This window comes from Mus caroli, unplaced genomic scaffold (genome assembly GCF_978045245.1).
Source record: "Mus caroli unplaced genomic scaffold, Mus_caroli_1 scaffold_2, whole genome shotgun sequence".
Taxonomy (NCBI): Eukaryota; Metazoa; Chordata; class Mammalia; order Rodentia; family Muridae; genus Mus; species Mus caroli.
Genome location: NW_028227257.1, coordinates 151,394,483 through 151,681,317, shown reverse-complemented (window position 1 = coordinate 151,681,317; position 286,835 = coordinate 151,394,483). Strand labels below are relative to the sequence as shown.

Below are 286,835 nucleotides of genomic sequence, written 5' to 3'. Positions count from 1 at the left end.
TGCTGCCGCGACAATCACAGCACGGGGGGGGGGGAGATACCGGGCTTTCTTGGCTCCTCACCTAACTAGCCGTGTGCATTTGAGGAGAACTCTTCTTGCTCTTAGCCTCAGTTTCCCCGTCTGTGTGAAAAGGGGATTTATCTGGGAGTGCAGCCCCTGCTTTTCCATCCTGAACTGGCCGAATTCCACAGCAGCCTCCAGGAAAAGACATTCCTTTCAAAGAACAATAAAGTGCCCAGGAATGAATAGGATTCCAGCCATGTAGGGACCAGGTGGCCAGCCCCGTTCATTTCTAAACTGCATTAAGGTGCCTTCTGACAAATGACCTTTCACTGGCAGAGAAAGGCAGCTGAGCACCAGAGGCAGAAAAGTGTTAATGAACACCCCACCAGAATCACCGATGGCTCCCTCTCTAACATCTCTAACAGCCTAATCATCTTCATTGGTGGGACTCCAGCCCTCACTGTTCAGTTGTAATTCGAAGTGTGTGTATGTGTGTGTGTGTGTGAAAATCTGTTACTGAAAAGCATCCTTGAGAAATGCAGCAATGTGGTACAGGCCTTTATTTTTAAAAAGGGATGTGTGTCTGAGCATGTATGTGTGTGCATATGCTTGTGTCACATACATATAGAGAAAGACTATACAAAGGCTTTGGAGACATATATCAAGCCATAAGCAGGGGAGATGGGACAGGCTTTGTTGTAGATATCTTCCTAATGCCTTCCAAATCCTTTGCTATCAGGAAATAAACAACAGGATCAAGGAGTAACAGGAAATTATAAAGTCACATGCAAACGAAAATGAGCTCTGCAGTGAGAGGTGACAGATGAGGTCCAGCCCTCCAGGGATCCCAACACAGACAGACAGAAGGAGGGACAGATCAAGTGAACTCATACCACCAAAGGAAGTGAGCCTTGAGCTCAGAGCTGCCCACACATTCTGGCCACACCCACAGTAGCTGCACTCTCTGTGCCAGACCAAAATTCAGATTCTTAAGAAACCCTTGTCCCTTTGACCTTGACCAGTCGAGATATAGAAGAATTGGTGGCAGCTGCCTGGGACACATCTGGGACCATTTAGGGTTTTGGAGACATCCCAGGGTCTCCGATCTCTACAGCCTATGTTGATGCATGAGATGAAGAGCGGGACTCACTCCCAGGGCATTCCCTAAGGTGAAGACTCCAGGCAGCAGCAGCAACTGCAAGCTGCATTCAGCTCCTCCCTGCCCGTTCTCAGCTGTAATCTCTAGATCATACTCCCATTAATTATTATTACCGTATTAATCATACATGTGATTAATTCAGTAATGGTGATTCATAATTGATTGCATTTTATATGGCGCCTTTCATCCACACATCTCCCAAGATGTGCACAGCCTACAACAAGACTCACATAGAGCAGGACGTGTTCTTAGCTCGTCTGCATTTTGTTGAATAAACTTCTCTTCACAGAGGCAGGGGGCTAACAGTCTCTGGGCAGACTGGGCTTGCCAGCCCTAGCTCCTGGCCCATCTCTCTGAACAAAGGTGTTCTGCTTTACCTGATGTTGGCTGTGTTCTGGGAGTCCTGTAGACTCTAGTCCTTTGGCAGGCAAGTCCACATGAGACCCCAGATGCTGAGCCAGACCAGCTTTCCTCTGCAGAAAGCAACGCTACAAAGAGGCTCTGGGTCGGGGCTCTAGAGCTAGGGTCTCTGCTAATGAGCGGTGTAACCTTGAGCAAGCTGCTTTCTTCCTGCCTCAATTTGCCTAAATCGCAGTGGCATTAATAATAGCCTCTCTCTCTGGACAGCTCTACTGTGAAACAATATGGAACTAAACCAATTAAATACCTTGAGCCTACCGTGTAAGAACCTTAATCTGTGGCAGATCTGTAACTAGACTTTTCTTCCTTTTTCTGGGTCTCAATTTTCTCAGCATTAAAATGGGATGATGAAGCTCTTGACTCTAGCTGCATATGTATCAAAAGATGGCCTAAGTGGCCATCACTGGAGAGAGAGGCCCATTGGACATGCAAACTTTATATGCCCCAGTACAGGGGAACGCCAGGGCCAAAAAGTGAGAGTGGATGGTTAGGGGAGTTGGGGGGGTATGGGGGACTTTTGGGATAGCATTGGAAATGTAATTGAGGAAAATACCTAATAAAAATATTTTTTAAAAAAAGAAAAAAACCATGACTTTAATAAAAAAAAAATTGGGATGATGAGATGGGTCGGAGAGATGGTCCAGCAGCTATGAGAAGAGTACAACTCTTACAGAGGACCTGAGTTTGGTCCTGAGAGGCAGCTCACAATCACCTATAACTCCAGGTCCAGGGAAATGCAGTGCCCTAGTGCCCTTTTCTAGCCTCTGTAGGAACCTGCACCACACACACACACACACACACACGCACACCACACACACACACACACACACACACACACACACACACATACACACACACATACACACCACACACACACCACACACACACACACCACACACACACACACACGCACACGTACACGCACACGCATGCGCACGCACACGCATGCGCGCACGCACACGCACGCATGCACGCACACACACACACACGCACACCACGCACACACCACACACGCACACGCACACACACACCACGCACACACACACACACACGCACACCACGCACACACCACACACGCACACACATACACCACACACACACACACACACACACACACACGCACACGCACACGCGCGCACGCGCACGCGCACACGCACACGCACACACACACCACAGCACACACGCACACGGATGGTAGGTTGGCTTCAGAGATTTCTTAACAATGAGCAGCAACAACAGTGGCAGCCAGGATTTTGAGGACTCAGAATCAGGTATGCTGGGCTCTTGATCCTCTTTGCCATTTTCTGGTTCTGTGACCTTGAGCCAAGGACACATCTTGTCCAGTCTTAGGCATCCAAAGACTTAAGCTCGGTGTAAGGATTTAATGAGCAAATACTTGAAACCTCTGGCTTCTAGAAAGCGATTAGCAGCCGGCAGATGCGGGATACTTTACTGATGGTAGTCTCCCCCACCCCCATGATTTAGAGGAGAGCAGAGAGCTTAAAGACTCAATCTTGGGTTGTTCAGTCAGGGCAGGGTCTCATTGGAACCCTGGGTTCGCTGATATTTGGTCTTGGCTGAATGTTTATTATTCTAGTGCTCTCTTTCAGTAGCTTGTGAGGAAGCTCAAATGGCAGTCTCTAATTGCAAGCAAAGCATACAGAGGCCTGGCGAGGCATGGTGCCTCCCGTGGAGCTCATACCAAAGGAGCCCTTGGTCAGCTCAGAACAGGCTGTGAGTGGATTCGAACAGGCCCAGTTGCTTGCCTTTGGCACTGGGTCTCTTTCCCCGGAGTGTCTGGTCAGGATCCCTGTAATGGGGAGGGGGTCAGAATGTCACCTTCCCAAACTCCAGGCAGCATGACAGTGTGGTAGAGAGAAGAGACCAGTGAAGCCCAGACCAGGAGGAAGAGCCTAAGGCCCCTGTGGAGAAGTTGCCGGATTCCGTCCAGAATGATGAAGCCCAGACATTCCCTGTCCCCCTCCATCCCCACACCATCCCAGGGACGAGCAGAAAGCCAGGGTTCCTTGGCAGCAGCAAATCTTGCCTGTGAAGCCTCACTGGTGGGAACAGTGAGGCTCACTTTTGTGAGCCTGGAGTTGGGGATCCACTGGGGTCCTGGGACAGGATGCACAGAGCCCCTCAACCAGAGTGCAGGTGACTGTCTGACCTCTCCAGGTTGTACCTGAGAAGGCATCTCTGAAGGCAATGCTGGGATTCCAGCTGAGTCCTTACTATGTGCAACATCTCGCTGGGCCCCAGGGATAACAGAACCATAGGTGAGATTAATGAGACTATCCCTGTTACCACACATCACACAAAGGATGACTAAGCACCTACTATGTGCCAGACAAATGTCAAGCTAGTGAGGTTGTATGTCTGCACACATGCCCATTTGCTTGCAAGTGTGTGTCCTCAAGCACACACACACACACACACACACACTGGAGTTATAGCAAGCAATCTCAACCCATAATGCTCAGCCATCTCTCCTTCATTTGAGGACTGTTTCTGCTGACCATTAGCCTGGGGCGCAGAAGCTGGCCTAGCCTCCATCTCTGCCATCTTCCTGCCTCTTGGAAGGTGTGCAGGATTCCCCTGGGGCTGCCCAGTTGGTGGTTGTAAGGGCTGTTGGCAGATGACACATTGGGAGACATCACACAGCAAGGTGGGGAAGAGCCGGAGGGAAAGCACAGGAGGGAAACGCAATCTCACCGGGTTGTGCTGCTTCCCACCCACCCACCACCAGCTCCATACCTACATGAAAGTGGGTTTCCCTGCACGGAGCAGGTGATCTGGGGCGGGATGGCACAGCAGATGTGCCCTTCCTCTCAGACATGTGCTGATCACGAAATAATTGACCCAGTTATAGAAATACCAGCTCTGCACCTTGGCCCTCTCCTGCCTGCTCCACTGGCAAGAGCCCACAGCCCCACTGTCCCCAGTCACTGGCACTGTCGGGAGAGGCCCAAGCAGGCATGGAGCACAAAGCACCCGTGTAGTGTGCAGGCATGGGACGTCCTCCGCAGAGGAATTGCTTGAGCTGGGCAAGCTGAGCAACTGCTGGTCAAAGGAAGCGACAGTGGCTCACGGTGCACCCAGAAAGGCGTCCTCAGACAGCCTTCTCAGTCTCTCAGTCACTCACTCACTCTTGGTCCAAAGAAACAATTTCCTCATTAAATTGTCCACTATGACGCCACCCCTAGTGCCTGCCTCCTTTTGCCCTGGCCTATCTGTGGAAGAGGTTGAGATGGGACTACTCAAGGGTGGCAGGTACCATACCTCTGGAAGCTCTACTGATTCATATGGAATCTCTCACTTAATGATCCTTGGCTTAATGGATGGAGACATCCCCTGAAGCCAGTGGTCTCTCACTCTGCTGGCTTTGGTGGCCATTACTCGTGGTCTCTTGTTTGGTCCAGATTTAACTCACACTACCTCTGTCTCCATGGGTGGGGGAGGGTGTCCTCCCATCCTTGGAGTCCTTATTGCCTCTCCCTGTGGCTCAGACTCCTCACTGACCCTGTTTCCCTTTGGTTCCTACACACACCCTTGGGTCCCCTTCACTAAGGAAATCCAGGTGAAGCTGACAAAGAGCCAATTGCCACCTGACTAAGCACGTTGCTTTTGAAGTTGTCTGAAGGACACGGTTCCAGATATCTCCCTTCCCACCCCTATGGGAACTTCTGAAGTTTTGTTACTGCAGGAACAGGAAGCTCCACTTATACCACTTCACCCCATTCTTGTCCAATTGAGGTCATGAAGATCTATGACCACACTTATGGGAAGCCTGCCATTGATGGTGGGATCCTGGGGCCAGAACCTGGTTGGAATCCCTGCACTTACCCCTGGGTTTTCAGGATGCCTGCTGCTCCCCAGTTTCCTATGGCTGCTATGGGAACCACAACACCCCCCACTTGCTGGGAGGATCAAACCATGAGCTCACTGCTGTACTCTGAGGGTTCTCCTCCAGTGCAATCAGGCTGCATGCAGGCTGCAGGTTGACTCTTCTCTCTCAAGGGCAACCCCAGCCCATCCAGTTGACTCCGTGGGTTCTCTCTCACCACAGAGGGGGCAAAGACACTTCCTCTGGATTTGGAGCCTGACTATGCTTGCCTACCTACATGAACTCAGTGTCCTAAGCTAGCTTGAGTCACTGTGATGCCAGAAGCCACATTCTCCCTTTCCTTCTGTCCCCATTCCAAAGAACACACTGAGGACTAGACCCTGAAGCAGGTACTCATGGTTGCTTTCACTTTATAGATTGAGAAACTGAGGCAAACATGTGCCCCAAGTCCTATACTGAGATTTACCCTCAGGGCAGTGACCTCAGAGTTGTTGCCCCGATCCCCCCTCAGTTCCTACAAACACCACACAGGCTTCAGAGTTCCCTGCTCTGATCTACACCCTGGAGTTCTTAAGCCCCTGGCTGAGCCCCTGGCCTTGAATCTTTGTGGTCAAGGGAGAGGGTGGGGCAGGGAGGCCTGGGACCCTCTGGGTTTAATGTTTGTGGATGTTCTGACACTTCCTGGGGCTGACATGAGGAGATGTCCCCAAGGAGTGGAGAGATGGCATCTGGAGCAGATTGGTTAGAAGCCTGACATTAACGCACAAGCAGCTCAGCATAGGAGAGGCTGCGGTGGAGACGGAGGCCACCAGGGACACCGAGGCGCCAGGTAGGCAAGTCTGAAGGCCTGGTTGTGGCTTTGATTTCTTAGTTTTTAACTGTCAGAAAGGGCTCCAGAAATGTCTTTCAGGGCTCAATGGCCAAGCATACACCACGAGACCACTACATGCCTATGAGGGCTCAGGAACCCGAGGGCGAGACTAGAACTCCTCAGCCAGGTGCCACGGGACATTTTGCAGAAAGAATCCATTGTCACCAGCCGTCCACACACAAGGCTGCAGCTCCTTTGGCATCCTGTACCAATAAATAGATATACAGAGCAGTCTAACATTGCAGCACAGTGAGGACTGTATGCCAGGCTCTGTGTTAGGGCTTGAGAATCAAACCTATATCAGTTCAAAGAGCACAGAGCTTCAGAGGCACGCCCCTGAGTGGAGACACAGACAAGGTTAGTGCAGTGGGTGAAAAGGCTGCTGGGCAGCCACCAGGAGTCTGACGGAGCCCCACATCATAGCCCTGGCAGAGCCAGCCTCCCAGACCGGCCAGGGCTATTAATACCCTGCTGAATCAGGGGGCTCTTGAGTTGCAGCCTAAGATGCACAGAGAGCACAGTAGATATTCTTGACTCCTGACCTGCCCCGCCCCCTTTCTACCTGCCCTTTCCTGCCAGCATCTATGGAAAGTAGCAGGTGCTGATGCAAAGTGTGTGTGTGTGTGTGTGTGTGTGTGTGTGTGTGTGTGTGTCTTGAAAGACAGGAGGGATGGGGGAGGGTGAGAACTGAGAGATTACCAGTCCTGCACTGATTTACTAGGTGGCCTGAGTGAGGAAGTCATCGCTTTGAATTTCCTCATCCTAGGAAGGAGACAGAGCAATGTGAAACAGACCGTGACTGTCAAGGGCACTGCATTCGGTAGCCCCTGCTGGTGTGCAACAAATACCTGCTTGGACTGTGCCATGGGTCTTACCCTGGAGAGCGGCTACAAAGGACACTGGCCAAACCTGCCCTAGGACTGACTCTTGGATGGGTGGTGAGGCAGCAGCTAGTCAGATGTGACCTTTGCACAGCTTGGTTCTATGTGTCCCCATCCAGCACCCTGTCACACTGTGCTGTGGTGTTCTGGCTGCAGCTGCTCCTTCTCCATGTGTTGCTGGACAGCCAGCTTCCTATGGGAAGGCTCAGCCAGGCTAGCTGAGTGTAGACCTGGGCCCAACAACTATGCTGACAACTGGAATATATAAGATCAAATGTCCATCTAGGTCTCCCTATTGTCAGAAAACTCATTTCTCCTGGATAGTTGTCCAGACTATCAACTATCTTCAAGCAAACATGGCTCCCACAACCCCAGCTCTGAAATTTATACGCTGTTCTCCCAGGACAGGGAAAGGCCATGTGCATGCCACTTGCACTTGTACTCATGAGCAATGCCATACCCAGACCACTGACAACATGCCTGGCTTATGAAGTTCTGAGGATTAAACTTTGGGATTTGTGCTAGCTAGACAAGGGCTCTACAATCTAAACCACAGCCCCTGGCCCCAAGTCATCTCGTCAGTTAGAAATGGAGTCCAGCCTGTAGACTCAGAATCCTGCATATGTGGCCTGCCTCACAAGTGACTTCAGGGATGTTCACCATACCATATCCTCTGGGGCTTCAAATCCCACTTTTCTTCAAAATTTTCTAAGCCAAGCCTCCACAGGAACCCAGGAGAGAGCTTTGTGGACCCCTCCCTGTTGAGAACAAGGGTCTGGTGATACACTGGGCCCTTCCCATCTACTCTATACTGGGATGCTATTTTCACCCACAGTGGGAAGACCTCCATTTCCTTCCCTCCCTGCCCAGGAGGGGCAGTCTGCGCACACATGGAAGGGGAAAGGGAGACCGTGTGAGATTGCCTTGCCGCTCACTAATGAAGGCGTGCCAATTTTCCATGCAGACTGAAATGAAGCCGCTCCCAGAGGGAAACTGAATTCGGATAAAGGGAAAAGCATCATCGCAGTGGCTTCCCTTCCTGGTGATTCCTGCTCCCTGGACACCAGGCTGTGTCTCATGGCAACAGCATTCACACTTTGCTAAAATAAAAGCTCCCACCAGCTGGACCCCTCATTAAAGTGGAGCCCCAGGGTTAGTGTTTCCTCGGTGAGTGGCAGAAGGGTGCTGGCTGCCCTCCAAGAGGACCCCACCTCCTGGGCACAGGACCCCCCAGGTAGAGTGGCCAAGAGCCTATCTGGCCATCCCATCTGGCTTTCTCCACTCTGATGTGTCAGATGGTACCAGGGCTGTGAGAATCTTAGCCTGGAGAGTGAATTGGATCTTGTGGTTGATGACTGATAGTGGGACAGAGAGAGCTGAGTTCAAATCCTCAATGCTATTTAGTCGAGGTTCTTTCTGAGCTATGTCAGTTCTCCAGGACTCCCACGAAGGTATAGATGAAGGCTGTGGCTGGCATATTACCCCATGGCTTCTCCCAAATTATTTTCCTCCATTCTCCTCCTTCTCCTTTTTCTCTTTTGAGGCAGGTTCTCATGCATCCTAGGCTAGCATACAACTCATGATGTAGCCCAGGTTAGCCTTGAGCTCATGGTAATTCTCTTGCCTCAGACTCCCAAGTTCTGGGATTACAGGTCTATACACCATACTTGATTTATTAAACTATCCTTTTAAAAATTATATAATGTCTGCTAATAACTTCTTCTCCTCCTCCTCCTCCTCCTCCTCCTCTTCCTTCTTCTTCTTCTTCTTCTTCTTCTTCTTCTTCTTCTTCTTCTTCTTCTTCTTCTTCTTCTTCTTCTTCTTCTATCTTCATCTTTTTTCTTTTCTCTTTTTGGAGCCTTCAGAGTATTACTAGGTAGCTCAGGCTGGCTTTGAACTCACTGTATAGACCAGGCAGGCACCAAATCCACATCCTTTACTTCCTGAATGCTGGGATTAAAGGTGTGCATGGCCACACCTAGCTTTCTTTTCATCTTTTTATTTATTAATTCATCTTGGCTTCCCTTCTGTGACCTGCCCTCTACAACTTATAACATTGTATGATTCTTGTTATCTTAGAGAGTACTTCTTCTATTCATGAAATACAGTCACTACAAAACATCTTGAGGCTTACGCCAACAGCTTCAGGCCTAAGCATCAAGAGCCCACCTGGAGTCACGGAGTGGCAGCAGCCATCTGTGTGTGAGGATGCCCTTGGATGCTCCTACGAGATCCCCTCAGTACACATTTCCCGGGCCATGTCTCTCTGTGTGAAGAGCTAGTCTGCACCAAAGAGGCTTAAAGAGGCTCAACTGGACACAATGCAGGCCTTAGATTGGGTCCTCAGAGGTCAAGAGAAAAACAAAATTGTTGAAAAGATTAGTGTTGAGGAAGATGGTTCAGTGGACTAAGGCGCTTGCTCTTGAGCAGATGATGGAGTTTGATTTCCACCCAGATTCACATGAGGGGAGAACTAATTCCCACAAGTTGTCCTCTGACCCACCACACAAAACAAATAATGTAAATTGTTTTGGAAAAAAAAATCGATATTGAGAAAATTAGCCAATGTGAACATTCACCATAAATTTTCTGGATGTGACTATGGTGCTTTGAAATAGTGTTCCACCTGAGAAATGTCCCTCATAGGCGCGTGTATTGGACCCGTGGCTGATGGCTGTGTTGGGGAAGGTGTTTTGTCACTGTAGCAGACACACAACAGCACAGAGACCTGTAATGTAGCTACTGAAACATTCCCTTCTGGAGGGAGGACAGAAGCTTATAAGACCCCAGAACTAGAGGAAACTTAAAGGGCTCAGGAAATTCCTGAAAATTATAAGATTCACATGGACCACCCGCAGTCATAAAAGCAGTAACAACTGGTGGGAGAACTCCAAGCAGAACTTGGAGGGAGCACCAGGGATGTGGCTTTATGAGTCCTCTCGGGCTGTGGTGGGCTTTTTATGGATGCAGTTGTCTTTAACAGCTCCTGAAGGAAAACTCCATCAGCTCACTGGTTTGCTAATCTAGACTTGGGCTGAAACTTTGTTCTCTTCAGTGCTCTATCTGTGGTGAAGAGACGCTTGCTCACATCTGTCCAGGAAAATTCTCATAGCAACTCATTATCACTGTTCAAAGACAGCAGCCTGTTCTCAGGCAAGTAGTTCATGGTGAAGGCATGGAGAGGAAGGCAAGTGGCTTCCTCTCCAAGGTCAAGGCAAAACACAAGCCATGACAACAGAGAGCTTACCTGCAGAACATGAGCAATGGGCAAGTTGGTGGCAGTTGGTGAATCTAGGGGATGGGTACAGAGGAGTTAACTTTACTCTTCCCAAGTAGGTTTGAATATTTTTCAAATTAAGAAGTAAAAACAGTTAGATTTCATTTCCAAGAAATGGGCACTGGTACACAGAAACCCGTACAATAAGGAGTCATTACTGTGCACATGGAATGAGAATTTTATCTTAATAGCTATTTTTATTTTCACCCAGATGTTTCAATGCTGCTCTGCAAGGGGTCCAGAGCTCGGCCCTGTGTTGGGTAGGATAAAGACTGCCCCTGACCGGTTACCAGGGGACCTTGAGTACTCATCTTCTGAGTCCAGCTCCTGGCAGCATGCTGGCACACTGAGATACTTACTACAGGCCTGCAGGATGAACACGTGAAGCAGACAGACACAAAGTGCGGCCACGTTCTGTAGGGGCCACCTAGAGGTCCAGGCCCTGGCAGTGGGATGGGGATTCTGGGAGGGATGGAGTCCCCGCAACATAAACTTCTGAGCTCTAGGCTGTTCATTATTTAGGGATAGCAAGAGATCTGGCACAGGGCACTGGGTATGTGGGCTTGGGCAAGGAGCAGACACTGAGCCCCATTAACACCTGCTGGTCTGAGCCACCAAGACACCTGTGTTAAGAACAGTAATCAGGTTAGGAGGACAGGATTGGATAATTCAATTGCTACCCTTGGGGAATTGCTGTTTAATTAACGGGGACTGAAGGCAGAAGTAGATAGTGGAGGGAAGCAGGTCTGATCAGCTAGCAGCTAGCAGGACTGGGATACCCTTGCAAGGTAGGAGCCCTGAGCTCTTCCCTACTTCCACCTGAGGGGCAGGAGCGGGGCATGTGACACCAGCTGGACGAAACACCATATCTGAAGGAAACCCTGTTTGCTTGATCCTCTTGAACACACTTCTGACCTTCAAATCAAAAGGCTTCAAACAATGTGTGTCCCACAGTGAGCCTGTGACACCAGGAAGTTCCTTGGCTTGTCTCTGTTTCCTCTCCAAGATCACAGATGAGAGGCAAACTCATTCCATAGGGTGAGAGACTCATTCTAGGAGTGTGCTCTCGCACATGCTGCGGGTACACCTGAGCATGAGGGGTCGAGGAGAGCTGCCTTTTATTTGGCTCTAACCTGAATACTGTGTCCCAGAAAATGCCTGTTGAATTTAAAGTTTTATTTTTAAAAAGTGCCAATTCACATGTCTTGGACCCAACAAAAATTTTTTTTGGCAAATGCTAATGTCCATACATCTTTTTTTTTTTTCTTAATCTCTTTCTTTATTTTTTCTTTCTCTCTCTCTCCCTCTCTTTCTTTCTTTTTTCTTTCTTCCTTCCTCTCTCTCTCTCCCTCTCCCCCTCCCCCTCCCCCTCTCCCTCTCCCTCTCCCTCTTTCTCTCTCCCCCTCTCTTTCTTTTTTGGCTTTTCGAGACAGGGTTTCTCTGTGTAGCCCTGGCTGTCCTGGAACTCACTCTATAGACCAGGCTGGTCTCGAACTCAGAAATCTGCCTGCCTCTGCCTTCCAAGTGCTAGGATTAAAGGCATGCCTCACCACTGCCCGGCATATCCATATATCTTTTGTGAATATAAACTAAACAAACAACTCCCCCCACCCCCACCCCCACCCCCAAGCAAATGTAGCTGTCTTGGGCATTTGCAGAGATAGTTGGAGGGCCACTTATGTTTAGGGGCAACTATGCCAGTTAATCGTGAACCAGCCCTTATGGAGCATCTACTGTATGAGAGGACTCATGCTCAGCATCAGTGAGAAAGCTGGCTTCTGTCTCCATGGGTGTTTCAGGTGGGCCAGGATGGCCATTGTCCTTTCAAGGATCTGGGAGCAGTTGTCCCTTCCCAAACTTCAGATGTCACCAGGACAAGAAACAGGGAGTGTGCAAAGGGGGGTAATATCTGGTCCCCCAAACAGAGTAAAACTGGTCATTCTGGGGCCCACCCCTTCTCCCTGGAGGTGCTGGGGAAGGAACCTGAGGGTAAATGTCACAGCTCCAACCAGCCCCAGCTCAGACCTGGCAGTGTAATTGGCACTTTCCCAGATTTCAGCAGTGTTCTCAGCTGGTGCTGCCACCAGGCGCCTGGCCCTGCAGGCTCTGTGCTCTGCCTCCCCTCTGAATGGTGTCCTTTCAGCCCCCTCATGGAAGTAGCTCCTTTGTGGCATCTGTATTCTCTCTTAGCTGCCATCATACTAGGAAAGCTGAGCCCTCTCCCCCAGGGTTCCACATTGTCCTGATCTTCCCAGAAACTGCTGAGGTGCTGGGCTACAAAACAACCGGTCAAAATCTGCCTGTTTCATTCTGGGAGGGAATGATGCTTTCTGAGCTGCCTGACACTTGTGTGCCAGGAAACAATGAACAAGCTAACTGCAGGAACTGGTGCCTGCTGCCCCTGAAGGTACAGTTTTGGGGAGGAGCCAGGCTTTAGGAGAGAGTTTAAAAGAACAGGATGAAACTATGGTGTAGCAAAGTACAGAACTAAACAGCCAGTGTGTACGCACCGAGTGTTCTTAAGGGTCATTAACATTGATAGTGTGACTCTCGACTGGACGAAGGGTGACACTCTCATTCATCATTTTTAATGGCAGCTCTGGTTCCATTTCACATGGCATTTCGTATCAACAAGTCTCCCAGGGGTACTTTGCTTCTGGGAATAGTAAGTAGAGGTGGCTGTTCCCATCTGCCCGAGGAAGGCCACTCTGGCCTGCCACTGCTCCCAAGTCAGCAAACCCAAGACTGGCACTACGATCAGAAATGGCTGAGACTACATTCACACAGTCACTCAAGGAACATTTAAAAGTGCCTACTGTGGGCCAGGGAGATGGCTCAGTTGGTCATGTGCTTATCCTGTGAGTATGAGGACCCAAGTTTGATCCTCAGCATCCCCCAAACAAACAAACAAACAAACACAAATAACAACAACCATACCCAACCTCTGGGTTACTGGGCTGTAAAAGAGTCCTGGCTGATTTTCAGAGTCTAATCCCAGTCCCCATGCTGACAACCATCAGAGACTCTAGTTCCCTGAGGAATTCTGGACTTCATGTATATGGTGCACAGACGTACAAACAAACTACCCATACACATAAGCTAAATAAATCTTTTCCACACTTGTAATTATACTTGTAATCCCTGCATGGGGGCAGAGAGCAGGCAGAAGGAACCCTGGGGCTCACTGACCAGGGTGTGTAACTTAATCCACAAGCTCCAGGCTCTGTGAGCCTGTCTCAAAAAACAAGGTAAGATGTGCCTAAAGAAGATATCCAAAGTTGACATCTATCAGACTCCCTGTCTCCGTCTCCGTCTCCCTCTCCCTCTCCCCCTCCTCCCTCCCCCTCTTCCCTCCCCCTCCTCTCTCCCCCTCCCTCTCCCCTCCCCCTCCCCCTTCTCCCTCCCTCTCCTCCCTCCCCCTCTCTGACTACTATGCCATCAGTACTGAATCAGGCCTGGAGGCATAGATGTTCAGAGCAGCCCAGTCCATCTCATCAAGGACGACTGCTAACAGATCCTGCCATAGCCCCTTAGAGCAGCGAAATAGCCTAAGCAAGGTTTCCTGGAAGAGCAGGCATGGCACTGGACCCTGAGGTGTGAGTAAGTGTCCATTTAAGTTAATAAGGGAGATCAAATGAAGGATAGATTAGGATGTGCCCAGAGACATGAAGAGAGAAAGAGGGCAGCTTTGAGAGCTACGCACCTGGTTATAGTGCCCATCAAAGACAGTCATGGTGCACATGGATCCTACAGCAGTCCAAAATGTGAGACAATACCCAAGTGTCCACCAGCAAGACATGGATAAAGAAGGTGTGGGGTGGCCATACAATGGACTTCAGCTACAGAAAGGAATGGAGTCTGTGGTGACTGGACTTAATTGCCAACTTGACTGGATTTAGACTCTTCTAGCAGAGCGATGAGGCCCTCTCTGGGTGTGTCAGTGAGGGACCCCAGAGAGGGTAATCATCTGATAAGATTTATCGTGAATATGTGTGTGGCACCAGCTCATGGGTCATGCGTCTGGATGAAATAGGGAGAAAAGAGAATATCACCATTTTATTCTTCGTCTCACATGGGTCCAAGTAACTATGGCCCAGCCAGAAACCTTGAGCAAGGTCCTGAGGACCCAGCTATACCACTTCTGGGTGGGCATATACCCAGAAGACACTCTAACATATAACAAGGACACATGCTCAACTATGTTCATCACATCCATATTTATAATAGCCAGAATCTGGAAAGAACCCAGATGTCCTTCAACAGAGGAATGGATATAGAAAATGTGGTACATTTATACAATGGAGTACTACTGGCTATAAAAAACAAAGACTTCATGAAATTCACAGACAAATGGATGGAACTTGAAAATATCATCATGAGTAAGATAACCCAATCACAAAGGAACACACATGATATGCACTCACTGATAAGTGGATGTTAGCCCCAAAGCTCAGAATATCCAAGATACAATTCAGACCATATGAAGCTCAAGAAGAAGGAAGGCCAAAATGTAGATGCTTCAGTGCTTTTTAGAAGGGGGAAAATACTCACAGGAGGAAATATGGAGACAATGTATGGAGCAGAGACTGAAGGAAAGGCCATCCAGAGACTGCCCTACCTGGGGATCCATCCCATATACAGTCGTCAAATCCGAATGCTATTGAGGATGCCAGCAAGTGCTTGCTGACAGGAGCTGATATGTCTGCCTCCTGAGAGGCTCTGCCAGAGCCTGACAAATACAGAGGCGGATGCTCAAAGTCAGCCATTGGACTGAGCGCAGGGTCCCAGAAGGAGGAGTTGGAGAAAAGACTGAAGGAGCTGAGAGGGTTTGCAGCTCTGTGGGGGGAGCAACAGTGCCAACAGGCCAGACCCTCCAGAGCTCCCAAGGACTGGACAACCAACCAAAGAATACACATGGTCAGTGTCCTTTGGGGACCCATGGCACTGGCCACATATGTTACAGAGGATGGCCTTGTTGGACATCAGTGGGAGGAGCGGCCCTTGATCCTGTGGGGGTTCAATGCTCCAGTGTAGGGGAATGCCAGGGTGGGAAGGTAGGTACCTCTCATAGAGGCAGAGAGAGGGGAGATGGGATAGGGGGTTTCCAGAGGGGAGACCTGGAAAGAAGATAACATTTGAAATGTAAGTAAAGAAAATATCCAGTAAAAGAAAAAGAAAAAAGAACTCTTCCCTTTAAGGTGTTCTCAGGCATTTTGGCTACAGAGACATAAAAGCACCTCATGCAAGAACACTGATGTGGTAGCTACACAGAGGGACACGAGGTCTTGGTGCTATGTGTGAGAAGCCAGACCAAAGGACACTGACCAAAGGACACTGTGTTGTCCTCCTCATGTGCAATACCCAGGACAGGTAACTCTACAGACAGAGGTGAAAAGACAGCGAGTGAGCAAATGGGGAGGGGCTGAACACCAAGGGTCATGGGAGTCCTACCTTGGGCTGGTGATGAAGATTTGGAACTAAATTCCCAGTTGGTACATCAGGGATGTACCAATGCTGTGGCCGCTTTCCGATGGTTCGTTATATGTGAATTTCACCTAAAACCTGAAATGAGCAAAAGGGTGGGGAGAGAAAGAAAAAGAGGACAGGCAAGAATCCCCTGGTCACATGACCCGCAGGGCGTGTCCTTTGGGTGTCCCTTGCACATCCCCAGCTTTTGTCACCTGCCCTGGTCTTCCTGGTCATGACTTTGACACTGAAACCAGCCATGTTCTCAGATCTCCTTGGAGTCTGAGTGCTCTGCACAGTGGCTATGAGGCAAATTCTGTGGGATGGAGGCCCCGGCGGGTTTGTCCCTGTGCCCTCCCATTAACTTTATGGCCACCTCACACAGAAGGGGAACTTTGAAGTGTTAAGTCATCGTACGGTGCACAGACCCAGGGCCTGGAGTTCAGTCCCAATGCCACAGAGCCCTTACTTGCCACCTTGATGTTCTATGGTTCCATAAATTATAAAATAGGAAAAATGTTTTGTTTAAAAACAAAACAAAACAAAACAAATCTCTTTTTCCAGGCTGGTGATACAGCTTAGCGGGTGCCAAACTGGAGCAATGAACTCTCAGGTGCCTATACGGTGGAAGGACAGAACTGAGTCCTGGAAGTTATCCTCTGACCCCACATGTCCTGTGGCATGTGCATCATGTGCCCCTCCCCCAACATTAGAATGTAAAACCTAAATTAAAATTCCTTTCCCTCTTCTGGCTCTGCCCCATGAGCTGTGTCTCTATGACACTTCCCTTCTGCCTCTGAAGCCTGGACAGCTCCCCTCCGGGCCCATCACAAAATCATCCACAGCGAGCGAGCCAGGGAGCCAGGAGAAACTGGCCACGGGCAGCTGGGGGACTGAGGGGCTTGCATTGTTTATGGCCTGTCACCATGTCCTTCTTGTAGACGCTCAGTCCATCCCTTGGTTGGTCGTGTTCCTTTCTAGGCTGCCTTCCAAGGCAGTCCTGGGGCCAGTATGACATTGGAAGTGACTGCTTTGACTGCTTTATTGATGGCCTGAGGAGAGGGCTCTTAGAATGTGTGGACTTAGGCCAGCTGTCATCTAACTGGATGTGGCTCAGCCACCAAAGATGTCACACAACCCAGCACAAGCGTGTTCTCCTCCCAGCTTCCCCATGGGGCCTGTGAGTACCTCTTGAAGTCATCTTCTCTGGGAGAAGGGCCACAGAAAATGTCACATACCAGTTTACCATGGACTGTTTGTGAGAGTGAAGGCACCTGTCAGGACACAGGGTGTAGATATGCTGCACCCAACACCATGGAATGGCACTAAGGGACTCCAACCAAAGTAGACATCAGACCATGTAGGTTTTTGAAAAACATGGACTCATTTGCCAGCTCCCTCCTGGACCTATCTCAGACAAGACTGTTTAGTCCTGTGCCTGTATCACTCATTGGAGGATAATCGAAGGGCTTCAGGCCTCACACCGATCTGAAACATAGATACTAAAAACAGGAGGGTGAAGTGACATTTTTATTGACTTGATTGTAAAGGAAGCCAGAGGACCCAGGGCAGACAGCCAACCCTGTGCTACCACATTGACGCAGGCTAGAGTCCATAGCAACAGCAGATCAGAAAACTGCTACCCAGGGATGAGGAAACCCAGAAAGAAGGAGGGGGCTCAGCCCTGAGGGGAGGCTTTGTGGGGTTTCTTTGGTTAAAAAAGGAGGACGCCTCTGGGGCTACAGCAAGTCACCCACACAAGGACACAGGCAGGTCACCACACAAGGACACAGGCAGGTCACCCACACAAGGACACAGGCAGGTCACCCACACAAGGACACAGGCAGGTCACCCACACAAGGACACAGGCAGGTCAGAGGGGTGGTGGTCATGCTTTATAACAAGGCTGAGACTCAGCCAGACTAAACAGCTCACTGGGAGCCTCTCTGCAGCTTGCTCTCTGACACTTGCTGTGAGAGGCAGAGGCTCAGAGAGCCCCCCCCCCCCCACACACACACAAAGAGCAGTGGCTTTGTTTCCCAGTTCCCTCTCCCTCAGAGGAAAGTGGTGACTCTTGGCCTGCTCTGAGTTGAGAGGCACAGCCGAAGCAGAGATGGCCCAGAACAATGGAAGCTGGAGGAACCTAGGCTGACAATCTTAGAAGCAGCCCATTAAGGCCCCAAGATGATCAATACTCAGACGACTCGGGGAGGTTTAAAAGCCTCTGTATAAAGCCCGCTCCCATCAACAGGGCCAAGTGGCAGCAAGGCTGCTTGCTTGGACCCTGTTCTGAGAACCAGAGCCTCTTTGGCAGGGAAGGGAACAGTGATGGGTGGGGAAGCAGGGAGGGAAGATACCAGGCTACAGAGTTGGCTGAGGTGCCAGGTCAGACAACCTGGGGATCCAGGGACCCCCTGACAGGCCATGGGAGCCCATGTGACCATCTCAGTCCTGCAGTCTTCATCAGGATCCTGTTCTCCACTTCACAGATCCATTACTAAGGCTGGTGAGGGGAAAGGGTTTGTCTGAGGTCATGTGACTACAGGGCTCTGCTTCGGCCTCTGTTACGGACAGCTTTCTCTCTTGAGGCTTAGGGACATGATGCCGATCTCTTTTCTTTGTCATCTTGAAGATACCAGACAGCAAAACATCTATAATTAACTTGTTAAAACCTGATTCAGCCTGGCATGGTGAGACACACCTGGGATCCTAGCATTCAGGAAGCTGAGGCAGGAGGATGGCAGTTCCAGCCCAAGGAGCTGGAGATGTAGCCCAGTGGGTAGAGTGTGTGCTTAGGAGGCAGGAAGGCATGGTGGTGCACTCTTATAATCTTAGCACTTGGGAGATAGAGACAGGAGGATGAGGAGTTCAAGGTCAGTCTCAGCCATATGGAGTGGGTTTGAACCCAGCTCAGACTATAAGAGATCCCTGACTCAAAACAAACAAACCAACTCTGGTGAGCCTGAGCTGCATAGTGAAACAGATAGGCACAGGCTGCTAGCACAGGCTTACCCACATGCCTGTAGTCTGAAGGAATGTGATGAGCTGTAGTGAAGGCAATGAGATTGATCCCTCAAGACAGCACTGAGCTGCCACATCTGCCATTGGACAAGGAACTGAAGATTTAGGAATTCTGTGAGGTGCCTGAGTTCGTCCCATTTAAGGTTAAATCCCACCCCTCTGACTCTGAAACTCCAGAAGCCCCTAGATGCTGCCTGGAGGCCATTCTTGGAGCACAAGGATTAGGCATAGAGGAGGGCCAGGGAGAGACGCCACTTTCAGATTCCCCCTCAGGGACCCTGGGCTTGCCATGCCACTCTGTCATATCTCATCTCTCTCACTGTTCCGATGATGTGGGCACAGCTCAGCCTGGATAGGCTCCTGAGTTAGTAGAAGTGGGGAGGTGCCCCTCACAACACCACAGAGCTACATGCAGGAGCTCAGTCAGGGACAAGTCCTAGGGCCATAATGTGGATGGCCAAAAGTGTGGCTGGCTATCAAAGCCTCCAGTTCTTAGGATATATGAGCACAAAGATCAGTGGGACCAATGATGTCAACCTGGTTACATCACTGGCTTGACAAAATACTTTCCAAGAACAACTGGTGTTGTGTGTGTGTGTGGGGGGAGGGATGGGGCTTGTTCTGTCTCAGAGTTTCAAGTACAGACTACTATGATGGTGAAGTCCTAGAAGCACGCATGTCGACAACTAGTTACATTTTGCTACATTATGTTACACTGTGTCTGAACACTGTCAGGAAGCAGAGAGAAATGAATGCTTTGTGTGTTTGCAGCCTGGGCCTCCAGCCCATGGGATGAGGCCACTTGCCTTTACGTGGCTATATAGGAGCTCACTCGTAGACATGCGCAGATGTTTATCTTCTAGCTAATTGTAGGATCTGTCTAGCTGACCATCAAGACTAGCAGTGACAACATTTGACCTAAGGTGGAGATAGGGCATGTGGACAGAGGCCTCAACCTGCAGCCTATACACTGCTCATACATGTGTAGAGGAACAAGTTGTTCATCTGTGGACAAAATCAGAAGGGGTACATACATGGATGCCACAGGCTTGCTGAGAACAGGTGTCACAGCACAGGATACCAGGCTGCGCTGTGTGCTGTAGCTGCGATCAGCCAACAGCTGGCTGTGGAGGTGCATTCCCCGTAATCTTGCACTGGGTGGAACAATGAGGCAGGAGGATTACTACAAGTTAGAAACCAGTCTGGTTCTAACACACACACACACACACACACACACACACACACACACACACACACACTGAGAGCGAGCGAGAGAGAGAGAACGTTTTACAATTGCTCTCTGGGAAGATAAAACAAAACCAAGAAATCCCTGATTTGTACATTGGGCATTTCCTGGTGTAAATATCCCTGCCAAGGCTGACTCCACTTGCCAGCATGATGTCACAAGATGTGGGGCTGTCCTCATTCCTGTCATGCTGACTCCAGGGGTGCAAATATCCTCACGAGCTCAGGGAGAGCCAGAGTGCAGTAAAATAATTAGGGAGGCGTGTGTCTTGAGTAGTAATCACCTTTGATTTTAGTATAATTTGTTTAATTATAGGTTCACGTAGTTTAATTTTTAATAAGAGCTAATCTTTAATAGCTCTATTAAGGATCTCTGGAGAGACAGAAGTGCGTGCATATGTGTGTGTTCCTTTTCTTGTTGCTGTGATCAAACACCCAACAAAAAGCAACTTAAAAGAGGAAGGGTTTAGAGGGTATGGTCCACCATGGCCAGAAGGCATGGCAGCAGGAGCAGAATGCGGTTGGTCCCATTGCTTCAGACTCAGGTGTGGCTGCCTATCAAACTCAAGCCCTGCCCACTTACATGCCTCATCAGCTACCAGGGCATTCATCCAAACTCCAGTTAAGGGGTTATCTCAGATTAATCACCCAAATAATTGCCTCTCTACATATGGTTTTTCATTAGGATAGGGTCTCATGCAGCCTCGAACTCACTGTAGCCAAGGACGGTCCTGAGCTTCTAACCCTCCAGCCTCTGCCTCTGGAGTGCAGGGATGGCAGGGATGACAGGGATGTATCACTGTGCCAAGTTTATGCGATGCTGGCAATGGAACCCAGGGCTTCGTGTTTATTACTCTACCAACTGAGCTCCAGCTTCAGGTCACATCGGGATATTCTTTAATAAAAAAATAATATTTAATTCTCCAGCTTTACATCTGAGCAACACATTTCTTTTCAGAAGAGCTCAAGTTAAAGGCTCAGGTTTCTCTGGAGCAAACATGTTCAATGCACCAGTCCAAGACAAGAACAGACTGCTTTGGGAAAGCAGGCACTGCCATGCAGCAAGTAGATACCAGGCATTGGGGTGAGGATAGATAAGTCTCAGGGCAGAATCTTCCTATACTCCCATCTCCATTAGCAACTTGGAATGAAACATCTACCGACACAACTCCCTCACCACACCTCCACTCTAAACTACCCATGCCACCTTGGTTCACGGCATCTTCTGCTCCTTAGCCTATGTTTAAGTGGGTACCCCAAAGTGACTGTTCTCAGTAACTGTGTGGGGCTGGCAGGGCTCAGCTGGGTGGTTTTTAGTGTCTGGCCTAGACAATACCAAACACTGATGACAGAGCAGAGTCCTACCACTGCGGCAAGGCTTCCCAAGTTGCCTTGCAGGTGTGCTTTGTATGACATTTGACCACTGCTCATAAAAACCTACTTCTGGGATGCATGAGGGAGCACTTGTCTTTAACCCCAGAATTTGGGAGACAGAGGCAGGCAGATCTCTGTGAGTTCAAGGCCAACCTGTTCTACATAGTTCCAGGGCAGCAGGCTTCTTGAAAGTAAAAAAAGAAAAAAAGAAGAGAAGGAAAGAAACAAAGAAAGAAAGGAAAAGAAAAGACAAGAAGAGAAAGGAAAGGAAAGAAAGAAAAGATCAGATAAGACAAGAAAGGAAATGAAGGAATGGAAAAGAGAGAAACCTGTTTCTTTTGGCCTGTGACTGCAAGGCAGCCATGCTGTCATTCTTTTCGTGACACCTGGAGACCTTTCTCTAGTGTTTCCTAGCCATGATCCCTCTCCTCACTCAACCCCTGATTCTTTTCCTTTCCTCCTCTCCTCTTCATTTGCAACTTTCTTGGCCTGGATCCCAAACTGAGCTACATCCTTCCAGTCTATCTGAGCCTCCCCATCTGGCTCCAAACAGAGCCACAAGCCTTCTTTGTCCCACCTTTGCTCATGTTTGGAATCTCCAGGGTGCATCTCAGTGCAGGACATAGCATAGCTAATAGTTGTAGAGCTGTATTGAAAGGAGGAAGAAAGAGCTGTAGGAGGCAGCATCCACAGCCCTGGCTGGACACTGCCCTCCCTGGCTACTCATCTTCCAGGAGGAACAGACAGGAGACTGGAGAAAAGGCACTGCCAGCGCCGAGCCCTATACATACTTTATAACGCAGGATGCACACTAGTCAGCGGAATTCTGATCCAAAGGGGGAGTGGAATTCATTGTCAAAGGAAAGGATATCTGCTAAGTGCAGGACAGAAGATTCTAGAAGGGCCTAGGGAGTTCCAGACACATGAGCAAACAGAAAAAAAGGGAGAGTCAGCTGTTCAGCCATATGGCTTGGCTGCCTGCTTCCCTCCCCACCCCACTTTGCTTAGAAGTTCTGAAGGTGGGCTGGAGCCCTAACCAGGTGCTGTGGGTACGGCCTCTAGTGGGCCAGAACTCACACGTGACTGGACAGTCAGAGTGTCCGTCATTTCAGATCACCATGAGAATATCAAGAGGCTGAGAACCTCCAAAGAGAGATGCATAGTAACCCAGGTCACGTCTTGGCCAGACAGTGGTTAAAGGGAACTGGACTGGAAAAATTTCCCAAGCTAAAACCAGTTTCACAAGTCTGCCTTGATGGTTGGTTTTGGGGAGCACTCCTTGGGAAAAGAGGCCAGAAAACATTTGTGTTCTCTTCTGTAGCCAGGTCAAATCTCAGGCTGAGCATTTCCTGGGTCTGTTTTATGGATGTATATTTGGTCTGGGACCCTGGCAGGAGGCCCCTCTGTGTCACGACAGGACAGTCCAGCCCAGTTAGCTTCCAATCCCTAGACCTAGACCGTTACCACCTTTAAAGCCTTATACCTTAACCACCACTATAGGAGGTTTCAGGTAAAGACATGACTTCTGCTTTTCTGGGCCAGCTTGAGGACGAGCCAGGCTGAGAGTAGAGTTGGACCAGAGGTTGATTCTGGACAAACCCTGAAGTCTTGCATTTTGTAGCTAGAAGTAGGCTAGATAGTCTCCAGCCCACGACTGCAACCTCCATTGCTCTAGTCAGTCATTGTTACTATAACACTGTTATAGTAACTGTTATATCACTGTTGCTACAGGCATTAGTACAGTCACTGTTATTTCAGCCGCTCCTACCATAGCCACTGTTACTGTGCTGGCTTGCATTACAACCATCATTGCCCTAGCCACTAGATGAGTAGCATTGCTACGGTAACTGTTACTACAGCCACCGGTCGCTGTAATACAAGAGTCATTATCATTACCACAAGTGTTTTTGAGATAACTGCTCCTGTCACAGCCATCACTGCAACCACGTACTAAAGCCACTATGATCCCTGTTACTACAGTCATTATCTCTGGAGCTGCTAACACCTCCACAATTACTGAAAACACTCTGCTGCTATCTCTCACATCTGCTGTGACTGTAACTATTACTGCAATCACTGGACCTATCCCTATGGCTACTGTTACTATGAACAGTAGCAATAACAACAGCTTAGAAGGAAGGCTGGGATCTCCCATCACTGGTCTCAGCCTCCCATCTGTGGGAAGAAGGAAGAAAGGTCCCCATTCATCTCCATTGCTTCCTCGGTATCTTGGTGTGGCCAGTCAGGGCCTGGCCTGTGACAGTGACTTCCACACGGCTGTGTAGGTGGTGATTTTCCCACTCCCTCCACTCTCTGCTTTCTGCTCTTTCCCTCCCTTACACGCCTTCTGCCACACTTCATGTCTGACAGAACCTAGAGTCCATGGTGCTGGATATCTGTCTCATATGGCATTCTGGTGCCCAGACCTGTGTTTGGCACCTTGCAAGTTCAATACATGTCTGTGGGTACGTGGAAGCAGGAATGGCTGCTGACTGACACGCGTGCTGGCTTCCGTGCTGTCTAACCTCCACCATTTCCTTTGCTCCTCTCAAAGATCATCTGTATGTTCCCCCTTTCCAGCTAAGTCAGGGAGGCCCCAAAACTCATTCAAGGCCAGCTACAGCAATGGTAACAGAAGTGACCTATCCCATTTATAAGAACTTTCCCAGAATAAACGTCCCTAAATATCTCAGTGATTGACAGGCAATCAGACGCATTTGAGAGACAAACTAAGTGATCTCCAGCTCCCCTTCCTTGTCCCAGGCTGGAAGCCAGGCCTTCACTTACATTAACTATCTCACAAAGCTGCGGTTACCATGTACACTGGCGTATAGACAAACTGGCCAGACAAGAGGGGCCTGGGCGTAAAACAGAGATGTATGTGTTTGGTTGTGCACATCACACAAATGGCAGTCAATTTTTTATGTGCAGGGTCTCAAGTAGCCCAGGCTGGCTACAAACTCAGTACACAGTCAAGGATGACCTTGCACGCTTGATCTTCCTGCCTGGCTTTTTAGAGTGCTGGGATTACACATGTGCATCACCACACTTAGCTTTAAGGAGTACTGGAGATCGAACCCAGGGCTTCATGCATGCGAGGCAAGTTCTGGACCCAAGATGGATAATCGTTGAGGGTGGATTAAAACCAGCTTTCTCCCTCATATCACACAGAAGACAACACCAGAGCCACCATTCATTAGGATGCCCCAAGATGGTGCACACAAAGCACCTGGAGCCACGCCTGGCCCTGGCGCAGGGTGGCTGACATTGCTCCATCTTCCTTGTCATCTACCTATAGGAAATAACACCTACAATGTATATGTCCAATGTGTTGGTATGAATGTGACGTGTCCCACTCAGGCTCATGTGTTCACATACTTGGCTCCCAGCTTGGTGTGCCGTCTGGGGAGGTTGCAGAACCTCTGGACTGGGAGGCATCACTGGTGGGGGGTGGGTCACGGTGGGTAGACCATTTTCCCAGATCTGCTGAGATGTACCACACTTCAATGCAAGCTCCTGCCACCACTGCTGGAGCCCCAGCTACCGACCCTTCTAAGCTGCAACAGACAATTTCTCAAGCTCAGAGTTGGAAGAGACTTTTCCTCACCTCAAGTTGCTTCTGTCCAGTAATTTGCCATAGTGAGAAGAAAAGTAAAAATTTTAAACTCCTGTGACGTTTAGTTTTAATTGTCTGTTTGACACAACCTAGAATCATGTGGGAAGAGGGGCTTGAGGAAGGCCTGTCTAGATCAGGCCTTGTGCATTCCTGTGGGGAATTGTCTTTATTCCCTTGATTGTGTGGGATGACCCAGCCCACTGTGAGTGTTGTCATTCTCTGGGTTTGGGTCCTGAACTCCAGAAGGAGGGGAAAGCGAGCTGAGCACGTTGCATGCGTTCCTTCTTTGCTCTGCTCTGGACTTTGGAAGTGATGTTGTTAGCTGCTTCAAGATCCTGCTTTGACTGTCCCACAGTGATGGACAGTAACCGGGAATTATGGGATAAAAGAAACCTTTTTCCATGTCGCTTTTTTTTTTTTTTTTTTTTGCTAGAGTGCTTCATGGAATGGCAGAAGTGAGAGTAGAAGAGCCAACCACAAGGGACTTACTGGGAATCCATTCATGGCTGACTGGGCTCTTTAACCTCTGTGCCAATATTTCCTCATCTATAAAATGGGGACAATACTTACTTCGTCGGTAACTCTGAAGCTTTGTTGAAATTAGGCCTCTGTTGTCTGAGTCACAGAGGCTGGCCCACTGTAACGGGTCAGTAAGGAGCAGCTATTTATTATTTTGACTATGGGCACTAATGAGTCAGCCAGACGACTGCTTTGTTGATTTCCTCTTCTCTGTGAGAATACATCTGACAGAGGCAACTTAAGGGAGGGCTATTTTGCCTCATGATTTAATTTGCCTCAAGGTTTAATTTGCCTCGTGAGGGATACATTCCAGCTTGGCAGCAAGGCTGAGAGGCGGGAGCTCAAAGTCCCTCCCTGGTCGCATTGGATCCTCAGTCAGGAAGCAGAGGGAGAGATGGATGCTGAGGCTCTGTTTGTTTTCTCCTTTTCACTCAGCCCCAGCCAGACTCCAGCCCACTGACCAGAGCTACTCACATCCAGATTGGGCCTCCCCACTTCAATTAACCCAATCCAGGAAGCCCCCAGACATATACCCAGAGGTTTGCTTCTATGGCTATGCCAAATCTCATTAAGCTGACAATCAAGTCAGGTTTCACAGTAGTTTTCCCACAACCTCTGCCCTTTTCTCCTTCCAGATTGACTACACTGTATATATATGTACTATATGTACATATATATATGTATATGTACTATACTGCCCATGTATCAGAGTTGCATGACCTAGTCTGTGGGAAGATGGATAACTTCTGTGATGGTTAATATTGTCAACTTGATTGCCTAGAAGATCAACCTCCAGGCATGCCTGGGAGGGGCTGTCTAGATCAGGTAGCTGAGGTAGGAGCCCCACCTTATCTATGGGCAGCGCCATCCCGTGGACTAGGATAAACAGACAACAGTGAGCTGAGGACCAGCATCCATTATCCCTACTTCCCTGGCTGCAGATGCGACAGGACCAGCCACCTCACTCTCCTGCTGCCATACCTTTCTAGGAAGGGAGGAAGGACCCCTCAGGCTGTCACCCAAGTAACCCATTCCTTCCTCCTTTTAGTCCCTTTTGTTAGGTGCTTTGTCAGCGCAACAGGACACAAGAATAGTACAGATCCCATTTTTTTTAATGTGGACACAAAGATGTGATGTAACCCCCATTCTTGGAGACTTTAATTAGTTGTTTTTCAATTTTGTGTGTATTGCTGTTTTGCTTGCATGTATATCTGTGTGAGGATATCAGATCCCCTAGAACTAGACTCATAGACAGCTGTGAGCTGCTGTGTGGGTGTTGGGATTTGAACCTGGGTCCTCTGGTAGAGCAGCCGATGCTCTTAACCACTGAGACATCTCTCCTATGGGAGACTTTACATTTAGTGTCCTGGAATAATAACTAGCCAATGAGTTCCTCCTGGGAACTACTAGGAGGTGAGCCCCTAGTTCTTGGGCTCTCCTCCTTCCTCCATTGTCCACCATATCACCCCAGACTCAGGCCCTTGCTGTTCCTGGTCCATGAGCAGCCATACCTCAGCTCATTCCCCTGCAGCTCTGCCTACGTGTGCTGTTCCCTTCCACTCCTTTCTCCCTAACTGACATGCTTCTATTCTATTCCAAATAAAAGGCTCAGGCCCAAAGGGGCCACATGGTCATGGCTTTGGGGTCTGAGCCAAGAATCAACAGTTGGATAGAGCCCTGAGGCTGACCTGCACCCAGAACAGGGCCCAATCAGAAAATATCTTCCTCCAGATTTAATAAGCTCCAAAATGACAACATCTCCCAAACCTTTCTAAATCATACAAATAACCAGTAAATTAGTCAGAGCTCTCCCCGGTCTTATTGAGCCATAATTCACATGCTCTCCAATCTATCCACTTCAATCGTGCTATTCAATGGCTTTTAGCATATTCCCATGGTTGCTCAGCCATCAGCACAATCAATTTAGAACAATTTCATTATCCTAAAATGAAACCCCACTCCCCTCAGCTTGCCACCCTTCCCAATCACCCCCCAAGCGCCCCACCCCCTCATTGCCCTTGGCAGCCATCAATCTACTTTCTGCCTCTATGGCTTTGCTTGCTCTTCACTGTTCATGGAGTCAGAATCAGGCCCTTGGGGACTGGCTGGTTTCCTTTAGCACAGAGTTTCAAGTTTATCTGTGTGGTACCGTGGTTGGTGCCCTACTCCCCTTTCAATATCCACTCGTCCAGGTAGACACCGTGTTCTGTTTGTCCTCTCTGCTGTTGATGGACACTCGGGATGTGAACACACCTAGTGCAAGGTTTTCAAGCCTTCATTTCTCATGGGCGGGGAATTGCAGGCACAAATGATAACTGTGCTTTCTCTTTGTGGGGAACTGCTGGACTGTCTGGCAAAGCAGCCATGCCATTTTGTATCCTCACCAACAGAGCATGCAGGTACTTGTTTGTCCCAGTTGGCTTCCCATTGATTAATAACCACCATGACCAAAAACAAGCTGGTGGGGGGGGGCGATAAAGGACTTATTTCATCTTACAAGTTACAGCCTAGCTGTAAGATTTTTTTTTTTTAAAGGGAAATCAGAGCAGGAACTCAAGGCAGGAGCCGGAGGCAGAATCAGAGAGGAACACTGCTCCCTCCTGGCTTGCTCCAGGCTCACGCTCAGCTACCCCATCCTACCCAGACCTGGTCTGTCTGCCTAAACACGGTGTGTTCCTCAGCGGACTGGGCTCTCCTATATCAATTAACAATCAAGAAAATACCATTACTTACACACCCACAGGCTGATCTGACAGAGGCGATGCCTCAGCTGAGGAATTCCCTGATGAGACAAGTTGACAAAGATTCCATATTTCCCTGCCTCCTGGCCAGTGCTTGGTACGGTCGCCATTTTGGATTTCCACCCTCCTAGGGTGCTGTGGGTGTGAACTGGCATGTTAGCATTCTCCAGCACTGACAGAATGAATACATATGAGAAGGGGATTTACTAGGTTGGTTTACAGGCTATGGTCTAGGGAGCCCAGCAATAGCTGTCTCACATGGGGGAGGCTGGGGACCCAGAAGCCACTCAGTAAACAGAGCTGTAGGCCTCAGGATCCCAGATAGGTGAGGATTCCTAGAGAGCTGCTAGTGTTCAGTCACCATCGGAGGCCTGAAGCTGGGTCCTGTGTCAGGGACGGCATCAGGAGAGGCAGCAGTTTCAGGGTCGATGAGCAAGAAAAGTCAAGCAGACAAAGGCAATACCCCTTCTTCCGTCTCTCCTCTGTGCCGGCACCGGAAAGTGCCCTGCTCACTCAGGGTGAGTCTTCCTGCTTCACACAAGCTGATGAAGAAATAGGACTGCTCACAGCTAGGCTTTTAGTTGACTGTAGATCCAGTCAAGCTGACCACCAAGACTGACCATCACAATGGTACCTCAGAGGTTTCGCTTTGGATTGTTTGGTTTGGTTTTTTGTTCATTTACTTTGTTTTGTTTGTTTGTTTTTGTTTTTTTGTTTTTGTTTTTTGTTTTTTTGGGTGTCTTGTTTGTCTCATGTAGCCCAGGCTGACTGTCTGCTGTGTATCTGAGGATGACTTTTGAACTCTGACCCTCCTGTCTCTACCCCCAGGTACTGAATGGGGTTATGAGGTTATCTCAGGGGGTTCGATGTGCCTTTCTCTGATGACTAACAATGCCCAGCATCCCACTGGTCTTACTTATTTGGGTCTCTCTCTCTCTCCTTTTCTTTTCTTTTTTCTGTTTTTGTTTTGTTTTGTTTTTGTTTTTTGAGACAGGGTTTCTCTGTGTAGCCCTGGCTGTCCTGGAACTCACTCTGTAGACCAGGCTGGCCTTAAACTCAGAAATCCGTCTGCCTCTGCCTCTGCCTCTGCCTCCTAAATGCTGGGATTAAAGGCGTGCGCCATTACTGCCCGACTATTTGGGCCTTTCTTAAGTGAAACACACACAGCCCTCTCAGTCCAGTTACCCTAAGCTCCAAACAGTGACAGTTTTCAGGCTTCTCAGGCAGTGCAAGCACATGCAGAGTTCCTGAACTCCCGGCATTCCGTGTCCCCTCTGCATCTTGGACTGTATCTGTTTGTTCATCACAGCCTCAGACTTCTTTGATATTTTTAGTGTAAATCAAGAGGTGTTTAACTTGGATATCAGTTCTTTCAAAGGAGAGCATGTATCAACATGGTAAACTGAAGATCAGTACAATTGGTTACAAATATAAGGAGACTATAAAAGCAAACATAACAAAATCCCCCCAAATACTCAGTGCTCAGTTCTCACTGGCACCTGCAGGTGTGGGACTCCTCCTCAGGAAGATGAGCAGGTGTGAGGGAGGCAGCAAACTCCCAACACAGTTTTCCTTGGAAGGAGGGAGGAGCTGCTCTTGGCTTGTGGCTGAGTGTCATGAGTGTGGAGCTTCGTGGGGAGTTCACTTATACCTCAGAATAGCCCACATGTCGGCAGACAGACATGGAACCCATAGAGAGACTCACAGGGGGTTGAGTGACAGATTTAAAATCTAAACCACCTAGTTTTAGTGTGACCCCACCTTGTCCTCTGTCGCAGGAGGTGTTTCAAAGTCTGAGCCAAAGTCTTCCCTCAAGGGTCCAGGGCCAGCATCTAGGATTGGGTGACTGGCACACCTGGATTTCCTCATGCACAGATTCCGGTCAATCAACATTTTCCTCCTACGGTGGCTCTGTGTCTCTTGCAACTTCCAGAAACTTCTGACACTCCATCAGCAAGGACTGATAAATGGGTAGCATTAGTATTTCAATAACCTGAGGCCCCAAAGCCATTCGCCAGCATAGACAACCTCGATCTGGACTAAATTATTAATAAGCCAACAGTGTAATTGGAGAAATGGGGATCAGCTCTCGGGGGGCTTTGGCCAGAGGAGGAGCGGGGGTCGCTTTGGAGCTTCTCAGGGACAATGGATGGGTCACCATGGCTGCTCTTATTCATGGCAGAGACAAGTCTCTGGACTAGGAAGACAGCTTAATGAGTAAAATGCCTACCTAGGTTTGGGACCCCAGAACTCATGTAAAAAGTCAGGTGCAGAGGCTGGCACCTGTAACCCCAGCACCAGAGAGAGGGGTAGCCTGGAATTCACTGGTCAGCCAGATTAGCTAAAATGGTGAACTTAGGGTTCAGTGAGAGACCCTGTCTCATTAAATTAAATTTAAAATGAAGTGAATGGAGTAGTGAGCTGGCTCTCCTGGTAAGGAAAGGCCCTTGCCACTAAGCCCTAGGGTCTAGGTTCTGTCCCCAGGACACACCCTGTCGAGCAAAGTACCAACTCTCACAGGTTGCCAGCACACACGTAGAAAACCAGTAAATAAAATGTAATTAAACAAATACATATACACTCATGCACACACATATATACACACACAGGTACACACCTGCACACACACATACACATGCACACATATGCACAAACACATACAAATAACTGTACATATAATATATAAAAAGAGCCAGGCATGGTGGTGCACACCTTTAATCCCAGCACTTGGGAGGCAGAGGCAGGCGGATTTCTGAGTTCCAGCCTGGTCTACAAAGTGAGTTCCAGGACAGCCAGGGCTATACAGAGAAACCCTGTCTAGGGAAAAAAGATATATATATATATATATATATATATATAATATATAAATTATATATAATATATATTATATAAATATATTATATATTTATATATTATTATATATACTATATATAATATATTATATTATATATATTATATATAAATATATATTTATTTAAATAAATATATATATATAGGCTGAGTGCAGTGCACAACCCTTTAATTCCAGCACTCAAGAGGCAGAAGCAGGCAGATCTTTGTGAGTTCAAGGCCAGCCTGGTCATAGGAGTTCCAGGACAGCCAGAACTGCATAGTGAGACCCTGTCTCAAAACAAAACAAACAAACAAACAAACAAACAAAAACAAACAAACAGCTAAAAAAGAAGGCATGGCAACTACCTTTCAATACTAGGGGTCAGGAGCAGCAGCAGTAAGGGTGTTCCTAGTTGGAAACAGAGTCAAGCTGGCTTTGAGAAGACACAGCAGTAACGGGGGATGGGCTCGTACTGCTAGTAGGGTGTATTTCGGGGGCTCTTGGAAACACGGTGAAATATGAGGCTTGCTGATTGAAAAGAAGGTATCGATTGCTAGCGATCGATAGTGAAGAGCTCTGAGGGAGGCGCTGGCTCCCAAGGCTTCCCCCTCTCTTTCTCTCCTCCCTACCAGGATGGAGAGCTCTGTCCAAACAGGTGACTGGGAATGAAACAAGAAGCCCCCTTCTTGCATGGGCCTCAGCTGTGTGCTGTCACTTGATGGATGCAGGGGCTCTTCTCCCTCAGGAAACCTAACACTCAGCTTCCTGAAGGGAGATCTTCGTGGTGGGAGACAAGGGGACTGCCTGGGAGGAAGTAAGGGTGACCGCTCTAAATAATGGGTTTTTAATGGAGTTGGGGAAGTATCAGTGTTTCTCTGGAAACCACATGGCAGAGAACACTGAGGGGGTGGTGTTAGAGTGAGATATGGACAGAGTTGGGGGGGTGGACAGACAAGAGGACAGTAAACCCCTACTGGATGCAGATAGCTGTCTTGTGATCTTATTTCAATAGGAACTGGAAATGAATGGATGCCCAAGAGAGCTGTGAGGATAGAAAGCCTCAATAAAAACACAGAACTGAGGTCCAAGGATGTGGCTCAGCAGATGCTGATCTACCATGCATGAAGCCTTGGGTGGTATGCAAATTAGAGCATGCTATAGCAGTGCAGGCCCTAATCCCTGCACTTGGGAGATGGAGACAAAATGAGCATCCTTGGACCCATAACAAGTTCCAGACTAGCATAGACTACATGAGACCTCATCTTAAATCAAAACAGAGAGACACAGCTACACCTTCAGGGATCATGTGCCAGGTACGCAGAACATCACCTGTGCTATCCATGTACAGAAGTTGAGCAAAGAGACCCGCATGTAGATCCTGCAGCGACCCCACCCAAAGACTCAAAAGCTCAAGGGCTGGGACGCAGGTATAAACACATGCAGGCTTGAAGATGATGGCCAAATGCTTCTTCCTCCATAGCTGAAAAAAAAGTCCAAATGTTACTTCTGATGTGTGCCCACACTATTGTGCACAGCCCAACATTCATACACCAGAGATTGGATTTTAATGTGACTGTGTCCTCTCCATTTCCCATTAAGCTCACTGACCCTGACGTGATGCTGATAGCCCCTGGCATCCCTCCTGACCGTCCCTAGTGACTGGACCAATACTTTCTTTGACTGGCCACTTTCCCTTCCAGGAGCCTCAGGGAGGGCAGAGGGTCTGGGGTCCTCCTCTCTTGCCCTGCCTCTCTTTGTGTTTTGCAAGAGGAGCCCTGAGGCAAAGGTAGGTGAGGAGGGGTGGGGAGCTGCTCCCCTCACCTGGATCCCCGTAGGTAAACAAATGCACAGTCAGCATGGCAGGCCCTGTGATTCCAAGGGCCCTGGAGGGCTTACCTAACCTACTTGGTATTTTGGGAAAGTTATAAAGGCTAAAGCTGAGGCTGGAAATGCAAAATGATCAGAGTATGTCACACACATCTCAGGAAGGGAGCAAGAGCTGGTCTCAAATTCGCTCTGCCAAAGCTGGGAAGGCAGCAGCCAGGAAACCTCTGAGGAATCGGCCTGTTCCCTTTTTCTGCTTAGCTGAAGGTTTTGTTATTCCCCCAATCAACCTGTTACAAGACCCGATTGATTCCATAGATTTCTCCCCAATGCAAAGATCTGCTGTCAGAGAAGCAGGATAAACAGGCTGTCTGTGGTTTACAAATGGAGTTCAGCCTTGACCATCGGCAGACTCCACTCTGTGCCAGATCCCTGGTGGAAAACCTAAGTCACTGGGCTGCATGTGTGCACAGAGCCGTCCGCCCAGGGGCAGAGAACTCAGGGCAGAAAGCTAAAGCTCAGGCCTCCAGTGTGTCAGGGTCCTGCAGGACCCCACTCATTCAGACTCAGTCTAAGTCATCCTTTACTGGCCTTGCCTCCCTCTCTACTGTAGGGATCCAGTGAATTTAGATGCTAAAAAGTCATCCTCTGGGCAGGGAGAACACTGCTTCAGTCGGCACAATACTTACCTTTCAAGCCTTACCACCTGTGTACAAAAAGCATGGACTGTAGTGTGTTCTTGTGATCACACCACTGGGGCTGGGTCTGGGGCTGGGTCTGGGTCTGGGTCTGGGGCTGGGTCTGGGTCTGGGTCTGGGTCTGGGGCTGGGGCTGGGGCTGGGGCTGGGGCTGGGGAATGGATCTGTGCGGCTCACTAGCCAGTTAGTCTAGCCTAACTGGGTAAACTCACAGAGGCCACAGAGAGACCCTGTCCCAAATAGAGTGAACAGCATTCTCAGGAGGACACACACACACACACACACACACACACACACACACACACACACACTTCTCAGCTACTCAAGAGGCAGGAGAATAACTTTGGCCCAGAAATTCAAGGTTAGCCATGGCAACACAACGAAATTGTATCTCAAAAACAAACAAAGAGCTTAGGCAGGTTGCAGCTTCACAGACATAGACCACCTTTCCTGTAGCCTCTGATTCACCCCTCGGGGCCCTAACCACAGAGTGGGGCTCTCCTTGATACACCTATCCCCCTCTCTTTTTTCAGGTCCATCCTTGTCTATCCAGTTTATCTTACTTCTTCTCTCCTTGCTCTTCCCTGCCCTCCCTTCTCTTTCCAGCCTCCCCAGCGTAGCACACCACAGGCAACAGCTATTCTGCACCTGTGTGTGCGAGCGCGCATACTAAGCGCTTACTAAGCAGGGTGGTGCTGTGTATCTATGCAAGAACAACGTGTTATTTACAGGAATCTCAAAATGGGTTTCTCTGCAGGCGGAAGGGAAACACATCTGTCAAATATGTCAAGCTCTTCTTGATGAGGCCTCTGTGTTGGGGCGAGGATATGCCTGATACATGTTCCTCTCCAACCCCAAGGCTATACGCTTCAGGTGAGGGTATCTCTATATTCATATTTTATATGACAAAGATCTTCTGGAACAGTTTTCATTCATAATTCTACAGTCGAGGTGATTTAACAGCTCTCAACACCCAAATGACATTTACAAGGCTGTATTGCTGGTAGAGACTTCCGAGGCATGTTTACCAGATATAATGTCCCTAATTAGGACCTGATTCAGGTATGTCAACTGTAAAAAGACTTCTTTATATTTTGGCTGGGGGCTAGGGAGGGGCACAGTCTGGCAAAGTGTTAAACAAAGGCCAGAAGATACACATCATTGGGAAGGAGGGAAAGGGTGTGGAGTTGAGTGGATAGGAAGGGGGGAGTTGGGGGGTAGGGGGTTGGGGAGGGTAAGATATGAGAGGGGAAGGGGTTGAATATGGTTAAAACACATTGTATGAAGTTCTCAAAGAATTAATATAAACATTACTTTAAAAGATGAAAGACCTGAATTGGTCAGAGGTGCATTTTGAAGCAGGCAAGGTAACCCAGTGCTTTATAAAGGTGCCAAGCCTGGCACCCTGAGTTTGATTCCTGGGACCTACATGGTAGGAGGAGAGAACTGACTCCTGCAGGTTGTCCTCTGACCTCTATATGTGTGCTCACACATGCACATACAGACACTAAATAAGTAAAAAAAAAAAATGTAACAAAAAGTTTAAAAGAATGTTATCAAAAGGGAGGGAGGAAAGAAGGAAGTATTGGATAAGAGCAGCAAATGTTGCAAATGGGCCTGCTGAGTAAGCAGTGCCTGCAGACGCCATGACACAGAGCGAGTTTTAAAGCACGCTTATGGGAGCTGGAAAGACGGCTCATGGTCAGACCATGTGATACTATTTCAGAAGACCTGAGTTCAGTTCTCAGTATCTCAATATCTACCTGAGGAGGCTTACAACCTCCAGTAACTCCGACTTCAGGAGACCTGGTGCCCTCTGCTGGCCTCTGAGGGCATCTGCACACACACACACACACACACACACACACACACACACACACACACACCACAGCAGAGAGAGAGAGAGAGAGAGAGAGAGAGGGAGAGACCCATACATGCACGGATGTGTGCATGCTGCATACATAGTTCAAAGTAAAACAAAACAAAACCATGCTTGAATGTTTTAGTGTGGCCTGTCTCTGATTTTGTTCTGCTTTCCATAGAATCTGAGTTTTCTCCTGTTCTTTGAGCCTCCAATTCTGTGGGCAAGAACACCCCTTTGGCCAAGTGGGACTGTGGAGTTCTTGAGAACATGGGCCTTAGCTGTGCTTTGTTTGCAGTCTCTAAGAGTTTGTGTGGGGTAGGGCTGAGGTGGTGGGATCCCCAAGAAGAGGGGTGTAGTGGGAGGTCATTAAGTCACTGGGGACATTATTCTGCGAATGGGTGAAGGGAGGTCTTTGAGGACCCCAACTCACCACAGGAAGCTGCTCCGAAGGAGTGAGTCTGATTCTCTTTTTTTTTGTTGTTGTTTTTTTGGTTTTTCAAGACAGGGTTTCTCTGTGTAGCCCTGGCTGTCCTGGAACTCACTCTGTAGACCAGGCTGGCCTCGAACTCAGAAATCCGACTGCCTCTGCCTCCCAAGTGCTGGGATTAAAGGCGTGTGCCACCACGCCCGGTGAGTCTGACTCTTGATCTGCTTGTTCACTTGCCGACTTCCTGTCTCACTGAGTGATCTCCTTATACATATTGCCACCATGACATCTTTGCCATGGATTGTCCACCACAGGCCACACCAATGCAGCTGCCACCGGATGATCTTACAGTCCCCAAGGCTGCTGGCTAACTTTAACAACCCCCCTTCTCTTTCTTGCTCTCAGTTCCCAACCTTGAGCGTTTAGTTGCAACAGAAAATGAGCTAACACAACCGTGTTTTCCACTTTGACACGTCCTCCCAGAAAAAGAGGAAGACTGCATGCATAGATATTTAGCACATGCCCTTGACTGATCAACCGAGGAATACAGAGATATTCAAGGAAACTCAGCTGGTGTCCTGGAGACCATGAACTGCCCATTTCTACGGAAAGCAAATAAGTCACCTAAGCTTGTTCCCTCTTCTGCTGAGTCCACAGATACGGGAGGAAGGGTGGAGAGTGATAAGATTAGGTTTTATTAAAACATTAAAACAACTTTCCTTGCAAAATGAATTCACCCCAGGATGAAAAAGAATTTCCTTGGTAAATGGAGTAAACACAAATGTGTGAGCACATGTGCACGCATGCGCATGTACACACACACACACACACACACACACACACACACACACACGACAGGTGACAGAGCAAAGCCCCGCTGAAGTGGTGTGCAGCCAGTGTTTGCTCATCTCCCATTTAACATCTTTAATAATGATCAGTAAGATGGAGGCTACAGCACACTAATGACATTTGCATACGATTCTTAATTGGAAGGTGTTGCTGTCACCAAGAAGGCAGAAGAGCAAAGCAGACGCCTCAAAGGGGGCTAAAGACATTGATGGAAAAATAACAAAATAAGATTTGGCTCACAGGGAGAAAGACAAATTCAATTGGGAAGAAAGTCTAAAACAGGATATTCCCCAGAGAGAGAGAGAGAGTGAGCGAGCAATGCAGAAATAATGCTGTAAGCGGCTTGGGCACAGTGAGCTTAGCCAGAGGTTCCATGGAAAATGGCCAAGCTCCTGGAGAGGTAAGCATTCCCATGGTGGGAGCCCACCTCAACCTCTGCCATTCTAGGATACCTCAGAGACACCGTGCTGGGCAGCCTAGGTCTCTGGAGCCTTGGACTTCTTGCCTGGAAAAATGAGGAAAAATACCTGGGAATTCCTTTTCAAAGTCATCCTGACCTCTTGGAGGATGGATGCGTAGTTCCCAGAATCTTTATCCCCAGGGAGGGCAGCAGAGCCAGGACAGGATGGCCCTTGGCAAACTCTGGGATGCAGGCCAGTCAGTCTGACTGAAAGGCACTCTGTTTTCTGGATCCAGCAAAAGAAACAGCAGGTTTTGGAAATGGGCTCCAGAAAGCAGGAAAGCGGTGGGTCAGGCTGCACCCCACTGTGAAGGGGTGAGGGGTGCATTGCTTAGCCTTGTTTGGACATGCCAGTTATGTTTGCTCTGAAGAAAATCTAGAGCATATTTTTTTGAGACTCTTCTCTGTTGCAGGCATCTGACTGGACAGGTCCCTTGTCCCAGTATTTACACTCTTGAGGATAATTTGGTGGGTCTCCAGGGTGGCTACCTTCCTCCACAGGAATAGAGAAGATAGTGTCACAATTAGACACTCTACTTGGAAGATACTCCTTGGATGCATGTCTGTCCAAAAACATAGACATGGGTTAAAACAGCAACATCAGGGCTTGGATGTGGCTCAGGTGGCAGAGAACTTGCCTAGATATGTATGTGAAGCCTAGGCGTAGGCCCTGGCACCGCATCAACTGGGCACATGTCTATCATCCTGAGCACTCAACGGATGGAGACAAGCAATTCAAGGTCATTCTTGGCTGCATAGGGAGTTCAAGGCTAGCCTGGGCTACATGACACCCTATCTCAAAACAAACAACAAAAATCTCCCCAGCAACAACAACGAGAAGTCATCAGACAGGAGGCAGGCAGCCAAGATAATGGGACCAAGAACAATGATGACTGGAGCTGGGGCTGAAGGACCTGCTGGTCTGCCCTGCGACCTGAGCCCATCCCTGGGACCTGCATGAGGCTCCTGAAAGTTGTCCTCCAACCTCCATGTGTGCACCAATGCAAGTGCACACACACAATAAAGAAATAGAACTGTAATTTTTTTTTTTTTGATTTTTCGAGACAGGGTTTCTCTGTATAGCCCTGGCTGTCCTGGAACTCACTTTGTAGACCAGGCTGGCCTCGAACTCAGAAATCCGCCTACCTCTGCCTCCCGAGTGCTGGGATTAAAGGTGTGCACCACCACGCCTGGCTAGAACTGTAATTTTAAAAGAACAAGGAAGGAAGAATTTTGCCATGCACACTTGATGCCAGGATAGTGCTTCTTTTGTGGCAAGTCCCAGAGTGATGGCCATCTAGGGTCTCAAGTCTAATTCAGTGAGAAGTCTGGCCGGCTGCTCAGTAACTTTGGGTCAGATGGTTAACTCTGAACTAGCAAGACACTGACATGTGATATGCCAATCACTGGAGCTACCAGTTTTACAAGAGAACAGTGTGTGTTCATGGAATGGCTGTCCCTGAGAGGACAGGAAACTCAGGCCTCCCCTAACCTCCCCAAGGAAGGACCTGGGGACAGTCCTGGCTAAGGTGTAGGGAGGGGTGGCTGAAAACTAAATGCAGAGAAGGGGTTGTCCCCAGCATTTACTCTGCTTCCCGGTTACTCTGCCAGATGATCTTGGGCAGACTTCCGACCTATCTGGGGTGATGGCATTGATGTCTCCTCTCATTCCCCATTTGCTAGCAGAAGACATGCGAGAATATGAAGTCTTTTTGTTGTTGTTGTTGTTGTTGTTTTCTGACATGGTTTCTCTGTTTAGCCCTGGATTTCCTGGAACTCACTCTATAAACCAGATTGGACTTGAACTCACAGAGATCCTCCTGCCTCTGCCTCCCAAGTGCTGCCATTAAAGCCAAGTACCAGAACTGGCCAGCACACAGTTTTCCCTCTGAGGAAGTCATTTTTCAGTGTCTGTCATTCAAAACCATCTATTGTGTATCTTCTCCACTAGATGGGTGGGTACCAAGAGTCCCTGATATCTTTGTCCTGAGATGCTCAGGGACTGCTGTGCCCTTCATTCCTGGCATCAGGGCCCAGTGACTGCGATCCTAATGAGCACTTTACTTTGTTCTCAACTTAGGAATTTGATGTTTGGTGATTTGTTGTCACTTCTGGTCACAAATATCAAGACACAAGTGGTGGACTTTAAGTTTAGAAGGCACGGATTGGAAACCCAACTCTCCTGAGGACTGATGTGTACCTGTAGACTGATGTGTGCCTGTAGATTGGTGTGTATCTGTGGAGGAGGCTCTTAGTGCCTCTGAGCCTCAGTCAACTCAGTGACAGCACCCACCTCTGCACATTGTGTGTGTGTGTGTGTGTGTGTGTGTGTGCACATGTGTGCACATGTGGGTGGAGGTCAGAATAAATCTTTGGGCATTGTTCATCAGGAGCTGTCAGCCTGGCAGTTTGTTGTTGTTGAGACAGGGTCTCTCACTGGCCTGGAGCAGGCCTTATAGGTTAGGCTGGCTGGCTAATGAGCCCAATGGATCTTCATGTCTCTACCTCCCTGGCACTAGGATTACCAGTGTGCACCTTGTGCCTTGCTTTTTTTGTATTTATTCCTCATGTGTATTCTGGATATCAATCTTGTGCCTGCCAATATTTTACTGACTAAACTGGCTTCTCAGCCCGATAGGCATTATCTTACCATTAAAACCTGAAGACACATTACAGCTTGTTTAATTTTATATTCATTTCTAAAAGGCCAAACTCTTCTGAAACTTGGAAGAAATCATGCCCTCTCTAGGTGTCATCTTCTCCATTTGTTGAAGAAGAAAGAATTTCCCATGATCTCTAAGGCCTTGCTTCTCTTCAAAATCCCCCGTGTCTGTGGCTGAGGCGGGGCAGGGTGTGCTAATGTCTTCTGGTTGTCTTTGAGGTGTCAACACTGCATCCTGTGGAAAGGGTAGGGCAGCATTGGAAAGGGTAGAGCCTTGAGCAGAGGGAGGGATGACTTCGCAGGTCTGAAGAGCGATGATGGATGGAATTTAGGAATAGTGGATGTAGACTAAATACTGAGGAAAGCTGTCTGACAGTGAGAGATGGCCCTCTTATGAATTCTCAGCATCTACAACCCAGATGTCAGAAACCCAGATGTCGGAGCTGGGGCTCTGTCTTCAGCAGGAAGCCAAGAACTTTTGATGGCTTTTGTTGGGAGCAGAGCCCTTATGAGTCTTCTCTTCACCAGTAGATAGCTAGACTTGACTGGATGGAGAGCTGGAACCTTAAATTTGTATCAAAATTCACTTTAGCCACTTGGCAAGGAGCTGTGCTTCCAATGTGCACCCAGCTGGGCGAGCCTTGCAAAAAATTCTCTCCCCCTCTCTTTGTTTCTTTCTGTGACTCTCTGTCCCTGTCTGTCTGTCTAATGTGTCTGCCCTCCTCTCTGCGTGGGTGTGTGGGTGTGAATGTATGTGCATGTACTATGGCCCACATACAGAAGTCAAATAATAAAGTGTAGAGCAGATTCTGGCTCTCCACCTTCACACAGGCTCTGGCGATTGAACACAGTTCTCTAGACCTGTGCAGCTTCACCCACCAAGATGTCTTGCCAGGCCCCACCAACTGTCTTATTTTACCCAGGAGCTTAGGGTCTAGAGAGAACCCCTGCTAACAGGGAAACCCTTTTGTCTGGAATTGGCTTTGAAGGAAAGTGACCCAGGATAAGCTTGCCACTGAAAAGCAGATGATAGGACATGATTAGGCAGGAAGGGTGGGGTGGTCTGGGGGCAGGCCCTGGCCTTTCCTTTTCCGTTCAGTCTCATCTATGAAATGCAGAATAATGACTGCCATGCCCCACCCTGACTGCCTGCAGTCCCTTCTCTTCCTCTGTTTCCTCTTTCCCTTCCCAGTAGTTTTTTGCTTGCTTGTTTGTTTTTAAGATGTTTTGTTTGTTTGTTTGTTTGTTTGTTTGTTTTTAAGAAGAGGAAACTCAGAGAATGTCCGGAGCACAGCTGGCAGATATCCCTGTGATTATAAGCGAGAGCAGAGGGTGTGGTCCTCCAGTCAGCAGCCTTTTACCAAGGCCTAGGAGCTGCTGATCCACACACTTTTCCAAAAGAGAGGTGAACTTCAAAGAAGCCTGAAACTCCAGCTTGGCGGGTTTAATAAGCCCCAGGATGCAAGAACTCTGAGCCCTTTTTGGTCTCAGGCCTCAGGGGTTTTTCACCGTGACTAGACAACAGGTTATGCTATCAAATGGTGAGGTATTTAATGGGCAGCCATCTCTGACCCACCTGGTCCTGGTATCAGTTACCCAGACTCTCTGGTAGAGTAGCGATCTAGAGGGGGGTTCCCCCAACCCCATCGCATCCCTGCCTCTTTGATGCTCCGGGAAGAGGGAGCCAAGGATCTGGGATCAGCTGTGCATGCATGCCCACAATCAATATCACAAAGACAAATCTGCTGTGGTTGACTCCAGGCTCTTCTGTCACTAAGTGACGGTGAAAAATGACCAGCGCTAGAACACATTGCGTTTTCGTCTTTAAATCTTCCTACAGAAGTGGTGTCAATATCAGAGCACTAAATAATCTCTGGATAGCAGGAAGACAAGAGAACTTTCTTTCTTCCTAGAAGATGGATGTAGCTTTTTGGGAGGTCTTAAATACTGAAGCAAGGAATTAGCTCTCTAAATGCTCCACGATGACTGGCTGACTTGCTGGTCCTCTGAGGGCGATTTGAATATCTAACTCCTCTCTTCCATCAGTGTTCTTTAAATAACAGCCCTTGGCTCTGAGGACCAGAGGCCCCTTTCCAAGCCCTAATGAGTCTATCAATCAAAGCTTTCTGTATCTTCTTTCTATGGCCAAATTCTGTGAGTCAAAAGGGGTAAGTTGAGGCAGGGGGCATTTCAAATCTTATCTAGCCAATAATACAGGCTACTTTCATCTTTAACAAGGAGACCCAGCCAGTTTCACTTGGGCCCTTAAAGGAAAGTTACATAAGAAAGTTGCTTGTCATGGTCATCAGATGCTTTCTGGACCCCAAGAAGTTTGTGACACAGGTAGAAAATATCCCTGCAGAGAAATCAGCCTTACTCTTCCAAACCAGTTAATGATTGTCACTGCTACACACTGAGCAACAACAGTGCCAGAGTAGTGCACTAAGAGATTTGCATGCATACTCATGGGAGTCCCAGAAGCTGATCACATGACCAGCACGAAAACACATTGTGTTTTCGTCTTTAAATCTTCCTACAGAAGTGGTGTCAATATCAGAGAACTAAATAATCTCTGGATAGCAGGAAGACAAGAGACCTTATTTTACAAAGGAGGAGACATTGCCATGGACAGAGCCAGGCAAGGACAGCACATTAGGACTGGGCTCTACCCCAGGTCTTCATGGACTTGAGAAAGCCAAACTCACTTTACCACTTCTTCTTACCTAAGTTGATCAAGGAGACTAAGAGTTCATGATCTCTGAGGATGCCCAGCCTTTATAGTCAGCTTTTCTGTGTCTACTCAATTAGGTGTATAGACTATGTCCACCCCTGTAGCTTTCACTAGATATCTTCTGCAAGCAGGGCTCTGGGAAGGTATGGAGGGCAGGCATGGACAAACACACTTGCCACCTACCCTCAGCCCCCACCCCATGCACTCACTGACTTGCAGGATGGCCACTGAACATTGAGCATTATTTCCTATCTGAAGCCAAAATTGTCAAGTTCAAGATGTATCCAGACAATCTAGACATAAGAATATCAGGAAAAGTTATGTATTTGCAGACACTAAACAGTGTGTTGTGTTTCCTTTTTGCTTGATGAGTGGAGAGAGGGGTTATAAATTCCTGTCCTTTCCCATTGAATTATTAAAAAAATAATTAATCAGTACTAGTGTACATGGCACTGTGGGGGGTTGATATAAAACATGCAAAGAAGAGCAAAACAAAGCCTTTGCCTTGAAAGAGTTGGTAGTTATTCCAGAGAGAGGAGACTGCTGCCCAATGAAACCCCCTAGCCAAGCAAACCAGAAGGTGGCGGCTTGAAGGCTGCAGGGTAGGAGACACAGCAATGGCGATGGAGTTTAAAGCCCTCTGGTTTAAATCAACTGTTGAAGAGTATGGTAAATATCCAACTTTGGATTAGAGGCTCCCTTAAAATGCAGTTCTATCAAGAATTAGCATCTGGTCTAGGGGGACTTCTTAGTGCTTACAATGCTTGCATTGCAAGTGTAAGGACTGAAGTACAGATCTCAGCAATGATTTAAATGCAGAGGGATCCACAGAGCAAGCTGCATGGTAAGATTATATAGATCAATGAGCCCTAGGTTTGACTGAGAATCTCTGCCTCATTGAATATGGTGGAAGAGTGGTTGAGGATGATGTATTTTGTTTTTTTGTTTTTTGTTTTGGTCTTTCAAGACAGGGTTTCTCTGTGTAGCCCTGGCTGTCCTGGAACTCACTCTGTAGACCAGGCTAACCTCGAACTCAGAGATCCACCTGCCTCTGCCTCCCAAGTGCTGGGATTAAAGGCGTGCGCCACCACGCCTGGCCCTGAGGATGATTCCTATCATCAATCTTGAGCTTCCATATGCACACATGCACATGCACCCACTCCCCACATGTGTCTCCTCACATTCAAACATGTAAACCCATACATGTATATTATACACCCATGAAAATTAAAAATGAAAAAGTGAGTATAGGTTGCACAAATACAGACAATTGCTCACTCAGAGAAACAGCTTGTGCATGCCTGACTGACCTGGAGAGGACTCGGATCTAATCAAAGTGATCAGGACCAGGCCTCTGGACTGACAAGGAAGGTGGCCATCTAACAGGTTGTGCTCTAGCTTGTCTGAATAACTGTTAACAGAAAAATATTGGTCATCAGCAAGCACAGAGACAGTGTCGGAAAGTGGGAGCTGACCAGGGTTCCACACTAAGGAAAAAGGCTGGCCCAAGCAGCACCTGCCTCAGCAGCTCTTTTGTAGCAAATCACTTTCAAGAGCCTGGGGAAGGGTGTCTAAGAGCCAGCACAAGCAGAAAGAGCCCTGCTTACTCTACTGAGGAATGTGAGACTCCCAAGTCCATCAGGCCAAGGGAGGTCTACAGGAAGATGGCCACTGACCTTCACTTACCTGACACTTCTAAATTAACTGAGAATGAGATGTGTTAATTGCCAATGTGTCTGTTATCAATGGGCCTAAAAAACAGTGAAGGGCTAGTTTTGAGCATGGTTGTTAAGGCACCTCCACAACCTTGTCGTGTGCATTGCTAAGCTAAGTGGGAAATTCACTTCGCTGATGCTGGGTGTCAGCCAATGAGCTGGAGACTTCAGCAGGTCAAGAGGACTTTTTCTTCTCTCACCAGTAGCTGGGGTCCTTCATTTTTTTGTCATAAGAATCAGAACTCAAAGCTTTAAGTGTCAGATTTTCAGGTCATCAGCCTCAGATTACATATTATATACAGTCTTTCATTCTGGCCTTCCTTTTGACTGGCCATACTACTGGGGCTGAGAGCTAGGGGTCACCAGCTTGTAATGTGGATCTTCTCAGCCTTCATAATCATGCCTGCCAATTGCCACTGTCAATTCCTTCTCATCTCTCTATTGTCTATCTGTTGGCCTGTCTTCTATCCATCATTAATCCATCCATTTATCCATCCATTCATCCTTCCTTCCATCTTCTATCCAGCTATCTTACTGGTTCTATCTTTCTGGAGAATATTGATACATGCAAAGAAAGATCTGTGAACATCCTAGAGACTGAGACCCAAAGCAAGACCACAGCTTATAAGAAAAGATCATGAAACCCAAGGCAATGCTCAGTCAATAAAGTGCTTGCGGAGTTTGATTCTCAGAACCCACATTAAGTATAGATGCTGGAGTGTGGCTCAGCAGTTCAGAGTATTTACTGTTCTTGCAGAGGACTAGAGTGTGCTTCTCTGCAGTCATATCAAGTGCTTTACAGGCACCTGTAACTCCAGTTCCAAGGGAACCAATACCATCTCTGGACTCCACTGGCACCTGTACTCATGTTCACATACCCATACAAAGACACATACTAGTACATACAATTTAAAAAGAAATCTTCTTACAAAGCCAAGTGTGGCAGCATGAAATTGTAATCCTAGTGATAGATGGAGAAGCGTAGAAAAGGAATCCCCAGGAGTTCCTGGTCAGCAGCCTAGTCTACTTGGTGAGCCCCGGGCTCTAGTGAGAGACTTTCTCTTAAAGAAAAAGAGGTAGACCAATCCTGACACATGTCGTTGTCCTCTGGCTTCCACATACACATGCACACACAATGCAACTACATACTTATGACTCTCAGCACATACATGAACACACATACATATACATGGAAAAACATACAAAACAAAAGATCATAAAAATAATCATAGAGGAATTTTAATTCAGCAATGTGGCTGCTCTGATCATGCCCAAGATCTTCTAGGCCTGTGTGATCCTGCTGGAATGCAGACATGCAACACACCTTAGTCCTTCTGGCTGGAATACAGACATGCCCTTAGTATACACTTTTAATGCCAAACAGTGGCAACTAATTGAGGGACAGACAAAGTGATGAGTCAGAGAAAGATTTGAGAGAATGAATCAAAGATAGGATATACCCAACTCTCAGGAGAAAAGCTATTTAAGAGCAGTGCAGGAAGAGATGGTCTGTTCTGTCAGTGGGGAGTCAGTGCGGTCCAGGGCAGTGCAGTCCAGTGTAGTCCAGCACAGTGAAGCATTGTGGAGTCAGTTCATTTGTGAGTTCATGCAATTCAGTGCAGGTCAGCAGAGACAGTTGAAGCCAGAAAACACAGATTCAGAAGAGCTGGAGAGATGGCTCAGTGGTTAAAAGCACTGACTGCTCTTCTGGAGGTCCTGAGTTCAATTCCCAGAAACCACATGGAGGCTCGCAACCATCTGTAATGGAATCTGATGCCTTCTTCTGGTGAGTCTGAACACAGCTACAGTGTACTCACATACTTTAAATAAATATCTTTTTTTTAAAAGGAAAAAGAAGTAGGAGGAGGAGGAGGAGGATTCAGAAAATTAGAACAAATTGCCAGAATGAGGCCAAGCAGAGCAATTTGGTTAGAAGTCAAGAGAAGCCAGATTGAATCAGTTAGCTTAAAGAGGAGTTTGAGCCAGAACAGCTGAGTTGAACCATCCAGCTAGTGCTCAGAAAGAACTAGAAAGGGTGAGTATATTCAGTAATAAGCCTCTGAGATGACAATCACATCTGGAGAAAAAAGTTATTTTTACAAATAATAGCAGGGCCTGTTGGACAGCGTAAATTTCTCCACTGCTAATCCAAGCTGTATAACCATTACGGATGGTTGTGGATGCTGCTCAGTGGTAGACCATTTGCCTAGCATGCACAAGACAATGGGTCCTCAAGGCACACTCATTATGGAAGAACCTCCAGGTATATTGATATTAACAAAAAAACTAGGTGCTTGTTAGGGTTTCATTGCTGTGAAGGGACAACATAACCAAGGTAACTCTTATAAAATAAAACATTTAATTGGGGCTGGCTTGTAATTCCCATTATCATCATGGTGGGAAGCATGGCAGTATCTAGGCAGACATGGTGCTGAAAGAGCCAAGGGTTCTACATCTTGATCCAAAGGCAACCAGGACAAGACTGTCTTCTGCAGGCAGCCAGGAGGACGCTCTCTTCCTCCCTGGGCTTAACTTGAGCATAGGACTTCAAGGCCCACTCCCACAGTGATGCACTTCCCCCCAACAAGGTCACATATACTCTATAAAGGCCATGTGTCCTAACAGTGCTACTCCCCGTGCCAAGTGTATTCAAACCATCACAGTGCTGACACATGGGTGAAGCATGCATATATATGCATGTATTACTCTCTAGGCAGATTTAACCCTGTATATATGCATATGAAGCGAATAACACTGGTTGCTCACTTCAGGGAAAAATAGAGGGAAAAATCACCTTTTCGTTGATTACTTTCAATTTTGTATCATGTAAGATATTACCTGCTGGAAAGTAAAGGAAAAATATCCTGGAGGCTGGAGAGACGGCTCAACAGGTAAAGGTACTTGTTGCTTTTGTAGAGGAGTTGAGTTCAGCTCCTAGCACTCATACCAAGCAGTTCACAACCTTCTCTACCTCCAGCTCCAAAGGATCCAACATTCTCTTCTGCCTCACATGGGTCCCCAGCTCACATGCAAATACCCATTGACAGACATACACATTTAATTAAAATTAAAGTAAAATCCTGAGAGAAAAATATCCTATAGTACATCGGTATCAATGCAGGAGAAGACACTGAAGAAATTATTGCTAAGTCTCTGTTCATCGCATAACATCCTAGCGGCTTTTCATACCTCTTGAGATAAAGTCTAGACTTCTATGGGCTCTGTTCATCTGCATCCCTCTTCTCAAGCCACATCTTTCTTTTTATTTTATTATTATTAATGTGTGTAGGTGTGTGATGAGTGTGGGGCACACATGCCATGGTGCACAGGTGGAGGTCAGAGGTCAACTTTGTGGAGCTGATTCTCTCTGTCTATTTTCATGTGTACCTCAGAGATCAGGCTTAGGTGGTCAGGCTTGTACAGGCAGCAAGCACGTTTTATCCACGGAACCATCTTCCTGGCCCATACTTGATATTTCCACTGTAGTTACACAGTGGCTTTTAAAAGTTGCTAACTGCACTAACAGGCAAGAACACACACACACACACACACACACACGTGTCATGGCATAAGTGTGTAGATGAGGGGACAACTTGGGTGTTTGTCCTCACTTTGTTTTGAAGCAGTTTGCTTCTGTGCATCCCAGGCTAGCTGGTCCATGAGCCTTTGTGGATTTTCCTGTCTTTATCTCCTGTCTTCTCATGGGAGTACTGAGATGAGACATGCACACTACAGAATGTGGCTTTCACATGGATTCTGGGGATCCAGATTCAGACCTTCATGGGAAACCATCCTCCAAGCCTCCACAGTGGATTTTTCTTTTTTAGAGGTCTTTGAGTAAGCTACCATCTTGCCCTATTTTCAGTTTGTATTGGGGGTGTTCATGAGATTTTTTCAGAGAGCCGGAACTCTTTCTTCAGTCTGACCCACTCTGTTGGCTGCACCCCTTGTGCTCAGCACAGAACCGTTTTTTTTTTTTTTTGTGGCAAGTGCTTTGGTAGCTGTCCGTGGTGCTGAAGGCCTGTGGCAGCCTGGAGTTAGAGCTAAGGTAACACTAACGGCACTCACAGGAGGAACAAATACATGATGCTTATTGATACATACTTTCGTTCTTCCGGTACCATTTGTATTGTATGGTCATATTTACTTGATCACTGTAGTAAAAAACTAAGCACTTAAAAAATGCACGGTCCACTGTGTGGACTAGACACAAAACAGATACAAAAAAGTGTTGTTTAAAACAAGCTGACTTGGGCTGGGTGTGGTGGTGTAGCCTTTAATCCCTGTACTCAGAAGGCTGAGGCAGGTGGTGAGTTCTAGGACAGCCAGGGTTCTCTCTAGAGAAACCAAAGCAAAACAAAACAAAAAAACCTGTTGACTCCTCTGCCCTTGGGCATCTGCATTCATATGTGCATATCCCCTCACATGCACACAATTAAAGATGATAAAGCAATGATTCTTTCACTAAAGATCTCTGGGGCTTCTGTAAAAAGGATACACCAGAAATAAAAGCAGGAAGTAAGAAGGCAGAGGCGACAGAAGTGATGGTATCCTTCTAGACAGGGGCTCATGACACAGACCAAGGAGGTTTCTGAGCAGGCGGTGAGAGCTGATCAGATTAGAAATAGTTTGTTGTTAGAACACTCGGGACTTGTTGACTAGTCACATGGCACACCATGCGTGTTGAGGTTCCTCCAACACAGAAAGCAAATTCTACTCTGAGCCTTAAAGGTCAGGGGTGGTCTGGGGTGGGTGATGTTCAGAATGTGGAAGCTGCAATCAGGTTTCTTCTCTAGAGGTGGCTTTAGGGAGCTTACCCTGGGTGCAAAGTGCCAGGGATGTTCTCATGGCATCTGGGCCACTCGGGCCATGCTGGCAACCTCGTCCCTGAGTCTACATGAATGAGCTAGACACAAATAGCACATCCACACAAGAGTGGAAATGGGAACAATTTTCATTCTTTTCACATACTTCTGTGTTTTATTTTCTACTTTTAGTAGATAAATATAGTTCTTATAATCAAGGAAAAAAAATCCCTTTAAGACAAAAAAAGAAACCGAATGTGTGGTGGGTCATGGATTTGGGGAGATGCTGTGTTTACTGTTACTGCTATTTCTGTTAGCTTTCCAATTCCTAGTTCTTATTAAATGCAATTTCCACTTCACTCACTCACTCATTTATTTATTCATTCATTCAGGAGGCTGAGTGGGGTGGGTGTGTTTGTGCCAGAACACTCACACAAAGGTCAGAGGCCATCTGGTAGAAGTCATCTTCCACCATGTGGGCTTAGGTGATCAGATTGGGTAGCAAGTCACGTGTCTGGCTGTGGCTGCCCACCCTGTCCTTCCTCAAAAACTCCTTATGGATGTGGCTTCCCTCAATGCTGGGATGCATCTGACAGTCAACGCCTTTGTGGCCTCGGGCACAGAGCTGGGCACCTCAGGCTTAGGCACTCACTGGGCTTTCGTGGACATAGGAGTCATTAATCTGATGGTAGCACATTGCTGTGGTTCCAACCTTTCTCTATTTACCCCAAAGGTTTTGAAGTTTTTCTTCTGACAACTGCACTCATTGCAAGCCTGATAAAAAATCAACCAACACAGGGACAACCCACATAAATAGAGGAGGCAAAAGCCAAGGTCCAGGCAGCCCGGTTTGCCAGAGAGGGTGAGGTGGATGAGATACAAGTTTTGTGCTATGAATTTCATGCTGGGCAGGGGCATGGTGACCTGAGACAGGCAGCAAGTTGCAAGGTTGACACTGCCTAAATCCTGACCCAGGGTACATGAGTGCCAAGCCTGGGGAATCGGTTCAGGCAATGTGGGGCCTCCAAGGTAGGAGTCCCAGGAAGGTCCTGACCCAAGCTCCCTGGTTGTCCTTGTATCTCTTTACATATGTAAGGATCGATGTGAGATACAGAGAGCATCTTCGTCCTAGAGGAGAGGGAATGAAGTCTTTTGGAATTCCCTGTGGAAAATGGGTTTCTAAATGGGGAGAAGGGTTGCCTCCTTGGGGGAGCATCAGAGTCTCTGGGAGCTTTTCTTATCTCCTTTCTATCCCCACCTCCCACATATTCTAATTTTAATGCCTTAGGGAAAGTGGGGCCCACTGCCTGAGACAGCTACTATTATTGGTGTAAGAGATTAGTCATTCATTGAGCGGCTACTTACTGAGCTATAACCGTGTGTGGGGCACAGTCTCAGCCTCAGGTGCACTGAGACTAGACAATAACATCATGAGCTCCCATGGTTCAGATTGTGTGAAGGTAGACGAGGCACCCTTGCCACTATGTTTTTTTGACCACAGTACTGTGGTTTGACCAGGGCCCTTCCAATGCTCAGGTGTTGCCACTGTGGTGATATTAAGAGGTGGGCCCTTTAAGAGCTGATTGGGCCAGAAAGGCACCTCCTACATAGGTGTGAGCAAGGCCCTTGTGAAACAGGCTGCACTGCTCAGCCTTCTACCTTCCCGCTGTAAGGACTCATTTTTCTCCCTTCTAGAACATGGTGCCATCTTGGAAGGTACAAAGTTACCCTTCCTCTCAGACAATAAAAACTGCAGGCATCTCACTGAACTCCCCAGGCTCCAGGTTCCTGACAAAACCAAAACCAAAACTAAAGAACCAGTTTGTTTTGTTTATAAATGACTCATCTGGTATTTTGTTACATAGCGGGACAAGTGAACTGGGACACTTGGCCGATGGAGCAGTGGATAGGTCTCAGCTCCCATTCCCCCTGTTGGCCAGCAACCCTGATGCAGAGATTGCCCTGCAGGACCACACACAGTGGCCTGTCAGGAAAGTAGTCATTTAAGAAGTTGGATTGTTTGCCCCAGGAGGGCAGAGAGTCTGTCTTCATCACTACATCTGAGTATCTAGTCCAGTTCCTGACTCTGAGCCGCTGCTTAATTAAATCCATGCTGGACAGATGGATGAATCGAGGAAGGGAGATGGGTTACTGACTCACCTGGCTGGGGTTTGCAGAGCCAGAGGGATGCTCCTGAGATCACCTTCATCATCTGATGCCCCCGAAGCACATAGGCAGCACGAGAAGCTATCTCCTCCCCCTTCTCCAGCGGATCTGCTGAGATGACGTTTAGACTCAACAAGTGGATGGAGAACGAAGTTGGGGAACATTGTGGTTCTCAGGGTAGTGTGGCACAAAAACGTGCAAGGCTTTTTTTTTTTAAACTTAAAAAAAAAACAAGGAATCATAAAAGAACCAGAAAATTTGGGACACCTAAGCCCCATTTCCCAAGATTCTTCCTCATGTGAGAAAATCAGCTTTAAAAAAATAAAAAACAAAGATGTGGGGGCTGAGCCTAAGAGATGGCTCAGCAGCTAAGAGCATGTTTTGCTCTTGCAAAGACCAGAGTTAGGTTCCCAGCACCCACATCCAGCAGGTGCTCACCATTGCCTGTAACTCAAGCTCCTGGTGGTCCAATGCTCTTGGTCTCTGAAGGCAATGCACTAATGTCCACATACAACCCAGAGACATAAAATTAAAAATAAAGATACATGTTAAAAATCCAAAAACAGCCGGGCGGTGGTGGCGCACGCCTTTAATCCCAGCACTTGGGAGGCAGAGGCAGGCGGATTTCTGAGTTCGAGGCCAGCCTGGTCTACAAAGTGAGTTCCAGGACAGCCAGGACTATACAGAGAAACCCTGTCTCGAAAAACCAAAAAAAAAAAGAAAAAAAAAAAAGAAAAAAAATCCAAAAACATAAAGATGCTTTGAGTGAATACCAGAAATCACTGGTTGGTACAGGACCAAAGGACGAGTCCATCCTGCTGGCATCTTGGGTTGAAAACTGGGTGAGAGGCTGTGGGATGAAGAATAGCAAAGATTCAGGTTCTAAACTGGTTTTGTAGATGCACAAGCCCTCGGGAGCTCCTGATGCTTGGCTGGTATTCTCCAAAATGTATTCCGTGGAACCCAGCAACATGGAATCTTTCTAGAAAGCAGGTGCAGTTGTCAAAAGGTGTAACTTCTGGGGTGTTTACCATGAACAGTGATGTTTTTCATATACCTGCCCATTTTCTTTGTTTAATTAGCATTTTCCCATGAGTAGCCTTGGACACACACACACACACCTTCTGTCACACTACCAGCAGGACTGCTTAGGTTCATTCTGTGGAGAATGCAGGGAATAACCTGCTCTTTGCTGGGCTCGAGTCTGTCACTCAAAGGCCTTCCTTTAAGAAGTGGACTCCTGGGGCTGCCTCGGTGGCTCAGTGGGTAAGGAACTTACTACCAAGCTCTGATAACTTGAGTTCAGCCCCAGGAACCCAAGTAGTAGAGAGAACCAACTTTTGAGAGTTGTCCTCTGATTTCTACACATATGCTGTGGCACACATACGCACACATGCACACATGTGTGCATGCACACACAGAGACATAAAGATGAACATGCACACATAAATAAATGAAGGGAGGAAGATAGTGCACAAGAGATTACAGAGATCTCTTGCCACCCAGGTTCTAGTGTTTCAACAGCATCTCCAGTGAGCTCTTTGACTTGTCAGGACCCAACATGACTTGATAGTCAATACCCTTTGAAAGAGGGTATTGGGAACCATGGAAAGTCACCTACCTCATTGTTCCTAAGGGAACACACTCTCCGGTGCAGCCCGGACTGGTCTCTTACTTTCTGTGTAACTGAGGAGACCTTGCACTTCTGGTCTTTTTGCTTCTACCTCCTGAGTGCTGGGATTATAGACATGCACCACCACACCCAGTTTGTGCTGTGATGGAACCCAGGGCTTCTTACTTGCAAGGCAAGCAGTCCGTCTACTGAGTTAGATCTTAGGTCCAGTAAGTGACTGCTAATTTAACCCTTCACTTTTCTTTGTAAAAGAACCGAGCTCTGAGGTTATCTGGACCATGAACCCCAAGTTTCCTGGGGGCCTTACTCAACCCCTTCTTGGTTCTAGGGATCTTGAAGCCCCATGGGGTGAGATGACTCCACAAAGATGGAGTCACAGGAGGTAATGCCTGGACTCTGGAGTTTGTGCCTTGTTGATGATGTCCTCTGTGATCTCCAGGTCACCTCTCTAGGGACTGCACTCTACTCTTGAGATCTTTTCTGAGTCAGAGACTGAAGAGGTGAGCTGAAGTCCTTATAAGGCAGAGTCTCTGGCTAATGCAGCAAGCCAACCCGGATCCATATCTCTGGAGGGGGCATCACGAGGGTGGAGTACACTCAAGTCCACACGCAGAGCACTGTCCCCACTGCTTCCCCACTTAGGTCTTTGTTTCCTCTAATGACCCCTCCACCAAGGCCACCAGGCCTGCTGGGAGGACTCTGAGCAGTGACAGGTGCCTGCTGTTCTCCAGGCCCTGGCTGCCACCCTGCTCGCTCTTATGGTGGAAGCCACTGGGGCAGGTGGAGGGCTGCATGGCCTTAAAGGACCTCCCACAGGTTCCATGTCCTTCATAGAGATCATCGCCTTCTTGTGACTTAATGAGGCCGAAGTCAGAGAGGACCTGCAGAGGCCGGAGGGGGCATCTCACCCAGGCACCACCACAGCCTCCTTTCTCAGGAGAGCATTAACATCCTTCCCTTATTCTGCACTGGGAATTTTAAAGATTTCTAACAGAACTCAGACATTCACAGTCCTCAAAAGAGTAAGAGACCTAGAAAGTGCCTGTGCCACACACCCTGCTCATGGCGTCTACCCTTTTCTTCAGAGGCTGCCACATGCAACTCACAGAGTTTCTCTCCATTTGTCAGTTTTATACATCATCCAAATTCATGCCCTGCTGTAAGAGTGTGCTCTCTCTCTCTCTCTCTCTCTCTCTCTCTCTCTCTCTCTGTCTTTTTCTCAGAACATTAACTTGGCCCCTCCTTATCTTCCCAATATCATAGATTCTACCCGAATCACCAGCCAGTGTTTCCTGTCTTATCACTTATATGTTGTTAGTGCATGAGTTCATATGTATTTGTATGTGCACACACAGGCACACATGAGCATGAGTCATGTGGAGCTTAAAGGATAATCTTGAGTTTTGTCCCTCAGAAGCCATCCATTTTTAAAACAAGATTTTATTTATTTACTTATTTATTTACATATTTAATTATCTACTTGTGTGTGTGTGTGTGTGTATGCAGGCGCTTGTAGAGACCAAAAGATATCAGATGCCCCAGAGCTGGAGTTATGGGATGTTGTAAGCTGTCTGATGTAGGTGCTGAGAACTAGACTTGGGTCATACTCTTAACCACTGAGCCACCTCTCTAGCCCCTCCCTCTTGGCTCGCTGGCCAATAAGCTCTAGGAATCTGTGTCTCCATTTCCCCAGCTCTGGGATTCCAGGAGTGAGCTGTCATGCTTGACTTTTTATGTGGGTTCTGGGGGTTGAATGTGGGGCCTCGTGTAGCATTTTACCAACTGAGCTACACGTGACCGCCCTGCTCATGGAAGCTGGCAATTGCATTTTCTGGTAAAACTGTATTTGTGTGAGAGTTCTTTGGATTCTATGTGTTATGTCATAGCTTAGATTCCTACTGATATATAAAACACCCAGAAAACCTGCTGCTTCTGTTTGTTCTCTGTGTGCTCTGACCTTGGCCTGGTCAGGCCTGGCTGTCATGGCTTGTCTGATACACACCCTGCCGTGGGTCAGACAGTGTTCGCCTCTCTGATGGTACAGGAAATGCCCTGGATTTTCAGCCTCCCACTTCTTAGTTTCCTATCTCACTCTGATGTAGCACCTCCCCTTAGGGTGTTTTGTTTTGTTTTGTTTTGTTTTGTTTTGTTTTGTTTTGTTTTGTTTTGTTTTGTTTTGTTTTGTTTTGTTTGAGAAAGGATGCACGGTAGGCATGTTTGGTGAGGCAATATCAGCAGTGGTTGGAGATACTTTTCCTGGGAAACATGAAGATGCTCATCATGGTGACATGGTGATGACTTCTGGTGGTCAGTAATGGGGCTGGAAACTCCAGTCCTGATCCAGGATCATTTATGGGTGACATTCCTTTTTTTTTTTTTTGGAGTGTGTGTGTGTGTGTGTGTGTGTGTGTGTGCCTTCCAGAAGTCTCTGCCTGACTCTCCACTTTACTTTTGCTTATTTTGCTTTTGACATGGGGCCTCACAATGTTGCCTGGCTGACCTGGAACTCTCAGGGATCCACTTGCCTCTGCCTCTTGAGCACTGTGATTACAGATATGTGCCTTCATAAACTTCTGTCTCCTTTTTTGAAACAGCGTTTCTCCCTGACCCTGGAGTGTATCAATTCAATCTGGCAAGGTTGAAGTCCAGTGAAACCCAGGGGCCCTCTTTTCCCCACCTCCCCTATTCTGAGATTGCAGAGTTTTTTGTTTTTTGTTTTTAATGTTGGTATTGGGAATCAAACTGAGGCTCTTGTGGTTTTGTGGCATAGATGATCAACCTCTCTTTGGATGCCTTTGATGCACTTTTGCCCTGGGCACAGCAAAGGCTCTCTAAGTCCTGAGATATGTGCCTTTCAGCTGGGTGTCCACTGATGACTTCTTGAATCATTTTTTCACTCTTTTTGTCTAGCTTTGAATATTGAACTTCTGGGTTGTGTGGACAGAATAACAGCCTTCAGTACCTGTGCCCCAACCCCTGATGCCTGTTGGATGAGTTGCTTGTCTGGTTATGGCTTTGGTGGGGAGATCATGTAGAAGGATCTGAAGATGAGAAATTACCGGGGTTATTTCTTTTGGCCCAGGGGAATCATGAAGATCCTTATAAGCACAAGGCAGAGATGCTACAGTTAGGAAACCATGACAATAGCAGCAGGGGCTGAGAGATGTACCTTGGAGGAAGGGCCAAGAGCCAAGGAATGAAGGAGGCTTTTAGAAGCTGGAAAAGGAGGCTGGAGAGAGGGCTGAGTTGCTCAAGTGTGACGACCTGAGTTTGGATTGCCAGCACCTATATAGAAATCTAGGCATGGCAGTGCATACCTATAATTCTAGTGTGAAGGAGGTGGAGACAGGAAGATTCCCCAGACTTGGTGATCAGCCACTCTAGCCAAACGGGGCAAGATCCAAGTTCAGTGAGAAAATAAGGTGGAGAGCAGATATGAAGACACTTGATGTCCACCTCTAGCTTACACACATATGCATGCACACATGCACACACACCCCCAAAACACACACCCATACCCATATATACACCCACACCCACACCCACACATGCATACATACACACACAAAATAGAAACTGGAAGAGGCAGGGAAATAGATTCTCTCCTCAAGCCTCCAAAAAGAACACAGCCCTGCCAACATCTTGCTGAATTTCAGCCCAGTGAGACTCATTTCAGACTCAGGACTCCCAAAAGTTGAAGATAATAAATGTGTGTTATTTAAAGTTACTAAGTTTGCAGCCATTTGTGACAGCAGCCACTGAAAACACAGGCAGGAACCAACAAGCATCCACTAAGTGGCTGATGCTCCTAGTGTCTTGTGTCTTGGCTGAGGCTGTCCTGAGCCTTCATATGCTGGGGCTCTATTTTACAGACAGTCTCTCTGCATGCTCATTCTCACGTGTATCATTTCTTCATGTCCCCATTTCTGGCATTCCCCTAGGGTGGGTGTTACAGATAATCTGGGTCTATAGTCTTGGGTCTGTCCTGAAGGTATTAATAAGAGTATGCTGGGCAAATGACAAGATGAGTAGATGAGCTGTCTCAGACAGCCCTGGCAGCAGGAACAGTAGGTCACGGGAGTCATCAGCCATTTCCCAGAAGTGAGATGCAAGTGAGGCCCGGTCAGTTCCCGAGAATTCAGGGGCAAAGCCAAGATTTGAAGTCAGCACTGTCTGACTTGATGGCCTTAAAGCCTATGTGTTCAGCTCCTCCATGGCCAGAATATGTCCCTCAAAGTCTGTGTGCTGCAACCTCAATCCCCAGTACAACAGTGTGGGGAGGAAGAGACTGAGAAGAGGTGTGCTCCTGCTCCGGGGCTTGGCTCTTGTGAGGGGGTTAATGTCGTTACTGAAGGAGTGGGTTGTTACAAAAGTTTGGTCTGGGGAGATGGCTCAGTCAGGAAAGGCTTGCTGTACAAGCATAAAGAACTGAATTCAAATCCCAGCACTTACATAAAAAAACAGGTATGGCAGTAAACCCTTGTAATTCCAGCACTAGGAAGGCAGAGTGAGGGACAGGCTGGTCTCTGAGTTTGAGGCCAACTTTGTCTATATAGTGAGTTCCAGGATTGCCAGAGCTATACAGAGAGACTCGGGGGCAGAGAGAGAGAAAGAGAGAGAGAGAGAGAGAGGTGGAGGGTGACTGAAGAAGACACCTGATAATGACCTCTGGTCTCTCTACACAGTCATGAACATATGAACACTTTCATAAGCATGTGGGTGCATGTGCACATGTATACAAAGTGAGTTCAGCTCCATTCTGCCTGGCTGGGCTCTCTCTCTCTCTTTCTCTCTCTCTCTCTCTCAGATACACACATACACACACACATAGGTACACACATACACATTCATACACATACTCATACATCCGTACACACAAAGGAATAAATGTATTCACACATATATACACATACACACATGTACACACAAAGGAACAAACACACAGGTACACACATGCGCATTCATTCACGCACTCATGTGCCTATACACACAGAGGAACACAAATATACACACATGTACACACACAAACAGGTACACACAAAGGACACACACACAGGTGCAAAAATGCAGATTCACTCACACACTCATATGCCTGTATACACAAAGGAACACACACATACATGTACACACAAAGGAACACAGATGTACACACAAAAACATGTATACACAAAGGAACACACACAGGTGCACACATGCACATTCATTTGCACACTCGTATTCAGGAACACACATGTACACACACAGGTGCACACAGGTACATTCACTTACACACTCATACACACTCATACACACTCATACACACACACACACACACACACACACACACACTGGGCATACACACAGGCACTTTTGATTTCCACCATGGGGTTTCATAGGAAGAAGCCCTTCAGTAGATGCTGGACCTTTATCTTGGATTCCCCCATTCCAGAACTCTGACCAATGAATCTCCGTCCTTCATAAAGTCCTCATCCTTGGGTACAGAAGCATAAAACATTACGACAACCACTAAACCAAAATTGTCCCTCCAGACTGTCTTCCTCTGGCCTCTTCCCACCTGACTGTTCCCACCCTTTGCTGACTTCTGCCCAGAGACCTGCCACTCCGGAGGCAGGAGCATCTTAATTAGGCCACCCTGCAGCTGTTAAGGGAGCTGCCTAGTCCAGGGTGGAGGCGGAGGCTTCAGTGACGAAACCCCGCACTTAGCTATGCAGGGGGCTAGGAGCCATGGGAGCTGCCAAGTCACTCCGGGATTCTCAGGATTGGGCTGCGGTCCAGAACTGAGCGTCATCCTTATTATTGTTTTATCTAATCTGTTCTGAAGAACAACCATTTTGAAATTGGGCAAAAATACTGCCTAATATATTTAAACATATATATTTTTATTTTTGTATCATTTTAAAAATAAACCCATGGATGTACATTTTCCAAGCGCCTGCCTGCTGGATTCCTAATGTAATACAACATGACTCAGAGCTAAATTTAAAGAGAGAAGCACATATGTTTAACGCAGGCACCAACTTTCAATCTGGGGAGAACGGAGTCAAAGGGATTTTTTTTTAGCGTACGAGTGGACCCAGTGCAAAGTGAATTATCTCCAAGCCATCTGGGAAGTCTGGTGTTTTTCAATGCCTTCACGACTCTAATTTTAAGCCGTTATTTGGCCTTTAAATAACAATATCTTTTCTTTCCATTGGCTTTTGCACCAGATTCCGTATTTATTGCGATATTGACTCCAGAAAGAGACCTATCTTTGGGAGCAAAAAAGAGCAAAGTTATTGAACACATTACTCTGCAGATTGGCTCTGGAGTGGGGTGGGGAACAGCAGTCTGATATTTTGCAAATGAAGTTTGACATATTCTGGGATGGCATATTGCACTCACCAAAAACAAGCTGGTTGTGCCCAGAGGGGAAAGCTTAATTAAAACCCCTCAGCAGCTCGAGACTCGAGGAAAGACTCGGGTGTACTGTAAGTGACCTTCAGCATGCTCGTCAGAGTCTCATCAAAATGGTCTGATTCTGACCTAGAAGCAAGACAGCAGCCACACAACATGGAAATCGTAGCTCTGCCTAAGAGTGTCCTGGGATGTCAGCCAGAGAATCTCAGATAAATGTCCCTGTGCATCTTTCCTGAATAGTACCAGCCCTGGGGACACCACTACCTTACTGACTATAGAAAGTCCTTCATAATATCAGACTGGAGCCTTCCTCCCTAAAGCTTCTCTGTATATGGACTCTCGTTATTTCCCTAAATAATGCAGGTCACTTCTCTCTGAGCGACACGAATCAGTTCACCAGCCTGACCTTCTTCCCGCTCATCATCTCTCTCCCAATCTCTGTACACTCAGCTCCACCAAGGAAAGAATGGGGCACTTGGGCGGATGTTCCAGGAACAGTCGCATTGAAAACCCAACCATGGCAACAGGAAGCCTGCTTGAACCTCCATAAGCCAGACTCATCCAATAGTCTTTTGATTCTGCTTTATTCCCAACCCTTCCATTCTTTCCTCTCTGTGTCCTCTCAGAAGACATGGCCTGGCTGGAGCCCAGGTTCTAAGTAGTAGAGAGGTTCTCAGAGGGAATGACCTGGAGATCTTACACACTATCCCACCTGACAAGCCTCGGGCCCTCCACTTACACCAACCAGTTCCTCCTATTCAAGGAGAAAAACAAGCCCCAAACTAGCTTGCCCTGGGTCTGCTAGCTTGTTGTGGCTGTAGAGTCCCAAGGCGATTCCACTTCCTAGTAATGTTGATCTGTAGTGTCAGTGCAGTCTCGCCCTGAACTCTGACCTCAGCTCTCTTCTTCCTCTTGCCCTCCCTCCCTCCTGTGCTCCCAGCACCTATTTTCTGTGTTGTCCTTCAAGGCTTTTTTTCTTGCTATTCCTTCTCATTGGAATGCCCTTCCTTCCTATTGGTGGCCTCATAGCTTGACACCAGGGACACCCAAAAGATCTTATTGGAACAACTTATCAAAATAGCCACCAGGGATTATTTGATGGCTCGGAGGGCAAGCCTGTTGCTGTGCAAGCTTGGTGACCTGGGTTCAATCCCCAGAACCCATGGGAGGGTGGAAGGAGAGAACTGACTCCACAAAGCTGTCCTCTGACAGCCACATCGTATGCCCTGGCATATGTGTGTGCACACACGAGTAACAGTAGTGAATAAATGCATACTTAAATAGCCACCTCCTTGTCATTCTGTCCATAATTCTGTTTCATTCTCCCTTTAACCCACCTCACTACGTGGCACACCACCCATTCCTTCAGATGATCTGTTTTGCCTCAGTAAAGAGATGTCTTTATCAAATGATGTATCCTCCGATATCCTCTGAGCCCAGATCATTGAGTATCTGATTAATTTGTGCACGTTGCATGGATGTTCACGAGCCCATTTACAGAGCTAAAGAGCATGCCACAGACAGACCTGAGGGTGAGTGGACTCGTCCTATTGTGATCACTCTCACGAGCTGGTTCTGACCCGCTCTTGCCAGCTGACTGTCCTCTCCTGCCTGGTCCACTACACAGTATCCCAATGGCCTTGCCCCTATGGCAGCATCAGTATAAGTTGACACATAGTTCTCTCTCTCTTGTTAGTAACAGTTCCCAGAGAGCGATCACTCAACTAGATGCCAGTGGGCACTCAGGAAACACAAGATATGAAATGGAGTGATGTCCCCTCCTCTGTCTGCACCCGAAATGGAGAGGGTTGCAAAGGTGCAGCTTGAGGTATTTTATTTTATTTTATTGTATTGTATTGTATTTTATTTTTGACACATGGTTTCTCTGTGTAGTTTCCTGGCTATCCTGGAACTCATTCTGTAGACCATACTGGCCTCAAACTCATTGAGATCTGCTTGCCTCTGCTTATTATTATTTTTTTAAAGATGGAAACCTGTCTTTCCTAGTGTTATGTGGAGTGCTGGTTAGCACTTGGGTACAGTTTGGGATGATGAAGAGTGTGTGATGCTGTCCTCCACGATGCTAAAGATAGTCAGTGTCAAGTGCCACTCAGCACTCATGGAGGAGACGTCCAGGTGGGTGTGGTGGTGCTGACTGGTGCGTGCCTGAGTCTGCAATCCGGGCACTCAGGAGGCAGATGAGAGAGAATCTCATATCCAAGGCCAGCTTAAGTGAGACCTCGTTACAGAAAAAACACATCCATTTGGAACTTAATAAAAAGACAGACCGGGGCCAGGGATTCACCTGCCTTTGCACTGGAACTGCCAGCACTATTCCTATGGGTGTTTGTTTGTTTGTTTGTTTGTTGGTGGGGATGAAACTCAGGCCCTCAATCCCACAAGGTGAGCACTTTACTGGTGGAGCCACACACCCCAGACAGCCCTTTGTCTATTTATAAGATACTCTTCTATTTTTGTCTATTAGGTGTGTGTGCGCGCGCGCATGCACACACATATGAAGTCAGGTGTTCTTGGATCCCGTGAGCTGAAGTTATAAGCCATTGTGAGCCACCTGACATGGGTACTGGGAACTGAACTCTGGTCCTCTGCAAGAGCAGCAAGGCATTCTTAAAACTCTGAGCCATCTTCCTAGCCTTCACCTCCCATCTATTCTTTATGAGCTTACTGTGAAGTTGCTCTTGAATCAGCAGCTGTGGGTGCGTGTTAGTTACTTTGCTCTTGCTGTGGTGAAACACCATGACCAAGGCAACTTATCGTCTATGCGTTCCAAATTAATGTATTTTTTTCTTATAACAAGGTCTCACCCAAGCTGGCCTTGAACTTGATATCCTCTTGCATCTGCCTCCCAAGAACTCAGATTACAGACTCAAACATGCACCAGTTGATACCTTCACAGCTGCCTGGACATCTTCTCTATGCCTGCTGAATGACACCGGCTCCATTAGCACTGAAGATCATTGAATAACCTGAGTTCCTCATCTCCTCGAACCTTACTCGAGTGCTAGCCAGCACTCCACTACACTAGAAAGCACAGGTTCCCATCAAAAGGGCTTATTTGGGCACATGGTTCCAAAAATTTAGAGTCTGCGATGCAGAACGGAAGCCTCAGGCTGCAGGCACAGTGTCTGGACTAGAAGCTGAGGACACACACCTCACACTTCAAGCAGGAAGCAGAAGGGAAGCTCAAAGTGGCACAAGGGATTGAAACCCCAATCCCAGCCCCAGTGATATACTTCCTCCTGCAAGACCACACCTCCAGAGCCTCTTCAAACAGCACCATCAACTGGGGACCAAGTGTTCAAAAGCCAGATCCTGTGAGGAATATTCTCATTCTAACCACTACAGTCACTGTCTTATCACCTTGAGTTGGGGTAAGCCTGGGCCTCACCACCCTCTTTCCTCAACCTCAGAGTGCTGAAGTCACAGGCATGTGCCACCATGTCCAGCAACAGATGCTGAGAATCCCCTGTTTTTAGAGATGCAAACCAAAAACACACGGAGATTTCAGTTCTCGGTCCCTAGGATGGCTAGAATCAGTGACCATACAGTAAAGAGTGTTGGCAAGCAGGGAGAAGGCGTGCTTATCATTGCCGATGGGAGTGTCAGTCACTATGGAAACCAGTTTGGCAATTTCTCAACCATCTCAAGACTTACTATATGACTCAGCAATTCTACTTTTAAATAAATATCCAATAGAATGAAAAAGTCCACCCAAGCACTTGTACACAAACCATCATACCAATGTTATTTGTGATAGTTACTCCCAAGTTGGAAACAACCTAAATATCCCTTAATTGTCATACGTAACGATAAATACGGTATGCATTTACTTCTTTTAGATATAAGAAGTGGCAAAGTATGGATGCACATCACTCTGTCTGACACAGCAGAACGGTGTGCTGAGTAATGCTGTAAGAAAACGCTCTGAGCCGTCTCTCTCTCTCTCTCTCTCTCTCTCACACACACACACACACACACACACACACACACACACACACACACAGAGTGTACAGTGCTGTCCAGAAACACCCAGGGGGGCTCCTGCAAGTTTAATAGAGGGCATCCTATGGAAGCAAGACATGTATTAATAAGAAAATGTAATGCACAAGAAAGCAAATTTCTGCCCAGCTATGGGCAGGGAAAATGAACCCTTCTGCATGACAAATGAATTCCCCACATGTGTTGGATCACAGTGCTGGTTGGCAATCAATGGTTTAACTCTTCCACCCAATGAGCAGAAAGGAGCCATCTCTGTCTGGAGCTGTCAAAAGGCATCTCAATAGCCCTACAGCCCAGGGCCCTTTCTTTCTACTTAGAGACTTCTTGGTGGCATCAGTGGGCGGTCTTTAAAACTTCTATTAGCCGGGCGTGGTGGCGCACGCCTTTAATCCCAGCACTCGGGAGGCAGAGGCAGGCGGATTTCTGAGTTCGAGGCCAGCCTGGTCTACAAAGTGAGTTCCAGGACAGCCAGGGCTATACAGAGAAACCCTGTCTCGAAAAACAAAACAAAACAAAACAAAACAAAACAAAACAAAACAAAACAAAACAAAAAACACTTCTATTAGCTCAGGTTAGTGAAACCTTATACTTCTCTATTGCACTGATGTCCAAAGCAGCAGCAGGAGTGCATAGTCAGGCTGGAGAGATGGCTCAGAGGTTAAGAGCACCGACTGCTTTTCGGGAGGTCCTGAGTTCAATTCCCAGCAACCACATGGTGGCTCACAACCATCTGTAGTGGGATCCGATGCCCTCCTCTGGTGTGTTTGAAGACAGTGACAGTGTGCTCATATGAAATTAATAAATCTTAAAAAAAGAGTGCACAGTCAAAAACAACAACAAAAAAAAATTGCTTCCTAGATTTTGTGAGGAGAGGTAGTGTTAAGAATTACACCCAGAAGCCAGGCGTGGTGGCACATGCCTTTAATTCCACCACTCGGGAGGCAGAGGCAGGCGGATTTCTGAGTTCGAGGCCAGCCTGGTCTACAGAGTGAGTTCCAGGACAGCCAGAGCTACACAGAGAAACCCTGTCTCGTAAAAACAAAAAACAAAAAAACAAAACAAAACAAAAAAGAGAATTACACCAGAGCGTTGAGCATGCACTGTAAACCCTGTGTCAACTGAACATGCCCAGTCCTTAGCCACTTCAAGCCTGTGATTCAGAACAGACAGACATGCTATGGTATGTACCTATCACCACCGTCCACTTCCAGAGCCTTTGATGTTGCAGACCTGAAACTCTGCCTGCACACCACAGCCCCCCATTCCTCCCAGACCCCACCTTGTACTTCCTGTCACCAGGAGCTGACTTCTAGGTATCTTGAGAACTTCCAGGAAGCCAGAATTGACCGGTATTAGTTTTAAATGTTAAGCTTTCTCCTGTCCCATAGCCTGTGAGCTGTGTGTTCTCAGTGTGTTCTCAGTGGGGCCCTCAGCGGTGTGTCTCTATCGATAATGACCCTCATATGCACGAAGAGCTCGGCCTTGGGCCTTTGTGACTGTCTTATTCCTTGCTAACAGTGTCCTCGAGATCTCCGTTGTGTGCCTGCTCTAGGATGCCCTTCCTTCATTCAAACTGAGACCATATAATCCAGCTTCTCTTCACTCTGGATTTTCATGTACATGTGTATGTATGTGGATGTGTGGCTGCCATGGAATGTTTGGGATCAAAGAACACTTTAATAGCAGTCAATTTCTTCCTGTCACTAGGCTAGACAGCAAGTGCTTTTACCCAGTGAGCCATCTTGCCAGCCTGAATAGCATTTTTTTTTTTTTTTGAGGTAGGGGTTTCCTCTGTGTAGCCCTGGCTGTCCTAGAGCTCCATTCTAGAGACCAGGCTGGTCTCAAACTCAGAAATCTGCCTGCCCTCTGCTTCCCAAGTGCTGGGATTAAAGGCATGTGCTATCACTACCTGCCCTTTTGTGTGTGTGTGTGTGTGTGTGTGTGTGTGTGTGTGTGTGTGTGTGTGTGAGAGAGAGAGAGAGAGAGAGAGAGAGAGAGAGAGAAGGCCTCACAGTCAGGGCTCTTGGCTGGCCTGCAGCTTGTTATGTAGACATGCCTAGCTTTATTAAAAATCCTCCTGTCTCTGTCTCTTGAGTCCTAGGATCAAAGACACACACCATCGTGTCTAGCTCCAAATAGCTTTTTAAATCTATTTATTAAGTCTGCGTTTGGGACTCAATCCCAGGCCCTTGGTGCTTGCGTGGCCATTGCTTACCCAGCTGAGCCATCTTCCAGCCAGGTGACGATTATTTTTCTAGCGGCCACCCTAGTGGGTGTGAGGGGCAGCACCTGACGAACATGACAATTCAGACATGCCTGGGTTATATCTGCCGCCCAGGTTGTATTTATTGGTGGTACTTTTGGAAGCTGGAGAAGAGAGAGAGCTTTGTGGACAGAGGTGGCCATGGGACATTATTTTGGCTGATAAGACATGAGCAGAGGTTTGCTGCCTCTGCCTCTGCTCTATCTTCTTTCGTTCTATTGTGTACTCAGGCTCAGTCATCCTGTGACCACGGAAAAGTGACATGGAGATGAAGAATCAAAGAGGAAGCTCAGGGTGGGTAGCACAGTGTGATGAGGAAAGGGTGGGGTTCCCGGGGAGCCAGTGCATCAGTCACTCAAGAGGAAAGTACCCTGTGGTGCTTTGAATGAAAATGTGTCCCATGGGCTCTGGCATTTAAATACTTGGTCAGCCATTTTGGGAGGCTTGTGAGAAGTGTCCTCGCTATAGGAAATATGTTTCTGGGACGGGATTGAGGTTCAAATCCTCCAAACATTCTGAGTTCAACCTCTGCTTCCTGCCTGTAGTTTGAGATGTGAGCCCTCAGTCCCAAGTGCCTGCAGCCTGCTGCTTCCCTCTGCATCATGCTCTCAAGCCTTCTGGAGCCATAAGCCCAAATAGACTCTCTTCTATGAGTTGTGTTGGTTGTGGGGCTGCTTCACCCCAGCAATGGCAAAGCAACTGATACCCACCCTCAGCCATGTCTGAAGAGCAGCAAGCTTAGCTCCTTTTCACCCACCGGGAGCTTTTCTGTTGACTGCAGCCAAACACCTATGTGTTGGCAATCTCTGTGTAATTGACAAAGCCAGGGTCTGAGCAGGAAGTCTTCTCATGTGTTTTTACCCTCTCTCCCATGCACACACTACTTGCTGCTGCTGGAGGATGGTTGGGTGGAGTTGGGAGATGGTTTGGTTGGTAAAATGCATGTCCTGCAAGCGTGAATGCCTGAGTGTGAGCCCTCGAATCTGTGTGTCCCAGTTTGCTTTCTGTTGCTGTGATGAACATCATGACCAAAAGCCAGCCGGCAAAGAAGGGTTATTTCATCTTACAGCTCCTGGTCCAGCACCGAGGGATGTCCTAGTAGATGCTGAGCAGGAACTGGAGCAGAAGCCATGGAGGAACACTACCTACTGCCTTGTTCCCCTGGCTTATGCTCAGTTTACATTCAAATCAGAACCTTGCCCAGGGGTAGCACTGCCCACAGTGGGCTGGGCCCTCCCCCGGCAGCCATGAATCAGGACAGTACCCCACAGGTATAGCCACAGACCGATTTGATTTGGGTATTCCCTCAACTGAGACTCCCTCTTCTCAGGTGTCTCTTGGTTGGATAAAGTAAAAAAAATAAGAACTAATCAAGATACCATATAAAAAAATTCAGGCCTGATGGTACATCTGGGATGATCTCTGGGACTCGATACATAACCAATTTGTCCCAGTTGGTATGCTCCAGGCCAGTGAAAGACCCTGTCTCCCAAACTAAGGAGAGAACTGGCAAGATGGCTCAGCAGGTGAAGGTCTTTGCCAGCAAGCCTTCGTATCTGAGTTTGGTTCCTAGGAGTCACATGGTGAAAGGAGAGAAATGACTCCTGAGAATTGTCTCCTGGACTCCTGAAGCTGCCATGCATTTCCTCTCCCATTATAAATACATGTAATGACAACATTGAAATGAAAAGGAAGATGAACGGCTCCTGAGGAACAATATCTGAGGTTGTCCTCTGTACTCCATATATGTGAGTGAGACACAGACACACCCATGCACATGCACACAGGCAAACACATGCACACATATGTACATGCACACACATGCACGCACAGACACGCTTGCACATACATACAGGCAAAACTTGCACACACACTCACACACATGTCCAGACACACATGCATGCACACACACACAGTGGTGGCACCAGGCTCCTGTGGTCTGCCGCACCTGTTGTCCCTACTTAGGGCATTTGCTTGGTCAAATGGTGACATCCCAATTCTGTGGGACCTCTCTATGCAGCACACAAGCACCCTTGGTTCTATAGTTTAGGGGAAACCTTAGCTGCCAACAACAGGGATTCAAGCTATTTGGCAAAGCCATTCACTTGACTCTTTGGTGGTCATTAAAATGATGTCTTAGAAGAGTGTTTATGTCAGTTGAAGGTATTTAAGCTATATGATGGGAAAAATAGAAGTTTGAAAATACTGTGATTTCCATTATGTGAAAGACTGTGTATGTGTGAATTTCAAACATTGAGTGGTATGACTGTGTGTAACTTTATCTCCTTATGTAAGCATTTCCTAGAGTTTCCAGGATTCCGAGATAATGATTTATTTTCTAGTTAGAAGAAAACAAAGCAGGGCAGGTGGGGGAGGGGTGTCCTGGCTTCAGGGGGAGCAACCCTCTTCCTAGCTGGGATGCTCACCAGTCTCCTTCTGTTGCCTTACCAGGAGCCTGGTGGGAGTCAGGGATTCAACCTTCTGATATCCCAGGGCTGAGCCTAGAGAGATGGCCTAGAGGTTAGGAGAATTGGCTGCTCTTGCCAAGGACCTGGTTTCGTTTCCAGCACTCTCATGGCAGCTCACACCTGTCTGTAACTCCAGTTCCAAGGGATTTGATGCCCTTTTATGGCCTTCATGGGCACCATACACATGGATTGCACAGACATACGTGTAGGCCACACACTCATACACAGAAAATAAAAGTACATAAATCTTTACAAAGGAACGATGCCATGTCTGTCACCACTCCATGTACCATGGTCTCTCCTGGGAGCCTGAGACCCAGGGCATCTGCCCTCTGACCCCAGAGTCTGCTGAGGGCTCCAGGGTTAGAAGTATCTGCTGTGGGCAGCCCATGATTAAAACATATCACCACAGAACCTAGTAATAGAATTAGTGGGCAGTTCCACCCTCAAGTGGGCTGAACAAACTACTTGTATCTCATTCTGCTTTGACCTGACTTAATGTGTTGGTAAAAGGGTCTATTCCTGAGATGCATTGTGCTTAATTACAGAGGAGTATGGGAGAGGATGGAGGCCCCTCACAACATGCCCAGAGATTGAGTAAGTGAATGTCCAAATGGTTGATCAATAATTTACTATGATGTTTAAAACACCTCTTGGCTTTCTTTGATGGGTAGCACCCAGCTCACCCACGGTCTTCTGTAGGCCACTCTGCATTGTGAGTGTGGGCCTCTTAGATCTGCTGGTCTCTCTGCTTCTAAACTTGAGTCCCTTTGCTCAATTGCTCCATAGCAAGGAGACTTTCAGAAAGGCAAGTCTAAGCACAGGATGTCTCCACTTAAAACCATCTACTGAATTGCCCCACCCCCGTATGGTGCCGACCCCATATGCAGTTATTACCTGGATTTGTAAAGTTGTGCTTTAGTCTACATCGGGAAAGTCTCCATGTGGTAAGGGCTGGGTTCCCTGCCTATGGTGTTAGTGGGAGGTAGTGAACTCTTTAATAGGTGGGGCCTGGTGGGAGGAAGTTAGGTCACTGAAGATGTTCTCCTGAAGGAGGTAACAGGCCCAGACTCTCACTTTCTCTTTTTGCCTCCTTTGTTCTGCCATGGTCTCTCCCCTTATTGTGGTTTGAATGAGAATGGTCCCATAGGCTCATATATTTGAATGCTTGGTCTCCAGGGGCTGGAACTGTTTGGAAAGAATTAAGAGTGTGGCCTTATTGGAAGAGGTGTGTCACTGCAGGGTGTGTCACACCATTTCCAGTTAGCTCTGTTGCTCTTTGTCTCTTGCCTGTGGGCTATTGCTTTAGTATGATGCCTGCAGGTCTGCTGCCATGTCCCCTGCAATGGTGGTTCCTAAATTAAATGCTTCCTAAGTTGCCTTGGTCATAGTGTCTTAACAATTGAAAAGTAACTAAGACACTATACTACCTTAATGTGGCCTTGCCACATGTCCTAAAGCAACAGAGCCAGGTCAGCAAGGGTTGAAACTTCTAAGACTGTGAACCAAACAAACCAAATAAAAATTCTTCTATTTAAGTTGTTTTCCTCAGGTATTTTGTCATAGCCATAAAAATGGACTAACACAAACGCAGGCCAAGGTCTTTACAACATTTTGCTACAGGCTCTGCACACCATGCTGCTTCTCATGGCCCAGACCTGACTCTGGTCTGCAAGTCCTCCTTCCCATTACCTCACCTGGAAGTCCCTGTTCCTCTTATGGGATGGAGCTTGGCCTCCCCTGGCTGGGGTGTTCTGTCCATCCTCTATAACCACCCCAGAATTCCCTCTGCACATCTCTTACCTTGCACGTGCACCTTGTGATGGTTATTCTTGTTTGTCAACTTGACTACAGCTGGAATTAACAAAATTTCAACCCTGTGAGGGATTTTGTTTGTTTGTTTGGTTTTGCTTTGTTGTTTGAGGCAGGGTTTCTCTGTGTAGTCTTGGCTGCCCTGAAACTTGTTTTCTAGATTGATGCCTTAGGGTTTCGTGGCTGTAAATGGGCAACATGACCAAGGCAACTATTATAAAGGAAAATACTTCATTGGGGCTGGCTTACAGTTTCAGAGGTTCAGTCCATTATCATCATGGTAGGAAGCATGCCAGTGCTCAGGTAGACATGGTGCTGGAGGAGCTGAGAGTTCTACATCTTGATCTGCAGGCAGTAGATGGTGACTGAATCTCACACTGGGTGGAGCCTGAGCAAAAGAGACTTTGAATCCAGGCCACACAGTGATGCATTTCCTCCAACAAGGCCACACCTCCTGATAGTGCCACTTCCTATGGCTATGTATTGAGATACATTGAGTCCATGGGGGCCAAACCTGTTCAAACCCCAACAACCAGCCTGGCCTTGAACTCAGATCTGCCCACCTCTGCCTCCTGAGTGCTGGGATTAAAGATGTGCGCCAACCCTGCCCAGCAGGGAACTTTTTCCTTAATTGACCATTAATCTACTTCCAACCCAGATCTTTGAGGTAGGAAAATAGACCTTTAATCTGGGCCAAAGCTTCTGCTGACAGCCTGTATAAAGGACATGGAAGAAGGAGGCTTGTTCTCTTTGTCTGCTTCCCCTCACTCTCACTGGCAAGTCCGTTTCTTCACTAGCATACACTGTAGACCAACTTAGACATCCAGCCTCATAGATTGAACAACTACTGAATTCTTGGACCTTCTACTGGTAGGCAGCCATTGTTGGACTAGCTAGACAACAAACTGTAAGCCATTCTAATAAATTCCCATACATACACATATATATGTATATATGCATGTTTGTATGTATGTGTATATATATGTATGTATGTGTATATGTATATGTATGTGTATATATATGTATGCATGTGTATATGTATATGTATGTGTATATATATGTATACATGTGTATATGTATGTACATGTATGTATGTGTATGTGTATATATATGTATGTATATGTTGTGTGTGTCTTCTAAACCACAGGGAAACATGTTTTATTTGAACCCTCACTGAGCCTTTTTTCTTTCTTAAAAATTTTCTCTCATAAGTTACATTCCAGTCACAATTTTCCCTCCTTCTATTGTTCCCAGCTCCCCACCCCCATTCCTCTCTCCTTCAGAGATCTGCTCCTCTAAAAAAAAAAAAGAGCAGGTGTCCAAGGGATATCAGTGGAACACAGCACAACAAGTTACAATGAAACTAAGCACAAACTCTTTTTTTTTAATTAGGTATTTTCTTCATTTACATTTCCAATGGTATCCCAAAAGTCCCCCATACCTCCCCCCCCCCCCCCCCCCCGACTCCCCTACCCACCCACTCCTGTTGCATCCATCCCGACCAGCAGGAAAGACACAACACCACTTTGTCCTTCTTTAAGCAGGTTTATTCAGGAACACTTCGCATCACAATGCAGGAATGGGAATCCGCCAAACAACCCTACTGACTCCTCCCAATCACCCCAGTCACGTAGCGGCAGTCCATTGGTTCACAGCAAGTGACGACACCTCAGGTGAGCTGACGAGGCATGGCGTCTGCGCAGTGCCAGAGGCTGGGATGTGGCTAAGTCAGAGGTAATGAGGAATTCAGGTGTAGGTCATAAGACCTGGCAGCCATCCTGGGGTGGCGGCCGCACCCGCTCCTCACATCTCCCCCTTATTTATTATTTTGGCAGAGAGAATGCCTGTCTTAGGTTTCCCCCTGCGATAATGCTCCTTACCTGTCATCGGGAGGACAGACAGCAGTGGTCTGGTCCCTATCTTAGGTTGGTAACACCTCCAGGGAGTCTTACCCATCATTGATCACTTCTCTAGTATGCCAAGCCACACTTGAGAAGATTGTCCCAGCTCTAGGGCTGCAAAAGCCTGAATCAACAGTGCCTGCGCACGGGTATGCCCTTTTTGCATATGGAAAATGCACCACAGGGCCATTACTCCTGTGGCAACACAGATGATTGCCAGCCCTCCTATGCCAACCCATTCCTTGAGGTGCGATATTGCTGTGACGATGTGAACAATGGACTGTCAGAGATCCCTCAGCATACCATCAAGTTGATGTGACCAGTTCCCTGTGAGATCCACTCACATCAATACATCAACTTGTTCCTGCACTAGATCAACTCTCTGATTTAGCTACTCACTCCTGCACCCTGTCACCATCATCAGTATTCCCAGGAGAATCAGCATCACACCTCTGGTCATTCTTCAGCACTCAAGTCAGTCGTTCAGGTACCCACAACGGCTGGCGGCAGTCCTGGGGAAACACACAAACAGACCCTCTCGCCCACACCAACACTGGATCTGGCCCATGCCATTCAACACGTCCTTCCACATAACAGTTCCCTTCTGAGAGGCATCAGGATTACTGAATCTCTCTGCAGCAGTACAATCAAATTTATCTTTATTTTAAAAATTAAGAGTAAATAAGGCTATAGAAAGGTGTTCCCGGGAATTCGCCCCTAGGGCAACTCCCCCTTTTTGTTTTATTAAGCATTCTTTTAAGGTACGATGAGCACGTTCAATTATTCCCTGCCCCTGAGGGTTATAGGGAATACCATGTATAAGATGAACGCCCATCATCTTACAAAAGCTAACAAAAGTATTGGAAATATAAGCAGGACCATTATCATTTTTTAATTCTTTGGGTTGACCCCAAGCACCCCATGCTTCAAAGCAATGAGCTATGACATGACTTGCCTTTTCTCCAGTATGCAAAGAAGCAAAAATGACTCCAGAGGCAGTATCAATTGAAACATGAACAAACTGTAATTTTCCAAATTCGGCAAAATGAGTTACATCCATCTGCCAAACATGTAGGGGGAATAACCCTTGTGGGTTAACTCCAAAGGAGGGTTGAGGTAATAAAGGAGCGCAGGCCTGACAGGCCTTGACAATCTCCCTGGCCTCTGCTCGGGTGATCCCAAAGCGAGAGGCTAATGTTTTAGAATTTACATGAAATTTAGAATGAAAATCATGAGCAAGGTCGAGGGCAGGACATGCCAGAAATACAGCAGCTTGTGCTGCCTTATCCACTATCCTCAGCCAATGGACCTGGTAACCCAGTCTGAGCTTGGATATGCTGAACAAAGAAGGGGGGGATCTATGCAATAGCAAAATTTGTAATTTACTTAATAAATCCCCAATGCTGGACCTAAGATTCACCCTACCAACCACCTCCAAGATAACAAGAGCATTAACCACATATTGACTATCTGATTAAATTAAAGGCCCCTGAATGTTGTTCAAAAACCTTAATCACAATCTGTAATTCTATAACTTGCAGTGAGGCAGGGGGGGAATTGTAAAACTATAGGCGCAGAGCCTTGAACTAAATAGGCTCTGCATCCTGACTTTGATCCATCTGTAAAAATTAGAGGAGCCCCTTTCAATGGTACTCAAGAGGTAATCACAGGAAAAATTACAGGGTGAGCTTTGCACAAGTGTAAAATAGGATCTTTGGGAAAATGATTATCTATCTTGCCTAAAAATTTCATCTTAAAACTTCCCAGTCATCTACAGTGGCAGACAACACTTCAACTTGTCTACTATCATATGGTACAATAATTTCATCAGGAGGGGTGCCAAAATGCTGCACGCATTGCTGTAAACCCAGCAATGCCAATTGGGCAACCGAGGCAGGATAATAGGATAACACTTTGGCGGGGGAAATTTTAGGATGGATTCATAATAAAGTAGCCCCTTTCCAAAGGGCTCCAGTAGGTTGATTTTCTGATGGCAAAATACATAATGATATAGGAAGATCAACCTCTCTCCTCTTTAAAGCAGCAATTTGAATAGCCTTCTCTACTAACTTTAAGGCTTCCCTTCCTTCTTCTGTAAGATCTCTCTCTGAATGCAGGCTGTCGCTCCTGGCAAGATGTCATAAAGAGGTTGCAATTGCTTATTTGTTAGACCCAGATAAGGCCTAACCCATTGAATATCTCCTAGCATCTTTTGAAAATCATTTAAAGTCCTTAGATGATCAGTTCTAATTTGAATCTTCTGTGGAGTTATATATCTTTCTGTTATTTTGCTTCATAAATAATGGATGACCTTGCCCTTCTGCACCTTTTCAGGGGCTACTGTAAGCCTTCTCTTTTGTAGCTGTTGTATGGTCTTACTATATGCCAAATCCAGCATATCCTCCGTAGGTGCTGCCAGAAGGACATCATCCATATGATGATAACATTTTATTCTGGGGAATTCCTGTCTAACCTCATATAAGGCTATATCTACATATAGCTGACAGATAGTGGGACTATTGGCCATGCCCTGGGGCAAAAGAACCCACTCAAACCTCTTATCTGGTTCTTCATGATTTATAGAAGGCAAAGTAAATGCAAATCTTACTTCATCTTGTTCATGCAAGGGGATGGAAAAGAAGCAATCTTTATTATCTAAAACTATCACTGGCCATGCTTTTGGAAGCACCAATGGTAAGGGCAAACCTCTTTGAATAGGTCCCATAATGACCATTTGTTTATTAATCTCTCTAAGATCATGTAACAACCTCCATTTCCCTGATTTTTTCTTAATAACAAATATGGGGGTATTCCAAAGAGAAGTAGAGGGGCAAATATGGCCCATTTGTAACTGTTCTTGAACTAATTCTTTAGCAGCCTGTAATTTCTCTGAGGGCAAAGGCCACTGAGGAACCCATACTGGATCCTCAGTCTTCCAAGTAATGGGGATGGCCTCCTCAGTGGCCCCTAGGATAAACCCAGTCCAGCATGACCTTTCTTTGAACTCACAGGAATAGGGGATTTTCTGCCCTGCAATTGAGGCCCTAATCCTTTTCTAGGTTGATATCCATAATTCTGCATCTCAGCCCCGTACTTCTCCCTGTCCTTAATACAGTTACGTACTAACTTCCGTACCGGAAGCACCCCCTTGACGAGGACCCCTTGCTCCTCGGCAAACTTCAGATCCTTCCCTAATTTCTCCCAACTAGGCCCTGTAAGATGTGCTGACACAGGGAACCACAGAGCCACCTGATCAACGGCCTTTAGAAAGTTTTCTAACGTCTGCTTTTTCAGCCTGATTCCTTTTACTTTCAACAAATCCTTTAATGCCAGGCAAACGGACTGCCCTGATGTTGTGTTACCCATAACTGTTTTATCTTAATCGTCCCTAACCGGAAACCTTATTGTCTCTAACCGAGAACTTGAATCATCCCACTTACCTGGGAGCTTTCCAGCCGGCTACCCTGACCTCTTGAAGTTCAGGACCCACAGTGCTCTCTCGAAGCAGAAGTCTCCATAAGGGTTCCACCACTTGTTGCATCCACCCTGACCAGCAGGAAAGACGCAACACCACTTTGTCCTTCTTCAAGCAGGTTTATTCAGGAACACTTCGCGCACAATGCAGGAACAGGAATCCACTGAACAACCCCGGGGCGTGCCTTAAATACCCTACTGACTCCTCCCAATCACCCCAGTCACATAGCGGCAGTCCATTGGTTCACAGCAAGTGACGACACCTCAGGTGAGCTGACAAGGCATGGCGTCTGCGCAGTGCAGGAGGCTGGGATGTGGCTAAGTCAGAGGTAATGAGGAATTCAGGTGCAGGTCATAAGACCTGGCAGCAGTCCTGGGTGCCATTTTGAGGAGGTGGCAGCACCCGCTCCTCACACACTCCCACTTCTTGGCCCTGGCATTCCCCTGTACTGAGGCAGATAAAGTTTGCAAGACCAAGGGGCCTCTCTTCCCAATGATGGCCCACTAGGCCATCTTCTGCTACATATGCAGCTAGAGACACGAGCTCTGGGGGTACTGGTTAGTTCATATTGTTGTTCCACATATAGGGTTGCAAACCCCTTTAGCTCCTTGGGTACTTTCTCTAGCTCCTCCATTGAGGGCCCAGTGATCCATCCAATAGCTGACTGTGAGCATCCACTTCTGTGTTTGCCAGGCACCGGCATAGCCGCTCACAAGAGACAGCTATATCTGGGTCTGAAGGCAAAATCTTCCTAGTGTATGCAATGGTGTCAGCATTTGGAGGCTGATTATGGGATGGATCCCCGGGTATGGCAGTCTCTAGATGGTTCATCCTTTCGTTTCGACTCCAAACTTTGTCTCTGTAACTCCTTCCATGGGTGTTTTGTTCCCAATTCTAAGAAGGGGTAAAGTGTCCACACTTTGGTCTTCGTTCTTCTTGAGTTTCATGTGTTTTGCAAATTGTATCTTGTATCTTGGGTATTCTAAGTTTCTGGGCTAATATCCACTTATCAGTGAGTACATATCATGTGAGTTCTTTTGTGATTGGGTTACCTCACTCAGGATGATGCCCTCCAGGTCCATCCATTTGCCTAGGAATTTCATAAATTCATTCTTTTTAATAGCTGAGTAGTACTCCATTGTGTAAATGTACCACATTTTCTGTATCCATTCCTCTGTTGAGGGACATCTGGGTTCTTTCCAGCTTCTGGCTATTATAAATAAGGCTGCTATGAACATAGTGGAGCATGTGTCCTTCTTACCAGTTGGAACATCTTCTGGATATATGCCCAGGAAGCACAAACTCTTATATCAAGGCTAGGCAGGGCAGGAGGACAGTGGTCCCAAGTGTAAGCAAAAGAGTCAGACACCCCCCCATGCCCCCCACTGTTGGGAGTCACACAAGAACACCAAGCTACATAAGCATAACATATTCGGAGATGCAACAGGCTCTCTGATCATTAGTTCAGTCTCTGTGAGCCCCTGTGAGCCTTACTGTGGGCTGTATTCTCATGGTGTCCTTGATCCTCTGATTTGAGTCTCTTTCTTAGGTGGTTGTTACTGAACAAATTTGGCAGCAGAAGATCAGTGTTTATTTTTCCTCTTCTTAAAGATAAAAAGATGCATTTATTTATCTGAAACAAAGTCCCATTATGTAGCTCTAGCTGGCCTGGAACTCTATGTAGACCGGGCTGACCTTGCACTCACAGAAATCCACTTGCCTCTGCCTTCTGAGTGCTGCGGTTAAAGATGTGTGTGGCCATACCTGGCATTACAGAATTTTATTCTATTTTAAGTGTGTGTGTGTGCATTCAGGTGTCTAAGGGAGCCAGAAGAGGGCATTTGATCCCTAGAGCTAGAATCACAGATTCTTGTGAATTACAGATGTCGGTACTGGGAACCAAAATCATGTCACCTACAAAAGTAGTACACGCTTTTAACTACCAGGCTGCTTCCTCAGTCCCGCGTCTCCTTGAATTAATAGATCCTCCCTGTTACCAAACTTTATGCTGTGAGCTCTAGGAAGAATCCAACTTTTTAGTCTGTTTTTTGTGTGTGCATGTGTGTCTTGTGTCTCTCTGTATGTTCATAGATGAGTGAGAAGCCAGACATTGACACAGGGTGTCTTCTTTATTGTGCCCCATCTTAGATTTTGAGACATGGCATCTCACTGAACCTGGTGCTCACTGATCAATCAGCTGTGCTGCCTGGCCAGTGACCTCCAGGGGATCGATCTGTTTGTCACCTCCTGTATCAGTGCTAGGAGTCCCAGCTCAGGTACACCTGTACTTTACTGACTGAGCCATCCTCCTAGCCCCTACTCCTTGTCTTCTAGATGCAAGACCACGTGTTGTTGGCTGAAGAGAAGGCTCAGGGATTCAGATTGCCCATTGTTCTTCTGGAGGACCCAACTTTGGTTCCCAGCATCTCACAACCACTTCGATACTCCAGCTCCATGCGGATCTGACACCCTCATCTGACCTCCATCAGTACCCGTATACATGTGGCACACACCACACCAACACACATACACATGTATAAAAATAATAAAAACAATTTTTTTAATGAAAGAATGCAGGCTTGGAAGGGTTAGGGGCTCTGCCTAGGCTCATTTCCAGGGACCTCTCTGACTCTGGGGTCAGTTTGATCTCTGCTGTCACCATCCTGTGGTCTTCAGTATCATATTAGAGTCCTGGTGGGCAGAAAGCAAAAGAGCACAGGAGGAGCCTGTACCACCCTCATTTTAGATGGATAGTAATAGACCTGCTACTAAGCACTGTAAACATGATTGACATCTGAGACTTAGCCAGGTAAACATAAAGGAATATATAATCTACCTCACATATGTTCATGCTGTCTATTGGGCTATCCCAGACCATTGCCCCCCACATCCAGGCTGCTGCAAAGTGCTGACTACATTTTGTGTCCATATGTACTGAATGACTAACATGAATGTGGACTATGTCCTAGGACTATGTGCTGCCTCCGCTCAGTCCTCAGCCCCACCCCACTAAGTCTTAAGCATTGTATTTTATGATTACAGGTAGCTCAGTGTCATTGTGGTTGATCCAGGGAAGGTCTTTCCAGTGACATTCTGCCCAAAAGTACTGTGCATAGCTTTGCATCTAGGGTGTCCTTAATAATTATTAATTGATGAGGATGTCTTCATTGAATGCTTCAGCTGCTTGTTCTCAGAATACAATGGGAGTTACAAGCATATTTTAATTAAATACTGACAACCATAATTCTGATTGCCTGCTCTCATACTCCCGAGCTTGTAGCATCCAACAAATGGCTTGCTCATTTTGGAAGATGTTAGCAGTGGGGGGCTGCCTTTTACCCAAACAGAAGATCATAATAATTAAAATCTGATATTGTGCAAGATGAACTCTTTTAAAATAATTTATATCCCGCCAACACACACAGATGCGGGCATGTACACGCCAACATCCTTGAGAATTTACAACACCTCAGAGAACCCCTGTCCATTTCTTTCTGAAATGAAAAGTTTTCTGTTGACGTGATAAAAGACTCCTTACTAGGTTCAGGGGAAATGTGTATTTTCACTGATCAATTTCTCAGTTTCCCAGAAGAGGGGAGCCACGGAGAAATTCAGAAAACTAATGACTGCAGGAGCAAATTCTATTTGTACTTTATTGCTCCAATCAGGGTGAAAACTACCGAATCACAGAAGGAGACAAAGGAAGATGCTGGCGGAGTTGGGGGAGGGGAGGGGCTGAACAAGATGAAGAGATGACTGATACAGAGAGATAGAGTCATTTGGAATAAGGAGACAAAACGGCAGGCATACTACCCTGCATTGACTGATTGCTTCAGTGTACAGAGCCCAGCCTCTGTGTCCAAGGCGTTGGCGACACAGTGGGGATGCTGGAGAGCTTTAACTAGAGGTCCACGTTTAGGATTTCTGGGGACCATGAACCCCCACAGATGTCACAGAATCTCACATGGGTAGTCATGGATGAGAGCAGACAAATCCACTGCATCTTCCCTCCTAGGGACAAAGGACACACTTGGGGTTCCTTCTCCTCCTCTCCCCTTTACCTTCTCTTCCTGTTTTTGTTGTTTGTTTGTTTGTTTGTTTCAAAGCAGGGTCTCTCTAAGTAGTCCTGACTGTCCTGTAACTTGCTATGTAGACCAGGCTGGCCTCGAACTCACAGAGATCCACCTGTCTCTGCCTCGCTTCTCTTCTCATTTTGATCAGGGTCATTCTTGCCCTGGAACTTTGTATCCATCCCAGTCTTGACTTCACAACAGTTCATTTGCCAGTGCCTTCCATGTGTTAGGATTAGGGGTGAGAGCCACCGTGCCTAGCCACATCTTCTAACCCTCTAGGAACCACTAAAAAATAAGTACACAAAGCCAGAATTTAGGGTCTCCGGTCTTGCCAAGCCAAGCCAAGCCAAGCCAAGCCAAGCCAAGCCAAGCCAAGCCAAGCCAAGGGACCCAGATACTTTCTTTTCCTTTTCAGTTTTCCTTTTGTAAAATAGGAACAAACACCATAAAAACCCTATATGCCAAAGTTGACGAAAAGTCTAACCCAAATAGAGAACCCTGGGACACAGTTAATTGACAATGTCGTAGCAGCAGGACCACGTCATTAGAAATCTTGAGAACAAAGAACACCCACTGCTAAGCCTTGCATGGTTCTTTATCAAGAATCCCCCTGTGGTAAGTCACAGACACCTTCTCCTAATGGATATGTTTTTCAGTGTGTTTACTATATACCAAGTGTTATTTCAAAACTTCATTTTTGAGATGAGGTTCACATTCTAGTCCAGGCTGGCCTCAAAATTAAGGTGATCTTCTTGCCTCAGTTTCCAAGATCTAAAAAAATTTACCTGCCTATAGAGCCATTAAAGCTCAGGGTTGTTTTATGAAAATTAGTTTTAAGATAACAACCCAATTCCAGCACTTGGGGGGAAGAGGCAGGCAGAATTCTGTGAGTTCAATGCCAGCCAGGGTCATAGCGAGCTGAGTCTCAAATAGACAAAAACAAAAGCAATAAGTAAAAACTAATCAGTGGCGCACACCTTTAATCCCAGCACTCGGGAGGCAGAGGCAGGAGGATTTCTGAGTTCGAGGCCAGCCTGGTCTACAAAGTGAGTGCCAGGACAGCCAGGGCTACACAGAGAAACCCTGTCTCGAAAAACCAAAAAAAAAAAAAAAAAAAAAACCAAAAAAAAAAAATACCGAATCAGAGGTTAGGAAGGAGAACTAACTAAGGTAAAATCTACAGCCTGAGATTATTTTTTTTAATTATATGTATGTGACATATGCATGTGTGTAAACATACATGTGTTGGGTATTCATCTATGAATCTGTTGATCGGCTAGCAGCCAGCCGGTCTCAGTTATTCTCCTATCTCTAACCCCAGAGCCCTGGTGTTAGAGGCTTGTGTGTGTCCTTTTTTTCCTCTGGCACCGGGGATTTAAACTCAGGTTGGAATGGCTGCACAGACAGTACTCTTAGCCACTGAGCCATCTCTCCAGCGGATGTCCTTACAGCCCCCACTCCTGCCTTAAGCAAAGCTGTAATTAGCAGCACTGTGAAGGTGAGGTTGATGCCTAGAAATGAAAACTACAGTTGAAGCCTAAGTCAACGGAATGCTTTTCCTTCGCAGCACCATGAATGCGTTCAAGGAGCACTTGAATGTTGTCTCAGGCAAAACAACACTGGGAACCAGATTTTTGTGTAGAATTTATCTTTTAAAAAGTTAGCCTATTTTTATTTTATGTGTATAAGTGTTTTATGTGTACACATCACATGTGTGCCTGCTGCACATGGAGGATAGAAGAGGTCGTGGGAGCCTGTGAAATTGGAGTTACAGGTGGCTGTGAACAGTCACATGGGTTCTGGGAGCCAAACTTGGGTCCTCTGTAAGAGCAGCCAGTGCTCTTCACATTGCAGCTGTCTCTCCAGTCCCCAGAATCTACCCTTAAACTTTCAGAACCAATGGATTAAAGTTGAGATGCTACAGTCAGGCTGAGGAGAAGGTGGGAATTATTAAAGGAAGAGTTTGCTTATCTTCTGGACTGTGATTTTACTTTCCCTGCTCCTAAAATCATGAAGCCACCTAAAACAATGGGTAGTGACATCATTTCTAACTTACAATTGCATATATATATATATATATGTGTGTGTGTGTGTGTGTGTGTGTGTGTGTGTGTGTATGAATTGTCATGTGGCAGGACTGCTGCCCGACACCTTGGCACATTTGCTTGTCTTTCTCCCTCCAAATAAGCATACCCGTGGTATTTCCTTTCTCATATCGACATAGTGATGGTCTTTTTCACATAGTATAGATGTATTCCCCCCAAACAAGGGGATCTTCTTCTGTAATCACAGAATGATGAATAATGCCATGGAACTGTCATGGGCAAAATGCTCACAACTAATTAACAGACCTTTCTCAGACTTCCGCAGCTGTGACACTGTGTCAGTCAGACGAGCATAGGGACAGCATTGGGCTCTGTTGTCAGATCCTGAAAGCAATCCCTGGCCTGGAGCAGCTTCTCTGCCTTCATGAGCTCTTGTTAACACAATATTATTATTCTGTTCAAAACTCCAACAGGTCAGTTATTCTGTTGCATGCATTTCAGTTTGAGGTTAGTTTTCAGTTTAGGTTCTTATTAAATTCAAGGTTTGCATTCTTCGGAGGGGTGTGGGAGCAGGAACAGAACAGAAGTCTCCGTGTCTCCTTTCAGTACATAGTGTCTGGAAGAACACAGTGTTTTCTGTCCCCAGGAACACTGATCCTGACCCCTCAGGTAAGCTGCTGTCTGTAAAGTCTAGTCTATTTTCTCCCCATTTAAAAATATGTATTATTGGGGGCTGGAGAGATGGCTCAGCGGTTAAGCTCACTCTTCCAGAGGTCCTGAGTTCAATTCCCAAAGACCACATGGTGGCTCAGAACCATCTGTAATGGGACCTGACACCCTCTTCTGGTGTGTCTGAAGACAGCTACAGTGTACTAGTATACATTAAATAAAAATATCAATCAACCCATCAATCAATAAATCGTTTTAAATGCATCTGCATCATCATCATCATCACCACCACCACCACACTATTATTATTGCATGGTTTGGATGTTTGTGTTTATGTCAGAGGACAACTTGTGGAAATTGGTACTCCTATTCTACCATGTTTGGCTTGGAGACTGAATCCAGGCTGTCTTTACCTGCTAAGCAATCTTTTATATTACTAAGCTTTAAAAAAGATGTTCTGAGATTTTTTTTTTAAGTTTTAAATTTTTATTTAATTATTTAAAAAAATCTTTATGTGTGTGTGTGGGGGGGGGGGTTTTCTGCTTGCATCTTTGTGTATGCATCATGGTGTGTTGGATGCCCAAACAGATCAGACCTCCTGGAACTGGAGTTACAGATAACCGGTTATGAGCCACTGAGTGGGCTCCAGGAACCTAACTTAGGTCCTTTGCAAGAGTGACAAGTGCCCCTACCTGCTGAGCCAGCTTTCTAGCCTCTGGTTTGTTCCTTTGTGTCGTACACACCTGGTTCTGTGGCATTCTGTCTGTTACAGTGCTGTGTAACCATTCATTCACATTGCTCTGTAAGCGTCTCTGTCTGCCATCCACAGAGACTTTTCCAAGTCCACTTTCTTTAACGTTTCTGAGATGACAGGCCAAACTCTTCTTCCTTGAAGCTTCCCCAGAACTGATTCAGGTCCTGGGACTGGAGACTGAATCCAGAGCCTCACGTATATCAGACAAGCAGTCGACCACTGAGCTACACACCCTTAGGTACAGCTGGTTCTTTTTGTTGCTCCTAGAAATCCCAGAAGGGCTCATCTTCCTGACTGATATGATGACACAATGAAGGTTAGCATCATGAACTCCTTCTTGCTCCTCTATCTTCTCTGTTCCAAACTGTGTGTCCATAGTAGACATGGCTGAAAAATAAGTAAGATGCCTTAAACTGCAGCACCAGACTTGGGAAATATTTTGTTTACACCCCAAACTCTCTTCTTTCTATAGTGTCTATGCTAGAAGTCTTTTCTTTAGATGTGTGAACTTTACTGGAAACCAGCCCCTGGACACTACAATTTCACTCTCCATTCAATTTTGACTGCTTATAAAAACAGAATCTTAGGATATTTGTCTTTTTTTGTGTGACAATTTTGCTTCCTATAGTTTTTTTGTTCCAGTTTCATCTGTGAAATTGTCACTGGCAAATGTGTGCCGTCCCTCTTCATTTTATTTTTTTTGTACCGGTATTTTGCTTACAAGCATACTTGTACACCACGTGTGTGCTGTGATCTTGAAGGCCAGAGGAGGGCAAGAGATCTCTCTGGACTGCAATTACAGCTGATTGTGAGCTGCCATGTGGATGCTGGGAACCAAACCCACACCCTCTATAAGAGCTGCCAGTGCACTTAGTCGCTAAGCCTCTTCCCAGCCCCCAAACATGTCTTTTTTTCTTTTGGTATAGCACTCATGCTGTACCTATGCTGACTTTTAAGTCCTAGACTTCTGATTTACTCTCAAGTTCTGGGGTTACAGGTCTTTATCATCATGCCTAAACAATAAAATGATTCATGGATCTGCAGATGTTATTAGGGTGTTATCTGATTGGCATGTGTCAGAATTTCCTCTTTCTTAAACCTGGGAATCTGGAGGAGAAAAGACCAAATCCACTGTTGTCCAACTAAAGCAATCTATTTGGGGGTGAATCTAGAGTGGCCAGCCAGCTGACTCACCCCAAGTCAGGATTTGGGAGAGCAGCCCCTTGAGGTCCTTTTTATAGGAGAGTGAAGGTGCTCACACAGACGACTGTTATACACTGTTAGAAAGATGCAATGAAAGGGAGGAACAAGGGGAGGGATGCTCATCTCGTGAATGTGGTCACAAGTTTAGTGTAGAGGTTGAAAACATGTTTTGCAGCTTACCTAAAGAACAAGAACTTGGCAGGGCAGTGGTGGCGCATGCCTTTAATCCCAGCACTCGGGAGGTAGAGGCAGGTGGATTTCTGAGTTCGAGGCCAGCCTGGTCTACAGAGTGAGTTCCAGGGCAGTCAGGGCTACACAGAGAAACCCTGTCTCGAAAAACAAAACAAAAACAAACAAAACAAAAAGAACAAGAACTTATTCTTTTTTTTTTTTTCTTTTAAGATTTATTTTTATTTTATATATGTGAGTACACTGTAGATGACTTCAGATGCACCAGAAGAGGGCACCTGATCCCATTACAGATGGTTGTGAGCCACCATGTGATTGCTGGGAATTGAACTCAGGACCTATGGAAGAGCAGTCAGTGCTCTTAATCATTGAGCCATCTCTCTAGTCCCAGGAACTTATTCTTAATTACAAATAAAAACCCTAACTTGCAAGGACTTAACATGAGGCAAATAGAATTTATTCTTTAATTACAAACAGAAACTTTAGCCTGCACAGGACAGAGGAACTTATTCTTAACTGTCTTTTTTTTTTTTTTTTTTTTGAGACAGGGTTTCTCTTTATAGCTCTGGCTGTCCTGGAGCTCACTTTGTAGACCAGGCTGGCCTCGAACTCAGAAATCTGCCTGCCTCTGCCTCCTGAGTGCTGGGATTAAAGGCGTGCGCCACCATGTCCGGCAATAAATTGCTGTTTTTTTTTTTTTTTTTTTTTTTTTTTTTTTTCTAGACAGGGTTTCTCTGTGTAGCTCTGGCTGTCCTGGAACTCACTCTGTAGACCAGGCTGGCCTCAAATTCAGAAATCCACCTGCCTCTGCCTCCCGAGTGCTGGGATTAAAGGCGTGCGCCACCACACCCGGCTTATTCTTAACTGTCTTAACTGCAAACAGATCCCCTAAGCTGCAAGGTCTATTTTCCCTGTTCTGATCTCCCATTAACTTGAAAGGTATATTGTCCATTTTGATCTCACAGTATATATCAATTTGTATGATAACCACATTTTGCTTATTTGCTTATATGTTGGTAGATATCTGGCTCCTTTCACACTTGACTATAGTGAATGAGGTTGCTGTGGATATGGAAGTACAAACATCTCATTTAGACACTGCTTTCAGTTCTTTTGGACATATACCATTATTTCTATTATTATTAGTATTATTAATTTACTTTTTGGACACAGGTTTTAATGTAGCCCAAATGTTTTCTATTTCCTTTTAAGTTTCATAAAGCAAAACGCTTTGAGACTATATAGAATACCTTGCTGTTTCGAAAAAATCATCAATTGATTCATACCTTAATCAATTATTTAGGCTGCCAAGTGGCAGTTTTCTTGTATCACTCTGCCTTCATTTATGCGTTGGCATTTTACTACAGGTAAGAGAGTTCTTCCCCTTTATTTATGAATATGGACTCATTCATGTACTCTGGGGACATTTTATTGTTCTGAGAAATTCCTATGTGACTGTTCAAATTTTGGGGATACGCGGTGGGCTTCTGTATTTCTTTGTCATTCACTATTAAGCAAAAGGAGAGGACAAAATGACTTCCCTAGATGGAGATCACACCTTGGGGTCAACTCTCTCATTCAGTCAGACTGGCGCTTTTTTTCCAAGAAGTTCGGTAGAGTTTCCTGGATGGGAGCCACGTCGCAAACTACACATCCCAAAACCCTCCTAGGACAACGTCATCACGAAGCGCCGCGCGCCGCTCAGGCTGTGGACTCTGGAAAGCCGGCTGTGACGGCTGCAACATGGCGGACGTGCTGAGCGTTGGTGTGAACCTGGAGGCCTTTTCGCAGGCTATTAGTGCCATCCAGGCGCTACGCTCTAGCGTGAGTAGGGTCTTCGATTGCCTTAAGGATGGCATGCGCAACAAAGAGACGCTGGAGGGCCGCGAGAAGGCCTTCATCGCGAACTTCCAGGACAACTTGCATTCCGTCAACCGGGACCTCAAGTAGGTACTGGCTGAAGGGATCGGGGTTGAGGACCCTCCTGGCACCTGTCCCGCCCGGATCCCGCGCCAGTCTGCCCAGTCACGGGCCTCTCCCCTTTATCCGTAGTCCGCTGTCACTTTCGCTCATCTCAGGGTCCCTGTCAGCCTCTCAGGGACTCCTTGTCTCCCGTCCCGTTACCTAGTATTCATTCTGTTGGCCATTTCGTCCTGGCTGTCATCTGTGGTCCTCGATTCCCGCTGTAGTGGTCGTATTCTGATGAGGAAACCTCTTCTCAGGAGCTTTCACTTCGTCGATCTTACCAGACCTTTCCCTTGGGCTCCAACACATCGGGCCAGCCTCCCCATCAACACTGTCCCAGGCCCAATTACGTACCTCTCGATCCGATGAGCTCCAGTTCCCATCCTCAGAGCCTAGAATTCATCAGTTCCACCTCACCTCATTCTCAGACTACCTCCGTTACCTTTTGCCTCTTTCCATTTCCCCTCCGAAGCCACCTGCTCCTCACTGCCAGTCACCATCATTCCTTTTGTTTAGCCCTTTTCTCGGGAGATACAGTCTTACATCTATTAGGATGTTTAAGAGGAAGGATTTATTTAGGTTCAGTTTCAGAGGACTCAGTCCACTACAACGGGAAAGGAATGTTTGAGCAGGTTAACCCCTGATAATTGGGGATTACATATTTCCCTCACAAGACTCCTTTTACATCATTAGTGTATTAAGACTTTGCTGAGAGGACATTACTCAGATGCCATGCATAGAAGGCACTTTGGATTTTAGGACAGGGATTCTCAGGGTAACAGTCTTGGTTGTCCTGGAACTCAATTTGCAGACCAGGCTGGCCTCAAACTCAGAAATCTGCCTGCCTCTGCCTCCTGAGTGCTGGGATTAAAGGTGTGCGCAACCACACACAGCTTAGTAGACACTACTTCTTTGCCTGAATTTGTGTTTTCTTCCTGTCTTAGAAGTTAGAATGAAAGGACTTGAGGGCGCCCCCCGCCCCGTGTTCCACCACCCCCCCCCCCACAGGGTTTCTCTGTATAGCCCTGGCTGTCCTGGAACTCACTCTGTAGACCAGGCTGGCCTCGAACTCAGAAATCTGCCTGCCTCTGCCTCCGGAGTGCTGGGATTAAAGGCGTGCGCCACCACGCCTGGCTTGGACTTGAGCGTTTTACTTCTGCAATTGAGCATTTGGTGATCTGGTCAGGTTGGGTCTCCTCTCTTCCATCTCATGTTCCTCTATAGTGCCTGGTTCCAGCTCAGGGCCTTCCATGTGTCAGGCAGGCAACCCCCCAGGACTCCCTCCACCCCTCAACTAGTCAAGTAGGATGGAGGAGGAAGTAGTGAAGTGTTGTGTGCCTTTCCTCCCCCGTATTCCACTCCCTTAAACTACACACATACCTGTTCTGCCAGCTTGAGTATGGCATGCCCCCCACCCCACTCCATTGACTCCCCCGAGGGGGGCTTTTTTTTTCCCCCTAAGGCAGAGTTTCTTTTTAGATCAGGCTGACTGATCTCAAACTCACAGAGATCCCCCTGCCTCTACTTTCCAGGATTCTACTTTAATCCCTGCTGGTGGGATTAAAGAAGTGTGTCATCTCTGCCCTGCTTTCTAATGGGATGTCACAGCCCTTTGTCACTTTAGAAACTTTAGTAATGTTGATATTTCTTTGACTTATTAAATGTACAGTAGTGCCAAGAAGGTGGCTGAAAATTTGAGGTTGGATGCATCATGGGAGTGGTTCGCAGTGTCCTGCTGGCTGCTGGGAACTGGCTCCCCAGAATGCGTGATTTCACCGTTCGCCCACTTTCCCAAGCGTCTCCCTAGTTTTCTTGCTAGACTGAAGTGAGCTTGTTTGACACAGCCCCCTTGATGGTGTTTATTTTATCTCTTCTTTGTTTTGCTAAGCTTTGCCATCTGTGAAGCACTGTGCACAAATCTGAAATGTGAAATGATAAATAATCATGATTTATTCAGGTACTTGCTGCTTTGCCAAATGGAGTGATCTGCATGTGGGTCCGAACAAATCCTGAATGGGAGGCAGTGTTAGACTCTACTGCAAGGTCCTAAGCATCTTCTGCTGTGGATGAATCAGAGTTGTTACCTCCCAGTTTTTAGGGAACCTACAGCTTCCTTTGCAAAGGAACCTTGTGCCCTTAGGTTTGTTTTGCCTCTGGAATGGCATGAGAGGGCTAACCAGGGCTTCACAGAGAAACAAAATATAGCCGGCTCTTGCCATTCCTGAGGGAAAACAAATTTAAGGGCACAAAGAAGCTCTAAGGTTTTAAATGTTGGGATGTAACAACTCAGATTCACCCACAGCAGGAGATGTTCATTTTGTCTCACTGTGTAGCACTGGAACTCCCTATGTAGACCAGGCTGGCCTCAAATTCACATTGATACACTTGCCTCCTCAGTGCTGGGATTAAAGGTGTGGGCTACCATGACTGGTTTGGACAGGCATGTTTGAGATTAGAACTCCCCAGTTAGGCGTTCTCTTGTTTGTCCCTAGGTTTTTGTTTTGTTTTGTTCTGTTTTACCTTTGCAAAACTCTTCTTGAAAGATGTCCGAACCGGGCGTGGCGGTGCACGCCTTTAATCCCAGCACTCGGGAGGCAGAGGCAGGCGGATTTCTGAGTTTGAGGCCAGCCTGGTCTACAGAGTGAGTTCCAGGACAGCCAGGGCTACACAGAGAAACCCTGTCTCAAAAAACCAAAAAAAAAAAAAAAAGAAAGAAAGAAAGAAAGAAAGATAGATGTGTGATGGTCTTGTCTTGAGGGAGTGAAGTGGACTCGGGTTTATGTAGCTTCTCTCTTTACTTTCAGTGAACTGGAACGTTTGAGCAACCTGGTAGGCAAGCCGTCTGAGAACCACCCTCTTCATAACAGTGGGCTGCTAAGCCTGGATCCTGTGCAGGACAAAACCCCACTCTACAGCCAGCTTCTGCAAGCATACAAATGGTCCAACAAGGTAAGGGGCTGCTGCAGATGGAGCTGACTGAGCAAAACCCAGTGTTTCTCCCAGAACTGCGAAGAGCATGAGAGGAGGTTTTCTTTTGCATCTGAATGGGCCATAGAGTTGGAATTCTAGGCTTTCCTGTAAGTGATAGGGAATCCTAGATCATGTATACTTAGCCTGGAGATTGGGTAGTTCTATAAGAGCGGCTTATAGAACCCTGGATGGTGCATACAATGTGCTACAGTGTGCTGTGGTGTGTGCCGTTTCGCCTGAGGAAGGTGCAACTGTTCTAGCTTCTCTTGCTTAGCAGGAGGTCCTGACTCCTACAGTTTACAGACTGGCGATGGAAAGGCTTAGCTGCTCACAGTGTTTATGGTCTTGTGTTGTCCAGCTGGGAGAGTATCTGGAGAGTGCTATGGGTTAGATTGTGCTCCTCTTTCTCCTGACTCCATATGCTACAGAGTGTGGTTGTCTGGTGTTTGATTGTGTGGGCAGGTCCATGGCGTAGCCCTCAGGAAAGTTGGAAAAGGAGAACTGAGCAATAGTGTGAATCACAGGAACCACTGGGCTTACAAACCTGGAAGCAGTGTGTTTACCTGAGTCTTTGTCTGTCTGCTGTGTGTTGTGTGTTTTCCTGCTGACGGGAAGTGGCACGTTTTGGGAACAGGTTTAGAAGCCTTTCTCGGTAGCTGCTGAGACCTGCTCTTGTTTGTGAACTGCTATGCTCCCCCCATCCACCCTTCACCCTCTGCCCTGGTTCTTTCCCTCTCATCTGTCTTGGTGACAGATGAGCCTTGATAGATTTTATGGCATTTTTTTCTGTGAATTTCTGTAGTAGGCTTATTTTAGTATTCTTTGGTTTGAAGCGAGTTGGAGAGTCAGAAAGATGATTGTCCCTGGGGGACTAAAAGAACTTGGACTCTGAATATATTGATTTAACCTTTAAGTCTTTCCCCCCAAACTCTGTGGTGCCAAGTGTAGAAACCTGGAGTTCCCTGGAGTTGGAATTGGTCAATACAGTGCTTAGGGAGCTCCCTGGTTCGAAGCTGAGCTCATGTGCTCGCTGAGTCTGTCATTCAGGTGCTTCTCAGGGCTGGCTTGCTTTGGTTGCTCCGAGACTCTCTGGTGGGAGAAAGCATAGTTCGTCATCTGCAGGTTTGTGCATCCTTAGGCCTCTAGCACTCCCAGTGACTGTGTCAGGCTCTGTGTGATAGGTGTCCTTGGGGAGGGTTAATAGGATCCATGGGTGGAGTCTCAGCTTGGCTCACTGGAGTGATTCTCCTTGGTGTTGGAGACGGCCATTTTCCTAAAAGAAAAGTGTATTAGTCTGTTTCATTACTGTAATGAAAGACCTGAGTTAGACTCACTTTATAACGAAGAGTGGTTTAGTCAGGACTTGCTGTTGGGCAGGTGCCGCATGGACCTGACGCTGGTGAGGACTTTATGGAAGACAGTATCCGAGCAGTGGGTGAACGTGTGGGAGGTGCAGATTTCATTGTCAGACAGGGGTCAGAGAGGCTGGCGTCCACTTGTGAGCACATGTTCCAATTGACCTCAGGACATGTCTTATTAGGTTCTTCCTCTTAACAGATCATCACCATGTTGGGGACAAAGCTTGGAGGGAGCTGACAACCCCCACTTAAACATACCCAACCAGAGCAGAAGGCACCAGGCAGAAACAGTGGCAGGTGTCTGCTGCAGGTGCTGAGGCTGCAGCCCCAGCCTTCTAGGCTGCCCCGTGGAAGCTGGTTTTCCTGGGGGTGTGCCTGGGATCTGAGCGTGAGTGTGCCTGGTGAGTGGTGGAGCCTAGCTGGCCAGCAGATGCATGGCTGGACTCTGTTTTCATTTGACCCCCAGAAAAGCCTGTGTTTGGTTGAGGAGATCCTGTTGCTGTGTCACATGGGTAAGAAGCCTGAGTGGCAAGACGGAGACATAGTGACTGGCCTTACATTGGAGTGATGGCAGTTTATGCTTGAACAGAGCTGCTTTCATAATGTAAGGAAATTGGACTGTTTGCCTATGGAAACAGGAGTCCCTGGCTCTTGCTTTTGTCTCAAGGAGAGGAAGTGTATTAAGGAAAGTAAACCCGTGTGTGGACCTCTTGCCTCAGAGGTGCTACAGGTTAAAACAGTCATGGAAGCTTGTCATGGAAAAACTATATATCCATGTCTCCTGTAGCCAGTGGGGGGGGCTTTGGAGGATGCCCCTGACATGTGGTGATGTGCCATAGCATTCTCCCACTAGTCTCCTGGGTCATCAGAAGGAGAAGCAGCCTCATGGGTTAGAACCAAGCAATTGAAGTCCAGGAAACTGACCTCGTCGTAGCTCCTAGCTGGACTAAGGTTTGAGGTAGTTTTTGGTTTTGTTTTTTTCCCTGAAACTTGATGGCTCAGTTTTGCTTAAATTTTCAACTTTAGAAAAATATTTCTCCCCTTTGGCCACACCTTAGGAATTTTCTTTTCATTTTGTTCATACTTTCTTTTTTTAAGAAGCCATTCAGTCTGCATGCATCTCCATGGTTTATGAAAAGGTAGGGAAGACAAATACATGGTATGTGGGTCTTCAAACGTTTGTTCTTCTTTGGGTAGACATTACTAATCAACTGTTGCATTCTCCCCTGCTAAGGTTCTTTGTGGATTGGCTCTGAATTGTACAGATGGTCTATGTTTGGGCACCTACTGCTGGGCACTTCAGGGGAGGGCTGAGGGAGCCTTACCTCTGTAACAGGACTTGATGTCTAGTGTGGCTGTTACTTATTTCTTCTGCACCCCACTGAGGGAAAGACAAACTAGAAAGAGAAGAAGATAGCTAGCATGAGGGTGCCTTTTGTACATTTCTTCAATAAACCCAAGAAGTAGCCTTAAGGAAGAAGCCAGTGTTCTCATTTCCAGCTGTTGACATGCAAGAGGCCATGCATTAATTATGTGTTTTTCTTGCTTCTGTAAATGAAAAGAGATTTTAATTTCGAAAACAGTCCATTCATCATTTTATCCAAGGAATTTAAACAGTGTGAGCAGTAACGTGTGAAGGGAGTTGGGTATCTTGCCCATGTCAGCTTTCTGCACTGTTGCTGAGACTGGAAAGGACCCTGGAAAAGGCTTTGACACCACCCATTATGTGGGGACTCTATGTGCAGTTTGCTATAGAAAGGTCTTGTGCATCTTCAATGACTACTTATTTTCTTTGTGGGAGTTTTCTTAAATTTTGTAAAGTCAGTTGGAGTCTTAATTACATGGTAGTTGGCATAATTGTTAGAATAACACATTCAAAGATTAATGTAATGAAATGGTGTCAAATCGCTGTGGGCAGCACTTTGCCCATGCTGATTCGGGGAAAGAGCTGAGTGTTTTACTTGGACGCACCTATAGATAATTGTTCCGCAGACGGGTGACAAGCTCTCTTGATTTGGGCAGGAAATAATTGGCACCACCGCTGTCTCTGCTGTAAAGTAGTCAGAACAGCCTTATGTCACTTGATGTGCTTAGACGTGAGGGAGACCAAGCTTATCCTGAAGGTCACTTTCTGAGGAGTCCAACCTGTCACCAACCAGGCTTTGGATTTTAGACATTGATGCTATTCATTCTTGTGACAGAAGGCTGCTTTGTGTAAAGTCCTCCATGGTCCCAGTGGGGTTTGATCCCAGGAGCTCATGTGCTGAAGTTAGGAGCTCCGCAGATGCTGCAGTCCCTCATGTAAAACAATGCTGTATTTGCATATATCTAAATGTATTGCCTTCTCCTCTTTTTTCCTGTGCTTTTGTAGATGGGTTCTTGCTGTGCTGTCCAGGCATCCCTTAAGTGATCCTTCTCCCTCTGCCTCCTCAGAGGCTGGGATGTAAGCATATGCCACATGCCCACCTTCTCCCCGAGTGTCACATGATTGCTGGGTCATGTGATACTGGGCACACTGAGTTTGCTATGGGATGGCTGTTGCACGGTACTTTGCAGGAGATAATGACAGGGAAAGTCTGTAGACAGTCAGTCTAAGAGCAGTATTTTCTACTAGGAGTTAGTTGAATTGGCAGACTCACAGATAAGAACTAGGGGAGAGCTCACAGTATCTGTCTAGAAGAGCCAACCATGACTTTGCCTTTCCTTGGCGATACTGAGAGTAACAAAGATTGCAACTACTTGAGTTGGGAGAGGCTGACAGAGCAAGACACTGCTCCTCCCTCCTCCTCCTCCTCCTCCCTTTCCTACTTTTCTAACATCTTTACGTTTTTGTTTTTGTTTCTTGCTGTAATAGCCAAAAGTCCTTGAACTTGAAACCCTGACATCAAGGCAGCCTGCTGGGGCTCCACTACCCTGAGGTTGGACCTGTGCAGTCCTGGATGCTTGTTTTCCAGTCAGGCTACCTGGGTTCTGATCTAGTCCTCCACTCACCCAGTGCCTTGTCTAAGCTAAAAATGTCTTCCTGAGTGGGGGTGTCCTGACAGACAAGACACCCCCAAGAGGCAAGAACTAAGTTTCTGTCCTAGTGTCGGTGAGGTAGAGATAATGTCAGTAGAATGCCTTCCTTGGCTGTTGGTGCTGGGTGTAGCTTAGTAGTAGATCATCTGTTTTGGCATGTGAGGGGCCCTGGCTTTCATCTTCTGCTGGCAAAATAAAAATAAAAACTGTCCACAGCTAACTCACACATAGTAAGTGTTGAGTGAATGGTGGCGGTTGTGTTGAGCATATAGTAGTGTGCACATGTACGCGCATCTGTGGCGTGCAGCGGCACTACTGTGCGCTTACGTGTGTAAGCTCCAGGCTGTGAGCATCTTGGCTCGCGCCATATCCCATTCCCCGAGAGCGTGAGACTAACCTTCCTGTTTTTAGCTCCTTAGCAAAGTTGGACGTGTTTCAGAGATGACTAGGAGTTCTGAGTAATAAGTAGGGCTGGTGGTACCACATTCACAAACAGCTTTGAGGAGAGACACCCAGGGCGCTCTACCTCCCTGCCATTGCTTCCTCTCTGACAGACAGCAGGCCTCCCACCATTGACATCGGTATTGACTCTCAAGTTCCTTGAAGTATCTGAGCAAGGATAGCAACCCTTCCTTCACAAGAGTGCAGGTTAGTCTGCGGGTTAGTTCTTTCCTTGTAAGACCTGGGGTGTGGAGTGAGGGGTTGGGAGTTTGGCAAAGGGTTGGGAATTGTGAGGCATGCCTGCAGGGAGAGAGCCTCCTTAGAAGAAGCCACAGGGAGGAGGAGAAGGCTGCAGAGTTCAAGTATGCTGAGTGACTATAGAGGCTTCGTCTTGCCTGGAGATGCAGTAAGATGTCTGTCACAGGGTTTAGAATTGTGACTGCTCCCATGCTCCTCAGCTGCAGGAATGCTAAGGGTCCACCTGTTTGAACACAAAGGCTGATTTGGAAAGAAGATTTGGATTATGTCCATTTTGTCACTGTCATTTATGACCAGTTGAGTTGTGTGCCCTCCTAGGCAGCTAATAGTTCAGAGTTGTCACCAGGGTAAGACTAACTCATCTGTGGTGACTAGGTGGTGAGCTGTCTCATGGCTCTGATGGCCTTCCCTTGGCTGCCTGAAAGGTTGGGTGGGATGTGCTCTGAAGGTCTGCTCTGCCTGGGCTGGAGAGGCTCAGGGGCATCCATGAAAGCCATGGGTAGGGAGGAAAGGGCCCCTGAGGGCTGGAGAGGATCTCTCCTGTTCGTCACTTGTCCTGGAAGCTTCTGAAGCACTTGGAACTGAGTCCACGCTCCAAGTGTCTGACTGTGACAGCCCTTGAGGGCTCCTGGAAAGTGACCTCAGGAAGCTTCTGCAGTGGTGGCCCTTGCAGTGCGACTGTGTGAACGCTAATGAGTTGGGTGATTCCCCACACTGGCCCCAGGCCAGTCCAAGGTTATTGCTCTGATTAGCTGCAGTGTGAGAAAACAGTTACCTTATTGTTGTTGGAATCTTGTTTGTGACTCCCTGTGGTTTCTGTGACTCAGAGGGCTGGCCTACCGATGGGCAGCTGCAGCTTTGTAACAGGCCTGTGGCTTTCTTCCTTTTCTTCCTCCCCACCTCACAAGTTTGTTTTTTGCAGTGCTGGGGATGGAACCTGGGGCCTTAATGCATGCTGCTCCAGCAATCTGCCCTGCCCTGCACCCCCAGCTCTGCTAGCCTTTCCTGACGGGGCCTCTTCACTCCATCCTGTCCACCCTCGCTCAGGCTTCTGCTGCTTAGCTCAGTTTCTCACAGGATTCTCCTATCTAGTGAACTTGTATCTTCAAACTTCAAGGCATGTTATCTGCCATTCTCCTGCCACTGTGCAGTGATGCCAACCGCTGAGTTACCACTCAGAGCACTGTGGCCCCAGTGTGCATGGATCTCACTGTGTTATCCCACCTTAGCTTCTAGGAAGTGGTCCTGGCAGTCTTGTCTGCTGCTATTGCCATGATGGTGACTTGTGGTGTGTGGCACAGGGTGAGTCTGCTGCCATCCGTGGTCTCCAGGTGGGCACACACTGCTTCCCTAATGCCCTCCTTAGTCCTTCCTGTTTCTTCTCCCTCCTGCAGAATATAAAACAAAAGGTTTTATTATGGGAAATTTCAAGAGACATGGAAATAAAAATTACATAACTCTTGTCATAGCTTCAGTTGACAACTTGACCTACCTGGCAAGGAAAAGGGAACTTTAATTGAACATTGCCTCCATCAGATTGGTCTTAGGGCATGACTGTGGAACTTTTTTTTTTTTTTTTTTGGTATTAATAATTGATGTAGGAGTACACTGTGGGCAGTAGCATTCCTAGGTAGGTGGGCCTGGGCTGTATGCAAAAGGTAGTTGAAGCTGGACAATGATGGTGCACGCCTTTAATCCTAGTACTTGGGAGGCAGAGGCAGATGGATCTCTTAGTTTAAGGTCACCTTGGTCTACAAACCAGGTTCCAGAATAGTCCTGAATACATAGAGCAACCCTGCCTTTGCCGGCTGACTGTTAGAATTACTAACATGCACCCCCACACCCCAGCAGCACTGGAGTGTTTAAAGCAAGACCAGACACAGTGTCCCGTAGTGTGCACATTCTTCAATATCCAGCTCTGGTTTTGCCCTTGCCTGCCCCTCTTTGGCCAGTTTCATCTTCTAAAATGAATGCAGTCTCCCAAGGACCTTTGCACGTGCTCTTCTATCTCATGCCTCATTTCTTTCTATGGAAAAGTCTTAGTCACATAGGCTCCTCTTGCTGTTCCTTGTCTGAAAGCCTGCTGTGAATCCAGTAGGTGCCCCCTTTTGTCCACTGTTGCTTTTATCCCACTCTGTTGGCTTAACCACCTGTTTGACAAGACAAAGCCCAGGTCTGCTTTGGGCAGTTACTGAAGCCCTTAGGGCCTAGTGTGCTGGACTCTCAGTGGACTGATCTCCTAGAGCTGTTCTGATCTCTGTCTGTTTGCTGTGCAGATTTCCAGTGTCTCCACCCCAGGGCAGGGCTCAGTGACATTTCAAGTAGTTATTTCTATTGGCTCCCTCTCTATGTGCAGGAACCAAATTAAACTCAAGGAACCCCCCCCCCTTTAGATTGTATCTTCCCCTCACCTTGACCAGGAATGCAGATTTCCTGTGATCATTAGAGAAGAACTGTGGGACGAGGTGTGGCTGTGGGAGCAAGCACCTTCTACACCTCTTGCATGGCCAGCCACTGCTCTCGGAGCTCCTCCAGGCTTCTCCAGGCTCCTTGAGGCTGGGCTCAGGATTCTGCCAGATTGGGGAGGTGAAGCTGTTTTTGCCTCCTGATCTCTGTGCTGTCCTTTGGCTCTGGGTCTTGCACTTGACCTTTCTCCCAGTGTGGGCATTCCCTTGCTGCAGTTACTCATTTGTTTGGGAGGCATAGCTCACTGCAGTGCCCAGGGCTTGGGGAGGCTTGTTGCTGGGTTCAGTTCCTGCCATTGCTGGCCATCACTGGCCATTGCTGGACCGGGCTTCTTCTTGCTGACTTGACACTAAATAGAACTTGTTGATGACTAGCAGGGTTTGGCAAACTGGAAGCTGAAGCCATGACTGTGCTGAGCTGCCCACCAGCCCTCTGCCTGGGGTGCCTGTGGCTTCATGCATATACCCCTCCCTCCTGTCCTATAAAGATCAAGCAGGTATAGTCTCACATGTCATTGTCCTTTAGCCTTCATGTGGCTGCACTGATCACACTGTATCACGGGGTGTCCAGTTGTGACCCTTTCTCCAGGGTTGGATACCTAGCATCTGGTAGATACTTGGTGACTGAGCCTTACCCTGATATGTTTTCAAGAAAACTCAGGGCTATGCTTTTTCAGCTGAGCATGAGACCTCAAGGGCTCAGCTGTCAGGTATAATATCATACTCATCTTACAGGAAGTAACTTGCCTTGTGCTAACCCTCTTCGTGAGGCCAGCGAGGGAAGCTGCCCACTGTTCGGAAGAGCAGAGTTGCTCCTCACTGCTGAGGCCCTTTCCCCTTTAGGTAATGTGACAGCAGTGGTCCAGCTCAGGCCTGGGCGTGGTCGGGGATTGCCTTGACTGTCATGGACAGAACAGCCACAGGCCCCTCCTCACTAGAAAGGCAGCAGTTCTCTATTGCAGTGAGCTGCAGATACATTAAATTGAGGGTCTTAGCAAGTAACCAACCTTCATGCTGGGGATCTCATAAAGGAAGACAGGACTGCCCAGTGCTTCAGCTAACCTCCTGTCATGAAAGGGGGCACTGGTGAACGCTGTGCTAGAGAAGTGCCTGACCCTCCTGTCTTTCTTTGCACCAAGAATCAGAGCATCCTGAGTGGCTCTTTCCCCACGCAGGCCTACCTGAGGTTCTAGGTCAGAGAGTGGTACTGTGTTATTTCACTCAGGAGGCTCTGACAGTTGGCCATCTGACAGTGGTGGCCACCCCCAGCCACCATGAATGGTCTGGGCTCAGCTGTCTCCGTGCCTGTATACTGTTAGAATCTGCTGTGTTCTGAGTGTCTGGGTGAGAAAGTGGCTACACTTGTAAGTTGTTGAGTCATAATCATTTTCTAATGGAGGTCAGAGCGCTCTTTGTTAGGAAATACCCAACCTGCTCAGAGCAGATGAATTGATCCCCACTCTGTAGGCACCTGCTGTGTGGGCACCATGCTAGACATGGTGAGTGAAGGTGATAAATACCCTGTCTGGGGTGCAGCTCGCTAACCTAGCAAGAGTGCAGTGTCCCACTGCTGGGTCCCAACTTCTTCTCACACTTTTGTCTTTAGCCAGGAGCCAGTGCTGTGTACCCCTTCCCTGTATGGTTGCTCCACATCTGCAGGGGAAGCCTTCCAAAGCCCAGTGGAGCTGAGTTCTGCTACCCGAAGGAAGTGTCATACTTTTCTTGTACTTAGAGGTGGCACAACCAGACTAGTGTGGAGTTCTGGTTCCTTGTGAAGTTCATGAATGGGAGAGTTGCTCTTTGTAGTAGATCTGAGAAACTTCAGCTTATTTTCTCTCCCTCTCCCTCTCCCTCTCCCTCTCCCTCTCCCTCTCCCTCTCCCTCTCCCTCTCCCTCTCCCTCTCCCTCTCCCTCTCCCTCTCCCTCTCCCTCTCCCTCTCCCTCTCCCTCTCCCTCTCCCTCTCCCTCTCCCTCTCCCTCTCCCTCTCCCTCTCCCTCTGTCCCTCTCCCTCTCCCTCTGTCCCTCTCCCTGTCCCTCTCCCTCCCTCTCTCTCCTTGTTGAGCCAAGAGCGTTTGCCTCTTTACTTGCAGCTTTATAGCTTTTTTTTTTTTTGGATATCTGAATCAGCAGCATCTCTTGTGCTTTGCTCTCTTACTCAATGAGCACAGCAGTCACCCTAGGTAGGTAGCATAAACAGTGAGGACTATCCTCATAAACAGGCTATCCTCAGGAGAGTGGCCACAGTTCTGTATTAGTTATATTTATATTGCACCATGCACCATGACCTAGACAACTTATAAAAGAAAGCATTTAATGGGGCTTGTGACGGCAGAGAGTCAATTGTGACAGAGCAAAGGCATGGAAGCGGGGCCAGCTGCCTGCTTACATCTTGGTCCGTCCATAAGCAGGAAGCAGAGAGGACACAGCGGGAATGGTGGGAGTCTTCTGAAACCTCAGTGCCTGCACCCCTCCTCTAACAAGGCCACCCCTCCAATACTCCCCAAATAGCTCCACCAACGGGGGACCAGGTATTCAAACATAAGAGCTTATGGGGGCCATTCTCACTCACACCACCACCACCACCACAGTTTTACCGAGAATAGCATGTAATGTAAATCTTATGACTTATTTACTTCTAGAATTTTCTACTCAACATTTCCAGACTGCTGCTGATTGTGGATAACTGAGACTATGGAAAGCTGAGCTATAGTTATGGGGATGACTGTATTTTCATTTGAGTCTGTTTGGGTCTCCTTTAGATGCTGGGAGTCCTGAAGGGGAATCTTGCTCATGTGTCCACTAGCCTTTTGTCCCAGTTCAATCCTCTACCCGGGGTCTCCAGTTGCCCGACTGCCCATCTGCTTCTCCATCCAGCGATCCACCCAAGGGAGCTTTGTTGGCCTCACTAGTTGTGTAGTGTGTGTGTGTGTGCATGTGTTGTGTGTTGTTTGTGTTCTTGTATGTGTACATGTGTGCCCCTGTGTGGAGGCCAGAGGGTGTTGTTTCTCAGGCACTGCTCACTTTTTGAGCTTCTCCCACTGGCTGGCAAGTAAGCCCTAGGAATCTTCCCCAGCACTGGGATTACAGTTACCATTTCTGGCTTTTCAAATGTGAATTCTAGGCATGAAGCATAGGTTCTCATGCTTCTAAGCCAAGCACTTTACTGACTGAGGCATCTCCTTGGCCCTGCCTTCCCATTTAAAATTACATTTTATAATTCAGCCTGTTTCCTTGAATTGAATGTATCAATTCAAGCCACCATGTCATCCATAGCTTCTAGGATAAGCTGGACTCATCTGAGCATCCAGAGAAACTGGACTCTCAGACTCTCCAATGAACAGGAAGTAGTTGGGCCACCATTGAAGGATTTTGTGTGCAATTCTAGCTGTGAGCTCTCAGCTGCTGCTCCAGGTGCCTGCCACCATAACTTCATACCACCATTCTGGACCATAACCCTCTGGAAGCCCCAAAGAAACAGGAGTGTGCTTTCCTGTTTAAACCACTGGGATAGTTTCACTGTCTTCTTGCACAGAGTGAGTCTGAAGACACTTCTTTTCCAGGAGGGAATGCACCAAGCACAGGATAGGCACATTGTAGGCACTCAGTAGGTCTCCGTTTTCTTTCCCTCCCTTCCCTCAGTGTTCCCTCAATGACCCTCAGACTCGGGTGGGGCTGTCTTAGTTATTTTTCTTTTTTCGTTCTTTTTTTGGTTTTTCGAGACAGGGTTTCTCTGTGTAGCCCTGGCTGTCCTGGAACTCACTTTGTAGACCAGGCTGGCCTCGAACTCAGAAATCCTCCTGCCTCTGCCTCCCGAGTGCTGGGATTAAAGGCGTGCGCCACCACGCCCGGCCTTAGTTATTTTTCTATTGCTGTGATAAAATACCATGACCAAGACAATTTATAGAAGGAAGGGTTTATTTGGGGCTTCCAGAAGGTTATGGTCCAGGATGGTGGTATGAAGGCAGGCACCTGGAGCAGCAGCTGAGAGCTCACGCTAGAATTGCAGACAGGAAACAGAGAGGGCTAATTCAGAATGGCCTATGTTTTTTGAAACTCTAAAGCCTGCCCCTATGACATACTTCTAGCAAGACCACACCTCCTAATCTTCTAACAGCCTTCAGCTGGATACCAGGTATTAAATGCCTAAGGCTTATAGGTGACATCTCATTTAAACTACCACAGTGGGATAACAAAATTAAAAAAAATAGCAACCTAAAAAGCCAGCAGTGGGTGTGGCGGCCTCCACTCTCAACCCTTTGCTTTTAACAGAGCAGCTGTGTTGGTTCTGCGTGTGTGCACTCAGTCATTGGGACTGTGGTGTTTTCACAGACAGAGCAACCACAGTGTCCTGCTGGCAGCTCACAGGCATCCTTGGCCACAACAGTGTACTTGGGGACCTCTGCCCTTGAAGCTCGAATGTAGTCATTTCCTAGCAGATGTGTCTCTCTCCTGCGGATGGTGCCTTTCCTGTTGTGACCTCCCCCTAGGAGAGAAGCATCTTTGCCAGTTGCTTAACTATTGTAGGCATGGCATGTCTTGCTTTCCAGGAGCAGTGTCACAGCCTTGGGGGCCCCTGGGAAGCAGAAGCTCCTCTGCCCAATCTCCCCTTCACCTTGGTCCTAGGGGAACATTGACAGTGTCTGCAGTTTTCTGTGGCCTCAGTGTGCTTCTCAGAGAGCCTCAGAAGGCACAGGAAGTGTTTGCTGCCAGGAGCAAGGCACTACTGCTTGTTAGCAGTCTCTACCAGCCTCCCTGACTTTCCTGTCTACCCCACACTGCAGCAGAGTGGTCTTTCAGAACATAGGTTTGGTAATATAGCTCTGCTAAGATTGGCTAAGGACTTCTTGTGCACTGACAGTCCTTGGCTGTCTCAGCTGTTCTCCAGCTTGGCGCCTGGTCACCCTGTGGTACTCATAAGCACCCTGATGTCCCATGCTCTGCTTCAGTGGACTCCAATTCCTTTTCTTTCTTCTTTTTTTTTTTTTTTTTTTTTTTTTTGCTTGACTCATGAGTCAAGCAAAAAAAAAAAAAAAAGAGTTCCTCTCTTGTGTGTTTGTTTAGAATCATACACTGGGAAAATTCTGACCCCACAGGCTGGGGTGAGATGCCCCTCTGTGAGCTTTTGCTACCTGCTCTCCCCGTGATGATGTCGTTATGACCTGACTCAGTTGAGCTCTAGGTACTGGACCAGGACTGGGGACCGTGCCATCCTGTTTGACCTTGTATTTCTGGTGTCCAGCAAAGCTCATCAGAAGAAAACAAACCAACAAGGACAACTCCTACTGGGAAAGTGGCATTTCATATCCACAGTTTTGAGAGACAGAAACGGGGAACCGTGGTAGGTCCTCATTTGTTGGTGGGTTGGGGGTCTCTGACAGCTGTAGGAGATCTGTCTTTGGTTTATGCATTCCACTCACGGGAGGCTTGCTGAAGGATAATGCATATAAGGTTGTTGTTGTTTTTAAAACTACTTTGGGGATATAAACAGAAGGCAAATTGTCTTGATTATTTTAAGGTAGATAGGAAAAGGACAGGATAAGGGTAAAGTAGAAGTTAAAGAAATACCATGTCTTAGTTAGGGTTTCCATTGCTGTAAAGAGACACCATGACCAGGGTAACTCTTATAAAACAAAACAAAACAAAACAAAAACCATTTAACTGGGGTTGGCTTACAGTTGCAGAGGTTTAGTCCATTATTGTCATGGCAGGAAGCATGGCAGCATGCGGGCAGATATAGTGTTGGAGGAGCCAAGAGTTCTCCATCTTGATCTGAGGGCAGCCAGGAGGAGATTGGAATTCCACACTAGACAGAGCTTGAGCATAGGAGACCTCAAAGCCCACCCCCACAGTGACACACTTCCTCCAACACAGCTAAATCTACTCCAACAAGGTCACACCTCATAATAGTGCTACTCCCTATAGGCTAAGCATTCAAACTCATGAATCTACAGGGCCAAACCTATTCAAACCACCATACACCTCATGAGGATCCCTGAGGCTTGCTGGCCAGCCAGCCTGGTCTGCTCGATGAGTCCCAGGTTAGTGAGAGATCCCATCTTAAAAAAACAAGGTAAGTGCTACCTGAGGAGTGACATATGATATCTAAAGTTGTCTTTTGGCTTCCACAGGTATGTACACACACACACACTGTAACAAAACTTAACTTGCAAACTACTATCAACATACATGTAAAAAACTTACTCCCCAAACAAATCTATAGATGTAGACATGATCCCTGTTCCATCAGTGCACCCCTTCTGGATCTCACTGGGCTGCCTAAGACCCTGCTGTAGGCTCAGGGCAGGAGCAACAGAAGTGTACTGCAGTAAGATGACCTCGACTTATTGGCCCTGGCTTCCTCTCTCTGCTAGAGAAATCATTTCCAAAGTTGAGGCTCATCCTGTGTCTCTCAAGACTTCGCCCAGGCTGCTTTGCGCCCATCTTTTCTTTTTCTTTTAATTCCTCTTAATGCTATGGGAATGGTTTTCTGTCAGAAAGGGTTTGGTATTGTCATTTAGTCGATGAAGATGGCCAAAGTATCAACAGCTGTTAGGAGATGTGACATTTCAGGATAATTTTCTCTGGAAAAAGGAATATTTCAAAATGTTGAAGTTGGAATCTCGAGCAATACATGATTGGCAGAGTGCATGACACTAGGAAGCACTGTATGAAGGCTCTGCAGGAGCAGGAAGCATGTCCTGAAGGTTCCACAGAGGCATGGCCACTGCTTTGGGGATGGACCAGCACACCCAAGCAGTGTGCAGTGCCTTTCCCCTGAAAGTGCCACTCTCCTGGCTGCTATTGGAGAAAGAGCATCCTGAGCTGGATGTAGTGTTTGTCACAGGGTCATGCTCTACCGTCTGGCTTCATGGCAGAGACCAGATTCCTCCTCATACCATTCTTACACTAATCAAGTCATGTCAAAACAAAAACAAAAACAAGTAGAGGTCAATATTTTAACTGCTTTTGTTAATGATTTTCTACCTTGAAAACGGACTTCTTTTCTAGTTCCTCAGGTAGCCCAGCAAGGAGAGCAAGTTCAACACGTGACCCTGGCTAGGCTGTGTAGCTCTGACTCTCAGTTTCCACATCTTTAACTAGGGGCATCATGGTTCTTACTGTATCAGGGCTTGGTGATGATTCCAGGAGCTAACACTGGTAAAGAATGGGCATGTTAGCTCTTACCAGTGCAGTGATGAGATGTGTTCCTGAATGTCTGTGCTAAGAGTGTTGACCTGTGTTACCCACAGTAGGAGCAAGGAGGTAGGGTGTGGGAAATCAAGTGTCCCAGGAACACCGTACAATAGATAGGATGCCTGAGCTGTGTTGGCCAAGGTATATTAATGGCTGTTTTCTGGAGGATTTATTTCCATCCATCACATGCAAATGGCTGTGGGAGTGCAGGCTGTAATGGACCTTGTGTTTAAAGTTTCTATTGTCATGGCTTTGCAGAGCCCCGCCTAGGCCCGCCCCTCAGATTGCCTCTCAGGTTCCACAGGTATTGTGTCTCTTCCTCCCATTAGCTGTCAGCTCTGATTTGGTGACTGTGAGGCCTGGCCTCAGAGCAGTTGGCAGATAGGCCTTAGGAGATGCTAGGCACTGGAGTTTGCCAGCACAATTTGTACTTTGATTAATTTATTTAATCTAACTATCTTGTATCAACCTGCAAGGATAATTATGCACAAATTACTGTTTAAAGTGGAAGCTTGTCTCCCCTCCTGAGCCCCATGCTGGTCCATGGTTCTTCACCGAAGTCTTTTTGAGAGTGTTTCTTATTCTCTTGTCTTCCCCGAGATACCGGATGCTCCGAAGTGAATACTCTAGTCTGAGTTAAAAGCTTTTGAGAAAAGCAAAGCACTGCTTTGGATTCTGATCCCGTTTGTCTGTCTCTCGGGCAGAGAACTGGCTCTTTTATCTTTGCCTGTGAGTTCAATTCCATTTTCTCCCAGCTGTAAGGTTTTGTAGCTGGCTGCTGCTGCTTCAATCTTTGAGTCAAGTGGGATTTTCAGAATGGGACTAGAGCAGGTTCCTATGTTCTTTGCAAGCATGGGGAGGGGCTGCGAGTAGCATGTGGGAGCACCCTCAAAGTTGGTTCTGTTTTATTTACTGCGTTTGCTGATTATAAGGCATGCCGTTCTTTTTTTTGTTTTTTTTGTTTTTAGAGACAGGGTTTTTCTGTATAGACCTGCTGGCTGTCCTGGAACTCACTTTGTAGACCAGGCTGGCCTCGAACTCAGAAATCTGCCTGCCTCTGCCTCCCAAGTGCTGGGACTAAAGGCGTGCACCACCACCGCCCGGCCATGCCATTCTTTTTTGTGCTGCTGTGAAACCACCAGAGAAAGCAAGACACGGCCAGATAATTCTGAGACCACCCCTCCCGTCCATGGTGGGAGACATTCCCATGTCAGGTTTTAGGATAAGTGAATTATGACTTATTGATGATGGGGGTTGGCTATGCAATCTTAGCTTTTTTAGGCAGTTTTACTGAAGCTGTGAAGATGTAGGTATTTTTGCTGTTGTTCTTCATTGACCTTCAAGTGAACTCCCAGGTTATAGAAAAATGAGCAGTGAGCCTTGCTTTTGGAGGTAGGAAGAGGGAGACCAGTCCCTCAACCAGCACACACACACACACACACACACACACACTCACACACACACACACACACACACACACTCTGCTTGAGAAAATGGAAAAGATGTGCGGTGCCTGTAGCCATGTGTCATGTCTGACTTTGAAATGAACACATTCGGCATGTCTTCACTTGGCTTCATAGAAGGTTTTTCCTTATAACATTTCTGTACAAGACTTTAAATTCTTGATATTAAAAAAGATTCTTGGGACTCAGCAAACAAGAGCAATTGCTTGGATCCAGAAGACCCAAGTTAAGTTCCCAGCACTCATATCAAGAAACTCAACAGCCTCTAACTTCATCAGGAAAAGCTTATCATTGCAGCTAGTTTTTCCCCAGGGCAGTTCTCTTGAGCCCAGTCTCCACTGCTGTCCTCAAGGAGATGCTGACAAAAGGGAGGTGGTAACAATGTGAGTCTGAGGGAAGAAACTTGGGAAGTCTGTTGATTTGGGACCACCTGCTGGAAAAGCCCTGTTCCTGGCTCAATTTGCCGGTCACTTGCTGGTTTGGTTTCTAGGAAACGAAATCCAGCCTTCTCATTGGCTTACATTTATGCATGTCTAAGTAAGGCTGGAGGAGGACCCATTGAAGTTACTCCTGGTTATTTCAGGCAGGAAAAAGCTGGCTGCAGGTGTAAGAGACCACTGGATCGTCATACATACAGAGTGTGGGTGTGGTCTGTGCCAACTGTGGTTCCTCCTGGACCACAAGCACTTCCACACCTTTGAGTGTGGTAACTCCATGTGGAAGTAATTGATAATAGTAGGGCGAATTTCCCACTCTTGTGTTTGACCTTTGTTCCCTAGGGACTTATGAATCAACTCCTTTGAGCATGGCAGTCCCTGTTGGTTTGCCAGGTGAGGATGCAGAGGGTCAGGGAAGACAAAGACTAGAAGCCTAAAACCAGACAGTACCATGGTGGAGGCCTACCTCCTCTTCCCAGACCCGCACCAGCCCTCTAACCCTGTTTGACTTGGTTGGCTTTGGATTCCATTAGGCATGCAGTCTGAGGCTCACGTTTACCGATGGCTAGGTCTTTTAGTAAGGGTTACATTCACTGGGCATTTATGGAACTAGAGGGAAGGCCATGTAGGACTCCTAATGGCAACTCCAATGTGGGTCTTGGCTTCTGGGCCTCATGGCCCCCGTCCCTGTTTCATTGTGTCTCTGTTGGCTTTTCTGTTTGTAGTGGTGGAACAAGGTTTCCCTGTGCTTCTGAGGTCACACCTCTTCAGCTTAGTTGAGGAGAAAGAGAGAAACAGGGAGAGAGATTGAGATGGGCTACCATCTCCAGGTGGAGAGAGTCCAAGAAGACACAGTGAGAAGAAACACCTGAAGCCCTAATTGCTGGTAGTATTTGGGATCATGGCTGGGAGGTAGCCAGATTAGATATTGAGGTGCAGCTCGAACTAAATTGATTTCTCTGTGTGGTTATTGGGACTAAGAAAGGCAAAGATGTGCAGCCGCTGGGTTAGCTCCCTGTTTACGTTTATATTAAAATCATTCATTTTACAGTACTGTGGGCCCAGTGAAGGATCTTTTGATTCTAGTTTTAAAGAGAGGATTGGTGGTCATCTGACCCAGCACCCTCTTTTCTTGTTGGAACAGGAGATTGGCTGTAACATAATTATTAGCCAGGTGTCAACCTTTGTTTTAAAGCTCTAATCTTCCATTTTCCGGTTAGGACGGCACCAACTGGAGACTGTACAGATGCAGAAAGATTTATTATTGCATCTCGCCTACCTGCGCAGTGTTTGTTAGAGACGGAGTAAGGAGGTGTGAAAAACGCTGGCACTTGTTCTCCCTAATGAGGTTACCTTACAAAGGCGTGAGGTAAACAATATGCCCTGGTAACTGTGGGGGGAACGGGAAGAAATGCTGTCAGTTTTATCTGAGAGAACAGACTTGGAGCACAGCACAGACGTGATGAGCAAGCACATGGACGCAGGTGCCAGGTTTAGCCTCTGGTGTTGCTCTTCCCTTCCTGGATGTCCTGGTCCACTCGATTTCCTCTCTTTTTTGCTTCCTCATCTGAAAAATGGGGCTAACCACCTTACCGATTCATAGAATTGTTAGAGGGCACTTGGGACATAGTAAGGGCTCAGTAACCAGTTGCTGTTCTCAGCAACATCATTCAGTATGAGTGGTCTGTGCTGTGGTTTGACTAATAGGTTTTGCATTGTCTGCAGATCTAATGGCCTTGGCTGCTCTGTTGGCTCCAGCAACGGGTTGGTAGTGAGGCGTCTTCTCTGCGCTGATGTTAGTCCAAAGGGCGTTCCCTTTGTAATGCTCTGTCTTGGAAGCGGCTTATCTGTGCTTTAGTGAGTCTGAGGCATCTTAATAGCAGATTTCATTTGTGGTTGGCAGTATGAGTTGACCCACATCTAAATCCTTCTTGAGCTAATCGTCTCTGCTATCCTGTTTGATCTTGTAAATATTAATTTAGTCTGTTTGTACATGTGGTTTCCAATGGTCCCAAGGTTAATTACAGTATTTTGTTTATAAAGTGCTCACAGGAGGCTGGGCATATTGTGGAGGACTTAGGAAAACTATCGCCATTTAGGTCTATAGACTGGCAGTAGAACCTGATGAGCATCTACGTGAAAAGAATCCTTAGGTCTTGTAGCTTGGTGATGATTTCCGTTCCTGTCTTTTGTTTTAAGAAGTATGTAGGCGAGTCTGGGGAGATGGTGCAGTGGTTGCTTTGCAAACATGAGGATCTGAGTTCAGATCCTCTGCATCTATATAAAATGCTAGGTGCAGCAGCATGTGTTTATATCCCCAGCACCAGTAGGTGGAGACAGGAGGATCTCAGGGACTTGCTGGCCAACCAGCCTAGCTAGTGTGATGAGCTCTGGTCTGAGGGAACAATGCTGTTTAAAGAACAAAGTGGAAAAGTAATTGAGGAACATGGCAAGCATGGCCTGACATTTGTATACACACAGGAATCACACACACATGCATGCACACATCCCGATGTCGGCCTTTGACATCCACGTGCGTGCACGAGCACGCACGCGCGCGCGCACGCGCGCGCGCGCACACACACACACACACACACTCTCACACACACTATATAGGCATACCTGTTTTGTACCTCTTCCTATTCTATGGTAGAAATGTTCCTTAAGAATGCTTGGGGAGCCCTGACATGGTCATTTTGGACCATTGTGCCCAGAGCCACTTGCTGGACTCTGGGGAACCAGGTCTTGTCATAGCACTTCCAGGACACTGAGACGAATGCATGTTCAGGGTTGCTGGGCTGAAGGTCAAAGGAAGGGCATTGTAGACTCTTTATGGGGAAGATGCTGCTGTGTGCACCCAAAAGAAGACTAGGGAGGGAATGGCTTCCTGGTTTGTCTGTGTTTGAGGGGTAATGTGGAGGGTTAGGGGGAGAAGATGAGAGAATGTTCCTTTTTTTGCTGTATTTCCATATCTTTATTTCTCATTACTTGATATCTTTTTAAATTAGCTTTTTTAGTATATTTGCTTTAAAAATTAACTATTGCCATATATTAATTATATACACGAATGCATTTGCTAATAGGTTATATATGTATACGAAATTGAGAAGCAGTGTGCCTAGGCATCACCCAGGAGATGTCTGCTAGACCTTGCTACATCCCCAATATTTTGGCCAACTGTGTATTCAGCTAGTGAGAGTTGGCTGTTTTTCTTTGCAGAAGAGGTGATGAGGCAGAACAGTGAGGGGCTGGGAACACAGCCTTGGAGCTACAAGCCTGGTCTGTAGCTTGCTTCTGCTGCTTACTGTTTAGGTTTGTTCTTTAATGTCTCCATCCCTGTGTTTTCACGTGGAAAATGTAGTATCTTCTAGACTGTAATATAGGAAGAGCTGAGGGAGGGTTGATAAGGTAAGCCTTTATTAGATCTTCCTCCTTGCCTTTGGAGGTAAGCATTTCCTCCATGATGTTGTCTCTTCTGGAATACTACATTCAGCTCTGTGGAGCTTATCCTAAAGAAAGAGTATCTTTACGTCCAACTCCCTTCTTTGGTTCTCTTCATAGCCATACAGCTGACAGTTTACTGAGCACAGTAGCACAGCTCAGTAAAGTGCATGCTCAGGAAGAGTGGGGTGAACCCACCTGGAATATGGGGGGCAGCTGCTGTACCTGTACTTGCCTGTGGCTTCATTGTGGAGCCATTTCTCTGTGTGTGTGTGCGCGCACATGCATGCATAAGTCTTAACCTTTGAAATGTGACTTCTACAACTTACGCAGATTTATCCTGAGTCTGCACTTCAAAACATACATTTGAGTTCTGGGACTGTTGAGTTGGTGGTATGGGTGGGTAATTGCATTGCTACCAAGTAGTACAATTAATCCTTTAGACCAGGAGGCCTGGAGATGGACCCAGTTGGTAAAATGCTTGCTGCACAAGCATGAGGACCTTAGTTTAATCCCCAGCACTCACATACATAGTGAGGCGTGAAGTTGTGTGTTGGGGAGGCTGAGACAGGCAGATCCTTAGGAGTCACTGGGCTAACCTAGCCTTATCAGGAGCTGCAGTCAGTAAAAGACCCTGCCTACAAAAAAGGTAGGCTCTTGAGAAATGATACCCAAGGTTAGCCTCTGTCCTCTGTCTAAATGAACAGGAACATACACACACACACACACACACACACACACACACACAAACAGGAACAACACTGATTGTATTTTAGGTGAAGGCTCTATTCATAGATAAAACAGATGTTTGTAGATTTATAACAGATCCTTTATAAAAGAAACACAGTTACATGTGGGGTAGGGTCCTTTCAGCTGAGGCTGTCTCTCCTCGCTGCTTCCTTTTGTAAGGGAATTGTAAGCCACTTGTAAGGATACACTGCAGCCTGACTGTCTTCTTGTCCTGCTCCTTCATGTTTGTGCTGTGCAGAACAAGAAGGGCTGGGCCATGTCTTCCTGTCACCCTTTTTCTGGACCTCAGTTTGCTTTGTTTTACTGTTGCTTTCTGTGCAGTCAGGCTCTTGATGTAATTAATGAGAAAGGGATCTACTTTGGCACCTTGGCCTGCTCCTTTGGGATCCTTCTGGCCACAGAAGTCTGGCACTCCATGGAGTCATTTTCTAGAATGGGGAGAGTGCTCCTCTGTTGAAGGTCCGAGACACTCAGAGATTATCATCCAACATGGTGCCTCTTAGCCATGTGTATCCTGTGAGCCCTTGAACTGTGGCCATTGCTACTAAGGAGCTAAAATTTCAGTCTTACTTAAGTAGCTGTATGCAGGTTGTAGCCACCGAATTGAAGAGCATAGGTCTGGAGACTGGAAGGACTCCTGGGTCATGTAGACCAGTACCAACCTCCCTGTCCAGATAACTATACATATTTCTCCAGTCCCCTCTCCTGCCTCCAGTGCTGGGAATCAAACCCAGGTAAGTTCCCTTCAGTGAGGCCCAGCCTCCACAGCTTAGATGGGAGCGGAGGCTGACACAGGCCTTGGAAAGCTGTAATGATGAGATGCAAAAGAAAGGAGACCCCCAACTTAGGAGTCCTGGACTCTTTTTTCCCCCTAGCATGGTTTGATTCTAAAACAGCGTGTATGCTGGGCTCCTGAGTTAATCCTTGGAGAGATGCATTTGCCAGCCACCAGCGCCTTGCTCCTTTCTTTGCCAATAAAATCTTCGCAAGATGCAGATGAGTGGTAGATGTGTTATCAGGGATAACCTTGAATCTGATCTAATTTATTAGTAAATCATTGACAAGCTTGGGTTATCGGGAACATGTTACTTGTGAAGGGTCTCGTAATTGATTACAAAAGCCACCGTGCTTTGACATTTCTGCTGCAAAGATTGATGACAGCATCTGCAGCACCTGTTGTGTGTGCATGGGTGGGGGAGGGTGTGTGTGTGTTTTCATGGTGTGTGTTGAGTCTAGGGTTTCTTGGCTAAGTAATGACAGATGAAGTACAGCTTTAGGCCATTACCCAGGCACTGTACTCATCCTTTATGCCCAGGTACCAAGATGCTCAAAAGTTGGCATGGTAGGAATGAAAACCAATGGCTGGGTGTCCTGAAGCAGCCCTCAGCTGGGGAAGACAAAGGTGCCGAACCAATGTTAAGCAGTATGAGCGTTCCAAAGATATTAAGCCTATAGGCTGAGAGTAGAGACACTGGGTGGGACCCTTTAGATGGGGTTGGGGACAGACCTGGTGGGAAGCCAAGCTGTCTGGGAATAGCAAACATTAAGAAGTCTGGCTTCAGAGTCTTTTGAAGCCTTTTTAGTAGGCTCCTAGATGTTGGTGTCTTTCTATTAGAAAAGATGCCCTGCATATCCATTTTATAGCAGCTCCCACTGTCCATGTCCCTATCAATGTCATAGACCCTGACCCTGGACCCCACAGAGTGGCTTTGCTCATTGGACATTTTCAGCCAAAATCTGGTGGCTGGCTTTCTTCCTGCCTGAGTGTCGTCCTTCATTGATGATCCCACTGGTGGCTGCCCCTCTGAGTAGAGTGCTCTCACTGCCCCATCTGTCTGCCACCCCTCATTTCTGTCCAGGGACCACAGTTTATATTTAGCGAATGAATGTCCCACTTGCCTCTTAGATTAAAAAGCACTCTTTCCCTCACTCCCTTCCTGGTCCTTCCACCCTTGGAGGCTCTCTTCCTTTGCTTCTTGGAGACACTCTTAAGCCACCTATTTGTGACAGGAATCCATGTGTTTCGATCCAAGCACAGCGTGTTTGCATTACGTCCCCTCCGTGTTCTGGGACTGTTGAGTTGGTGGTATGGGTGGGGGAATTGCAGTGTGTGAAAAGTGCTCTCTTGATCCAGCAGCAGTTCTAAACATGGGTCTTGACCCCTTTCAGGGTTGAATACCTGATGTCCTGCATATCATATTTTTACATTATGATTCATAACTGCAGCAAAATTATATTCATGAAGTAGCAATGAGACAATTTTATGGTTGGGGTCACCACGACACAGGGAACTGTATTGAAAAGTTTCAGCATTAGAAAGGTTGAGAACCACTGGATTCTAGTGGCTTGGACTTAGGCTCAAGGACTGTAAAGTTTGCATTAAGAAACAATAATTTGGGGGCTGAGGAGATGGCTTAGCTGTTAAGTGCACTGGCTGCTCTTCTAGAGGACCCAGGTTCAACTCCCAGCACCTATATGGCAGCTCACAGCTGTCTGCAATTCCAGTTCCAGGGAATCTGACACCCTTACATATGCAGGCAAAACACCAATGCACATAAAATATAAATAAATTTTAAAAAGAAACAATAACTTTACTTTAGCATGTAGAAGTTCCCCCACCCTCGTTCTTTAGAAAAGAGTTCACTTTTGTTTCCTTTCAGTCTCCACCTCTCTTTGGCAGTATTTTCTTTCAGTCTTGTGGTTTTTCTGAAAACTGAATGGTCTTCAGGTGGAGCGAGGCACCAGAGTCATCTTATTAATTCCTGATGCAGCTCTGGAGGGGCTGTTTTGCTGCGGTTGTTTTCTCAGCCCTTTCTGATTGGAAGACCCTGCCCAGGCCCAGACATCCCTAGCCTCTTGATTGTACTGTCTTGCTGGGGCCCATCCAGGACTCTGTTACATGTTGGACCTACACCCACTACTTGTGCCAGAGACCCGTGGGATCAGGTGAGCCTTGGCTATGCTAGTCTTCCTCCTCCTTGCCTGCTGCCTCCCATCCCCCACTTTCTTCCATCCCAGGGCTTGAGGGTTCCCATGCGTTGTTGTTTTACAGTTGGCTCTACGTACAAGCACAGACGCACAGGATCTCATCTCGGAATGGCAAGACTTTGCCTTGATTTTCCCACAGTCTGCAGAGCCTGATTTAGGGCCGCACCAGGATTAAGTAGGATTACCAGCATCTTCCCTCTGTCTCTCTTGTGTATCTTGTATGAATGTGTCCTAATAACTATTGATATCAAGTTCATCCCTCAAGAAGCCGAGTCCGACCTTTAGTGTCCTGCTGAGGCTGCAGTTTGCTGATGTGTTTTTCTTGCAAGTAAAATCAATGCAGATAAATCTCAGTAACTTTTCCTACATGGTGAGGTGGTAGGGCCCTCTGTCTACACAGCTGCCATGGTGGGCTTTTTTGTCTATACAGCACACCTGCATCCCATGCAAGGCTGTTGGACCAGCATTGATTAGCTGATCCACTACTCTTAAAGGTCATGCTTAATCAGGCTGCAAGCATACTGGAGAAGATTCTAGAGTTCCTGGGTACTGCAGTTGACTTTGTGTAATTCTCTGCTGATATTTGCCTTTAACAGCAAGTACATCCCTAATTTACCAAGCAGGTAGGCCTGCACTTAAAGGGCAAAAAACCTGGCGTGCATTTTTATCCTGAAAATTAGTCACAGCCAGTCAGTCGGCTGTGGTTCAGGAGTGGTAGGGTTCACTTGTGGAAATCCCAATGTAAATGGGCTGATACCCCAGCAGGCTGTCAGAGCTCTGCTCTCCACCCGTGACTTGGATTTGGGAGGAAGTGGCCATGGAAATTGTAGAGTAAATGGGCTGACATCCCAACAGGCTGTCAAAGCCCTGCTCGCCACGCTTGTGACACAGATGCTGGAGGAAGGACAGACAGCGGCCACCGAGTGAGCCAGCTCCTCCAAACAGTTGATGAAGCAAGCTGACAGGGGCACGGGGCTCTGCTGCTAGCCCTTCATGTTAAGCGTGGTGCTGTAGAACAGATGGAGAGGAAGAGGCCTCCTTGACAGTTTGAGAGGGTGGGGACCTTTAAGTTAGGAGGAGTCAAAAGAACAGTTTAGTTATTAGCTGCATTCTGGGTGACAGCCTGACATTCCGTGACTGTCCACAGAGACCAGGCTGCGTGACAATGACACTATCGCAAATGTCTCCTATTAACTTCTCCCTAATTAGGAGGAATGGTTTGATTTGAATAGTTCTGAATAATTTCACAGTATTTATTGCCCATCAGCGGCGGGAATGCTTCTTTCTTGTCATGGTGGTTGACTGGAAGACCAGAAACAAGGGCTACCATGGTTCCTCCGTGAGACAAGCCCCTCGCCTCATACCCAAAAACCTTGCTTGTTCTTGAGGGGAAAAGTTGGACTGGAAAAATCTGTAATATTATTTAATATTCTGAGAGTGAATGTTGAGAATGTTTGTAAGATTTTAGAAAAAAAATTAACAACATTTTTTTGTATAGTGGGCAGAGTTTTCAAGGAGGTATGCACTCACTGTCCTATCTGGACAAATATAAGGAAGGAAAAGGTCAGCTCTGGTCTCGCCACTTAAATATGGGTCCTGTTGTCTGCTTTTCTACTGGCCCATTTCTAGGAAAATATATTTGTTCATTCTTTATCACCATGAAAGTGACCTTACCTCATTTTCTCCTGAACCTTAAGAATTTTGTATGATATGACAGTGTAACATGGCATTAGAAAATTAGACATTTAAAACAAAACAGCCTAATATTCCATTCAGGACATGTACCACGATTTACCATGTTATTTCCCTGTTGTTGGAAATTTCAGTGGCCACACTTACAAGATAGATGGGATCAGTGCCTTGTTGAGGACTAAGGACACAGCCCCAGAGTGATTACTGGTCAGAGTGTTGTCTCTCTCTTCCAGGACTTAAACAAGCTTTTTATAAGAGCCCAGATTGCTACCTAATTGCAAAGTTGTCAGCTGGATCAAGAGGGGTGAGTGAGTGTGTGTGTGTGTGTGTGTGTGTGTTTGCATATTGTGCTCAGGTCTTTAAACTTTTCAAGCATTCTGGCTGAGCCCAGGTGCTGACAGTCTGCTGTAGCCTACGCACCTCCCTCTGCTTGGTGCTCACGCTCATGTCCCCTGACCGTTGCTGCTGCTTTCTACACCTGGGTTCTGCCTCTTGCTGTCCCAGCACACACTGAAGTAGTCTGTTCCCCTCATTTGGTATGGGGTTACCGGCAAAGCCCAAAGGTGCTGAGATCTCGGAAGCAGGATACATCGGGAGACACATTCATTTTATCATCATAAATTTGAATTTTTAATCTTGATGCCGTTTAAAGATTGCTCTGGAATTTCAGGCCAGTCTGGTCTATATATAGCTAGTTCTAGGGCTAGTGAGGCTCTTTCTCAAAACCAACCAACCATCCAACAACCAAATAGGAGCTGGAGAGATGACTCAGAGGTTAAGAGTACCGGGTTCCATCCCCAGTGCCTGCATCAGGTGGCTCCCATCTGCTGTCTGTCACTCCAGCTCCAGGGATCCAGCACCTCCTAGCGTCCACACGTACAGAGCCCTGCATAGACACAGGATGAAGTAAAACAAAGAACAGCAAGAGCAGGATTCTGGGAAAGGAGTTTGGGGATGGGTGCTGCAGGTACGTGAGCATGGTGCTCAGTTGGAAAGGCATATGGGAAGGGGTTGTGTGGAAACTGGACTTCACCCCTTCAGTTTCCAAGGATCTGTGGGTAATATGGAAACTGTCAGAGGACTGTAGTGTTTGATATGACAGAGAGGCGATTGCTCAGGGCTGCACCTGTGCTCACCTTACCTCATCTCATCATCGCTGATACTAACACTACAGGACCACCGATCACAAGGAAGGCTTTGAGAAAATCCCATTTGAAAGGCAGATGATGGCTTTTCAGCCTATGTGCAGTTTTGTGAGTTTGGACTTGTGTAGATTTATTGGACTGAACACTACCTCCAGCATCCAGAACAGTTCTGTTGCAAAAAACCTTAACCATTCATTGTAATTCCCAAACATGTGGGGTGCCCCTCAGACTATGGTGTGCTGAGGGTGTCCTGTTGCTCCAGCTTCTCTCCATAAGCATGGCGCCTCGAGTTCCATCCAGGCTGCGGATGGAGCCTTTCTCTTTTTCATGGCACTGCACATTTTGACCTACACACATTGAGAGATGATTGCTCGTCTTTGTTAATTGGTGTTGTAGACATTTGTATGGATTCTGTGACTTTCCTTTCTGTGTCATAGCCAAGGAATCTCAGTACTCCTGGTTTACAGAGTTCTCCTCTCCTCTCTCTTCTAAAAACTTCATAGTACACATTTAACATTAGACTAATTTTGAGTTAAACTTCACTTGTGGCATGGGAGCACAGTGGTAAGACTGTCCAGCTGGCCTCTTCTCATTGATCTGCCAACTGTTGTCGGAGCGGCTGGGCAGGACTGTTCATGCATTTCCAGGCTCTCCAACTCAGTACATGCAGGGCTTTCATTGTCCTCATGTCTGCCTCAGCCTGATTATTGAAGCTTTGTGGAATGCCTAGAAATTGGTAAGTTAAGTTCCTTAACAGGTCTTTCTTTTCATAAAAATTGTTTTTAGCAATTCTGGGTCCTTCACATTTGATCTGTTCCATTCATTATTTCCCATACCCCTGCCCCTGAATTTCCATTATTCTGCTTCAGGGATTTCAGAGATGCAAGTGCTAGTCCTTGGGTGCTGTCACTGTGCAGAGGTTTCTGTGACTTCCCATCCTTGCTGTGGCTCTCTTACTTCTTTCCCGGGCTGGGAAGCTGACAACACAGTGAAAGGCCCAGAGAGCCCAAGGCAGAGCTTGAGGAGGGGCTGTTCCTCCACACACAGCTCCTGATTGGACAGGCAGTTTCCTGACTTTCAAACATAAGGCTCCTTGGTAAACTGCATGGGGCTTTCTTTGCTGCTACCAACGCTGTCGCTGCTCAGCTGCCATGGCTTAGGGGCTGAGACAAGAGAGTATAGAGAGAAAAGGCTCAAAAGGAGAGAGACAGACAGAGACAAACACACAAGTGTGTGATATCAGAAAAACAAATGTGGGCTCTTGCTGGACATGTGACCTCCTTTGATTTTTCTACTACATCATGGATACAGCCCACATGTATGCTGTACAGCTGATAGTCAATCCTGGATCACTGTCGTTTGTCTCCCTGCTGTTGATAGATGGGCTGCCTGCCTGGTGGATTTTGTGTTACAGATTTGATGCTGGGTGTCTCAAGCATATCTCTTGGTATACGTGGCATAAATATTTGTCATTGTTCTTTGAAAGCCTAGTATTAAGCTTTTGTTTCCTGTTAATCTTCCTCATTTGTTGACTTAGATTTTTTGGATTTTTTTTTTTTCACAAACATCCACAGGGTTTTAAGTTTTTATTGGTGGGGTTTATTGGTCCCTTCTTTGTTTTCTTTCTTTTAATCTTAGAAATAGATGGGAGACATTCACAGTTGCTTTCTTGCCACCTCCACTATGGTTTGACCTCATACTCTGAACTCTGAGATATAGAGAGGTATTTCAGGTGCACAGTAGCTTACAACTCTTATGGAGTTACAGGAATTTTAATTTTGTCGCTTAATGGCAGGCTTCTCATTGAATTAAACTGAGCTAACAGTGGGTATGGTGGTCGGGTTTCACAGAGAAACTTGCCAGCCATGAAGTTTGCTGGGGAGCATGCGCTGTTTTTGACTGCTGTAGCAGGATCACAGCTGCCCTGCAAGTTTGAGGACAGCAGGTACAGCTACTGTGCTTATGAGAAACAGAGTTAGCCATGGACCCAGACAGCCATGCACTGGGCAGGAGGGCTGGGCCACCCCAGCAGCACTCTCACCTTCTGTTCCTGTGGCCCCTCAGAGGCGCATGAGGCCAAGGATGCTATGAATGAAGCCCAATACAAAAGTGTAGGCTTACTTAAAATATTATAAGACGTGTGTGTGTGAGAGTGAGAGAGAGAGAGAGGGCGAGAGAGAGAGAGAGAGAGAGAGAGAGAGAGAGAGAGAGAGAGACTTAAAAAGAAAATTCAATTGTATGGTTCTTAGCAAAATCTTTGTAGATGACAGTGTTGTCCTGGTGTCAAAGATTGGGCCTTTGGGATCCACTGTGGGTGAGTTGCATTACACTCATGTTCTAAAGTGTTGTATGCCAGTGTGATCTTATTTATGGTGGGCACCCCCATTAATTCTCCCTTATTCCAGGTCTTTGTCTCTATCCTTGACTATCCCTCCCAGTGCTGTGTAGAGACCTCCTTGTCTATAAAGAACAGGTCCAATCCTCTTCAATTTTAAAGAACAACCTTGACCAAGGAGTCTAGCTGGGGTTCCAGATGGGAAGTCAGGATTTTCTGGATGGTCCAGGTCTGTGTGTGCTTGAACACTGAGTTCCTTAAAGTGTTTAATCCTTCCTAACCAGGGCCAACGATTTTACTGCAGCAGAGCCTGCAATACCTGCCCCACCAACAGGGGAATGAGAATGGAGGTGGCTCACCACACATGGGGAAGCCCAGAATCTATATTTAGGTGGGCCCTGCCTTCTTTGTTATAGTGAACACTTGTGTAATAACATGCACAAAGACACAAAGGAGTAAGTTCTCCTACAGCATAAAAATTGAGAAGTTGCACACTCCTTTAAGCCATTAGTGCAAGCAAGCCAGATAACCTCTGAAACCTGGACATATATATCTGGCCACCATTCCTGGAATTTACTTGCATAGGGAGAACTTCATAGGGGATACCTTAGTACCATTAAACAAGCACCTTTACCTTGGAGATCCCCCAGGGTGAGCTTAGGTTTTTACAGCTGTTAGGGTTGGAAGTGGAGCCGGTTGCTTGATTGGTTCCAATCCCAACATAATATGGGGGCTTGAGGTCCAGGCACAGCCCACAGTCCTGACCTCTGTTTGGATGAGAGTGGCTAAGGAAGTGATACACTTCAGCATCCCAGACTCTGAGGAGCTGGCTTCTGCTGCCTCCTGGACCTTTGTCTGAGGTTACCAAAGGAATTCCTTGGGAGATTGAAGTTTGCAGGTTTACCACCTTTGGGGGCTCACATTCTGGTGGATACCAAGATGGGTTTGTGTGGGCCAATGAGCTGGATGACTGTAGGTGCAAGTTTCTTTTGATTAGTGAATCGCTGCCTGGATCAGGACCATTTAGTTATAACCTGACTCCCCAGGTTCTGCTGGTTTAAAAATCAATACTGATTTTTTAAAAACAAGAACTTTGTATAGAGAGCTCTACTGTATGTGAGAAATATGAATCACAAAGTGACCACATCTGTTCTTCTCCCTGAGGAGGGTCTGCTCTGTCTCCCTGATTATTACTGCAATCTTTTCTGTGACTCACTCCAGGCACACCAACATATACAGTCTGAATTTTGAGTTTGTTATTTCTAGAAGGCAGATATCTGTATTCTTTTAAAATTTTATTTATATCTTGTTTATATATATGAGTATTTGGCCTGCATGCATATCTCTGTACCATATGCCTGCTGGTGCCCATGGAGGCCACAGGAGGGTCTCACATCCCCTGAAACTGGAGTTACAGAAGGGTGTGAGCTGCCACACAGGTGCTGGGAATTGAATCCAGAATCCCTGGAAGAGAAGCCCAGTGCTCTTAATTCCCAAACCATCTCTCCAGCCCCAGTATTCCTTCTGCTGAAGGCTAACTGAGGCACTTGTGTCTGGCAAGAAGGATAATTGCCACATTGGCACCCACATCTCAAGCACTTCCTCCTCCTGTGGGTGGTAGGCGTTTCCTGTGACCTCTAGTCCTAATTGAGACTGTGACCGTTCCCAAAGAAGAAGTCTACTTTGGAAGCATTACTTTCTCTGCTGAGGTTTCTTTTTGTCTTCCTGGCTTTCATCAGAAAGCTTACCTTGCCTCAAAGGGTAAAGTGGCTGGGGTCTATGACAGCCTGTGTCTGGGCCTCCCTGACTTAGAGTCATGGGCGCCTGACCAACAGGAGCAAAACACTCTCTTATAGTCAGCCCTGTGTGTTCCCATGAGTCATCTTGTCTCAGAAGATAGCTGGCCTCTCAGAAGTTCAAATGTTGTGGATTTTCTGCCACAAGTTTTGGAAAGTTTCACAACTCAGGTGAACATTGAGATACAGGTGGATTCTAAGTGGAGCTCAGTAAAGAAGGGCCCATTATAGTAGTACCTGGTGCCAGGGAGCCCACTCGGACCTAGGGTACCAGCCCAGAAATGCCAAGAGCTCAGCTTGGCATTTATTCCAGTGAAGACTCAATGTGGGAAGGTTGCAGCTGCTGAATTGTGAATTTTGGAGGGGCAGAGGCACTGGGGTCTTCAGCCCGGAGATCACTGGACTGTAGTGCTTGGTCATCTGGGTGTAGAGACACTGGGGTCTTCAGCCTGGAGACCACTGGACTATAGTGCTTGGCCATCTGGGTGTAGAGACACTGGGGTCTTTAGTCCTGGAGACCACTGGACTATAGTGCTTGGCCATCTGGGTGTAGAGACACTGGGGTCTTTAGTCCTGGAGACCACTGGACTATAGTGCTTGGTCATCTGGGTGTAGAGACACTGGGGTCTTCAGTCCTGGAGACCACTGGACTATAGTGCTTGGCCATCTGGGTGTAGAGACACTGGGGTCTTCAGTCCTGGAGACCACTGGACTATAGTGCTTGGCCATCTGGGTGTAGAGACACTGGGGTCTTTAGTCCTGGAGACCACTGGACTGTAGTGCTTGGCCATCTGGGTGTAGAGACACTGGGGTCTTCAGTCCTGGAGACCACTGGATTGTAGTGCTTGGTCATCTGGGTGTAGAGACACTGGGGTCTTCAGTCCTGGAGACCACTGGACTGTAGTGCTTGGCCATCTGGGTGTAGAGACACTGGGGTCTTTAGTCCTGGAGACCACTGGACTGTAGTGCTTGGTCATCTGGGTGTATCCTGGAGTCATATAGACCTTGTTTAATGCAACTTGGAGCAAGTGACTTTGCTCCTCTGAGCTCTGCTCTCCTTCCCATCATGCATTTCAAGAAGACAAAAAGACACTGTGAGCCGTTTTTCTAGAGTCTGGTGCATGATATGCATTAACTTAGCCATTGTCACCATCGCTGTCGTCCTCAGCCTCCTCACTTTGTAGAGAGAGAAACTGAGTCCCAGCTCCTGTGAGCATGTGTAGCACTCAGAGGCCAGGCTGGGACTGCTCCTTTCACCCCGCCACCTGCCCGTCTGCACTCAGCTCCAGATCACGTACTGTCACCTCCTCGGTTCTCTGCAGCGCCTGCAGAGCCTGACAACAGATGGTGCTGTTCTGAATTAAAACAATTTAACTCAAGATCCATCAACTGCCAACATCAAACACCCTTAAAAGAAGGAAAGAAACTCATTATCAAGAGTATTTAAGCAAAGTAGGTATTTAATCTATCTTAATCATTTGCATTCTCGAGGAGAAGAAAGTCAGTGGCAGCTGCCACCACAGGCCAGGCCTGACTGTGCCTGCTGTAATTGCCTCAGTCTGGCCGCATCACACCCGCATTTCCTTGTTTGCCACACAGTACTAATTTGGACTTGGGTCCTTAAAGAACAGTTTTTAAAGCTATGCTGAATATTTGAATATTTAAACATTTAGAAAGTACTCTGTTGCTTTCGTACCTTTGTAAAGCTTTGGTAGGGCGTGTGGACAGTGTGCGGGGTTGCTTGCAGTGCTGGGCAGAAAGGATGTATTAGGCCAAGTTTTGGTATTGCAGTGAAACACCTGAAGGTCTGCTACTTCTCAACAACGGCTGCTGAAAGGCACAGTGGCTCTGGGAAGGACCTTTCTTCCTCTTGGCTGCAGCACTTCCTGTGGAAGGCACCACAGTGGCAGGGGCATGTGTGGGTAAGAGAGGTCACATAGGCAGCTAGGCAGAGAGAGCAATCATGGTGTGACCAGGATTGTTTCTTTATTATAACCACCCTCTTGGAAGCCAGTTTTCTCCCATAAGCATCACAGCCAGTGCTTCCAGAGCCATCCCACTAGGCTCTGCCTCTTAATGATCTCCCCAGCCTCCAAAGTCACCACTCTAGAGACACGGCCACACCATAGCAGTAATCACTCAGGTCAGTCTACTCAAGTCCTGTCTCCTGACATGACCATCTCCTGTCATGCCTTCTTCTGCTGCCCCCATGTTCCTCTTGTAAGCAGCCTACCCTATGCTCTGAGGACCAAGAGGGCCAGGCCTTCTTTACCTTCCTTTGTTGCCTCTTTCAGTCTTGTGGTTGGGGATGTAGCTTACTCTTGGGGACCAGGCAATGGATGCTCCCCTTCCCTAACCTCAGCTTGACTGAAGCATTCATGGCCTAATATTAGCTACCAAAGGGGCCAGTAAAATATTTGTACTGTCTTTCCAGAAAAGTCTGCACATGGGTGGGAAGCAGGAGCCACACATGTAGGGTGTGCTGACAGAGGAAGCAGACTGCATGCAATACTCTGTAATACTTTGTCCTGTCAGTGTTTCTTATTGTATCTGTGATGCAGGTTCTAGACTGACAGGCTGAGAGGTCTGCTCCTCATGCAATGCAAACGTGCTCCCTGCGTATTTGTTCTCTGCCTCACACTTTTCCTGATGTATGCACCAAAGCCCTATTTGTGGAATTTTCTCCTGACATTTGTATGGGAAGGCAGTCCTCCAGAGCTCTCTTCCTGGGCAGGCCTGCCAGGACTCTGCTAGCTTCTTCTCTGGCCCACATCTTGGTCCAGGTGGTGTCCCAAGCAGCTGCTCAGAAGGAACCTGTCACAAGGTCTCCATCTAGTTTGGTTCTAATGGTTTTTCCATAAGGAAAGAAAACAAAGTTGCGGAGCTGGCATTTGCATTTCCATCTTTTAATAATTCATTTCCCCAGCACTGGGAAGAGACTGAGACTTACAGTCACTCGAGAGGCTAGGGTTTTGTCTGGTCTTTGCTCCCTGTGCTGGGGGGTGAGGGGGCACTAAGAAGTCCAGATGAGGCTTATTGCCCATCAGTCTATCTGACAACATTTTGAAAAGTAATGTATAAGTGTGTGATAGTGGTGTGGTAGTATCATAGCATACTGTTGTCATGTGAAGGCAACATTGTGTGTGTTCTCTATCAAAATGCCCTCTTTTATTGACAATTCTCATCCTCCCATGGTCTTATGAAACAAAACAAACAAGACATGGAGCATTGACATTGTAGAGCTATAGAAAAGCCACAGAGGTACTGTGCTACAAGGGAGGGTGCTGAATCATAGAGGTGAAAGGTCTGTTGTCTTTAGTGAAAGCCTAGAGAGGCAGGAACCTAGTCATGAGTGTCCTTTCCTAGGGCCAGCACTGTGTGACAAGGCTTATGCGCAGGGAGGGGTTGTTGAGCTGGGCACATCTGCCTTCTGCTCGTAGTCCATTTGTTGGGGGCATGTGTGTGCATTCTCTGTTCACACTCAACTTGAAGTGACTGACACTCCTTTCCTTACAGCACATATGGCTCCACAGATATCTTTGCCATCAATTAGTCCAGGTGATATAGTCAGGACCCACTCTGAGACCTCCCCAGACTTCCTTCCCTCTGTGTGGTAGGACAGTATGGACAAGGGGTAGAATGGTGTGGATATGGGGTAGGGTGGTTTGGACAAGGGGTAGAATGGTGTGGACACATGACTCCACAGCTGCAGCCAGTAGAGACAGTGCTGATACTTAGTCTGTTAGTTCCACATCCCCCGCTTAGAGGCAAGGAAATATAAAACATACAGCAGCTCCTAGTACAGCTCAGCTCAGCACCCTCCTGGCCACCCCAAGCTCCTGCCTTCCAACAAAGCCCCTCATAAGGGACTCACCTGGAAATGGCCAGCTGGAGGAGACTGAAGTTAGAACATTTCATGCCCTGACCTTACTCTGCTCTTTGGCACTGAGGCCTGGAAAGTTCTTTCCCACCTAGAGATGTACTCTACATTCTGATGGGAGTTATTTTGACAAATGGCATTCCTTGTAATTTAGAAGTCAAAATGCAGGCCAAGGGGCCCAACTAGGGCTATTTAATTGCATCCAAAGGCTCTACTAAACAGGTTGACCTCCGTGTCCTTGTCTTGGACCTGCCATGGACTTACTGTTGTCCCTTGCTGTATTTTGCTTGTTGGCCAGCAGGCAGAGTGTGTCCTTCAGCAGGGCCGACCCATTCCTGTCTCTATCCACCTCAGCTCTGCTGCAGCTCCTGTCTTGCTCTTGTGAAGCCCTCAGCGATCACCCCTGAACTCTGTGCTCTCTGCTCTGACATTCAGTCCCGTCTCCACTCCCTGGCCATCCTGGGCCTCTAAGCAGACTGTTCTTTCACGTTTTCAGATCTCTCTCCTTCATCTCAGCGAGCACCGAGCACCCACCATGTTTAGCATTGTGCCCTGCCTCCATCCCCTGTAGAAACCATAAACATGCCTTGTCTTCCTGTGTGACATTCTTTTCTCCCTGAGAACTGTAGCTTTGGGTATGTGCCTAGAGGTGTTCTTTTTCTTTTTGTTTTGCTGTGTTCTAAGTGTGTAGAGAAGTACCTGGCACATGTAGGGAGTGGCCCACTGATGTTTGTGGGATGGATGGATGGATGGATGAGGTATAGACTTGAAAAAGCCACTTTCTCTTTGGGTCTTTAAGATTTCTAAAGTAAAATATCAGCTTGTACTAGATGAAATGTCATCTCCTCCCAACTGTGACTTCTGTTGATTCTCTGCATCTCTGCATCTGATGCGTCACTCACCACCTTCCCCCACCCCAGGATGTGGGCTTCCTGGGGCAGGCAGGATCTAGCTGGTGTTGAGGAGGCAGGTGTCATGGAAGTGCTGTTTCTGGGAAGGGAACTTGAGCTGTGGCCACCCGAACTTGCATGGAAGACGCGCCCCACTTCCACCCCACAGCAGAAAACCCCACATGTTTTGCCCATTTCCATTTGGTGATGTTTCCTGGGGACTCTGCCATGCCGTTGTCATTTCCCTGTGCCAGCATGGCAGCTCCCTTCTCCTGGATGCCACTAAAGCCCAAGCCCATTGTTGCTGTGGGTTTGTTTGCATATTGCACAGCCATCTGCTCCTTTACCATCCAAGCTTTAGATTTTGAAATATGAATTGCCAGCCGCTCCAAGAATTTCAGTGGCTTTTTGTTTTGTATGCCAGTAGCTAGACTTTGAACCGTTAGAGCCACCATTGCAGAGCCGTTACTTCCTCTGAATTTGGGAGGCACTGTGTTCAGGAATTGGGACTGGGCAGACTAGTACCCAGGTGTCTTGAGATCTCATACTGCAGTTCCTTTCAGGCCTTCATCCAACAGGGCCTCCAGGTCAGAGCTGTTTGAGAAAGCTCCAGTGTGCACTAATCCCCCTGCTGTAAGTTCATAGATAAAGGTTCCACATATTTCAGTGTTTATTTGCTATGCAACTCCAGTCCCACCTGCTCCATGGTAGAGTAAATGTGTGCTGTATGCTTCATCCTGTAGCATCTCCTGCCACACCATCCCTGGCCAGGTGCTGCCCCTGCTCCCACCCTAGGCTCACTAGCTTACCCTTCCCTCTTCCTCTTTCCCTAGCACACAGCCATCATTCTGGCTCTCTTCACATGCCGCTCCCTCTGCCTGCCGTGAATTTATGGTGAGCACTTCCAGCACTGCGACTTTCCTCTGTTGCATCTCTCACAGAGACCATCATTTTTTGGATTTGGAGTGAGTGAGCTGTTTAGTAAGATGTAGCTCCATGAGGTTCACAGTGCCACCGAGCATTGAGCTCGTGGAAGCAGAGTGAGAGGTGGGTTTGCACAGGCAACTGTGTAAAGATGTTTGCACAGTGTGATGTCTGTCGTGCCCATGAGGAACTGGACAGGAAGAGTGCCTACCTAAGAGTGCCTAGGTGAAAAGTAGGGCTAACTTATTTCATGGCGCTCTGTCTTCAAAAGTCAGGCAGTGTTAGCAGAATACTGATTGCCAAGACACTTGACCAGCAGCTGCATACCATCCAAAAAATCTGTTTTTTGAGTGTATCCACACGCTCAGGGAGATTTGACGTTCCTATTTATTAAGTGTTAGCCAAAGAATGTTTTTGTTTTTCAGCTCTCTTTTCTGATATTTCCAAAATGTCTATTTTTCTACTTTAAACAATCTCCCACAGAAATTCAGTTCAGTCTTTTTCTTTTGAAGAATCTTCAGTTGTCACTCAGAGTGTCAGCTCAAGGAGGCTAGGCTGGGCATCTGGGATGGCGACAGGAATAGATCCTTTTTGGGGGGCCTACAGTAGAGCAGGCTTTGCTGCCAAGTTGCTGGTCAAGTGATAATAACTAAGCAGGCTGAGTCCCTATCACTGAGGCTTTGGCCTTGTCATTGCTCAGGAGACCGACCCAGAGTTTCTGCCGCTCCCCTGCTAAGTTGGGTTTCAGCTCTGAGCCTCAGAATTCTGGGATCTTTAGGTCATCTGCATGTGGCAGAGTGTTCCCCTAGTAAGGATCTGCCATCTTTACAGTTTTCTTAAACTTCTTATTTCAGATATGTTTCCATCTTCTAGAAATGTCCCCAGGAGTGCGTGCAGAGCTCTGTGGACTCCACCATGTCCCCACTCCTCCTGTTGCTTGGTGGTGCTGCTGTCTGAGTTAGGATTTCTGCTAAGAAATGGGATGGTCCATAACTGCTTTCTCTTTGCTGCTAGAGTACAACGTTGCTCTTATCGCTACCTACTGCTCCCAAGCATGCTGTCTGGAAAGGCCAGAATTTTCTTTCCTTCTGTCTCATTCTTGTTTGGGTTTTTCTTTCACTTTGCTATGCTGGTAATCAAATCCAGAGCCTTGGGCATGCAAGGCAAGTGAGCCAAGCCACACCCTCAGCTCAGCTGGTTCCTTTTCCAGCACTTGCTCAGGATCCGCTCTTGGGCCTACCATGATCAGTTCTCCACCGAGGGAGTTCAGGTCAGCTCCTACTTCTTGTGTTTGCATAACTGCTACACTGAAGGTACTGGTATGAAAGCCCAGACCCAGGCACATTCACAGGAAGGGTTTTGAGCCAAGGGCCACTGCATTTACTATCTGGTGGCCATTTCCCTCTGCCACAGAGGCTTGTCTGTGTTTACATCATGCTTTTCACAGTCTGCTTCCTTGGCTTTAGGTTATCTAATGGATGAGCATAAGCACACAAGATTGCTCTCCTGTGTACAACTAAGCGAGGGACCTGTGTGTAGTGGGAACTATGCAAGGGAGCGTTAGAAGGCAGAGCTCCATGCTTGGGATCCATTAGGCCTGTCCTTCCCTCCTCCCTCCTGCATGCAGGTTGGGATAATGAGTAGATGCTCCAGCAGGAGCTCACACTGGGGTTTTGGGAAGTTTGCCATTGAGGTACATTGCAGGTGTGATGGAATTTCTTGAGTCTCCTCCCCACCTCCCGCTCTGTCCTTGCTCCTCTGGTTTCCTCTGTGATACTTCTGTATCCTTCAACTTCGTGATCTCTGCCACCTCTGTAGGAACTCTTCCATATGGCAGTGGTTGCCTTGCTACCTCCCCCGCTGGTGTCCCTGCCATATTTTCTCTGTGAGCCTTGCTACCAGCTCCATGATTTCCTTACTGCTTTGTTCAGGAATGTGCTCACCATGCTGTGGGAACCTTGCTTGTCTTTGGAGCTTATTCTCAGCACTGACCCCAGAACAGGGCCAGATGTTAGGACGTTAGATGCCTAGTATGTGTTTACTAGTAATGTTCTAAGATTTATATATGAAGTTAAATATGTTCTGATTCATCACTGGGTGAGCAAAGAAAGGTCTGGTTGGCAGCAATACACATCTGTAATGAGATGCTTCAGTGGTTCTCAACCTTGCTAATGCTGGGACACTTTAATATAGTTCCTCATGTTGTGGTGATCCCAACCATAAAGTTATTTTGTTGCAATAATTTTGCTATTGTTATGAATTATAAAGTAAATATCTGATATGCAGGATATCTGATCTTCAACCCCCAAAGAGGTTGTGACCCACAGTTTGAGAACTGTTAGTTTAAGTGTTGTGAGCTTAGTATCACAACACTTAAACTAACTTTGGGCAAGTGACAGCTTCTTTCAGCCTCTTCTGCATGGGTGAAATGGGATTGTCAGGACACCTTCCCCTGGATTACATTGTGAAGGCATTATTAATGCTTGGTGTATCAGACACTTGAGTTCTCTTGTGGTTGTTACTGTTTCACAAAATGGGTAGACCAATAGTCTTTTGTTTTGTTGTTTTATTAGCATTTGTTAATTGTACAAAACAATGTGTTTAATTATGACACTCCATCCCTGTCTATAGTACACTTTGATCACCTTTAATTCCCTCTTACCATATTCTACTCCCCTCCCACTGCTCTCTTCCCTGCTTCCAAGCCCTCCTTCTACCCTCATGTATTATCTCTGCTATTTTCTTTTAATTATTGTTACATGTACACACACATATGGCTCTAGAAATACTCCCTGCTGGGTTCATTTGGTATTGATTATGTTTGATTTTTAGGGCTGACCACTTGAGATTAGAGGACATTTCTCTGGGGAAGACTGCTTTTCCTTCGCTCAGTCCGTTAATTGCCTGGAGCATTTCATGTAGGTCGGGCCTCATGGGACCTCACCTTTGTTCCATGTTCACTGGTGCTGTCACTGTGCAGGTCCCTGCTTAGGGAACTAGATTGTTAAGAGGTCATGGGTGAAGCTCTATGTTCTTTGCAGAAGATACAATCTTACAGCAGATGTCCTGGTCCTCTGGTTCTTAAAGTCTTTCTATATACTTTCTACAGTTTTTTCCTGAGCCTTAGGTATATGGGCTGTGCTGTAGATGTGTCAGCTAGAGCTGGGCACCCCATGGCCAAACTTCTTCGATGAATTGTTGGTGTAAGCAGGTAGAGTGCAGTTAGAAGAAATACTGAATTAGGAACGTGCCAGGAATAGGTTGTCCACCATGTTCCATAGTCTCACTAGTCACAGGTACGGCCGGGTTCACAGTAGCACTCATGAACTAGTCTGAAGTCCAGTTAGACAGCTGCTGGTTACGCCAAGGTGTCAGCTAAGTCAGCAGTCTTGATGCACCACTTCTGGTCACCTCTTCTGAGGTGAGGGTGGAGCTGTTGTGTGCATATGTACACTCACTCTAGGGACTGTAATCCACTGTGGATGAGCTGGGCCACTATCCCGGATTGTTTTAACAGTTGACATGTCAGCACAAGCAGGGCCTGTTTCTTACCTACGGCAGTCTCATGTGTTTGATGTTCAAACAGAGGCCTGTGTGTTACACCCTTTACCTTGAGTCTTCCTCTCATTAACCTGTGCCTGCCTGGCAGGAGGGAAGCGGTCACAGTGCATGGTCAGGGTCCTACTTAATCTGCCTTGTGCCATCAGGGGACTGCTTCTAAGTTTAGTACATGACATTGTTGGGGACACATGAGGCACAGTTAAGTGGCTTTATGTAATGTGTCTTAAAAACGCAAGCTGTCATTCTGAGATTCAGTTCCCCGTCAGATGCCTGTTTTGAGCTGGCTTTCTGTCCAGCAGCGAGGTGGGCCTTGTGACTTCTCTGCACACTTCTTTAGAGATCACTTTTCAAGTTGTCCTTTTTCCATGGGCAAGAACACTAGGGTGGCCTCAATGTCAAGGGCAAGGCTTGTGAAGAAAGTTCCTACAAGGTGAAGAGCAGTTTGTTTCTCTGCCATCACAGGTAACCTTGGTGACCTTAAATCCTTGTGTCTGATGTGCTTCGATGAATTTGCAGACTTGATGTGTCCACGAATATTTAAGCTCTTCTGAGTTTTCCCTTTGAATCTAATAAAGATAATCACTTGTTTTCTGCCTCAGACCTGTTTATATTTATGAGGACTAATGACACATTGTATCTGGAGAGAAAAAGAAAAAATTCCTCCTGTTTTTAAACTTGGGGTGGGCAGGGCAGTGAGCTACATCCTCTATTCCCACATATTTAATAAAGGTTGCCGTGGTACTCATGGTTTTGTGTCTATTCACGTGGGGCTGCATGCTGGCGCCGTGTGCTGCTTCTGAGATTGGCACTGTTATATTATTAATAGTACTGATCACACATGCCTTGCATTTAATATAGAACATAAGAGGCTCACCTACCATGAATGAAAACTCTCAAATTGAAAGTGTGGATGCCATAAAAATTTTAAAGGAGGAAATGTGCTGTGGTTTAACTTTTGGAATAAAAATAGTGAATTTTTAATCAGCAGGTGGGAATGTCCTTGGGTTCCTGAGTTAGGATGGTGGAGCAAGGAAAGAAAAGGTCTCTCTTCCTTTTCCCTGTGTGCTGAGTAGAGACAGGATTGCCCAGAACACCAGGAACCTAGGTTGTACTGACAAAAGTGGAAAACAGCCGCAAAACCGCTAGGGAAAGCAGCTGTCCCCTTGCCCAGTCTCCTGCCCCACTCCTGCCTCTGCCTATAAGAGCTTGGCACAGTTGGAGATTTGTATACACAAATGCATGCGTGGAAATACCGTGCTCTGATGACATTCCTCAGGGGGCGACCTTTGATGATGAATTTTCTTGCCCTTTTTAGGGGAGGAGAAGAGGAGGCGGGTGGTACTTCACAAGACTAAATTTACTCAACTTTTTTGGGTCTAAATTTCCTTAGGAAAAAAAAATGTCAAATGATTGTAGATCCCAAACTGTCTTTGTTGGCATTTGAATGGCTCTGTGAGTCCAGTGTGGGGAGCAAGTGAAAAGAAAAGCCACCTCTCCCCTCGCTGGTGTGGTATTGAAGCTGAAGCCCTGGACCACACAGTGTCTTGGGGACCTTCATGATTTATATATTGTATGTGATCTTTTCTTAAACATTGTTAACCTGTGCCCTTTACAGACAATGCCGGGTCAGAAAATGTCAGGGGAACTTCGGACTGCTTTCATAATTGTGTAAAGAAAATTGTTGTCTTCAGGATCCAGAGCCCATGGCAGGCATCCTTCGTAGATGGTGTGTTTGGGAGCCAAATAGCACTGTGTGCATGAAGCTGCCTTGGCTGGTGGGGAATGAAAAATGTTTGAGTGAGATTTTACTTGAGTGCCTCATGTAGTTTTGAGGAAGAACATACATACGTTGTTGTTCACTGGTGGGCTGTTGTTGGCGCCTACTTAATTTGTTGGGAAGGTGGATTCTTCAAGCAGGAGGTCTTCTGGGACTTACTCACAGGCAGACCCTTTATTTACAGCTGGGAAAGGACAGACAAGGGAGCAAGGCACTGCTCAGGAGGAGAGAGGACAGTAGAGACATGAAGGGGATGTGAGGCGGAAGAAAGCTGTCCTTCCAGAGGGCTGTGGTCCCACAACGTGGACGCTGGTGCTTGGATGGGGCCGTTGCTTCTTGGAACCATGCACTGCTCATGTAATGAAGGAAGGTCTGTAGTTGCTATCGTGCTTTGTCACAAGATGGCATGGGCATATTGAGGCACGAAAGCCTGTCTTGTATCCAAGTCAAAAGGAAGAAAGGCAGATCTTTGGCAGGGCACATGTGGCGTGACTCCTGACTACTGTGTTTTGAAACAACATTGGTTACTTTGGTTCAGCTCCTTCAGAATGAAGGAAAAGAAACTCACATGTGTGGGCTTGATCAGCAGCTTGCCAGATTTCACCTAAGTTGAGTGCTGAGGCCACATTCTTTCTTTCCAAACAGTTTGCTTTCTCAATAAACACCAAATACAAAACTATAAAAAGAAGTCCCCAAACCTTGACATTTTCCCTGGGCATACATAAGACACCTCACGTGTCTCCAGAACTTTCCCATCATCTTTCATCTTTATTTTTGACAAGGGGAGGGCCTCAGGCTAGTGGCACTGAGGGCTGTTTACATGCCCAGTGCCTTCAAGCACCCAGAAGCTCAATGCTGCACCCACCCCACCCACGTCTGATGGGGTGCCCAGCTCGCCCTCACACCAAGAAGGCTCTCAATGCCTCATTATCTCTACAACCTGAGTGAATTTGCAAATTAATTGATGTGTGGGAGGGAAGGCATCTGCTATTGTAAAATCCTTTAGTTGAGGCAGTAAAGCTTGAAATAAAATTAAGTGTTACTATAGTAAACTAATAGTCCCCAGGTGACGAGCTAGTTGTGTCGCATGGGGGACACACATGCGTGCTCACGACCTGTTTGTGCTCTGGGTCTCCTTCCCTTGCATCAGTTTTGTATTCATCAAAGGAACAATTGTGTACATAGTTTAAAGGAGACTGCAGACTTTTCACAGAAGCCAGGTCCCTTGCCTTGCTCTCCCCATGTCACTTTTCAGAGGCAACTCTGAGCTTTTCTGAAGCTCGTTGCTTTTGATTCTTGCCTGTGCTGTTCTGAGTAATTTGCCTAGGCCACCTCAGATGCTGTGTGGGCTCCATGGAGAAGAGTGGGGCTTGGCACCTGTACATCACATCCTCCCATACCTTGCTTGCCTCTGATGGACATCAGTTTACATGAGGGATGCAGTGACTACAGCATGCGCTGTGCTGCTGCTTTGTGAAGGTTGGAGGGGTGTTTCATCAGACTCCTCTTTTCCAGCAGTCCGTGAATCCCAAGAGTCTGGGTTAGCCTCTCCAGATTAGTGTCCGATGGGAGTAGGGATCTTGGGACTCTTGAGATTTAAGCAATCCACCGGCTTTATGCCTATACCCCCTGCCCTGGCCAGACACCTTCCTCATCTCAGTGTGTAGAATTCTGCGTACCATGCCACTTGCTGGCTTTTACCTCTTCCACCCTCCACCAGCTCTCCACAATGTGCAGAGTTTAGTGAGCTTCTCTCTGCCAAGTGTTGACCATGCACCCTGTCCCCTGGGCTGTCCCCTGGGCTGTCCCCTGAGGGCTCATGTGTTGAAGGCTTGGTCCCCAGTGCAGCCATGTATAGAGGTGCACTTTTAGGAAGCAAACAGGTCGTGAAGAGTTAGACCTCACTGACAGATTAATCTACTGATACATTTATGATTTGATGGGCTGTTGAAAGATGATAGAAACAGGATGTGGGACCCTGATGACAGGAGTGGGTGTTTGCTGGTATGCCCTTGGAGGCTTGTCTTGTCTCTGGCCCTTTCTACATCTCCTTTTTATTTTTTGAAAACTTCATACATGTACACAAAACATTGTGATGGTATTCACCCTGATTGTCCTCTCTTACACCCTCCAACTCCTGCTGACCCCTTTCTTCCCAGCCAGTTCCCTTCCTGTGTGTATGTGTGTGGGGGTGCATGTGTGCAGGTGGCCACAGCTGCTGTGTGGTCATGATTGCAGCAGTGACTGTGTTGTCTTTCTATCCCCTCTTCTGCAATGCTCCCAGGCCTCCAGAGGGAATGATGCAGACGTCCTGTTTAGGGCTGAGCACTCAACTGTCACCATCAGCACCCCGAGAGTTGTGGGTCTCTGCGGTAACCATCATCCACACTGCATCAGCCCTGTGATCAAGGCTGGAGCAGTGCTAGGCTCCGTGGAAACATAGGTATCAGAAAGCCTCGGATTCTTATAGCTCTTTGCTTCGTGGCTGCCTTGGCTGTCTCCTCTGCTGTTCGCTCCCACTTTTATGCCTTTGTGTGTTCACCTCAGACCATCAGCAATGGAGCCAGATAGTGATGGGCCATGAAACTTGATCCCAAATCCACCTTTATGTTGATTTCCTCCAGGGAATTTTGTTACTGTGACAGAAAGCTGAGGAACTCAGGTTCTGTGGTTTCCTTCTGAATGGACCCTTTGTGCTCATTCATCCCCACTGTTTCAGGGACCTGGGGAAAGAGTGCACTTGAACCTGTTTATCTGCCATGTTCAGCAGAGAGCCCTGGCTCCCATAATACCGTGTGTTGTGCACAGGCTTATCATCCTGACTTTGTGCTTTAAGGAACATGCTTAAAGGGGGAAACGATGGAGCTGGAGATGCAGAGGAGGGAGGCCTTCTCTTCTGCCTTTTCCCAGGAGCTAGTCTTATCTCACAACAGCCCGTCCTGCTGCCTGGGCTGCTGCGGCAGTTCAATCCTCTGGATTGTAGCAGTCGAGGACAGAGGCCCATGGTTGGTAATGGCAGCACAATAGAAGCTGACCTTGACAAAGAAAGTAGACTTTATTAATATTGGAGCCACTCTCCAGCGTGGGACTAGGGACTGTATGACTCTTACACCTGTGTGGTTGGGCCTGTTTCTCTCTGTAGTGTCCACCTGACACCGCCCCCTGCAAGTCACTTGTGCTGTTTCCAGTAAGAAGGAAGATAAATTTCTTTGCACACTTCTCCCTGGTTTTGGAAACCAGAACACAAACTGCCAATTTGATCTGTCACCTGCCTTTGGGAAATGATCTACTGTCTGTGTGGGATATGGCCACGACGGCCCACCCTTCTCTGCCCTTACCTCTCCCCACCTCAGTCAGCGCATGGGCCCTGACCTGTGAACCTTAAGACCCAGCTTGCACCTTGCTCCTGCTGTATCTCCACCCCTGTTGCAAGGGAATGTAAAATGCAGCTCACAGGCTATCTCAGACCTTATTAAAACATCATTTCCCCTGCCTTGGTCCCAGATTTCTGTGCTTAATCATAGAAAGGCTGCTTGCGCAAATACACATTATTCTTGTTGGAAAACTCTTGTCGGCTTGTCTATCTCCCCACCCCCTCTGCGTTTTGTAACCCTGCTTCACTGAGGCAAGACTTATTAAATATCATAATTTGCTCGTTGGAGAATTATTTGTAAACTTAATTAGCTCTGTCAGTGTTTGAGTTAATTTTCTCTCTGATTTTCAGCCTCCCAGGTCCTGGTTTTCTGGACTCTGTCCTGTGTCTGTTAAAGACTTTGTAAATAGTTTTGAAATGCCAGTTGGTGATATATAGGCCTCCTTAACATTTCTTTGATTTATGTGCAGTGCTGTGGAAAAAGGCAAAGAAAGCAAATTATATGGGGAAAAATGTTGCCAATCTTCACTTTTTTTTTTTTACCTTTAGTTTTAAAAAGTACACTTATCAATCATGTCTGATGGATTTTCTTTTTTATAAAGATTGAAATTTTAACTATTTGAAGACTCCTGCAATGCAGGTTGTTTTTGCTTAGTCACATGTAGCTGAACTCTGGATAGGGAGCCCGAATTCCCAAAGCTGTCTCCACTTGTCCCCAAAGGCATCATGGAAACAGCAGATGCTGACTGAAAGGCTGGATGGCTCTTCATGCTGGACGCATGTCACGTCTGTATCTGCACCCCAGGTTCTTGTGGTGAGTCAAGCACAGCTCAAGCGAACTCACTGAGATTTGTCCAAGAGGAACTCTGTGGCATAGGGAATTCTTATTTGCACTTATTCATTAGGATGTGTGCATGCATGCACACACCCTGGTACATGTGTGGAGGTTACAGGACAACTTATGGGAGTCAGCACTCTCCTTCCACCCAATGTGTAAGTTCCAAGGATCCCAGGCTAGTCATCAGCTTGGCATCAGGCACATTGACTGGCTGAGCCATCTCCCCCAGCCAGCCTGATGGCTTCCAGGGAGATATTGAACCAAACAGTGACTCCATACATATTTCCTAAGATTGTTCCATGATGGGTCTCGGGTTTTAGTGTGCCTGAGACCCATGTGCGTTCACTGGTATTGATGTAAATCCTTGAGCATCTCATAGAAATTATCAACCAGTAGATTTGAGGCAGGGTCTTATAATCTGCAAATGAGGTCAGTACCCTTTGGGTGGCCTGATGTCAATGAAGCAGGCTGGCAGGGGTACTATGTGTAGTACCCCTATGCCCACAGTGCGGCACAAGTTCACAGCTCCATATCCAAAGCTTGGGAGTCTGAATGGGTTTTGATTTAGAATGTTATGTTCTAGAAAGGTAGCATGTCAATATACCATATGTAACACTAATTTCTCCAGTGGGATCCAGGGTAATACCTGGTAATCAGACACTGTGCTGTGGAAATGTCTGCCTCTTCACAGTAAGTGAGATAAATTAAGATTCAAATAGATTCACAGCAGTTCATGGCAGGTTTTGCTGCCACACGAGTTCTGCGCCTACATTGATGAGAAAGCTTTTGACTTTGAGGACTTCCATGCATTTTCATATTTCAGGGAGGAATCCTGGCTCTGTGCTGGCAGCTTCTTGTCCCGTCCTCTGCTCTGGGTGTGAGACAGCAGAAGGCAGTGAGTGGGTGAAAGGTGTGTATACAGCTAGAACACTCCCTCAGCAGCAGCAGGGGCTTCTGGGAGTGCAAGTGCAAGTCCAATGCAGTTGGCTCCTCTAGAGCTGAAAAAGCATCCAGTGCGTTGGGACTCTCGGGCCAGCAGGGACAGTTTGCTAGGCCGGGGTAAGCCATAGTTCTAACTTCCAAGAGGCCTGCCTGCAGACGCCTCTCTGCTGCTTCCGTCATGATAAACCCATACTAACTGGGCATCCCAAGAGTGACTGCTCCTTGTAACTGAACTAACCAAGTAATGAGGCCATTAGAGCTGTCCCCCATCCTACATCCGCCCTTCTCCAGGACCTCGCTCACCCCCAGCATGGTGCTCAGCACAGCCTGAAGTTTACATCCTATCTCATCTGGCTTTTTCCCACTAGCAGAGCACTTGTGCACTCATTCCTTTATAAAATCCATAGCAAGGGCATTCTGAGTTCTCGATGGTAGAGTGTGTGTTCTAGAAGAGGTGCTTAGCAGGCTGGCCAGATTCCAGCCTCCCCATACCATTGCCTGAGCTTCGGTTCCTCCTCATCAGCTTAGAGTTAGTACCAGTGCCTACTTACACAGCCATCAACGCACACCACTTGAGTCCCCAGCACACAGTGAGCCCTTGCTCTTCTCCGGATATAAAATACCCCCAAAGGTTCATGTACTGGAGCTTGGTTGCCAGGCGACTGCATTAATCAGTAGATTAATTCTAGTGGTGGATTCATAGTATGACGGACGGCATTGCTGGGGGTGGGGGAAAGGAGAGGCAGTAGGTGTGGCCTAGTTAGAGGAGGTAGGTTATTGGGGACATCCCTGGGAAAGATGTTTCTTGTCCTCTACCTCTCTCATACTTTGCTGCCTTGAAGTAACAGGTCTCCTCCACATGCTCCTACTACCGCACATTCTGCCTCACTCAGGCCTACAGTGAGGAGCAGGCTCACTGGGGACCGAAGTTGGTCTTTCCTCCCTATACTTGCTTTTTCAGGATTCTTCTCAAGGTTGTGAAGTCTAACTAACAAACTTGTGTATCATTAATGTTAACATTTTTTTTTTTTTTTACCACAGGCTAGCCACTGTTCCTGACAAGGGAAGTCTCTGTTGCTCAGGGCTTGCACTAGATGAAAATCTTGACCTAAAAGCAGATACTACTTTTGGTTTCTAGTCACATGTAGCCCTGTGTTCTGCATCTGTCACAGCAGCACATTCTCAGCATATTGCTATTGAACATTCACATGGGCCCTGTGCAGAGCCCATGTGACATTGGTGGAATTTCACATGCTCTCATGCTGTAATGCACAGTGGTAATAGAATAGCGGTTTCTGGGAGGCATGGCGCGGTGTCTGGACTGGCTTGAGGAAACACATGCGAAAGGCAGCCTTTGTGTATCAAGGGTGAAAGGACAGTAGGCAGCCCAGCGGCCTGTTCTTCTCAGCCCTGGCCCAAGGATGGCTCCTTTCCACGCTGATTTCTTCCCCTGGGTGGGCACAGTTGGGTATAGTCATGCGCTCTCTCTCTCTCTCTTTCTCTCTCTAGTTTTTAAAGGTTTTTATTTTATTTTACATATGTGAATACACTTTCACAGTCCTCAGACACACCAGAAGAGGGCATCCGATCCCATTACCGATGGTTGTGAGCCACCATGTAGTTGCTGGGAATTGAACTCAGGACCTCTGGAAGAGCTGTCAGTGCTCCTAACCTCTGAGCCATCTCTCCAGTCCCCAGTCATGTTCTTGATCTTCCCTCATGGCTACCGTTCCCCTGCCCAGCTGCTGCTCCAGCGTGGTTTGGTTGCCTCCTGGTTTCCTCCCAGCAGATTGGATTGGATGCTTTGAATAGGCTCCACCACAGCTTCAGAGGAAGTGATCATTCTTCCAAGCTGCCCTTCTTGGGCTAGGGCTGTGGCCAAGTGTATTGTGTCTGCCTGGCATGCATCAAGTCTGTAGTGGGAGGGAGAGAAGAAGGAAGATACATGGGAGGGAGCAATAAGAGAATGGGAAGGGAGGGAGAAGGAGGAGAGAAGGCAGGTGGAAGAGGAAAGTGCATCAGACCTCTGGCCCAGCTTAGCTGTTCTGCTTTCTAGCCGTTTCTTCTTTTTAGCCTAGCTATACTTAGCTTTCTCAAGACCAGAAGTCATCCTTGTCTTCTAAGTCTTTTGTCCAAAGCAAGCTTTCCAGTCATCAGCTTGTCTGGGCGCCTTGTTGGTAGTGGCCATCAACCTCAGCCTGTCAGTAGCAACTGCAGATTACATATTTCAGTATATGCTTGCTGCCAGCCCCTGCTCAGCTCTCTCTCTCCACCACTCACCAACTCTGAGGACTCGAGGCCAGGCTTCTGCAGCGACAGAGTAGTGCTGAGAAGCAGCGCTACCCTAACAAGACGAGGCTTTGCGGGGTGGGGTGGACTGATGAACCCGCGCTCACAGGGCACAGGCTTCGAGGGCCTTTGGCCTGTACCTGGACAGATGACTACATACCCACACAGTCTCAGAATTAAAACTTTTCTCTGCCTGAATCATGCTGATTGGTCAATAGGCCATTCACTCTGATATGTTGCTTGTTTTGAATAAAAAACATCCCTACTGGGTGACTCTTTTTGCTTCCAAGGGTGAAAAAATAAATCACAGCCCTGTATTTGGGGTGGGGTGGGGAGAGTTGTGGCACCCAGGGCTGGGCCCCGAGTTAGTCCCTCGCACCACCAAACCAAACCAAAATTGAAACCCTTCAACAGTCCCACAAAACAAGTGAGTGGTCCTGTGGGAGGGCGGGGCTGTGGAAGGAGACTCTGGTCTTGCCTCACTGAGATCTTTTCGATCCTCTCTTGGTGGCTTAACACATCAAGGTTGAGCTAACAAACCAGGCATTTAGGTTGAGTGCAGATTAAAAGGAGCAGTCTCGACAGTCTATTAGAAGGCGCTGCATCCCAGCTGATGCTCCACTGCCTTCCATTTACTGTGCTCCAGGGCTTCTGAGGCCCCACAGAGTCATTCTTCTTGTTAGTGAGAGGTCTACTCGAGATGGGCCAGGAGGCGTCTCTGCCAGCCAGACTGCCTTCCTTTACTGTGTGAGGAGAATTCTAAGTTGGATTTCTTCTCAGTGCAGCTAGCAGCTGTTTCTTCCTCCTCCTTCTACTCTCCCAGTTTGTTATCCGGTGTGGGTAGGGGGACAGTACTTGATTTAAAGAAGTGTTCAGTTAGCTAGCAGGATGAGGCATTTCTGAGTATAGAGCCTTCTCCAAACCTTGGTCTCCAAAGCTTTGGTCTCTTCCTCTCTGCAGAGTGATAGGCTCTGTGCTTGAGGCTGAGAATGGCGCCCTCTGCAGACTTGGAGAACAGCTCATTCTCTACCTGTGTGCAGAGTGCCAGGCTCGACACTGTCCACATCACACCACTTCATCCTGAGGTGTCCTTCACCTTCTTTGTCTGTCACTGCCATTCTCCACAGAAATATGAAATAAGAACTTCCTCCCACCCCCATAGACATCCACCTTAGGGAGTGAGTCATTTGACATAAAGACAGCTTAGTCCCCCTGGATGAACGTTGTTCTTCACAGTGAGCTGATAAGATAAACACAGGCTCTGAAGAGAGGAGAAGCTCAGGACCCTTTGTGTGGAGCTAGCCATCTGACTGTAGGGCTCTGTCTCCTGCCATGAGGCCACACTGGCAGGCTCTGCCTTTGCTGTTCCATGACAGTGTGGAGGACAGCATCTGCTGCCTTGGACCACTGCCTCCTCTTGACCTCAGGCACCAGCCTCCTGACTCCTTTACCTTGAAGAGATGATGCAGCTCATCAAAGGATCAATAAAACCGTGCTTTCTAAATGTCTTCTCCTGTTTCCTGCTTTTAGGGGGTCTTGCAGGCCTCCAGACTAAGGGGCCATCAGTTCTCTTCTACTCCTGCCCTCTCTGCCTCTTCTGGGCTTTGCAAACCAGTGGTTATGCGACTCCCTGCGACTCCCTCCTTTTGCCATCGTTGTCCTCCGGCCCCCATATGCTGTGGTTGAATCTGGTGCATCATGCGTGGTAAGCACATGCTGTACCACTGAGCTGCACCCCGGCCCGTGTGTGTTTTCTCTCCACTGCCCTGCGCTCCTTCCCACATCTTCTTCCTCTGGTAAGCAAGCACTGGGAGAAGGCAGGTCAAGTCCTGGGCTGGCAGCCATTCGCCCCCAGCAGACTACTGGTCACTGGGGAAAGGGAAAGCAGGGGCTGTGTGTCATGGCATTGAGTTGGTGCTTACCTCAGAAGCAGGCAGGGCATGACCTGGAAGGCAGAGGAGTGGAATATTTCCTTGGTGAACTCTAAATGCAGCAGCAGTGGCAGCGGTGGTGTAGCACTCATTTTTCTCTCTGACGGAGCCATCCCTTCTCTGACTACCTTTAAAAGAAGAAATTTATAATGATTTAATCACATTCTTATTTTCATTAGATTGCTAATCTTTTAGAGATCCTGTCTCCTAGTTTACAGAACCTGTCACAGAGCCAGTGCTGAAGCTTTAGTTAGTGTCTGAAACTGGAGTTCCCGTTTTATTCATTTCTCTGTTGCATAGCCTCCTTTCTCTCTTCCCCACCCATGCCTCAGCCATGAATGTTATGAGGATAATAAAATTATCTGTCAGCTCGCATTGGGTACCTGTCAAGGCTAACCCAGGCCTGGGCTTCACAAGGATACTCCTGCCCCTCTACTGCTAGCTTTAACTGGAGACTTTGAGAGGAGTGAAACAGTTATATCACAAGTGGACTTAAATTCACAGGCATGGATTTTTGCAGTAGAAAGCCAGACTCAGATTGTATTTTCATAGAGGAATCTTTATTATTTTTTTATTTGCATGTGAGCATGCATAGTGACATTTTTGATAACTCTGGAATTTTGTTTCTTTTTAAACACAGAAATATAAGAATATGTATTTGCTTTAATTCCATGTATGGGGATATGGGGCTGCTTCGAACTGACCACAGCAGCTGACTGGTTTGCCTCATGCTCTAACAGAAGCATGGTTTTGCCAGCTTCAGATAGTGTCTGCAATTGTGTGACATTTGGAATTCTGGGAAGTTGTCGGAGGGCACTGAGAGGTCAGGTTGGGGGTTGTTGATCATTTAGGGAAGTTGGTTGCAGTTTGTTGATAGCAGTGTTCAAAGAAGAAACAAAAGGATAGAAATCAAATTCAGAGATTTTCCTAATTCCTCTTTTCCCCCATCCTTGTTCTTCTATCCAGTGTTAGGGGTGAAACTTGGGGGATAAAGGGTGGGAAAAGAAGAACCCATGGAGTAGCAGAGGGTGGCTATGCACACGTGTGTGTGTGTGTGTGTGTGTGTGCGCGCGCGCGCGCGCGTGGTACATGTGTGTAGAGCTCAGAGGACAGGGTGCAGGACTTCTCTCCTTTTACCACGTGGGTTTCATCAGTCTTGGTGGCAGGCAGCGTTACTTTCCAAACCATCTTGTCAGCCAGAGAAGTCTTTACAGTGAGTGAGTGGACGTTGTGCCTTCCTGGGTGCAGGAGTGTCAGGGTAAATAGCTAGTGTAAGCACAGCTGCTGCTGAAAGCCCAGGGGCTTCTGCCTCCAAGGGGATGATGGGCACGCAGGCCCACTATGCTGTTTGTACTTCATGGGTGCATCTTAAGTGGCGGTCGGTGTGTCATTGTAGTTGAGGCTGTGCTCATAGACCGTAGCACATGAGTGGCTTGGACAACAAATACTTCTTTTTTAATTTTTAATTTTTTATTTTTTTCGAGACAGGGATTCTCTGTGTAGCCCTGGCTGTCCTGGAACTCACTCAGAAATCCGCCTGCCTCTGCCTCCCAAGTGCTGGAATTAAAGGCGTGTGCCACCACTGCCCAGCATGACAATAAATGCTTCTTACAGCAAGGTTACAAAGTCCAAGATCAAGGTCCCTGCAGATTGGCTACCCAGTAAGGATGGTCTCCCATGTGTGGCACTGGCTACTCTCTTGATGTATTTTCATCCAAGCAATAGTTCCTTCACAGGGTGACCTCATCTACTGTCATTACTTCCGAGTACTAAAGTGGGGCCTTCGGTAGACTAGAGTGACAGAATCATCAGCCTATTAGCCATGCAGCTCTTTGTGACCCTTGTGTGGTACCTGGGTAAAAGCCTGGTGTGATACTCAGTGGCTCTTGTGAGACAGCAAAACATCTTGCCTTACCTCCCCTTGTCCATTTTTTACTTAGGGGTCTGCTTATCTTCCTTTTTGTGCCTGCCTGCCTTCCTTCTTTCCTTCTTTCCTCCTTCTCTCCCTCCCTCCCTCCTTCCCTCCCTCCCTCCCTTCCTTCCTTCCTTCCTTCCTTCCTCCCTCCCTCCCTCCCTTCCTTCCTTCCTTCCTCCCTTCCTTCCTTCCTTCCTTCCTTGGTGATATCCCCATGATGGCTCTACCTTCAGTTTTAGCTGTGTTAAGTATGTTTTGTTCCTGAGTGTTCAGCTACATGAGTGGTTTCTCCTCTTGCTGATTGGCATTTTGAAGTGTGATTGCATGCATACAGCTGTGGTGTAAACAGGAGCAGGTGGGGGAACGGCCTATTAATAAAGGCGTGAACTCGAGGAAGCACCAGTAGAGCAGGTCCATGCGTTAATATGTCGGAAAGAAACCCAAATGGCAGTTAGCACATCAACACAATGCCACAGTTGAGCAGGAAGCACAGCCCTGCTTCAGGGCTTGCTTTCAGAGTAATTGAAGGGCCAGAGTCCCAGCTGCCTGGTGGAGAACAAATAGGCAAGTAAATTGGAGGCCTCCTTCTTATGGTTTATTGATGCTGTTTTGACCAAGTAAAAAGATTATTTACCTATAAAGCTCAACTCAATGGTTTAAAAAAAAATAATGGGCTGTTTGAAAGGAGTTCTACGAGATAAAAGGGCGACCGATGCTAATGCCATCATCTGATATTTAGATTGAAACCCAAGCAGAACAATTAGATTTATGGTATTTTTCTGTAGTTGTTTTCCTTGGCGCAGACAGTGCCAGGCAGGCTTCCCCGCTCTCTTCCCAGAGCCGGGCTCAGAAGGAGCTGAGCTTCACAGTGAAGCTGTGCTGTCTCATTAGCAGGAAGCTAAGCTGCTGCAGTAATGAGGGCCAAAGGTCTGTGCAGCTCAAAGCTGTGATGAAGTATTCCTGGTTTTTAGTTCCAGTTGGAATTTAATGGTTTGGGGAAATAGGACTGTACGAAAATCTCAATTAGCTCTGTCCACCCATGTTGCAGTCTTGTGTCCCAGGTGTGCACGGTGGTAGTTGATTCAGGTGTGCAGTGGGTCTAGAGAATGTGCTTGGATTGCAGCTCTGGGTTTTGGTGTGTTCTCTGCTACCTTGGAGAGATCCATCTATCTACCTAACTATCTTCTGTCTGTCTGTCTGTCTATCTATTGATGCATCTTGGGGCTGGTGATCTACGAGGAAGCACAGCATGGACTCCTTTCCTTTATCATCAACAATCCCAATGTCCTCAGTAAAAACAGTATCAGTAACAAAGTCAGGCCATGCCAGGACATAGTTGTCTCACTAAGTGGCTCCTTTGCTTGTACTCCTACTGACAGATGACACCAGCAGCCCCTGTGTGTAGTGAGTGGTCCTGGACATTAGCACTATGGGGTAACCAATAGCATTCATGGTAGTCCCTGAGAGATGTTTCCTGAGTCCAAATCCCAGGATAACAGTTATGTGCCTGGAGTGGGGCTAGAATGACAGACAGAGGGGACTGTGGGGCTCCTTGCCCTTCTGTCTCTTCCTCTCATCCCTTAGGGACTCTTGGAAATGAGTTGGCCTCCCTGTTTAAGAATTGGGTGAATCCTTGAGGAGGACATAAAATCAAAGTTTGATTGATCTGGCTTTAAATTTTCAGATTTTTTTTGAATGTCATATTCTCTTAATGTGACTCCAGACAAGGTAGAAAATGTTGCATATGGAGAGATGCTGTGGCCTTGGACACCAGGGGCCCTGGCTTAATTAGTGCATTGAACTTGAGCAGGCCAAGGAATTTCCTTCTCATTCTTGATTCATTACAACACATTTTCCCTATTTTGGAGCAGGTAGAAGCCATCAGGACAGCAGGGAAGACATAAAGCAAGCTGAGAACTAACCCAATGGCTCATTGAGTTTTTTGAACACTCAAGTTTTGGCCAGGAACTTGGTATCGACTCCTGCCTCCTTCATTTTCTTTGATACAGTTTCCTTTCGATATGTGCTACTGTTCACATTGAGTATTCAGAGCATACTCAAGCCAACTGAACTTTGACCCTAGTGGTCTAGGTTCTTTGAAGCAAGTTCTGTGAGACCTGGACTACCTAGAGGAAGAGGCTTGGGTAAGCCTTGCAGAGTGCTATCCTCTTGAGTATAACAGCCTTTGATTTCACTAGAGCTGCTGTGCCTGTTGATACTGCTCATAGAGAGAGTGGGGAGAGTCACTGGACCCTCACCTGGGCTTCTGGCTGCTCCTTCTTGCACATCTCAGACCATTGTATAGAATGCTGCCCTAATTGCACGTGGCCCTGTGATCTAGGGAGCAGATACAACATGGACGGGTAATTGAAAGGGAGAGCCCATCTGTCATTATCCCTGCTAGGGTGAGAGTTTTCAAAGGTGCAGCAGCTTTGGGGTCACACACGCTCTTGAAAGTAACCCCTCACCTATGCTCTGTAAGCCCAATAAACTCATCGGCTCTCCAGGTTGGACTTTGGGGTAGGTGTGCTTATAACTCCTCATGGATCACCTGTTGTATGAGTGTTAAGGAAGGTGGTATTGCTTTACCACCTTGTGCTGGAGTCAAATACCCTCCAGCTCCTTTAGATAGCTTATGTGTTCTAGAGATGGGTGTGCAATGTGCAGCCACAGGCTCTCCTGGTAGCAAAGCCCAGGAGCAGTTTCTTGAGAGGATGCTTTTGCAGGCTTGGAGCATCTCTCATGGGCAGTGAGCATCAGCATTATTTACAATTAGTTGCTATCAAAGTTTTCCTAATTCTGATTGGTCTTTACTCAGGCAATGGTGAGTTGTGGAAGTTTTCCCAGGTCTAGAGGTGACTAGCAGATAGCATTGACTAGACAGGGCTTTAGGTTGAAAGCTAATAGAACAGTCCTGGGAGAAGGGAGAAGGCTGAAGTTAACACACAGTGGAGTCCTAACTGGAGCACCCTCAACTGCAGAGAACAGAGTGAGCTGCTGGGTATGGGGCTGGCAGCTCCATGGTAAATGAAGACCCACGTGTAGCATAAGCTCTCACATCCACAGTTGTAGGATGTGAAAGGTACCAGGCCAGGGTGTTTCATTTCTTGCTTCTCTCATGTTCCTTCTTGTTAGTGGAGAAATGATCTTGCATGGAAACATCACATTAGAACTTTTATAAGTGGCTTTTCTGAGATGAAGCTGTTTCTGTGCCACAGACATTTGGAAGAGAGTATGTTTATTGAAATATATTTTTATAGAAAACATTCCAGAACCTATAACTGAAAATTTATGGCAGAGTTTTATGGCATAATATGTTCTTAGTGTTGTGTGTGGATTTGCCCTGAACCCCCTTCTGCTTCAGAACCATTGACTAGGTGGACATTTTCCAAGAATCTTTTTTGATCTAAACAGTGTTCTATGGAATGAAGTGTTTGGTGCTTAAATAATGTATAAATCCAGTTGGACAGGAGCTGCCTGTCAGTTTTATTAACTTTGACCTTTCCGCCCATTATAAAGGTGATTCACTTAATATTTAATGGTTCCTTATAGATCTTGACAGTTGGAGCCATGTTCCTGGAAACCAGGATCTTATATATGATTAACAAATGTCACTTAATCATTATGAGTCAGCTTGCAAGGACAGGTTCTGTTGTTGAAGAAGGAAAGTGTTCCACCTACATGTGCTTGTGGAGCTGCACTGCATGCTGAGATCCTCCAAGATGGGGAGGCTTCGCAGGGCCCTGCAAAGACAGACAGCAGTCAGCATGCAGCGATGCTGTTTTGCTTTTTGTTTGTTGGAGCAAATGATCCAAATGATGCCAGGTGGACAGAATCTCCTTGTCACTCTGCATAGTTAGCAGGACTCTGCCTTGAAAAGAGTCAGCAGGGCTGGGATCGGCTGAGCTTGCATGGACAAAGAAGATGGAGAGCCAAAGGCAGAGAGGGTTCCTTGGGCCAGGATGGACCCTGCCAAGCTGTCTCTCCCTTCATTCCAGAAAGGCCCTTGCTTATTGCTCTCACTGCAGATTCTGGTGGGGAAGATCGAAGCCCAAGCAGCTGACATTTTGAACATTGTCTTTCAAACTTGTGCTGTCCCTTGCTTCCATTGATTTCCCATTTAAGGAATCTGGGGGAGAAAACCAAATCTGAGCAAAATTCATTGGTCTAAAATGAGTTGTTAAAGCCAAATTACGCCCTTCTCCACCCTGTGAAGAGCCCCTGTTTTATTATGAAGGCCATGTGTCTTTGTCCTGTATGGGGTGGCCATAGGCCCCCAACAGATCCACCAGGAAATCAGGTGCCTGTTAGAAAGTAGTCTGGATGCTCCAGATACAGCCATGCCTGCCTCACTGGATCAGGGGTAGCTAGCTTCTCTTTTATAGCCACTTGCAAGGAACAGATCATTTTAATCGTCTTTGTTTTTTCTCTGTGTGCAGCCTAGTGGCCTTAGGTGAGGCCATTTATTTTTCAGAGCTTTATTCCCCTTTGCATCCAGGCCCAGCCCTTTATATATGTTGGTCACCATTTCATTACCAAAAGCCATAATGCAGCTGACTCAGCAAAGAGAATCCATGCCTTGGAAAAGCAACTGGGAAGAAATTGATTCAGAATGAGTTACTATTTGTACGTTTAGTTAATTCTAAATATATATTCTAAAGACTTTGCTTCATTTGAGAGGAGGGGAAGAAGCATGTCAGTTGTTAGAAATGGTCTTGGTCCAAATTTCTAGCTTAGCATCTGCACATCTGAGTGTTTTGTTTATGTCTGTTGAGGACTGGGATACCTGTCAAGGCTAATTTTATTGTAGAGAGATTGATGGCAGTTCTTAGGATCGAGACTACAAAAGCAGAAGGTTACTGTCACATGTCACAGAGATGCGTTTCATTTGGCAGTGTGTGAGACTGGGGGACTATCTTTTCAATCCAGATGTTGGGATGGCAGAAGTTGGGGCTCTGTCTGGGGAACTAGGGAGCTTTCTGCAGTGTTGGCAGATTTTTGTCTTGAGTGGAGTGTTGGTCACATAGATCTGTGCCTTTGTCTAAACCAGTGGTTCTGACCCTTTAATACAGTTGTTGTGGTGACTCCCAACAATAAATTTGTTACTACTTAATAACTATAATTCTGCTACTGTTATGAATCACAATGTAAATATCTGTGTTTTCTGATGGCCTTATGTGACCCCTGTAAAAGGGTCATTTTACTCCTAAAGGGGTTGTGACCCCCCAGATTGGGAACCACTGGTCTAACTAAACACATCAAATGGTACATTTAAAATGCATGCATTCACTTGACACAAACTAAACGTCTGGTGGGTTTCTGTGCAGTATTGTTTGGGTTAGAACTAGGATGTGCCATTCCTCCCTTCCACAGAAGTCAGAATACTATAGGGAGTCAAATGATCTGTGCCAAGTAACCTCCGAGCTCGGCAGCTTGTCCAGGAATAAAGCAAAGGGTTCTGGCCCCAAGCCCACATCAGATATGCAACTTCCTCTCTGCTGCATAGTTCGGTGGCGTGTGAGTGGAGATGAAATCACTGTCTCTGCTATTCCCTCCAGTGCCTGAGTCTGTTTGTGCAGGTTGCTCTCGGATTGAGTCCTGAGCTGGCTCTTATCCTGACACTTGTACCATCACCAGTGAGAAAAGTGAGAAAGGTGTGCTTGAGCCCCTCTGACCAGCCAAGCCAAGGTCCTGGCTTACCACAGCCCAGGGTCAGTCTTGAAGTTTTCATTATAAGCAAGAGTTCCCAGAACTTACTCTGTGCTTGGGGAAAATTGTCCAGATCTTATTAGCAGAACGCCCTAGGCTTTCAGACCACCCCTTGAAACACCTAGGTGAATTTCTACAGCCACATCTCCCCAGTTCTGACAGTATTCAGAAATGTGCAGTGCTCCACAGCCCCTCTATGTGTCTCTTGGTTCACAGTGCATTCTGATGTTGGTACATCAGTGCAGTGATGCTGAGAGGCCCTTTGCAATCTTAACCACTTGCAACTGTGTCCAGTTTTCACTGGTGTGTTTTTGCTGAGATGAACAGCTTTGCTTCTGTTTCTTTTCATCTAATTATCACCTTAGGAATAAATTTCTTGCAGCAGAAAATGTATAAGGCGACAGAATGGCCTGGGGTTGATAGTGTAACGCCTGCTGTCCTGAGCTCATGGAATGTTCTCTCCCTCTTGTCTCTGCAGCTGCAGTACCATGCAGGTCTAGCGTCTGGCCTTTTGAACCAACAGTCCTTGAAGCGCTCTGCAAATCAGATGGGTGTGTCTGCCAAGAGGAGACCAAAGGCCCAGCCCACCACTCTGGTTCTACCACCTCAGTGAGTGAAGAGTTTTCTGAGGGCTTTCCACGTGGGTGAACATTGCTTTGTTCTCTTTCCGAGTTGGTAGGAAGGTTTTGGTTTCCTTCCAAACAGTGTCTTCCTTTTTAAAAGAATTCCATCAAGCCTAGAAAGTGTAACTTACCTAAGGTTTTTCTGGATCAGCTGTGACATAGTCCTAGTTTACTACATGTCTAAGTTTTAGGTACTGCATATCTTATTGTTTCCTCAGACCAGTTCTGAAGCTGGCAAGACACCAGCAGATCTGATGTGTGTGCATTCTGGTAAGCACAAGCGTAGAGGACATGCTTAAGCTGTGCTGGCTGCTGCCTTCACCTATTAACCCATGTGCTCTTGTTTTTATCCCTAGGAGGGATATAGGCACAGCAAACCATGGTGCTTTTCCTTTCAGTGCTCATCCCCATAGCTACCAGTTCCCGAACCCTAGGAGAGGCCTCAGGCTCCGAGTTAGCACCCAGGCTACCTTTAACCCTGTGCTGAGTATTGTTCCCATTTCTTCAAGTAGTTAACTTTAGCCTGGTATGCTGGCATGTGCCTGTGAGTCTCAGTGTGTGGGAGGCTGAAGCAGGGGGATCGTTGTTTAAGGCCACCTTGGGCTATATAGTAAGATTCTATCTCAAAAGAAAACCAGAAAACTTCCAAGAACAAAATAGACAGTTTTGCCAGTCCTTGAACTTGATATAAATGAAATCATATGCTGTCATTTGTGCTAGTTCGTTTTCTCTCTCTCTCTCTCTCTCTCTCTCTCTCTCTCTCTCTCTCTCTATCTATCTCTATCTCTATCTCTATCTCTATCTCTATCTCTATCTCTATCTCTATCTCTATCTCTATCTCTCTGCACTTGGGATTGAACCCAAAGCCTTTTGTCTGATAAGAATGTGTTTTTCCACTGAGCTATTTCCTTAGATCAGCATAAAAATAGGAGGCATGAATGTCTTTTTTCAACTCCATTTAATAGTTGTTGGTTCAGTTACTTGGTTGGCAAGCTGTGTGCTGAGAGGTCTTGCTGATAGGTTCTCTCCCATCGAGAAGGGTCACACTTCCAGAGACTGTGTGTGTGGGCTTCAGCCATTTCCCACTCGTCATTCTCTTCACTGCCCTCCCCCTTGCCCCTGTCCTCAGCTCAGAGCTGCATCTTTACATGGAAGGCCCAAATGATTGTTTACAGCTAAGACATGCATACTCACCTTCACTCAGGAGCTCACTGACTTTATCTGGTTAGCAAATATTTATTGTGCCTACTATGTGCCAGGCAAGGTTCCATGTCCTGGGGCTATAATGACAAGCAAGATGGCTGCCAATACCATAGTTTAATTCTGGGAAAAGAATAAACAGGAGTAGAGCATGGGAGTGGGGCCTGCTTAAACAGAGCGGTCAAACAAAGACCCACTAGTGCAGTTTAAGGCAGAGAATTGAGGAAAGAGGGGGCTGAAGAAGGTCCCTGTGGCACGCTGCAGCGCCTGACCACTGCTGTCTCTAAGTTCTGTGAAAGCCTGCGTCAGCCAGTCAGGATGAGCACAAGCAAGCAGCACTCTCCCCGGGGTGTGTGTGTGTGTGTGTGTGTGTGTGTGTGCGTGCGTGCGTGTGTGTGTATGTGTATGTGTGTGTGTGTGTGTGTGTGTGTGTGTGTGTGTGTGCGCGCGAGTGCTCGAGCGCCTGCGCGCGTGCGCGTGCATGCTGCATGCATATATATGGGCTGTGTTCTTTGAAAAGAAGCTGAGAAACAGAAAGCTTCTTGCAGAGTGTTACTCTGTTGTTGCATCGTGTTGACTTGGTGACTCTGCACATCTCAGCACGAAGCTCCCCGAAGTCTGATGGGCCTTGTAATCTGTCATTTTCCCTGCATGGATTGTCTACTGAGGCAAGATGTTTGGCAAGAAGTGAAAGACTTTCTAATGGTCCCATAAGACCGAAGCCAAAAAGTGTTTGTTGCTAACTCTCTCCTGACAAAAGTCAGTTCTTGGTCCATCTGTTCACCATTTGTTAATTTGCATTGGCTTGAAACCTGTTTACAGGTGACATGCTATTATGAGGACACTTAGAAGCTATTTTAAGCACCGAGGCAATCAACAGACACTGTTGTGATGCCAAAGGGAAGGAGAGAGAGGAGCGTTCACAACTGTCATCGTGCATTTATAATAGATCACTCGGAATACTTGGTTTCAGAGGGAGAAGTTGTTACAGCAGCCCAAGAAGACCACAGTGGAGCGATTTCCTGTCACTGCAGCTATTTCCTGCAGATCGACTGCTCCTCTTTCACATCTTTGAGCTCAGGGCTCTCAGCCTCCTGGAATCCCTTCATAGAACTTCTGCATCATAGGCAGGATCTATATCCAGGCTTGCACACAGCTCTTCACTGTGTTTGATGTTGGCTAGGAATAGGACATAGCATAGGTGACGGCCTACTGGAATTACAGTTTTTAAAAAATTAAACAACAACAACAACAACCACCAACCCACAAATAATAGATGTGTAATATAAATGTAAAGAAAAACAAAAGGTAGCAAATGCATCACACTATCCCAAAGAAACCCCTTCTAAGATTTGGTGGATTTTTTAGTGTACACACACACACACACACACACAAAGAGAGAGGGAGGGGAGATCATTTTTATAAGCAAAACCTTCCAAAAGGGATCAAATCGAGATCTTCTCCTCATTTCTATGCCAGTGTATTATGAAGGCAACATGATGCGGTCTCTGAAGTATTCAAATGCGCATGTTAATAGTATAATAGTTGGACCATTTTACACAAGAGTCCTAATCACAACACATGATCACCATAGGTTCACTTTGCCATAAGAAAATTACTGAGCCCCTATAAAGTGTCCGTATTTACCAAGGTTGCTATATTAGTTAACTGTCACTTACCCCTAACCTAGCACTCTCAAATTTAGATAAATTGCCCCTGATCATAATGTTAGCAATAAGAGGCATTCTCTGTCCTGTCGTCCTAGGTTAGGGTTCTAAGAGTGGCTTGCCTGGCCAGGTCTGACTCAGTCTCTTAGTGTGTTCTATTGAGACATTAGCTAGGGCCATAGTCATTAAGGGCTCAGGTCAGGTCACCAAGGCCATGCAGTGACCCCAACTAAGCTCTCTAATATGGCTCTGGTTGGTATCTCATTTGAACATTTTGAGAGTTCAGCAGCAAGCCAGCCACTGTTGGCTGGTGACAGGAGATTGTATTCCCACATCACAGGCTTCTTGAGTGTCCTCAGGTATGGCACTGGCTTCTCCAAATGCAGCCGACTAGGGATGAGCCAAGAGGAGGTTGTTTTTTTCTGACTTAGCTTCAAGACTGTCTGTTGTCCACTATTCTGTTCATTAGAGATGAATCACCGGGTGCTAATGGCATTCAACAGGAGGGCACAAACTGCTCTTTATGAAAGAGAAAGTGGCAAGGAAAAGGTGGACTGCAGGGAAGGGTGGCTAAGAGCAAGCTCCATAAGTGGGAAATGGCTGAAGCCCACACACACAGCCTCAGAGAGGACTGAAGGCTAGAGACAGGGGAACAAAGGAGTCACAGGGTATCATGAGTGTGTGCCAGGTCCTGTGTTAGACAAGACCCATGTTCTCGCCAGGGTGCTATTGTGGAGGGCTGTCCTCCCAGCATAGTAGCCAACACCTTCATCGTCCTCCTGCAAGACACTCTCAAGACCAGGCTTTTCAACTGTTGCCGTTCCCTCATAGAAGAAGGGGGTGGGGTTGCTGACCTCTCTCACCTGCAGTCCTGCAGGCTCTCTTCTATACCTCCTGGCCACTGGCATGTAATTCTGCCCTAACTGCACTTGCCCGCATGGTATGAGGAGGTGCTAGAGTGAACAGAGTATGAAGTTAACTGAGAAAGGGGACCCTTGGTTCGGTGTTAGGGAAGTCAGTCAGCGTCTGGACCTGGATGAGCCTATCCTGTGGTATGACTGCTTTAGGGACACCTAGACTCTGAAGCCTGTTAAGCTCAGCCTGGACTTCTGTGGAACTAGACTTTGATTTTTCTTGGAGCTTTTTAAGGAGAGGGTAGGTATTTGTAGACATGTCCTTGAGCAAGAGAGTCCATGTTAGGTGCTGAAAAAGATCCACTTATAGACCCCATGGAGTTTCACCAGGTTTCCCTCCTGCCAGCTTGACCAGACTTCTAGGTTTCTAAGGCTAGGTGAGCTTTAGCCAGTGAAAAAAGCAGCCAGGGGCTTCCCAGGGATGCTCCCTCTTACACCCTCTATACTGGCCCTGCTGAACTGTGCAGCAACCATGAACAGGAATGTGGGGCAGTTGTAGAATGTGTTTTTCAGATGCACTGGCTTGAAAAGTAGTCACCTGCAGACTTAGTTGTTCCTGTGTTCTATAGAATGAGTGAGTGCTGGGATTAAAGACTCATCCCCAACTCCCCACTCCTTCCTACCTACGTCTGAAGAAGCTTGTAAAGAGGTAAAAATGGAATATGTTCACAGTGTGCTGCTGAGCATCCTCCCTCCAGCTGTCCTAAGTGCTCCTGCTCAGTGATGTCGCTGGCAGAAGGGGTGCTGTACCATCAGAAGAGGCAGGCACCCTGTTGCTATGGAAACATTGCTGGACCTTTCACACACACACACACACACACACACACACACACACACACCCATTGGATTGAGGTTGGCTTCTGTCTTACTTGGTTGGTCTGTGAGTCATGTTTGGAGAGACCTGTCTTTAGTATCCATCAGGTGTAACGATGTTGTGCTCTCTCCCAGTAGCAGGTTTGGGTGTGCTTCTCTATTAACATGGGATGCTAGTTTGGATTCGTGTGGTCAGGCTGAAGGGTACACAGAACTGTGGCCTCAGCAGCTAACGATAAGCTGGCTTTCAGTGGCCAGAGATGAAAGAGCTCTTTCTGCTCCAATCCAGCATGCCTCAGCCTCATTTAGTTTTGAGGGGAAACTAGTTTCTCTGAAAGGTTCTTTTTGAAAATACTACCACTATATCATGCAGGCAGGGCTAGCAGCATCTTTTCACCACATTTTCTTGTTTGAAAAGATCCTGCGTGCGGAATCAGAGCACCATTCCTTTAGGATCTTCCTTGAGAGGAACAAGCCGTTCTCTGCTGGTTGCCCACCCTGCACTAGTTCCCCGTTGGTCTTCCTTTTCTGTTTGTCAGGCTTTCTTTTCCCTTGACTTGTTCCTCTTAGTAAATAGCATACTGGTTCAAAACCATCTCCCATAGGAACCCTGTCTCTGAACCACCTTTCCCTGCCAGCTCCCACCCAGCTCTGCTTTGCAGCTAAGCTCTCAGAGTTCACGTCTTGTTTCCTCTTTTCTTGACACCCGTGTGTGGTCTCTGCTGTTTCCTCCAGTTGCCATCTCTAGAACAGCACACAGTAGATTGCAGACTGTGGTGTCTGTCTCCCATTTACTCAATGTGGAGCTTTTGAGATTCACTCTCATTGTGTATATCAGCATTGTTTGAGACCTTCAAGGAGCTATCTTCACACCACGTGTATTTGAGTAATAGCATCACTGTGGTAAACATGTGCAATGCAGTTGCTGGAAAGAAGTGCCATCAACTCAGGGCAGGGAGAGAATGGCACCACACTCACCTGTACTTAAACACAGTGGCCTGCCTTCTCTGTGCTACTGATTTTGCTCTGGGACTTGAGTCAAAAGAGGTGAGTCTCCTGCTACCACTATGTGTGCCTGGCTCCCAAGATCCACATAGTTGTGTTGTTTTCTGAAGGCTCACACTGCCTTTTGTTTAGTGTAGAAACACCAGGGAGCAAAGCAGTGCTATTGTGTGTCCTGGGTGGGAATGGGGGATGGGGGAGAGCTGCTCCCCTCAGTCACTGGAGGTCCTGTGGCTCTCAGGCTCTTGCCCCACCCCCTTGTCTGTTGATTTTAAGACCTTTTTAAGAGGGAGGATTTGTTTTGTTTTCTATCTTTGTCCCCATCAGCAGCTGTGAAGTCCATATTTTGCTGTAAAAGCATGTCCATGGTGACCACGGGCTTACATCCTGTGGGGATAGTGGTGTCTTGGACTTTTTCACTCCTGACACTATTTTGAGGGCAGAATGTGGTTATGTGGTGATTAATTTATATTAAATTCATTGGCCTCGATGGTGACAGGGGCTTGAATAGGACCCTGTCTCTCTTTCATCGGAGCTGAGTTCAGTTGACCTGAGCAAAAACACAGCCAGTAGCCTCTGGCTGCCCCTCTGTCAGAGGCTTTTCACAGCTCACAGCAGCTTGGGCCTGTGCTGGGGCTGGGGCTGGGGCAGAGGCAGAGCAAGCAGGTGGCTTGTGCTGATGTCCCACAGAGGAGGGAAGCATGCAGATGAAAGTTTGCCAAGTTTGGGGGAAAGTCTTCAAAACTTAGGTGGAGATTCGCTAAGCCCTCCTTTCCCCCATTGGTGAGCATTAAGTAACAATATTCATTAAATACCATAGAGAGGCTGTGTAATAAAGAACTAATCCTAGGCCTAGGTGGCTGCAGTTCTCCAGAAGAGCTGAAATTGAGAATATAATTAAAGATTAAAACATTGTTTGCATTCTAGAACATGGAGAGATCTTTTCTCTCCATTGCGGGACCATATTAATAAGGAGGAGATCAGTTTCCAATAACTGTTGCTGCTGAGGCTCAGTTATTAACACCCGTTACGTCTGAGCTTCTGACTCAGGACTTCTGCCCTTCTCCTCCAAGATTGGCTAGCAGTCCCAGCCTTCCTCAGACAGCTTGCATGGTCTGGGGAGACGCCCAGAGGGCAAAGGGCCTCTGCACAGCGTGAGGGACAACAGCATTCAGAGCTCCAGCACCCGTGTAAGAAGAACCCATCTGTTTGCTCTCCTGAGTGTGAAGAGTGTGTTGAGATAGCCAGGGTTGGTTGCCTTTCTAGGAATCTCAAACCCTGCAACCCCCTGCTACCCTTTCTTGTAGACATAGTCATTCTCAGTTTATTCCTTTTAGCCAGTTTGCATGCAAAGGCAAAGATATTGATAGGAACTCTGCCATAGCCAGCTGTGTTTATAACTGTGGCTGCCAGGCCACCTCAACCCAGGCACAGAAAGGAAACTGGTGCATAGCTGGCATCTGGTCTCCACTCAGCCTCCCAGGGACTAGGGTGGTCCAGAGCCTTTCTCCACCCGGCCTTGCTCCCTGGGCTGTGACAGCCCAGACATTATTTCACTCCTTCTCTGCCACTGCTTTGCACCTGCTAATTTCCCAGTGCTATTGAAATAGACTTGGAAAGCATTTTGAGGCCAAGGGTGTGGGATTGACCACCTTCTGACTCTATCTCCTCTGCTCTTTGGAGTCTCTGTTTGCGGGGAGACAAGCCCGTGATTGTTGTTAGGCTTATGTCCTTGTGTTATTGGCAGGTAGAGGAGAGAAGAGGCTCTGAGTTTCTGAGGTAGAGGAAGGTGTGACGTGGTTCCTGTGCAGAAAAGAGTGTTCTCACACTCCTCATCCAGTAAGGCTTTAAGCCCAGGCTTCTCCATGGCACCCTACATACTCTCCCAGTCACCCAGTTTCTCCACAGTATCTTAAGCACTGGTGTGTAGCTTTCTTGGCTGATAAGGCTGAGAACACCTTTCTCTGTGCCTTTGTGTCTCTCACTGTCTCTGTCTCTGTCTCTATCTCTGAGTGTGTGTGTGTGCGCGTGCACACAGTTGTTTGTTTGTTTGCTTGCTTGTTTACTTGCTTGTGGAGAGCAGAGTTCAACCTCTGGTGTCCACCTAACATCCACCTTGTTAGTGGAGTCAGGGTCTGTTTCTGGTACCTGAGATGCTCTTTATACTCTTAGGGTATCTGGCCAGTCAGATCTTGGCATCCTTCTGTGTCTTTCTCCCCAGTGATGTGATTATAAATATGAAGCACCATAGGTGCTGGAGATCGAACTCAAGTCCTCATGCTTGTGTGGCAGCTACTTTAACTACTGAGTCATCTGCTAGCTTCCCAAGAACGCTTACAAGAAATTTTAGATGTGATCACAGTGCCCAGGACTCATGGTGAACTGTAGCCGTAAGTACTGAGTGTTTAAGTGGCCAGAACCAAGGACCATTTAGACAGACAGAAGAGGATTGTAGGAGAAGGGTGCAATACAGAGCTTGGGCTTGGAGCCTTTCACAGAGGACTGGGCCCAAAAGCCAGCCTTAGCACACTGTGGAAGAGCAGGCCCTTGGGGCTGGCGAGCAAGGCCCAGTATGTGGTATATTAGGAAGATGAATCAGTGGCAGGTTGCAGATGAATAAGCTAGTCCTTTGTAGCTGTTTAAAAGATAATTGGTTCATGTTACTTATCTTTTATCCCCTTTCTTTGGGCAGGAGAGAAGTCTCTGGGAGAAATAAACGAGGAACCCCTCATAAATATTAATGCAAAAATCTGTCCATGGAGAATAAATATAGGGACATTTTGTTTTAAATGCTCTATATCGTTGCAATTCATTAGCATATATGTTGTAAAAACTGCTTCTCTTCACTTGAGAGAACTGTGTTCCATTCAGATAATAGCCACAGACCAAAATCTGTAGCTTGTCGGGACTGTAGTACTGGAGACATATGGCAGAACTCTTCTCCTTGTTTCAGCCAGAGGGGTTCTGGTTCCGAGAACTCAAAGGACCGCCTGTCGAAGGATGCCTGATGTTCCCAACCCCCTTTCCATCTGGCCTCTGTTGGGACCTTTGATCCACTCTCTGTGTACTCCTGTGTCCTTTCCACTCGGAGCGGGTGAGGTGTGTGGACGGCCAGGCCAGGAACATCATGGCGCAGAGAGAACTTGTAAACATAGGGAGGGAGGAAGCATTCCTCTCAAGGCACACACAGCTTGAGGTGCTCACAGGCCTCAGGCAGAGTGATGGATGGGCCACACTGACTTTAAATACGCCAGCATCCTGTTGCCAAGCATGTGGGCAGTATACCGCTGCTATTGGAGTGGGGTCATGAGACGGTCTTGTTGTGTTTGGTGCTGCTGGGCAGTCAGGCTCTCTGTACTCTTGCCTGTGTTTATAGGCACACTCAGACCTTTATCTGTAGAACGTGTTCACAGATCATGGAAATTGAGTACTGAATTTCATGAGTCCAAGTGCAGTTTTCCATATGAACCCGTATGTGATGTGCCTAATCCACGGTGTCCACAGTGGGAGAGTCGTGCGCTTTCTTCCCAGTTTCACAGACAGAAGACTCTTGTTGCCACAGATCTTAGGAACCTCAGCGCGTTTTAATTTTTTTTTTTAAATCAAGTTGGAAACTGCTTTTTCACTTACAAGAGTCCTTTCCAGCTTCTCTTTGGCAAGTCTAGCTGCAGGCCTGAGTCAAGTAATGTTCTTGGAATGTAAGTTCTGGGTTGCCACATTGTTTATCTGAAGATGTTTCAGACTGTGGTTGACGGCTGGAACCTAAACCAGCAGACAGCAGAGCCGCGGATGATGGGGATTCTGTATGTGAAACCTTTAGAATAAAATGTTGGGACTCTAGGGGAGTGCCCAAGAAAAGTGACAGGTGGCATGGGAGACCACCAAGCTATGGTGACAACTTTGTCACATCCTGCCCCATTGACCTCACAGAAACCTGACGCTGTTAAATGCCCAGCTCTGGTCAGCGTGGGCACCTGCAGCCCTCAGGGACAAGCTTCCCTGCCCCATCCTGTATTTGTCTCAGACTACATGTAACACAGACAGAACTGAGAAACTCAGTCTTCTGTAGATACTGAATCACAAAGGAGTCGCCCAGACTAGGAAACAGTAATAAAGAACGTAGCTGTTAAACCCTGAGTGGGATGTGGCAGCCTGCAGAATCAGTTTAAAATGATGTTTCATTGCGCCTTCTAATTGCATTTCTCCTCTACAAGGTGATTTTATCCAGGAAGACAGCTGTCTGCTGTGGCTATTACATCACTGGCCATTACAGGGCAAAGGAAGACAAGAATGGGTGGTTCCTAGAGGCTTATCAGATAGGCTCTGGTCCTTTTAAAGCATTGCATCAAGTTTGAATCACATTGAAGAAAGCTATGGCTTCGTTATATGTTGAATTTTGCTTAGTACAAGTCTTCCCAACAACAGACATGATAAAGTAATTGAAAGTAAAGGGCAGCCGGGCGTGGTGGCGCACGCCTTTAATCCCAGCACTCGGGAGGCAGAGGCAGGCGGATTTCTGAGTTCGAGGCCAGCCTGGTCTACAAAGTGAGTGCCAGGACAGCCAGGGCTACACAGAGAAACCCTGTCTCGAAAAACCAAAAAAAAAAAAAAAAAAAAAAAAAAAAAAGAAAGTAAAGGGCATTTGTTTAATTCTTTTGCATAACAAAGAGCTGAGCCTAGGATTTTTAGCTTTTCACACCATAGGGTTCCCAGTAAAGCCTGGTGTAAGTGAGACTCTTTGAAATCTTTCTGTTCTGCCTGGGCTGGAAAGCAATTCCTGTGATCTCCTAGGCTGGCTCTCTCTCTCTCTCTCTCTCTCTCTCTCTCTCTCTCTCTCTCTCTCTCTCTCTCTCTCTCTCTCTGCCATACTAGCCATTAGTTGCCTGTAACCACTGTGAGGAGACAGTAGCTGTGTCTCACCTGGAGTCACTTAGGGCAGAATGGACTCTGGTCTTATAGCACCAGTTCACCCAGCACTCACTGCCAGTAGATGGACACACAGAAGGTCTCAGCAGTAAAACATACTGTTTACTGCCCCTGTCATATTGACTTGTAGCTTGCTGGGACATAAATCTCTTGAATTGGGTCTAGCTTGGAAACAATTGGATATTTTCCTTCTGTCTGGAGGTGTGGTGTAGAGACAGGGGGAGTGGGCAGGACCAGTCCTACCCCGGGCACTCAGACAGCTGGGCCAGTGCAGATCAGGCTCCCAAGTAAAGGACAGAGATAGCCAGAGATAGCCAGAGCTATACAGCATCCAGGTATTAACAGCTCCTAGGAGGATTCCTGCAGGTATCTGAGATTCAGAGAACTGTATCCAGTGAGATGTGAGGGGTTCTCCAGGGTGGTGCATTTGGAGAACCTGTGAGAGCCTGGAGTACGCAGCGAGAGGAGCACTGTGAGGAAAGCTTGCAGGGCTTACCGAGGCAGTCATGGGGCCTGCTGGGTCCAGCTCAGGCGTGCAGTGTCAGTGCTCATCACCTCCCTCATTCACTTTAGCCCGTGACTACAGGAAGACGGGGCTCCACTATCATTCTTCACTGTGCCATGGTATATAATACTCATGTAGTTAGTCTGTGTAATTGAGATGCTGCACTGCCCTGTGGGTATTGAGAATTAGTATATTTATGAAATCACAAGTACACAATTTAGATTTTTAAAACTAAATGTATGTATATGTTTGTATATATGTGGACAGTTTAGTTTATTGTAGATTCAATGTATAATTTTTCCTTATAGCCATTATTTAATAGCTATATTTTATGATAAATCATATGTATTTAAATTGTGAAATAATGTATAAGAAAATGATCAAGAAAATGAGAATTATTTCCTACCTTAAATATTGTCCCATGCTCCTTTGTCATTCTTCCTGTAAATTAGTTTGTATTTTCCAGAACTTTATGTTGATGAAGCCATATAACATAACCCTCTTTTTAAAACTGTCTTTATTACTTGACATGACCATGAGTGAGCCTATTGTTACATGTATACATCATTTCTGTTTGCTACAGTACAGTAGTCCACTGAATATCCCACAATTTGTCCCTTGTCCCATTGTCTTGATAGATAAAGCCATTCTGACCTTTGGCATGCCAGGCCCTGTGTGGTCATGTGCTTCTCTTTTCTGCATATGAATTTGGATTGTAGTACCTTGGTTACCTCGTAGATATATGTTTAAGTTTTTAAGAAGTTGATGAAATCACTTCACATCCCTGGCAGCAGGGTGTGAGGGTCCGGGTGCTCTACACCCTCATCCAATCCAGAGCTCTGTCTGTGTTTTCTGTTCCTTAGCTTTCAGGTCTTCCTTCTTGGGTAGCTGTGATAGCTGTGGTCTGGAGTGGCTGTTGGTGGTGACAGGCATCTAGCAAGTTTGCTTTGATTTTTTTTTTTTCCTGTAAGAATACTTACTAATTTTTGAGCCACTGACGTCTAAATTCATGCCATTCTTGCAATTCTTTTTGTTTACTTGAATTTTGTTAGTTTGTTGAAACCTGTCTTGCTGTGTAGCCCTGGCTGGTCTAGAACACTATATAGATCAAGCTGGCCTCAGATTTGTGGTGAACCTCCCACCTCTGCCTCCTGAGAGCTGGGATTATGAGGGCCACCATGCCTGGCTTAAATCGACATTATCCTCACTTATTTGCACTAAGTTCCACTTTGTGTTCACTTTCATGATTCGGGGAAGAAAACCTGATGCCCACCATGCTGGATGCTGAATAAGCAGTAGGGCATGAGTAAATATTCTTGCAATCAGAATAAGGCCTGCTAAGCAGACACTTCCCCTGTTCACCCTGTCTCTCACCTTTCACCCAGTGACCTCATTGTCCAATGACCTCATCCTTAACCTTCTGTAGCAAGACTTTGGTCTCAGATCAAATTAAAAACAACTTTATCTTGAACTTTGGAGAATACACACATGGGACAGGGTGGTCCCCAGGTTTTCTTTTGTCCAGTCTGCAAAGAGACTCCTTAAAGTACCATGCATGTCCCCAGGTCTCTTTCCCAATATGTTCTGGAGCTCGGGCACACCGCTGAAGGGCTGTGACTTTTGGCTCTAGGGACTTTCTTCATGGCAGCTTTCCAGCTCCCCAAGTAATGGGAAAATCTGAGGATTTCTTGCCATCGGAGGGAATCACAGAGCATCACAGGGCTCTAAAGAAAAGAGCCCTGTAATTCTCTCATGGGGCTTAGAGTAACATTTACTTCATTCTTACCAATACTGTGAGCATGATTTCCAAGCATGGTGGTTCTAGAAAACCCTTCTCCCCATTCGGCACATTAAAAAAAAAAAAAAAAAGAAGAAGGAGGAGGGGGAGGAGGAGGAGGAAGAAGAAGAAGAAGAAGAAGAAGAAGAAGAAGAAGAAGAAGAAGAAGAAGAAGAAGAAGAAGAAGAAGAAGAAGAAGAAGAAGAAGAATTATTGAAGTGGGAAGAGGGTTTAGACTTGGGCATGTTAGAAAACTGTAACAATGAAATTATGTAATACATTAAGTTGAAGCTACCAATTGTATTTTCTCCCTCATCTAAACCTCTTCCTGTCAGTTGAAATGGACCTTACCCCCCACAGGCTGTGCACAGATCTGACTTTCTACATCACATGTGAGCTGGAATGGGTTTTCTCAAAAATATGGTTCTTGGCAGATTTTTATTTTTAACAAAGGAACACTTAGAATTTAGAGGTCCCTTATGACCAATTAATTCAATGCAGTTTGTTCAGCAGACATGTAGACACTATGCAGAACTGTCCTCACCCCAAAGGAACTTCTGTATTCTTGAGGAAGCATATTTGGGGCACCATGAAACTCAGACTGGAAGAGCCAGGAGGCATCTCTTCCACCACCTCCTGTGTTAGAGAATCTCTGGCCGCAGAGAACTCATCTGAGTTCCTGAGGTTTTCTCAGAATAGCCCTGCTTGCGTCCCCCTTCCCTCGAGTAAGATGGATTAGGAGAGGCAGAAATGTCCGGGACATAGAACACAGCTACATCTGTCTTTCCCCACGATTTTGCACGGTCTCTGAAGCCTTCCTCTGTTTTGCTTTGCTGTTCTTAGAGGTCATCTCCCCACTTACTGGAGATCTGTCCGTGAACCCAGGGTCAAGGCCTCAGCTCCAGATTCTTTGCAGGTGGAAGGGTGTGGCTCCCTCTACTGCAGGGCTTTATGCTTCAGTGTGCCTGGTGGCCCTGGAGCCTTGCCCGGTGCACACTGCTTTTTGGCAGAGGCAGTACTTTATCTGCCAGGATGGACAGATACTTCTGTGCTACAAATGAGTCCATGGAATGAGATGACAGCTCACTGGCCAAAGCCAGTCTGCCACCGAGGGAAAACTGAGTCATTCTGAAGGTGCAGTCCCTCTCCTCAGCTATAGGTGTGCTGACAGTGGCACTCACACTCTGTCCACAGTTCCCTGATGCAGAGCTAGGTGTGAGGATTCTGGCAGCCCTACTTGTTAGCTGTATAGGCATGGGTGCTGATGTATGGTATGCTTATTAGGGGATCAGTACCTGGGAAAGGAAGGGGAAGAACGGGTCTAGGCCACAGGAGAACAATTTGCCTGCATCCAACAGGCCCTTGACCTCCTGGGAAATGTCTGGAGTAGCACTGCCTGGTGCTCAGTAGGAGGTGCCCTTCTGTATACTGCCTCACTCAGTCAAAAACTGCAGGGACTCCAAGAAGGCTACACTGCAGTGAGGCTTCAGCACACAGCTGGGAGCTGACTGCCCCCACAGCTGGCCACAGGGACTGAATCTCACCAACCCTGCTCTCTAACAGTCTCAATTCTGGTACCATATAGTGGTGTTTCAGAATGCTAGTCATTGATTCCCCAACCCCAGAAGCATGCTCGCACAACCTCCAACACCAATGGTGAATGCTGTTGCTGTCACTGATGCTCTGCTGAGCTATCATTCTGGGTTCTACTCACCCTTAGTGCAGAGCTGGCCCAGGGAGACACACAGCTTCATTCCTGCCACACCTGAGCCCCATCACCAGGCCCCTCTAAGACCAGGCACCTAGAGTCACAATGGGTGAGTATACTAGGACACCATGAGGGTAGCCACCTGGACTCCTCCTCATCCACTGCCTGCTTCTCAGAGCCAGTGCTGAGGCAAGATGATAACACCCCTGTGCTCCCACGGATTCTAAGACCAGATTGCAGAGTACCCAGGAGGCAGCCATGCCATGATACAGTGGAATTGCATTTCCCCCTGGTCAGAGTCCCAGGACAGTGAGGCTCCAAGTCTCTTTTGAGTGAAGAGACATTTCTCTTAGTTCCCCTTAACTCCCAGACCTGTGTATTCTTTCCCTCAGAGGCACAGCATCCTACTGATCCTCTCTGGTTTGATCCATATCCTGTATCTTGGGGGGTGGTACCTCATTTTTGCATAGTGATGTCCTGGCATCACAGGCATCATTCTTGTGAGAGTAGACTGCTAGCCCTCCAGAACAGAAGATGTCAGTCAGCTCATCAGCTTCACCAAGCAGATGTTGGCTACTCAGTATTGGTCTCTCTTGCCTGCAGATATTGATTGGTATCAGTAGCCAGATCACTTCAAGAAGGGTATATCCATGTTTGGCCATTTCTGCTACCATGGCCACCTTGAGTGGATACACTGGGTAGACAGTGGGCTAGGAGTCTGTCTGCCTTCTAGTTGCCCAGTGCCTTTTCCTTGAGGGTTGGTGACGACATGTGGGCTCTTCCACCCTTTCCATTCCCCATTTGCCCGTGCACATGTCTACTTCTGTCCTTGTCCTGACTTACAGTCTAGGTGGGCCACTCCTGAGACCATGTACCACATAACCTTTGCTGCTGCTCCTGTGGAGTGGACAGTGTTACTGAAGTCCCCGTCACTGCGCAAAATCTCCCCCTCCTTGCTGATTTTTAAGGCCAATCTGTAAGTCAGCTGATACATGCGACTGGCTGGTGCTCACTTACCAGATGGCCCATCCGTAGACCAAACTTGGGCCCTTTCTTCTTCTTTCAGTTGGCCATGTGGGATTCCTTTGCTCAGACATAGATGATAGTCTTGGGAGGGGGCTGGCACAGCCATGGTGGGCTTTATATTGTGACAGAGGGCAGGAGATCTCTCCCAAAGAAGAAAATGTAAGCTATGTACATTCTGTAGAATATGAACTGGGCTTGATTCTATGTTTGATTTGGACGAGGAAGGAAAATGCATTCACTCTAAAGTGGTTTTGCCAACCTTCAGTGGTAACATTCACAAAGATGCTCCTCATCTGTCATGGTGAACAGTGAGGCCCTCTGCCTTGTGGGCTTGTAATGATCTCAGGTCCTCCTGCAGAGGTCAGACTAGTGAACAAAACAGATAAAGGAGAGACCAGTACTCCACATCCTTGAGATTCTTCAAGCAGACACTCATCTCCAGCATTGCAGTATTGCCTCTGACACAGTATGGACTGGGAGTGAAGCAGCAGCCAGTCAGACAGTTGGGCCTTCCCTACTCTGGTGGGTTTGACCTACAAAGGACTCCATATGGTTGTTGAGACTGTCAGGTATGTTGATCTGAGTTTTACCCCATCTGTGTAAGCACCCGTGTGTCCCCCCTCGACAAAACTTCAGGTCTCTCGGAATTCATGTCAGCCGCAGTTGGCTCTGCGCTTTAATGAGATGCTGCCCAGGACAAGGGTGTGTGCTTTGTTTGACTCCCATCTTCCAACATGGGAGATAGTGTTTGAAACATGGTGTTTGAAACAGAAACTTTCCACAGAAAGCAGCTCAAGAAACTGCTGTTTATTAGTGGGTTTAGGTTAGACCCTAGAGATAGAGAGAATCCTTATTAGTGCTTAGGATATGTGGTAGATAAAAATGAGGAAGGATTGGCCCAAGCTGCACTGCTTCTGGTCTCAGCCTGGAGTTTCTGTTTATCTGCATGCCATGTTCCCAGCCTCTTTGAAATTACTCATCTTAATCCTTTCCTTTGTCAAACAGGGTGACGATAATGGAAACACGGCTCACATCATGTCCCAGATGGCAGTCACTAAGTGTTAGCTATTCATATGTCATGGCAACTATTATATGTGGTGGCAGCAGTATGTCCCAAATGAGTTTTGTGAGTAGTGAGTGTCCCAGGATTTTAGCAGAGAGCTGTGACAAAGGGTCGACGGTAGAGTCAGGCCTCATGCCTTTCTTCTGTGCATTCTCTTTTCAAAGCAGGCACCAAAGAGATACAGTACAGACTGACATGTTCATTAGAACTTAGAAGAAATTCAGGCCCTGTTTGCACATACATGGTGGATGAAAAGCCCAAAAGGCACAGCTTCTGACTAGACTGGGTCTCAGCCTGGGGTTCCCATTTATCTGGGTGCCACATCCTTTCTATACCCAGAACCTGTAGAAAGACACCTGCCTGTGTGGACTGTTCTGTCTCCTCCATGCACACCCAGGCCAAGCCATGTCTTCTCCCTGCTCGTGTGTTTACTCAATGTACACAGAGTACACAGTTTCCTCCCAAATAATGCTGTTAAAAGTAATGTCATTACAGTGGTACCTAGATGAACTTATAAAAGCTCTCCTAACAGACAGACGGAGTAAATATCTTGGTTGCTTATAATTAATGAATCATGTCGACACCTGGAAATCTATGCACGCCTTCCTGAACCTTCAAATGAAAATTAAATCCTACTTTATATGTTTTTATTCAAAGTACATGTTGTTATTCATTCACATGTTATGTGTAGTGCCTTGAGATAGCAAGGACAGATCATTTACAGAGTCCAGTGAAGATTTACCTGTCACCCTGGAGTTTAGCTCAGGTCCCTCTCCACAGTGTGGGTAGGAGGCCTGCTTAAAGGTGTGTTTCTTGTTTTTAACAGTCGGTTAGAAATTAGTCCATTTTGAATCTCCACAGCAGCCAAAGCAATTAGCATGCTTCTGCCTAGACTCTAAGGGGTTCCTGCTGAGTTCAAGGATATAGAAGGAACAGCTCTGCTGTAAAATGTCACTTCTGAATGGTTGTGGCTGAGGGTATGCCTCCCTTAACAGGTGCAGACTTAGGTCTCTTGTGGCACCTGCATTTTTGAAACACAGCTGTACTTTAACATAGCAAGCGTCTGTTGTTTTGTATGGCTGCCTCCAAGATATTTGGGTACAAGTCACAGTTAGGAGAAACTGTCAGAAGTTGTCTTGGAAAGGAAAACAGTCTCCTCTTGCTGTGTTCTGGGCTAGGAGTGAAAGCTAGGTAGGTCTTCTTTGCTCTGAGCTTCAGCTCACACTCAGGTTTCCCACTGTACCCTGTGGCCATAATGCCGATTACACTGATTAATGAATTGACCACAAGTGTTTATGGATTTTTCCACCCATGTCTGATTAGTGCACAGAGTTATGTGCCCTTGGCTATGAAGAATTTATAATCTGATTGAAGGACAGGATTGTTTTCAGAGGCACGTAAGAGAATATCAATTCCTGGTGATTTGTATGGACTGTCTGTCATGAGCGTTGTGAGCCGAGGTCCTGGGAGAGGGTCAGCAGCTCTGCTGCGTTAATGGAAACCCTAGATCTGAATAGCACCTGCACTTCCTAGGCAAGGGAGACTTTCAGGAGCAGTGCATGGAGTCAGGGGTGAAGATATTGCCCTCTTATAGGTGACATGGGAATCGATGACTGAGTGTGCTGTGGGATACAGGCACAGATCTAAAAGGACAAGGCAGCAGTTTTGACCTCTGTCTCCCCTCGGGAAAACTTAGAATGCTCAGCAAAATCTTGGGGTGAGCCTGCTGTGAAGTAACGAGGATCTCGGATAAATAGCAAGGTGATCTTATGGCCATGTAAGCAGCACACGCTCTCAGGAGCCTAGGCCAAAACTCTCAGGGAAGACCAAAGAAGAAGTCCACATAGAGGCTTCTGCACAAAGCAGCTGCAGGAGAGTCCCATCGTGGTTCACATCCAAGATCTGCTGAGACACTAGGGACGCACCATGGGTGCTTTCTTGTAGAGTCTCTTCAGACTCCACATGGACAGAAACAACTGTTTAATCCCAGCACTTGGGAGGCAGAGGCAGAGGCAGGTGGATTTCTGAGTTTGAAGCCAGCCTGGTCTACAAAGTAGTTCCAGGATAGCCAGGGCTACACAGAGAAACCCTGTCTCAAAAAAAAAAAAAAAAAAAGCTCTGACCCCTTCAGACAGGAGTGGAGCTGGGCTTTGGAAGGAGCAGATTCCCTGTAACATGGGTGTGGGGCAGCTGGGCAGGACAGCTGAGGAAGATCAGAGGTGCAACTTGTTCTGTGTAGGTTGGAAAGAAAGATGGCAAGCGGACCAGTGTGTTGGTGTGAGCAGCTGTGGGGCTTGGTGGCTGAATTCAAGATTTCTTGGTGGCAAGCTGAAGTCAGGCAGTGACAGAGTGTCTCTGCAAGTCCCTGCTAATGTAGCTATTGTTAGCAGCTATGCAGACCAACAGTATCTCACTGGAATAGGTAATGGGGACTTGGTAACAATGTCTGGGGTTTGCATTGTCCTTTGCAGTTTAGTTAAAGAGCATTTATGCAGTGGGAAGGAGAAATGAAGCAAGATGTCATATGTGTATGTCATTGTTAGAACTACCTGACAGGAGTCTGTTGTGACTTTCCCTTCTTTGTGGGAATGTTTGGGCATCTCTGTAGCAGAGAACTGAAAACACAGCAAGCCTCACAAAAAATGTGAGTGGACCTGGTGCCACAGAACTCTGCATATTAGAAAGTGGTAATAGTACATTCCATATTATGTGTGTCTTACCTACAGAGCAGTATCGAGTTGACTGGCAACAGAGCCTGCTGCCAAGGCCTCTGGACACAAGCAGGGCCTTCTCAGGAAAGGGCCTGCTGCCATCCTGAGAGGGAGGTCCCAGGCACAGTGGTGACCCAGGCCCCTTCCTTTGCCTTGAAGAAATCCAAGAGCAAAGTCAGTCTAAATTATGTGGGCTCCCATCCCTCCCTAGAAGGCTGCATTCTCAGGCTTTATCAGCTCACTGCAGAGCTCTAGTCCCTGGTGCTTTGCCCACACAACAAAGATCACTGTGAGCTTTAAATGAGATGAGGAGTCACTGTATTAAACCGCCTCGTCAGAGCGTGTGTAGTAAGTGGTTTAGTGTATAGGTGGCATTGATGTATTAATTATTCTTAGGTGGAAAAGTAGCAAAGACTGTCCCTATACTTACATCATTTTCTAGAATTAAAAGGTATAATCACAATGTTAGAGAATATTAAAAGAAGAAAAAAAATAAACTTGTAGTTTGCCTCCTCCCCCCTTCTGTTTTGGAGCTAGGAGCTCCCTGTGTAGCCTAGGGTAATCTTAAAATCACTGTATGGCCCAGGTTGGCCATGAACTTTTGCCTTAGCCTCCCTGTGCATTGTGATTATGGGTATATGCCACCATGTCCAACATTATTTAATTTTATATGACGTTTTTCAAGACAGTTTTTCTTTGTGGCCCTGTCTGCCTGTCTGTTCTGGAACTTACTCTATAGACCAGGTTGGCCTCAAACTTGGAGACTTGCTTGCCTCTGCCTCTTGAGTGCTGGGATGGTATGCACTGCCACCACCACCTGGCTGATTTCTCATTCTTAATATGATTTTACCTTTTGATTATTATGTTTACAGAAATAATTTTCCTAGCTCATTTGTTTTGAGGCAGAGTCTCAGTCTAGGCCCAGGATAACCTAGAGTTCACTTCGTAGTCCAGGCTGGACTCATGTCAGTTCTCCTGCTTCACCCTCCTGAGTGCTGGCTTACCATACTCACTCCTCCTAGATTATGTTTAAAACTCGCAAGCCCCAAATCCTCAGCCCCACCAGGTCTTCATGGATATGGCCATCCTTCTCCGCTCCTCCAGTGTGCTCTTACATAATAGGAAACTCTGAGTCCTGGCAGGAGAGCGGTCACCTACATGGCACCTGGTAGCCAGGCATAACCCCCAAGGATCCCAATTTCCACTTGACATCTTTCCACTGCCTCAGTGGAATCCAAATTAATGTGATCTCCTTGCACCTTAGCCAACAGAGAGAGGCCCAATTTCACGCATAATTCATCATGACTGCTCATAGCATTTTAATTGTTTACTAGTGTGTCAAAATACTGTTCTCCTGACAGTTGGGACAATGTAAATGGAAAGCAAGAGGAAGTAGAAAATTGAGTAATCTACAAGAAAGTAAGAATGCCTTTGAAACACCTAAAGGCTGTCGCCCACTCTAGACACTTGCTCCCTGGCACTGTTGGCATGTTGTTTTGGGAGGCCATGATTTCTCTTAAGTCAGAGCCTGCTGAGGATGAAGCTCCTGAACCTGAAGCAGCCTTACAAAGAGCTGGTCCTGCCTGTCAGTGCGTCTCAGTGCCGCACCTGCTTTGGGGACACAACATACCCGAGGGGTCTCCTGACTGTGGTGTACCCCCAGTTCCTTCTACACACACTCAACCCTGTCCTTTAGCTTATTGCCCTATTTTAGTAAAGCCTCATTAAAATGTTGGGTTTTGCTCCAGCATCTAGTCTTCACTGCTGACATGTAATAATCTTGCCCTGAGGAGCTTTTGAACACACAGACACCCTGGAGGCTGTACTCTATCTAATCTTCGACGCTCCCTACTTGCACATTTAGTTAAACAAGAAAAAGTCCAAATGCATGATGCACACACATCAGTCTTAGGAGGGGCTGACAACAGGGCAGGTGGTACAGCAGATTATAAAATTGTCACCTGAGTCATCCTGTTCATGACACCTATTCAGGCCAGCAGCAGTACAGTATGTAGAGGGAAGTTCTACCTGAGATTCTTTAGTTTAGCCTCATCTCAATTACTACTACTACTACTACTACTACTATTATTATTATTATTATTATTAAGGTACATGTCCTCTCCGAAAGGGTCATGAGTCTTTCTTAAAAAATACTAACTGCTGCGTCACCAAGTGCAGTGAGTGGAGGGATCACCCAAGCTGTTCCAGTAGAGCAGGGATCACCCAAGCTGCTCCAGCAGAGCAGGGATCACCCAAGCTGCTCCAGCAGAGCAGGGATCACCCAAGCTGCTCCAGCAGAGCAGGTCTCAAGTGACTGTGTAGAGGGTGAAGGGATCACCTCAGTCACTCCACAGGTGAGCAGGTCTTTAGTGACTCTCTGAAATGAGTGGGAATATAACAGTGTTCTGGCTGGTGGGTTCTGGTGAGGAATAACAAGGCCATTTGTCCATTTAATGCACAACCAAGGCCAAACACTGGTCAGAGATCACATTATTATAGGGGTGGAAACCTCACTGCATAGCCAACCAGCACTCAGGGCTAGTGAGCTTTCTCGTGTTGTTTAGGAGTAAACAATTATGGCTAACAAGAAATGAAGATTTAAGGGTCTGGAGTGCTCAGTATGCAAGCATATGCACCCGAGTCCAGATCCTCAGCAGCCATGCATAATGTCAGGTGCAGTGTACACAGGGAAAGTTACTGTGCCGGGGAGGCAAAGGCAGGATGGTCCAAGGGGCTAGCTGGTCAGCCAGCCAGCCAGTCAGCCAGCCTGCCAGCCAGTTAGCCTGTCAGCCACCTGATAGGCCAGCCAGCCCAGCTGAATCGATGAACTCCAGACTCCAAAGATAAGATATAAAGCCATCAAGGTGGAGGCCTGATGTCAACCTTTGGTCTCTACTACACATACAGACACACACACACACACACACACACATACACAGACAGAGAGAGACAGACAGACAGAGACAGAGCAATCAAGGTTTTTTGCATATTATATGAAGCTGGGGAAAAAAAAACTCCATGTGTTAAAAAGAAAGATGATATAATGTGACCCTGCTTCCCCCCACCCCAAGAAAACAAAAGAACAAAGGAACTGATGTAAGACTGGCCATAGTCTGATGCCAGTGGACAACAATGGCATTAATCCTTACCAAAGGAAAAAGAAGCAGACAGCCCCCAATAAGGCTTTACAATACATCACATGCTGTAGATGGGCATAGAGGGAGATTCTGTGCCCCTGACACAGAAGACCTAGGAGGGGCCCTGTTAAGTTCAGGAAACACAATGTCAGTGGTCAAGAAAGAGAAACTTCCAGCAAGAGAGTGACAGCCACAGGAAGGCCTGATAGGCCTGCTTCCCAGCTATGTGAGGGACAGGAAGGGTCAAGAGAGAGACCAAGACTTACTTTAGGAGCCCATGGCAGATCAGGGTGACAGAGACTCCCAACAAGCATGAGCATGATTTCCATAATGTCTCCTTGTCCCCATCATTAGTGTGCTGCCACCCCTGCAGAGATATCATTCCTCAGGGTCAGAAGCAGCTTCTCCAGGCCCTCTGCAGACCCCTTCTCTTCTCTGCTCTGACTGGCTTATTATCTTATATCCTGTCACCACTATAGCCCCAGAGCCTAGAACATGCTCGCTAAACCTCTGCTGACTTAGGAAATACCTGCAGGGTACCTGCTCTATGCCATCTGTTGTGGGAACTTGCCTACAATGGAAGTCTAAGCACAGGCCCTACCTTCTAGCAGAGAAAGCACGTGTTCAGTAGGTAGCTAGCGTGCAGCATGCTGGGAGGAGGGTGATGCCTCAGGGAGAGTGGAGCTGGCAGAAAGGGCCCAAAGAACCCAGCCGGGGAGAATGCCAGTGAGGTGGTGACGGAGGAGCAGATGGGGTGCTAGCCATGCATCCCTCTTGGGGAAGGCGTTTGAGACAGGCACGCCAAGGACAGGGGTATTAATAAGGTAGGTTGAGGCCTTGCATTCCAAGCCTGGACTTCCTCCTGAGACTATAGGCCTGACACCGGCCCTGCTCAGATGCTGACCAGTGTCTGGATCAGCTGAATGAGAGGGATTGGGGCTGTAAATGACCTTGAGCCTCTGCTCATCCCAGGCAGCTCTGCCCTGGCATGATGCAAACAAGAGTTCTTGTCTTTATCCATTGTTTTTTAGGTGAACAATATGTGCTAATCTCAATTATTAAAAAGTCCATTTAGAACATTTATTAGCGCAAATGAATTCAATTATTTCAAATATAGAAGCAAAATATTGTACAGGATGAAAATATATGATATAATTAGACTATTAATGAAGACATTCACATACCTCCGCATGATTGAAAATGAAAGCTTAACAGTCTCGAAAGGATGGTGCTAAATATTTACATATCTGTCTGAGGTTCACATTTTTAGATGCTAAAAATACTCATTGTTAATGATGGAGGAAGGGGCAGGTTTAAAGAAGTATTTTATATTTGTCACACCAAAGTCAGAGCCACTTCTGGCAAGTCTCCCAGGCAGTCTTTGAGATAGAAGTCCTGCTGGACAAGGAGTGGACTCTCTCCCCAAGAGTCATCACACCTGTTCCATCCCAGAGAAACGTCTGTAGGATGGCAACATGTTGGGAAGGTTGGCCTCGAAGGTTGGCCACTGTTCTCTACATTGTAAAATCTCTTGCGATGTGATGAAGAGACTGCATCAAGAGTACAGTGGGGGGGGGGGGGGGGAGGAAAGCAGCCAAGGCCTTTCTGCCTAGGAAGGTCTGCTTTGGCCTGGCTACGTTTGTTCATCCTTGTCTGCCTCGGTCAAACAATGGTGAATAGAATTTGGGGGGTAGGATTGTAAAATATGACAAGAGAGAAAGAGGAGTGACAAGCCTCATGCTGTCTGTAGTCCTGCAGCAAGGTCTCCTGGGAAATTAGCAGTGCTCAAGCCAAGTCCATTGTACCACCCCCATGAGACTACCTGGTAACAACGTCAATAGGTGATTAGTCTGCTTATTAGGGGGAAAGAGGGCTGGGGCGTTGGTGCAGCAAGGGAAGCACTTGTCTTGTAAGAGTGAGAACTTCCGTTCAAATCCCCAGAGCTCATGTAATGCCAGGCATGGGATGCACATCTGTAACAGAGATGTTATCAGAATCATGCAGGCTAGCTAGGCTAGTTTACAAAGTGGAGAGCCAAAGATCCTCCTCAGGTAAAAGGCAAGGACCAACCCCTAAGGTCCTCTGACCATCACATGTGTGTTATGGCACGTGTGTGCTTGCATGTACATGAGCATACAAATCATACACACACATGCACAAGTTTAAAATAGAAAAGACATTGGTTAGTGCAGTGATTGGCAAGCCAAGGCCCACTGGTGGTGCTTGCTCAATACAGTTCTGTGCATGGTCATGTCCACTCATTTGTAAATCCAAAGAGACTACACAGAGGTCAGTTTTTGCCACAGAGGTCATATGATCAGCAAAGCTAAAAGTATTTGCTCTCTGGACCTTTAAGAAAAGGATTGTTGGTCCTTGGCTTAGAGGACCAGTCCTGGTCCTGTGTCCCAGGTTCACGTCCACACCCTATCTCTTCCTGGCTATGTAATGGTGGAGCACTGTGTACTCCCTCGTGATTTTGATGCTGTTGCTCGGGGCAACTCGCTCACCCTGTCCTTCCTAACATGCTGTGATTTACTAGTGATTCCCACTCTGGCCTAGCCCAGCTGGTCAGCTGTTCCTCTGACCTTGCCTCTTGCTTGTTTTCTGTGACCTCAGCTCACTTCCTGCCCGTTGTGTCCTCAGTGCTCCCATGAGCAGAAGAGCTTGGCTTCTTGGGTGCATTCTGGGGTTCTGGGCTTTCTGGGGTGCAGAATGGAAAGCTGCTGAGTCTTGCCAGTGCTCAGGCTGGAGCTGGTGGCTGGTGCCACTGTTCTTTATCACTCAGAACATCGCTAGACCTTGTCAAACACTTGGGACACACATCCTGCTGGGATCCATCAGCCGATAGATAGACTGCCACACATGGAAGAGTGCAGAGTATGCAAGACGTAGATATTCTGTGTGTGGGAGTGGGCCTTTCCCCCAGGTGACTTCCTACTGATTGAAATCCTCTCTTTCTCTAACACTTCAAAATAAAGTGGGAAGGAAATGGGGTCAGTTGTTAAATTTGGTTGGAAATCTGAGGCCTGATTTTTCTTAGAAAGTGTGCCAGTCCCTTACCTGGCAGTGTGCCCTTCTTTCCATATCTCTTGCTGTCTTCAGCAGTAGCGTGGTGACTCGAGGCCTGCAGAGCTGGTTATAAGTTACCATTCTTCTTCGTACCTTAAACCCTGCTTTGCTCTGTCATTGTATTAGTGGATGCAAATGAGGATCAGTATGTACAAGAGTACACACATTCACATACATACACACACACACACACACACAGACACGCTCTCAAAAGCACGCTGTGAATCTTGAGCCCTTTCTGATGCTCTCCCTCTCCTGGGAGCACAGCAGCACCAGTCAGGGTTGGTGCCCACAAATGGCCACATTTTAAAATAAACCAGGGAGAGGACTCAGCATCTGCGCCTCGTGTGTGTTTGACTTCTTCATTATCAGAAATGGTATTTTAGTTTCATCTTGGCCCAGGGGCCCAGATTGCAGCTGTCCAAATGGCTGATGCCTGTTTTGAAGGAGAACATCTTTAGCCATCACTCAGGGCAAGCATCGGAGAATGAGATAGATTGTAATTTAGCCAAGATAAATAATGGTTTCTCTTAAACTCGCAACAGTGCTGTGAATGAGCAAGGGTTTATACAAGGTATGGGGTAAGTTTCATGCAGTCAAAAATGTGAGTCCCAGCCAGCAGCTCTGAATCGCCTTTATATTTTGGGTAACAAATTTGGTGGCATTCTTTTTTGCAATTAGGAGCCCTGCTGCTTGGAGATACCATACCCTCATCCAGATTGAGTTGGGATAAAGAAAGTTATGCTGATTTTTTTTCTCTCTCTCATTTTAAAGTGTCTAATCTTTGCTTTCAAAATGTGCAAATTCTGTCAGAAAATTTGGGTGACTGAAACTCTTCCCCCGGGGTTTCATTTTCTAATCTGCTCCATTGAGCCATTTCTTCCATTAACAAGGACTTAGACAGCATTGGGCTGTGGGCTGCCAGCTGCCACCTCTGTCAGAAGGCACTCGACTACCAAGCTGGGCAGCAAGGAACAGGTTAAAGAGCCTTTTTAAAAATGGGACCAAGCAGGCAAATGTGTTCCAGCCCCTTTCCAATAAGCAGTTAGAATGCATCTGAAGAAGTTTTCCATGAGAATGCGGCTCCAGGGTGATTGACTGCTGCGTGCTTACTTTAAAGGACTAATTGGAAAGTGCTCCTGTGCCTGGCGGGTTCCTCCCACCAGTGAAGAGTGATAAGATCCTCTGTGCCCCTTACCTTTTTGCCCTGAGGTCCCATTTGTTTCACAAAAGAGGAAGGGCAGGCACATGAAACTGCTCGCTGCAGCAGTGAGCCAGTGTCTGCCAGTCTCCTTTCAGCCTCCCTCAGCAGTGGAGTCTCTTAATCACACAGTCTTCTGCTGATTGCATGAGTCCACCGTTTGGGGTCAAAATCAGGTGTGCTCTGAATGAGAGGAACAGTTTTGCCTGCCCCAGCATTTGATAGCTAATGAACTAGGTGACTGGTTTATTTCCAGAGCAGCACAGTGCTTAGAGCTGGTGCTCTGGCCCAGCCCTCATTTTCTCCTCTCTCCCTTCCACCCATCTCCCTTCTTAAAAGCCACTTGCACAGTGTGAACTGTGTTCTTGTTAGTGATGTGTTTGTACTTCTGAAAACTCACAGACCAAAAGCCATTTAAAGAGACAGTTAAGGTTTGAGAATTTTTATGGTTACACTATGTTTTAAATAAAAACAAAATGATAATTTATGCAAAACACATTAGCCCAGGGTTTTAAGAACCCAAGAAAGCCTGTAGATTCCTGAGATGGACTCCACCCTCTGTCCACACCCATATTGGTCTCTCCACCCATCTCTCATGCCAGGTTCTGCTCGAGTTGTAGAAAGAACCCAGTCCAGAAAAGTGACCCATCCAACATTAGTGACTTTGCCATCAAGCGTGTCGCTCCATAGGAGTACTGCATGGACTCTTTACTTCAAAGCAGGGAAGTTCTTCACCGATCGATGGGCCCCTTCATTTCTTCACCCAGCAAGTTCTTTATTGAGCACCTGCTGGGTTCCATGCTCTGTACAAGGGTAGCGGCACACAGAGTATGACCAGGGTCCCCTCTGTTGTCTGTCTTCACTAGAAACATTCAGATTCTTTCAGAGAATGGCTTTTAATGTTATGGCAGGTTAGTGTAGTGGAATTTAGTTAAAAAAAATTAAAGTGATAGAGGTTTTTGTGGAGCTCTAATATAGAAAGGAGGATTCAGAGTTTGACTTAAATTCTCAGATCTGTTTCAAGTAAAATCAGAGATTTTTACAAGTACCCTGACTTCTGAGTGCTTTCCTTGTATTGTTGTGTAAAATGAGGCAAAAAGGAGGGTGTCAGATCTGTGTTTGACTTAGCATGGGTGTCCACTGCACCCAGCCCATGTGTGTCAGGAGGGTCAAGAAATGTCCACAGAGCACCTGAACCTCAAGGGTGCCTGATGAAAAGTTAGCAGGCAAGGATTTGACTAAGGCCCAACCCTGTGTCTGTGCCCCAAAGTGTCACCAGGCAGCTGTGTTGCACGGCTTTCTATGTGTGCCATCTGGCTGGTTGATCGTTCCCTGTGTGTTAGAAGGACTTTGGTGTGGCCTCGCTATAGTAAAGAGGAAGGCCGAGGGCTGCAGAGCTCATCTAGCCGTGTTATAGAACTCTTGTCCTAAGGGCTCTTCATGTTCAGACTGTGCACCCCTGAACAGTGGGCCCTTGAGGTGGCTGTTCCCATCTGTGCTTACCTGAAGAGTACGGTGTGTCTCATTGTGCTCAGACCTGTGTAGAATGGCAAGCCAAAGTCACCTCATTATTACCCCAGCGTAAGGCAATCACTTTACTTTTTTGTAAACCCTTCTTTTAAAGAAAAACTTCGAATGTACGCAAAAGTAGACAGGTAGTGTAATGGGCTTATACACCCAGCTATACCCAACCTTTTCTGTGATTTTGAAGCAAATCTAAGATATTATAGTTATTAATCCCTAAATATTTCACCATGGAGCCCACACATATAAAGATTTGTAAGATACAAATCCCTCTTAATGAGGAATAACCATAATGTGGTTGCTCTGCTGAAAAACAACAAACCATAGCAACCCCACAACAGCTGCCCTGTCAGTTTCAGGTTTCCAGTTGTCTTCTAGGTATCAGCAGTGGTTTTTAACAGTTTGAATTGCATCCAAACAAAATTCACATCTGTGATTGGCTGGTAGTCTTCTATGTGTCTATATGCCCTCCCCCCCCAAAAAAAAAAACCAACCTTGCCCCTTCTTTCTGTGAAATTTTGTTATCTAAGAACTTCTTTTCTATTGCCTGGATTTTGCCAGTTGTGTTCCCGTGGCGCCATTGGCTCGATTTAGACATTTGCTAGAGTCGAAGTGCTATACTTGTCTATTTTCTTGGTGTCGCCTTCAGTAGCATAGTTCCCTGTGGTGAAGAGCAAGATTGCTGGCTGTTTGACTTTCTGCTGGTGGCAGTAGCTGGGGCTGAATACAGAGAGGTGCCATAGTGATCTTGTGACCCTGCTCCTGAGAAGAGGGGCTTCCTTTTGTCCTCAGCTGTGTGGGTGTCAGCCAGACAGGACAGCAGAAGAGATGCTAGATGCTTGCCTTTTGGATCCTAGTTTTCAAAGTAGAGTTGGCTCTCTAGCGTCTTTCATTAATGACTAGTTTCTTCCCCCTAATTTGTTATAAAAGTGATTATTACTCTGGGTAGAAACATTGATTTCTGTAGGGAACTGATGTGTTCATTGCCTTTCAAAACTCCATGACGACATAGACTGCTATACAGCTCTCAGACCAACTGTTGAGACTGGCAGCTCACCAAGTGCCTGAGAACTGGTGGAAATCATGGCTGGGCAGTCAGTCTGACTACCTTTACCTTTGATTGCAAGGAGTTGACTAAGCTTGGCCAAGCATCCAGACCAGCTTCCTTGTCTAGAGAAGGAAAGTAGCCCCAGAGAGAGGGCTTGATGCCACATCATAGTGGCACATGGCAGCTGGAACCTAAATTCTGTGGCTTGCAGGATGGTGGCATTGTCAGTAAGCCAGGGTAACTCTGCTGTACATGGGACTAGAGCTGCCTTTGCATACTTGGCCTGTCTGGCTGCCCTGCATGGCCCCAAGGTGGTCAGGGAATTTGTCCCATGAGGAATGTTCCAGGACAAACAGCTCTTGAACAAGACTCCAAAAACAGAGCTGGCATGACCAGCAGCCAAAGGGTTAACTTTGGGGCCTGGGATGACTGACCAATGCTGAAGGGTTAACCTTGGGGCCTGGGATGACTGACCAATGCTGAAGGGTTAACCTTGGGGCTTGGTTGAATGGCAGGGCCCAATAAAAAGTGGTCAAGTTCATCCTTGGAACTGACATCAAAGTGGGACAGCTGTGACTAGCGGCCCAATTAGTGCTTCTCCTATTTAAATGGAATTTCTGTGAGCTGAATCTTGCAAGGCTGTTGTGATCAGGCTTGGGAGAGCAGAAGGGAGGAAGGGCTCTTCCTAATTGCAGTGTTTTTAAGGCATAATGATGTGTTTTGGGGACTTTTCTGATTAGATAATAGCACTGTAGGTTAGAGATAGAGCCAAGGAGGTTCAGTGCTGTGTTTGCTTGTTACTGGCTTGGTGTCTTTTGGTTGGCTGTTTCCATAATCACTACGAACAGTTGATATTTACAGATCCTTTTTTTAAAAAAGCAAATAATAAAATAAACTGGTCAACAGTTTAGCTTAAGGAAGCAGAGAGAGTCTGAAGACATTTCTTTGCTAACAGGCTTGCCTTTGATTCCCTGGCAAGGCCTGTGTGTGTAGTGGAGGTGGAGATTGGGAACTAATATTGGTTTTTACATCCTGTTACCGGATCGGTGCTCAGGAGCCTAGAAAGCTAACCCATCTCTCAACTCAACTTAAAATCCTGGGCCTCTTCACACTCATTCTTGACCTTCGACCTTTAGAGCATACCTTACCATCAGATGGTGAGGATGTAGAGAGAATGAACAGTCTGCTCTTGTGCACTTAGAGCTGGTGTGTGCTTGGGGCCTGTGGTGGAGTGAGACAAAGCTGATTTCATTCCCGTTCCCCCGGATTCCTTTTTAAAGGAGTTGAATGAGGAGACCCCTGCCTATGGTGCATGAGCATTGGAAGGCCAGGATTGTGTTGGAGGCTTTGCTTACCCAGCCTTTCATCATAGGGCTCTGCCACTGCTGCACCTCACCCACCTTTAGTCTAAAGCAAGGAAGCCAGGGGGCTGACATTTCTCCAGACTTTATAATTAGCCTGGGAACTTGATTACACCGCTTCCCTATAGCACCTGTCTCCTTCCCATCCTGGCTTTACCAGGTTTCACAGCAGTACACTGTAGATCCTTCCCACTAGTGGATATGGTGATGAGCTGTGGGGCAGATCAGTAGAAAGAGGGGCTGGAGAGACAGCTCCGCTGGGATGATCCCCAGCACCCATATATCAGGCAGGCATGGAGTTCAGTCTATAACCCTGAGCTCTGGGGCACCCAGCCAGCCAGCTTTATCGAAACAGTGAGCCCAGCTTCAGTGAGAGAGATGCTGCCTCAGAGAACAGAGTGGAGAGCGATAGAAAACTCTCTTTGGCCTCTGACCTCTATGTTCACCATCCACACCTATACACACATGAACATGTATATGCACCATGCTCCCACATGCTCTGGTCCCAGCTGACTGTCAAAAGTAAGCTGAGCCACAGCTGCAGTGGAATACATATGGACTCACTTTCCATATGGGCAGAAAGGGTGGGTGATTTTAGCACCTAGCCTTCCTAGTCTATCTAAAATACTCATGACTTTCAAACCTGGCCTACCTGAAGCCCTTATGTCTGTGAGGGAACAAATCCAACTAGACCTTGTCAACCTTCCTAACACTGGGGTCCTTTTACAGTTCCTCCTGTTGTGGTGACTCCCAACCATAAAGTTCTTTTCATTGCTACTTCACAACTGTCATTTTGCTGCCTTATGAATTATAATGTAAATATTTGATATTCAGGATATCTGATAAGCAATCCCTATGAAAGGGTCATGCAACCGCAGTGTCATGTCCTACAGATTGTGAAGTGCTGAACTAGAGAGTGTCTGTGCTAGAGTTAGAGTGTTGGGAGGCAGAGAACAGACCCTGGTGTCAGTTTCTACGTGATTTAACTGACAAAGTAGCTAAGTAAACTTCCTCCTGGCAGTTACCTGCTTGATGGCTTTGTTATCTGTGTGCCATGTGACCCAGTCCCCCAACTCTGACCATAGTATAAATCTGGTGACACTTTTGAAGTGTCATTTTGGAAAGCCAAAAGTGCACTGAGCAGCCAAGTTTTCCCTATTAATTCTGGGCTTCAGAAAGAGGTTAAATTGTGGCATGGCCAAGTAACAGTGTCTCCTTTCCTCCTGGGCCCTCACCACTGGACTACCCATCCTCATTTGCCCTCCTGTTCACCTGAAGCCTCAGCTGCTTCTGCCTCCCACACAGCAGTCAAAGCATCAAATCACAGTCCTAACCTCAGTGACTAACCATCCTTCCAGGTGCTTCTTCTCACTACAAACACCCAAGACCCGCTTCTAGCCTACTGGGGCCACCAGAGTCTAGCCCACCCTCTCCTGGCTTGCCCCATCTACCAGCCTTTTGCCTGCCCTGGAGCTCTCTGCCTGTTCTTCCTTGAGCCAAATGCTGTGTGGCCTCTGGATGCGTACTGTGTCTTCCCTTTCCCAGTGGCAAGTGCTCCCCCACCACACTCCTTTATCACTTGAGCATAGACAGACATAGAAGCAGACTGGTGAATGGAACCCACAGGGACAGAGCCCCAGGTCCCAGATTTGCACCGTTTGGCCGTGTTTGTTTCCCGAGCCTTTGTTTCTTTCCAGTGCTTGCTTTTTGTTGGTGGTGCCATCGTGTTTTAAAGCGAATCCCTGATGCCTTTGTCATTTCGCTCCTGAGTACTTGATTCTATGAAACAGAACACTTGCTTTTGTAATCATATTCCTGATAGCTTGGCTGACAGAAGGAAGGACAACTCCCCAGCTTGTGTCCTCAGTCCCTGCTCCTATCTGACTCTCTTGGAAATGCCCTTTGCTTGGTGTCTGTGGTCCAGACAGACTCCACGTGGTTGCTTTCTGTATATGCTCTGATTGACTCCTCTGTCCCGTTTCTCCAGCTCGGTTCTGTGATCTCTTGGCTCTATTTTTCTTTCTGTTTCCTTTCTTCCTAATGTCCCTCGCTGTCTCTGAGTCCTAGCTCCCATTGCCCATACTCCTGTCCAGCCACCTCATTTCCAAGGACTTCTGCTCTGTGCCCTTGGTTTTATTTGGTTGGTTGGTTGGTTGGTTGGTGTTTGAATCGGTTAGTTGTTCCTTATTCTTTTAACCCAATTTGAAGTCCTTGGTTCTGGTTTTTATTGGCTCGTGGTCACTAAGGTAAACTACTGTCCTGTTAGATTTTTATATTGTTGTCCTAGGTAAAGTAGAATCAGGATTCAGCCTTGCCCTCATTTGGGGCTCTAGGGCAGTGCTCCCAAACTCCTGAAGTAGCTGGTACACTCCGACTCTCCATACTACAGGGCATTGGAAACTGTTAGCTGACACACTGTGTCTGGATCTGTGATATCCTGACACCCTTTCCTGCTCCTAGCATATCTGCAGAGGACTGCTTTGCCAAGAGGAGCATTTTCTAGAGGGTCCGGGCCCTTGCTGAGTGGCTGCTCATACCCACAGGGCCTCCATTTAGGGCCAGCTTTTCCTGTGCCTTCCTGCCTTTCAGTGTTCTCCTTCAGCTAAGGAAGGACCCTCCTGTTAGGGTAGCATTTCCCGGTGGCCTTAGTGTCTGCTGGCCCTGGCTGGTCCTGTGTCCTGTGTTATCAGGGCTTGTTTGGTCTGCTGGAGCTTCCGTCATCTCTTGCTGCCTCACTTGCTTAGTTTGGTTTCCAGGGGAAAGTTAGGAAAATCCCAGAATTAAATTTAATTGATTTATTCAAACTAGGTAGCTTCCTCTTTTGTACCACTGCCCCCTTTCAGGTCTCTGTGTGGTATACATTGCCTTTCTTTTTCTTTCTTTCTTTCTTTTTTTTTCTTTTTTTTTTTTTTTTTTTGGTTTTTCGAGACAGGGTTTCTCTCTGTAGCCCTGGCTGTCCTGGAACCACTCTGTAGACCAAGCTGGCCTCGAACTCAGAAGCCTCTGCCTCCCAAGTGCTGGTATTAAAGGTGTGCGTCACCACTGCCCAGCCCTACATTGCCCCTTGACCTGGGTCTTCACTCAGGACTTGTCTGGTCATGTTTCAGACCATCATGCCCCTTCTGGGATATCCCTTGGGCTGAGTACAGTCTATAACCCTACTGGTCTCTTCCTTCCTTACCACTCCAGACATTGTAAGACTTCCCCAAAAGCTCTAAACCTTTTTGCTATGATTATAGTAAACAGAAAATTAAAAAAAAAAATCTTTATCCAAAGATTATAAAATGCAAGAAAAAAACTCCATTAAAGATACTAAATTAATAATGAAATATATGCTGAAGTGAATATCTCCAGACGAAAGGTCCTGGCTTACCTGCTCCCAGCAGAGAGAACAGATAGCTTACTGTGATTGAATCCTGTATGCAATTGCGCATGGCTGTGTGTGTGTGCGCGTGTGTGTGTCTGTGTGTCTGTCTGTGTGTATACCTGTTACATATGTGATTCAAAACAGTAGTTAGTGGTATCTCAGATAGTCTGATCTCAAGATTCATTCACAAGCATGACACATCAGTGAAGCCTGTGATGAAATGGGAAGGAAGACTGACCTGAGCTTGGGCCTACCACTTACATAGTGGCACTAGGTTGTGTCTCACTTGTAAATCAAGGAGCTTGGGTCCTTGGCTCCAAGCATAGGATTCTTGTAAGCCTGAGTTGCTAGTAGCTGGAAACAAGCTGTAGCCCTCCAGTGCAGGAGCCAGAGGAAGAGTCTTTTCTCAGCTGGTCTCTGCTGTAAATGGAGCTCTGCGAGTGAGCAGAAGCCCAACGCTTCCCCTTAATTTTACAATTACCCATTTGCAAGTAGCCACTGACTCTTTCTCATTGTTGATTCACAGTGGTGGTGTCATGGGGGATGCATTTGAGAGAGATTTCTTGGAGCAATGCAGTGCTGAAAATAGAGCAGGCATTCCTGGAAATTTTGAATTAACACCCACAGATTGGAATGGCCTGGAATTTGTGTTTTGAATAAGCTTACAGCGCATTGTTTATTCAGGAGCAGTGGTTCTTACACAGTGAGGGCCTGTTAGGAGGCACTAAGCTAATGACAGCAGCAACCTCATCAGCATGTGCCATGTGTTGGATCACTTATATACCGTGTTACTCCATCACACTGTGTTCATTATTCTCATAGTCTAAGAGAAAGCTAAGATGGGGGTACGCTCACCAGTGCCAGGCAGCTAGTGCAGAACCAAGGGGGCTGTGGCTGCCGTGAAGAAGTGCTCAGATTGTCTTCTGGTACTGGGTCTGCTCTGAACCCTTTGCATCTATGGAGTCGTTCTGTCTTTCAATTCCCACGTGCATGCTGCTGTTCTATATTCTACAGATGGGGAGACTGGGCACAAAGACAGTATATGGCTTAGCTAATTCAAATCCTTTCATCAAGGAGCCATGGGCTTGGGAAGTACCTACCACAGGAGTTCCTGCCTGCTGGACCTAGTATCACAAAGTGGCTGAAAAGGCCTGGAACCTCTCAGCCCTTCCTGCAGATGTTAGGTGTGGGAAGGGCTCTGGGTGAAGGACTATAACGCTGGCTCTTTACACTGAGGGGCACGTTGAGTTCTTTAGCCATGCTGCTTCTGGCCTGAAGCTCATGCCATTCCTCAAGTCCTGAGTTTTGAGGCCATTTGCAGAAACAGAGTCTCAGTCACAGGTAGGTGTCAGAAGCATATTGCAAAGGTTATATCCTCTCCCGATGACCTTGGTCATCATCAAGGAGCATTAGAGATTCCCAACTCACGCTGGCCACCTGCTATTGCGGTGTGCATGACAGCTATGTGTCAGTGCTAACTTGTTTAGAAAATTGTACGTTGGAAAGGCACTAATGCAGAGGCTGTGGTGGCATGCTCTTAAAAGATTTGTTGTATTTTTGGTTGTGTGTGTGTGTGTGTGTGTGTGTGTCTGTCTGCACATATGAGTGTAGGTGCCTGTAGAGTCCTTGGAGCTGGAGTTACAAGAAGTTGTGAGCCCAGGTCCTCTGCAAGAACCCCAAGTGCTCTTAAGGCTGAGCCATCCTCCAGATCCCTTCGTGATATATCTTCATGAAGATTTTTAAATAATACTTGCTGACAGTGGTCTGAGGGCCGTCATTTTAATGGAGTCGTTTGTGTTTGCTTGTTTGCACTGTTTCCTACCTTCAGGTTTGCTTCTAGAGAAAGTGAAGCAGTGCCTTTGAAAATACAGTAGCTCAAGACTAGTCAGTCTCTGGACACCTGGACAAAGGCACTGGGCCACCAACAGTGCCTTAGGTACCATCAGTGATAGAGAGAGTCCAGGGCATCAGCAGCAGGCCCAGCATGGCTACCTGCCCTGTGGTTATTGAGCCGGTTGTGCAGAAAGTCTTTAGTGGTTTTTCAACTTGAAAAGAACAAATTTGAAATAAATAAATTGATCCATTAACCTGTTATAGGAAGGTTTCCTCTGTGCTTGGTAGCCTGGATCATCTGAGATGAGGTCCACTAAGCCAGACTGTAATAGATTTTCAGGGTGATATGTGGACTGTAAAGCGACCATTAACCAACTTGCTTTGTTTATGAGAGCCGGGCACTTAATGACACTGGCCCTGAGCTGGAAACACATTCCACTATGGTGTGTTTCAGCGTGGCGAAGCCATTGATCAGATGAAAATGACCAGTTAGCAAGTAAGTGTTTCCTGGGCCGGAGGCTTTTGAATAATGTGTTCTTCAGTTAAAAACAGCACTTTAAGCAATTGTTTAAACCTAACCATTTGGGAACAAGGGAGAGAGCTTCATGAATAATTTATTTTCAAAAGAAAATATTGAGGGATCTGAACTATTTCACCTTCCAAACCTTCTGACTAGAGTGGAAATAAATACCACCAAATACTAGGACACAGCCCAATGGAAGTCAGAATGCAGACAAGATGTGCAGAAGCCCACGCACAGCAGCCTTTAAACCCTGTGTAGAGAAAGATGTAGGCATGCAAACAAGAGTTTAAAGTAAGAGCCGGGTATGGAACCGCTGGAAGGGGTGCAGGATTTTAGATGTAACATTGAACATACATTTGCATAGTGCCATGGGAAAGCTTGAAATGCGGGTAATCCGTCCTTGTGTCTGAAAGGACTCCATCAAAGCAGCCCAGTTTGATCCCATGTGCGTAAGCATTGTGCTTTCCACTTTCTAAACAGATCGCCGTCTGATAAGAATGGTGTGTCCTTGCTTCAAGGTTTAAGGAGAGTTGGGTGATAGCAGCTGTGTGTACCACAGCAGTGTTAATGTGCCCCACCCCACCCCCTCCATGCCATTGAGGACTCACAATTTTCTGTTTGTGGTCCTATCTAACATGTGGCCACAGTGATTTGCTCTCATGGGTGAAATCTCATTGGCCATCTTGGTATCAGAGGAGTTAATGTAGACACAATGGCCCTGAGAGGCCTGATGGTCCTCACAGCAGCACTGACCGTGTCTAACATACCTGTCAGCACTTACTAAAGATCGACCTATTTAATCCTAGCTGTCTCCTGAACTGGGTACAGTTGTAACCTTCATTTATAGATGACAAACTGAGGCTGGAGTACTCAGTTATCTGGGATCTCAGAGCTAATGTTCTTTTTTTTTTTTTTTTTTTTTTTTTGGTTTTTCGAGACAGGGTTTCTCAGTATAGCCCTGGCTGTCCTGGAACTCACTTTGTAGACCAGGCTGGCCTCGAACTCAGAACTCCGCCTGCCTCTGCCTCCTGAGTGCTGGGATTAAAGGCGTGCGCCACCACGCCCGGCAGAGCTAATGTTCTTAACCCATCTGGCATCCATATGACAACTTCTTGGCCATCCTCACCTCAGACCAGAAGTACTTGTGCCAGATGGGTGGTCCACACCGTGCAAGGGTGCACATAATATTCACCACCTATTTTCAACTTCATGACAAAGTCAAACACAGTGATGATTCAAGAAGATGCTAACAAGCCTAGCCGATATCCGATAGCAGATTTTCAGACTGTCAAAGCCCCTCTCACAAAGCTTGTTTTCTCCAGGTTGTCAGGGTAACGTGGTTGGAAACATGTAGCACACACACTCCCAGCAGCCAGGCGCCCATGCTTATATAACAAGAGCGAGACACGGGGGAACACTATATAAAGCACAGGGCTTGAGTGGATGTTCATAACATTAACACAAAAATTAAATTGTTTTCTTGTTAGGATTAAACGGAAGTCTTTGTTTTAAAAAGACATCCATACGTGGGGGGTGGGAGGATAAGTGTCGTCATCAGAAGATGGAGCCAGAAGTGTCTGAGCCCTTAGCTAAGAGAGGCTGTATTCTCCAGCAAGGACGGGCTGCTGGGGGTGGGGGGTGGCAGCTGGAACCCATTCCTGATGCCAGCTCTGAGTATAGACTTTTATGTGATGCAGGAATCTCAATAGTCCCATCTTCTGTTTCTGCTTGCTGCTTCTGGGGCCTTTAAACAATTTCATGTTTAAGATAGTGGGCTTCCCATTTTGAGCCAGTCACACTTGAAAAATAACCCTTGAAATTATGTGAACTTAATTTCTAGCCATTTTGTTTCAGAAATACTAACCTCAGGGGGTCTTTGTTCTCTACACTAAAACTTAATCTATTTGGAAAATTCCATTTACTCTCTGTAGAAATGGGCCGGCCATGGTTCCTGTGAATGATACGGTTGCTATTATCCCTGAACACTGTAAAAATGAACTTTGAAACAGTTGGGTAGGACCAAACAAGAATCATGCCTGGTTTGGAAATGGCTGAGCAGACCTTATGCCTCCATAGTTCACTAGTCATATATGTTCAGCTTTTGTAGTTTTATTTGGAAATGTTTTTCTTACAAAACTAAGTAGATGGATCAATTGTGTTTACATTGGTGCAGCCTGGAGAGTGTCTGTTAACTGAGATGCAGGTATGATGAAGTCATCTTGATGTGGACTCCACCCAGCTCTTCCCCACATAGAAGGAAAGGACATTTAACACAATTACTGATTATTCAGAAGGTTTGTCAGAAAGATTCCAAAGTACAGGCTAGCCCCTTACCTGGATGCATCTGAGTGTGTCTAAGCACACACTTTAAACACACACATTATTTCCCCAAAGTATATCCAAGAAAATAGACTGCCGCTTAAACAGTGGCCAGAGTTTACTGCTGAGAAAACAGAGCAGGTAAGCGGCTCCTGCTGTGTGGCAGTGCTCTAGATGCACAAGAGAGCCTGTAAACCCTGCCTCTTGGGGGAAGCGCTGCTCTATGAGCTTCTCAGGGGTTGTGTTCTAAGGTTCTAAAGGTTGTGGAAGGAGAGATGCCCTCAGAAAGGGCAAGAGTTCTAGTCCCATGTTGCCTCCAGCATTTTGTAGCAGATACTTGTTCTGTGATCAGATGTGACAGAAGCAACTTCAGAAAGGAAGGGACAGGCTATCGTGGTAGAAAAGGCTTGGTGGCCGTGGGCAGCAGCTGGTCACATCGTATCTGCAGTTGGGAAACAAGGCAGGTGAATGCTGGTGTTCAACTCTCTTCTTTTAATTCAGTTCAGGAGCCCAGTCCCTGGGATGGCGTCACCCACATTTCAGACATGGCCAGAGGTGTATCCCCTAAGTGATTCCAAACCCAGTAAGACTAACAGTGAAGAGAATCCATCATAGCTTCTCAGAGGTTTGGGGTAGAAAGCAATGCAGCTGCCTTCCAGCTCTAGACCCGTGTGAGTCTTCTGGGACCTGTTATTATAATCTGAAATATGTGAAATTCTTGAAGCATGTTTCCAAATGTGATTCACTCGAAAAAGAATTGCTAGAGGTCACCGGCCACATGCTATCATCTTTCCAGATGCATGGGTCCTAGTGGACCCAACTTGGCCTGTTGTCTCTGGTGGTAAGGGACTATAGAGCTTCCCCAGTGAGTAGGCAGTTGATCCGTGAAGGCTCAGTTTCCCATCATGTGCCCTGCTGCCTTCATTAGGCCCTGATGCACAGAGGCCAGTAGCCACTTGTTATTTACTGTAGAAGTCTTGGGAAAGCTGTTTGCCAGAGCTTTCAGCAGGTCTTAGAACGTTCATGGGAATGATGAAAGTCCGCCACACTAATCAGCAAGCAAGCGCTTTACATTGTTCAACAGTAAATCTGCCAGCCTCTTTGAAGACCACAAAGAAAGAGCCCTTTGAATTGGGGCTGAAAACTACCAGAGCTTTCAAGCTCCACAGAAACTCTGTGTTGTTCAGAGCCACCGCCCAAGCCGTTTACCTCCCTCTTCTCTGAAGGTCTCCATGTGCCAACCTGAGCTTGCCATCCCCAGCCAGCCATCTCGCTGGCACGTAATGGGGTGAAACCTGGACTGCCGGGCAAAGCCTCCTTCCAGCTGAAGGGCTAATGACGTTTAGCAAGTTAAGTCTCCTTGCTGTGGTTTTCACTTAGATGGAACTTTCCAGGGCACAGTCTCAGTCCTCTAGCCTTGCAGGAGTAGCTGTAAGTGATTGGCCAACTGTGACTGTAAGCCTCCACATCCTCTCCTAGCAACCTGTTCACTCTTACAGCCTTACCTAAGTGTGTCCTGCTGTCACCTTTATAAACCATAACAAGTTATTGAGCTTTCCCCGCTCGGGGCCTCCTGTTTCCATGTTTGAGGTACCTGTGTCCCCTGTTATGTGTTTTCCTTGGTGTGAGCTGCCTCTCTTGCCCAGTTGGGAAGGGAAGCTTTGCATACCTTGTCCCCAAAGTGTGACTGGCTGGGTTCTGCTAATGTCTCATCAATAGGCACATTACTACCCTTGCAATTCATCACGGGAGACTCCTCTCACATGCAGTTGTCCATGCTAACACAATTCCAAGGACCTGAGAGAGAGCCATAGCCTGGCTCCAGGGCAGTCTGCTCTATCAACTGGAGGATCCCATGTAACTCCCATGCAAGTGTGTGTTTGCAAACGAACACACACACACACACACACACACACACACACACACCCTGGGCTTTGCCACATGTGTCTGGTGCTGCTGGGCTATGGATAACCTCAGTGGAACAGAGCAGGGCTTCTGGTTATGGATGTGGGCATCTGAGACTTCAGAGGGGAAGGACCTGGTGCTTATTCTGCTCTTGGCTTCCATTTTTAAAGCTGTGACCGCTTAAGTAAATAATTGTTCTCTCCCTCCTATCCTCAGAGCCTCCAGGGAAGGACAAGTTAGGTGTGGGTTCTGATTACTGAGCACCCTACATGGCTGCATTAAGGCAGTCCACACAGTTGCAGTGGGAGCTGGCCTGTGAGCTCTGGTGGGCAGACACCCCCTGTAAATTCCTGGACTGAAAAATTGCTTCCTGAGGTCCTTGGTAGACACTCATCCTCAGCCCTCAGGTGCAGTTGCTGGTGTCCTCCAGCTGTGGTCCTTCAAAGGTTTCTCTCTAGCCACGGGTCCTGCAGAAGTTTCAAGTGGTAGGCCCAAGATCACCGAAGGCACTATGCTCTGTACTAGAGCTGTCCTGGGGATAATCCTGCTGTTAGAAACACTAACAGATTTTACTAAAGCCCATTAAGTCTGATAGCTTCGCTCCCAAAGGTCAAGAATGGGGGTTCCGGTTAAATGAATTCTCTACGGTAATTACCATTCAGAGATGGACGGGTCTTGAAAGGTGTGTGATTGCATGCAGTAATCTCTTAGGAAGTAGGTGTTTTTTGTTTGGTTGGTTTTTGGTTTTTTCGAGACAGGGTTTCTCTGTGTAGCCCTGGCTGTCCTGGAACTCACTCTGTAGACCAGGCTGGCCTCGAACTCAGAAATTCACATGTCTCTGCCTCCCAAGTGCTGGGATTAAAGGCATGAATTGTTGAATTGGTCAAAGCTAGAGTGAACCATAGAGATCATCTGGTCCAAACAATAGGAGACTGGCACGAGGAGGAACCAGTGACTTGCCTAATGTAACAGTGGGTGTGGAGAGCCAGGACAGGCTTTTCTCAGTGAATGTCCTGCCCTGTGTGTTCAGGCCAAGTTGAACTGGAAGAGAATATGGGGAGTAGAGGATATAGCTGCTTGGGGTCCAGAGTTAAGTATTCTCTGGGTGCACATATATGTGCAGCATTCTAGACTTCAGGTGTGCTGTTTCAAGGTCTTCATTCAGAACCACCCTCTGGACAAAAATGTTCTTAAGCCACTGCTCTCCTCCTGTGGGGGTTGGGTCCCAGGAGCTGCCTCAACTACCCAACTTCATGCCCTGTGTGCCACCTTCCTGCTTTGTTAATGTAAAGGGACTTTTGCTGTGCTCTTCTGGGTGTGCAGAACTAAGTGTGTCAGAACCCTTGTGTCAGATGTGCTTGACACTCTGTAGTCCCTGGGCAGATAGGCCGAACTGGAGTTGTCCTGCAGAAACTGCTGTGGGCGGTGCCTGCATGGGAGTCTAGGAGTCTTTGCATGGCTCAGGAGGGGGGTTACTGATTGCAGCCTGGTCTGGGTTTTTCTCTGGAAGGATTTGGGGGTGTTGCTGGTGGGTTGTTATGTTTTGTTTCTCTTTAAATAGCAAATTCACTTTTAAGCCACTGCCCTTGGAAGTTGCAGGAACAGCCTGTGGGCAAATGAGAAAGCAGATTTGTCTGCGGAGGGCTGCTGGAGTGACTCTAGCTGCCTGAGCCCCTGCTCACACAACCCTGCTTTCTTGTCCTCCTTGTTCAGCAGCTCTGCTGGTTAGGTGAGCTGGCTCCTTTAGTGAGCTTTTTAAAAGGCACCCCACTCCGGACAAAAGATCACTACTTCTGTCTGTCACATAACTTACATCTTTTGAAGCGGTCCCTTTCATCTTAGCTGTCAATTTTATTGACATGAAATATTTCACAATATCCTCTTAATTCTACTTTTGACGACTCTGGAATCTGAACATTGTCCCCAATTTGTCCCTGTTCCTGGTAAATTCCAAGTCTCTGTTTCCCTTCCTGAGTGAATCTTACTAGTGTTGTCAGTGTCATGACTGTTCTCTACATGTCACAGGTTTGCTAATACTCTGATTCATGTGTATTGTAATGCTCTTCTGCTTCTCTGGAATTAACCTGCTTTCCATTGTATGACTCTTAAATGAAAGCTTAGGTAGTCAGTGCTTGTAGAAGTATTGGAAAGCTAGAAATATTTCCCTAAGCATGGCATTACCTGCATGCCACCACATTTTAATGGGTTTTATTGTCATTTAGTTCAAGATTATTTTCTAATTTTCTTTGTGATTTCCTCTTTGGCTTCTGTGATTTCCAGAGTCTACAGTTTAATTTTCAAATAACATGGGAAGGAATTCTGATGTATTTTTGCCAATGGTTTGTAACATCATTTTTGGTCAGAGAATGGATTCTGCGTGAATTTGAAACTTGTTTTAAGCTCCCCCTGCTTCTGTTGTAACTTATGCACTGGGAGAGGCTATGTATGCCGCAGGTCACACAGCTGAGGGTACACATGCTTGGGGCTCTCCTGTCTGTGTCCTTCCTGTCACTCAGAGAGGACTGTGGCCTGTTCCTGGGAGCCTTTTCACTTAGGGTCATCTTATCTCCTGGACCACAGCTTCTTAAAACTATCGCCACTTTTAAGCTTTCTGACTCCTTCTCACCAGAGAAATCTTTTCATGGCCCTCAGCAGAAGATATATAAAATAAGCATGCTCTTCAAACTTTTGCTGATAAAAAGCCATGTTTATCTTAAAACAGTTCTTTGCTGTGCTTGTAATTTTATTATTTACTAAAGATGAAAGGTTTACATGCCAGCTCAATGGGTGTCTTTGCTTATTTTACATAAACAGTTCCGTCTTGGCCGAGGATGAGATGCTGCAGTGGTGCAGCATATCGACATCTTTATAGTCACCAGTGCTGAGAGCGCCTCTCCTCAGAAATGCATCACACAAAATGGCAGAAGAATCTTTAGGACCGTTTCAGAAACTGTTAGGAATCTCATCACAATCTAACACCAGCACTCGTTTCATGCTCTGCTTCTTTCTTTAAGAGATCAAGCCAGCCAGTTTTTGTTCTGACACAGCAGTCAGTCTGCATACACTACTTTGATGCAGGCTAAGCAGTGACAGCAGCAACACAGTGTCTTCGCTCCCATAAGAAAATAGGAGCGGAACTCATTGTGTGTGCAGTGTGAGCCATGCATATATGTGAGCCATGTATACAGAGGCTTCATTCTGACCCACAGTATTTTAGGCACTTTGTTGTTTTTGTGTGGTACAAGGGAACATGTAGTGTGAAGTGCCCTGTTGTGTGTTCAGACCCAAGGCTACAGTGAAGTCATGTGATGTGCCGTGGGCAAATGCTGCCAAAGCACCTCAGATTCATGATACATTTGATCTTGAATTTACGTTTGGTTGTTTTAGAAACTCCAGAGTTTAAGAAGTTAGGTTTGGCCGGGAGATGGTGGCACACAACTTTAATCCCAGCACTCGGGAGGCTGAGGCAGGTGGATTTCTGAGTTCGAGGCCAACCTGGTCTACAGAGTAAGTTCCAGGACAAGAGCTATACAGAGAAACCATTCTGGGGTGGGGGCGGGGTAGGAGGGTGGAGGGGAGGAAGTTCGGTTTGGGGCTGGAGGGATGACTCAGCTGTTCTGAACAATAGAGTTCATTTCCCAGCACTCATGTTGGCCAGCTCGTAGCCACCTGTAACTCCAGCTCCAGGAAGCCAGTGTATCTGCCCTCTGAGGCTGGCTACACTCTGGTGCAGGGACTCACACACACACACACACATAAAAATAACACAGATAAATCATAAGAAATAATCTGGGTTCCAAGTTACTTCACTCTCCCATTTTTCTTTCTCTCTTTTCTAGAAAAAGAAAATTTTAAACCCCCATTGCTTGTAAACGATGGTCTCCCCTTTTTGTTTAGAGTGGAAATGTAGGGACCAATAGGTGGGGCTTAAGGGGTTAAGTGGGACATGGTTAGTGGGTGGTCAAGTGAGTGACCTTAATTCTCTTCTGACATACAGTAAAAGGGCGAGGCCACCATCCCCCTGCAGTGGGTTACCTTAATCACTGTTTTATTGCTGTGAAAAGACACCTTGTCTACAGCAACGCTTACAAAAGAAAGCATTTAACTGAAGCTGGCTTACAGTTTCAGAAGTTCAGTCTATTATCATCATGGTGGGGAGCTTGCAATATGCAGGCAAACATGGTGTTGGGGAAGGAGCTGAGTGTTCTACATCAGGATCCACAGGCCACAGGAAGAGAGAGTGACAGTGGACCTGAAACCTCAAAGCACACCCCCAGTGACACACTTCCTTCAACCAGGCCATGCCAACTTCTCCTAACCCCTCAAGTACTGCTGCTACCTGATTTCTAAACACACAAATATATGAGCCTTCCAGGGCTGTGGTGCTTTGAATAAGAATGGCCTTCATAGACTCATTTGAATGTTTAAGGTGTGGCATTAGGAGGTGTGATCTTGTTTGGAGAAAATGTGTCATCCCATGGGGGGGTGGGCTTTGGGATTTCAAATGCCCAAACCAGGTTCAGTCTCTCTCCTCCTCCCTCTTTCTCTTCCCCCCCCCTCCTTTTCTCCCTCCCCTTTTCTCTCTCCCTTTTTCTCTCTGCCTGTGGTTCCAGGTGTAGAACTCTCAGCTTCTGCTCCAATACCATGTCTGCCCGTGTACCAGCATGCACTGTGATGAGGTTGAAACCTCTGGACTGTAAACCATCCCCAATTAAATGTTTTCCTTTAAAAGAGTTGCCACGGTCATGGTGTCTCTTCACAGCAATTAAAAAAATACAACAAAACTCTAAGATAGAGACCAGTCATATTCAGACTACCACAAGGATGCACTCACTGTCAGTCTGTTTCAGGCACTGGGGTCCACCATTTCCCTGTGTCAGATAGAATCCTAGGTTTGGTCTATAGCCATACAGCCCTGAACACACCCTGTCTCATCTGAAACTAAGCAAGGTCTGTCCTGGTTAGTCATATGGGAGAATCGTAGGTATGGTTCCACCAAGAGCAGTGTTCTGGCAGTTTTTAACTACTCAGAACATGGCAGAATGGCTGTGTATATGCCAAGTGCCAGGGCTACTTTCCTTCCTCTCCCTGAGCACTTGGCGTGCTCACGCCACATTCTCCGACAAACTGTCCAGCTGCCCAGTGATCAGTTATCACAGCCCTTGCTTCCTGGTCTTGCTGAGCTAAACACTCCGGCCTCTTCTGGATGCCTGTCCATTTCTCCTCCTTCAGTACCTCCAAGTGGAGGTATGGGAACACCTTTTGTAAGGTACTGAAGGGAAAAATCATCTAGAACAGAGGAAAAAAACCACAATAATTCACCAATAAGCAAACCTATTTTGCAGCTAAGCTGTTGTTGAATTATCTGCTTTAAAAACTTATTAAAACTTTTAAAACTAAGCCTGTGTAGCTGTATGGCTGAGCAAAATGGTATGTATAAAGTTGATGGGTTTCATTTGCTGGTTATGTTTTTCTGTCTATGTAGACATAAATGTCAGTTCATGTGCCATCATGTGGATATGTTTATCACATTTTGGGGTGTGTGTGAATTTGACAGTGATCTTAGAGGGAAGCTGTTTAGCACTTGGCAGTGGTCTGAGAGAGAAGTTCTCCACCTGAAGCTTGGAGGTATCAGAACACATAAGAAAGGATGGGGTTAGGGGTGGGGCTCAGTGGTAGGTCAGTGCTTAGCCTATACAGCCCTAAGTTCTATCCCCAGCATGCTGAAGGATGTGCGGGGAGAGTAAAGGTGAAGACCAGACCTGGGGCCTGCTTCTCGCCTGCTGCTTCTGTTTGAATGAAATGGATTTCTAAACAAAGCCACATCCGCAACTAAATAGTCTAGGAAAATTCTGCTAATGGAATATTGCTTAATTAAGGAACAGAATATATAAAGTTTCACTTCGTTATTAGTAAAGATCATGCACATTGCTGTTACCTTCAGTTAACTTCAATATCTAGGTCACCTCATTTCATACCCAGCACATGGAATTTTGGTGTTGCTTTGGTGTTCTGTGTTTGACGTGAGAACTTTTCACTGTTCTGGAAGGAGACTGAGTGGCTAAGGAAGTTTTGTGCAGCAGGTGCCTGTTGACCCCAGGGCCTGAGCAGCTCCTTGTGCTCTGTTCAATGGGCAGAGGCTTTGCTGACCTTCCTCCTGGGAGGGGAGAATACTAAAAGCCAGGGCAACTGCTAGAACACTGTGTGGAGAAGGCTTCTGGCAGTTTGAATGGCCAGCCCAGTGTCGCTGGTTGCTGGTGATTTCACAGGTAGGTAGGATACACCTGACTGCTCTTTCCCTCCCATACCCACACGTCCTCTCCAGGCTTCCTGTCCTAGTGAGCTTTACCTATGACCAAAAGCAAGTTAAAGAGAGCACAGTCTATTTCAGCTTACAACTCTCAGGTCACACTCCATCACTGAGGAAAATCAGGGCAGGTACTCAAGGCAGGAGCTGAAGCAGAGGTCATGGAGGAGCAACGCTTACTGGCTTGCTCCCCTTGGCTTACTCAGTGCGCTGGCCCTCCATATCAGCCATTAATAGAGAAAACACTCTCCAGTTTTGCCTACAAGCCAATCTGATTGAAGCATTTTCTCAGTTGAGATCTGTTCCCAGATGACCACACACACACACACACACACACACAAAAGCAATAATAATAATAATGACAACAACAACAACCAGGATACCTCATTTGGCCAAACACAGACAGAAGGTAAAGAGCAGAGAAGCCTATGGGTATAGTACACATGACATCACCTATCAGGGTCCAGCCTCCAGAGGAGACTTCCACCTAATGCTTTATGTGTAAGCTGAAGAGGATGTGCGGTTGGGGATTGTCACAAAGGTGAGCAGGAACCGGCTACTGCCACCTTTCTGCTGTGGGGACAAAGCCACCCGGTCCATGTGACCTTGCCATGTCGCTGTGACTCTACTGGATGGTGGGATTTACCAGACAATGAGAAGTGCAGCTCTATAGCCTTTTAGCCAGCCCAGTGCTCCCCAGCCAGCACTTGCTGTTGACCATAGAACCAAAAGTCTAGTTGGCGTCCTCTTGGTGTGGGCCAGCTTCCCAAGCCCAGCACAGTACAGAGGGGTCAGTGAAGATACCCAGCACAGATCTGACCCAGAGTCTGGTCTGCTTACTCTAGCACACCTTGCACCAACCCACTTCAGGCTCTTGCGTAAGTGAGCTGCCTGCCCTCTCTCCCAAGCACCATGCTAGGAGGAATCCTCCCTTCTAATAGGAATGGAATGAGGTGTGAGAAAGAACAGAAGCCTGGAAGATTCCCCTGTTCTCAGGCTGTTCTCGGGTCTCCGGGCTGTCTCGCTTTTGCCAGGGAGGAAAACAATTTTGTATAAAGTGAGCAACTGATATTTAGCTCTGTATTCATCCCTCACAACTGGAAGGAAGTAGGTGATGTTCTTACTTGTGAGATCTGAAACCAAGGCCAGAGAGGACTGAGTTAAGGGCAGAGGAAGACTGAACACCTGGTGCCTTTGACTCCTAACATTGCTGTTTGTCAGTGTCTGCTGAGAGACTGCTCTGGCAGCAGGAGCAGCTGGAGTTGATACGTGCTGGGAAGGGTGAGTGATTTTCAGTGGGGACCTCTGAGAAGGTTCCACTCTACAGACTTGTGGGGAGTTGGCTTAGGAGGAACAGTTGGGAATTCACTGAGTGTGGTGGTTTGAATATGCTTGGCCCAGGGAGTGGCACTAGTAGTGGCACTAGGAGGTGTCGCCTTGTTGGAGGAAGTATGTCACAGTGGTTGTGGGCTTTAAGAACCTGCTCCTGCTGTTGCAAGACAGTCTTTCCTGTCTGCAGTCCCATCAGGAAACAGAACTCTCAGCTCCTCTAGTGTTGTACCTACCTAGATGCTGCCATGTTCCTGCCATGATAATAATGGACTGAACCTCTGAACTGTAAGCCAGCCCCAGTTAAATGTCCTTACAAGAGTTTTCTTGGTTGTGGTATCTCTTTGCAGTAATGAAAACCCTAAGACACTGAGTTCTGCCTGTCCATCTTCACCCCAGTTCTGCCTCCTCCTAACCCATTTGCCCCATGTCACTACTGTCAGGAAGGGACAGCCTCACTGTTATGCACTTGCTATTAGGTGATGCTTTTTTTTTTTTTTGATCCAGTCTGATTAAATCTTCCCAGTTTAAATGAAAGCAAGTGTTTCTTGAGCATATTTTGTGTAGAGACATCGCAGGAGCTGGAGATGGGAGCCTCAAACTCTCCTCAAGGACTTATCTGATGAGTCAAAATATAACATGACAGCTGTCATACAAAAACACACTTGCCCTGGAGTGGTTTGTAGTTTCCTAGAGTGTGCTGACCCATTAAGACAACCAGTACATGTGTGCTTAAGGTTTTGTTCCAACAGAACCAAGTGTGTGTACAAGGATGGTGATCACGGCAAACACCACCTCTGCATTCTCAGGACATAAAGTACCACACAGAAATGAAATCTTACTGTATATGCAGGCAGCAGACTGACCGAGCAGGCTAGTGTGCACATGTGGCCGATCTTCAGCAGGGATGGGGATGGGAAGGGACACTGCTAGAATTGGAAATGGCCTCTCCTCTCTTGTGTCCATTCATCACCTCAAGCCCTTTAACAAGATCCTGAGGACATGAGTGACAGGTGACAAGGTAGCTAGTGTTAAAATTCCTGTTTGGAGAAGTTGAGCCTGGGTGGTTTTGTTGTGGAATGGACTTCCGCCTTCCTCTCGTAAGCATTTGAAGGGTTCACAGAGAAGGTAGTGAAGTCACTGTTAAGCCAATTTCCTGCCATGGTGACTATCAAGTCCCTGTACTCACTCAGCACTAGAGGACATCCACTGGAGGAACAGAAAGGGCAGAACTGTCAAGTGGTGGCATGCTATTACTGTGCGTCTGAAAATGTCCTCACTTCACGTACAACCACTGGGTCCTCACAGACCCAAGGGACACACTCTAGTCTTTAAGAACTCTCTGCTCATGGACTCTGACCCTGGGCAAGCCGCTGGAGCTGCCTTTTCCTTCCTTGTAAAGCAGGAGTTTTGCCCTGCTCTGCTCCCTTCCCAGAGCTGGGCAAGGGTGAGCAAAAGATCAAAGAATGCAGCTCTCTGGCTCTTGGGAGAGCCAGCTCAGCTGTCCATTTCCTTCGAAGCCTGGTCACTCTGTAGCAACACTCCTGTGAACTTGACAAGTGTAGGCCTCTTCTAAGTATATTAGTGCAGAGATAGGGCAGCTTTACAGAGTTCTTTCCCTTTCTGAATCACTCCAAGAGGTGTGTGTCTAAGTTAGGGTTTCTATTTCTGAGATTAAAAAGCAGCTCAGGGAGGAAAGGGTTTATTTCATCATAACTCTCAGGTCAGACTCCATCTCTGAGGGAAGCCAGAGCAAGAGCTGAAGCAGAAGCTGTGCGGGGACACTGCTTACTGTCCCATTCCTGACCTGGCTCGCCCTGCTTTCTTATGCAACTTAGGGCCACCTGCCTAGGGGTGGCACCATCTCTAGTGGCTGGACCCTCCTTCACCTATCATTAATTAAAAAGAAAAATAAGGTACAGAACTACAACAGGCCAGGCTGAAATAGACGTTTGCTCAGTTGAGGTTACTCTCCCCAGATGACTCTAGGGTGTGTCAAGTTGACATAAAACTAACCAATATGGTGTGTGTAAAAAGTCCCCTTTCCTGGTAGCATTTGATGGGTGTAATTCGTGAGATGTCCGGGAACCTGAGAAGCTGCTGGACAGACAGCAGCCAGGCTTGCCTGGCCTCGTTGTGTGTTTGGTCTCTACGCTGGTCAGCTTTTGAAATTGGAGGACTGAGTACTTTGCTCCCCTGGGTGTTCACCTGATGAGTGTATAAAGCGATCGTGTGCACACATACATGAGCTACAAAGTAGGGGGCAAGGTTACCCACCCCTGGCCACTCTCCTTCCCAGGAAGCCACTCTTCCCCAACTTGCCAACCCTCTTATGTAGATGTGGAGTTTCACAAGGAGATGTTTAAGTATGCGAGCATCCTCCTTAGGAGGGGTCAGCTAGTGGCTCTCATGTTGGGATGGGAAGGGCATGTCGAGAGATGGAGTGACTTGAGCAGGTGCTCCTGTTTCTGTCCTCAGCACATCCATCCCTGCCTTCCAGCACACAGTTTAGCAACTGCCTTTCATTTCTTGAGAGAGCAACCAGATATCTTGCATTAGTAGCCTTAGTACCGACATTTTACAAATGTGGATGCAAGCAAGTTTGGCCTGCATCTCTAGGCCCCTCCTTCAGCATCAATGGTTGGTTGTTGTTTCAGCCAGCCTCACTCCTGTGGAGTCATTAGACAAGCCCCCATCTGCTCAGCCCACTGTCAGAGGCCACTCAAGCTCATGGGTATGGACAGGTGTGGGGAGAAGTCCTCACTCACTTCCAGATCTTGCAGATGTCTCTTCATAGTCACTCCTGGCTTTATCCTCTCTGGAAAATTAGTTTATTAGTACATGCATCCCTAACTCTGAGGGTGTGTATGGGCGGAGAAAATGAACAGCATGAATCTTACACACTGTGTGGGGTAAATGCTATTTAAATCCGGCTGGAGCAGCTAAGCATCACACTAGCATGAGATCATTGGCTTGGGGCCAGGTTTGTTGTGTTTGTGGGTGGTTCCCCCCCTCTTTTGAGGAGGGGTCAGGCTTTGAGAGCTAAGCCATCTGTCCAGTATAATATTTTAAGTCTTTAATAACAAATCATTTGCAATATATCTTACTGCGTAGAGGAGAAAATGAATATTTTGCAGAAGTGTTATGTTTAGAAACGTCTTCCCCATTCCCTTTTGTTATCATTTCGGTGGTGTTGTCTCCATTTGATAGTGCACATCTTTGTACTACTGTTTTGCAGAATTAATTAGTTCATTAAAAATGGCATTTTAAAACCAGTGTGCCAGTACAGTGTGCTTCTTTAGAAGGCTTTTGCTTCTAAAAGGCATTAAGCTTCTACAAGAACAGATGCAGGGGTTCTATGGACAGACATTAAGCCTCAAGACTTGAAAGGCTCTATGTTGCTTTCTTTGAGGTGTATTTTCAATGAGCTCTGGCTGCCATTGTGCATGCCTTTCCGTGGTTAATGTAGTGACCTCTGCCACACCTTGCCTCTTCATCCGCTGCAGAGAACTGTGCATCTCATTGCATAATGGCCTAGCCTGGGTCCATGTGGCAATCTCTAATGTACTGTCTACCCATTCAATGAGTATTCAAGGAGCACCAGGCACTGTGGCAAGGCGCTGGGTAGTACAAGGAAGAGAGCAGTCACATGACCCTCCAGAATCCTGCAGGGAAGTAGGGCTTTAAAGAAATAATCACTCACAAATTGTGTAGTTACAAATGTGCAGAGGTGACAGAATTTGAAAGTGCTGTGTGAGGTAGGATGTACTGATGGAGAGGTGTGAACAGGACAGGGCCAGGGAAGGTAGCCTAAGAAAGAATCACCAGGGCTCTGTGGTGGGCCTGGCTGGGCAGAGAGCTTCGGGAAGATTGCTCAGTGTAAGGAAGGGGGTGGCAGCTGAGGCTGGAAGGGAGCGAGCGGCAGCTGCGTTGGAGGCTCGCCTTGGCCTCTGAGGACTTGAGACTTGAGTCCTTTCTGAGCCCTGTCTCAGGAGTGGTTCTGAAAACAGAGGATGCTTTACCTAGACAAGCAAAGGCCCCTAGAAGGCATGGGTTGTGTGGCTTTGCCCTGCAAAGCTGGCACCTCTAGTCAGATCACCTCTAAGGTCCTGTGAATAGGTACATGAGCCTGGTGTGGAGAGAGGAGTTGTTACAAGAGCTGAGTGCTGAGAGGGCGTGGGAGGAAGGGATGCTCACACTGATGGGACCAGATGTGAGTGCAGTGTCAGGGAGTAGCAGGGAAGGTCCTCAGAAGGCTAAAGCAGAAGCACCAAGAGACTCAGCAGTCGTCCCACCTCTCCGTCTGCTTACAGGCAGCAAGAGGAAGCATCTGCACTCCATGGTCCTGCAGTTTAGTCACAGTAGTCAAGAGCTGGGATCATTACATGTGCCCATCAACATACTAACAGATAAAGAAAACATGGTGTTGGCACAATTGGGACTTTGACAAGAAGGAAACCCCATCAGTATGGAGAAACATGAAAGTCGTGTGTTAAATGAAATAAACCAGTCACAGACAGATTAAATAGTACAGGGTGTCTGTCATTCATGTGTCAAATCTGAAAGAGTCTAATCCATAGGGGAAGACTGTACAACAGTAGTTACCAAGGACTTGGATAGGAGAGCGAATGGGGATGTTACCTGGAAAGCACGATTGTTAGCAATAAGCTCAAAAGATCTATTAGAGCATAATGGCCAGAGTTAATGATAGGTTATCACAGTCTTAAAAATTGCTGACAGAAAAGGTGGTATGTGAGGGAAAGCACGTGATCATTAGCTTGATAATAGCCATCCCATAATGTGTGTGTGTATTTCAGAGCACACTCACAGGGAAAAAGTGGTGCCATTTTTAATTTGCCAGTTAAGTAATAAGCTCACCTAACAGCTCCACTACAGAAGTATGCCTTTAAGATCCACACAGCTATTACAGTTGTGATTACTTCAAGACTATGTGGTACAGTGTTACATACATACATACTACATACGTACATACAGCCAGGCATGCAGAATGCATACTCTACAAAGAAAACCAGAGACCTTAATTTTGGAAGGATCTAGACAAAGATACTTAAATCAGGGTTCACAAATAGACTCCTAAGAGCTATAAAGTGCAGAAAGTTGCATGTGAAATGTCATATAGTTTTCAGTACCTTCTCCTAGGGATCTGGGACCTAAGGAGACTAAAAATCGTCAGTGAAGAGCATAGGAAAACCCAGCAACTGTCCATATTTACAAAAGCCTTTGTTTAACTTTGGGAGTAGTAGCTGAGTAGCGTCTGCCAAGCTGATATGATGTGGCTACATGGAGACACTGGCCAGCCTACAGAAATTACCTGCAGACCACCTCTTGGAGATGCTGTCAGTGGGTCACTAGGCAGGGCAATTTCTGGGGTGCTAGTGGTCTTCAGTACTCCTATGAAGGCCATTTAAAGAAACAAGAGGGCTGGAGAGTTGGCTCAATGGTTAAGAGCACTAACTGCTCTTCTGAAGGTCCTGAGTTCAAATCTCAGCAACCACATGGTGGCTCACAACCATCTGTAATGAGATCTGATGCCCTCTTCTGGTGTGTCTGAAGTCAGCTATAGTGTACTTATGTATAATAATAAATAAATCTTTTTAAGAAAGAAAGAAAGAAAGAAAGAAGAAAAGAAAGGAAGGGAAGGAAGAAAGGAAGGAAGGAAGGAAGGAAGGAAGGAAGGAAGGAAGGAAGGAAGAAAAAAAGAAAGAAAGAAAGAAAGAAAGAAAGAAAGAAAGAAAGAAAGAAAGAAAGAAAGAAAAAGAAAGGCTTAGGGCCCAGGTGTGTGTTATGTCTAGGAGTGCAGGTAGGGAGGGTGGTTTCTGCTGCCACAGAGTCACTGAGCAGTGAGTGAGTCTGCAGTCCCATCCTAGGAAGCCATTGGAAACCTGGGGAGAGAAGAGTTCCTGCTTTTCTCAGCACACGCTCATCTCCTAAACCACTGAGTGCCTGGTCTTCATTAAGGATGGGGCAGAGAAACAAACTTAAATGTTAACTTTCTGCCTGAGAATACTCACACCTTGATCTGAACCTGTGGTTTCTAGAAGTTTGTGTTTGCAGGCTAGTTCTTAGGCCTTGGAGCTGTGTTGGAGTAAAGGAAACCCAGCATCCTCTCCATGTTTGAAAGGCTCCTGTAATGTAAATAGGAACAGCAATCCTTCCAAGTTATTACCCTGTTAACAGGTTGACAGATATGTGCAAATTGTGACTCACTGCTCAATTTGGCTCCAAATTAATGTCTTTCCGTGCGGGCCGCACAGGCCGCGTCTGCTCAAGTGTAAACTCGTCACCGCTGCGGTGTGCTGCTTGTTTGCCTCCACTCTAAAGGTAAAAATTAAAGTAATTTGATTCTGCCACCAGTGGAGTGTGACATATGGTGGTAGTGTGGGAGGAGAGCAAGCCGTTCCTACCTGTCCTTAGCCCGGCTCTGTAAGCGTGGTGCTGGCGTACTCTGCGAGCACAGTACAGACACGAGCAGCACCCGCTGTCTTGGGAGGCAGCATTCTAGAAGCATTGCCAAAGACCACCCCACACACACCAGCCCCCACTCTCCACAGAAAGAAAGCCATTTTTGTCTCCAGACTTTTAATCTGGTGTGGCAAGCCTCCCTGGTTTCTGTCAAGTTACTAGTGGCTCATTTGTATCTCTAAGGCTGGGTCTATTTAAAAATGAAATGTTTTGATTTCTGCATCTAAAATCTCGACGCTGTTTTCCTCAGCTAAAGGTGCAGCTGACTTTCTTTGGTCTCTTTTTGGCAAATGCATAATGTCACCTGTAACAAAGGAGTCTGTATCTCCTTTATGTTAGGCCTGAGAAGAAAAGCAACCTCCTTAAAATTCATTTCTGCTCCATGGAATCTTCAAATGAGCTTGCTGAGCCTTATCTAAGATCACAGGCAGGGGGGTGGGCAGGGAGGAAGCCACTGAAAACCCACCCACCCTGGGCCTCTTAACTGTGCTGTGCCTGCGGCAGATACCTTTCCTAGGAACTATCTTTCCTCTGCCACAACCCTCCCTTCCAAGTAAAAGTCCCTATTTATAATAGAGTCCAAAAATGACCAGGGATGCCCACTGCAACTCTGGATGCAATGAACAAAGTCTGGACCAGGTGGCTGGCTTGGAATTCTAGGAAAGTAGCGTGAGGTTGCCTCCAGGTTTGTATGTGGCCCAGGATCACCACATAACCCCACTGTTCGGGTCTTCCAGCCTGCTAAGGAGCCTGATTCTCCAGGTGGTATGCTGAAGGTTTCAAGGTGAAGGATATAAGACATCAGGTTATGATGGTCTTTGTGCTGAACTTGTGCATATTCATCCAGCTCCCTTCCAGAGCTATGATGGCTATTGATTAAAGTCTATGCACAAGACACTGCCTGCCCCTCACATTAGCATATACTTAGCAGTGACCTCCATTCACACTGGACAGAAGCTGTTTGCTTCTGCTGAGTCTGAAGAAATGGGTTGAAAGCACACATATAGATTGGGGAAGTATCTGAAGGTGAGCATCGCCAGCCCCTGAGTTGGCATGGTTTTGTCATGCAACTTCTGTTGGTTCAGTAGACAGTACCATGCTGGCGCCTCCCTCTCTTCCAGTCACCTCTGCAATTAAGTTATGCTTAGATGCCATGAGGCTGTGAGTCAGGGAATCACCAAAGATCCCCTGACTGTTTCTCAGTCACCTAGGAATGACACTTCTGAAGCTGTTACTTCTTAGTAGGGTGGGGCCTTAAAGAAATGCTTGGAGCAACTTAAGCTCTTAATAGCAAGACTCACATGGTGGTCGAAGTCCTCTTGAGAAGGGAAGCTGGCTGCTGCTGTGACCCCGTGGAATCTGTGGGCTACTTACAAGTCCACCAGAATCCCTGACACCACCTTCCCCAGGAGCACCCCAGCCAGCACCACCTCTTTTCATGCCCACCTGCCCACTGCCCTTGTTTGTTATCAGGCCTTCTGCAGCCTCTCCTGCCCTCCCAACAGGACAGTCCTGAGAACCGCCTTCTGACTTCCTTGGCAGGCATGCGGGTATGCACTTTTTACCAGATAGCCTTCTTCTGCACTCCCTCTCATGAGCCTCAGGTTTCCAACTGGAATTTCATATCATGTGATCAAGGAGCCCATCTCTGTGTTCCCCCAGAAACTATACCTTAACATGTCCCTGATGTAGAGAGTTTATGATTAAGTTTACTACCCATTAATAGCTTTTTGGGGGTCTTGGCTGCTGAGTTAGACACACCTTTTGTGTTGGTGTGGGTAGACAGTGAACTGGCAGGGTGTCCTATGTAGTGAGCAAAGCCAGCTCTGTGTGTGCTGTGGACTGGCATGTTCCCAGTGAGCCTCCACTGCAGGGCAGGAGGGCTCTTGGGACCACCCGTCAGCATGCATGGCATCTGTGAGTCCTTAATAAGTACCCAACACCATGCCTCACGCTTAATGCCAGTGGTCTCAGTAAGTATTAAGCCCCCGGGAGATGCAGACTCCACGGTCAGGGGAGGGATGAAAATGGAGCTGCTAGCTCACCTGATGTATTTGACTATGCTAAGAAAAGTTTTAGAGTCAGGAATTTAAGAATAAAATGGGAATAGGGACAGAGAGGCTGAGCAAATAAAAGCCAAACAGAAATCCATAAAAACGGAAAGCTCCACTATCCAGATGGGTTTGACTAGAGAAGGCACAGCCAAAGCACAGGCCGACGGTTTGCCTACAGTGCTTACTGTGGAGTCCTGAAGAAGAGACATACATAGCCCAATGGAAAGTTAGGGTGCATTCAGGCACTTTATTTACAGTATAAGTATAATCACGTAAAACAGAGCCCCTCTGCCAAAGGGTCATGGGAGGAAAAAGGAGATGTTTTCATGAGGGACCTTGTGATCTTGTCTTCTTCAAAAGGTATCACACCAACTAAAAGTTGGTTATTAAGTATGAAGTAGTCTTCCAGCCTCCGACAGAACTCCAGTTCATACTTGTGTACTTCTTCCACAACCAGGTATGTCGATGACGTGATCAGCCGCATTGACAGGATGTTTCCAGAGATGTCCATTCACTTATCGAGACCCAATGGGACTTCAGCAATGCTTCTGGTAAGACCTGCTTGCCTGTTTGTGGGGACGTGTGGAGGAAAAACCTGTCTTCAAATTCAGCTCCCTTTGCAAGCAGAGGAAATGGCGCAGTCAGTAAAGTGCCCCAGGTTGAATCCCTAGGCTCATGTGCACAGCCCAAAGCTGTGTGTGGTAACATGCACTGTAAGCCCAGTGCTGGCCAATGGAGGCAGGAGGGCCCTGAAGCATGCTGGCATGGTGGCCCAGCTGAATGGGTGACAAACCTTGTCTGAAAAAAGAGAAGGTGGGGGGCGACAGCTGGCTTCCACCTCTGGTCCCCACATACCAACCTATATGGTTTATCATTCTGAGGCTCACTGGGAGCATGCCAGCCCACTGCACACACAGAGCTGGCTCTGCTCCCTACATAGGACACCCTGCCAGTTCACTGTCTACCCACACCAACATAACCATTAAATCATAAAATTACTTTTGTTGCTACTTCATAACCGTAGTTTTGCTACTGTTTTAAATTGTAAGGTAAATATCTGTTTTTGATGGGATGGAGACCCACAGGATAGAGCCATTGCTCTAGCATAGACACTACAGTCTGTGTCTATGTGCTTTTGAGCACATTGCAGTCCCAGGTAAGAGTTAGAGAGAGGTACTATAAGCTGCTTGACCTCGAGTCTGACCACATGACAGCCTCCCCAGCAGCATTGGGTAAATTTTATATTTTCTCTAAGAGATTATACTAGGTGATTCTCAGCTGGTCTCCTGGTAAAGAAAACGGACACACTGTGGCCTCGGGACTTTGTGGTCCATGAAAGTCATTTACCACCCTCACATGTTAGAAGAAAGCCTCTGGCTTTTTGCTACCACTGACTTCTGATTCTGTTCTTTCTGTTGGGTTTGCACCAAGCGTTCTGGCCTCACAGTCCACTGATGTTTAAATTGACCAAAGGCAGTTTGCTTGGAGTCCAGTGGCCTAGAGATGTGTTGTGGTGTCCATGAGAAGGTTTCTGGTATCCGTGTGGTGGTCGGCACCTGAGGCGCACCTCTTGGGACACACGTTTCATGGCAGTATGTGCAAGGGGATGGGCTTTGGTGGATATCAGGAAGGCAAGGCTCTGCATGTAGTGTTGCTGCCTTAGATCCCCTGGGAACTCCTACTGCTATGGCATTCTCCTTATGGGTCACCATCACCCAGGTAAGCCGTTCTTCACCCAGCCCCTCCCATCTTGGAAACGCTGATTGTTTATGCATGTTTCTTTTGACTTGTGAGTGGAAAGGATGTGAACTTTCTAAGTTTGCAATATTTCATGTATGTGTGTATTTGATATATAGATGTAGATAGATTTCTGAAGTCCATTTGAGCAGTTTTCTCATCTTGGACTAAAATATAAAAAAAAATGATATAATACAGTATTCCTTTGATAGAAAAATAAAGCAGTTTTCTTTATATAAAAGGTATTCCCTGCTTCCCTCAAGCATGCTCATCATGCATGTAAGGTCCCCTTAGACCTCACAGCAGTGCACAGATCCTGTTGGCAGATTTGACAGGGACCAAAGAGTTAATAAAGATAACAACAAAGCATCCTCAGTGAAATAGGTTTGGTCACATTATTTCCAGGTCATTGAGCTTCCACTTCATGAAGAGGATAAGAATTTGGCATTGAGTGGGATGAGCAGGATTAGAGGCAGGCAGGCAGAACGCTTGAGTTCTACCACCTGACAAAACAGGCAACTTGGGCCTGTCAGCCTCAGCCACCGACTCACAGAGCTTCTGTTCTGATAGGCCGATAAGAGAGGATGGGGCTCCATGCAAGGGGAAGACTCCGTGTTACACAGATCATGCTTAACTAACAAGGGCTGTTCAGGTATATGTGCCTCTGGCTGGCTTGTGTCACCTATCTTCAGTGACACAGAACTGCAGTCAGTGGCACTTGTTTATAGTGGAGGTGGGTGACTCAGTCAGAATCTCATGGCAGGTGAGTGACTGTACTTTGGCCATACTTGCTTTATTTGGCTTCTCCTTGTAAGCAATGGCATTTGCCGTAGTTTGCAATGTTCTAAGACGATGTGCTATCCATACCCCATCTTCTGGATGGAGGTGGGAGGTGACTGTCACCTTGAGGGTGAGGGAGTCAGGACCAGCCCCTGCCGCCTCCTCACTAACTTTGCTAGTCACCCATTCCCTGACACACTTGAAGATATGTAGTTCATCACCACAGGAGACATAGGCAAGAAGAGAAAGACTTCCTGGAGATGGCTCTCAAAAGTTGGGCAGCAAGCGGGATTGGTAAGAAGGGGCAGTTGGGGGACTTGGAATAGGACAGGCCAGCAGTCTCCCTCCCTTGCCAGAGCCTGCACTTCACCCATGCTTTGTAAGTGAAGTGACATTTCATCCCAAATCGAGCAACAGAGTCTGTCCAGTTCACATAAGCAAACAAAGCTGTTTCCTGATGCAGGGTGCTCACATAGTAGAGATCCAGCTGACCTACCCAGTGGAACAAACACCAGGCTCCATGAAGCTCCAGACATGAGATGCAACAGCATCTTTCTGGTACTCTGGGGTTTGTCATCCAGCCTCCCACCCTCATCACCCTGAAAGGAGCTTCCTGGTAGCCTCACCTGAAGTTGCTCCCCTCTCTTTGTTGGGGTGGACAGTCAGGACTTGGATGCCCTACACAGTGTGAGAAGAAGAGAAGAAGTAATTCCCTAAGGGGCTGAGAAAGCAACCCTACACTTGATAAATGAGCTGCAGGGAGGACTGACTGGCTGTGCAGCACTCAGCTGTCCTCCCAGCAGCCCCAGCTGTGTTCATCTGACTAGGACTCCCTCCCCATCCTGTCAGCAAGCCCCCAGGGTACGTCATCTGAGGACAGACAACTCATTCTGATGGCATAAACACATCTTTAGACTACCGGGCACTGTGCTGGTGACTTTTTTTTTTTAATGTAATTGGATAGCTACAATGATCGGTATAACATATATGTAAATTATAAAGCTCACCACTTAGCTGAGAAGCAGGACAGAGCCAGCCTGTGTTGTTCCCCATAGCTTTGCCACCTGAGGTCACCTTCCTGAGGACAACCGTCCTTCTCCCTTGTACACCAGTGTGCTCTGTGTGCATGTGTCCCTAACTGTCATGGAGTTGTGAGCTGTATAAAAATAGTACCATGCTATATGCATTGTTTCTGCCATGTATACTGTTGTCCAGTACAGTCCATCTCATGACTCTTCACATGCTATTTCTGTTACTGAGATATGCTGGGATTCTTTCCAGCTTTGCATTTTATATCACATGCGCATGCATGCATGAATGCATGCACAGAGTCTTAAACCCCAGTTAAAGCCTCATAAGTCTCCAGTTTCTGCTGTGTGAGTAGAGAGAAGGTTCTTGCTTTTACATCTGCATGGGAATCTGCAGAGTCACTGACACAGGCATGGTCTGGGTGAACCCATTTTGGTGTTCTTACTCTCTAGGCAGTCTACAACTGGAGATCCCACAGCCTTAGTTGACAGCCTCTCCACTGTGTAGAAGGCACAGAGGGAACAGGGCAAGTTGACACCCTCTGGTGCTTTGATCTTAAGCAGTTGGGGTCTGTTTGACTCATCCAAAGCCAAAGCAACTCTGTTGGTTTGTAAGCATCAGGGCTTCAAGCCCCTCAGAGGCAGGAACCATCACCATCCACCTAGGACATTTGACCTGGAAGGACACACTAGGACCTTCTTTACCACTAGGGTAGCATAGGCATGCAAGCTGTGATGAGCTAGAGGCAAGTAGGTGCCTAGTAAATACAGAAAGGACAGAATTGTGGTCGGCCTCACTGATATGCTTGGTCTACTGGCAGAGTAGAGCTCTACCACTCTACCTCCACCCTGACTCCTTGAAGGGGACTGAACTGAAACCAGCCAGCCAGTCTCCTTTGGTGTCTTCATAAGCCTTAGGTCATCACCTGTGGCCTGTACACCAAACTGTAGCTACTGTGCCTCTTGTGTGCAGCACGCACGCTTTGCTTGCTGGGAGTGGTCCTGCTGCTGTGTGAGTTGGTAGCTCGTGATATAATGAGGGCTGCTGCTGTTCTCGGAAGGATGATCTCAGTCATCCAGAAATAAACCTAGCTGTGTTGATATTTAGTCTCAGCTAATCTACCACCTAACATCCCATTATTAATTTTCCTCCAACAGTCAAAATATTGTAAGAGCTTAACTGAGTCAGACTGGAACAAGCTGCTGGCTTCTCGCATCGCTTAAAACAGTATCATCTCCAGTTTTTGACTGATCAACTAGGTATAAGAAAATAAGAAAATGGAGCTTGCGCTGTAATGTTTGAAATTACCCTGGTAGTTTGTAATGTTAATTTAGATGTTAATTTGGTTTACCAAAACCTCAAGTTTGTGTACTCATCTCTCCAGAGCTACACCTTAGCCCTCCTGCCTCAATGATACCTCCTTCCTTAAGCTGTTGGACACGCTACTCCATGCCCTGTTCCCCAAGAGCAGGTTAACTCCTGGGAAGATGACAACCCGCCCATAGACACATTGAGAACCACTGCCCTGCACCCAGCAATTGTGCGTCTGCAAGTGAGTCCAAGAGAAGCTTTCCTGGGATCACTTGGGATACAAACACAGGGAACTAATCAGACACCAAGTAGAGTTCCCTGGAAGCCCAGCCTTTTGGCATGTCCCTGCCCTGGTGTCAAAGTGACCGTGAGCTTTGCTGAAGAAGAAGCCCATCCTACCGTTCAGTGAATTCTCTCTACAGCACCAGGCAAGAAGGGCATAGACCTCGGTGCTGGAGTTCCCACGCTGCCAGGTTTGTCAGTGCAGTCTAGAGAGTGGGACCAGAGAGCAGCCACAGTGGCCTTATCTATGTTAGAATGACAGGGTTAAGGAGCAGAAGTCGGTTGGGAATATAGGAAAGAGGAGAGGTGTTGTGGGGGGTGAGCAGTGTGCTAGGAACCAAAACCTTCAGGGAGTGTAGTGAAGCAGGGTCCAAGAGAAGTAAACCAGGGAAAGAGAAAGACTCGTCAGGCTCCGCTAGAGTACAGGAAGACACAAAACCACCCCAAGTCAGGCTTAGCCTCCCAGGCTGCGCTAGGGCTCAGAAGGTTGTGAGATTTTGTGAGTTGGTTTTATCCTAATCTTGGAGTGACACATGCCCCTGCTGATCTAGGTATGACCCTTTCATATTTATTTAACAACATTGAGGGGCTGAAGAGATGGATCAGTGGTCAGTGCTCACTGGTTTTCAAATGGGTAATAGTTCAATGCCTCCCACATTGGGGGGCTCACAACCATCTATAGCTCCAGCTCTAGGGGTTCTAATGCCATCTTCTGGTCTCCACGGGCATCTCCATGCAGGTACACATATACAGACACACATGCATACGTGAATTTTTAGTGTTTTAAATCTTTAGCAACATAGAACCTGCCTCAGCTAACTGCAAGTATAGTATCCACTCTGCGCAGCCCTATGAGCCCCCACCCTCCCACACAGGACACCGCCTCCCCTCCTTTTGCACGTCACTCCTGTGGGGAGGGGCTTTATTTAGATTGCTAAGTATAATTTTTATCTCCATTTTTAATTCAGTATATTTACAAGATATTATGTTGTTTTTAAGAACTAATATCTTACTCATACTAATTTTTCACTAATGTTTTGCCCATTGTTTTGTTCAGTACATTTTATTCAAATTGTTGGGGTACTCATTATTCCGATAGGAAATGTTCTGTTATTTTGTTTACAGATTCTTATAAACAGCTCTGCTCAGAGCATTACTGGCCCTTGGTTTTGGTCCTGATGGCTAAAGGTCACCTCCTCCTCCTGCTGCCTGGTGTTGCCTCTGCCTTGGCCTTGCTCTAGGTCTCACCGTGACCTTGCTTGGCTTAGGGTAGCCCTGGTTCCTTTGGTGATTTGTTTCGTTTTAAATGATTTTCTAAGATTATAATTACATCATTTCTGCTTTCCCTTCCTTCCTCCAAACTCTTCAATATATCCCCCACCCCTTGTTCTCTTTCAAATTCATGACCTCTTTAATTGTGGTTGTGTGTGTGTGTGTGTGTGTGTGAGAGAGAGAGAGAGAGAGAGAGTGTGAGGACAACCTGCTCAGACTTTATAATGTTACTATATGATGTTGTGATGATGGTTCTTGACTTGATTGTTGCCTCCTAAGAGGTATGTGGCGATCCCTAGAGGTTTTTTTAAGGCACTTTGATGTGGGCATCTGAGTGGATGGAGGCTAGAGGTTCTGCTGTGCGCGATCTCCTGCAGTGAGCCAGAGCAGCCCAGCAAACCAAGTCAGTGGTTGAAGCCTGGCTCAGGCACATAGATGCTCACCTTCCAGACAGTTGCACTCATTTATACCCACCAGCTACTCTGGATTCTGGACTTCTCCCAGCCCTCTAAAGGCTTAGGCCTTCATTTTAACTGTCTATCAGACACTCCTGACATCCACCCATGCCATAATTCTGTGCTGCACCAGCAGTGTTTGCCGGAGCGAGCAGAACCTGAGTTCTAGTGCCTTTGTTACTGCACTGATGCTATGGGAGTTCTTTGTCAGTGCTTTTGTCACTAACATCCCATTTTACAAGCCTGGTAAGAAAACATGGGCTTTGTACTTCTTCACGCTTGTGCCTCTGTGTATTTCAGATGTGTAGGAAGTGTGCATGTGTGCACTTGTAGAGACCAGAGGTGACATTAAGTATCTATCTATTATTTCTATACTTTTTTTGAGACGGTCTCACTATGCAACCCTGGCTGGCCTACAACTCACTGTATAGCCCAGGCTGGCCTCAAACTCACAGAAATCTGTCTGTCTCTGCCTTCCAAGTGCTGGGAATAAATATACACATTACCACTACCAACTTGCATCTTCTTTTTTGAAACAAGTTCTCTCAGTGACTATGGAGCTCACCCTTTCAGTAAGACTTCCTGGCCAGGAAGCCCTCAGAGTCCAGTGGTCTCTACCTCCCCTAGATCTAGGGTGGATCTGAACTCAGGTCTTTATGATTGCACAGCAAGCACTTTACACAGTATGCCATATCCCCAATCCTCCTTCTCCACTTTTGACACACACAAAAACTGTTTGTTTGTTTGTTTGTTTGTTATCAAATCTGTCCCTAAAGATGCTTGTTTCCAAAACTCCATTCTTCTAAGGTAGCAATTCCCAAATTGTGATCTGAGGGCAAGAAGCTGGAGAGACCCTTCCCAGGGCGCCAAGAGATCAAATTGCTTTAAGGCATATGGGAGGCCTCCCTCTCCATTCCTCTTTCACTGATTCTCCCATCCACAGTGGAGTTGTTCAAGCTCCCTAATGCTGGGGGGACACTGTATGCTAAGCTCTTGAGCCGGTGAGTCCCCATCCTTAAGGCATGGCTCCATTCTCATTCCTATTGCATTAAGTACCAATAGCTCCGTCCCTTAGATGCAGCAGCTCCTAGAGATCCTCAGCCATTCTCAGTAGAAAGAGGTCCTGAGACCTGAGAGCTACTGCTTTGAGTAGAAATGTCTTGGAGTATTGCAAACACCAGAGCAGTGGAGTGGTGGTGTGCACACTGCTCTGGAGGCTGCAACCAGAGAATCACTTTAGCCCTGGAGTTTGAGATCAGCCTGCAGAACATGGGAAGATCACAAAAATAAAATAAAAATTAAAAAAAAAAGTCTAAGACAATATATCAGATCAATCTCAAAAACAATACTCTAAAATACTTGTTTTAATGCCACTCATGATTAGAAATTTATCCAGCTACTAAAACCCTTGATGCAAAATAAAAACACAAGAATTTGGGACTCCCCCCACCAGATGATTATCTGTTTCTTCAGCCAGTTAATTGTGCAACCAGGGGATGAGCAGAGAAAGGGTGCCCAGGGGACTGAACTGCACTGGGCAAGGGGAGGGCAAACCTTGCCTGAATTCTCTCTTAGACACATACACAGACTTCTGACAGATGTTAGTGCTTTACTAGGCATGGTCAGAGCCTCATCTCTGTTACAGCTTTTAGAAGTGGATGCTAAAATATGTACATCAGAGATGTCACGCTGTATGAGATTTGCTTCAACATGCCTCACTGGCCACCGAAAGGGAAGGAGAGATGGGGAGATAGAATAGGGCAAGCAAAATCACAATCATTTTGCTCTTAAACACTCTCCTCCTTTACTCTTATGCGGTCTATCCGAAATGTTACAGGTGACTATGCACGCCTAAGTTTCTTCATATGCACAGTATAGAAACCACGAACACATGAAGTCACAAAACCATACCGTAACTACAGCTGAAAGCCCACACACAGTGCCCTTTTTTAGTAAGAAGAAACACAAGATTGCAGAGAGCTGCTTGTGCTGTCGCTGTCACCTCTACAGAGTGAAAACTGTCCCCCACTGGAGCATACTATACTACACCTAGAGAAAGTCCTAGAGCATTTTACTGGTTGGAGGAAAGAGGCAGGGCATTGGCGGGGAAGGATGAGACACACTTCACAATGAAGAATATTCTGAATTCTGCACTTGTCCAGTTTTACAGAACTGTGCACATTTCAGTCATGGACAGGTTTTACCCAAATGTTTTTTAATGACCATTGAGTTCTATTTAGCTGTGCTGCTCAAGGGTCTAGGGAGAGTGAGTACTGGCATATGCTATTTCTAGCTGCATTAAAGGCACAAGTTGGAACAGCAGGTCCTGGGCAAATGGGTGGGTGGGTGGGTGGGTGAGAGAAAGCCTACTGGTGTGCGCCTGGAGCATAGGTACAGGGTGTCTACGCTGCAACTTTTTCAACTTTTTTGATGTTTGTAGTTTTCATACTAAAATCTGATGAGATAAACCTCCCCCGGCCTGTAAGAAAACAGATCCCAGATCCCACAGAGCAAAAGACTAGAATTCCACACTCCAGACACTTTAGTTATAAAGTCAGAAGAACTGGACGCTGGTTATACTTAGGAAAATGAGAGCATTATCATGGAAATTCTAAGTCTGAACTCGAGGTACAAATAAAAACATATTCCTGTAAAATCTAATAATAAGCACCAGGGAAGCAGACCGCTGAGAGAATAACAAGAGGTGACCAACGTACAGTTGAAGAAACTATAGGAATGGAGCACAGGCTAGGAGACCATGTGCGAACCATCACACGTGCGTATGTCGGAGTTCTGGGGAGAGCATAATGGGATGGAACCAATGTGTAAAACTAGGTAAACCCAGAAAGTAAAGCCAAGGCCTGAATCTAAGCACTAAAGGGAGCCACTGGGAACTCTGCATAGTTACCTAGGAACCAGCAAGTCTAGTCTAACGCTCAGGAATCATCGTGCTTCCGAGATAAAACAGCACCCCAGGACTTCCAAGCAAGCATTCGAAGAACTTAAACACCCCCCCCCCATATTCTGATTTTATAAGTGTTTGTCATTCCACTGCTCAAAGCTGCAAATAGAGCTGGAGAAGTAGCTCAGCAATTAAGAACGCTCATTGACATTCCTGATATCTGCCCCACCTGTCCATGCACACATACACACTCTCATGGGCAAGTGCACACACACACATATACACCCTCACACACTCAAGAGTGCTCACATATACATTACACATAATGCATGTACTCATGCAGACACACATGCACCTAATCCAAAATAATAAAAATAAATATTTTTTAAAACCATCAAGGAATGACTCATCAGCTAAGAATGTTTGCTGCTCTTATAGAGGTCTTGAGTTAGTTCTTGGAACCTATCTTGAGCAGCTTAAAACCACACCTAACTCCAGTTCCACTTCCAGTGCCCTCTTCTGACCTCCGTAGGCACCAGTATGCTTGTGGTATACATTCATATGTGCAAATAAGAATTTATGCATGTAAAATTAAAAAAATACAAGCAAGGCAGCAATTTTCAAAGAAGAGTCAAGGACACATGCGTCCTTTAAAGTCCTGAGGCCAGAGAGAGGTCATTTGAGCACGCCAGGGTTTTGCCCCTGTGAACCTCCCTGGAGCTTCCCCAGCCAGAAAAAGTGGGCTACGCAGCCCTAGGGCAAGCTGAGCAGGGTACAGGAAGGTAGCCATGACGGTGGGGAGAGAATCCGTAAGCACTGTGTGTGAGGAGTCCAGAAAGGCACAGATGAAGTAAGTGTATTGATTTTTGTGTTTGCAGTCAGTGAGAATCAAGGATATTGTTATATACTGAGAAGCAAGACGCTAAAGTGATGTATAAGAAAATGGGGTCTGAAGGCGTTAGCATATAGAGGTACAAAAATAAGCATGAAAACTATAGACTTAATAAGAAAACAAAGGGCTGGGGTATAGCTTAGTGGTAGAGCATTTGCCTAGTGTGAGTAAGGCCGTGGGTCCCATCACCAGCATCAACAGAATGAAAGTTGGCATAGTGAGTGCATCCTACTTTCAGGATAAGGCAGGGGACTACAAGTTCCAGGTCAGTCTGAGCTGTCTATGATGATGTCTCAAAGCATCCACACACAGGAATAAAGGAGAGAAAAGAAGTAGAAACTGGGAGGGAATACCCAGGAACACTAAACATGTGCTATATCTAACTGGTATCAAATTGAGAACAACTATATTAGTCATATCAATAATACTGACAGGCTTTCAGAGGTGCCACTAAAGCTCATAGGGAAAAGGAAGTATGCATAAAAGAATAGGAACAACTGACAAGGGGAGCAACGTGGGGAGTGTTCTTAAAGCACACCTAGAAGTTTATAGAGGTCAAAATAATGGCCTCGACTTGTGGTGGACAGCCAGACCAGAAGACAAAAACACACCATAGCTAATGTGGAAATGGAGCAGATGGTACAGGTGATCTGTAACCAATGGGGCCACAGCCACAGAAAGGAGAACACTTTCAGAGAGTCAAAAAAAAAAAAAAAAATCCTACCAAACCAAGACAGCTGGTAGGCTGGGGAATGTACGCAACAAGCATCCTAGATGCAGAGATACATCTTTGAAATCCTTTTGCTAATTTTAAAAACAAAGCGGAAAATATTGAAATGGGACTTAACGGGGAAAGCCTTAACATATTGAAGTACACACAGTACCTCGCTAGGTCCATCCTCATCCTCAGAGATGTGGGTTAAAACTGCATTGAGAGCTGTCTCCTCTCTCCAGGTTGGCAGGACTGAGAAAGCCATGCCTACACTCTGCTGGGGAGGCAAAGGAACAGCTTCTTGTCAATGCTGAGAGCAGTGTGGGACACCTAGAAGAAGACCTTCAGTGTTTGCCGTGTCCGTGAAACGGTGTTTGCATTTGCCTTTGACCAGCAAGGCTTGTACAAGGAGGTGACCCTGAAGACTCCTTCCAACAGTATGAAAGTGGGTGTGTGCAGCTGTTGGTTATGGGGTTGTTTATGAGTGCAGTCTTAGGGTAACCTGTGCCCTCCAAGGAGGGCGACTGAGGAGATCAAGAAGCAGCCACATAATGGAGCCACACAGCTTCTGTTCTCATCTTTGAAAGATGGAAGACCTGTGACCTATGCGAAGTGACTTCCAGGGTGGGCCATTATTTAAAGAGAAAAGCAGGCGCTTTATTCAGTACGGGCCCTCTTTGTAAGGAGAAGAGGAAACATCCATCAACACCCATGGAGGATAGCCCTGAAATGAAGTCGTCTGTTTAGGAGGCAGGTGAGAGGAGACTGGGAAGTGCAGGGGACAGAAGCGCGTCAGGCAGCGTAACTCTGGAGCTTCTGACTAGAAGGCAGTTTATCTTCTTTGCTTTTGTTTTTAACCAAAAGGAATATGATTGGAATTAAAGAAAGCTAAGGATATTTCAGTCAAATTATGTGTTCAGTCCTTGAGGGGTGGAGAGGAAAGTAGAGAAGCAACCCGGGAACCTCTGAGCCCAGGGTTGAGTGCTGTGATAGCTGTGAACTAAATAGTGTCCTGTTGGTGGCAGTCGGCTTCACACTGGTCGGGACTGGTATGCCTGCAGCCCTGTGTGTGTGGGATAGAGCACATGCTGAGACAGGAGACTGTCTCTGTGGTGTTGCATGGCAACTGGAAGGATTAGTGTAAACAGAAATGCTGGTGTGTCTGTGCACACAGGTGTGCCCTGACCCTGCCTGCTGAGGTCTAGAGGACTCAAACACAGAGAACACTACTCCGTCCTTGTGTTGTCTCTAATTGCCAGGCTGACTTACTAGCAGGAACCTTTTGAATAAGCAGCTGAGGACAGTACAAGATGGGCCTGGGGCATCTCACTGTGCCAGAATATGGGGGAAATATCCAGAGAATTGTTTTGGGTCGGGGGCATAGATAAGATACCACTTTGAAATCCCAGCACTCGGGAGGTAGAGGCAGGCGGATTTCTGAGTTCGAGGCCAGCCTGGTCTACAGAGTGAGTTCCAGGACAGCCAGGGCTACACAGAAAAACCCTGTCTGGAAAAACAAAAACAAACAAATAAACAAAAAAAAGATATCACTTTGAAGAGGCCCTGACTAAGCATACCCGGGACTTCAGTGTGCCAAAATGATGACATCATGATTATAAGCCACAGAGTCCGGTCCTCCTCTGAATCTGCCTGATAAAATGAAGAGAGTGTTGGGAGGCATCAGTGTGACTTCACAGTAGCTGTGAGGAAAGGGAGCTTAAATGTGGAAGTTGGGCATGGTTTCAGGTGGATGTCGTGGCTCCTTGCTGAAAAGGAACTGAGGACTGAGCAAATCAAACTGGGACCTAAAAAGGGACAAAAGCCCCAGGAAGCTGTGTGCATGCCTGCACTTCTGAAGTCTCTCAGCTAAACTCTGCTCCATGCTTCTGTGGACATTACACACTCATACCATATTCAGCCATTTTGAAGGCCAGTGGCTTTGGGTTTTGTGGGGATGGTGGTGCTCTGTGTAGGTGTTTCCTGGGCATTGCCCTCCCCTCCTCCTCTAAAATTGCTGTTCTGAGCTCAGTGCTCTCGATTGAGTTGTGAGACCTTTACTTCACTGTGGCATGTCGTGTGAGTATGGAGGAGAGGGTGGGACTTTTCAAAGGACGTTTATTCCTCGGGAAAGTTCTGGAGCTGAGTCCTCTCCAGACTTCCTGGTGCCTCCCAGAGTAGCTGCCATTCATTCCCTCAGCCTGCTTTCTGTTCATTTCTTTGCACACTTGTGCTCCTTTTGGGAGACTTTCTCGGGGCTGACAGGTCGTGTGGTGTGAGGTGCATTACTCACACACGGTGGCCCTGTGGAGGATGCAGACGGAGCACTGTTTCTTCGCTGGTGCTGATGGCACAAAGGAAGTATTGTGAGTCTCAGACACCAAACCATTCAGGCAAGGACACAAGTAGCTTTTGTTTCCTCCCTTCTCCAAGTACTTTATGCTTTTTCTTGGTTCCCCCCAAAACTGCTCACTAAGTATCCATTGCATCTCTAGCTTCTTTAATTAGTTATAGGACAGCCCTTCGCAGAAATGTTGTACACCTGTATCCATTTACGGATTAGCGGGAACTGAATACATCCTAAAATCCCCTTGAAATACTGCCTCCAAATTGACAACAGCCTCCTTAGGCAGCCTAGGCTGTCACCTTTGCCACAGAGGTCCACCCCTTTCCCAGCAGTCATGAGCCTCAGTGTTTCCAGTGATGACCTTTAAACCCTTCAGCTCCATCTGTGTGCTCCAGCTGCTGTATCCAAGGACTCCCCAGACTGTAGCAGTGAATTGAACTGTTAGAGAAGGCAATTTTTCAATACCAAGGGAATATTGCTGGATGTTACGGTCCATATCTGCATATCTGATGTGAAAGTGATGTGTGGTAGAAACAGCTGCCATTGGCGTTTTTGAGGCAAGGTGAAGCTGTACGTTCACCATTCCGAAGACTGCCCTCCCGGCCTTAACTGTGTGTTTGTCTTGGACTGTCTAGTTTGATTTATTCTGTAGTAAATGTTGGGCCAGTTTTCAAGCCAGATAACTTATCTTACACTCTGCCCCCAATTTGGCCTTATTTTGTTCCAGTGTGTCCCCTTGTCCTGCAATAAATGTTTATTGATCAGCCATTGAAAGATAACCCCCACCCCCACCCCTGCAGCACTGTCGCAGCCCACAGGCAGGTGCAAAGTGCACTCTGCTGGCTTGGAGCTGCCTGCTGTACCTCAGGCATCTCCTCCGCACACTCCTCATCTCCACTGTGCCCCTGCCTTTTCCTTCATCTCCTGGTCTCCTTTCCTCTAGACACTGCTCGACATCCGTCCTCCACTACAGACACCCTTCTCCTCTGTCCCCCTGGCCCTGGTGTGTACAAGATAAAGCCTCCTTCCAGGTGCCGGTGTGGTTATAATAGCTTGGCCTCAGGTTACCTTTTCAAGCTGGTCTCCTCCCCTTCTCCTTCCTGCCTGGCCTCACCCAGAACTCTCTGCTGTTGCTCATTGCCATCTTGAATGAGACCCTTTTCCTTGTATGAAGCAGGCCAGTGTCTTGACAGACAGTTCAGCATCCTTTGCTCCAACCTGCTAAATGCCAAGAGTTCCCTGCATTTATTGCAACAAGTAGTATCCCTCCTTCTCCACCAGCTTCTTGGAACTCCATACCTGCATGCTTCAGTGCTCTGTGGCCTCCCCTTCCCCCAGCAGAGCCACCGTGCATGATTACCTTCTGCCTGAGCAGCCCCTCCCTCCTCTGTGCTCCTCCAGCCCTTTATCCGCCTGCATTGTGTGCAGAAGAGTCACCTACTGAGCTTCAAGAGTTGTCCTGCTCAAAAACACCATTTAACAGCCCCTGCAATCTGAGGTACCACTGTGCACTGCCTTTATAAAGGTTCTCAAGGGGAAGGGCTGAGATCTGCCTGTGAGCATGTTGTGGCCCATATATGTATGCAGTTAGACTTCCATAGCCTTGCTACTGAATCCAGGGCCTTTACAAAGCAAGGTTCTCCTGGAACTCTTTCCACACCACAAAGAAACAACCTCAACTGTCACTAGTCTTGGTAGAAAGCACCAGTGTGAAGCAGTAGGTAGTATTGGGCCCATGGAGCCCTGTGGTTCAATTCCTGCTTTAGTCTATAATGCACTTCGAGAGGGCCTTGTGCTTCCAGAGCTGGGGCTTCTTTGAAGAGTGTTAGCATGGGAGTCCAGGCTGCTCTTATCTTTACATGATCGGGTTATCTTGACTCAGATTTATACACAGCAGTTGAATCTCATTAACCCAAATTCACACTGTGTAGACCAAGCATGGAAATAAACAGTTGAGACCTTCCGGGCTATATTAAATCTTTAGCCCATTTCGAAGCAATGCATCTTGGCGGTTTACTTTACTCTTAGCACATCTTAACACAGCACCCCAGTCTACACATGTGGCTTTTCCTCCTGTTCATCTTCTCATTGGATCCACAGAATAAGATAGCATTTACTCAGTTTAAATCTGAGTGCCATGTATAGTCCAGCTATTGACTGCTGGATTCAAGGATGAGCATGAGTCTGCAGCAGGATGGGCCTGGGTTAGCGCTATTGGGTGGGACTTTATTTAGAATTAGTAGACTGACTGTTTTCTGAATCAGAGCTGCAGTCGTCAGCCCCCAGCACCACCATAGTGACCCTGGATGGTGGGGACTGTAGCACACACAGGCTCTGGAGAACAGACCACTTGGCCCTTTCTAGGCATGTGCCTGGTATCTACTGTGGGCTATATTCCCATTAGTGCTTCTGTGACATGGAGCTGAGGGCAGCCCTGCCTCTCAGGGCTGGTGCACAACAGAAGACAAGGGCTACAGGATAAAGTTCATTCACTGTTCACTTCAACAGCAGTTCGTGCTGGGCACCATGCCCATGGTTCATAGAATCCTACTTGGGTTTTGGTAATGCTAGAGATGGCTACAGCCCAGCTCTCCAGAGAGCATCTTCAGATAGCCTGGGTGCTGCTTGTTTTGTTTTGAGTGTGTTCTTTAGTTTGTGCAGTGTAAGGACAGAGCCCTGAGCTCACACACTCTAGGCAAGTACTCCCCCAATGACCATAGCCCTAGTCCATAGTGATAATTAAAAGCATTGGCTTCACCCCAGAACTACTGGGGGTGAAAAGGATCTGGAGCCCACTAAGCAACCCACGGCCGTATAGTGAGAGCAGATCCTCAGAGAGCCTCCATAGCAGGTCATCCAGGAAGAGGTAAGCTGAGAGACCAGGGAAGCAGCCAGAATCAGGAGGGAAAGCTGGATCCTGTGATGGTTCAGCCCCTCAACAAGAGATGTCAGTGTCATTTCCTAGTTGGGGAAACTTGGAGTGAAGCGGGTCCTCAGCGGACCAGAGACTGTATCCAGTACAGCCCGAACCTGCAGAGAGAGCCCCCGTCTCCTCTGTCACCCTCTGCCATTATCCCTAAAGAGTTACATGGATTCAAAGACATACCAAAAGCTCCTAAAACATGGAGGTAACTAGGGGGGAAATGTGTTGAAATGAGTTGAATTTTGTAAAGCTTTTTTAAAGAATGATGGTTTTGATAAAATTTAATTTTGGTGGAAATGCTTTTTGAAAATACTTGAGATGTTCCCAGTTCTATTTTCTCCCTGCATACAGGCTTTATTAAATGATTGTTTTGTTGATAAATTTAGTGTTCAGTTGGGACTTACATGTAGATTGTACCTACCCTCAAAGGGAAAGAGGATTTTATAGTTTCCATTCATTCTCATTAAAATCAGAACATTTGCATCTTAGCTTTTACATCTAGTTCCAGGAATTTTAAGCAGTCTGATTGTATGGAAGTGGGTCGTATTAATTGCAAACGGGCCCGACATCTGCTTGCTAACATGGAGGGCTTTTTTTTAGCCCTGTTTTGTTTTTATATACGATCTACCAGGGTGATTAGGCAAGAGCTACGGCTGGTGCTGTTAGAAGACTGGGTTCTCAGAGGCTTAGAACGCACCCATAAAAATGGATTTAAGATCGAGTCTCTGAAAGTTCTTGAACCGGGAGCAATTAGACATCTGAGACTTGATAGGTTTCTATCCACAGTCTGTTAGGAAGCTGTTTTCTGGCCTTGGAGCCTCCCTTAATCAGCTGCTCAGGAGCCAAGGTTATGGATCACTGACCCTGGAGTACGCATGGGGTACACTGCCCAGTTCGACCTACAAGGCATGAACTGGGCTGAATGAGGTCTGGTGGGACCCAGGCAACTTACTTCTTCCCTAATGCTACTGGCGTGGTGATGCCCAAAGTGGGTCTCTCTGCATACTACCCTCAAGAAAGCCAGTAGACACAGATCACACACGGAAGCACTCGCCAACCAAACAACTAAGCCGTTCGCTTGGTTGCAGTTCTTCTCAGGGTGTTTTCTGAACTGGCCCACAAGCACAGACTTCATAAGGAGGAGGTTTGCTGTACCACTTCTAACTAACTAAGCATGTCACTGGGCCAGTCTGACTTACAGCAGAGGCACTACCTGGGCCAGTCTGACTGCAGACCCCTCATTATAGAGTGTGTTCCATGCATTGTTGTCTTGAAGAACTTCTCAAATACTTACTTTAACATTAGAAACTAAAGCAGCTAATGTCTCCTGGATCAGAAAATTATTGAAGAAGGTACTTGGCTCAGAACCCATACTCTCACCTTCCCACTTCTGGACTATTTGGTGGTGGCTGTGGTGGCGGTGGCGGTGGTTATTGTTGTTTAACTTCCAGGTAAAACTGTGTCTTGTGTGTGACAAAGTCAGGGAAATGGGGGAGATGGTGAGTGACTAGCCAAGATTAGGGAAGGACAGAAAAATATGGAAAGGATGACATGTCCTCTGGAGTGGATGACATTTCCCTGTCCTGACCCTGCCACAGGGCCGGTGTCTAGGAGGGTACAGCTCTGGCATTTGCTACCTGAATAAATGGTTAATGCTCTGAGGTCTTTGTTGGATGGTTCTGTCTAATGATGCATCATGTTCCTAGTTAGCTGCCCAGTGTGAATGGACTTTCACTCCTAGAATTAGGAGTTAAACACGAGAGCTTTTCTTTTTCTGAAAATAGCAGGTACCCATCTCATGCATGGCTGTCTGCTGCCCTGCTGCAAAGCAAATAGCTGTAGGAGTTAGTGTTCAGGAGCAGGAAGGGGTTTAAGCCAGCAGCTCCAACCCCTCCCTCTCTGTCTTGGGAAGTCGACAGGTGTTAGGAGTAAGACTGGCTGTCACAGAATTGAGCAAAGCTAGTTGGTGCACCTAGGGCAAGCCTGCCCCAGCCCTGGAGCCTTGACTTCACTAACCTCTGAAGCAGCAAGATCTGGTAGTGGCAGGTGTCTTCTTGCCAAAATCCTCCTTCCAGTGCACCGTGGCTGTGTTCCCCCCATTAGTCCCACTTCCCATAGACTGTGGCTTGTTACCCAAAGGAAGGATCCCTGGCTCACCCTTAATACAGGGAAATCATTTAAAGCACTTAATTTGGGCTGAGTCTTTATTGGTGCACTATTGCAATTAAGTTAGATTAATGAAAGGTAAATTCCAGTCTATACATGAAAAAAAAAATGTCTTGTAAAGATCCTAATTAGAGTGTGTGTTTATTTAGCCTATCGTGCTTTAATTGCATCCGTCTTGCTATTTACAAACAGCCATCATTAAAGAGTAATGAGTATGTGAGGAGCATTAATACTCGCAGCAGATGGGGAGGGGCAGTGGAAGTCTGCTGCTGGATATGATTTTCAAATGAAGGAGAATGCGGAGTGATGCTGGGGGGGGGGGTGGAGCCAGTGTTATGCAAGGCAGCAAGCAGCGTGTCCTTCACTGCAGAGGGCTGGCCTCTTTTAATTTGTTGTGGCAATGTAATCTGTAGAAGGAAACAGACACTTCACACCGTCGTCTTCGACCTTAGCTAGTCATACCATCCATTGCCCACACACACTGGCCCTTCACTGTGGGACATCTGCCCTCCAAGCCACAGAGGTTCCCAGGAGGCTGGAAAAGCCATGCAAGGTGTGGGGCTCTCCTCACAGCACACAGCTCTGGGCCCTTTAGCAGCCTTTCAGAAAATGCAAACATGCAGCAAAGTGAGAAATAAGCTTCTGGTGTTTCTTGGCACCTCTAATATCACGTCCCAGTCTTACATAACTTCAGTTGTTCTTGGAGTTAGATGCAGCTCTGTCTTCCTTAGGTGGGTGCTTAGTCACTCCTGCCTGCTCTCACCTGACGTAAGTGCAGAAAAGCTGAAGTCCCAAATGGAAAAGATGAGAGCAGATGGGAGCGAGCAGCAGAGCCACAATGGTCCGCTACCTCATTTCTCTCATTTTTGGTACGCTTTCTCTTCTGGGGCCACGGTATGACCCAGTGGTGGTCTGGCTTTAACACTCAACACCAAAAGTGAGTAAATACTCCCTATTAATCAGGTTTCAGGACTGGGAATGTGGTTCAGTGACAAAGTACTAATATGTGTGAAGCCCTGGGTCTGATGCTCAGCACTGGCAAACAAACAAAACCTAAGAAGCTGGTTTAAAATCCAGGTGTAGAAGACCCAACTCCAGCTCTTAGAATCCTGACTGCATAGTGTTTATAGGAGTAAACAAGAATCTAAAGTTCAGTGCCTTGGTTTCCCCATATCCAGCTTATTGCACACAGTGCTGGAACTGCCTTCTATATAAATGCTAAGTGCTGCTGTTGAAGCTAGAGTGGAGCTTAGATTTCTCCAGGGAGTCCTTGGTGAGTCCAGGCCCTAGGTTAATTTATTTTAAATCAGGTTATAGGAACTCACAGTTTTCAGTACCTTTTATGTTTATCTTAAAACAAACTCAGCTTAGTTTTAGGCCACCCTAAACAAAAGTAAAGTATTTTTATTCAAACTACCCTGTGTCTTTAAGGGCACAGATCGCTGCGTTATCCAGCCCAGAAGAGCCAGGGTGGGGCTGTGAACATGTGTCTTCTGTAGTTAACTTACAGCTGTTCCCATTTTCAGCTCAGACAACTGTGGGGCATATTTTCCCATTCATATTAATTGGATTTTAAAGTGACCTTGTCCATGTATTGATTTGAATTAAAATTTTCTACATCAAGGTCAAGTTGGCATACATCTTACAGACAAAATATTAAAAAGCCAAGTGCTGCCTAACTGGGTATTGGCAGAAAAACTAGAGATTTAACAAAACCAGGTTACCCCGGGGGCACCATAGCACTATTCTAACACTACTGCAGGTCCACGTGGGGACTGCCATCACCTGTTCCTCACCATCATGGAGTCCACTCCTGCTTTAAGTTAGCAAAGAGCATCTCTGTCACTGTCACTCGGGCTGGGCTTAAGGTGTAAGCCTTCAGTTCCACACATGCCACCCAGGATTCTTTAAAACTGGGGGATCATCTCTAGCCCTTTGTCATGAGTGGTCCAGTCTAAGAATTGCCGCTCAACAAGGCTTCTCCTTGACATTTCAGAAGTAGCTCAAACTTTGCACAGGAAGTGATCCTTTCCCTGTTTTTCTCCTTTGTCATCTCAGGAAATGCCCAGGCCATTCAATTGTCTGGGGCTCAGACTGGACCCAGGGAAGACCCTTCACTGCTCCTTGCCCTCATACTCAGTCTAACAGAGATTATGGCATTTAGTTGTTGCTGGTGGTGGTGGTGTGTGTATATGTCTGTGTGTCTGTGCAAATGTGTTTGTTCACATCCATGTAGAGGCTAACGTTGGCATCCTTGATCACTTTCTGCCTTAATTCCTGGGATAGGATCTCTTATGTCACTCCAGAGCTTACCGGTTCAGCTAATCTCTAGACCGCTTACTCCAAGGATCTCCTCCCTTAGGCTGGGATTGCAGGTTGGAGTTTATGTGGGTACAGAGATCCAGACTCACCTCTCATGTTTGCATAGCAAGGGCTCCACCCACTGAGCCATCACCCAAGCCCTAAATCATGTCAGTCTGTGGCATAACCCCATCCCTACACTGATGCTTTTCTTTTTTGTTGTTGTTGTTTTGTTTGTTTTTCAAGACAGGGTTTCTCTGTATAGCCCTGGCTGTCCTGGAACTCACTTTGTAGACCAGGCTGGCCTCGAACTCAGAAATCCACCTGCCTCTGCTTTCCGAGTGCTGGGATTAAAGGCGTGCGCCACCACACCCGGACTGATGCTTTTCATGATCTCCTTATTTGCTTTCATGATCCTCCATGAAGCAGATGTTGTTTAACTGTACACATCAGACGTGTCACTCCTTTGCCTGGGCCTGCAAGGTGTCCCTTGTCACTCAGAAGTTAACACCTGCAGGGTGTGGTGGCACATGCTTTTAATACCAGCACTCAGGAGGGAGAGGCAGATCTCTGTGAGTTCAAGACCAGCCTGGTCTACAGAGTTCCATGACAGCCAAGACTACATGGAGAAACCCTGTCTTTTGGGGGAAACAAAAGAAAAGAAAAGAAAAGAAAAGAAAAGGAAAGGAAAGGAAAGGAAAGGAAAGGAAAGGAAAGGAAAGGAAAGGAAAGGAAAGGAAAGAAAAGAAGAGAGAGAGAAAGAAAGAAAGAAAGAAAACAAAAACATAAACGTCCACATCAGAGACTCTGCGTGACCCAAGCTTTTCCATCCACCCCACCCCCAGTGCTGTTGCTATTGATCCTCCCTTGCTATACCATGCACTTGGCCTGGGCTGCCTTGGTCTTAGGAAACTTCAGTGAAACTTGAACCAATCCTTTTCTATAGATGTCTTGTCTTCTGACCCTGTATAGAGTAGTATTCTCCGCAGCACTTCCTCTCCCCTCCAAGAATGTCCAGGCACAGGAGCAGACATCCCTTGTCCATGCTCCATCTTGGCACACTGTGGTTCCCTAGTAAACATCTGCATGAACAAGCAAGCTGCTAAAACCTCATTTTCCACACATCACCCTTTCCTGAACAGGCCCTTTAAGCTGTCGCTGTTTGGTTCATTTCCTTCATAACTGCAGTGGCCCTTTATCTCTTACCTGTCTGTCTCCTGCCACTAGACCACCAGCTCCATGAACTGTCTGTTCCATTTACCTCTCTCAGTGCCGATGTCTGGCCTGCACGTGATCCATATTAACACACAGATGGGGGAAGAATGCAAAGGGCAAGGCATTTGCATTCCAAGGTAGCTCTGAGCCGTGTCATCTGTCTGCCTGTCTCTCCTGCCCCTTCTCTCCTTTCTTAGTATTGCCCTTTCTCCCTTCAAATCCATGTTTTACTGTCCAGCTGCTGCAAAGAGTCAAATTAGCAGGCCTTACAGGATATGCGGGAGCAGAGCCTTCTGTCAGGCCACTGTGTGATCCCTCAGTCCCAATGCTACACCCAATTCAGCTGATTCCACCACCACACGGTACCTTGAGAAGGGGCTTCATCTCCTGACAGTCATATTCTGTGCTAGGTTCAGGTACAGGGTGTATGCTGTGGAGGATTGTTTTCAAGGCTGATGAAGTCCCCATTGTTTTTAATATGGTTAGGAATCATCTCCATCAGCTAAACCCTGCCCATCCCTACTCCTTCTGGAAGGGCTGTATGTATCTATCTATCTAAAAATTAAAGCAGACTTGGTTTGATTTTATAAGCCCTCACACCACAGAGAACCCTGAAGGGACAAGCCCAGGGTTGAGAAACATGGCCCATCCTCTTCTCTTTGGATTGTTGTTGTTGAGCGAGAGACAAATAGGATTGTGAGGAATTTTATGTCTATAATACAAAGCAGAAAATTATTTTGTAACTCTCTGTCATGAACCTTTCTGTGAAATTTGCCAAGCAGCTAGGTCTCCTGTGACACAAAATCCCCCAGCAATCGGGGCAGCCTTAGCTTTTCTAGAGAGGCAAGAGTTAAGGAAAGTTTAGAGTGTCAATGGACTAAGCTACCTAATGAGAAATGAACCTTATTAGGTGGGGTATTTAGTAATTATTAAAAATCATGGCAACAGTAGTATAGCAATTGCTGCCATGCAGTGAGTTAAGGACATGATACTGGGAGATGACAGCCCCAACTGAGTGCCCACAGAGGCCCCACCATGGAGAGAAGGCCAGGATTCACTAGGTGGCTTCTCCTAGGCCATATACCATTCTGTTGGTAGCAGAAGAGACTCTGAACTGCAGAGCCTCTGTGTCTTTTGCCTGTGGCAGGAGTCTGTCAGGAATTACCCTACAAGACAGCCAGCTGAGCCCTTACCCATTGCTAAGCACTCACATAGCCACCCTTGTCCCTTCCTGCTGTGAACCAGCTAAAGAAGTGGGGCCAAGCCAGGATGGCATAGGAGTCTAGGGGAGTGCCACTCTCACATGTTGTTGGGCAGACTCCTCTTACCTGCCTGAGTGTTTTTCCATCCTTGTCAACAGGAGAAATAAAACAACCACCCCTTGCACCTGTTGACTTGCTATCTCAAACTTAGTTTCCAGGTGGGAGTCTCCCAGTTTGCTTTTCTTCTTCAGATTGCCCTCTATGTGTGTTGTGCTGCTCTAGCGTGAGGCACACAACAAAGTCCCTCTTATGCTTACCCTGAACATGGAGAGACTTGGTTTCCTGGGCTGCTCCTCTGTGTGCCCTGGTGCTTTCCTATCACAGCCCAAATTCCCTTGGGAATGTGTGTGTGTGTGTGTGTGTGTGTGTGTGTGTGTGTGTGCTGCCCTGCCCTGCCCTGCCCTGCCCTGCCCTCACAGAGTCCACCCCCTAGCCCACCCTTCCCCCTCCCCCATCTTACAAGGTACTACAGACAGTTCCTGTGCTTGAGCCCATCCTTGCCAGGGCTTGTGTCCCTCAAAGTCAGCCTGGCTCAGAGGTTTGTGTCTGCAGCCAGCCCCACCTGTTCCTAGAAAGAAGCAGCTGCCAGCACTGTGTCTCTGCGTCCTCCGGCCCCTCGCTGCTGCAGCTTCCGAAGCTGCCATTCAGAGACACAATTCTGCCCAGCATGGCTCTAGCAGGGCTGCACATATCCAGCAGCTGTGTAGAGTCCAGAAGGCTGGCTTTTTTAAATACACTAAAATTAGACAAAGCAGGTACATTATTAGCGTCTTACCACAGGGCTGGGAGTATGCACAAAGCCATTGGTGAGGGAAGCCGACGTCCTAGGGAGTCGGGTTTAGAGCTACTTAGCACAGTGCCAGAGAAGATTGCTGGGAGGATGGAGGGTCAGGTGACTCCTGGCCCTGTGGTCACTGTTGCTGGCATTTGGATTCATGTGCTAGGCAAGATATGGGGAAACAGCAAGAGGTAGCTCCCGGCCTTGCACAGAAAAACAGTGACCTTGGACTCCTGTCTCCAGCTTCCTTCTGTTAAAGATGGAAATAAGACAGCTGCCGGGCTGCCTCCTGGGTTCCTAGAGGAGTGCACTGCAGCTATGCAAGCATGTCCTATCCTTAGGGAAAGAGGTGAGGTGTGTCATTCAGAGAGAAAGCCCCCAAAGCTGTACAAAGCCTGGTGGTTCTAGGTGCTTTTTCCAGTCTGAATCTAAGAACCTTCCTTGGGGGTGCAGGGGGAGTCCTTGGAGCACTCATGGGGATTGCCTCTCTCCACCCTGAGCCCTGTTGGTTGTAGCAGATGGCTCTGTGATACACCACTGTCCTCCATCAGTGCTCTGTACGGACACTGAGTGCTCCACATGGGGAGCACCTTGTGTTCTCCACTTCTGTTCAGGTAAAAGCCATTTTTATCTCTCTCTCTCTCACACACACACACACACACCAGGGCTCAGTTTATTCCTTTAACAATGACAGAGCTGGGGTTTTGAGGGCACTTGACCCACCCGCATCAGGCAGCTTACAACCTCCTGTAAGCTCCAGGGGATAAGATGCCTCTTCTGGCCTTCACAGGCATCCACACATAGGTGACAGCAGTTACTACATTCCCTGACCCAGTGTGTAGACCAGTGGATACATCTCACATGATAATAGACTCCCCTTAGCACCCCCCACCTCGTCCTTCAGGGTTAGTGCAGAGGAAGTTCCTTAGGACTGTAGTGAAGAAAATGACTCCTAAATCCCCTAGAAGTGTGTGTGTGTGTGTGTGTGTGTGTGTGTGTGTCTACCTTTCTGCCTCTATATCCCAAAGCTTTTCTTAGATTGCAGCAGGCCTCTTAAGGCCTTATTTGTATGGGGAAAATAGCACTCATGGGTGGCTTTATTGAAATGGTTGGCTTTTAAAAAATAAGACCCCCTCTCCCCAAAGCAGGGCTCAGAACTATAGCCAGCTGTAAGAAGAGCAAATGCTGTGCTGCCCCCTTTCCCTCTGGTGCACATGTGCAGTGTGCCAGGTCAAGAGCCGTCCGGCCCCCCATCATAAACATAGATATTGCTCATCTCAAACTGCTGTGGCCGCACAGACTGGAGAAATGAGTGTTAAGCAATCCTCACTGCCACAAGTGAGGTTACCCATAGGATAACCCTTCAGCCACCAGGTCTGTCGGTGACAGAGCTGAGCCAGGTATTTCTCTCCTTCTTTACTTTCCCCACACTTTGACCACAGTGAGCTAGAATCCTCTTGGAGAATGCCACTTTACAGGTAGCTGCTGATGACCACCATCCACCCAGACCATGGCTGGCCCATCCAAGGCTGCCAGTGCCAGTACTTCCAAACACTCTCCCTGCACTGAGAAGGCCAGTGGGAGGCTGTCTGGTACCTTCCCAAGTGCCCTCTGGTTGGTCCCAGCTCAGGAAGCATGGTGCTTCTTTGACTGTGTGCCACTTGCACTCACTGTACCAACTGCCACATAGTGGTAAATGAGCTCTCAGGAGCTGTGGTGTTCAGTATAGAAAAATGTTACCTTGGCAACAGCGAGCATGCTTCATTACCAGATGGCATTAGCTTTTATCTGTGGCACCCCATAGCCATTGCCAAGAATCAACCCATAGCCCCTGTCAGTGAGCATCTTGCTTCTGACTGTGGCAGTGTTGGCTACATGTAGAAAGATATCCATGGTCCAACTGCAGTGTATTGTATCAGTCCATCAAAGCCCAGGGGCCAACAGAGCCAGGCAAGAGACTTACACATTCCACACACAAGAGCATCTGACTCATTGGAATGACACTAAGATTAGAAAGTATGTTGTAGAATGTGCACCCAGCTCCACACTGATGGCAAGTATTGCCCACTCTGCCACATCACACTCAGAAGGATGTTTTGGGTACATTGTGCCCTAAGATGAGCATTGCAACCTGCATCTTTTTTTTTTTTTTAATCCTCATTCAACCCCCCTCCACATTTCATTCTGCTTCTGAGCAGACAGGCATAAGAGATTGACTTGTCCTGTATCAATCATACTTGCTGTATAGCCTGTGATATAGAAACCCAGGTAAAAATATAGGCCTTGACTTGTTCTACACAGCAAATGGCCATCACTGTGGTCGGTTAGATCTGCCTGGCCGGCCATGTGGCAGCTTTGAGTCTTCCTTGACCTACAAGCTGGCAGGTGCTTTCTGCTTAGCACTCATTCATCAGATTCACTGTTTTATTTGTCCTGGAGGGTAGCATCCACAGTCCACAGCTTCCCTGTTGCCCCAAGGGTGGCAACTGGAGGGAAAATGAGCCCCAAGTGGTGGCTCACTGGCCTGGACAGTGGCTCTGGTTTCATCTTTGCTGCTGACTGGCTGAGGAACAAAAGCTGCTCCTGAGCCCTTTATCTGCACCTGCCTTTACGGTTCTGTCCATCTGGGCATTGCCTGCCAGGCTCCTCCCAGTCCTAAAATAGGCAGCAGTGTCTCTGAATGAGTCTCTGAATGAAGTACTTCATCCAGAGCTGCAAGGAGGCCAAGCTTCCTCACAGCAGTCCAGAGACATGACTCAGTTTGGATAGATCGTCACCAAGAGCAAGCTGAGATTCAAATGGCCCTAACTGTGCCTCTGCAGCTCAGGTGAACTCCAGAGTCCTCTCTCACAGACTTCATAGGGCCTCCTGAAAATGGAAAGACAGTAAATAAGGCTGTGCAGTCTGCCCAGCAGGGTAAGCCGCACCAGCGCTCCCTGGGAAGCATCTGGTGGGTGCAGGCTAGAGCCTCCTTGGACCCTAACTTTTTCCACTTCTCCAACCAGCAAAGCAGGAGAGAGGTGCCCAGCTTAGACTGATGACCCATACACAGAACTTAGAGTGAGCTTCCTTCTTCTTTTCAAAGTGACATTTAGAAGATGGTTAGAAACCTGCTAACTAATCCAGAAGATGTTTGCTAGTGTTAGACAGCTACTGTTCTCTAGACAGGAGGTCTGTCAGTGTGGCCGCTTGTCTTTTAAAGGTGCATACTAAAATATTTACAGAGAACTGATAACTGTTATTGTTATTTGGAGGGAAAGGAGGTAGAGGTGACACTAGGTGGCCAGGGGTTGGGTCCATAGAGGTTTGGGGGGGGGGTGCTTTTGTTTATTTTTTAGACACAATTTGAGCCCTGGGATTAAAACCATCACTGTCACACCCTACTATAGTAAATGTTTTTTTCACACCAAGTTGGGATTGAGATGGTGGGCCCTGGAGAGATGGCTCAGCAGTTAAGAATGCCATTTGCAGAGGATCTGATGTTTGGTTCCCAGCGTCCACAATGGACAGCACACAACTCCAGGTTACTCCAGAGCTAGAGCACTCACTCCCTATCTCTGAGAGTATCGGCACAAGAAGCGCTCACACGCCGACCCACCCACACATATATTTTAAAATAGAAGTTAATCTTTAAAAACAAACAAACAAACAAACAAACTTGGAAGTCAGGCATGGAGGTTCACACCTGGTGTCCAAGTGGTCAATAGGCAAAAGCAGGAGGATGCTGGGAGTTTGAGCCCAGCCTGTGCTAGAGTGAAATCTTGCCACACTCCTAAAGGGCTATGAGTTGTTATTGCTGGAGTGGAGTAGCAGGGACTCGTGTTTGTCTGTGTAGTTGTTGTTACTGTTGTTTCCACTCAGTAGCTCCGCCTACTGACAAGAATAGGGTGAAGAAGAGCAACAGTCGTGTGAGTAGCTTTCTGGTCGGCACAGTGCTCCTCCATAGAAGCTTGGCAGAACTGTAATATGTGATCCCCAGTAATTAGAATTCTGTGAATCTATCCTAAAATAGAATATGCCCCTTAGGGTGGCAAGAGGGCTCAGCAGGTCAAGGTGCTTGCCTCCAAACCAAACAGAGTTCAGCCCTCTGGAACTTACGTGCTGGAAGGAGACTCCCACAGGTTGCCCTCTGACCTCTACACTCACTGTGGCACTCATGTATCCACACACATGGACACACACAATAGTAAATAAAATGTAACTTCAAGTAATAATGTAGACCCACAAGTACCTGCTGCAGCTGGGTTTATATTAAGGAAACTTGGAAACACCTTAAGCATGGGGCAGCAGGAGAGGGGTTGAGAAGGGCCCAGGGTAGCCCATAGCTAGGCCAGGTAGCACCTGGCACTATTTCTGAAACCTGTATAGCAACATGGAGGAAGGCCTATGGTATAATTATGTCAGTATTTGGTTTGCAGATCCACATATTTACTGACAGATAATGTATGGACCACCTGAAAGGTCAGCGTTGGTCAGCATGCTCAGAGAGGGGAGGACAGACCTAAAGCTAGATGTAGCTCAAGCTCATTGGTGGTTTGCATTTGCTGTCATTGTGATTGTTTGGGAGCTGTCCTTCCTGGTGTTGCTGTGTGTCCTGGATGCAGAAGAAGAGGCCAGAGAAGTGGCCATACTGCTCTGGGAACCCAGTGTGGGGCTGGTGCTGGGGGCAGATGGAGTCAGCCTCTTCCACATGCAGGTGCCAAAGGCTTATGTTGGGCCCAGGCTGAATTCCAGCATGTCCTGAGAAGGGGAAGGGAAACCCAGGACCTAGGCTCAGAGCCTTACTTAGCCCACCGCTGGCATCAGGAGGGGCACAGTGCTGAAGAATGATAAGACTTGTCACCGTCATACACACCCACGCACACACACACACCATGAATGGTGACCATCTTTGGGTAGAAAGACTGGGCCTTTATCTTCCTCCAGGTGCCCTTCCACAGAAACTCACTTTCCTGAGACAATTAGTCAGTTAATTAAAACCAGCTGGAATCGGGTGTTTTTAGAAGACAGTTCTCAGTTACTGAAGCTTCTGAGCTGGCCTACTGTGTGCTGGGATGAGCCCTGATTTGTCAGGTCTGCCTGCCCTGTAGCCTGGGCTTCTGCTCTGCCCTACTTCCCCCGGGGGGCCCCTGCTGATCCTGCCTTTATGGTCCATTGGCATCCTTAAATAGTGATTCTGTGTCAGCTAATGTAACAGTATTTAAAATTACACTGTAAGATGTGTTTGTTACCACTCCTTAAATGTAAACAAATGCAGCTTAGCTTTCTCTTACTGTGCTTCTGTTCTGCACAGGTAAAGCAAACAAAATGGAAAGAAACATCATACCAGCACCAGTAACAAGCCAGGTGTCAGGGTGCTCACCAGCACCTAGGACTACTCAAGGAAATGGGAAGGTAGTCACCAGACAGGCAGAAAGATGCAGGGGACACGATGACAGAAAGGGATGCTTTCTAGATGGTAGCACGAAGTTGGCCTGGAAGAACCAGGCTTGCTGTGCAGGCTGAGGTTTCCTTTCAGCAAATCTGAGGTTTCTAGCCTCATCAGAACATCCAAGCCCACAGGCCTGCAGTGAGCTCTGGGCGGCGCCTGCCTCCAGGGTCTCACCTGGGAATGCAGGAGGCGTGCACCTCAGTACTGCCTTCTAAGGAAAGGTAGTGTTACTCCACTTCCTAGGCAGAGCCACAGCCCTACAGAGCAGTGTGTCTGGCTTCTCTGGCTTTATGGGAACCTTTTTAAATGTTTTCTCATTGTGTTCAGGATGCAGAAGGTATTGAGACAGGGTCTCCCTGTGTAGCCTTGGCTGTCCTAGAGCTCACTATATAGACCAGGCTGGCCTCAAACTCACAAAGAGTTCTGCCTGCCTCTGCCTCCCAAGAGCTGGCATTAAAGGTGTGAGCCACCATACCCAGCTTTTTAGGTGTTTTCTTAATCCATGATGTGCTTAGATTCTGAGCGTGAAGCGCTGACTGCAGGTCTGGATAACACCTAGCCACTTTCCTTCCCTTCAGGTTCCTTTCTCCACTTCCATCACGGGCTGCTGGGTGCCTGTGTCTGCTCTCTGCGTTGTAGTCCCTGTATTATACTCATGGCCATGATACAGATCAGCACCAATGTGTGCACCACGCTCACCAACTCAAACTTAGGGGACCCTGGCCCCAGAAAGTGATGGATCGGGTGCTCTACCCAGCAGGTGGAGAGAGGTCAGGAGGCAAAGCTCTCTGGGGACAGTGGGCTAGGCTAGCATTGCAGTTCCAGAGGAGTTGGCCATGGCTGGGTCTGTCCCGCATGGTGAGGTTATGCACCCAGCCTTCTCTCCGTGTCCTCTGCTGCCTCGCTCAGAATGTGGACAGATAAGACAGATAAGCGGTGGTCTCTGCCTCCACCATCCTGCCCAGCTCTGTGAGATTTGCATGGTGAGCCTTCACGTGTGTGTACTCGTGTCTCGACAGGTGACCTTGGGGAAGGTCTTGAAAGTCATTGTGGTCATGAGGAGCCTGTTCATCGATCGCACAATTGTGAAGGGGTATAATGAGAGCGTCTACACAGAGGATGGCAAGGTGAGTGGCCTGGAGTCTTGGGGACAGGTTCTTCCTTACTCTGTCCCAGAACAGAGTTCTAGGTGAGTTGTACTAATAACCAGCAAATCAGCACTGGAGTGATCCAGACTAGTCAGCATGAAGAGGGACCCTTGACAAATACTATTTCATTCTCTCCACTTGCCGTTCTAAACCTCTGCTGCTCACAGCAAGCCCGATGCCCTCACTTGAATTTCTAATTGAGCACCTTAGACCCCAGTTGCCTCATTAGACATGTCTTCTGAGGAAATAGATTTTTTTCAAGTCAGCCAGCACATCAATAGCCCAGGGTTCCACATTTCGCTTTTCTTAGAATCACGAGGAAGACTCAAGTTAGTTTGACACAACCCAATGACACACTCCTTGACTCTCACAAGGAACAGGCGGCCCTTGGGAAGTCACATCTCAGCTGCACACTGAATGCCTCAGCAGGAAGCAGCAGCTTCTTCCCACAGGTGATCTGCCTCACAGACTGCTTACTCTCCACTGCTAAACACCATGAGGGCCAGGGCCGAAGTGAAGAGGCAGGCGCTTTAGCCAGGTGATGGCATCCCTGGAAAGTTCACTCTGGTGGACCTGTAGTTTCTTGAGTGTGCACTCTCCATCTGGCTCTGGGGGAAGCAGCAGAGGACACTAATGAGAGCTGGCAGCCTTCTTTTGTGTCTGCTCCCAAGCGTGATGAACACCTGCCCCACCCAAGTTCCCCCTGTCACTCTGCAGCCTGAGACACCCCCTTCCTCTCTTGGAACCCTGTCACTCTGCAGCCTGAGACACCCCCCTTCCTCTCTTGGGACCTTTTGCTTTCCTCTTTTCAAATGCTGACATTTCAATGTGTTTGGTAACTCAACGGCCACATTATAATGAGAATAGACAGTTCTAGAAAAGCAGGTGGTAGATGTGGCTTTGCCTGTGACAGATGTTCTGGTGCTGTGCTAAGGTTAACCCAGGAGCGGAGCACCCAGCATTCCCACGGGCCACAGACCATGGCTACCAGAGGAGTGATTGTTCTTCCAAGTTCTCTGCCTGGTCTGCATAGGTCTCCCATTTGATAGCAAGTCATTTGTTGGGAGATGCCCTTGTTCTTTCTGGGAAAATCATACTGTCCTTCGAGCAAGAGTGGAGAGTGAGTGTGACAGTCTGGTGAGCGTGGCCTCCAGGGGATTCTAAATTCTGCCTGGGTCAAGTGGGGTTTCTGATTGCTGGTCTACTCTAGAAGACAGGCAGACTTAGTGCACCGCCCAGGAAGACTGGCCCCCGCTGAGCATGTCGAAGTTCACTTCTCTTGGGTCTTCTCAAGCTTCAGGTTGACGATTCAGTAGTCACACCTGGTATGAAACAGCTGCTGCTCGCTTAGGCAGTGATTGGATATTGAGAACAAAGAAAGGCTGTAACTAGCACCAAGCTTGCAGAGTTACCAAGTCAGGATGCAAATAAGCCACACTCCAAATTCAGACCAGGAGTGGAGATTGTACCAGCTATGTGTGCTCCTGGCACGCTGCCTATGAGGTTCTGCTGACCAAACCCCAACTGTCCACAGGAACACCCAGGGACACCTACACTCTACCAGTGGGGAGCACTAGTACTTTATGCTGCACTCAAGACAAGAAATTATCTACCATGTACCTCTTGAAGCCCCCTCCAGTGGCCTGCTGCAGCCATGCTTTGTTCTTTCCCATCTCTTCCTTGGCTCCTCTTCCCTGGGCTTCTCTCTCCCTCTGCCCCACTCCCCTAGTCTGTTCCCAACCATGTTGCCGACACAGGGGTCACTCCTTCTGTCTGGGCTCTTCCTTTCCCTATCTCAGATTCCTTATGTCCCTGGTCTTAGTTAGCTATACCACCACCCAACTACCTAGACCTTCCTCCCTGCCACCCCTGAGGGCTGGGCTGTCAGTAGGTGCTGGCTGTCACTTCTCTTGAGGTCCTCTCCTTTTCCCCACACCCCAGGCCCTCTGTCTGCTCTCTGCTTCATCATTCTTGCCTTCATGGAGGCTCCAGAGTTCCCTCAGTCTGCGAGTTACACTCCCCATAAACACCTGTGAATACATCATCTCTCCTGCTTGCCACCATCCCAGTATATCTGGGGCAGTCACCCCAGAGCAAGAGGTAGGTATTAATGGGTTACAGAGAAGCCCATGCACCCAGGCTTAAGAAACCTTGGGTTACAGATGATTCCCCCCTATCTTTCTTTTGCAGACCCAAGGATAGAGCCCAGGGCCTCTCACAAGTTAAGCAAGTGTTCCCTCCACCCCTGAGCCATCCCCTCCCTTCACCCCAGCCAAGAAGTCAAGTGTGTTTAGACATACTTAGAGCCTTTGGTTTATGCATATGCCTTAGGAATGTGTTAAGAAGTACACATTTTCTCACAAGGTCACCAAGTTCTTTTGTGGTCCCAACTTTGTCCTCAGAGCATATTGTATTGGCAGCTTGTACAACATGCTTCTGAGATCTGGCTTATGGACACCTTTGCAAGATCTGACCCTACCTGCCCCCATTCTCTGCATGTGTCCTGTCCACTCCCCAGCCGTGGTGCCCACGTGGTCCTAGGACAGCCAAGCTGTTACCCACATTTGCCTGTTCTAACTTTCCTTAGGTGCTTGCTCTCCTACTCCACCCCTGGGCTCATCTCTCCCTCTCCCTTTCCCCTTTCCCCTCTCCCCTCTCCCCTCTTCCTTCCTTCCCCCCTCCCCTCCCCTCCGCCTTCTTCCCTCCTGCCAGCCCCCAGATACTAACTTAACTGACTCCATGAATAACTCCCTTGCACTTCCAGTGCTCAGCCTGTCATCTTGGCCCTAACTGCTCTCAGACTGACTCATGTTACACAACGGGAGCCTGGAACCTAGGGTGGGGAATTGCCTGTGTAAACGAGTCCTGTGACCATGTCCTAAGGGTACACCTTAGTGCCTGCAACAGCCTGGAAGCACTGGTGTGTGTGGGAAAGAGGCTGATGGGATAGCCTGCCTGAGAGGCAAAACTGCTTAGCTGAAATGGAACCCTGAAGAATCAGGAAGCAGCAGGCATTAGGATCATAAATGACCAGACTAAAGGGGCACACATGAGCCCATATACACAGCCTCCTCATGAAAGATTGCTGTATCTCCACTGAACAGCAGAAAGTGGGCATTTTGAGGGAACCTGGGTTTGAGGATGGCTTGTCTCAGAGCATGCTGGGGCACTGTCTCAAGCAAGGAGTAGAGCATGTAGCTGGTATAACAAAGTTATATATGCTGACGATCATCACATAACGCCCACACTAGAATTCCTAAGTACCGTCCTAAGCCCATCTCCCCAAGGCCCATCACCCATGTGACAGATCTTAGCTGAACATCAGGCCCATTCTCTAACAGAAATCTTTGAGTCAAGGGTCAGGATCCTGGGGGAGACTGTCCAGCCGCAGGGCAGATTAAGGTGCCGTCTCTCCAGATGTGCAGAGCAGAGCACAGTTGGCATCACTGGGTTCCGGTTCTCTGGTTCAGCAGCCTTGGGTATGGTGGGATCCTGACTGAAGGGCTTCTTTTTTTTTTTTTTCCTTGTGCTTATTACAGGCAGGAAGTTCTTGATCCCTTATACACCTGTGTACATGGGCCCATGTGGCAGGTAGGGACCTCAAAACAAAAGCAAGCAAGACTGGCAGGGCCAGGCCTCAAGTGGTAGAGAAGTGGGCTGACTGGCCTGAGGCCGACTGCTCCTCACTGTGTCATTAGTGCCAGTTTCTTAAGCACCTTACAAAAGAGAAGACACTGCAAATGTCCAGTTTTGAGTGCTGAACCTGCAGTGGGCACACTTGTGGCACACAAAGTGTCAGATTTGGAAAACACCATTGGAGCTCAAGGTCTGGTCCCTGGCAGATCGGCTCTTGGGAAGTTGCAGCCCTATATTTGTTCACCTGCTACCTGGGCTTAGGGCTTGTTCTGCTATGAAGCTCAGCCTGGGGTGCACTGGATGGACTCATAAAAGCCTCCCATGACCTTAACCTCTTGCCCTGTGTGGTTGTCCCCCATGTGCTGGTCCCCAATACATTGTCTTCAGTGCTGTGGTAGTGGCCAGCCATCCCCTCCTCCCACCCACAGTTTCCAACCAGCTTTTCCCACCAGCATCCGTCCCACACACTGTCAGCTTGCACCTTGCTGTAACAGTCACTATCTTGATGCCCTGTCTTTACCCATGATGCATATTTTTGATATCAAGCACCGTACCCTCATTCCTCTAAGAATAAAACTGCCGTTCAGACTTACCGACCTCTCTTGGCTGCAATCAAGGAGTAGGGCCGTGACTCAGCATGTTAACAGGCAAGGTGTGGGAACACCTGGCCATTGTCCTGATTTTATATCAGTCGGGCTGAACAGATGGAAAAAATAGAAGTGTCTCCATTGAATTTATCTTATTAGGGGATTTAGGTTATGTTAATGCTATAGCTTCATTAATTACCCCATATCAATAAAAAAGGCAGCTTTTAGCCTTCGAGCGTAAGAGAGGAGAAGAAATGGCGGTATCAAAGGGAACCTTCAAAGACAGCCAGAGCTGTCTCCAGGGTAATTTCTGATCCTGCATTCTTCCTACTTCAAAGTTGGATGTGTGTGTGTGTTTGGGTCGAGGGGGTTGGGGGAAGCTTGAATCTGATTTCTCTAATAAGTGTTGGCATCAGCCCCGTTTGATATTAGATGCAGGGAACATTTTGATTTGTTATAGCCTTTGAAATTGTTCAGACGACCTTCAGAAAAATGGCCTCTTGTTACTTGTGGGGAAAAGGGTGAAAGCCGGGAAGAGTATGAATCCAGCTGGGCTCCTGCACAGAGGGCACCCCAAAGTTGTGCTTTCAGCAATTTTTTGGTAACAAATGCATGTCCTGATTGAAAGTGAAAGTTGAAGAATAATAGAGGCGTAGCGCTGCTCTCCTGGGATGCTTGTCTCCTCTTCCCCTGGAAGGGTGAGCACACCTAAGATGACCACACACAAGTTTTCCATGGCTCTGAAAACTTGGGCAGCTGCAGAGAAATCCCTCACCGGTGCCCAGTCAGATCCTTAACCCAGATGGACACGTCTGTCTTGCAAGTCAGAGGTCCCTTTAAAGGTTTCCTTTAGAGGCTGAGGCCGCTGCGGCTTACGATCTTCGTTTGGAAGTGTCCATTTTAGATCATTTAAAATTCTCTGTGTGTGCCGCCTTTTGAAATGCAATAAAGAATTGATAACTTTCTGATAAGCTGCCAGCGCTTCCGTGTACTGCTAAATGAATGTTAGTGGCAGTGATTTGCTGAGCAGCAGGCCTGGCATAGGTTTGTGAGGCTGAACTCTGCAGGAGCACCCCAGAGAGGTGGGGCAGTAGCATTGTGGGGAGGCCCTGAGTAGAGAGGCCCTGGGCCTATGGACACAGGCCTGCTTCCAGACTCCCCACTCCTTAGCAGCGATGCTCTCTGAGCCTCCGTTTCCCCATCTGTGTGTGAGAAGTTACTCTTGTACTTTCGCACTGGAAGGGGGCCCTGCTGAGCACAGCAGGAGTAAGAGATCACAAGGACAGGGTGACCTTGCCTCTGGTGTCAGACCATGCTTTTAGAGTTGTTTAGGTTTGGTTTGCTTTTGTTTTGACATCTTGGTATCTTACCTAAGGACAGATATGAGCACCCCATTCATTCATCTGTAGAGTTGCATTTCACTCCCCTGCAAATAGCCCCTGTCCCCACCTGAACACACTCCAGCCCTAACACCCTTAGCTGCCTCTGGGACTGCAGCTTTGTCCACCAGGCTCCACAGGCAGCTGACGTGGCCCTTTCAAGTCCTTAAGGCCCAGTGTTCTGAGGGGAGTTTCACTCTCTTCCTGACATCCCAGTTCCAAATAATGTCTTGTTCACTGAAGGTTTGCAGCTTCCAGAATGTTCCCTTTTTAATATTGCAATTAGAAAAAAAAAAAAGGTTAACAATGCTTGCCTTTGCAGCAAATAAGTGAGAGCTAATAAATGTTCACTGAGCTCAGCCTTGGCTTCCTGAAATGAGTTTTTGAGTCTTTCCTGGCCCTAAAGAGAGAAGAGCATCAACTCCAGAACTCATTTAAAAGGCTTTCTCTAGCATAAGCCTAGCAAAGATCAAGTATATGCCACCCGATTCAGGTTCAGAGCACAAGAGGAGCCATTGTTACCGGCCCCCTTCTCAGCCATGTGTGCGAGGTAAATGAACTGTATTGTCCAGCCTTGCAGTCCCAGATGGTAGCATCATCCTCTAGCATTCTGAATAACTTATTTAAAACTCTGAAACGGAGGCATGATGAACGGGCAAGGTGGGTTTTGAATATCCACAGTGAAGTTTGCAGAGCCCATTCTTGGTTTTCGTTTTTTTTTTTCTTTTTTTTTTTCTTTTTTTTTTTTTTGTAGATTTTGTAAAGTCTTCCAACTTCATGTCTTTGTGGCTGGTATCCTTGTGGCAGTGTGCTGTGTGTGGTATGAACAGGCAGGAGGTGTCACCAGTGCTGGCTGGAAATGAGAGGAGTTCTAAAACGGATGCTGCTCTTCCTGAAACTTTGATTTAAAGTCCCTGCCATCATGATCTGGGTAGAACTAAGACATACAAAGTCAATCCCATCCCCTCCGCTCCCCTCCCCCTATCCCTGGGCAGTCTTCAAATCCCACATTCCTTAAACCCTGGGCTGAACTTGCACAGAGGTCACCTGAGCCTGACTCCGCCCACACAGCCAGGCAAGGATCAGAATAGAGAATGTGGGGAACTAAATGTATGCATTCTTTTACATTTATTTATTTTGTCTATAAACGTGCATTCAGAGATGAGAGGGCAGCTTACGAGAGTCAGTTCTCTCCTTCACCGTATGCGGCCTGGGGATTGAACTCCGGTCATTAGGGTTAGCAGCAGGTGCCATTTTTCACAGAGCCACCTGGTTTTGTGAGTTAGTCTACATACTGTTTACCTATAATGCCTGAAGATGTTACAGATTCTTCTCCAACCCACCCCCCACCCCCTACCCCCCCATCCTCCCCACCCCACCTCCCACCCCATCCACTGCTTTAAAGGACAGAGATTGAAATTTGATGTTGCCTCTCTAGGGGGCAATTTGGCATTGGGGATTTGCCGTTAGGCCATAGGGATATAGCATGAGTGGTAGGGTACATTTTCCCAGTATGGGTGTGTGATCAAAGATCCACCCATCCTGCCATCCTGCAGGTAACCCTGACAGTCCCTCTGACTTTCAGCATGTAAGGTGTCAGTCACCTGAGACTTAAGAAGAAACCAGTCCCAAGTGAAAAGGAGCTGGAGAAAGGAATGCATGCCAGGGTGTAACCCAGCTCCAGTTTCCAAGGACTCTGAGGTGCCACACTCCCTTCCTGTGACCCAGAGGCATGTCCTCATGCAGCCACTTCCCCTGTGCCCCACTGCAGCAGGTCAGTGTGACAGCACTTACGCCTGAGCTACCCCAGGTCAGTCTTGCAGTCTGACTACCAATCAACCCTAGAGACAGAACCAGGAGACCCATTCACTGGCTGTTTCGATTTGCTCGGCTCCTGACCTCATTATATTAAAGTCACCTGTCTAGCAGCTCTGGGACACAGAGGACTTCCTCACTTGTCATTACCCGTGAGTGGCAGCCCAGCCTCTGCAGTCTCTATCTTAGAGGAATTCTGGGTTTGCCATTCATCATCTGTTCTGAAGTCTTGAAACATGCAGCCAGACTTGTATGGGTTGCTGTGCGAGCAGGAGAAAGCAGTAATAGCTTCAGTTACATACGAGACACCGAGGTGCTGTGCATGAGACCCCAGTGGGGGAGGGAAGGCTGGGCTGGTGGAGTTCCCCGGAGCTCCAGCCACATCTCATCTGGGACCTCATGCTTCCTTGTGTGTACAATCCAGTCTCCTTAGTTCAAGGCCTCCTAACCCAGCCAGTTCCAGAGCACTCCAGGGATGCTGCTGAGAAACAGATAAGGTGCTGCCTCACAAGCCAGCTTGAGCCCTCCAAACTCAGCCAGATGGGACAGCAATGAATGTGTAACTTAAAAAACAAAACTCCCTGACAGTGGCGTGGTGGCGTCTCTGACTCTTGCCTGCCCTTGGAACCCTTGTCCTACCAGTTGCCTCGTCCTCTCAGGATGAGGGTTTGTGTCTGGTCTTACTGAACTCATGATGCTGTGTTTGATTGATGTCCCTGGAAGGCCTGCTCTTTTCTGAAGAGAAGAAGAGAAGGAGTGGATCTGGGGAGAGGGGAGGTGAGGGTGGGGAACTGGGAGGAATGGGGGAAGGGAAACGGCTGTAGGGATGCAATTATGAGAGAATTTTTAAAAATACAGGAAAACCTCCCCAGGGGCTGCCAGTGCTAGCCCAGCTTGAGCAGCCAGATGACCCTGCCATGCCTTCTGTGAGAGGTGAACTCCCTCTTCATCTGGAAAGCCAAGGTCATTCTGGAGACTAAATGAAGGCGAGTGTGGAGAGGGTCTGCTGTGACTCCTAGCGTGCAGCACTATCCTCACACTGGTCCTCTTTCCCCAGCAATGGCCTGCCAGGCCCAACACTTCTGTCCACAGGGTGGTCTTTACTGTTAGAAAAACTAACTTCTCAAAAGGAAAGGGAGTGGATGTCGGGAAGAACGTTCTGGCTGTAGTGACACTGAGCCATGTGCAAGCTGTGTGAAGGATGAGCCAGGCAAAGAGCAGAGGTGACTTGGCACTTCAAGGGATACAAGAAAGAGCCTTGGGGAGAATCAGGGTCTACAGTGGGCATGGGTCTCAGCCCATGGGGCTGTAGGTAGATGACCTCAGATCCCTTCATTCCATTCCCTAAGTCACCTGGAAGTTGGTAAAGAAAAAGCCTAGGCAGGCCACAGCCGCCCTTTGCCTGCCCCCGGGGCTCTCGTCACTGTTTGATCTCTTTGAGTTGACTGAGACTGATACTGGTTCTTCTCTCTCCACCACAGCTGGACATATGGTCCAAATCCAACTACCAAGTCTTCCAGAAGGTAAGTGTCCCTCTGTGTCACCCTCAGGAGACACGGGCACACCATGAATGCCCTTGGGTAGAAACTTTCCCAACTCAGAGGCTTCTTAAACGGTGAGGGGGGAAATGAACGGTCAGAGTAGAGTGCTTGGCTAGAATGCACAAACCCTGAGGTCTATCAACATGGTGGTGCACACCTGTAATCCCAGCACTTAGAAGGTGAAGGCAGGGGAATCCGAAGTCCGAGGCCATCCTCTCCTGCACAGGAACTCCCTGGGCTACAAGAGTTGGGGAGGGCAGCCTGACCTGCATTTATATGACATGGGGAAGCAGGTAGCTTAGGGATGGGTAGAGCAGGGGAGTAGCCTCGGAGGGACACCAGAGGGCGTGTTGGAGTGGTGCACATACTTTGTTTCTGAGGGAATAATGGTAGTTCTAGTATCAGCCCAGAGGGCTGTATGCTCACACTGGGATTTGCTGAGTATAGTGTAGACTATATCAAGGCAGAAACTTTGAGATGATTCCATGTTCCAGGCTGGCTTCAAACTCAGAAATCCGCCTGCCTCTGCCTCCCAAGTGCTGGGATTAAAGGTGTGCACCACCATTGCCCAGCCCATGAGGAATCTTAAAGAGCCCCAGTCAGGCAAATGTCTCAAGCTGGGACAGAATGTGGATACTGTTCTCTGTTTGGTAAGAAATACCTCGGGGACCACTCAGAGCTGGGACACTTGGCCCAAGTTCTTCCATGAGTAGTTGTACCCAAGGTGTGCCAGGAGGCATAGGCTTTTTTTGTTCTCTTAATTAAAGTGGAATTTGCATAATATAAAGTGAGCCATTTTAAAGTGAACTGCCCACATTCAGGGTAGATGCACGTGTGAACACACACACATACACACACAGGTATGTTTCCATGGAAACTTTTAAACCCAGTTAGTGTGACAGAAATGAACCATTACAAGTATCAGGGCTTCAGAAGATGTCATCAGTATCTAAGGGAGTAGTTGGCATGTAAGGGAGAGTTAGGCGAGCTGACCATGTGTGTGCCCCAGTAATCAGTATGGTTTGAATGTAAATTGTGCACCGTTAAGTTATGTGTTTGAAGTAGCTGGTGGCACTATTTCAAGAAATTGTAAAGCTCGGGAGGTCAGGCTGACCTGGAGGAAGTAGGCTGCTGAAGGGCGGGCCTTGAGGTTTGTGCATCCATTCTGTTCTGGGGAGGAGTGAGGTGGTGTGGAGTCCCGGCTGTGCACCTGCTGCTGCTCCTTGCGCTCCTTGTGGATCTGTGCCCTCAAACTGAACCCAGATGAGCCTTCTCTCCACTTGTTAAGTTTTGGTCACAGTGCTGAGGAAAGTAGTTATAACAGGGTCTGCCTGGGACACCTGTGTAGTTCTTGCATAAAGCTCAAAATATTTCAAAAGCAAGAACATCATTTAATTGAAAACATCATTGTCCCAGGTCTGCTAGCATTCCTTCACCCCACTGTCCCTGGAAACATAATGGGATGTAACCTCACTTCCCAGCCCAGAGCTGAATGGAAGGAACTGTGAATGCCACACCCAGCCTTCAGTGTCCTGGACTATGCAGGCTCTCTATGCTTGCTAAGCTACCAAGCTGGAGATATTCACATTGTTGGCATGGCTGGCATGGGTGCCATCTCAGCCACATTAGTATTTTCCATGTTGTTCTTGACAAATTCCCCTCCATTGTGACTGCAAAGAGAAGAAAGAAAGCCACTCATTGCCAGAAGAGCCAGCATCATTAAACCTGGTGTTTGCCTTTCCTTTCACCTGGCCCTGGCCTTTGTGCCCTCTGCAGCATAATAATGAATTTCTTCTCCAGACCCTACAGTGGCCCTCAGGATTTCTCAAGCCCTGCAGCCTGGCAGCCTGCAGCCCAGAACCTGGTCTATGGTAGTAAACCCTCCCTGAGAGTGAGGCCTCCTTGCTATGCTTTCTTAAAACCTGCTCCGTGCCATGGGAGTCGTTTTTGAATGTATGTGAGAAGCTTATTAGGGACTCGGGCAGAGTGTGAAATGGGGATTTTCTGAAGCACAGACTTAGGCTGTACTACCATGTTTTTACCCACCCCTTCCTGGAAACAACCTGCCATGCATCTCTGTCAGAGCATGCGGCAGAGTCTGAAATGGACAGTTGGAGAGGTGCACGGCCACCCGCCGGTCTCCCTGTGTGCTTCACATGGCCTGTTTGCAGGAGTAGGGATGGACTGAGCCACATGGTGGCGCTTGACCCACCTAGAGCAGATACTTTGGGTTCTATGTCCTCTCTCCCTGGCCCTATTATATCTAAGCGATTAACCTCCAGTACTGACCTACCCTGGGCTAAAGTCTGCCACCACACTGATGTCAGTGTTCTCCTTAGAAGGAAGGACAGGTAATGGTGAGGTCTCTGTCTCCTTTTAGGGGCAAGTAAGACTTCCTGCAGAGATTGCCTGTGCTGTCATATGGAGGGATAGCTCAGAAATAATGTACTACAGAGTCCAGCTTAATCCTCTCAGTAAAGCTTCTGCCAATCACGTCCCATGAACTGGGTGTGCTGTGATGTCACATCCAGGAGCCTGTGCTCCAAGCTTGCAGAAGGGGCTGCTGGCAGGAGGAAGGTGCACCTGGCATCCTGTCCCCTGCTCCATTCCCTTCCCACAGTCGGCCCCACATAAACAGCAGAGCAGGGACTATGTGCAAGGTTAGTCTGTCTTGCACAGCCTTCTGAGTGATGGTTCATGTTGGGACTCAGAGCACCAGATAACAGGGCTGGTTGGCAGCCCTTGTAAGCTTTGCTTTTTAGACCCACCCTTTCTCACTTCTGTTTTCCTGTCCCCCTCATAATTGTGGTGTATGCTTACTGATGCTGCTGGTAGTGGATGCTGGCAGAGCATGGAGAGGGCTCTCCTGCCCCTGTCAGCCCGGTAGACAGCCAGCATGAGCTTCAAGGTCAGGTGATTGAGAAAAGCCTAGCCCAGGGCAGTAAGCTCCCCTGGGTTAGGAGGGCAGCTCACTGTGACAAGGAGGTTCTGTCCCCTGCATGAGGGGACTTGGGCAGAGTCACCCACTTTCCAAGGAGCTTGACCTCAGAGTCTACTGCATTAGTACACCCAGTTCTGAGTGGAGACTCCCTGCCATCGGAGGAGCTTGAAGCCCCACCCCTACCTCCCACTGCTCTGCGGGCACCTGCCCTTTCCTGGCACCACTGTATTGCTTCTGGTGCCCTTGGGAAAGCAGAAAGCCCCCGAGCTTCCCTCTGGATGGACAGGAATTGGGGCCTTGTAGAGCCAAAGCACACTTACCCATGTCTTTTTACTTGAGGAGCCAGGGCAATGGAGGGCACACCACTGTTACATTGTCCAGAGGCCCATGCGCAAGTCCCTCAGTCAGAGCCACAGCCCCTGTGGCTTCTATAGCAAACCAGTTCTGAGGAGTGAAATGCCTGCCTTTTGTCTGAGGACACTGACTGTCAGCAAGCCTTTTTCTATCTTACTCATTAGACTCCATACCCAAGTGTAAGACAGAGGCTGCTTGGAGGACAGCTTGCTGTGAGGCTATGACTGCCAACAGGTGCCTGTCATTTACTGCACTACCCCAGAGGCGCCTTGCACTTCTTCCTAGGGCGAAGCGGCTTTTTATAGCCAGTGAGTTTCCAGCAGTGTGGATTCAGAGAATGAAATACAGAAATAAGGGGACCCTCTGAAAGGCCAGAGCCACAGAGCCAGCAAAGGCTTCAAGCAAATTCGCATTTTCCTGCCATTTAAACTCTGCTGGTGCACTCACTGTTTGACCTTTAACCCCCTCATTTCAAAACAGTGTGCATTTTCCCCCAGCATCTGGCGGGGAGTGAGAGCCACTCGCTGCATGAAGTCCTTGCAGGGGCTGGAGAAAGGTGAGAGAGCACAGAGGCCCCCCAGACAGGCAGGGTCGGGGCATAGAAAGTCTCTAAGAAGCCAGTGTCCCCTCCTGGGGGTAGGAACAAAACCTAGCCGTTGGCCTCAGAAGTCCACTCTTAGCTGTGGCCATTCTTCCACAGACAGCAGTCCACCTCATCCTGCACCACAGTAGACAGCTGGGGTACCCATAGGGTGTCACTGCCCTCTTTGCCTCTCTGTTCACTTGGCCATTCTTTGATGTGAGACAGGGTCTTTCCTGGGAATGGTCTCCGCAGAGATACCACTGCATATCCATCAGGCCCTTTACAGGAGGGTGGGCAGAGCCAGCCCAGGAGACTGGTGCTCTAGAAAGCGGCTGTGTGCACTGCACCTCCCCACAGTACCCAACACAGGAAACTTCCAGAGCACAAGAGTCCTCCTTCCCTCAGCAGGGTAGAGCTGGGCGTGACCTTGGTGTCTCACATCACCCGGGGCTCACTCACTAGTCTCTGAGTCCCCCTGACAACCTCCTACATTCCTCTTCAGAAAAAAAAAAAAAAATCAACCAAGACCCCTGGTCAGGATGCCACACCTGAAATTCTAGAGAGGTTGAAGTTGTGGTGGGAATCTCAGGCCACACCCTACCCAGCCCTTGTACTAGAGAGGCTCTCCAACATAAAGGGACCCTCACAAGCGTGTCCCAAATGGACAGAGCTGGGGGGACAGCTTTCACAAGTACCAGGATAGATGAACAACTTCATGTAGACAGATAGGTTCCTGATGGTGGCACACAGGAGGAAGGTATGTGTTTGTCTGGGAGAAGGCTGTTGAATTGGGGGAGAGAGGCAGAGGATCCCTTAGGCATCGTAGCAGGTGCTGTGCCCTCAGCCACCAGCTAGTCTAGACTGATGTCTAGCTAAACATCCACCTAGGCCTGGGGGCCAAGGGAGAGAGGAAAAGATGTTTGGGTTGAACTGGCTACCAGGAGCCCCAGCCACCACCTTCCCTGAGAGCTAGTCCCTCTCTTCCCAGAGCAGGTTTCTCATTTGTTTGCCTCTTATGGGCCTGAGCCCCTTTCCTTCAGGTTCCCTGCTGGGCACAGTGTAGTCACAACTCAGCTGTGCCTAGTCACCAGTGGCCCCAGAAGTGGTTTGTGGGTTTCTGCCATTAGAGGGGTCACAGGGCAACCGTTCATCGTCTCGGTTGTTCCCGTCTCCCTGGAGGGAAGGGACACAAGACAGGCCATCAGATCTGACAGTTGCTTCTGGGAAGACCGCTCCTCCCACTCCTGGACCCCTGCCCCCATCCCACAGCTCAAGCTGCCAGCCACAGGTTCCAAGTCTGCTGCTCCCCATCCTGCTCCTATGGTGACTGCTCCAGCAGGAGCCATCTGCAGGTGAACAGGTCCTGGCCGTGCCTCTCAGTTAGCTCATCTGTATTGGAGAGAGCATCCTGTGAGGGGAACTGATAGCATAGGTAGGATGTACAAAGTAACCTTCCTGTAGAAGTGATCCTGCCACTCTGCCTCCTGAGGAGGCCCCTCCAGCTCCTCTGCTCCCTATTGGCCAGTTTTCCTTACACAGGGCTCCTGGCTCCTCTCCACAGCGGACCGGACCGTGTAGTTTAGAGCCCGGGCTGTGCTGTGCACTTGCTGTGCGGTGGACCGCTAGCCAAGAATATGTCCTGCATAGACTCAGATCATACCTCCTTCATCCATGGTGAGGGGTGTGGCACTAAGCTTCCCTGGCAAGTATGTGGCATGTGCTATTGCTGCTGCTGCTGCCTCTGTAGCTGTCACAGGGCCTGAGGACCAAGAGCCTGAGATCTACAGCTATGTGTATGCCCCCCGCCCACTTTTTAAAAGAGAAGCATTACTTTAAAAAGAAAAAAGATTTATTTCATGTATGTGTGTGCCCTGTCACCCTCTTCAGACACACCAGAAGAGGGCATCGGATCCCATTACAGATGGTTGTGAGCCACCATGTGTTTGCTGGGAATTGAACTCAGAACCTCTGGAAGAGCAGTCAGTGCTCTTAACCCCTGAGCCACCTCTCCAGCCTGTGCATGTCCCCATTTTAAGGGAGGTATTTTTGTAAACTAAACTGAAGATCCAGCTACCATGGCAAGCCCCGCCACTCCCACCAAAGCCTCCTCCATCTTTCTGGCCGTGATATCTCTCCCTCGAGAAAGAGTTGGTAGCTTTGGTGTGAAATACATAAGAATTAAATCTGCCAGCTATGCCCACTGAGCAACCTGATAGGCCAGGACCAGGGACAGTACATACTGTCATGAGGGCCAGTCTCCCTGCAGTGACAATAACCTTATATGGCCTGCAGTGGAAACACTTGTCCCCACGGCCCATGCCGTGTTGCTGAATATCTGATGGAGAAGCAGGTATGGCTGTGTCAACTCCAGAAATGCAGTAGTACCTAGTGAAGGCGAGCAGTTCAGGTGTCTCCAGGGCAAGACTTCACTGGCAGCCAATGGCAGCCAGCAACAGGCTGGCGTTTTACCATCTCATCTAAAGAAAAGCCTCAATTTCTTAATCCTGAAAAAAAAAATGTCAAGGACCCACCCTGTGGCTCTCCTCAACTCTGCTATGTGAAAATGCACAGTGGTCAGAACCTTGGAGAGTTCCCCAGCTCCCAGAGGACTGAGGTGTCCCTGCTCTCCCAGGCTCCTGGGCTCTCCTCCCTTCCAGCTGCCTGAGGCCTTCCCACTTAATCCCTTAGTCTGGGCCCTACTACTATGTTTGTGATGCCCAGGGCAGAGACATACTGCTCTCTAATGTCCAAAGCTGGCCCAGGGACAAAAATGCAGCCCAGGTGGCCTCATTCCCAGAGAGTGCAGCCTGCAGATGGAGCATCTGGACACAGTGCCAGACTCAATTACCCAGAGGACTGTGGAAGTACACACAAGGGAACTAGCCCTAAGCACCAGGTACCAGTCAGGGCAGGGAGCCACCAGACTGAGTGTCAATACTGGAAAGGATTTAGAGAGAAGAGCATTCCAGACAGGGTCAGACAGCAGTGCTGGGTTAGGCAGGATCACAGGTCACTGCAGTGTCAGTGATGGGCTGAAAGGAGGTGAGGCTCACTAACCTATGCCAGGATGTTTAAGCACACAGCCATCCATGGAAGCCATTAACAGCCAGTCTGCTTGGGTCCAGGGAATTGAGAGCTTCTTCCAGACATCAGTGGTGTCAAGTCTGAAACTCTAAAGGGTTACTGTAGCCTGCTCCACCCAGATGCTCATTTTTGGAAACCCCAGTTTGTGCCTGCCAGAAACTGTCTTAAGCACATTGCATCCGCAGGCTCGTACTTCTCAAATGCAGGGCTTGATCTCAAAGGTGTGCAAGGGATTTGCTGGCTGATGGAACAGCTGGGTCTGTCTCCACCTCTCCTCTCTGACCCAGCTAGCCTGCTGATCATGTCCCAGAAGCCACAGACCAGCATGACCTGGCCCCAGTGACAACGATAAGCTCTGCAGAGCCCATGCAGATGGCTCCTTCATCACACAAAGCAGAATATCGATCTTGCCGGAGTAATCCCCAGTCCCCTGGGCCTCTGGGCTTCCTCCTCGGGCCCCCCAGGCTTGCTGAGCCTACGGCACACAAATCCTGGCTCCGGCTCCGATTAGAGACTAGGGCTGCATAATAAGTGGTAAATCCCCTGCTTCCGCCCTGTCGTGCCTTCATCCGTGTTTTAGAAGCTTCTGTGTGCAGTGCTCCCATGGCCCCCAACACCACTTTCAGGACTTCAGAGCATTCCAATTTTGAGATAATAGTGACTCCTCTTTTCATAGAATGAAGACTTCTAAGGCTGCCTTGAGGATCCATCCTAAAGCTCGTGCAGGGCTGCTCGAAGGCTGCCACTCTTTAAGCCCTTAACACACCAGGCTCCCATAGCTGGCTCCAGAGCCCACAAATGATTTACTCCTGAGCATTGTGTGGGGCTCCTCCTCACAAGGGTGGGATTGCTGTTGTTGGGAGCCCCAGATGCCTGGGCTGGTCCCTCCACAGTGTTAAAGCACCTTTGCTCTCCTGAGGCTGCTTCGACGTCTCCATGCTGGGTGAGGAGGGCATGAGCACATTAGTGACACATTCAGTTTGCTGCCAGCCTTGGAAACCCAGAGCTAGGAAGAGGAGGTAGCAAAACCAGGGCCTTGCAAAGATGGCATTATATCAAGCCATCAGGTGGGCACCTGGAGTGAAGCACAAACATAGCACCTCTCTTGCTCTGGCATCTGCTGTCTTTTTTTTGTTTTAACAGTTGTAGCTGGCATAGTGGTGCACGCCGTTAGACCCAGCATACAGGATAGAGAGGGAGAGGGCCTCAACCTACCTGTATGTTTGAGGTCAGCATAACATACATAGTAAGTCCCAGGCCAGCCAGGCTACAGAATAAGACCCTCTCTTTTTAAAAACAGGTTTTAGAGTCACGCCTGGGGAGGGCCAGAGATGGTGCTTCTTAGCTGAGTGCTGGCAATGAATAACTGGGAACCTGCAGGACCAGGCCATCCACCCTCATCCAGGCTCCCTACCCTCCGCCAAGTCACAGCATGCATGTGGGGGCTAGTGCTGCCCGGAGCGAGGCCAGAGACTAATCACCAGCAAGTTCTCTCTCAAATAAACAGCTGTAGTTACTTGGGTACCTCGCAGGAGATGCTTTTAATAGCAGCCCCAAGTCCCTAGCCTGGCAGGGACATGCCTTGGGCGTTTGGCTCTAAGGATCAGTGAAGCTGCTTTAGAAAGGATGGAGGATTTGCTGGAGGCTGAGGCCAGCTCACCGAGGCTGCTGTCCTGCTCCTGGTGGCCTGGGCTTCCTCATATCCTGAGCTCTTAGGCAGCCAGCGCCCCTCAACAGCTTCTAAAGCTGGGTGTGGTTCCTGCATGTACTAATGCCTCCCCCTGAGAGGTCTCCTGAGCCCCTGAAGACACTCAAGGGTCTCTCATTCTACAAAAACTAAACCACCCCAGGTTAGAGCTGTGTGGAAATGAGGTGGGGGAGGAGGAGCGCACACAGCCGAGGGTCCCTGCTGCAGACCATGTGGTTGTTCCTACCCCTGGCTGCTATGGCTGTCTCCATCCTCTCACTTGCAGAGCCTTCCCTTTCAGGGAAGTGTGCCTGGCAGCAGTAGGTCTAAGAGCCTCCCCTCTCCAAACCTTTCCTAGGTCACCACTGTAGCTCCTGGGCTTGGGGCAGAGGTGTGTCCCAGATTCATCACTGGACGGTGGAACACATGGCTTCTGCACTATCTCCAGGACCCCCAACCTCCTGTGCTTTGTACTTCCTCTGAATCACTGTGTACTGCAGCCCTCCTCACCCCACTGCTCCCGTGTAACATGAGCAGGAGATGAATCCAGTTGTGCCTCTGGCCAGTGCAGTACAGAAAGAAAGCCTTGTGCTTAGCAGCAAATAGACAGAGGCTCTAGCAAGGAAGGAAGGAACCTTGTCCAAGGTTTGGGTATCTGTCCAAGCCCTTCCCTAGGAGAGGAGAGAGCCCAAGATTTGGCACCACTCAAAACACTTGTCCACCCAGGAAGTCCTCCAGTGGGAGGCTACTAGGTATAGGTCAGAGCCTGACCCTCAGGTTCTGTGGCCTCAGTTCAGGTTGTGTGGCCTGGACAAGCCCTGCCCTGCTGCTCAGTTGCCACCTAACCTAAGTAAGTCCCTTGAACTCCCAGTCTTCCCTGACTTGCAAATGGCACTTGGAATGGTCCCTCCACCATCATTGATGTGAGGGTTGAGTGGGGTCAGATGCTGTCTCTCTCCTGACCCATAGAGTCCATACCCAAGGTCATCCTGCTCGTAGGAAGGACAGGACCAGGTATGGAGCAGTGAGCCTGTCACCCAGAGGGCTGCCCATATGCACTGTCCCGCCGCAGCTCCACCTGCTTTCTAGAACAGCTCCAGCCTGGAAGGGTGTCTCGGGGCACTCTGCACCTCAGTATGGCAGAGGAACTTAGGGACACTGCTTTGACTGGCAGCCCCTCTCCAGAGTGTTGACTGGCAGCTGCTTCAAGGTCTCCTGAAAGAGTCCTTCTGCCCTCCCCACTCCCCACCCAACTCAGTTCTCCTCCATCTGGGTGCATAAAGACTTTCACAGCCTTAAACTGAGGCAGAGGGAACTTCCTTCAATCCAGCCTGCTGTCTTGGCTCTCCAGATGGGAACCCACAGGGAGCCGGGCTGGCCTCTGCTTCCCTGCAGTGAGGGGAAGCAAGACTTCTGGATCTCCAGCCTGGCACAAATCACTCTCCACCTTGCATCCATGGTACCCTGGCTTGTCCATGTCTGCCTGGTAATTTTGTTTCCCTTCCTCCGCCCCCCCTTGCCTGCTTCCCCTAGGTTCCAAGCACTTTGATGTTTTTACAAGCTTTGTTTCAGCCCAGCACTCAACCTGCAGGCAGCGCATCGTCCTTGGCCTTGGCCTCTCAGAAGCATTAGTGCTCTTCCCTGGCCTCCCTCAACGACAAGCAGGCCTGGCGAGCGACTGCTTTTATCTCCCAGAACATCATCAGCTTACAGCACAATGGGCCCAAACCTAGGTCCTCACAAAATTAGTTAATAGCAATCTTTTGTTGCACTGGCATGTTTTTACTACATCTTCAATGCTGAACAAAACACAATTTTGTTATTGAAAGTGTAAAACTATTTTATATATACCACACACACACACACACACATTGAAAGTGGAATAAAGCTTTGAGGACTGGGGAGAGTGCATGGGGGGAGCTTTGCCCAGTCCTGGAAGTTTAGCCATGGGAATCAGAAGACTAGGAATGGAGCTGGGGAAGAAGTTGGGGAGACTCAGAAGTCAGCTGGTTTTGTTGCCTCCTACTAAAATGTTGCTGAGATTGGTGATGGGATATTGAGAGACTAAATGGCCAACCACATCAGTTGCCAGAGCAAAACCTGCCACCGTTTGGCAGTTAAAGAGTTGTTTTGGTGGGACTCTTTGAAAAGAAGGCTACATTTAGCAGATGGCAGGCCAAGAATGGCCGGTCTAATTAGGTGCCCTGCCTGTGAATCAGATGCCAAGTCAGAGAGTGCCTGGCTCCTTCGTATCTGCAGAAGATGGCTCTCATTGACTCGGCCGGGCCTCTTGGCCAGCCCACCCACCCCAGCTCAGGGGCAGGCCTCCCCTGCACATTGCAAGACCAGCTTTCAGACCCTCACCTGGACCACTGTCTGTCAGTCGAGGAAACGGGAGCTCAAATAAAGCTGGGGAAGACAGGCCAGGAGCGGGGAGAAAGGGCCTGGTTTCGAGGCGTGGGGCATTTGTGAAGACAGTCCTGTCATATTTGGTTAGAGGTCCCGAATTTGATAGGCTACAGGGACCAAGCAGGTAGTGTGAAACCAGGAGGCACCACAGAGGCATGCCCATTTAGAGACGTCTTTCTCTGCTCCCACCGAGGGCAGCAGCCAGACAGAGACCCACTCATATATGCTTGCGGAGATTAGAAGTGGGACACAGACCCTCTCACATGGTCACCTGTGGGATGTCTTTGTAGCTTGAGGCTTTTGAGAATTTCATATGGTGGTCGTTTGTATTAACTGAAGAAAGAAACACAAAAACTGCATCCAAGCGAGCAACCCTGCCTTGGATGTCACCTATGGGTCACAGGACTGAGGCAGGCCAGCTCCAGCAGTTGAACAGATAGACGGCTCTGACCCCTCGGGAGAGTCAGTGCTACGGACAGCACCCATCTCAGGAAAGTAGCCATGTGTGGAGCTATGGGGCAGCAGCGCTTTGGTGGGCATTTTAAGTAAAAAAACAGCCAACAGGCTGTCTCCCCAGCAGTCACCACAGCCATGTCACGGTTAGTACTACTGCTTGGGAAGAAAAGCACTGCTCAGTTTAGAAAGCTGTCTGTCAGGGTGCTTAAAATAAAAGCAGGCCTGGCACCGGAGTGGAGAGGTGGGGGTACAGTTGTCTTGAAAGTCACCCAGGAAAAGAACTTCCTCAGGCTTGTACAGCTCAGGCACCAGGAATGTCTCTGTGGGAGAGCAGTGCTGTCCCCAGGAGTGGGCACTTCCACGGTCCTCTCTTTAATTAACGTATGCATTGGGTACCTGCTGTATGCCTTGTGGTTCTAGGCCTGGGGACACAGCGTGAACAAGAACAGATCATGTAGGAAGACTGTGGGGAGAGAACAAGGGCAGGGAGCACGCTGAGCAGGAAAGCGGTCAAGGGAGTGGGGAGATGGAGGAGGAGGGCAGGGAGGACACTGCACCAAGCAGGAGAGAGAGGGGGGCTTACTGGGGAAGAACTTAGCCGGTCCTGCCGTGAAGCATGGAGCCACGATCTCCTCTACTAGGGTAAAGTTCATCTGGGCCTAAAGCCACCTCTGGACGCTGGGGATCCTGGGCCAGCTTGCATGGCTGCAGAGCCGCCCTCACGCTGTGCTACAACTTCAGGATGACCCTCACTGGCCCTGCCCTAGACTGGCCCTCCCAAGTGCCCACAAATAGTTTGCCTCACTGCTGCCGTGGGCCTGCTGGCCCCTGGTGTGTCACAGTATCCCACTGAAGCTGAGGACCAACAAGTCTGTTGGTCCTGTGTTGATTCTTGTTTTCAGAAATAAGGATTTTACCTGGCACATTCTCTTTTGTTTTTAACTATATTTGTAATGACAAGAATTTCCACTGCTTGCGAGATGGCTCAGCAGGTAAAGGTGCCTGCTGCCAAGCCTGACGTGAGTTTGATCTCCAGGACCCACATGGTAGGAGCAGAGAGCTGACTCCTGGGGGTTGTACACACACACACACCAAGTTTTTAAAAATTTTAAGAGTCTCTAATGATGATGATAAGATAAACCATTAATTTCAATATACCTCTCACTAGTCAACTCCTAACTAGTTTGGGGATGGCCAGACCTGCCCATCTTTGACTGGCCCCCTTCGTTTTGAAAATGGCTATTGAGGCCCAAGGAGAGTGATGGGATGGAGGCCAGGAGACAGTGCCTGTGTCTCTGGTGCCACCTTTGCATCGCAGGCCGTCTGGCCCCCTGGCCTTGCTACCACCTTTCTGAGAAGTCAGGAGACCTAGGTGGGTCCCCAGAAGAGCTGGGAAGGCCAGAAAGACTGGTGGGGAGGGGACCAGAGCAAGGGGCAGGCCTGCAGGAGAGCTGGCAGGGCAGAGCCTGATGAGGAGCACAGAGACAGTGTGAAATCGCTGCACCCTTGCTGTCTGCCAAGGTGTCACACCCTGTCCCTCTCCCATGCTTCTTCCTGTCCAGATGTGTAGCTGCCAGAATGTTCCACACTCTTCTTAGCTCCAGGCCTGTACCCTCATTTTCCTGTTTGAGATTGTAATGTAGGTATGGGGAGGAATCGTACAGGGAAATCCCAGCAGGGCTGTCTCTTAGGAAGCTGGTAGCTTCTGGCTAACAGTAACCGTCCTTCATCCTAGGTGACAGACCATGCCACCACTGCCCTGCTTCACTACCAGTTACCCCAGATGCCAGACGTCGTGGTCAGGTCCTTCATGGTAAGTGGCTTCAGGTCAGGCCTTCCAGCTAAGGAGAGATGTGGGGAGCCCAGTCCAGGTAAACAATCAGAGCTGAACAAGCAGTGCCCACACAAGTGGCCTTACAGAAGTTTCCAGCACTGTGGAAGGAGTGGGTTAGTCCACTCCTAACCCATCAAACCCTGTGGCTAGACCTGAGCATGTAGGAGCTGCAAGATGATTCCCCTGCCCTGTTCGCAAACCTCAGGGACTCTGCAGTTCCCCTGCCCTGTCCGCAAATCTCGGAGCCGGAGCTCAAAGTGAGAGCGAGGGAGCGAGCGAGCACAGAGCAGCACGATGAGAACACAGATCAAAGCAAGTGGGCATTTTTTACTCAGAGACATCGGGCTTCTCTCTCCCAGGGCTGCTCATATAGCCAGCTGCAGCCTCCACAGACCCTGCGGCAAGTCTACCTTAGTGACAGCTTCCCTTGAAGTCACTAGCCATTGTCCTTCCCTGCCGAGGAAACTCATTTTGTCTCCACACTACCATGGCTGCCAGGATTCCCGCCTTCTGGTCTGAGCAGTGGTGACCACAAGGAGTGTTGCTTGGCAGCTCGCTGTCACAGTTCTTAGAGAGCAAGGCTACTCCTCATAAGACACAAGCCTGGCTTGAGAACTGACTGCGCAGTGTTGGAGGAAGCCTATGGGTACTCGGGGCAAAGGCACACAGGGTCCTTCCCCATGCTGAGGGGTGAGCACATGACGGGCTTCCTTGGTCCACGTGCCACATGTCTACCTGACATGGCTCTTGACTGAAATGAGGGAGCTCTGAAGTAGAGCAGATCCATTACCCATCGCCCTCCTGTTATTTCCAAACCCCACACCAGCTTGTGGGTGGGCCACATTCTTGTATCAGTAACCTGCTCAGAGGTTATTGCCCCCTTGTTGACACCTTGGGGGAGTGAGTTATGTGACTTGCCTGGCTCTCAGGGCTGCCTGCCTGTGGCAGTGGGTTCTATTTCTAGGCCTTTATGCCCATGAGTCTCCTTGAGGTGGAGAATTGAGTTACCTGAGCCTCATCCTTATGCGTGACATCTGGGAGCCCTCCGCTCTCAACCTCAAGGGTGGGCAACTGTCACTTATTGTGTTACTTGGTGACATTGGGCCGCCCCAGCTGTGTTAAGCCCCACCATGACAGAGAGGGATAACCTCTGAAATGAGATTAGCTCAGAGCACATTGCCCTGGTACAGAATCTCACAACACTTCCAGGCTGTGCCTGTGGCTGCTGCTCAGAATGGGTGAGAGAGGGTAGAGGCAGCTGTCTAGAAACAGGGAACCTGGAAATGATGCCAAATAGATAGCCCTGGGGAACACTCCAGCTCTGGACAGCAGGGATTTCTGTGTTAAGATCTTGAGAGGAACAGGAGACATCCAAACTGGGTCACAGGGAGACAGGCTTGTGGGGTTAGGCAGCTTTTCTATAGGACCATGGGTGTCTTCCAGGGTCAGAGCCTGCTTAAGCTCGGACAGCCGAGGGCCCCCTGACCCCTCTCTCTCCTTTCTGTCTCCTTTGTCAGACCTGGCTGAGAAGCTACATTAAGCTCTTCCAGGCCCCGTGCCAGCGCTGTGGGAAGTTTCTACAAGACGGCCTTCCCCCGACATGGAGAGACTTCCGAACCCTGGAAGCTTTCCATGACACCTGCCGACAGTGACAGTGACCCCTGCCCCAGCACAGGGCAGCCTGCCACTCCTTCCCAGACAGCCCGACCCATTCACCACACAGGAGTCTACCTCTGTTCTCTCTGGTAGAACTGTCATGATGGGGCATCACGGGAGAATGGTCTGCCCCTTCCCTGTGTGCTGGCCCCTGGGTCTGTTGCTTCCATGAGCTGTTACTGGAATGAACCTCTTTATTCTTACATTGGTTATGCTTGGTTGGTTTTGTAACTTATTTTTGTAAACAATAAAGCTTTTGTACCCTGGACAAGGCTCTGTGTTGTGCTGCTTACAGGATGTCTGACAGTCTCAGCTTAACCGGAAGAGTCTACATTTGAAGCGGAGTCCTTGGGCTGGGCCTGCTAGGAGCATAAGCCCTGAATCTCAAGCTCCACAGCCTGGTGCAGGCCTGCAATCCTGGCTAGGAGGTGGAGATGGGATCAGGAGTTCAAGGTCATCTTCAGCTGCATTGAGAGTTAGAATGGGCCAGTCTCAAAATGGGGGAAGAGGGCCACTTTGTTTGTTTGTTTGTTTGTTTGTTTGTTTGTTTGTTTTGCCTCAATTGCCCTTTGGAAGGCCTGGTGGCCCAAGGACAGAGCTTAAGCAGGCTTTGGCCCTGAAAGACATCCATGGTCCTATAGAAAAAGAGTTCTTTCCAAGGCTGCCTGCCTTTACTGTTCCTTCCTGGGGTCGGGGTTGGGGGCAGGGCTGGCAATGCTATGTCCTGGTCTTCTGTGCTGGTAAATGGAGGATTCCTTCTAAGGAGAGCATTGCAGATGGTTCTATTGAGTCAGCGCCACAGGTACCCAGAGAGGGGCCCTTCCCCAGCAGCAGCTACAGCACCTGCTGGTGTAGTCACAGCGCAGGCTTCTTGGCCCTCTGCGGCCCGGGGCTCCCTGTGAACCTTCTCCAGCCTTCCTAACAGAGCCACCCCCACTTTGGTAAAAGTGCCTGGACTAGAAGACGTCTGCTTCCTCCCTCTTCTTTCCCCTCCTTTCCTGTAGTTACTCCCTGCCTCTCTCTCCCTCCTTCCTTGCTAGTTTTGGGGTTTGTTTTTTGTCTTGCTCGATAGTCCAGGCAGGCTTTAAGCTTGAGCAGTTTTGTCCCAGTGCTGGAATTACAGATATGCATAGAAAACTAAGACTTTGACTACAGGAGAGTGACCAATTCCTGACTGGTCCTAGACCAGATTGGGAGGAACCAAGGCAGGAAGGTTTCTGTTTGTTTTCTTTTGTTCTTTACGTTTTTGTTCACTTGTGTATATGAGTGATTTACCTGAATGTTTGTGCACCGCGTGCGGCTTGGGACTAGAGTTTCAGAGTTGAGGTTACTGGGCAGTGAAGTGCGTCCTCTGAAAGAGCAGCCCCTCCTCCTGCCTCTGAGCCATCATCGAGTGAGGAATGTGTACCACAGCACCATTCAACACCGGGCCCTAACACAGCAGCAGTGCCAAGCGGGAGCTTGTGGGGCTGCAGACCTTCCAGCCCACCCCTGCTACCTCCGTGCTCCTGGGATGTGCTCTCCTCTGCAGCCATGCCAGTGACAGTGACATGGGCCCCAGAGGACCCTACTCTGGGAAGCGCTGCTGCCTTTCCCGCACATTTGGGAAGTGCGAGAGGTCTGCTTGTCATTCAGCACATGCCAGAGGGTCATTGCATTCTGTGCCACAGTTCACTGAGATCAAAGATACCAAGTCTTCTGCCTTAAGTCTGACTGTTGAGCCTATAGAAGGGAAGCCCTTCCAGAGACACCACCCCCACTGCCGGCCGTGACACAGCTTCATGGACTTACTCCAGCCCTCCGATCCTTGGTCTCCTAAGATCCTCACTATTGCCTTAAAGGAATGCACAACACTGGGTTAGCAATGAGAGTCTGCCTCAAGACTGCAGATCTTTCCAAAGACACTTAATGACAAGCAGACCTGGTACAGTGCCGAGGTATGCACTGCTCACATGGTATGATGGCAGCTCGCTGGCTGCGACCAAGTCGGGGCATGTGCAGAGTGACGAGCGCCTCGTGACTGCCAGCTGGCAGCCAGCACCTTCAGAGATGTGCAAATGTGGAACTGTCCCGGAGGACTAACAAGATTTCAGTGAGGGCGGGGCACATTGTAAGAAAGCTGTTTGCTTTTGAACCATTTGCGGTTCTGGTCCCCATCCCATTCATTCTATAGCTCTCCAACCTGTTCCAGCCTGCTTCCGACAGTGACCATGCATGCAGAGCCCTCACCCAGGCTTGGGAAGGCTGTTGCTCCCACTCAGAACAAGGGTCGTGTTCTTGTGTCCTCTGTCATCTTTAGAAACACATTCTTTAAGACAAAGAAAGGGTTGTTTTCTGCTTCCAGGAATGACAGGACTTTATCCAGCAGGTTTGCCTAGGCAAAGCGAAGCTTTCCTTACACAATAGCATGGGCTGAGGGTGACCAAGGAGCAGGGTCAGTGGGCCACAGATGATGAACAGATGGCCCTGTGGGTAAGTGGCTTCCTCTGCAAGTCGGTCATCATGAAAGAAGGAAGACTGGCTAAGCAAACAGATCAGCCGTGAGGCAGCCATGACAGTAGCCGGGCAGCAGAATCCCAGCCGTGCCTACTATTCTGATTTTCTTTTTCTTTTTTCTCCCTTCTTGACACTTACTTATTGTATGTGCACATGTCCATGTGTATGTATGTGCCCGTGCACATGTGTATGTATGTGCATGTGAGCTGCTCCACAAATGAGGGCAGAAGACAACTTGTAGGAATTGTCTCAATTGTCAGGCTTGGGGGCAGGCATCATGACCTGCTGAACCATCTCAAATCTGATTTCATGTTTTTCGACACTCCCTAATTAAGGGAGGAGGAGAGGAGACACCAGAGTTGTGCCTGTTGTGCTCCCAGCTCTGTCCTGGGAAGGCAAGTTTGAATGACAGTGCATTTGGTAAAGTCCAGAATGGGGGAGATTCCGAATGCTTGGTAATTACAGATCAGTGTGAGACGGCCTGGCTTCGGTGTCAGCTGTTAAAGACATTGACCTGAAATTGATGCAAAACCTCAAAGTGGAGAGAGGTCAGTTCTAAAGGTTAGATTGTAAGGGAAACCAGAAACAGACTGCCTCCGGGAGGACCCTCCCCAGGTCCTAGAGCTAAGAGGTGATGGAGAGTGGAGTGCCACAGTGACTGTCATGTGACTTGAAGATGTGGCTGTGGCTCAGTTAGTGGAGTGCATGCCTAACATTCACCAAGCCCCAGCACCTCATAAACCCAGGCAGTGTGGTGGACCCGCCTACAATCCCAGCCCGTAGGAGGCAAAGGCAGCAGAGAGGATCTTTCCTACGCTCAAGATCATTCTAAACTATACCGCAAGTTCAAGGCCAGCCTGGGCAACATGAGACCCCATACCCTTTACCTTCTCTAAGGGTGGCATCTGGCCAGACCTCCAAGGTATTTATCTTATGGGATTGTATTGTCACCCTCTATCTATCCTTAATCTCTTCTCTACCAGCAAGCTCCATCCCAGGCAAGCGTATGGAGTTCCCACTTTACAGATGAGGAGTCTAGTGGAGGGATCTCCGCATTGACACCTGACTGACATGAAGGGCGGCTAGATAAAGTCTGAGCTCCCTCCCCACGGCTTCCTGCTTACCTGCTGGAAGTTACTGCTTCCAGGTAGCCAGGCCCTTGCCCCATGCCTTCTGCTGCCCACAGGTTCTGGCTCCCATTAGCAACTGACAGAGAGAGCAAGCAGGCCTGTGAAAGGTGGTCCAGATTTTTTTTCCTCCTGAACTAAATTGGGAATTGGCCTTTTGGTATCGAGTGATGTTTTAACACTAACACCATGGACACCACAAAATGGTGATCTTTGAGTGTTAATGCGAGAAGTTGCTGTTACATTTGGAGTGTCAGCGACTGAGGCTGATGCTAAATTGAGAACCTTTAAGGTCACCCCAGTTGAGTGGAGGAAGGACATCTTCAGCCAGAAGAATTCTTACAAGATCTGGACCCCCTGCAAACCTGACAGGAGGTGTCTTCCAGGTCTGGTAGAGACAAAAAAGGAAAACTGGCCTTTCTACACTGTGCCCTGGCCTCATGTCTCCACTGACACACTAAAGATGAGCAGAGTTCACCTGGGCCTACCCTGAGCAGAAGACTAGACCCAATCCCCTCCCACCTTGGCCAGCAGGCTACAGAAGCCAGCAGGGCAATTCCTGTGCCCTCTTATCACTAAGAGAGCTAAACTTTCAAGTTCACAAGCACATCAAGGTCACCCTTTATAACAACCTTGAGGTGACCAGTGGCCAAAGAGGAACTCCAGTCAGGAGACAAGGGGTGCCCGCTCAGGGACAAGAGTGTTGCAATAGCCACAAGTTTCATCCATGAGTGGGCTGTTTCTCCTGGGGTCTGGAGACAGGAGAACCCCGAAGCCTAGCTGGGTGGGACAGGATAGAGTGCAGGAGACCAAGGCTAGTGAGCCAGCCCAGGAAGGCATCGTGAGAGCCTGGCAGTACCCACTGCCTGCACCAAACACCCAGCCTGATTCAGGGCCTTGGCACCCCCATCTCAGTCAGAGGCTCACTCTTAATTACAAAAGGAAGCCATATGCTCCCTTGGAGGGAATTAGGTAATGCCAGTAAACAAAGCGAGGGAAAGAATGTGGCCCTTTCTGCTAGCTAGGGAGGGCCAGAGTCCCAGGCAAGCCTTCTGCAAACCTTCTGAATGACTGCCGTGGAAAACGAGGTCACACTGTGTACTATGAAACTGCTGGTCCCCCTCAGCAAAGTTCAGAATATGGAGCCTCAGGATTATGTGCCCCTTTCGTCACAGCAGTGGACAGGCAACCCCAGGCAGTCACTTGGGGACTCAGTTCCTTTGTGTGCATGGTGGGAACTGAGTCAGGAAACCTTCCCAGCTGCAGAAAGGAAGAAACGCTTGGAGAACACATGAGAGATCATTACAGTTCATTCCCAGTGTGACATCGTCAGGGTCACAGAAAAGCAGGAAGCACTCAGCCCCCAGCTACCCATGGGATAAGGCTTCACCCTAGGCCAGTGAGATGGGGCCAGGAGTGTTTTCAAATCATGGAGCTTTAAAACCTACTCTCTGGGGCTGGAGAGATGACTCAGCAGTTAAGAGCACACTGACTGCTATCCTGAGTTCAATTCGCAGCAACCACAGGTGGCTCACAACCATCTGTAATGGGATCTGATGCCCTCTTCTGGTACATCTGAAGACAGCTACAGTGTACTCATATACATAAAATAAATAAATAAATCTAGAAAAAACAAAAAACAAAAACTACCAACTTGACCCAAATCGTCATGTAACCATTTTTATTTTACTTTTCTATATGCTAGTACCACTTTCTGCAGAAATATATACTAAAAACCGTTCCCCTCCCCAATATTCTCTTAAATTTGTTACTACCTTATTTCCAACATTGACACCCTAAACCTCAGAGCCGGCCTGGTACACTGAGTGTTCTCTCAGCCCCTCAGCAGGAGTAAGTTCCACATTATGTCTAGCTGCAAGAGTTTCTGGGAGAAACACTCTCTACCTGGGTAGCCCTGAGTCCTCTCTCCCTGTAAGGCGAACATTGGTGACTCTGTCTGTCCCTGAGTCTGTATTCGCTTTTCCTTGGGATCTCTGTCACTCAGTGACCGTGATTTATGTAATGAATCCCTCATGGAATTTTTAAAAAATATTTAATCCCAGCACTTGGGAGGCAGAGGCAGGCAGATTTCTGAGTTCGAGGCCAGCCTGGTCTACAGAGTGAGTTCCAGGACAGCCAGGGCTACACAGAGAAACCCTGTCTCGAACCCCCCCCCCCAAATTTTAATTTTGAAGTAATCTATACGTCACGGGAAGTTGTAAGAAATGCACAGGGAGACCCCATATATGATGACTGCAGTATTCAAATCAGGCGGCTGACAGGGCTGTGCTGACAACAAAGTTATAGTTCTCACCTCAAGGGGGACAAATTCAAGTGGTAATGACTCAGGACACAGATTTGAGTCACCTCAAAATCCGGGTTCTAACTTGGCAACAGTTTGACAGAGTTTTTATTAGAACAGAGAAAGCCACAAATCAAGGGGCTTTCAAAATCCCATTGTGGGAGTCTTAAGTAAGGGGTCTTGGCAACCTGAGGCCTCAACTCCAGGCCTCAGCTGCTTCCTGACAGCATCTTCACCCCTTGGTTGATGGAAACTAGACCTGTTTGTACATTCCCAAGTATTTACCTAATTCTCACAAGGATGTTAGTTGGGGTATTGAAGAAGGCAGTGCATGGCCAGTAAGAGCGAGAAAGATGACCCAAGATAATTTGGGTCTATGCGTGTGCATGTCCATGTCCATGTCTGTGTCTGTGTGTATTTTTCACACGTATCTCTGTACATGTCTGCTGGTGCAGTTTTACCCCGTGTTCAGCTTTGTGGGCCACAATCTCACTACATCTTATCCCTAGGGAAGCACTAATCTTTCCCACCACAGTTGTCCCTTTCTCTCCTAGGTGTTGTACACACAAGGTCATTCCTTATGTCTCTAGTTTACTGTGTGCATGAACGTGTGTGTTGTCTGCATGTGTTTAGCTGTACATGGGTAGCCATGAGTATATGTTGTCCATGAAGAGGCCAAAAGACAGTCTGAGGTGTCATTGCTCAGAAGCCAGGCCCTTTAGACCACAGCTGGGGAGTGTTTCGGTAGCTGAACATGGAAAAGTAACGTCTGAGAAAGCAGTTTTCTAGGGGGCCCTGTATGGGTAGGGGGCCCCAGAACTCTCTTACAAAAATCTTAACACCCTTATGGCAATGCTGGGCAGGGTCCAGCCCATCCCTGAGATCTCCTCGGGGAACCTTTCCCACTGACCCACTATGAACCCTCAGCTTCTTTTAGCATCCCTGGACGTGTCTGTAGCCATCCATCCATCAGTCCCGTTTCACACACACTCACTTCCTAGGCAAGCTGCAAGTTTTCCAAACCTTTTCACTCTGCTTTTTATTGCCATCCTCACTAGAAACCTGGCCAAACGCAGCAAACGAGAACCATATCACAGCCTGCACGCTGTGCTGCCTTGGATGTTGTCCACTAAATTAACTTTCCTGTCATCTTTAAAGTCAGCCTGCCACAGTCTTGGAGCATGAGCAAAATGCACACAAGTGCTTTGCCGGATGAGACTGAACGGCATCGAGATGAATTCCTTCCCATATGAGACCTCATGAACTTGGCCTTCGCTGCCTATGCTCCTGTCAGCATTTGGGGCTCTCAAGCCCTCACTGGGATCTCCCCCCTTGAGCTCTGCACACAGCACCAAATGGTTGCCCAAGCCACAGCACCAAACTCCTCCACATTCCTCCCATGGACTTGTTCTGAAGGCCTAACGACCACATGTGAGATTCCACAGCAACATGTCACTTCACTGACGTATTACTGTATTACTGACAAAATACCAATCGAAGCACCTTAAAAAGATGAAGGAAGGGGTGGAGAGGTGGCTCAGCAGTTAAGAGCACTGACTGCTCTTCCAGAGGTCCTGAGTTCAAATCCCAGTAAGCACATGGTGGCTCACAACCATCCATAATAAGATCTGATGCCCTCTTCTGGTGTGTCTGAAGATAGCTACAGTGTACTTACATATAATAATAAATAAATCTTTTTAAAAATAAGATGAAGGAAGCCAGCTATAGATGCATGCCTATAACCCTGGAATTTGGGAGAAGGGAGCAGCAGAGTCGGGAGTTCAGGGCCAACCTGCTCTCATGATTTCAGAGGTTTCAGTCTATCATGGGGAAGAAGGCACACACATTGGTCTGTGCAGGTAGTGAAGCCACATTGTCCTTTCCCAAGGCTGATGGTGGTCACACAAAGGGTGAGCTTATTCTCTTCGGATGCTGTGGTCTAGCCTCAGCTATGTGGCAAAGCACCCATCAGCAACATGACTGCCACTGCCCTCTGGCCCTACCTGCATCGTGCACAGCCCAACACCACATCCCCTGACTCAATTAGAGGAAGCTTTTTTTTTTTTTTTTTTTTTTTTTGCCTTTTTGCCTTTTTGCCGTAGCCTTTGATATTTGACTTTGTACCAGCCTTTCATTTCTAGAGGGTCAAATCAATGCTTGCCAAAAGGCCACGGTTAATTTGCTCTTTTTCCTGTTTCTTTCCCTTAGTTTGCAAATTGGCAAAGCTCAAGAAAATTCCAACCTAAAGTGCAGGCACCTAATGCAGAGGTGATGGCCGCTCACAGCTTTAGGAATCTCTAGAGCCACTGTCAGGGCAAGGCTGTAAGAAGGCAGCTGATAGAAGAGACAGTACTGATCTGAAAAACCTGAGAGAGAGTGAGAGAGAGAGAGAGAGAGACTGTCCTTGGCCCCCTGTGTGTGTGGCACTGTTCTCAGCCCCGTGTGTGTGTGTGTGTGTGTGTGTGTGTGTGTGTGTGTGTGTGTGACACTGTCCTCAATCCATGTGTGTGTGTGTGACACTGTTCTCAGCCCCGTGTGTGTGTGTGTGTGTGTGTGTGTGTGACACTGTCCTCAATCCATATGTGTGTGTGTGTTACACTGTTCTCAGCCCCGTGTGTGTGTGTGTGTGTGTGTGTGTGTGTGTGTGTGTTACACTGTTCTGAACCCCCTGTGGGTGGGTGTGACATTGTCCTCAGCACCCTGTGGGTGGGTGACATTGTCCTCAACTCCCTGTGAGTAAGTATGGGTGTGACACCATCCTTAGCTCTCTAACAGTGTCCCCACCTCAGGGCCATCTCAGGCAGATAGGGCATTGGCCTGGACCTCTGTAGCTTAGCCCCACAGCCTGTCTAGCACTGAAATAGCACTTATAACTAACAACACCCAAGCACACCCTGATGTCACCAGCAATGCAGAGAGTAGATTGTTAGGGTCCGTTTTCATAGGAGGTGCACCCAGAGCACCTGAGAGTCACAGAGAAGCAGGGGGCCCTGGGCACCCCTCTCCCCTGGCCTCAGAGCTCAGAGCTGGAAAGGTAAGACAGCTTGCCCGGGATCAGAAGGGGGGGGGGCAGTCTCAAGCCAAGAATAGTCATTAGATAAGTAAGGTTCCATCCCGGGTGTAGGGAATGTGCCTCTAATCCCAGCCCTTGGAACTGGAAACAAGAGATCAGAAGTTCAAGGCCAACCTCAACCTCATCTATATTTCCGTTCCAGGACCCAGAAAAATTGGTCCTTTTTGTTGTGTTGTTGTTGTTTTCTTTTTCTTTTTACTGTTTGTTTTTGTTGTTGTTGTTGTTTTGGTTTTGGTTTTTGAGACAGGTCTCATTCTGTAGCCTTAACCAGCCAGGAGTTCTGGCTATATAGACCAGGCTGATCTGAAAGTTTCAGCACACCTAGTGCTTGGGCGCTCTGTCTGTGAGTGAGCCACTGCTCCTGTATACTGAGATCCAGGCACTGGGCAATCCCACATGTTCCCTGCTTCTACCAAGCAGTGCCAAGCAGGGAGCCCTACATGGCACTGGGGAGAAGTATTGGGCTGGTCCAAGCGGGTGTCCTGAGCAGTCAGCTCTTCAAAGAAGGGGGTTCATCTACAGAAGGATGCTTGCTCTCAGCTGCAGGAGGACCTGCCCACCCACAGAAGAAACAGGGCACATAGAAGTCACACAGCAGCCTCAGAATTGGGCTGCAAGGGGTAGGAAGGGGATTCGGGCTCCCTGAAGGCAATGGGGCTATAAGCTGACATAAGGATCACTCTAAGACCTTTCCCCACAAATCATGGGCTGCACAGCATCAATGGTACAAACATGACAGAGTTCCAGAGGTCAGGAGTCCAAAATCAGTTTTGGTGTAAGCCGCTGTCAGGACAGGGCTGTTAGCCCCACTGGGAGCTCCAAAGAAAGGCTGTTTCCTTGCTGTGTCAGCTTTGAGGGTCAGCCTCAGCTCTGTGCCCACCCAGCTTCCTGACACCCTCAAAACCTGCAGCAGTGAAGCCAACCCTTCTCCCTTCCATTCTGACTCCAAGTGAGGCCTCGCTCTCTCTACCTTCCCAATGACCCCAGGAGCACGGTGCCTGGCCAGATAACCAAGGTAATCTCCCAGCTAGAGGCTCACTGATGGCTTCTTGACTCTGTCTATCTGTCTGTCTGTCTGTGATCTGGAGCCCCACACTCCCTCACCCAACAGTTACTGTTCTGCAGAATAACTGGGGACCCTAGGGAGCACTGGAGTCTGCTGAGTTCCGTCAGAGATCTGTGTGTCCCGAGCCCTGTTTGTGACTGCCCCAAGGGAGTCAAAGAATGAGGACCCTCCTTTTGCATTTGGGGTGCACTCACCTTGGCTTTTGTCTGTTATGTGCTCTGATCTGGTTGATAGAAATCCACCTGCTCCTGGACTCTAAAATAAGGTCCTGGCCAGACCACCCAGTCACACACAAAATCACACATATTCACACGCGCACACATAATCACATACATGCTCCTTGTGTTTGGCTTAGAAGCTAATTCAGACAAAGAGACACACTTAGATCCTGTTTGGCGCTATGTGAGAAGCAGACACTCATTTCTGCTGAACTTGAACCACAGCCAGCAATAGGGGGCCTGGAAGCTGGGGGTGCCTGGAAGCTGGGGGGCCTGGAAGCTGGGGGGCCTGGAAGCTGGCAGGCCTTGCTCTCCAGGAGCCTCACTTACTGTTGTGTGTGGCATGGCTGGAGCATGGGGAAGAAAAACACTTTTTCTGTAATGTCTTGTGACAACATTTGGTGTCAAGCCAGCAGGCAAAGGAAAAAGTTAGTGAAGGAGCCCAGACCCGTTCCTGAGATCCGGCATTGGAGGTAAGTCTGGAGCTGAGAGCTAAGTGGACTGATTTCAAAACAATAGGCTTCGGAAATCTGAGGTCTCACCAGTGGCCCTAGGTTACTGTCTGAGCTACAGTCTTAGTCTGGAGGATATACACACACCGACACACACACACACACTCACATACACACTCACACACTTTTGACTAGAGAGGCTGGGAATGGAGGCAGGTTTGTTTTCAACCCCAGCAGGTTATGGCTTCTTTATACTAACACTACGAACAGCCCCTTTAACTTGGCTTTAAGCACAGCTCTATCTGTCTTTGTAGCACATCTCCTCCCACCACCATGCTGTGGACAGCTAGGGACCCCTCGGACTCCTCCCACTGCTCCTTACCACTGACCCTTAGGTTTGCTCAGAGGCTGGCTTGTCCCTTCTGGGACCCTAGGCTCCAGATGAGCTCCACGCAATCACGAAGCGCAGGGGCGTCAGGCGATGCGGGCAGCCAAGAGTCACTGTTAAAGTTTGTGTTCTGACTGGAGCAAGTTTTCTTGTTTTCCATGCTTAGCCTGATGGCTTAAATGTCAGGATTTACATGACTAATTCCTCCTCTTTCAACATCCCTCATCATTTTCATCTGGGCTGGCTGGTGTCAGCCTCCCCTCCATGGTGCCACACTCATAACCAGGAATGGGTTTTGAACCAGTAGCTTTGCGCTGAAGTACGGGAACCTCAGGATAGGAAGAAGCAGGCCCAGCTCCATCCTTCAGCAGGATCTAGACTTCCTTTGATACTTTGTCACAGAACCCCTGGGATAAGACTTCTCCTCCCAGTTCTTTATATCAACAGAGCCTGGCTGGGGTGTCCTTAGTGGGGCAATTACAAGAGGGAGCTTTTTTCTGTCCCCTCCTCCCTTTTCTTTCTAGTAAAAGTGTGGACGTGACAGCTGGCACTCAGGCAGCCATCTTGGACCTTGAGGTCCAAGTCCCACGCTCGGGACAGAACTGAGGTGTCTCCTCTACGCCATCGCTTTGGTTTTGCTGCTGCTCATAGCCAATTTGATCCCAAGGGCACGGAATATGCGATGGCTGTTAGCCTTAAACAGCTCCACCCTTCAAACTCACTTTCTGCCTCCCACGGTCACCTTGCAGAGGACCTGAGAGTGCTAGGTACCAGGGTTGTCTGTTTGCTGGCTGGTTGGGGTTTTGTTCTTGGATACAGGACTTATGCCAGGGCTCCCCACCATCACTAACACCTCGATTCCGCCAACCCATGTCCAGACCACGTTAGTTTGGTTGCTGCTGCTGTTTCACACCGCTAAAGGTTATCACATCCATCTTTAGTCAAGAAAGGCAATTAATTAGCATGGCTCTGCCTTGTAGAGAGAAAGTGGCTTCGTGATCTCGAGCTTTAAGCAGCGGCCAGCCCATGGCTTCCCATCTCTGCTTTGAAAGTTTGGCATCTGTGCCAGGGCTGGTGGTGCACAGCAGAGAGGGTGTTCTTGTCCCTCCTCTGGTGCCTCCCCAAGCCCCCTGTCATTTTCCATCTCGCCTCCCCTCACCAGGAACTACTCCTGCCCTGCCCGTGACAAGTATCGACAACCAATAAAGCCGTCAAGCCACGGGCAACAACTTTAATTTTTTAGTTCTCTTCCACAGCTTTTGTGGGCTCTGACTTGGGCAGAGACATCTGCAAAGGCTCTTCCCATCTCAGTCGGTGTGCAGCCTGTGCCTGGCAAAGCAGGAGATGCGGACCTGGGAAGCCAAGCCTTCCTCACAAGGCCATTCCACTTTGTGTGTGTGTGTGTGTGTGTGTGTGTGTGTGTGGTGTGAGTGTGTGCATTTGCCGTGGGCTCATCTGCAGGTTACAGGAAGGCATTCAGAAACTGGATCTCTTGTTTCTCCCTCTGAGCTGCTTAAGCAACCTTCTCCCTGATGTTCTTCTCTCCACCAGCACCTTACCCATCTTGCTGTAGACATGCTGGCATTACAGGTTAATCCCGATTCCTTACCTGGGCTCTAGGGATTGAACTCTGGTTATCAGACTTGCTCAGCAAACCTGAACCATCTCTCCAGCCCCACACTGCCTTTCTCTTTTTATTTTCTCTCCTCTCCTCTTTTCTTTTCTTTTCTTTTTTTTCTTTTCTTTCCTTCCTCCCTCCCTCCCTCCCTCCCTCCTTCTCTCCCTCCCTCTTTCTTTTTTTCTTTTTTTAGATAGCTCTGGCTATCCTGGAACTTGCTCTGTAGACCAGGCTGGTCTTAAACTCACAGAAATCCGCCTGCCTCTGCCTCCTGAGTGCTGGGATCAAAGGTGTGCCCCAGTGCCCAGTCCCACATTACTTTTAAATCAAGCCAGTAGTGTTTTTGTTCTTGGAAGAGCCAGGGTGGCCCAGCCTCAGCTGTCCTCCGTCAGCGTCTAACTAGCCACCTTCTTATGCCATTGCAGGTGGGAACCTCTTAGCTGATGGTGCTGCCTCTGCGTCTCTTGTCCCAGCAGTCACTCAGGCTACCCCAGGCCTGTCCCCTCTCAAGATGACACCTATGTGGATACTGGTGGGAAGTCTGGGCTCTTCAACAGAGAGTGGTTTGTCACCCCTGGCTCCTGGAGTGGCTTCACAGTTTAGTGCCAGCTCCACTCACAGCACTTCCTCATGTCCTTCCCACCCCTGCTCCCCTCCTCACCCCTCCTCCCTCCCCAGGTAGAGACTGAGAGGGAACAATGCCCCTCCCTCAATGCCCTCCTTCTTTCTTCGGTAAGCATGAGTCCCTCGCCCTGACTGCCGGACAAGGGTGGACAGAGGCCCCACCCCTCATGCCTAGTAATGGACATGTTTCGTGTCCTCACAGCTGTCCCTTTCTCCCCAAATGGTTCACATTGCTCCCTCCTCACCAAATGAACTCAGCCCTCCTGCCAATAGCCCCCTAAAATATCCAGTGTGATGGTATCAATGGAAGCCCACCGTCTGGCCTGCCAGGAAGGGAGAAAGCTCTGAACAAGGCTCTCCTTTCCATCTGACCACCAAGCGCTGGACCATTCACAGAGCCAGCTCACAGCCCAGGCCAGGCAAGGGGAAAGGGCAGCAAGTGCCACTGTCCCTTTTCCTGGCCTGGCAGGGTAGTACCTTCCCTGCCTCCCAAGTGAGTGATAAGGAAAGAGGATGCATCAAATGAGACACAGGGTCAGTTCACAGGAGCCACCCCCTCCCCAATCTGTCACTCTAGTGAGTGTGACTCAGTTCTTTCCCCCCTTGACACTGAGCATTTAGTGCAGGCCTCTCCCCTTCCCATCCTCTCTTTCTGCTCCTCCTCCCGCTCCCGTGCCTCGATTCATGTGGGTGTGCATGTGGGGAGTGTGAGCCGCCCGTCACCCTGCCACCCGTGAACTTGGATGGATGGTGACATCAACGTGAGTGCCAGGCAGGAAGCTGGCATTTCAGCTCCAGAAATATCTCCAGAGTGAGTTAGACCATCGGGGACCACACGTGGGACCATGACGTCACCTCCTTTTAAAGCCGCCGCTTCATTGTCTTAACCCAGGCTGTGGATGGATGAGTCCCAGGGGCTGCTAGAGGCTAAACCATGAGGGCAGATGCCTGACTACTGCTCTGGCCTCTGGCTTCTCACCCCCTACTCCAGTTTCAAAGTCATCTCCTGGTCCTTCCAGTCTGACCATTGGATGGAGTAAGCTTAATAAATAATAACAGGTGGCAGCAGGGTAGAGCCAAGAGCCCGGGGGTTGAAGCCCCGCAGAAGCAGACTTTCTTGTCTATGTACACCTAAGGCAGCAGCACGGACCACAAACAGAAGATTTACATCAGTGGAAGTTAATTTGCACCATGGTTCCAGAGACCAGGAAGCTGGGATGACAATGTGGAGTCACCTCTCAGGGAAAATCCAGTGTTAGTTATCCCACGGGCAGGAAACAAGTAGAGCTCCCTCCACAGTGCTACAAACAGCAGAGTCCATGTCTGGCATCCCAGTTAAACAGGGCTCACCTTCCTGCCATGAAGGGGTGTAAATGCAAGGAGCCCTCTGAGAGATGCCATCTTGCACAGGCTTCGTGCTGGGTCCCCAGCATAGCATTCCCTCAGAGGGCTGTGCCTTGCCTCCAGCCCCTGGGGGTTAAGGAAGGACCTTACCAAGTCCAAGCACAGTCTCAGAACAAAGCCTCTGGCATAAGAACAGAGTAACATGGGAAGTTGCCCCTGGGACAGTAGCCAGTATCTGTCCCTCTGTAGCTCCCCAGGATTGCCACTTTGTCTCAGAGCAGTTGGGAGCAGGCCATAGGCCAGCTGTGTGGTCACACTGGGTTTGTAAGTGTTGCCAAAATCTAAGAGAAGGGGGGGGGTCTTCTCAGGGTCCAGGGTGACCCAGGCCCAGGTCCCTGCCCACAGCCTCACTCAGGCACTGGCTCTCCAGGGATGGACAGGGCTGTGCACAGTGCACCATCAGAGCCTCTCTCAAACATCACAAAATGTTCAACACAAGGCTGTTTTCTCTCCTTTAACTCATAGAAGCCAAAGTTTACAGTGGATAAGAGAATTGTCCTAGGTCACTGGCTACAATAGAGTGGACGGGTTCCCTGCTCCAGCGATGCACGCATCCTGAGAGGCCCCTAGTCCCTCAGCCTGGTGGGAGCAGGACCCTAGGGACAAGCAGTCTGTATCGTGTGGGAGAATGATGAGTGTCTGTAGCCATCCAACATGGCTTCCCCAGGTGGTGACATCTGAAATGAGTGTAGAGGACCGGTCAGATGTGAGCAAGGGAAGCTGGGTGGAGCTGCCTCATCAGAACCTGCAGGGGAAGGGCAGAAGGATCAGAGCTCAAAACAGTAAGTTCGAGACCAGCCTGGGCTACACAGTGAGAGCCTGTTAAAAACAAAGCAAAAGAAAACACCCATGACAGGCCCACAACCCAACAGATACCATGTCTCTGTGAAAGGCCCAAAGACGGGGCACTGGCATACGGATGAGGGGAAGTGGTCCTGGCCCTCCAGACCCTGAATGTCACCAGCTAGAGGAGAGCCCAGCTGTTGAGGCAGAAGGCAGACTGCGATTTCCCCGTGCCACGACTTTCTCACGTTCCCAGCAGTTCGGGTGCAGCTGCAGCAGGTGGGCGGGTGCGGACAGAGGATAGCTCTTCAAGCAGTCTCAGGCTCTCTCCCTCTTTTAGAGGAACCTGGAGCGAGAGAGATGACAGCGACAGCCAGATGAGATGACGTCCATTCCTCTCAGGCCTGGTGCGACCTTTCTTCTGGTAAAAGTTTTCAGCTAAAAATATCTACCCTCCCCCACCCCCAAAGCTCTGTGAAACCTCTTCTGTGAAGTTGCTAGCTTCCTCAGTAAATTGTGAGTGAAAACTTCTGGTGGATTTTCTTGTACAGGCAAGAAGGAAGCAGGCCTCACCCTTCACCCCCAGGCCACTAGCCTGCTGCATCCAACGGTATGGGAATCAGTAGGCAGGAGGGTGATAGCAGGGCCGAGCCAGGGGACAGAGGATGGTCACCGCCTCAGGACCAGGGAGGAGCCCCGCCTTTGCTTCAGAAGGCAAGAGTAGCCACGCCCTTGGTGCTGGCAGAAAACTACCTCTCACCTCTGGCACCTGAGGATAAGAAACCAAGTCAGGGGCTGGTGAGCTGGCTCAGTGGGTAAGAGCACCCGACTGTTCTTCCAAAGGTCCTGAGTTCAAATCCCAGTGTGGCCAACAGGCACACACTGAAGTCTGATTAAGAGAGAGGCTACTGGGGAACCCAGATCCTTCTTCCTACCCTGAGCTGTCTGTGTCCACTTCATCTTCCCTCGCACTGGCTGTTGAGCCTCTCAGAGGATGCTCTGAGGAGAAGGGAAGAGCCTTGATCCACCCCAGCCAGAGGGAAGGTAGCCAGACTTCATGCAGCAAGCCTGTACCGTCTGAGACAGGAGGTTGGGGAGACAGGAATGGAGGAGGGTTGGTTTGCCAGGTCTTATTGGCCAAAGCAGAACCAAGCATCTCTGACTGAAGAAGAGGGGACTCACACCCCTCTTTTCTAAGTCAGAAGTTAGAATCTGCCACCATGGTGACCCATGCCTGCCATCCCACCTCGGGAGCTAGAGGAAAGGGGGGATCAGAAGTTCAAGGTCATTGTCAGTTACATGGTGTGTTTGAGGCTGCCCAGGAGCTGCCCACAGTGCTCAGAACTCCAGGCTCAAAACTGTTTTGCCATTAAGCACATGGTTTGCCCAAGTTGGTTTGGGGACAGAACAGCAGAGAAGTTACAAAGATTTCTATGGACCAGGCTGGAAGTGACCCATTGCCCCCTGGGCTTTCCACAGCCAGAACCCAGTAGAGGGCGACATCAAGCTGAAGGGATCTGGAAATAAAAGGACTGACTGTGTGCAAGAATACCCAACCCACTAGCTCATATGAGAGAGAGAGAGAGAGAGAGAGAGAGAGAGAGAGAGAGAGAGAGAGAGAAATTTGAGAAACCTAGGAATGGCTAACCCCCAAGGGTTAGGCTCTAACTTCTCTGTCCAGCAAACTTAAGAGTCTAGACATGGACTTCACAACTCTCCAGTAGCCACCCTCACGGGGACAGGGAGTGCCCAGGAACCTGCTGCTTAATGGCCACAAGGATGATGTGGTGATCCGAATGAAAATGGACCCCCAGAGACTCACAGGAGTAGCATTATTTGAAAGCATTAAGGCTTGGCCTTGTTGAAGTAAGGGTGGCCTTGTTGGAGGGTGGACTTTGGGGTTTTAAATGTCCAAGCCAGGCCCAGTGATGTTCTCTCTCTCTCTCTCTCTCTCTCTCTCTCTCTCACACACACACACACACACACACACACACACACACACACACATCCTGTCGCCTACATGTAGAACTCTTGGCTCCTTCTCCAGCACCATGCCTGCCTGCATGCCACCATGCTTCCTGCTTTGATGATAATGGACTAAACCTCTGAACCTGTAAGCCAGTCCCAATTAAATGTTTTCCTTTATAAGAGTTGCTGTGAAAGCCGGACATGGTGGCGCACACCTTTAATCCCAGCACTCGAAAGGCAGAGGCAGGCGGATTTCTGAGTTCGAGGCCAGCCTGGTCTGCAAAGTGAGTTCCAGGACAGCCAGGGCTACACGAGAAACCCTGTCTCAAAAAAATATGAAGTTTTGCTTTGTTTTGTTTTTATGTGTATAAATACATACCTATATGTATGTTTGCACACCAGGTACCTGGTACCTGCAGAGGACATAGGAGGGGTTGGAACACCTGGATCTGGAGTTATGGGGTGGTTGTGAGCAGCTGGGTACTGGGAATTGAACTTGGATCCTCTGGAAGAATAGCCAGTGCTCTTAACCACTGAGCCATCACTCCTGTCCCTGGTAGTCCTGTAGAGATCAGTTAGAATCTAAACCAAGTAGAGGGGTATGGTGATGGGGCTTGCAGCTCTGAGCAACTGGAATCTTTTGGAAAGAGAAGCTGGAAATTGTCAGGATCCTCTGCCAAAGAGAGCACAGGAAGGGAAGTGGGCAGGGGCAGGGGGCAGGAGATGCAGAGCCAAGGCAAAGCTGCGAGGGCACTTTACAGCTCAAGGGCTGGAATACCCTGGCCCTGGACTCCCTGTTCTCCTGGGAGACTCAACCCACGCCGACTCAACCCACCCCTCTGCTCCGCCAGATCTATTGCAGAACGAGGCAAACTTACACAGGAGCTACACGGGGGCTCTTGTAAGCAAGCAGATCCCAATAAAACAGCTTTAGTGGACCGGTTACATCTTCGCCTGGAGACAGGGCAGCAGTAAATAAAACCGTGTGGACCAGAGGGGTGTGGCCACCAGTAGGAGAACTGACCCAGAAGACAAAGGCTGATCTAATCGAGCTGTGTCCTGACCGGCTCCATCAACACTCCCCATCTCTTTATTCTAGACACGGAATCTTACTTTGTACACACAGCCCCTGTTTCCTGTCACAACTGTCCAGATAAAACATTCACTCCTGGCCCGCTGGTCCCCTGCAGCATGATCTAGACCTTCCACTGAGGCTAGTGGACAGGAGCAAGGGAGTGGAAGTTGGCCTGGTCATGGGGGCGTGGTCAAGGGCAGCCGCAGTGGTGTCCTGGGCGGCGGTAGGGACCCAGCAAGCAACAGTAGCTTAGCGTCCCCACTGATCCAGCTCTGCTTTTGTGGATCCTTCTTCCGGTCTTCACAGGCTCCACACCCACAGCTGGGTCCTCTGTGCCTCTGGAGATCCCAGAAGCCCCAGCACCTGGCTGGCAACTTCATTTTCTGCTTAAGCCGACTGGAAGTGATTTGCTTTGCTTACAAATAAGAGCCCGTCAGTTGCTGGAATCCTTGTGGTATTCCCTAGAGAATGCTCAGGCAATAAAATGTGCTGTAACGTTCTTTTAATAAGTTCTTTTGAAAAATTATTGCATAAATAATACATGTTCACTATTTCCAAAAGAAGAAATAAAGAATAACACAAAGAAGAAATAAAAATATCTCATAATCACAGCACCCGAGGTGAATGCGGCTGCTTTGCTGCAGACTTTTCCTGCATATGGGAGGCCTTTTATTTAAAAAAAAAAAAAGGCGAGGGCGGGGGCAGGGGCGGGGGGGGGGGGGCTGTCTGGGAGTTGGCTCAGTAGGGTGTTTGCCTAACATACCCAAAGCCCCAAGTTCCATTCAAACACCACATAAGCCAGGTATAGTGACTCAAACCTGTAATCCCAGCGTTCCAAGGTCATCCTGAGCAACATTCCAAGTTCAAGGCCAGCCAGGGCTACATAAGATCCTAGGGGGTTGGGGGTTTAGGGTTTTGTTTGGTTTGTTTGTTTTTGGTTTTGTTTTGATGGAGGGGCTGAAGAGATGGTTCAGTGGTTAAGAGCATTACTGCTTCTGTAAAGGACCTGAGTTTGGTTCCCAGGGTCCACAGCAGGCAGCTCACAGCCACCTATGACTCCAGATACAGGAGAACCAATGCCCCTTCTGCCTTCCTTGATCTCGCGCGTGCGTGAGCACTCGCACATGCGTGCGCGCACACACACACACACACACAGAGAGAGAGAGAGAGAGAGAGAGAGAGAGAGAGAGAGAGAGAAGTAAATAAATAATAAAATGACTCTTTAAAAACAAAAAGGAGGCAGCAAAGAAACAAAAACTGGATTGTTGAGGATGTAGTAGAGTTGGCTTCACAGGAGACCAGCCAGCGGTCAAGAGCCCGGGTTTGGCTTCCAGCAGACACACTTGGTTTCATCTGTAATTCCTGTCTCAGGGAATACACGCCTGTATGCCTCTTCTGACCTCTGAGGTCACCAGGCATACACATAGTGCATGTATGTGTATATACATGCTGACACCCATACTCCCTAAATGAAGTGTATCTAAAAAATACACCCGAGGTTTAATCCTTCGATGTTTGATTTTCATTTCCATTGTATTTATTTTTATTTATTTATTATTTTTCTGTTTTGTTTGTTTTTTTCAAGGCAGGATCTCATGTAGCACAGGCTGCGCTCGGACTCATTATGAAGCTGTGGCTAACCTTGAACGCTGATCCTTCTGCCTTCACCTCTAAAAGGCTAGGATTGCAGGAACGTGCTCTGCCACCCTTAGCTTTACTGGGCTTTAGTTTCATTTTTGTTTTGCGAATTCATGTTTTGCGGCAGAGTCCTCCTCTGTAGCCCAGGCTGACTTTGAAATTCTAACCCTCCAGCCTCAGCTTCCCGTGTGTTGAGACCCAGCTGGTATTTTATTTTCTTTGATGCTGCCGCCAATGTTATTTTGTTCCATTTCTCCTTTTTTTCTTTCTAGAATAAGAAGACTAACCGTGTTTGCAACAAATTTGATAAACTTACTTATGATTCTAATGCTCTGCAGATTCTATTAGATTTTCAATGTGTACAGTTTTATCATCTGTGAAGACTGAAGACAACTTTATTTTTCTCTCCTAATTCTAATTGCATCAAGGAGGATAGTGGGTTATTAAAAGTGCTGAGGAGAGCGAATCTCGCGCTTCCAGGCTTAGAGCTGGAAGGAGGGTATTTATTTATTTGCTTGTTTATTAATTTTTGAGACAAGGTCTCACCACTCAATCCCGACTGGCCTGGAACTCTCTATATAAGCCAGGCTGGCCTCAAACCCACAAAGATTCTCTGCCTTTGTCTCTAGAATGAGTGCTTAATTTTAAAAAGATTTATTTTATTTTAATTATGTGTCTGTGGCAATGCTAGCCATGAGTCCGTGAGTGCAGGTTCCTGCAGAGGGCAGAAGAGGATGCTGCACTCCTAGGGCTGGAAGCTGTGAGCTGCCCCACAACAGTGATTCCCAAGGCAGTGTTTCCTTCTCTGGGGTTCCCTAAGGGCTTTCCTTCATGAGTGTATTGCATTTCCAGCAGCAGTCATGTGAGTTGCTCCTCTCCTTTGTTGATTCACTTTAGAGCAACCGATCTTGCCTCGGGAATCGAGTCCACTTGCATGCTGGGAACTTGTGGCTATGTCCCTGTCGGGACACTAAGGCCACACCCTTCTGTCTACCGTCTTAGTAGATTTGTGAGAACTTCAGGTTCTTCCAGCAAAGAAATCCGGGTCTGGAGTTATCTTTGTCCCATAACCTGTAAGTCTGGGACTTCATTTCTTCGATAACTTGTTTTGGATATTAATTTTGGAGTTTGTGTTACTTTGTCTTTCTCAGTCAATGTTCAAGCAGCTCAGCATGAAGCTGAGGCTCCATCCTTCCATCTCTTAAAACCTTGGTGCTCTGTGGTTGGGGTAGGACCGGAGGACTGGAGGCCGGGAGGAGGGCCACGTTAGAAATTGCATCTAAACCCTCGCAGTGGCATCTGGGTATGTGCTTGTCTTTGACACCGCTTGCTGTCTTTGCCTCAGTCTCATGTCACCCTGAGATGGGACTTTCAAATGCTGTTTGTGCTGGCACATCACAGGGTGCCCCAGGTCCCTGCCCCAACCCCAACAGAGGAAAGTCATTGGCAGATTAATTTCAATGAAGATGAATCAATAATTTATGCTGGTGTTTTTCCTCGTGCAGCAAAGTGGCCCATTTTGATATGATCCGACAGGGTCATGCATACCTTGGTTTAATTAAACCCAATACAGAAAATTAAAAGAAGAAAAAAAAATCCTCCCAGCAATTGGCCCCAAAAGCCTCCATCCAACAGATGATGAAGAGGAATAGGGGATCTGGGAGGGGCGTGGGGTTGTAAGCAGAAAGTCCGATTCAGCAGCTGCTTGAGAGGAATATAAATATCGTATTGGCATCTTCTCACTCTGTGGCCTTTAAGAGGCCAGGCCGGCTGAGGTGTCAGGTGATGGATTGTCTTCAGGAAGCAGCACCATGTCTAGAAGCCAAGTGCTGCTTAGCTCTCCTTGAGGAAGGTGCCACATCCTTAGAGAGAGTATCAGAAGCAACAGGGATCGCTTGTCTCATGGGTCTTCCACGAGCATCACCAAGACCTTAAATGTGAGACCACAGACACAGTGAGACCTCCCAAGTCCTCCCACCAGGCTCTCTGCAACATCAGTTTCCGTCAATCATCCCTCTAGCCAGGGCAACCCAACATCGCAGCCTTTGGGCCTTCTCCCTGTACCCCAGACCACCACAGACACCAAGACATCCGTGATTCCTAAAACACATGGAACCCTATTTACCATTCTCCTGGTGACCATATTGCTGCAGACCCCAGACTGAAGCTTTTTCTCCGATTTTATAGAAACTGAGTCACAAAACTGAAGGAGGGAACTCAAGTGAGCAGCTGCCATGATGAAAGAAACTGAGATGAAGACAAATCAGAATCTGTACTTAAAGGACAGAAGAACCTTTAAGTTCACCTATGAGCAGTTCCAGAAGCTAAGAAAGCACGTCGAGACAGACCGTTACCCTCAGGAGGAAACTCTGCAGGCCTTGGCTGAGGAACTCAAACTGCGGAAAGAAGTCATCAGATACTGGTTCTTCGAGCAGCATCAAAGAGAAATGAAGAGGAAGCTGGGTTTTTTTTTGGCTTCAAGGCTTGGGGATGCTCAGTCCCCGCTATTCATCAAGAATGACCACCAGGCAGAAGAACTCCAAGGAGCCCTCTCAAAATGACCCTGGACTCCCCGAAGCATTGGAAGCCTTGAAGATGCTCACACTCTCCTGGGTACCAAAGCAGAGATGGCACGTCACAGGATTGCTGACTCCCTAGCATATCCAGGGAGTCTGCTCTGCTTGTTAAAGTTTTTCCAAATTCCTTGTTGGGGCAGGGGATGTTGATTTTTATGTCTATCCATGGTACATTAATAATAAGCTATTGCTACAAAACAAAAATGACTGCTGTAAACAGAAACAAAAAAAAAGAAAGAAAGAAAAAGAAACTGAGTCACAGAATGTGACCTCAGCTGTACCCCAAAGCCCTCTAGGCAATCTCTTGATCACAGACAGGCTAGCGTGTCTCTGTTCAGCCATGGACTGCCTAGAATCCCCACCAATCAGAGGTGGCTTGTATGCGGTTCTCCCGGTGGTAAGGCAATGGTGACTAGCAACATTGTGGCCACTTTAGATTGTGTAGGCAGCTGAAGGGCTCACCTAGGGTTAGCCCCCTAGGAAGACACACTCTATCACTTTCCTGAGCTGCTGCCTCCAACCACTCAGCCTGGATCCTTCACTTCTCCAGCCCTCTGGCCTCCCTGTCTTCCTGTGAAGGACACCACCTGGGCTCCATCACTGGGGTACAGCGTGGTACAGGGCCAGCCTTCATGTTCCATGGGCTCCTTTAGTGCCCTTTAAGGAGCAGAGCCAGGCACTCCTGTTGCTCAGACCTCTCTACCAGTCTTCTCCACTGGCTCTTTGATTCTTTTATTATGCTAAAATATGCATAACAACATAACCTTAGTTGTCTTCAGGGTGTGGTTTAGGTGGCTTGAAGCACACAGAGCACCATCACTGTGCCACAGTCACTGACATCCGTCTCTAGGACACTTCTTTCTCCCCAATGCTTCCCACATACATCAGCCCCTCCTCCCAGCCTCAGCTCTGTTTGAACTTGACTCTCACAGGTCCCTCGCCTATCGGATGGACCTGTCGCTTAACCTTTACTCACTGGCTAGTTCTCACTTAGCGCAATGTCCACAAGGCTCACCGGTGTTGGAGCATATGTCAGCACGTCTTTCCTTCTTCTCCAGGGTGAGTGTGACATTCTACCGTGTAGGTGTCCACTTTTCACCCAGCTATCGATCTGAGGTTTGTGGGTGGGTGGGCACTTCTCCTGGGCTACATTGCTGCTGCCGCTGTGGGGTTGGGGTGTCAAGTCCCTGCATCCTTCTTCAGTCCTTGCTTGCTGCCAAGAATAGCTGCTCATCTTTCTCAGTTCTAGGCTCCGTTCAATTTTTAAATATTTATTTATTTGTGTGTACATATGTGGGGGTGGTGGTGAGTGCATTGGCCACAGCAGGTGAGTGGAGATCAAAAGATGACTGTTGGGAGTCCGGTTTCTCCTTCTACCAGGTGGGGTGGCAAGCACCCACCCTCAATGCCTTCCAAAGCATGTGGGTGGAAAGAGATTCAGAGAGCAACTTGTGGAAGCTGGTTGCCTCCTTCCACCATGGGGGGTGGGGTGGGGGTCCTGGGAATTGAACTCAGGTCATCAGGCTTAGCTGCATCCCAGGAGCCACAGCTGTCTAGGAGCCCTGGTCCTGGATTGCCACCACCCACTTTTAGAGTGTGCCTCCCTACTTCAATTAACAATAAATATGTCCCTTACAGGCACGCCCAGAGGCTTGCATCTGACGGGAGTCCAGAGCCTGCCAGTTGACAACAGTAACTGTGACAGTTGTTTTCTGGCTTGTTTTATGTACAACTTGGTGTGAAACTTGCTTTTCCTGGGAGCCTGTTGTAACATTCCATTCCATAAATCTTTTTTACTAACTTCTAAAACGTAATGTTTTGTGAAGGATGACTGAGAGCTAGCGTCCCTGGGCCCACTTCCTATGTTCTCTGACTCTCCCCACCCCCACCCCTACCCCGGTCATTCTCTGCCTCTCTCCTTGGGCCCTTTCTTGACATGTGCCTTTTCCCCTGGCCCCTTTCTCTAGGCAGGCTCCCACTCTGGGATCTCTCTCTGTGAACTGTCTGCCCCCCCACCCCATGTTTTTGCTCTGGGCTCTTTTGATGGACAGCCTCACTGCAGCCCCACACACTCCTTTTCTCTGCTATGGTTAGTGCTGTCTCACCACAGATACCTTCCCATTATCTGAGCTATTTCCACCCATCAGTTTTCTCTTTGGTTTTCATACCCTCTAATCCTTCCACAAGCAACTTTATCTCTGAGGTATGTTTAGGGATGGTCTGCCTCCAGGACACTGAGGCTATCCTAGCTGATACTATCTTAGTTGACAGTGGTGGGGGTGGGTTGATGGGGGGGGCGGGGCTTTACGTCTAGATTTACTTCTTGTTCTGTGGATCAGTTTGCCAGTCACTCAATGTCCTTGTGGCACTGGCCTCACAACATGTCTGAGTCTGGTAGTGTGGCAGCAGCAGCCTTGAGATCTATTTGGTTCTCATTTCCTTTCTGAATCAGCTTATCTAAGTCTATTAAAAAGGAAAAACCTGGGGCTGGAAAGGCTGCTCAGTGATTAGAACACTGGCTGCTTTTGCAGAGGACCCAGTTTCCCCGGTACCCACATGGTAGCTCATGATTGGTTTTAACTCTAGCTCCAGGAGACCTGGAGCCCCTTCTGGCTAATGTTGGTACTGCATGCATACATAATCAAAAATAAAGTTATTTTTCTAAAAAAAAGGAAAAACCTATTGGCTGTAAAGAGCATATGCAGTCTTCCTGTTCATGAGCATGGTATGCCTTTGCTTTAATTTACATTCATCTCTCCCAGTGACATCGAGTAACTTTGGGTGTCTACAGCTCTTGACACAGTGACACCTCCAGTTTCCACACAGTGAAGTGTCTCTGGCTCGGCCCATGGCCTCTCCCAGGGGCTGAGAGTGGACGTGTGACTCGGTGAGTAATGGGGAAGTGAGAGTGGTCTGGAGACAGAAGGTGGTGCCAACAGTGTGCACATGCTTAATGCCAAGAAAACATGGACTAAGGTAAGGTTAACGTGCGTCTTTGCCTGGCAAGGTGGTCTACACCTATAATCCCAGCACTGGGGAGTTCGAGGCAGGAAAGCAGGAGCTCAGGGCCAGCCTGGGCTACATGAGATCTCATCTGAGAAAAGCAAACAAATTTGATGTTGTGTTTGATGTTGTACGCTCTTCCCACACTCGCTAACTCTGGAAGGCTGTCTCTGCTAGGCTGTGGGCCTAGAAGACAGGCTATGAGCTGATCTCTGAATGCAGGGACTGGGGGATGAAACTTTTCGAGTTTATTTTGCCTTTTTGTTTTTGTACAGTTTGTTTGCTTGCTTGTTTGTTTGTTTGTTTGTGGCAGGGCCTCACTACATAGCCCTGACTGGCCTGAAATTTAAAATGCTGACCAGGCAGGGCGTAACTCAGAGTCCCTTGCTGCTTCGCTCTTTCTATCTCCCGAGTTCTGGGATTAAAGGTGCCCACAACTATGCCCAGCCCTCTGGCCTTTTCTTTTCTTCTTTTTTTTTTTTTTTTTTTTTTTTTTTTTTTTTTTTTTTTTTTTTTTTTTGGTTTTTCGAGACAGGGTTTCTCTGTATAGCCCTGGCTGTCCTGGAACTCACTTTGTAGACCAGGCTGGCCTCAAACTCAGAAATC

At 47.7% G+C, this 286,835-nt stretch overlaps 1 protein-coding gene across 3 annotated transcripts; it reads left to right on the top strand.

Annotated features, from left to right (window-relative positions):
- The first annotated feature begins 46,176 nt into the window (after positions 1-46,176).
- Med27 (mediator complex subunit 27) lies at positions 46,177-260,683 on the top strand. Of its 3 annotated transcripts, none has more exons than XM_085835065.1 (8): positions 46,177-46,289; positions 89,145-89,289; positions 148,600-148,730; positions 205,974-206,067; positions 236,328-236,435; positions 245,355-245,396; positions 258,664-258,741; positions 260,280-260,683. In XM_085835065.1, the coding sequence occupies exons 1-8, from the start codon at positions 46,267-46,269 to the stop codon at positions 260,412-260,414; spliced, it is 756 nt and encodes a 251-aa protein (XP_085691191.1). In that variant the 5' UTR covers positions 46,177-46,266; the 3' UTR covers positions 260,415-260,683. The 3 variants fall into 3 exon arrangements, with proteins under 3 accessions (XP_085691191.1, XP_021005460.1, XP_029329475.1); XM_021149801.2 differs by lacking the exon at positions 46,177-46,289 and adding an exon at positions 86,098-86,321; XM_029473615.2 differs by lacking the exon at positions 46,177-46,289 and adding an exon at positions 86,098-86,325.
- Positions 260,684-286,835: the final 26,152 nt, after the last annotated feature.

Coding starts and splice junctions, on each gene's coding strand:
- Med27 (XM_021149801.2), top strand. CDS start 86,119: ATGGCGGACGTGCTGAGCGTTGGTGTGAACCTGGAGGCCTTTTCGCAG. Junction 148,731..205,973: donor ACTCTGGTTCTACCACCTCA/GTGAGTGAAGAG, acceptor TTCCACAACCAG/GTATGTCGATGACGTGATCA. Junction 236,436..245,354: donor TCTACACAGAGGATGGCAAG/GTGAGTGGCCTG, acceptor TCTCCACCACAG/CTGGACATATGGTCCAAATC.